We start from the raw sequence: 288358 nt of genomic DNA, 5'->3' as shown, positions 1-288358 counted from the left end.
TATTTATATATATATTTTTTTGTTTTCTATTTTCTTGAAGTTTTTTCTAGGTGGGGCCTGCATTAGCAAAATCCACCCCGTCCACTAGCTCCTATGGCTCAAGACAAGCTAAACAAGCCCAATATTTGGCATGTTCCGGTGTGTGGAAAGATTAGGGTGCATTTTAACGGTGAAAACCACTGTTTTCTATACTATGACCCACCAGAAAATCGGATCAGCTTCATTTTTCGGCTCAATGCCTAAAATGAGTAGGGGAATGGGATGAACGACATGGATTAAATCCATACATCAAGGTGGGGCCTGCATGAGCAGCCCACCCATAAAGCATAAACTAAGCATTTTATTTTATTTTTTGTTTGCTAGTACACCCACTATCTGTCCATGCTCACAACGTCCAATGTCCAGGGACGCTGGACGTGGACGTGGTCCACTTGATCAATTGATATTTGTGTTTTTTCATCACCGTTAAGTAGGGCCCACTTGGCTTGGACGGCCGTGGGGTCCATCCGGGTGGGCCACGTGGCCACATCATCACATAAAATGAAAAAGAGGGAAAGAGAGAGCAAGAAAGGGACACGTGTGATGGAGGGACCCCGACACTCTGGGCCCTCCCTTTCATTCAATCATACATCAAGTGCGTCCCAATACATGTGGGCCCACCAAATCAAAGATCAACGGTGGAGATTCCTTCTCCAGCAAAATGGAAGGTCTAAATGACCTCTATTCATGCTAGGAAAAATAAACATCATGATGGGGTCCATGAAGAATGACTCTATCATGGAATGATTATGAGAATCAAGGTGGGCCATCGGCCACACCTAGGGTCCAAAATGAGATCCATACCATCAATCAGTAGGCCCCACTTGGCCCATCATAAAAACATGAAAATTTAGCCTATAAAGCCCCCACCGTTTGATCTTCTTGGTCTGATGGAACGCCGATCTCCTTGTGTCTCACTTTGATGGAAGATGATGAAAGATGAATGGCTAGGATGAAGGATTTTGGGGTGGGAAGTAGGCCACACCACTCACTTTTCTCACATGGAAGAGCTTGGACGTGCACTTCTCTTTCTTTACTTGGTTGCTTGGAAAATGTGAAGAGAGAGAGAGAGAGGGGGGGGGAAGGGATGGTTGTAAGAGAGGTGAGGTGATGGTGTACTTGACATGTATGCGTGTGTAAGAGAGAGAGAGAGAGAGAGAGAGAGAGAGAGAGGGAGAGTTGACTTTGGGGTTGCTTGACTTGAGGAGAAAGAATGCATTGATTGATTGATTGATTGATGGGACGTGATGTAGAGGTTCTCTTAGAATTGTAAACGTGCGGTGTTTTTTTCTTCGAACTGAACGCGGGCCCACATCTCCTGGCTAAGGTATTAGATCGGTATGCAAGATGGAGCGTTAGAACAGCGGCGACGATGCGGTCGCAATGGTACAAGTCTCGGATTGAGCCAACTCAGATCAACAAGATATGACTTAGGGTTGCACGTAAATGTCGATTATAGGTCGTAGGTTGCTGGAATTCGACCGGGAGGACCGTAGGAGTATACGGAATGGTGCGAACTAGGATATGGGTCTTACACTTACTACGTTTTTTTCCAGCCGATTGGGAAATCATAGTTTATTTGCCTTTTTATTAGGATTTTGTTTTTCTGATGTTGCGTTTTGATTTATTTTTTCTGAGGAACTTTCATTATTGCATTGCTGTCATTTTTTGAGCAATTGTTGAATCGCATTGTTTTTCCCCTCAATTTTGAGGAATGTTTTTCACTGTAGATTTGGTAAAACATGTGAATTCTTAAAACAAGGTAGAAATGCGGAAGAACTTTCTCATGAAGATTGTGTATACTTGGTTATGATAATCTCATAAATCACATAGTTACTATCTAAATTCTCCTTTAAACATTGTGGAACATTAAATCAAAACCCCCTCTGTCACAATAGTCGGGTTAATGGGCACAGGTATACAAGAACCACTTAAGGTGATAATGAGATGTGTGTTATAATGCAATTTCAGTAGAGAGGTATTCTTTTGCTAAATTGAGCTGTTGCTTGTGAATTTTCTCTTCTCGTTTCTGCTATTGTATATATATGATAAATGCTAAGGGAGATGTGTTTTCTCTACTGAGAAATAGAAACTACAAAATCATAATTCAAAGGTGGCCTTTAGTTCATGGATTACAAAAAATTTCAGATTGGTTTGTGTTTGCATCCTTTCCTAGCTTAGACAGAAGTTTGTAATGGAAGTCCTATAGAATTCTTTTTCTAGAGCAGGTTGATCATCATTCACTCCATTACAGCTCTGTGGAGAGGTTAGTGCTTATGACTTCTTCTTTAGGCTCTCTTGGAACCACACAAATTGATGCATGCTTTTGGCACTTTTGGTAGGGTTTTTTTATTTTTTTAATTTTATTTTTTTTTAAATTTTTTTAAAAATCTGTTTCTCATGAACGCTGTGAAATTTATCTGTCATTCCTACTGGTGGGCCTTATTGTAGAGAACCATGGCAGTGTTCCTCACACTTGATACCTACAATGCTTGAAAATACTAGCTTGCCTCATATGCTAGCCTTTTGCCTTGCCTGGATGCCCAATCAATTTGGGTTGGGTTGGGCTCGTCATTTTAGCGCAACTTTTAAAAATATATGCTATTCCAGTCCTCGATTAGCAACCCATCCATCTTGAACGTAGACTGCTGGCTCCATTCCTCTAAAATATCAATTTCTTATGCATGTGAGGTTCACTTAACTAATCAGATAGATTAAAAACATTCAAGTGGAAAATAGGGATTTTATGAAATTTTGGACTGGTAAAGCCCACACCACCAATCATTGGTATTGGGATTAGGCTAGGCGCTTCTATGCTAGGCCCATCCTGGACTTTGGTCTGGCATGAGCCTAGGTCCGGGCCTAGCCTGGCCTTGTACATGTGGCATATGACTCGAGAATCAACCTAACAAGTCTTGATTTAAAGCCCAACGTTTAAAGTAAAGATGGATTAATGTTGAGTCTTGCCAATGTCTGTTGATATTAAATTCCATGACGTTCAAGGGAAGAATTACCGTTGTGCCATACTGAATTTTTATTGGTAATTTGGTAGGGTTTAACCAATCTTAATAATTTTTATGGATGCAGAGGCCAATTAAATGTTTTAAGGGAGCAGCTGAAAGGTGTCACACGGATTCACTATCCAGTATAGTTGTATCATGTTCTTGGGGTAAACATGTCACCGTTGGCACAAGAACACCTTTCCAGATTATGTGGAGCAAGAAAGAAGTTAGTTTTTTTCCCTTTACCATTGTTGTTTGATTGTTAATCCATGCAATGATTATTATTGTTATTGTCTTGGCACTTGCTATTTTTCTTAGAATTTATTAGTTTAATAACCTAGCCATGTAAACTATTAGACTTTTTTTCATAAGCATAAATATGAATCGCCTTCTTTCTTCTTTTTGCTAGGTGGCATCAAATCTAGATGTCGTAACAGATGTGTATGATTTCCTCCATTTGGTAAGCACTATTTCTAGTGAAAAAGAAGTAAGTAATGAATGTCTAGGTGCAGATGTTGATGATCTTTACGAGGAAAATGGAAACATGGAGTTTTGTCCTTCATCGGAGCTCAACTCAGCATCTGAGAAGCCAATGTTTGATGACTCTGCTGAGATTCAGCGCAACTTGGAGGATATGAAACTTGAGAATGAGAAAGCTAACATGTCATGCTGGGGACAAGCTGCAGCTACTGAAGTGAAATCAAATGGTTGGGGTGACTGGGGTGTTGATAAAGATCCCAATTCAAGAAAAAATAATATACCACCATCCAACACAAGTGTTTGGTCTAGTTAGGATACTAATAAAATGGAAACACAGGCAACTCAACCTATCCAATCATCAGAGTTGCCCGGAACTAGTTCTTAGAATAGTATCGGAGATGCGAAAAAGAAGTACCATGCACAATCAGATCAGTCTAATGCCTAGGGTGGCTGGGACAGTAATAGTGTGGGAGATGCCGAAATACGGAAGCTTGCCAGTCTAATGCTCGTGGTGGCTGGGATAGTAATATAGTATGGGAGATGCGAAAAAGCACCAGACACAGTCAGAGCAGTCTAATGCATGGAGTGGCTGGAATAGTAATAAAAAGGAAACACAGGAAAGTGAATTTAAAAGACCAAACAACAAAGGAGTGTCCTGGATTTAATTCTTGGGATAGAACAGAAGTGCAAAAGAAGCAGCCCGTTCAATCTAATCAATCTACTCCTTGGGGAGGTTGGAAATCAAATGATGCAAGAAATGAGAGGGTTCAAGATGCTAAATCCCAAGATGTAAATTGTTGGAACCAACCGAATGATTCACCTGCCAAACCACATGTTTGGGATAAGGAAAAGACGCATGGTCAATCCAATTCTGTTTAGGGTAGTCAGAGCCCAAAGGTTACCCATACGGAGAGATCTTCAGATATTGGTGGTTGGAATGAAGACAAGACAAGATGAGTTGAATCAACCAACAAGATTTCCTGTTTGGAGTTCTTCCCCTATTGAGAAGTCTTTAGATGACAACAGTTAGAAAGAAAATAGAGCACAAGATTGGTCAAATCGACCGACCAGAGCTCCTGGGTGGGGTTCCTCGAGTGTGGGTGACCGAAGAAACCAGAGAAGCCATTCTACCCAGTCACCTGCACCTGCAGGGCCTGATGGACGGAATGCAATGGGATTCTTACTGCAACTGGAAGACGCTTGGATCTATTCATATGTGAGGAAGAGAAAATTCTTAGTGATGTTGAACCAATTTCGCTGTCGACAAAATGAATTCTACATAATTCCATGTGAGTTCTGTCATATATCTATATACCTGCTATCTTTCATGATATTTTGCTGGCAAACTCCATCAAATTCCTTGAGTATGCAATCATCTTTTACAAACTTCTCACTTATTCAAAAGTATGTATGGTATTGAAAATGTTTGTATGTTTTCCTTCAAATCCTTTAAAAATTGAACCATGCAAGTTTAGAACTGCTCCTAGATTAATCCTAATAAAGGATAGTTAGCTTCTATACTCTTTGTACTAAGATTATAGATAAATGGATTTTGGCTCAATGGATTAAGGTGATTTGTTAGACAAGATCTACATTAGTTGACCAAAGTCAATCTACACCAGGTGATTTGGATGTAGTATGATCATGAGCTATGTAGGTTCATTAAAATTATGGCTTTGAGTGTGGTGGATCATTTTCAGATACAATGTATGTGCACGCCTTCTTTGGTTTGGCCATGGAAAAAAAAAAAAGAGACCAATCAATGCCTCAGGTGGGCCACACAGGTAGAAGAGTTGAGAGGCTTGATTGTCATTGCGCCCACCCAAGCCTTAAAATGGCCTGATTTTTTAGGCGTGCCATCATACCTCACAACATAGTAGACTGTCTGTGAAAATCAAGGGTGGAAGTCCACTCAACAGATCTTGTTGGTATTTGCCTAAATTTTGGGTACCTAACTAAACAAGAGAGTAGATTTCATCAAGGCATGATGGTGGAGCCCACAACCAGCAATGTGTGGTCCCCATTGAACGGTCTATATCCTTATTACTATGATAAATAATAAATGGTTTCATAATCATGCTTCCTTGATGATTTGACTTTTATCTTTTATCTTTAAGCTTAACCCCGGTGCATTAACATAGGATAATAGCGATGGATTAAGTCATGTATAAAATTCAAAAGATCTTGAATCAGGATAGAGCCAAGATAGGTCAACTAGCCAACCTACTCCTAGCTACTTCTCATCCGGCTAAGTGGTTAGTTGGTTGATCTTGGCTCATTTACTGTTTTTTTTTTTTTTTTGAAATTTCTAATTGAATGTGTTTACAGTGACAAAAGCGTCAGCTCTTTCTTGCCTGTTATGGTGCTTGCTCCTCAGGAGGACAAATGAATTGTGGATATGGCCCAAGTACTTTCAGGCTCTCATAAATGAAAGCAACTGCTCCTAAGGCATCTTCTTTTAAGAGGAAATCCAAAGATGGAGATGAAGACGGTTCAAAGAAGAGAAAACCAAAGAAGAAAAAGGATCCTAATACACTAAAGAGAGCTATGTCTACTTTCATGTTCTTCTCACAAGCCGAAAGAGATGAAGTTGTTTTTGGTATGCCATGCTGGTTTTTGCTTCTTATTGCCGTTAAAAGTTTTTGGTATACCATGTATGTGTTTTTCTATTGTGTAGACTTGCCTTCTTAAATAGGTTGGTTTGTTCAGGACTTTGGAGAAATGGGAATATCTAGAAATCGATATGCGTTGCCTATTTGAGATGGTAAGTCTACACAATAGAAAAGCAAGAAATATATCATCCAATTTTCAATTTTTTTTTCAAAAAATTTATGACAATCGCCGTCGGCTAAAAACCGTCGAAAATGCAGACAGTTTTGGCCGTCGCTCTTACCGTCAGAAACGCCGACAGTTTTGGCCGTCGCTCTTACCGTCAGAAACGCCGATAGTTTTGGCCGTCGACAACCCCGACGGTTTTAAACGTTGCTTTTACTATCGGAAACGTCGACGCACCCTTTGCCGACGGACCTCGAGACGGTTAAAATCCATTGGGGAATGTCATTGCCGACGGTTTTTAGCCATCGGCGTTGCCCTGTTTTCTAATAGTGAATGTAAATCAAAGGAGTGGTCTACACATACCTCAGAAGAGCTGGAAGGGTCGATTGGAAGAGGCTCATCCTCCACATTTAAATCAAACATATCAGATAAGTAGAGCAGATCATTATGGTCGACAATGTCTTGTATCTTGCGATCACTTTCCTGAACTATAATTGAAATCAATTTCAGTGAATCTAGGGCTATAAATTCATGATTCTCATCCCAATACTTATTATCTTCCAATTCAGTACAGTTCATAAGTGGGCTAAGATCACTTTCCTCACATTGTTTTCCTAAGTTGAGTTGAGGCTCGAATAAACTAGCATCTTCCTCCTCATTAAAGTCAAGTGTATCATAAGATTGGAGCGTGTCGGTATCATTATATTTGAAAGACACTAATGTCTCTTAATCATTCCTTTGGACAGTCATCGAGATCGAATCTTCGAAAAATTGAGTCGTATGCTTGTTAACACAATCCAACTCTTCATTCTCAATTCCAGTACTCTCCACAAGCGAGTTAGGATCACTTTCCTCGCATTGTGTTTCTAGATTGGGTTGAGATTGTGATAACCTAGCCTCTTCAATCTTATCAAGGTGCAATTCAATTGCTTCTAATGATTTCATCATGCCTGCAACAAGTTAGTTGAACTGTTCTTCATAGTTCATGAAATTCAAACGTGAATCCTCTTGGATTGTTTCTGTTTCAATTTTAAAGGTAGGGGATCCTAGAGAATAGTCATTATAATCAATTGTTGGTTCATCTCTCCAATGTTGATGTTTCCACTGATCATAGTCATACAGGTCATAAGTGGGAGAGTCTGATGGTTGTTGGTACATATTATCACCCATAATATAATCTCTCATTGTTTTCTTCTTGTCTGATGGGTGATAATAGTTCTCACTCCCATAATTATGATAACTCCAATAATCACGTGCTGTTTTCTTAATCTATGGGGTGTAATTATTCTCCTGCCTATGATCGCATAAAAACTTCTTAACCGGTGGGCATTGTATTCTGGTTGGTTCTCGATGATGGTTTCAGAAAATTTTTAAGACATAAGTTGTTTCCTAACATAATCATCTGACAGCCCTTCACAACTTCTCTCATTCTCTAAAACTAACTCAGCATGCTAACGTTCCCACTCTTGCATATATATGGTGAAATCTTAATCCTAAAATAGAATAAAAGAAAAATCCTACAGCAATATGAAAAGTAAATAGAGGAGAAGTTAGAAGGAGTTTACCAGTTTGGAGAGTTCTATGTTAGGATCCTACAAAACAGAAAATAATGTTAGTTTCTAAAAATAAATCAGAAAAAAAATAACCTAAAAACAAAACAAAAAGTTAGTCCTAAAAATAAATTAGTTTCTAAATTAATAAAAAAGAAAAAAGTTTCTAAATTTGGAAATAGAAAGAAAAGTTAGTTTCTAAAAACAAATTAGGAAAGTTTCTAAATATGGAAATAGAAAGAAAAGTTAGTTTCTAAAAACAAATTAAGAAAGTTTCTAAAAAAAGTAAATAGTTTCTAAAAATGAAAAAGGAAAGTTTCTAAAAACAAATTAGGAAAGTTTTTAAAACAAATTAGGAAAGTTTCTAAAAAAGCAACCTTGTTTCTAAAAACGGAAAAGGAAAGTTTCTAAAAACAAATTAGGAAAGTTTCTAAACCTAGAAAAAGGAAAGTTCGTATCTTTCTTTAAAAAAAAAAAAAGAACTAAGAAAACAATTCTAAAAAAAGAAGAAGGAAAGTTTCTAAAAATAGAATGAAAGTTTCTAAAAAAGAAAAAGGAAAGTAAACTAGTTTCTAAAAAAAGAAAAAAGAAAGGAAATTAGTTTCTAAAAACATATTAAGAAAGTTTCTAAAAAATTAGCTTCTAAAAATAAATTAGGAAAGATTCTATCCGAGAATTAGAAAGTAAATTAGTTTCTGAAAACAGAAAAGGAAAGTTTCTAAAACTAGAAATAGAAAGCCAAGTTAATTTCTAAAATAATTCAGAAAAAACCCTAACCTAAAAATAATAAGTAGAAAAACCCTAATCTTAAACTAATTTCAAAACTAGTTAATTTTAAAAAAACGCAACCGTTAGTCCCCGACAATGGCGCCAAAAACTTGTTCATAACCCCAAGTGTAGGGTCGCGATATAGTAATAATCTCGATGAGACCGAGGTCGGATCCACAGTGACTAATCTCGTGTGTATTCTGAAAGCAACTAGAAAAGAACTAGAAAAAGATGTGAATCTAAATATGAATTAATAGAGAATAATTATGAGTAAAGTGATTAAAACTAACAAATTCAAAGGTGGTAATTAGGGTTTCCAAGGATCCACTTGTAGAGATCGGGGAGATCTATGCTTGATTCAAGGACACAACTAGAATCAGAGTCCTATCTTATCCAATTGGAAGATATCTCAGTAAAATCAAATCTGAACTTCCTTTGATCTAATTCTCAATGGATGAGAGGTGTGAGAACTGGAAGTGATTCCATCACAAAACCATGCCTAGGAGACAAGGCAAACAATAAGATTTACCAATCCTACAACCAACCTAAGAGAATTGTGAAAGTTAGGGAGAATTTCATCATCTAACCATGCCCAAGGGACGATGGTGAATAACAGGATTTCTTAATTTCACAATCTCAATACATAAAAAGAAGATACTTAAAGCTATTGCAGATCTACTGTAATTTGAGTCACAATAAACCATTAAAAACTGAAAGTATTTCTTAAATATCAAACTAGAATCAAAGAGCGTTCAATATAAACATGAATCAAAGCAATAAAAACATCCCAATACGCTACAAGTTTCACATCTTAGCCCTAGCTAAGAGGTTTAGTCAACCATAGACATGATTGAACTAAAATCTCTTAAGAAAAACATAAAAACAACTAAGAAAAATGAAGAAAAACTCCTGGCGACAACTTCTCCACGCTTTTGCTCCACTCCTCAAACCCTAAATGATGCCTAGGCACATCCTATGGAGTCCTATTTATAGTTATGAAACTCCAACTTTCGCACCTAGTTAGAAAACTCTAGAAACTACCTCAAATTTACGCAGTTTTTCAAAATAGACTTCACTCTGCGCAATTTTATAGAATGATCCAAATTTTCAGAATATGCTTCTTCAAGACCATTTCATGAATATGTTTATTTTCAGGACAATTTCAGGATTCTTTTTCTTCACTTTAAATATTTGATTCTCTTCATTCCTTGGTTTTCTTGGATCTTTAGCATGTAAATTCTTCAATCTTGGTCTCCTAAGATCTATCCCTTGCCTTGGTGATTCTTGAGCATCAAATCCATGCTTTTATCACCCTTTTCAATCCAAGCTATTAAATTCACCTAACAACACAAACATGAGTAAAATAGAACATTAAACATTATCATGTTCATAAAACCAAGTTATAAATGGAGGATAATATGTAATATTTGACCCTCAACAACCTCGACTGCCGAGTTGCCAACTTATGCTAATGTAATGTTATAAATGTTTAGCATGAGTGTGTGGGGGTGTGTGTGTGTAAAAAAAGTCTGTTCATCCAACAAGATTGGGAAAGCTAAAACACCTCCATTTAATTATTGACCTTATCCAGATCACTTGGCCTATGGTGTCTGTAGCAAATTTGAGCCTGCGATCCATGATCCAAACTTAGGTATGTAACGCCCCGTGTTTTCAGACCCGAGTATATGACTCGTTTTCCAAAAACCCGAGTGTTAACTTCTAGAGAGCCAGATTCCACGTATATATTTTTCTTTTTATTTCAGAGTTAGTAGTTTAGCGAAAGATTGATAAATCAACATAAAGAAAAATTTACATTTACATTCAGAATATACGAGCGTTTGCCCATAATGACTTATACAAACCATTGTCCCAATACTTACAATTACAAAATAAAATAATATCGCATGTGAAACAAAGTAAATTATAACAAATCTCGAGCTGTAAAATCACGTAGCAACTCTTGGCAAAACAATCATGCATCATCAACAATTGTACCCTGCTCCTCATCAATATGAACACGAATATCATCTAGGCCACCTGTGCTACCTGTACGGTTATATATTCAATGAATGAGTGGCCAGCTCAGTGTAAATTCCCCTTAAGATTATATACGGCCGCATTAGGTAAGCATAATTATAAAAACATAACAAGACATACAAAATAATACATGATATAGTCTTATTAAATACATGGATGTATGAGTGCATATCAACTGAGGATGCTCATCCAGTTGGCTTTTGGGTAAAACCCATGCATATGGCCGGTCCCCAATGAAAGTACATAGTACATGCGAAGTGTCAAACTCATCGAAGGTGGGCCGATAATCCGTGGTCTGGGAACTAGCGAAACGATACCCCAACTAAATCCTATAGGCACGTGTTGCAACATCCAGAATTGGCCACCCGTCATCGCTCGTATGCTATGAATGCATGATTAGCCTAACCATTATTATTCCATTTACAACCAGCCAGTTTAAGAAAGCTCAAAGGTCATTAAGGGGGGCTCATCACCCAGTGTAGGCCGACAGATCGGGCATAAGTCCCATACCAGCATCCCCGGCTCATAAGGCTATCACCTTAGGATGTTTAATGGAAACCCATCGACTAGTGGCCAATCAAATTCAATATATGTGACTTACCATCGCATGGTTATGTAGAAATAAATCATTGAAACCATAGGATAAATACCAAGTCAAAGCCACATAGGTCAAATAACAAATTGAAATCATATATGGTAAGTATCAAATCAATGCGATAAAAGACAATCCTCAAAAACCACGCAGACACAATAACTCATGGATGGTAGGCCCACTTCAATATTCACATTATTCTAACCACTATATCGAGGGTCCATTATAAACACAATCTATCAAGTTACATCCCAAGTATGGGTGTATATTTATATGTGGGGTTTCCCACTGATTGATGTACCAGTTTAAGTTTCATAAACAATCCACAAGTAATCCACTAGCATAAGAAAATATGCAGGAAATATTAAGCATGTAATCTAGCAATTCAATTCCAACAATTAATCCACTTGGCTCCATCCAGTTTTCTTCAGGGACGAGGCTCAGTTAGCTCAGCTTTCTCTTCGCTCCGGCTAGTCGTTCCAGTCGGCTTTTTGTCTCTCGCTCGGCCTTCTCTGTGAGATCTTTCGATTGTCTTTTTGAATCTTGTTAGATCTCCCCTGATCCCTTTTTCAGGGTTCCTGAGCTAGAATTTTATAGATATATATATATATATATATATATATATATATATATATATATATATATATATATATATATATATATATATATATATATATATGAAGCTCTCTTTCGAAAAAAAACAAAAAAAAACCAACAATTAACACATGTGACTATAAGATAAAAATATCAATTATCAACTAAAATTAAAATAAAAACCATTACTTAAGCTAATGGGAAATGGAAAGCTCAAGGGGAAGAAATCATCACCTGATGAACTGAATCACCTTCTAGTGTCATTAAGTGCTTGCGCCCTTAGAACCGAATCCTACCATGAATTATAAATTTTGTATGGTTAAATCCAAGCTTTACACACTATTTGGGTTAAGGTCTTAACTTAGGATTTGGATTACCTAGGTTTTAGGGTTCCACCCTAGGGTTTAGTTTTACGAGTTGAACTATGATGTATGTGTAGCTTAAACACAATATAAAAATGTGATTAGTTACAATTTAACGTTAATAATATAACTAATATTTGTGACCATGGTAATAATAAGTATTACAATGGTAATAAAATAGTATAATCTATTATTAAAGATAATACTTTCAGGTGGTGGATACCATGCTAATATCATTAATGGTAATTTCATTTGTATTAACTAATATTAGCGTAAACAGTGTACTGATGGCTATTCATGCCTAATAATTATTATAATCATGGTAATGAAACTAATGGTAATTCAGGATAATCTAATATGGGAAGAGAGAGTTGACTCACATTAGTGTTATAACTTATATTACCTAACATAGTAATAAGGATCATTATGATGATAATTAATATTATAATCTACTATTAATGATGATATTTAAGAGCAATAAATAAGGTACTATTATTTAATAACGGCAATTTTGTTTATAATAGCTAGTTTGAGCATAAATAATCCAATATTGGCTAATTATATCTAATATTTATAATCCTAATAAAAATAGTAGTAACAATGATAACAATACATTGATATGAGTTTAGTCCAGGAAGAATGTGTTGACTCACCTATGTCGACTCGATTGGTTCGCTGAGTCAACTCAACATGGGTTCTTGAATTTAAAAGAGCATCAAAGCGAAACAATTTCGAACATGAAGTTGCTGGACCAAGAACATCTTGCCCACATGAAGATTTCTCCTCCCTTTAACTTCATCTTGCTCCTCACACTGATAGACTCGATGGAATGAACTGAGTCGACTTAGCTACAACAGTAGTCCCGCAACAGCCCCTACTCTCTCTCCTTTTTCTTTGCTCTCTCTCTCTCTCTCTTCTTTTTCTCCTATGTTGGACGTCCAGCAGCAGACACCAGGTGCAACCTGACTCGGTCCAGTCTCGATTCGATTCGAGTTGAACCAGTGTAGTAATGCACACACTCTCTCTCTCTACCTCCTCTCTCCTTCTTACATGCTCCTCTCCTCTCCCTAGCCTTTCACAGGGTCTGGAGTAGACCAAACCCACGCCCAACTCGCCCTGAACTCGTCCTAAACTTAGACCGAGTCTAGGTGTGGCTCAATGGTAGCGGGCAGCAGCTCGGTGTGACCCGAGTCGGAGTCTTACACCCCTCTCTCTCACTGTCTTCTCCCTTTCTCAATCTTCCATCTTCCCTTCTTTTCCTTTTTTTTTTCTGCTGGAACCTCAGCATGGCCCGAACCAGGCAGCAACGCGCAGCATTTGGGTTCAACTCAGACGCGGCCCGAGCTCGGGCGAGATTACGGTAGCGACTCACTCTCTCTCTCTTCTTTATCTTTTCCTTCTTTCCCTCTTTCTTACTTCCTCCCAACTACGGCCAGCAAAGACTCTGGCACGATCTGGTTCTGCCCCGACTTGAGATGACCCGGTGCGGTAGAATGGTGAGAAAGAAGACCCACCATTAATGGCAGATCTTGCTACAAAGCTCCTTCCTCTAAAATGAAAGCATTGGAGGGTCTGAATTGATGTGAGAGAGCTAGAGGACGCTAGGCTTCGAAGCTCCGACGAGGTTTTTCTGGTGGTTTTGAAGGGAGGAAGAAACGGCCGGTTTTCGAGTGCGGTCGCAAAGATGGGAGGGGGGAACTTTCGAATGAGATATCTAGGGCTTCCTTGTGTTAAAAAATATCCCAATGGACGGTTTACATTGATCCAGTGGAGTTTTTAGCAGCGGATGGGCGGTTGAGATCGTGTCAGTGCACCAACATACCTCCCCGCGGCTGCTCTCTCTTTCCAACTCTTTCTTTGTAAAACCCTAGCTTTGAAGGGCTAGGATTGCATGAGACGGACGGCTAGGATTGAGGGAGAGAAAATCACACGGATCGCCAACCTGGCAGGGCATAGGATGGGTTTCCGTTTTCGGAATACCACCGTACACAACTCGACTCACACGTGAGATTGTGTGCATGCGCACGTGTTGTATCATGTAAAATATATCAGTTTTTAGTCTAACATGGTCCCTCTACCAGATGGACGGTTTGGATCAGTCCTATAATTCTCAGTTGGTGGCCCACTTGATGCTCGAACGGACGCTCGTTCGTTCGTTGGGAAAGATGAAAAGACAGAAAGTTTTCCTCTTTGGTATTCTGCGGGTCAAACCCAGTTTGACTGGGTTTGCCGACTCAATGCGGTGTGGGTGTACACCACTGGTGTACTCACGAGCCCTAAGGTGGGGTCCACAAGTCTACATGGTATAATCTAGACCATCCATTAATTTTTAAATGGTCCCATTAGGACATCAGACTGAAGATCAGACATAATCACCCCTTAGGCGGGCTATGCTTAACGATTTCATGTTCGAGTAATGATTTATGGGGCCCATGGAGGCGTTTCAATAAATCCAATCTGTCCATTCGTTTAGCACGGTTAGTTAGTGCAGGGGATCAGACGCGTGGTTGATTAAAAGGTTCATGTGGGCCATATATAATGAAGTTCATTATAAGAGTCAAATTTTAGATAATCTGATGGTCGGATGACTTCCAACTCTGATCAACCTGCTTCTATGAGTCATAGGGACCCAGTAACCATCTAGATAGGGTTTTCTAGTTGAGTTTTAAAGGCTGGTTGATGAAGTTCCACCATGCTTGGATTGATGGTCTATTGAGGAGTGGACAAATGGCGAACCCAATGATCTAGGTCTTGATTTGCGGATTCTTGTTAATTCAATAGTTAGATCATCTTTAGATCTAACATCCAAGGTCTGTAAGGGTCCTATGATTTGTTTAGATGATTCGTAGTACGGTTAGTGCCCCGATGGTCTAAGTGTAATAATCAGGTGGTGATCTTTTAAGTTGGACGTTTTGGTGAAATCCACTCCATCCATTCTCCTTAGAGGCCTTAATTGGGGCCTTTGATTGAAGATCAGGTAGATCTAAAGCCTAGGTGGGCCTTAATGATTTTGCAGTCCATGTGGTGAATACCCGATGATCCAACGGTCAGATCATCTCCATACTTGATCATTAGTAATCCTAGGAGCTCCCTACCTAGTCTAAAGGAAACGTGATGGTTTGCTCGTGCGCATATTATAAATCCTTAGCCCTATGGCCTGATGAACGGTGAATTTGATGATCTAAAGTCTGACATTGACAATGGACGGCTAGATTTGTCTATCAAGGTAATTGAAACCCTAAGAGTAGATTCCCCTGAAGTTGTGATGGGATATTTTGAAATTCGATCGAATGGACGGCTTATTATAGGAATGAAAGTTGTTCTAGACGGTTATATATATTGAGAGTCGTTGGATGGTGACCTGTAATGTAAGTCACGTGCATTCCCACACACGTGTAAACTAATTTAGATATTCATGGTGACACCTGAGTGTTGAAAAGTACAGGGTGTTACAAGGTATCAATTTCAAAGGTAAGGCATGATACGCAAAGGTATAATGATCAACTCGATCGATATGGGTCGTTACCCAAACACCGAGTATAATCACTCAGTTCAAAGGTGTGGGCTTGTCACATAACCAAATCACCACATGGAAAAGGGCTCGTCACCCAATTCCATTCATGCCCAGGTCGTTCAAATGTTACTCTTGCACGGAACCATGGGTCGGGTAATTTGACAGGGGCCGTTCGAACCAGGACTATCACCTCTTGTGCTCGCTAGTCACTATGGGGAGGCTCGTCACCCTAGCGTAGGCTGATAGCATAGACATAGTGTCCCATACCACCATGTCTGGCTCCCGAGACTTGAGAATTGTATCACTAACGGTTAATAGTAGGTCTCTCAATGGTATGGGGTGCTTCAAATTCAGGCAAGCTTGATCATACATGGTGAACACACACGGTTGGTCGACAGTTAGGCTAATTCGGTTGACTCGGACAAATCTAGCACAATTGACATTGGGTACAAGCATCCTGTGTAGTTCAACTACTGCCAGTTATCCATGTTTGGCCCAAATCAATCAGACTAGTCTGGGACGGCCAACCCAATCGGGGCCACCCTCCTGGATTCACGGTTTGTCGGCTAACCGAACTAACCAGGTAGTCCCGGTCAGTCAATTGCACTAATAAATTACTACCGTGACTAACAGGGAGGGATATAAATAGTGAATTCAGACTATCCTACTTTATAGTGTATTTCATTAAACATGCAGGTGGCATTACACAAAGATAGCAATACATGGAAAGTAAGCGACCATAGTGAGGCAGATCAAAACCTCACATAAACCATACCACATGAAACAATGGGGATCAAATGGCTGAGGGTGACAGAAGTTTTGTATTAGGATGATATTTGTGCCTACAATTTATCTAAGTGATAATTATAACCTTATAAACGGTTTGAATGGCATATAAAAATCATGGTCAACTCTAAAAAGGTTTCAACGGTGGACGATTCCACTCCCACTATTTCATTTTGACGCAGGGATGGGCGTGATGAGGTCGCTCACTGTCTTCCTCAAGGATAACCACTTCGAATCCATGAGGAAAAAGCAAGAAAATAGAAATAATATTCATGAAAATTTGTAAATTAATTGATAGATTGAAATAAACGAGTTTACAACCCTTTAAATAGGGATACCAAGCCTTGGAAGAAGTTTCGGAATTAAACTACAACTAAAACTCAAGAAGTTTATGAATTAAACTACAACTAAAATTCCTAACTTACTATAAATAGTAAATTTACTATTTATAGTAAGTGTCCTATGTGGCTTAACCACGTCATTCTCCTAATTTTTCTAAACACTTTTCATGTTGGACACAACTCCTAAAGCTCAAAGGACGAAGAGTTATAATCAAATTAAAACTTATTATAATTAGTAAAAATAGAAATAAAATGGATTTTAGACCGTCGATATGATAGAATGTCGCAAACTCAACATGAGAAACCCAGAAATGCCAGGTTGGTTGGCTAAAGTAGCTTCTCCTACCCCAAAATCATAAGTGAGTAACTCATTCCGATTTCTAAGATACACCTATCGTAAGGTTCTGATAGTGTGGATCACCTCCACCTCCGATCGGGCCTTCCCTGGTCCATCTTGGACATGAAAGTGTTCGCGACCCTCTTTACATCAGTCCCCTCCACTTTAAAAAAATTTGTTCTTGAGTTCTCATCGTACTTCAATTCATGATACCCGGTCAGGTGCGCCCCGTAACGATACCCGGTCAGGTGCGTCCCGTAACGATACCCGGATTAAAAGTTATGATCAATTTACGGTCCACCTTCTTTTGGTCAAACCATGCTTGGAATGTATCTATGACACGTTCTACATCAGACCCTTTCACTTGAAAAAAACTCATCCTCGAGTTACTCAAGAGACTTAGCTCATGATTCTCAGATAACTTCTGACGCCGATGTTTATTAGTCATTTTCTTGTACTTAGCAATGGGCTCTTAAGCTGACATAATATATGTACCCATGCTCTCATTGACTTGATTAGTATAGATCAGTTCCTTCACTTCTGCCTTTAAGATCTGACATTCTTTTTTACTCATCCGACAGTGAGGGCGGTTGGGCAGCTAGCCCCAGGGACAAGGCATATGTGATGTTGGATGTCCCTCATGGGGAGCAATCCATCGGGTAAATCTTCAGACTAGACTTCTTTAAATTCGTTCAGGAATGACCTTAAACTTGGAGGAATGTCTAAGGGCTTCAATTTCTCTCTCTTTACCACTACGGCGTACACCTTGCCGGTTTCCTTGAATTCCTCCATGAAATCCCGAATGGTCAAGAGGGAGCTCCCCTCCACTTTAGAAGCTTTAAGGTGTTTCTCCGGTGCTATAGGGTTAAGGATCATCTTTCGACCGTCTTTGACGAAGACATAAACATTGTCTCATCCTCGGTCGGTCGCATCACGGTCCAACTGCCATGGTCGACCGAGTAACATATGACATGCTTTCATATTGAACACGTCACAAAGTATCTGATCCTTATAAGTTTTACTAATTGAAAATGAGATAGTGCATTATTCAATTACCTTGGTCTCGTTCACCTTTTTTACCAGCCAATTGAGTATGCGGAAGGATGTTTTGTTGTTGGTAACTCTAACCTGTCCACCATCACTTTCGAAACGAGGTTCTCGCTACTACTATTATCTATGATTACATCAAAAACCTTACCGTTGACGGTGCACCGCATATGGAATAAATTGTGTCGATGTAGATATAATTCCTTCCGTGGGGTGTATAGTAATCGACTCACGATTAGAGATTCGCCACAATTCTCGGCCATCCATTCTTTGCTATCAGCTCCTTCCTCAGTGGTTTGTTCATCTTCATCAAAGCCAGGGTCTTCTTTTGTAGCATCTCCTTCAGTGCCTCATTCGTTAATGGTCAAGTGGGTTGCGGGGCACTGAGAGCAGGTGTTTGATAAGTGGCCTGGTTGGCCACAGCGGTAACAATTGTTCAGCCTTGGCCGACCGTAAGGATTTGGAATCCTACTAGGGCCCGTTGTTGTGGGTGTTGCATGTTGAGGCTTAGATGGGCTACTCCCACTGGTTGCAGAAGGTTGAGAATGTCCTCCTACTGGTTCTTTTCCTCATATCAGTAATGAATCCTACATGGGACCCGTCATGGGAGGCTGAGTTGAAGGGTAAGGTTAAATAGGAACTCTTGCACGCTATGTTTCTACCTTACCTGCCAACTAAGTTGCTTCATCCATGGTCCTGACTGAGTACATCTAAACTCAGTCCTGAATCGTAGATCGTAACCCACTTATAAATCGTGCTACCTTCTGTGATTCAGTTTCTGATAGATTGTTTCATGTTGCCAACCACTAGAATTATTTGGTGTAGTTTGTGACAGTTCGATTCTCTTGTAGGCAGTTTTGGTATTACTGGAACAATATATGTTTGTAATCGCTAGGAAGTAATCGTGATCGAAGAAGACATCTCATCCGTGGCCATGATGAGATGGGTAGCTTATTCTGTCAGGCACGTGAGAGTTGTAATTGCTCCAACCATGCAGAAGCACCAGATTTTAATTTAAACGCTACTAATTTCACCTTTTTATGCTCTAGCACGTCCATATAATCAAAATATCGTTCTACTTCGGCTAGCCAGTCGAGTAAATCTTCTATGCATAATATTCTGTTAAAACTAAGAAGTTTGGCCTTACCTCGATAGTCTCTTTTAGCACGATCTAGACGATCGCATCTATGGATTGGTCGTCGGGCAAAGCCTTCATAAAGGTCCTCGTCACTAGAGCGCTCGAATTATTTGGTGTAGCCCTACGATTTATCATTAGTAGTGCTCTACGAAAATCAGAGTTGTGTTATACAACAACTACAGATAGTTGAGCATCACCTTGGGCTCGGGGCGGAATTAGCGCATCCGTAAGATGGTTGAGGGCTGTCTGCAACCCTTACATGGTCAACTGACTCTTCCAGTGGAAAACTTCCATTCTCTATAAAAGATAACGAATCCATGGATCACCGTCTACATGATTTTGGTTCATACATTCGTTGTTTGTCATCGGTCCAAGGGGAGTCCTCGCTCTGATACCAAATGACACAGGGATGGGCGTGATGAGGTCGATCACCTTCTTCCTAAAGGATAATTACTTCGAATCCACAAAGCTTCTCTAAACTCCTCATAGAGACTCCACAAGGAAAAAACAAGAAAATAGAAATAATATTCATGAAAATTTGTAAATTGATTGATATATCAAAATAAATGAGTTTACAACCCTTTTTATAGGGATACCAAACCTTGGAAGAAGTTTCGGAATTAAACTACAACTACTACAACTACAACTCTCTAACATTCGCAACGTACTATAAATAGTAAATTTACTATTTATAGTAAGTGTTTTACGGGGCTTAACCATGTTATTCTCTTAATTTTTTTAAACATTTCATGTTGGACACAACTCCTAAAGCTCAAAGGATGAAGAGTTATAATCAAACTAAAACTTACTATAAATAGTAAAAACAGAAATAAAATGGATTTTCGACCGTCGATCTGATGGAATCTCCCCAAAATCATATATGATATGTCGAGTAACTCATTACGGTTTGCGAGATACGCCTATTGTAAGGTTCTTACGGTCTGGATCACCTCCACCTCCGATCGAGCCTTCTCTGGTCCATCTTGGACATGAAAGTGTCCATGACCCTCTCTACATCACATTTTGTGTGGCGCCCACCTGATTTTTTATATTCCTGAGTTTTAAAATCCTATTCTATTTTAGTCTTTCAAAACAGATGGACAGAGTGGATTTGTCATGGACGTCTCTATGAGCCCCACGCAACTTGGGGCAAAATATCGGGGTCACAAGCAATCCACTTCCTGTAAATAGTAGTTATCCTTGCGTCTTGTATGGTAAAGAAGATATTATGTAACTACCCTCAAGTAAGTGTATTTCTGTTGGACGCGGATTGTGTCCTACCCCCGCCCGTCTTTAGCCACGAACGGGCAGTTCTACGGGCACACCCACTGTGATCTATCGGTTTATCTATGCTGTCTATCCCTCATATCGGATCATTTTAAGGCATAAGTACAAAAATTAGGCAGATCCAATGCTCAAGTGGACCACACTATGGATGACTCTTGCATTTAATGCAACTGACACTAATGCTTTATGCATTTAATGCAATCAAGCTTATTATTTGTTGTGGTCCACTTGAGCGTTGGATCTACCTTTTTTTGTACAGACATTAAAATGATCCGAGGGGAGGGATGGACAGCATGGATAAACCGATAGATCATGGTGGGCCCTCCCACAAAATTGCCCGTTCAAGGCTAGAGACGGGCGGGGGTAGGACGCAATCCGTGTCCATTTCTGTCTGTCCATGAAAAAGAAAAAGGAAAAAGAAATTCCCCTAACTCTAAATATAGTAGGAAAAATAGAGAAGCAATTAGCTCTAATGAATAAATATGGCTATAAACTTAACCATTCTAAATATTCTCCATAATTATAAATATAAAAAATTTATAATTATTAAATTACCAGCTAAGTTGGGTCGACTCACCAAGTTAACCCGTCCAAATTAACATTGAATTTAGTCAAGTTGTGTTTTTAGACTATTATGAGTACAATTTTTCATGAAATGTAGTGTAACTAAGCACACCTTAACTTATTTATTTTTTTATTCAATAATTTTTTATTTTACATTTCTATGTTGCTATTGCAGGAGTTGCTATGGAATTCCTCCAGGAGATTGCCAAGAATTCATGGGTTCAATACGACTACTCTAGAAGGCTTGAAGAGAGTCTTGATGTTCTGAAAACCGAAATGCAAGAGTTGGTCAGCCAACAGACCAACATAATTACTGCACTGAACGCAACGTACGTGATGCATGAAAAGAAGCCAAAGGCAGAGGTCAGTTTATGGCTGGAAAATGTGGAAAAGGTTACAAGCACAGTGACTAAGATAGAAGAGGTTTATGGAGAAATAGGGAGAGATTTCTCACTCCCCCACGTGTTGCATTGGGAAAGTAAGTCGTAAAGAAGATTGAAGAGGTAGTGAAGCTTAAAGAGAAAGGTCGATTTTTAGAAGGGTTACTTGCTAATCTATTACCTGAAAGTGAAAGTATGCCCATAACTAAATTGGTGGGTAGAACGACGACGGAAAAAAAATTGGAACAGATTTGGGAGTCGTTGATGGATCAGGATGTCAGAACTATTAGTGTATATGGCATGAGGGGAGTGGAAAAAACGACCATCATGACTCACATCTATAATAAAATAAATAAATCTCGAATATTTGGCCTTGCCATTTGGGTGACGGTATCTAATGATTCTAATATTGAGAGACTGCAAAATAGTATTTCACAAGAAATAGGAATGGACATTTCCTATGAAGATGATGAAATGGGAAGGTTAAGGAAATTGTTTGAGGCTTTGAAATGAAGGGGAAGTTTGTTATCATCTTAGATGATATGTGGAAAACATTTCCAATGGAAAAGGTAGGGATTCCTGAGGGAAATGCATACAAAGTAGTACTGACTACTCGATCAAAAAATATATGCCGAGGCATGAAGTGCTAAAAAAAAGTTTGAAGTGGAGGTTCTTTTAAGAGAAGAAGCATGAAAATTGTTCAAGGAAAGGCTTGGGGTTGATGTGGTGCTTTCTACAGAAGTAGAACGGATTACGAAGCTTGTGACTGAAGAATGTGGTGGTTTGCCGCTTGGAATCATCACAGTAGCAAGTGCAATGAGAGAAAAGGATGACGTTAGAGAATGGAGAAATGCATTAGAAGAGTTAAAATGCTCAACGATGGAGATCGAAGGTATGGATGATCAAGTTTTTTCAATTTTGAAATTTAGTTACGATCGACTAAAATCTGAGAGGATTCGATCTTGCTTCTTGTATTGTGCTTTGTATCCATAGGACTATGGATTCCATGATGAATATCTGGTAAAATATTGGATAGCAGAAGGATTAATACATGATATGGGAGATTGGGAAAAGGAACAAGACAAAGACCACACGCTATTGAATGGACTGATAGATGTATGTATGTTGGTAAGGAAGTCTCCTATTCAGGTAGTAATGCATGATTTAATAAGAGATCTGGCGATCGGAATTACAAGGAAGAGGCCTCTGTTTGTAGTCAAAGCTGGCATGGGGATAAGGGGATCAATTGGTGTAGAAGAATTTACTGAAGAGGTTGAAAAAATCTCATTAATGAGAAATCAAATTGAAATGCTTTCAGGTGAATCCAAGTGCCCAAAACTCTCCACATTGTTGTTGCAAGGTAATCCTCTCTCAAGAAACATTTCTCATGAGTTCTTCAATCGCATGAACAGCCTCAAAGTTCTCGACCTCTCTGAGACTGGTATTGAGTATCTGCCAGAATCAGTTTCCAACTTGGAGAACCTGTGTATGCTCTTATTAACTAGGTGTAAGAGTTTAAGGGAGGTACCGTCCTTAGCAAAGCTGAAGCGTCTAATGTTTTTGAACCTCTATAATACTGGTATCAAAGAAGTGCCACATGGGATCGAATGTTTGGTTAACCTCAAACAGCTTTATGTTTCATCTGCTGAATGGACAAATGGGATAAATGCTGGTGGTTGCAATTCCTTAATGCTTTCTGATAGTAATGTTAAGTTGAATATGGGGAGATGCGAGCTGTCAAGCTTACACTGCCTGTCTCGCTTGCAACACTTACAGTCATGTGACATCTGGAGGTGTAGCATGAAGTGGTCGTTGCCGATAGGAGACAACAGCACCATAATTCCATCTTTACCCTCAATAGAGTCTCTGGATCTAATAGATCTTCCGAATTTAAGGGGTCTGTGTGAGAAGTCTTGCTGCCTCCCTCATTTGCATGCCTCAGAAACCTGAGTGTCTGGGGATGTCAAGTATTGGAGAATGTTATGTCAATTGAATTGTTTCAGCACCTCCAATGCCTCGAATCCATCCGTATCATAGAATGCAGTGAGATGGAGGAGGTGATAAAAGGAGGAGAAGAAGGTGATAACAACAACAATAACAATACCATCATCCTACTCCCTAACTTGTGGGAGTTGCGTTTGGCGCGTTTATGGAAATTGAAAAGCGTTTGTAAGTGGGTAATCATTTGTCCTTCCCTGACTGAAATTTATATAACTGATTGTCCTATGCTGAAGAAGATCCCTCTTTCTATGGGCAAATCAACATCTGTTGTGAGGGGAAGCATTGAAGGAAGCAAAGAGTGGTGGGATGCATTGGAGTGGGAGGATCCCAACACCAAAACACTCCTCCTACCCCTTTTTCAAGAAGATGACGAAGAAGGACGTCGAATGAAAAGAAAAGCAGAACAAGTAGAAGAGATTGCATCCGCGTCACAGCACCAATAATTCAGTTTGGCATTCTATGCTTTTTTATTTAGTTATCTATTTCTTCTTTTTTAATTTCAAATGTAATGTTAGTGAGAATGTCTTCTCTTCCCCTCTCTCTCTCTCTCTCTCTCTCTCTCTCTCTCTCTCTCTCTCTCTCTCTGTCTCTCTCTCTCTCTGTCTCTCTGTAAATGATGACATCGGAGCTTTACACACTAGCCTTGCAAAGGGATACTCACAGCACGCGTGCCAATGTAGCGAACGTTAATGAAAGTCCAACACAAGGATCTTCTATAACACCTGTTTTATGAAAGTCTACATCACATTTTTGTGTGGGGCCCAATGAAAAGACACTGCATGTGTTGTACATTTGGTGCCCACACAGAATTTTTTACTCCATTTTGAATATTTGATACACCTGAAAAGTATGCAGTAGCCAATATAATGGAAAAAAGAGAGTACTCAAAACTAAGGCACACCACACTAAAATCGAAGGATTGATATTTGTGTGACATAGCAGATAGAGGTGGGCCTCCCTTTTTCCATCTTCATTTTCAAGAAAGATGATATTGGTGATAGGCCCAATGTTTAAATGGTTTGGATATTCATTACTATTGTATATAAATGGGCCGAAGTTATTATACACAATAATGCAAGTTAAACCATCAATCCAATGTAGATAGGTCATCTAGAGGTCCGATCAATCCTAACCATCAATCCAATGTAAATAGGTCATCCAGAGGTCTTATTGATTGAACAATCCCAACCTTCTGATAATGGACCTTTTTTTTTTTCTAAATTCAATTTTCAACTATTAGATCAAGCTATGTCAAACTAGAGGATCATCTTAGTTTATCGAACTAGGCATAACCCACAGATCATGAGAATTAAATTAGGAACTGAAAGAGCCACGCCCATGTGGCACTCGTGCAACTCTAACACCCATGCGGCATTCATGCAACGCTCCAATGCTAGTCGACTCAGCCCGCCTATTACTTGTGCCCTTAGGAATAGTGAGAATGCAAGACATTGCTAAAGGAACAGGAGAGTAAAGAACTTGTAATGTATTAGAGAGAACAAGGCCCGCTTACAATGCTTGAGTTATAAATAAAAGGGTCTGGCCTTATATAAGTATAAGAGAAACCTAAAAGACCTAATGCATGACCAAAATTGTGCTAAGTAGCAGCCAATGGACAAAAAGACTAAAAAAAATCTAATTAAAAAGTTTCATATAAATGTAGCTCAAGATGCTCCTAGAGATTTCTTTTAGAAATCTCCACGCAATAGCTGCTTTTTAAAATATTCTACAACTCATGTACGGGTATTTTAGTGTGAAAGAAAGCAAAAAATTGGCTAAGTCATTTCGGAACCTTTAAGCTTATGACAAATGACATTTACCGTGAAGTGCCTATACAAAAATACACACATTTGGTAAACATGCATCAACCCATTTTAACAAAAATGCATCTAGAAATTGGAGGTTATAAATGATGATTTTTAGGTAGTGACTTAGTCAGTTTACTTTAAGTGAATGAATACTGTGTGTGCAACTTTTGAGTGTTAGTGTATCAAGCATAGGGCCAGAGTAGCAAATAAATCCCCTTACAAATGAAGAGACGGAACACGCGTGTCATGGATGAAGTGGACAACACATGTTAAAGAACCAGGCAATTCATTAAGTAGGGTATATATTATGAAAATGCCATGGACAAAAGGTAGTGTTATTGACCATTGTAAATTTATACGAGGGACGTTGGAAAAATTCCAACAAAACAGTTTAGATTCAACGTACACGCTACCTCGACTTTTGGAATATGAGGTATGCTCTACTTTGAGGTGGCCCAGATATTTGACATTTGCTCCGACCTAAGAAATACTCTTGCAAAAATATACAAATGGCTGCAGAAAAATGTGATTTTTTTAATTTTTTAAATTATTTTATTATTTTTTTGTTAATTGCTTCTAAATAAGTAATTAAAGTAATTAGGGAAGGGTTAGGTGTGGTTCCGACCATGGGCCCACCTTGGTGTATGTATTTTATATCCATACCATCCATCTATTTTGCAGCTCATTTCATGGTATGAGCTCCAAAATGAAGCAGATTCAATGTCAGGTGGACCACCCCTAAGAAACAGTGGTGATTGACCATTAAAAACTTTTGCAAGCTACGAAAGCTTTGGATCAAGCTGATATTTATTTACTTTTCCCTTAATCAAGGTCTGTGTGACCTTATCAACAGGTTGGATGGTAAACAACCATTATGGTGGGCCCTAGGAAGTTTTTAATAGTGGGCATTCAATAACAACTGTTTTCTATGGTGTGATCCACCTGGGATTTGAATCTGCTTCATTTTGCAGATCATACCCTAAAATAAGCTCATAAAAACGGATGGACTGCATGGATATACAACACGTACATCAAGGTGGGCCCCATAGGTAGGGCGGCACCATGTTGGGTGAGGCCCGGCCACTCCAAACCCGCTTCCAAGTAATTAATGCCCACTCCTTACAAAAAGCTGCTGTTAATAAAAAATTAAGTGATTTAGGGAACACAAAACATATAATTAAGCGTCTGACCTAGGACGCGTCCTACCCCCACCCTTCTCCAGCTGGGAACGGACAGGAGTTTCGAGTGGCCAGCATGATGTATCGGTTTTATCCACACCGTCCATCTATTTTCCTGTGACATTCTATGAGATAGAATCAAAATTTAGACAGATCTAAGGCTTAAGTGGACCACACCGCAGGAAGCAGTAGTGATAATGATTCTCACCATTGAAACTTTTCTAGGGCACACCGAATGATGTTTATTTTCCATTCAACCTATGCATAAAGTTACATAGACCCAAATGGAGAGAAAACACAAATATCAGTTCGATGCAGAACTTCTGTGAGCCCCAAGAAGTTTTCAATGGTAACAATGTAATCCCCATTGTGTAGCCCATCTCTGTCTTGGATCTGCCTCATTTTTGGGCTTATATTCTAAAATGATACGAAAAAAAATGGATGGACGGTGTGGATAAAACTCATACAACACGGTGGCCACTCAAAGCTCCTGCCTATTCCGAGCTGGAGATGGGCGGGGTAGGATGCTATCGGCGTTCCTGACCTATTGGTAGTAATGAGCCCAGTTGTGCCGTGGTCAAGCGACCAACCTACTTTTAAGTCCGACTCATAACCATAAGGACAATATGAGTCAGGGTGGAGGGCTTGGATTATGGGTCAAGATCATTGAGCTCTTGGTCCGTTTTTGTATTGGTTTGGGCTTAGGTCCCTCTTAGTTCCCTTTAGAAAATTTATCAGGTGAGGATACCCCGCGGGTACCTAGCCATTCGCGGCGGGTACCTAGCCATTCGTTTAAGACACAGGCAAGTCTAAGTCAACTCAAACTCAATCCAATTCAGTACCACAAGCCATCCAGTTCACTCCTGAGGCTGATAGACCGATTCAACCGTAACTCAGGCCATGACTAGACTCAAGGCCAAGCAAGTGAGTCCCAGTTGCATGAGTCTTTTAACCATGCACCCTTGTGCCCGAGCCCATGAGAGCCGAAGCCATTGTCGCCTCTCGATCCTAACCAATCATGTGTGGCCAATTCATGAAAAGAGGGCCTCAATTCCAGGTCGGACCACGCATTCAGTGTCCCCGCCCTGACATAGACCCGAATTCCTGTTCACCCTAGCTAAATGGGGCTCACAAAGATGTAAACGAGAAATCCACTTGTTCATCAGTTTCCCAAGCTCACAGTATAAAAGAAACCCAAAAATGAGGCAGATTAAAGACTCATATGAGCCGGTTACAAGAAACAGTAGGGATTGAACACCCAGCATTGAAACTTGAGTGGGGGCACAAGAGTTTAAGATTATGCTATTATTTGAATTTTCAGTTCATCCCATTGTCAAAATAATCTTTTTAACGGCTTAGATGACATATAAACATTATGATGGACTTAAGGAAGGTTTCAACGGTGGGCATTTCTATTCTTACTGTTTCCTGACATGTGGCCCACCTGATTTTTAGATATGTCTCATTTATTTATTTTTTAAATGTTTTGAAATAAGCCTGACCCGATCCGAGTCCATGTCTAGCCTAGACTAATCATGACCGAGTCCAACCTAGTTACAAGTATTGAGTTGGGTTGGGCGCAGCAGGTATCCACAGGCTTAAATCACAACTCAAAACCTAGATTTACTTGCCAGAATTGCTACCTCTTCATCAACTACACCGCATCTCAGATCTGAAATGTTATATATGAGTTTTTTTTTAGTATATATGTACAAGTCAAGTTTTGGATAGAATTGAGTTAGTACCGAATTGGATTTCAAGTTGAATTGAGTCGAGTTATTGGGTGACTTGAACTCGACTTGGTTTGAGTTGGGATTAGACGAAGTCAACTCGATTCAGATCGACTCACCCACTCGGTTCGAATTGAGTCGGATTTGAACGAGTTAGACGGATCGCCCTGTCGAGTCATCCTATGCTCAGCTCTAAATGCAATGTACCAACATGGGTCCGTTGCGACTAACCAAATAAGCCAACAAAGTCACCGCTAGAATCCAAAGTAGCTAGACTTGCTCTGCCCAAGCAAGAAATATCAGGGCACCATCGTTCCAAAAATAAAAGTTATCATCAGCACACTTGCTTTGCACCCAGTAAAAAATTTCAGGGCACCATCGTTCCAAACATAAAAAATTAAAAATTATCATCAGCACACTCGTTAGATTGCATCATAAGAGAAATTTTTGGTATGATGTAACCTATTTAATTTCTCCTATTTATTTGTTTTGCCTTTTTTCTTTTCCTTTTCCTTTTTAATACCCACTTGGTTGCACCAATATTGTAAAATTTCATAAGATTTTGCATAATCAAGAAATATCATGTTATATGTGCAACAAACACACATTGACTTTTTAAGTTTTATCTAATTTCTTGTGAACAGGAGCCAAGTTGCTTCTGAAAGCCCTGAAACAGAGACTACGGCTGGGTACATCTTCCCTCCTTTCTTTTTCTTTCTTCTTTATTTTTAATATAAATAATTTGATTTCCCGTAATGGTCAGATCTTCCTGATTAATGTTTTGATGGAAAACAAATAAGTGCAGGACACGATGATGACCAAAAATCAGATAGATCCAACCGTTAAGTGGGCCACACTGTAGAGAGTAATGAAAAATCACCTAAAAAAACCCCCAAATTCTCAGTGGTCTCGCCCCACCTGATGATTGAATTGAAATAATTTTTAGGTTATTCTATCATCATGGTGGATTTTAAAACGTTTGATGCTACAATGATGTCCGGTCGGTTGGATGATATTTTAGACTTGGAAAAGCATATGGTTGGTGTTGGATTTCTCACAAGAGCAGCCTCACCCAATTCGATCAGGCCATGACCCTCTCTCACCTTAGATGTATATGTTGTATATCAAATCCGTTTATTTGGTTATTTTGAGAATCAGCTAAAAATAAATCAGATGGAAATCTTAGGTTAGCCTATGGGAGAGCGCCTGCTTTTTACACAAAGGAATCACAAAACGGCCCTAGACCAAGGGTATATAAGGAATGGAATCTGTACATCAAATCCCTTGTCGGTATAGGTGGAAGCCCTGTAGGACCTACTATGATGTATGTATTTTATCCCCACCGTTTATTCATTGTACTGTAAGAGCTTATTTTAAGGCTGGAACCCAAAAAGATCCTAAGCTCAAGTGGACTAAACAATAGAAGGTAAGAATTGGGATCCTCTTCTTGTCAAAAAATCGAGAGTTTCTGTTTTTTTGCAATCTCATTAGGCCACATCACCACACCTTGCATTTATTGTACGCAACAAGGAAGCAGTAAATTTTTGTTTGTTTCAAGTAGAGGATCCAGATTTATTGAATGCAGTGGAGATAATGACAACCACTACTGAAACTGTCCTAGGGTCCATTAGATGTTTATTTGCCATCCAACCTCTGTATAAAGTCACGTAAACCTGTATAAAGTGAAAATACCGAAAATCATCTTGATCCAAAGATTCTATGACCCATAAGAAGTTTTCAATGGTAGGTGTTTAATCTCTATTATTTTCTATGGTGTGGCCTATTGAGATTTGGATACGTCTCCTTTTAGGGCTCACGCCCTAAAATGAACTGGAAAATGGATGAATAGCTTGAATGAAACACATATATCATGGTGGGGCCTACACAGCTTCTGCCAGCACCAACCAGTACTAAGCCCAATACGGGAGGGGTCACTGCCAAATTGGAGTCCCCACTGAAAGCGCTCCATGCACGGAGATATGCTACTTTTGGAATGGTATGAATAGCCAAGACTAGGGATGAACCAACATGTGTTTAAAGTAACTAACCAAAGAAAGTCACCTCAAGAATACAAAGAAGCCGTTTGGTAAATTGAAAGATAAATCTAAAAATTAATTTAAGACCTGAAAGCTTAAAGTACTGGAAAATCTGCTTGATACTTTATTTGAAATAGTATTGGTATTTGAAAATAAGCAATTTTTTGGTAAAACCTCATTTGGTAAATAGACAAAAAATGTATAAATTTCCCATATTTTCTCCTATTATCTCAATTTCTATCTTCCGCGCGGTACAAGATGAAAGTGGTGTGGGCCAACACAACTTTGATACATCATCATACTACCCACTCGGTGGTGTGTTATATACTATGCAATCTGAATCCTCCACCGGACGACATTTTCAAAGTGCTAATTGCCTCCGAGAGCCTTTCTAGGAGCTTCCTGCAATAGGAAGCTAGTTGACCCACCGGGAAATCCACCTCGTCCATCCATTTTGCCACATCATTGTAAGATATGGGCCTAAAAGTGAGGCAGATCTAAAACTCAAGTGGGCTGCATGACAGAAAAAAAGTGGGTAGGGAAATACCTACCATTGAAACCTCTTAAGGGTCCACTGGGATGTTTATATGAAAACCATACCGTTCACAAGTTCATTCCTATTAGTATGAATTGAAAATACGGAAATATTAGCCAGATCCGAAACTTCAGTGGCCCTAAGAATATTTCACCACTAGACGTTCAATCCTCACTTTTTTCTATCATGAGGCTCACCTGACTTTTGGGTCTATGTCATTTTTGGGCCAATATCCTAATATGATTTGAAAAAATAAATGGATGGGGTGGATTTCTCACAAACATCGTGGTGGTCCCTCCAAGTTGGTGTCATTCCAAAGCTGGAGTGGATTAGTTGTTAGGGGGAAACATAGGACCGTGGGGCCACTTGATATATGTGTTCCACCCTGTCCATTCAATTTTCTGGATCATTTAGGATGTGGTCATAAAAATGAAGAAAATCCTGATCTCAAGCAAACCACACTCCACGGATTGAATTCCCACCATTACAAACTTTTTCTGTGGTGTGGTCTAAAGCAACAAAAGTTTTGGATTAAGCTAATATTTGCTTATTCCCTTCATCCACATCTATGTGACCTTACAAATAGGTTGCAAGGCCAATCCACATTGCGGTGGGCCCTAAGATGCTTTTAATGGTGGGCATTCAATGACCATTGTTTCATGTGGTGTGGTCTACTTGAGATTTGTATCTGTTTCATTTTTAGGCACATGACTAATATAGAAAAATAGATGGATGGCGTGGATATAAATTATATTTATCAAGAAGGATCATGGTCATGGCAACACCCACTATCATGATAACCAGGTAACACCTAATCCACTCGAAGGACCCAATTTTGTGGTAAAGCCTCTTGCATGAAGGTACTACGACGGGAAGTTGGGTGAGGCCTACGGTGATGTTTGTGAGAAATTCACCGTCCATGCATTTTTCTGCATCCTATTGTGTGGCCCACTTAAGTTTTGGATTTGCCTCATTTATGTCTCATGACTTAAAATGATCTAGCAAAATGGATGGACCGAGTGGATTTCTCACAAAGATTACGGTTGACCCAACTTAGCTTTTCTCTGCAATAACTTGCAAAGGTTTTGGTAGGATATCCGCATTCAGACGGGAATGGGATTGCTTAATGACAAAGTTCTGTGTGCCCCACCATGTTGTATGTGCTAGATCCATACTGTTTATATATTTTTCATATTAATTTAGGTCATAAGCCGAAAAATGTGGCAAACCCAAAGTTTTAGCGGACAACATCACAGAAACTAGCGGAGATTGAACACCTACAATTGAAAACTTCTTGGGGCCACCAAAGTCGTGTTTTTCCTTCATCCTGATTTCTGTGACCTGATGAACAGGTTGGATGACTAAAATACATCATGGTGGTCTTAGGAAGGTTTCAATGGTGGGAGTCATTGTCCCCACAACTTTTTGTGGCGCGGTCCATTTGAGCTACAGGTTTGCCTATTTTTTGGCTCATGCCCTAAAATAATGTGGCAAAATGGATGGGTGCAGTAGATACAATACATACATCATGATGGCCCCAGAGAACTTTGCTACATCAACATAGTAGTTAGACATTTAGAACAAAAAGCATGAACAGGGAACTACAAAAAGTGTAGAGTTGTCATTTAGAAAAATATTTTAACTTGAAATCACTTACTGCATTCCATGTTAAGTATTAAGTCAAAGAAGGAAAGCTTAAAATAAATTCATTTGTTAGTGAAAATCCAAGTTAAGCACTTAAATTTTAAAATTTATCAAACCACCTGAATTATGAAAATTCACTTAAAAAGACCTGAAGTCTCATTTCCTTTGTGCCCAGCAAGAAATTTCAGACACCATCGTTCCATACATGAAAATCAGCATCAGCACAATAAATTACAGCTAGTTTGCATCACTAGAGTTAATTTTTGTACTCCTGTAACCCTTGTTCTTCTTCTTTTTTCTTTCACACTATTTTTCTTTTTTACTGCCAGTTTAGTTGCACCAAATATTGTAAAATTTCATGAGATCTTGCACAATCAAGAAATGTCGTGATACTTGGTGCAACGAACACACACTATGTATTTGAATTATATATTTTTAATCTGCAGAAACCAAATTGCTTCTTAAGCTTTTAAAGAAAGACTTCAGTTGGGTACATCTTCCCTTCTTCTTCTTCTTTGCTCATTTTCTTTTTCTTTTAACTAGTTATGATTTGATATTGGATGATGGCCAGATCTTCCCAAGCCATTTCTGATGTTTTGATGGGGAATAAATAGATGTAGATGGTTAGGTAGCGTAATGACACAGGGATGGGCGTGATGAGGTCAATCACCGTCTTCCTCAAGGGAATAACTACTCCGAATCTACGGAGCTTCTCTGGACTCCTCACAGAGATACCTCAAATCCAAGAGGAAAAATAAGAAAATAGAAATAAATTCTAAAAATTTGAAAATTAATTGATAGATGATAAAAATAAATTTACAACCCTTTAAATAGTGATACCAAACCTCCGAAGAAGTTTTAGAATCAAACTCCCTAAAATTCGTGGCTTACTATAAACACTAAACTTACTATTTATAAACAGTCATGATTCCTACTAGACTTCATGGTTTTCATATAAAAATAGTAAGTGTCATATTTGGCTTAACCATATTATTCTCCTAATTTTTCTAAGAACTTTTCATGTTGGACACAACTCCTAAGGCTCAAAGGATAAAGAGTTATAATCAAACTAAAACTTATTATAAATAGTAAAAATGAAAATAAAATGGATTTTTGACTGTCGATTTAATGGAATCTAGCAAATTTGGCATGGGAAACCTAGCATAGCAAGGTTGGGTGGCTAAAGTAGCTTCACCTACCCCAATATTATATATGATACCTCAAATAACTCATTTCTGTTTGCAAGATACACCTGTTTTAAGGTTCCGATGGTATGAATCACTTTTGCCTCTGATTGGGCCTTCTCTGGTCCATCTTGGATATGAAAGTGTCTGCGACCCACTCTACATCAGTCCCCTCCACTTCAAAAGAACTCATCCTCAAGTTCTCATCCAACTTTGGTTCATAATACTCGGTCAGGTTTGCGATGTTGAAATTTACAAGAAAAGGGGGCTTTAGCCTCGGTTCAAAACTGTGGCTAAAGAGGTTCAAGACTGAGGCTAAAGCTTTTAGCCTCAATTTTGCCTCAGTTATCCAAGCCGAGGTTGAAACCCCCATGGCTAAAGGCTTTAGCCTTAGTTTTAGCAACCGAGGCTAAAATGACTTTTATAACCTCAGTTCTTCAAGTGAAGCTAAAAGAACAATTTTTAGCTTCAGTTTATTCGAAATGAGGCTAAATCAAAACTTTAGCCTCCATTGTTTCCAACTGAGACTAAATTCAAATTTTAGCCTCAATTGCCTCCAATTGAAGCTAAATTTATTTTTAATCTCGGTTCTCAACAACCGAGGCTAAAGCTTTTAGCTATGGGAGTTGTAGCATCAGTTTAGGTAACTGAAGCAAAACTGAGACTAAAGACAGATTTAGCATTTATTGGCATCAACTGAGGCTAAATTCAATTTTTAACCTCATTTATCAAAAACTGAGGCTTAATCTACTTTCTATCAACAAAAGCTAACAATATTATAATCAACCAATGATTAAACCTATGCATGTTTCAAGCATTTAACATCCATCAAGACAACAATCAGCACAATATTAACAAAATAATTAATGGTCTATTTAAAGTTTTCAAAACAAACAAACTGCCACATAGCCTTCCACATGAACTATTTCAGTAAGGTCCCCTTCCACGTGACTATTTTCTCTCGGATCGGATCAATCGGTGGGTTTGAAACCTGAGCAAACATCTACTTGAAATACTCAAATGTAAGTTTCTCTCTGTTGGACATCACAGCCAAAGAAGCATCATTTCCCATTGAACCAAGAGCCTCGGTACCATCTTTCGCCATGGCCATCAATAGCATCTCCAAGGCTTCTACAATGTATCTAAATAAGGAAACCCAATGATTTATTTCATTTTTTTCAAACATGAGCAAGAAAACAACACAAAAAAGGTCTGAAACTACTTACCCAAAAGCCTTAAATGGAGCCAACATGTAACGCCCCGTGTTTTCAGGACTCGAGTATATGACTCGTTTCCCAAAAACCCGAATGTTAAACTTTAGAGAGTTAAATTATATATATATATATATATATATATATATATATATATATATATATATATATATATATAGATCGAGCATTTTAGCGAAAGATGGACAAATCATACATAATGAAAAATTTTGCATTATATTCAGAATATACGAGCAGTTGCCCATAATGACTTATACAAACCAATGTCTTCGCAATAACAAATACAACAATTACATAATTTATCTAAGAGAAATAATAAAATGCGTATAAATTTAAGCCAAAAAAATCGCGCAACTCCTCTTGGCAAATACAGCCATGCATCCCTAACACTTGTACCCTACTCCTCATCAAGTCTGAACATGCATATCATCTAGGCCACCTGTTCTACCTGTATGGTTATATATTTGATAGATGAGTGGCCAGCTTAGTATGAATTTCTTTCAAGATTACATATTGCCGCCTCAGACAAGTATAGTATGAAAGCAACCAGTAAACAAAACATAGCAAAATGCAGTCTTATTATATGCATGGATGCGTGAATGCATCATTGACCTGGGGATGCTCATCCAGTCGGCAGTTGGGCTCGACGTCACCCATGCAAAGGCTGGCCATTAGTAAAACACATCACGTGCGTACATCATGTACCGTATAATGACTGCATATCGTACATCACGTACGTAAATTGATAGTCGATGGTCTAGCAACTAGCGAAACGATACCCCTAATAAACCTAAGGGCATCTGCTACAACACCCAGAGATAGCCACCTGTCATTACTAATATGCTATGTATATATGATTAGCCAAGCCATTATTATTCCAATTACAACCAGTCAATTTAAGTAACTCAAAGGTTACTAGGGGGGGCTCATCACCTAGCGTAGGCTGACGGCACGAGCATAGTATTGCATACCATCATCCTCGGTCCATGAGTCTATAACCTTAGGATGTTTAATAAAACCCATCAATATGCGGCCAATCAACCTTTAATATGAGGGATAGTTACCATCGCATGGTTGAGTGGGAATGAACTGTCGAAGCCGCAAGGGCAAATGCCAAATCAATTGATTAAACATGAGTCAGTATGTATGCTTCAAGTACAGTAAAGCAACATCAAATAAGAATGATAAATAATTCATCGCATGGTCATGTAGGTGAAATCACCCTATAGATGGTAAATCCCATAAATAGTTCATCATTAAATAACCTCCACGTTGAGGGTTTATTCTTAGCACAACCAATCTTGTTATACCCTAAGCGTGGACTCTCTTTTATAGGTGGAGATTCCCCTATTTATATAGAGTGATTTCAATTCCATGGGTGTCTTGCAAACAATTCAATAGTATGTGGAAGTGGCATAGTAATTAGGTGTTGAATCATCATAAGTGACTAAGATATCGTTTTAACAATTGAAGTAAAGCTCAAGTGTAAATGTGACCATCATTGCATGTAGATATAATTCAGGAGTTACTAAAGTGAAATAAAGTCTAACATGTACATTTGATTCACATAATCATAGTTTACCAATTCTTAATCATGGGTTCAGGTAAGCCAACTAACATGTAACAATCCAAGTTCTAAGATATCAGTTGTAATCTACGTAAAAGCTATCCTTGAACTAACTTGGAGATAGAAGGCATAAGGGGAGAAGTCATCAACATTTACTCACTCCCAATTCGAACAAAAAAAAAAAATAAAAAAAAAAATGTGATATTAGGCTACATCTTAACTGAGATTAGGAAATCTACTAACCAACCGAACTACTAACTAAAATTTCAATGCAAGGTTGAATCATCTCAATTCGACACCCGAGTCGACTCGGCTCAACACCACTACCCACCTCTCTCTCTCTCTCTCTCTCTCTCTCTCTTCTTCTTCTTCTTCTTCTTCTTTCTTCTTTCTTTCTTCTTTCTTCCTTCTTCTTCTTCTTCTTCTTCTTCTTCCTTCTTCTCCTTCTTCTTCCTTCGCTTCTTCTCCTTCTTCTCCTTCTCCTCCTCCTCCTCCTCCTCCTCCTCCTCCTTCTTCTTCCTTCTTCTCCTTCTTCTTCCTTCTTCTCCTTCGCTTCTTCTTCTTCTTCTCCTTCTCCTTCTTCTTCTTCTTCTCCTTCTTCTTCTTCCTGACTTGAGCCAGCTGGACTTGGTTCCAGCCGAGTTGAGTCGGTCTTCTCTCTCTCTCTCTCGTTTCTCTTCCTCTCCCTCTTCTCCCGTTCTTCTTCTTTTCTCCTTTTTGCTAGAACTCCAGCAAGGCCCAACTCAATTCGGACTGGGCCCACTTCGAGTTCATGACTCACCAGTGAGTCGGAGTCCCATCTGAACTCGGTAGGTGTGGAGCTGTGAGAGGGCTCGACCAGAAACCCTCTCTCTGGTTCCCTTCTTTCTTTTTCTTCTTCTTTACTTCATGACAATCCAGGAGCATCTGGACTCGACCTACACACAGCCCAAAACCCACCAGAACAGACCCAACCCGGTTCACGACTCGCTCGAATCGCGCTAGTGCAGCGGAGTAGCGTCATGGTGCAGCTCCAGTTCGGGTCTTGCACCCGACTTTCTCTCTTTCTCAATCTTCTCCTTCATTTCTCCCTCTACTTCCTTTCCAACTCTCCCTCTCCCTCTCGCTTGGAGAGGACCAGCAATGGGTGCCAAGCCTTGGCTTGACTAGGCCCAAACTCGGTTCAGTTCGAGCTGCTGCCACACAGTGCAGTCGCTCCTGCCCTCTCTTTATTCTCCCTCCTTTTCTTTCAGCCACAGCTAACAGGAGCTCCAACCTGACCCGGACTCGCCCCAACTTGCTGCGACTCGGTGTGGTGTGGCGTGACAGCGAATGAGGAAGAAGCTCCGACGTTAATGGCGGATTCCAAAAGGAGCTTTGTTTCTTCGAATGCTTCACATTGAACGGTTTGTATACGTCCCCGGGAGCTCTAGGAAGCCCCAAATCGAAGCTCCAGAGGCGTTTCGATGGTGGATTTGGAGATGGAAGGTGGCGGCTAGTTTTTCTCGGATCTTTGTAAGGGATAGGAGAGAGTTATTTTCTCTCCCTTCTTATGGGAAAAACATCTCTTCTAGGCCGTTGGATGAGAATAAATGGCTGGGATCTAATCCCGTTTCTGGTTTTCTAGAAAACAGCCGGCGAAAACCGGATCTTAGTGTCGATTTTTCTATGGAAAGCCCTAATCAGCGTGAAAGGCATCGGATGGTTGAGATTGGTCTTCTTGGATGATCTAGATCGCGCCAAACACCCCTCACATGGATCGCCAACCTGTCGCACGAAGACAGTTTGCGTTTTTTGGAAACATGGTGCTTGTAGGCCTTGTTTGTATCAAGAATCATGCGCTTGCACACGTGCTCCTAGGCGTGGGATTAGGTAGGGTTTAGTCAGAAGGAGAGTCCACACCATATGGACGGTTTAGATCATGGAAATGGGCCCTGATCTGTGGGCCCCGATCAAAACCACGGACGTCTGTCCGTCCGCTGGTGAAAACAAGAGAAAACGGAGAGTTTTTCCCATTTGCGGGAAAACACGGGTCAAACCCAGTTTGACCATGGGTTTGGCTCGGTGCTCCGCGGTTGTGCACGGACTGTGCACGCACACCCTAAATGTGAGGCCCACTTTGATGTCTTTGATGAATCTGGTCTGTCAATTAATTTTTCAAGTCCTTTTTAGGACAAGATATTGAATATGAGGAAGATACAAAGTTTAGGTGGGCCATGCCAATTGATTTATAGTTTTTAACTGTTGATTACGTCAATTCGACAGTCGGATTAATTCCAATCCGACCATCAACGGTCAAAGAGTCCTACGGGATCATTGGTATGTTCATGATCATCGTAATATGTTAGTATTCCAATAATAATATTTATTTTAGTTACTTTATTATAAATCATCTCATTTTTATTTTATATAAGCATGTAATTTTAATCATATGGTGGGTCCCATTTTGATCTTAGTATGTTCCTATCTAAAAGGTCTTAAGGGTTGCTCGTGTGGAAATCAAAGGTAATCTCAACGATCAGATGATCCATTAGTAATGATTACGGGACAGATTGGTAGATTGAGGGTTGTGGTCCATATTTTTAGTTCTGGGTGTTTAATTATGGGTTCTCATCGATCTAATGGCCAGATTTCATTCAAATCCAATCATCAATGGTGATCGGCATCTGTGGTACATTTCAAAATAAGTTTCATGATTATTTCTGCAGTTAGTTGTTCCTACATCTCAATTGAATGGTCAATCATGAATCTAAACAACTAAATCACTTCAGAGCAGATCTGCAATGATCCAAGAGTCCTTTAAAGCTTCCCGTTGAACCTATTAGCTGATTTTTAATGATTAGACCAATCATTGTATGATGTGAGGTCTTGACCGATCCCAAATCCCATGATCGATTGTAAATTTTAAGGGTCGGATCTTGAGATTCAACTATGACATTGTCCCACAAGGTACTTCTCACCCATTCTAGGTATCCTAAAGCTTTCATCGTCGAGAATATTATAGCTTTTAGTTTATAATTAAATAATTGAATAGCTCGATGTATAGGCGGGTTTACTCTCAAATGGTTAGAGTGAGGCTAGCATGAAGCTAGACATTTAGATAGGATTGATCTATGTTTATACTATGTCGGCGTTTCATGGCAATGCCCGAGTACTGGAAAGTACGGGCGTTACACAACAATCCATGAATTCCCATGTTTTCCATGTTATTATCATCATGTCGATATACCTAAAGTATAAATAAAAATGCCAGTAATGATGATGCTCAGAACTTCTTAAAATCAGAATACAAATAGAAAAACTACCTGAACAATCAAATCCTTGAGAAGCTTCAACTTATTAGGTTTTCTTGACTAATCGAACGACAGCAATTCAACTTGTGCCTATAGCATATAAAAAAAATCATCACAATTTCTAAGTTGGCATTATACTATTCCTCCCCGTCTCATCTGTCCATTTCCACAAACTTGAAAATACAACCACAACTGTATTTGTATTCCAAGTTTTCCGAATTATGAACCACATCTAGGATGCTTTAATTCAACGTTAGTACTAGAAGCAGATAATCTACAATATCAAAATATCCCAATACTTATTATAGTCATGATATATGCAAGAGGTGTGATATTAGTTTGTACGTAGAGTTATTTCCGGTTTCTCAGCGAATCTGGTACAGGTCTGCTCCAAGTTTTAATGATTTAGGGGACCTCTATACTGAATCACTTTTATTCGTTTGTAAGAATCCTGGTTTTGAGAAAGACTTAAGAAAGAAACTGCAGAAAGTCATGGCAGTAGGAACATACTCATATGCCTTGCCTTTCAAATCAATAGCAGCAGGATGAATAACAGGTTTTCCAATCAAGGTCCCAGGACCTTGCGATCATTGCTTTGCAGTCATCATTGCCTGATAACAATCACCATAAGATGTTAGTCATTTTGTCATCCATAGCACATATATAATATCAATAAAAGTACTGCTATCTCAGCAGCTCGGCTTGACTTCTTTGTAGCTTGGTTTGGTTCCTGTTTTAATTTGTAAAAAAATTGCTATCTTTCAAAAAAAAAAAAAAAAATCAATAAAAGGACCCCCAATTTGCCTCCTCTGTGTAGAACCAGTATTGATCGGAAAACAACTTTTTCAAGGAAAAAAAAAAAAAACAACAGTGATAACACGAAAAACCAAGAAGACCCTGCTCGAGTCTTTTTCTGGTGCAAGAAGAAACGATTTCAATATCACATGAAGATTATTGTGCTGCCAAGTTCAGAACAGGAAACAATGAATAAAATTTGGCTGCAGCAATCATAACTAATGACAGTTTAGATTCTAATTTTAAAAAGGAATGGATATCCCACTGTAATAGGAGCAGCACCATAACACCATTTGTTCACCGGATTTTTCATGTTGGTTACAGTTGCCATGTAACCATTCAAACCGGCTGCTAGAATGTGATAGCAGATCAGAACCTGCATCAATGTGGTTCTTTATTACACATAGGTCATCAATATAACTGAAAACCACAAGAAGCTATTTTTCATGCTCACATACATAGGCATAGTCACAGTCAAATTTCGATGGTAAAGATCTTAACACAGATGGGGCAGTTGCCATCATGGTAGGTTACTCACTTCTAAAAAAAGAAGGGGAAGAAGAATGAGAAGATGATGGGACTGATGATGAAGTTTGAACCAGCAGCAGCAGAAGTACACGTCACACTTTGAGTTTTAACTTTTGAACACATCATTGCATGGTACAAGATGACTTACCCTGGTGTGAGACCAACAGCAGCTAAATTTAAATGGGGCCTGGGTTGGCTGGGTCTAAGTGCCGCAGCCAACGAAGGGTTGTAATCAGTAGGTCTCCAAACCCTCACAGAAACTCCCTGTGAGGTAACAGGAAATGTATAAGATAAACGGAATACTATCAGTAATCTGAACAGTTTTTAGTCGATGTGCAATAGTGCCACATAGCTTTTCCAAAAAAGTGAAATGAAGCCCTGGTATTTCAGTTGGCAAAACAAGAAATATTGATCCTATATATTGCTACCCAACCCTGTGATTTTTCTTTCCTTCTTTTCCTGCAGCTAAAAGCTCCAAGTTTTAAACCATAATCCACATGCCTAAGTGACTTGCCAAACTGCTGATTTTTCAACCAAAGTACAATCAAGCACTAGCATTGGTATAGATGCATTCCAAAATCAAATTGCGGAAAATACTTTTTTAAGAAATAAATGGAACAAGGTACCTTTAAAATAACAATAATAATAATAATAATAATAATAAGGGAACATGGTTACCTCAAACATTATCCCGTCTAATGCCATTGCATTGCTCACTTCTTCAACAGTTCTCATTTCCACAAAAGCAAACTTCTTCTCATGATTGATGTACACATTAACCACATGCATCGCCTATAAAAGCAAATGCTTTAAATCAGTTCCCTTCTATATTGCATGACAAAAAGGTATGATCTCAAAATATGAAAAGAAGAAAGAAACTGCAATACTAATACAAAATACCGACCAGGACCAGCATTGTTTCCTCCAATAGTAGACATAACACAGCTAAAAAATGTTGCAATTGTCTGTTACAAAACCAAAAGAAGAAAAGGAATAGTTAGAGCATTTTAAAAACTTGGACTAGTTGTTGAAAGTTTGTTGATATCAGAAGTGAACATAATAACCAGCTACAAGCCACTAGCTAATGGAGTTCATTAGCAAACAAAACATGAAGCAAAAAACAAAAATATTAACATGATCCAAAAGTTTGGCACACCCTAAGAAGGTTTCAATAGTAGCTCTCTGATCCTAACTATTTCCATAATATTAACATGACCCAAGCCTAACATTACGACTATCACATGAAAAATTCGGGTGTTGCTTGTCAAAATATTTCCATACAGGAGAATCGGTAGGATGTCTCATGCACTCATCATTGCTTCGTCCCTTGTCATGCCACAAAGACAATTAGAAAGGAAAATAAAACCGTCATACACCGGATAGTGGCTCATGTTGAATGCGTTTCTTTTTTAGACTCAATGGGCAGATTTGGTAGTTCCACGCTAGAACCCTTGAGTCGACGTGAAAGAGGGCTCCAAAGGAGTTACTACTCAGGGAGCACGGCTAGAGGTATTACCTCTTCTATCAAACGGGTTGTCTTTTTAAAGAAATTTAAACATAATAATAAAATTCAAAATACTACCAAACGAAGGTTTTTATTAATTTATTTTATGATAAGAAATATCTACAAGTAGCACATGCATCCTTTAGATTAAAAACCAAAACAAAACAAAAAAAAAAAAAAAAAAAACTTGTTGTAGAAATATCTACGAGTAGCCATGCATCCTTTAGAAATAACGTATTGTAGGCGCTAGAGGAGCATGACCTATCAATTACTCGTGTGACTATGAAAAAAAATTCTCATCAACCTTATTCTCTTGATGCAGGGGAGTCATCCACATGATCAAGAACCAGTGTTGCTAAGAGTAAAAAATTGATGTGTATTCCTGTATAGCAGGGGGTCTTTGCTTTTATTTTGGCATGAGCCTCTGCTCAGTGTTTTTGTAAGCTCTTTTCTCCATGACAATGAAAATTTGACCCTTAAAAAAAAAACAAGAATATAAAAAATTGGATTTTCAGTTAGCCATTGCACCAGTGCCAAAGGCTTTTTTTCTTTTCTTTTCTTTTTTTCCTCCCCATTGAAAGGTGATGCTAACTATCATCCAACAATCTCATTTATTTTAGCCTTTTCAATTACATGATATCAGGGAAATAATATAATAGAAACTTAGTCATATTGCAGAAGAGCATCTGCATATAATTCATGTAAGCAAAATTACAGTAAAAGAAATGAGTCAAATCAAAACCTAAAAATTAAAGAAAAATGAAAAAAAGTGTAAAATTTGTGGTTTGATAATATATGTACCTTCATAAGGTAATAACATATTCCAAGTGGAAAAATATTAAATGACATATTGGATTGTTACATTTAAAAAACTAAAGTATATTAAAGGACAGAGAAAAAGAAACACATTGAAATCTATTGCATGGATGGCGGGTACAACATTACGTGTGAAGTAAGCCTCGTAATATTATATTTCCTATAAATTGAATAAAGAGAAACCGAAAGTAGTCTATTGTGAACTGAGAAGAAGCACATGACATTTACGACTAACATGAATACTTGTGCCTCAAATAACACATTAATGATAATCCAGAATAAGATGGAAACTAGTACATCAAACAACCAAACTAAGCTACCAATTCTAGCTAATCCAAGATGGCTGGAACCTCCTGACTGTCCACCTATGTATATACCCTGCAATGCATTCACCATTCCATTATACATGAAACTCAATCTCAAGCAAAATGTTACATTGGTTTGAAATGTGAAACAGTGATAGTACTCTATAAAGCATGAATACACCACATACACAGCATGTATATATTGTGAATGTGGCTTGAAGTATCATAAAAAATATGGTATGAGTATTTTTCGTATTTTGAACTATATGGATATCACAGACCATTATTGATTATACCCATCCATGCTAACTATGCACATGGCCACTGAATGATGTTATACTTGTAAACAAGTAGAAAAATATGTTGATCGCAATCACACCACATCACACATGCCAATGGCATGAACTTTTTTTGTCGAAACGAAACTGCAATAGTGGGAAGCGATATCATATAAAAGACTACAACTACTTTGCAAAATGCTCAAATGGATCATCCACCCAAATATTCATGAGGCTCAGTTGTTGTTTGAAATTATAGAGAGTGTGTGCTATATCATAAACTCCAAATCAAATACCCAAATCAAGAACCCCAAATGAAATATCCAAATCGAAGTTCAAAAGAAAGAAAAAAGAAAAAAAATCAACATGCCCAAATCACAAACCACAAAGGAAGAGCCCTAAATCAAAATTCACAAATCAAAACCCATAAACATTAGAAATGTATCTCAACAGACAAAGAACATATCAAGCTTAACCTTCTCCACTACTACAATTTAGAATAAGAGAAAAACAGGACATGGTAATATGTAACTGTTGAATGTTATGGCCCTATCATGCCCCAAACAGCTGTTGTTTATGACTGTATCAGAATTATCAATGCATAGTAATATATTTCAAATGCCTGATATTACATAAATCAATGATAAATCTCTAATTTCTAAATATATAAACGTAAATTACAACTTAATCAGCAGGAATTGGATCAAAATTCAATGAAATCTATCGAAATCAAGAGACATAAGTTGGATTCAGATCGAAACAGATTAAGCACCAAAAATCGAGAAAAAAAATAGAAAAATCAAACCCTAACTGGAAAAAAAAAATGGAGAAAAGGGGGGAAAGCTCACCGAATTGAATGTTAAAACCCTTCCTCTGTCCTCAAATAATGCCAACTGTAAATCTGAGTAACTGCTCCAAATGAATAATTAAATTGAGAAAAAAAAAAAATCGAAAAGGAAGACAATATGCATCATCAACTCAAAACAAAAATAAAAAGCAAAACTCCAAACAATGAGATCTGAAGGGAAAATAGATCTATCAGCAAGAATCGAATCAAAATCCAATGAAATGTCTCAGAATCAAGAGACATAAGCTGGATTCATATTAAAATAGATTAAGCACTAAAAGTTGAGGAAAAAAAAAAAGCATAGTGGAAAAAAAAATTGAAAAAAAGCTCACTATCAGAGAGAGAGAGAGAGAGACGGTAGATCTGATGAAGACGAGAACCAATGATGGAGGAGCCTTCTTCTTTGGAGACGGAAAGATCAGAGAGAAAGAGAGACGGTAGATTTGACGAAAATGAGAACCGACGATGTAGGAGCCCTCTTCTTTGGAGACAGAAAGATTGGAGAAGACAAAGAGAAGAGCTAGGGTTCGGTTCGGTTCCGTTTGAAGAAGAATAGTGGGAGAGGAGCTGCAATTGGTGTATATGCCCCTTGTTTATCTAGCGTGGGAAGCAGATTGTGACCTACCTGGCCTGCACGGAAATCGTCTCCCTCCCTTCTTAATTTGGATCTCATAGAGAGAGAGGAGGGAGACAAATCGAGAGAGAGAGAGAGAGAGAGGAGGGAGACAGATAGAGAGGAGGAGAAAGAGGAGAGAGGATTAGGGCGAGAGAGAGGAAATCGGATTACGTACTGAGTTACTCAGCACACTCTTATTGTACTGAGTAAGCTCAGTTGGGCCCACCTTGAATGTATGTGGTCTATCCACGCCGTCCATTCGTTTTAGCCAAGGACGTGGTTTGCATCCTACAGACTTTTGGCCCAAAGATATGACCAATTTCGAGTCTGGCCCATTGACGGCTCTATCTGTTTGATTTGTGGACATCCAAGGAATGGTTCAGATAAAACAGTCAGCGGTTGAAGTTAGACATAAAATGTTCACGACGTTAGAACTATCCAATCGATCTGATTAGGTGTCATGTCCCACCTACATAATCCAACTAATGATATAACCCTACTAGTTATTATGGTAGGCCATGTTCATAGTAGTTCCCACCTGATGAATGGCCAGGATCTGTTCACTGTCATATAGGCACGTGTTTCTTGAGGCCACTCCAACTTGTCAATGGAATGAGTCCCATTGTAAAAGGGTCGACCAAACCATGAAATTTTGAAGGTTCCATGAGCCATTCATGTGAACCCATAATGTTGAAATGTCAATGTGACTTTTAGCTTCACTTTCCTAGCACGTAAGGCTAAAAAGTGAACTTTTAACCTTAGTTTCTTACTAACTAAGGTAAAATTGTGAACTTTCAACCTCAATTTTTTACCAACTAAGGTAAAATAAAAGACTTTTGGCCTTAGTTTCTCACCAACTGAAGTAAAAGGGCAGACTTTTGGCCTCAGTTGCTCACCAAACGAAGAAAAAGGGCAGATTTTTTATCTCAGTTTCTCACCAACCGAAGAAAAAGGACAGACATTTGGCCTCAATTGCTCACCAACCGAGGCAAAAGGGCAGACTTTTATCCTCAGTTACTCACCAATTGAGGCAAAAGGGCAGACATTTGGCCTCAGTTTCTCACCAACCAAAGCAAAAGGTCAGACTTTTGACCTCGGTTGCTCACCAACCAAGGCAAAAGGGCAGACTTTTGGCCTCAGTTGCTTACCAACTGAGGCAAAAGGGCAAACTTTTTGCCTTAGTTTCCCACCAACAAAGGCAAAATGGCAGACTTTTTGCCTCAGTTGCTCACCAACTGAGGCATAAGGTAAAAGGACAAACTTTTGGCCTTAGTTGCTCACCAACCGAAGCAAAAGGGTAGACTTTTGGCCTCAGTTGCTTACTAACCAAGGCAAAAGGGCAGAGTTTTGGCCTTAGTTTCTAACCAACTGAGGCAAAAAAGCAGACTTTTGACCTTAGTTGCTCACCAACCGAGGCAAAAGGGCAGACTTTTAGCCTCAGTTGCTCACCAACCGAGGCAAAATGGCAAACTTTTAGCCTCAGTTGCTCACCAACTGAGGCAAAATGGCAGACTTTTAGCCTCAGTTGCTCACCAACCGAGGCAAAATGGCAAACTTTTAGCCTCAGTTGCTCACCAACCGAGGCAAAATGGCAGACTTTTAGCCTCAGTTGCTCACCAACCGAGGCAAAAGGGCAGACTTTTAGCCTCAGTTGCTCACCAATCGAGGAAAAAGGGCAGACTTTTGGCTTCAATTGCTCACCAACCAAGGCAAAAGAGTAGACTTTTGGTCTCAGTTTCTCACCAACCGAGGCAAAAAATAAACTTTTAACCTTAGTTCCTTTACAACCGAGGCTAAAAAGCACATTTAGCCTCTTTTTTTGAATTAAGGCTAAAGGCCTACTTTCTTATAGTAAAAGTACGCGAGATCTCCATGTCATCCAGAAGATCAACAATGTAAGCATTATCATTGATCTTTCGGGAGATCGGTGCCGGTCCAATCTTCTTGTTCTTCAACTTGTTGTAAGTCCTAGTTGAAAATCTCTCTTTGCGTAGATAAATCATAACTTGGTCACCCACTTCAAACACCTTTTGTCGCTGATGCTTATCGGCTTGCTCCTTCGTAATCTGATGTAGTCTTCGCAATCGAATTCATTCGATATAGTCTTCGTAATCTGATACATTTTATCTAAGAGCTGCCAATATGTAATATCATCACTTATAACAAATCTTTTTGAGTCTCTACCATTGTAGGTAAATATTCCCTTGTCATATACACTCTCTCCATCATAATAACATAATATAGGCCTACGACCCATACTCTTTTAATATTGGTTAATCTATGAAAAAATTGAATGGGTACAACTTGTCAAAAATGAAGGATCCTGGTTGTCATCTATAAAGGGTCGTTGTTATCATCCACTATGGATCGTGGTTGTCATCCACATTGGGTCGTGGTTGACAACCATGACCTATTATGGACAACAACCACGATCCACTCGAAGGGTCGTGGTTATGACAAAGAATGAGTCGTGGCTGTCAACCACAATGGGTCGTGGTTGGTGGATGACAACAAGGCAACAAAGACTAATTATTCTTCATAACCAGGACCACTGTGGATGACAACCACGATCCACTCGAAGAGTCGTGGTTACGACAAACAATAGGTCATGATTGTTATCCACAATGGGTTGTGGTACCTATGTGAATGACAACACGACCCATGAGAAGGGTCGTAGTTGTTATGAACAATGGGTCGTGGTTGTCATCCACATTGGATTGTGGTTGGCAACCACCACCCACTCTGTATGACAACCACGACCCAATCGTCGGATCGATGTTCACATGCACATTGGATCGTGGTTTTCATCCACATTGGATCGTGGTTGTCAACCACAACCTAGTCTACATGAAACCATGACCATTCCTCAAAAAGGCTTCGGTCCACGCCACATTCTCAGAATTGTTTAAAATAGGTAACTTCTTCTTCACTCTGAAACCGTATAACCACTGATCCAAGGACAAGGGACATTTTCATCTGAAACATTTTATAAAGGTTGTCAAAAGGCCACCCTTGGAATATTTGAAACGTAAGACCATGCATCGAGGCCAGTACGAAGGGTCATGGTTATGAAGAGCAAATGGTCTTGGTTGTCATGGACAATGAGTCGTGGTTCAAATGCACAATGGATCGTAGTTGTCATATACGTTGGATCGTAGTTATGATGAACAATGGATCATTGTTGTATCCAGCGTGGATTGTGGTTGTCAACCATAATCCATATTCCGTGACGACCACGACCCACATAACATGACAACCACGACCTATAACAACTGACAACCACGACCCGTGTAACATGCAAACCACGACCCATATAACATGACAACCACGATCTATAACAACTGGAAGTCATGATCCATATACCATGACAACCACGACCTATATAACCTGACAACCACGATACAAGGTTATGGGCCAAACGAGTTAGGCATTGCACAGGGCAGTGAAAAGCACGATCCTTATAACATGATGACCAAAATCTATATAGCATGACAGCCACAATCCATAACAACTGTCGACCACGACGCACGACCCATGTAACGTGACAACCGCGATACAACATTGTGGGCCAAATGATTTAAGCCTTGCACAAGGCAATGAAAGGCTCGATCCTTATAACATGACGGCCACGATCCATATGTCGTGACAACAACAACCCATATAACATGACAACCATGACGCACAACCGATGTAATGTGACAACCGCAATACCATGTTGTGGGCCAAACGAGTTGGGCCTTACACAGGGCAATGAATGGCCCGATCCTTATAACATCATACCCATGATCCATATATCGTGACAACAACAACCCATGTAACATGACAACCACGACCCATGACAACTGACAACCATGACCAGTGTAACATGCAAAGCATTACCCATATAACATGACAACCACGATCCTTAACAACTGGAAGCCAAGATCCATATACTATGACAACTATAACCCATGTAACACGACAACCACGATATAAAGTTATGGGCCAAACGAGTTGGGCCTTGCATAGGGCAATGAGGAGCACGATCCTTACAACATGACAACCACAACCCATATAGCATGATAACCACAACCCATTACATCTGCCAACCACGACCCATAACATCTTCCAACCACAACTCATAACATCCGCCAACAACGACTCATATGCATGTGAAAGCACGATCCTTATAACATGACAACTACAATCCATTGTGCATTTAAACCACTACCATTCATCTAGGTCATGATTTGACAACGTGAAGGATCGTGGTTGTCACTGTCAGTGGTCGAGGTTTGATTTCTTGGAGAATGGAAGGTTTCAAAACTTGAAATCGTGATTTTCTACTGTCAATGGTGGAGATTTGATTAAGGTATGCCCTACAGTAAGCTCCCTTCACGTGGCAACTAGAACCCTCACTTTCTCCACTTTGATCTTCCTTTACCTTAGTAAATGCCTACAATACAATAAAATACCAACCTCGTAGTGGAAGAGGCTTTAAGATGAGAAAATCAACAAAGAGAAACAGCGTCCCTTTCTGGCAGTTGGTCCCTGGATCTTCACTTTTCTAGGAAAATAAAAGAAGAAGAAGAAGGTCTATATATAAAACGTGAATATAGGCGACATCTGGCCCTTTCCAAACTCATAAATGCTTCCTTCCATGTCACGTCACACATTTTCGGGATTGAAACAAAAGGTAACTTCTTATTCACTCCAAAACCATACAACTACGTACTAAACCAAAGGACATGGGCATTTTCGTATGACACAATATATAAAAGTTGTCAGAAGGCCACCCTTGGAATATCTAGAAGGCAGTACCTCTTCAGGTAATTTGACCAAATATTGAGGTCTGTACGGTCAAATTCCCTTGTTCCATACATAAAAATCATCATCAGCGCATTCGTTAGATTGCATCATCAGTGAGAATTTTGGTATGCTGCAACCTGTTTAATTCCTTCTATTTAATTGTTTTGCCTCCTTTTTTTTTTGGATTTTCTAATACATGTTTGGCTGTACCATTATTGTAAAATTTCATAAGATTTTGCACAATCAAAAATTTCATGATATTTGTGCAACAAACGCACACTGATTTAGTTTTATCTAATTTCTTATGAACAGAAACCAAGTTTCTTCTTAAAGCAGTGAAACAGAGAATACGACTGGGTACATCCTACTTTGTTTTTTCTTCTTCTTCTTTATTTTTAAGTAGAAATGATTTGATTTCCAATAATAGTCAGATCTTCCTAATTAATGTTTTGATGGGAAACAAATAAGTGATGATAGCCAAAAATCAGATAGATCCGACCATTGGGTGAGCCACACTGTAGAGAACAATGAAAAAATCACCTAAAAAATCCCCAGATTCTCAGTGGTCTCGCCTCACCTGATGATTGAATTGGCATAATTTTTAGGGTGTTCTATCATCATGGTGGGCCACAGCTTTGGATGTGATAAGCCTACAAGTGATGGGCCGTTGCATGAAAAAGCGTATTGGGTTTGAACTGGATTTTAAGACTTTTGATTCTGCAATGTTGGTATTGGGTTTCTTATAGGATCAGACTCACCCAATTCGTGATTGGTGGTAATTTTGTAAAATTTGCAGCATTTGATATTTTGTTTTCACTTTTTATTCATTTTCTAGTTGAAATTTATTTTGGTTTCGTATGCATTTGGTCTAAAAATGTTGGATTTTTTGTTTTTTGTTTAGGTCACCATATTAATTTAATGCAAATGTGTTGCTCTTTCTATATAAAGAAGTCTCATCTTTCTTTCTTTCTTTTTTTCTTTTTCTTTTTCTTTTTTTTTTAAAATAAACAAATAAGATAAAGTGCTGCTTCTTAACTTTTCTCATCATTTTCTTCTTTATTCTACTTTGTTTATTACTCTCTTATTTGAATTTGCTGTGGATATTTTTTTGAAGTAACTTTTGTTATTCTTTAGTGCTGTTTGATTACAGTAGTTTGTAAGTGTACTTATTAGATCTTGGCTAGTTGTCATTAATGCTAAGTTATGCATAAGGTACATCATGGATTATAACTTAGATAATCATGTGAAGTAAATAAATTGCATATATAATCAAGCACGATGTTTGATTCCAAAATCCAACACATAAAAAAAATAAATCTAGGAAGGCTCTTCTACAATGCCCCATAAAGATGCTATCATTGAAGCCTTTAGAACTACACTAATATGAAAATAATTATATTGCTTTTATACTATCTATTCAATGTATTGTTTAATATCATCATAAGATTTTAATATTTATTAGTATTTTCATTAGTGTGAAATTTATGAGCCAAACCAATTCAATGATCATAACCATCTGATTGATGACCTCTAATATGGGCAGCCAATATCATCTGTATAAAAGTTAGGTCTAACCAACAATCAGATCCATCTATTTGACAGTCCTATCATGGATCACTTATGATTTTAAAGAATTATAAGTGATAATGAGGCAGATCAAAAACTCATATAAGCCATACCACCGGAAACAATGGCGGTCGAATGGCTGAGGGTGATGGAAGTTTTATTTCGGGATGATATCTGCGCCCACAGTTTATCTGAGTGATCATTATAACCCTATGAACAGTTTGAACGGCATATAAAAATCATGGTCAGATCCGGAAAGGTTTCAACAGTGGAAGATTTCACTCCCACTGTTTCATTTTGTGTGGCTCACCTGAGTTTTTATCTACCTGAGTTTTAGATTCCTATACTATTTTGGTCTTTCAAAACAGATGAGAGGAGTGGATTTGTCATGGACATCTCTGTGAGCCCCACATAATATTTGGGTCATAAGCAATCCACTTCCTGTAAACAGTAGTTCTCCTTACGTCATGTACGGTAAAGAGGATATTACCTAACTACCCTTCATAAGTGTATTTCTTGTGTTGGTCCATGAAAAAGAAAAAGAAAATCCCTGATTCTAAATATAGTAGGAAAAATAGAGAAGCATTTGGCTCCAAGGAATAAGTATGGATATAGATTTGACCATTCTAAATATTCTCCATAATTACAAATATAAAAAAATTTATAATTATTAAATTCCCAGTTGAGTTGGGTCGACTCACCAAGTGGACCCGCCCAAATTAACAACGATTCTAGTCGAGTTTTTGCAATTTTAGACTATTATCAGTACAAATTTTCATGAAATGTAGTATAACCAAACATGCCTTAACTTATTTATATTTTTAGTTCAATAATTTTTAATTTAACATTTCTAAGTTGTCATTGCAGGAGATGCTATGGAATTCCTCCAGGAGATTGCCAGGAATGCATGGGTTGAATACGACTACTCTAGAAGGCTTGAAGAGAGTCTTGATGTTCTGAAAACTGAAATGCAAGAATTGAGCAACCGGCAGACCGACATAATTCTTGAACTGAATGCAGCGGAGGTAGTGCATGGAAAGAAGCCAAAGGCAGAGGTGAATTTATGGCTAGAAAATGTGGAAAAGATTACAAGCGCAGTGACTAAGACAAAAGAGGTTTACGGAGAAATAGGGAGAGATTTCTCATTCCCACGTGTTACATTGGGAAAGCGTGTCGTAAAAAAAATTGAAGAGGCGGTGAAGCTTAAGGAGAAAGGTCGATTTTTAGAAGGGTTATTTGCTGATCTATTACCTGAAAGTGAAAGTATGCCCACAACGAAATTGGTGGGTAGAACGACAGCGGAAAGAAATTTGGAACAGATTTGGGAGTCATTGATGGATCAGGAGGTTAGAATTATTGGTGTGTATGGCATGGGGGGAGTGGGTAAAACGACCATCATGACCCACATATTTAATAAAATACAGAGCTCTAGAATATTTGGCCTTGCCATTTGGGCGACGGTGTCTAATGATTTTAATATTGAGAGACTACAAAATGGTATTGCACGAGAAATAGGATTGGATATTTCGTATGAAGATGATGAAATGAGAAGGTCAAGGAAATTGTTTGAGGCTTTGAAGCGTAGGGAGAAGTTTGTTGTCATCTTAGACGATATGTGGAAATCATTTCCATTGGAAAAGGTAGGGATTCCTGAGGGCAATGCATACAAGATAGTGTTGACTACTCGATCAAAAAATGTGTGTCGAGGTATGAAGTGTCAAAAAAAGTTTGAAGTAGAGGTCCTTTCGAGGGAAGAAGCGTGGGAATTGTTTAAAGAAAGGCTTGGGGCTGATGTTGTACTTTCTCCAGAAGTAAAACAGATTGCGAAGCTTGTGACTGAAGAATGTGGTGGTTTGCCACTTGGAATCATCACAGTAGCAAGTGCAATGAGAGAAAAGGACGACGTTAGAGAATGGAGAAATGCATTAGAAGAGTTAAAATGCTCGACGATGGAGATTGAAGGCATGGATGATCAGGTTTTTCCAATTTTGAAATTTAGTTATGATCGACTAAAATCTGAGAGGATTCAATCCTGTTTCTTGTATTGTGCTTTGTATCCAGAGGACTATGCATTCGGTGATGAAGAGCTGGTGAAGTATTGGATAGCAGAAGGATTGATAGATAATATGGGAGACTGGGAAAAGGAACAAGACAAAGGCCACACAATATTGAATGGACTAACAGATGTATGTATGTTGGTAAGGAAGTTTGATCATAGTATAGTAATGCATGATTTAATAAGAGATTTGGCCATCGGAATTACAAGGAAGAGGCCTCTGTTTGTGGTCAAAGCTGGGATGGGGATAAGGGGATCAATTGGTGTGGAAGAATTTACTGAAGAGGTTGAAAAAATCTCATTAATGAGAAATCAAATTGAAATGCTTTCAGGTGAACCCAACTGCCCAAAACTCTCAACATTGTTGTTACGAGATAACCCTCTCTCAGGCAACATTTCTCATGAGTTCTTCAATCGCATGAACAGCCTCAGAGTTCTCCACCTTTCTAAGGCTGGCATTGAGTATCTGCCAGAATCAGTTTCCAACTTGGAGAACCTGTGTATGCTCTTATTAAATAGGTGTGAGAGGTTAAGGGAGGTGCCGTCTTTAGCAAAGCTGAAGCGTCTAAGGTTTTTGAACCTCTTAGGGACTGGCATCAAAGAAGTGCCAGATGGGATGGAATGTTTGGTTAACCTCAAAGAGTTTCAGGTTTCATTTGCTGAAGGGTCGACAAATAGGATAAATGTTGTTGGTTGCAATTCCTTAGTGCTTCCTGATAGTATTATCAAGCTGAATATGGGGAGATGCGAGCTGTCAAGCTTACACTGCGTGTCTCGCATGCAACACTTACATTCATGTAACATCTGGGGGTGTAGCATGAAGTGGTTGTTGGCGATAGGAGACAACAGCACCATAATTCCATCTTTACCCTGTATACAGTATCTGAATCTAATGGATCTTCCGAATTTAAGGGGTCTGTGTGAGGGAGTCTTGATGCCTGGCTCATTTACATGCCTCAGAAACCTGTTTGTCTCGAGCTGCAAAGTATTGGAGAATGTCATGTCACTTGAATTGTTTCAGAACCTCCAATGCCTAGATTACATCAATATTGAAAAATGCAGTGAGATGGAGGAGGTGATAAAGGGAGGAGAAGAAGGTGATAACAACAACAATAACAATACCATCATCCTCCTTCCTAACTTGAGGGAGTTGCGTTTGAGAAATTTAGGGAAATTGAAAAGCTTTTGTAAGCGGGTAATCATTTGTTCCCTGACTCAGATTTATATAACTGGTTGTCTCCGGCTGAAGAAGATCCCTCTTTCCTTCGGCAACTCAACATTATTTGTGAGAGGAAGGATTGAAGGAAGCAAAGAGTGGTGGGATTCATTGGAGTGGGATGATCCCAACTCCAAAACACTCCTCCTACCTCTTTTTCATGAAGAAGACGAAGGACGTGGAATGAAAAGAAAAGCAGAACAAGTAGAAGACATTGCATCGACGTCACAGCACCAATAATCCAGTTTGGCTTTCTATGCTTTTTTAATTTACTCATCTATTTCTTCTTTTTTATTTCAAATGTAATGTTAATGAGAATGGCTTATCTTCCTTTGTTTCTTTGTAAATGATGTCAACAGAACTTTACCACACAAGCCTCCCTTATAGGAGAATCACAGCACACGTGTCAATGTAGCACACGTTTATAAAAGTCGATCTTCTATAACACCTGTTTTATAGAGAGCGTGAAGCCGGATTGCGTGTTGAGTAAGCTGTGGGGGCCATATGTAAGTTAAATGTCTTATTCACACCGTCCATCCATTTTTCCAAATCATGTTAGCGTTTGAGTCCAAAATTGAAATATATCCAAAGCTCAAGTGGGCCACACCACATGAAACACTGGGTATAATGGCGTCCGCTTGGAACAACCCGGCTGGATTGGACCCACCATGCTGCACGTGTAAAATGGGAGCGGATCAGGGACGCGGATTGCGTCCTACTCCGGGCGGGGCTCTGTGAGGCCCACCGTTATGTAAATATTTTATCTACACCGTTAATCGTTTTTATATGACCATTTTAATATGCGAACCAAAACTTGAGGTAGTTCCAGTGCTCAAGTTGACCACAAAGTGGAGATTGAACATCCACCATTAAAAACTTCTTAGGAGCCGGAGAAGTGCTCGATCAAGCTTAAATTTGTGTTTTCACTTCATCCAAGTCTGCATGACCTTATTAATAGGTTGGGTGGTAAAAAAACATCATGGTGGCCCTTAGAAAGGTTTCAACGGTGGGTGTCATTATCACTGCAGCTTCCTTCAATGTGGTCCATTGGAGTTGTGTGTCTGCTTCAATTTTTGGCTCATGTATTAAAATGATCATATAAAAACGAATAGCGGTGTGAATAAAATACTTACATAACGGTGGGCCCCACATAGCCCTGTCCGGGCGGGGGTAGGACGCAATCCGTGTCCGCGGATTAGGTAGTACCCCCGCCTGTTCCGGGACAGACAGAGATTCCAAGGGGAAATGAGGGCCATTGCGATGTTATTACTTTTATCCACACCGGATCTATTTTTTCATATCATTTTACAATGTTGAACCCAAAATAAGGGAGACCTAAGTCTCAAGTGGACCACACCAGAGGAAGCAGTGGTACTAAGGACACCCACCATTGAAACTTTCTTATGGTCCACGGTGTCGTGTATTTCCCATCAACCTATTGACATGGTCATATACACATGGATGAAGTAAAAGAAAAAAAACAAATATCATCTTCATCAAAAACTTCTATGGTCCCTGATAATTTTTCTGCGGTAGGAATTTAATCCCCGCTGTGTGGTTCTTTTGAGCCTTTTATCTTAGCTATTTATGACATCAAAATCTAAAATGATATGAAAAGATGGATGTATGCTGTGGATAAAATTTATACATCAGGGTGGCCCTTTACCGGCCCTCGGATCCTCCACCTGTCCGGAGCTCCCAACAGGCGGGGGGTTGTACGTAATCGGCAATCATGTAAAATCGGACGCGGGGTAAAGCCTTTCGCAGAAAGTTCCTTATCCTTAAACTTAGGTGGGGCCCACTGTGATGTTTTTCAGGAATTCGCTCCGTCCATCCTTTCTGTGAGCTCATTTTAGGAGAGTTGATCGAAATTAAACAGGATCCAAGGCTCAAGTGTGCCATACTAAAGGAAAAGTCGGTTAGGGAAATTTTTACTGTTGAAACCTCTTTGGGTTCTACAGTGATGTTTACATGTCATCCATACTGTTAATAACATCATTCCTACTGGGATGAACTGAAAACACAAATATTAGCATGATTCAAAACTTCTGTTGGCCCACGAATATTTCAGCCATGGAAGTTCAATTATCATGTTTTCGGCCCACTTGAGTATTTGATATAGTTCATTTCTGACCTCATAAACTAAAATGAACTCACAAAATGGATGGATGGAGAGGATTTCTCACAAACATCACAGTGAGCCCCACCTAGGTTTCCGGAGCCGGAACTTCCTGCCAAAGCAGTTCACAGTAAATCGGCGTCCTGTAAAAATCAGTCCATCCATCCATCAGCTGCACTTGCCAATGTTAGGCCATGGGATAAAAAATCAGCGTCAGTCGTAGGTTTTTGCATGGCGTTATCATGGTGTTAATCTTTCATCAACGCTCTTAATCTACGCCAGTCAAAAGGATGAAGAGACTAGTCCACACAAATTTTTCATCGTTCCCAATCGTGTGACTCATTTTGATGTTTTTATTGTTTTTATCTTTTCTTATGCACCGAGAGAAGGGTTATCACCTGATTGGGCACTAGCGTTTCATGGGGTGCTGCATCACGTGTGCCATTCAGATTTTAGATGGTAAACAAACATTGACCCTGAGAAGTTTTCAATGGTGGGCATTTAATCACCTCTGTTTTCTACGGTACAATCCACATGGGATTTGAATCTTTTTCATTTTCGGGATTATACCCCCCGAATAAGCTCATAAAACGGATGGATTTCAAGGATATACAATACGTACATCAAGGTGGGCTCCACAGTCAGGGGCGCACCATGTTGGGTGAGGCTGGACCACACCAAACCTGCTCCCAAGTAATTAATGTCCACTCCTTACAGAACTCTGCTCGTAATAAATAATTTAGTGATTTTGGGAGTACAAAATATGTATTTAGTTGTGCCATGGTCAACTGACCAACCGGACGCGGATTTCCTGCGAGCCTTTCGCAGGAAGTTCCTGCGCTGGAAACTTATGTGGGGCCTACCGTCATGTTTGTGAGAAATTGACCTCGTCCATTTGGTTTTTAACTTCATTTTAGGACATGCCAAAAATGAACCGGATCCAAGACTCAGGTGATCCGAAAACGTCAGGATTGAATGTCCACAATTGAAATATTCATCGGGCCAAAGAAGTTTTGAATCAAGATAATATTTATGTTTTCTGTTCACCTTAATTTTGAATTAGGATAATATTTATGCTTTGGATCCTGTTCAATTTTTGTCTCTAAGTCTTAAAATGAGCTAAAAATGGATGGACAGGTAAATTTCTCACAAACATCGCATTGGGCCCCACCTACGTTTCGCAGGAAATCCGCGTCCTGACTAACCTACTTCCAAGTCTGACTCGGAAACAGATTAGCTACTCCCCTTGCCACCAGCCAATGGCTGGTGGCCGATGCTCTGTGAGCCCCATCATGATGTATGTGTTTCATTCATGCCATTTTTTCTAGATCATTTTATTGCATGAGAGAAAAAATGAGGTATATACCAATCTCAAGTGGACCACATTACAGGAAACAGTGTTGAATGAATTTCGACCATTAAAAACTTTTTGGGGGCCATAAAAGTTTTGGATCAAGGTGATCTTTGTTTTTCCCCTTCATCTGGGTATGTATGACCTAATCAACATATTGGATGTCAAATAAACAGTAGTGGGCCTTAGGAGGATTTTAATGGTGGATATCCAATCACTATTGTTTTCGTATGGTGTGGTCCACCTGAGATTTATATTCTTATCATTTTTTGTTTCAAGCCCTAAAATGATCTGTGAAAATGAATGAACGGAATGGATGAAGCACATACTTCATGATGGGCCCACAGAGCACCGACCATCAGCCACGGGGCTGGTGGCAGGGGGAGTAGCCAATCCGTTCCCGTCCGACTCAGAGCCATAAGGACAATACGGGACACTGCTAGAGCCTTTCGCAGGGAGTTCCTAAGCTGGAAACTTAGGTGGGACCCACCGTGATGTTTGTCAGGAATTCACTCCATCCATCAGTTTTATGAGCTCATTTTATAAGATTAGACCAAAAGTGAGCAGGATTCACTACTCAAGTGGGCCGTGCAAGAGGAAAAGGTAGTTAGGGAAATTCCTACCGTTGAAACCTCTCTTGGTTCGACAGTGATGTTTACATGTCATCCATACAGTTAATAACGTCATTCCTACTGGGATCAACTGAAAACACAAATATTAGCATGATTCAAAACTTTTGTGGCCCTACTAATATTTTAACTGTGAACATTCAATTATTACGCTTTCAGCCCACTTGAGCATTGGATACTGTTCATTTTTGGCCTCATGTCCTAAAATGAACTCACAAAATGGATGGATGGGGAGGATTTCTCACAATTATCACAGTGAGCCCCACCTTCCAGCGCATGAACTTCCTTGGAAAGGCTTTTGCAGGAAATCAGCGTAGTAGGAAATCCTGTTCCCCAAGCTAAATGGGGCTAACGAATCCACTCTGTTCATCAGTTTCCTAAGCTCACAGTACTACAGAAACCCAAAAAATTAAGTGGATTAAAGACTCAGATGGGCCAATTACAAGAAACAGTAGGGATTGAACACCAGTGTTCAAGACTTTAAGATTATACTAATATTTGCCTTTTCAGTTCATCCCAGTGTCAAAATAACCTTTTGAACGGCTTAGATGACATATAAATATTATGATAGGCTCCAGGAAGGTTTCAACGGTGGGTATTTTCATTCTCACTCTTTCTTGTCACGTGGCCCATCTGATTTTTGGACATGAATCATATTTTTTTTAAAAATTTATCCTATTTTGAACATTCCAAAGCGATGATCAGAGTGGATTTCTGCAGGATTTCTCATGAATAGGAAATTCGTTTCCCCTGAGATGCATGGACTGAGCACAGCATGCGCGAATCATTTCGTATTTCTCTCGTGGATAATTAATATCTATGAACACCACCTCTAACACCGCATCACCGAACCAAGCGCCAAACTAATTGACCGCGTCACAAATTGTGCAACGTGTACAATTATCCGAGACTTTTGTAGGTTGGTTTCTCACTTCTCAGTGCATGCGTCCTGTACTAAAATTAGGGTGGCCCACTATTCATATCAGCACTGCATGGACGTTCAACAGTCTGTCCATCGGTTTTATAACTTTTTCTAACCGTCCATGATGGAAGGAATGGCTGATTTATGGAATATTCACATAGGGGCCAAGGAATTAACGTCTCAGATCCTTCACATCTTTGCCATGTTGGCATGTGTGTGACACTTGTTTTCCGGGTGTCTAGTTTCTTTGGACGTACATAGAGTACTCTTCCAAGAAGCTGGGTCACCTTAGATGTCCTCGTTGCATGATCTTTTTCGGATAGTTAGTTCTCTTTAGAGCGTATCTTTGAATACTTTTTCGGGGGCTAGTTCTCCTTGGGTGACTTTTTGCCAGCTGGATGTGCATCCCCAAGCCTGTAAACATGTGCATGCATTCATGCATTTAAACAAAATCATCTTTGTAGAACTTATTTAATAAATGTATATTTGATGAACTTTATCTGATTGCTATGATAATCATTGTGAAATATGTACTATACACTGTTCTTGACAACTATGCTTAACTATCGTAATGTTTGATAAATTTTAGAGGTTATACCTCGCTAGGATAGCCTTTGACACTATTAAATTGTAATCAATATGCAGGAGATGCAAAGGATGCATATGCTGGTGTTCATGTGGAATAGAAGAAACTAGACTACCTCGCGACTCTCTATTCCCAATTTCATTTGTATTTAATTTGTACTGTTATGTATTATAAAAACTTAAGATATTGATTTGTATAAGTTTTCGGGCAACCACACGAATATTGGATTATATATATTTGGACTCCCTTTTATACTTTTTGTTTATATTCCGCTAGTTTCATAACACCAAAATCCCTCTTTAGGAATGGTTGAAAATCGTTTGTAAACCATTTAGGAACGGTTTTCAACTGTGGTTAAATAGGGCGTTGAGAAAAATTAGGGACGGTCGAAAATCGTTCTAAAATTTTCAAGTCTCGAACGATTCTCAACCATTCCTGAAATAGGGTGCCCAAAAAAATTAGGGACAGTTGAAAATCATCACAAAGTTTCAATTTCCAGCCCCATTCTAAATCCACCTTAGCAATTGACCTTATATATATATATATATATTATATTGTGTTATTGAGTCCCCTGCATTCATTAATTTGTTATTTCGGATTAAAAGACTTGCACAATGAGAACTTCAATATAATTAGTAAGTAGTTAAAACATTCAACTGAAGTAGTAATTTAAACAAACTATATATGTTATTGATTTTCCCTTGAGCAAGTAGTATCTGATGATCATAATGTTAGAAACAAGCCACCCATCAAGCTGATCCACTCATGAAACATGTCATAATGTTACAAACAAAAAAATGGCTTAGAACAATATGGCTATTTTTTTGGGGGGGAATTGTATAGGTACAGAGTAAATGGAGGGTGGGCCCTTGAAACGAGCTCCCTAATCTGATTGAAGGGTGCAATTCAAAAGCCTAGATAGGCCCTTAATTGAGCTCCCTAATCTGATTGAAAATAAAGGCAAATATGAGAGACTGGCAGGATTTTTTTTGCAAGGTTCAGATTGGTAGAATCTGATCTGCAACAATATTAAAAGAACTGATAAAAGAACCATATGTATCACATTTTAAGCCCTCCAACAGGATTCAATGTTCAACCAATAACATGGAGTAAAAGTACCTGAGTGCAATAACCAAGTTTCTTATCTATTCCCCATCCATGTTGTTGTTGCCCACCAAAAAGAAGAAAAAATGCATTGATTCATGGGAAGATGAAGCTGCAACAACCTAAAACAAATAAAGAACTGTTAAAATTAGAATAGCCATCCACAGCAAAGAAAAAAAAAAAAAAACAGGAAAATGTATTTGTTGCCTATTCTTGCAATGAATCATTAAGGTACAATTTCAAAAAAAGGACAATCTTCTTTTATTGCTTTGAGGTTTGGTTGGATGGCAAAACCTCACTCTGTAATGTGAGATTTTTCCTAGAAAAAACATCATACTATTTGCAAAATAGATTGAAAAGGGAATTCTAACTCATGAAGAGATAAATGATGTTACGAGAAGTGAAACTCAAGCATAGATCAATGGCAGTAGAGAGCAAGTATTTTACCTTTGCCTATTCATATACTAATAAAGAAACCCAAATAAAGAATCATACCTATGCCTTATTCCTGAATCGATGCCCCAAAAGCGTATGCGGATTGGGATATTGACAAGTTCTTTTACCTCAGCAGGCTGCATGAGAGAGGATTAAAAAGACAATGCACTAAAGCACCTGATGTGTAATAACTTAAAGCAAAGCATAGCACACTATTGGCAATACTCACCTGACAGACCATCGCTGGAGCTCCAACAATGGGGTTCTCCACCTGCCAAATGTTTGTTAAGGATAAGCTACACTTGAATATGGCTCATACTAGATAGCCGAAAACTGATGTACTGGAAAGAGGTTTTCTACATGCCTTTTGACAGAGCAATGCAAGATTTCTTGGAGTGATTTTCAATCCTGCAGATCAAAAGGCACCAACATAAAATTACCCTAAAATGGCGCCCAAGGGGATATCACTGCCATCATTTCCTGCTACCAGGATGGGTTTATAGGGGAATGAAATACAATAATAAAATTACCCTACAAGTTGCATACAAAAGAAAAGTTAACTTGGAAAATAGTTCATTACAATATTCAACAGTTGCCATCACTTTTCACAAACGTGTAAATGAAAATCCACATTGGTGGCATGAAGCTCCCAATATTACAAATACTTTTAAAAATCAAATTAAATATTACCAAATCATATACACTTTTCAATGGTGCCACTTCTATTATTTACCTAAAATAAATACAGGATCCTTGACCTTTTTCTTTTCTTTTTTTTTTTTTTTTTTTTTCTTTTTTGTCAATTACAATAAACCTTCTTATGAAGTTCCTTCCAAAATTTTAAAGGCTTATAAGACTGGTTTTTTTTTTTTTTTTTTGACTTATGCATTATTGGGTGCAAAAAACTAATTGACACTCATGAGTATTGACTGAACTCAGCAAGCTTTCTATAGAAGAAAACAAATTGTACAGGTACCTAAGACATGGTCACAACCAAAATAAAAATTCTCCAGTCTCACAACAGCCTAAGCAAATAACATAGAATTCAATATACTTCCATCTTAAAAGAATTGAGGATAGGGAGAACACAAACTAACCATGGGCAGCAGCTATTGCAGACGTGGTAGCAACCTCCACAGCAGCAGAAGAAGATACACCTTTGCCCTCTAGAACTGTGGAAGAAACCTGAAAATCCACATCCGTAGCATTGACAAGGTATAAACATTCGTGGCAGTTACTCAAAACCATTAGTTAGTGTTATTGTTGAAGTTGAATTGACTGAAGCACAAAAATATTACAAATAAAACTATAACAGGCTTACCATGCCAATCAAAATGAGAAGAGAGTAAAAAGGGATAAATTTTAAATGAAATGTTCATTGCAACTTGTAAACCTTCATACAAGTGCTACAATACATTATTTCCCTATTGTTTTAAATTAGCATTTCATGAGTAGCAGAAATGCACCAATGCAACAATTGATGTACCACAACATAAGCTAGAGTTACGAAACAAGGGGGTTCAAATAGTGCCTTCTCTTTCACTTTTGCGCAATTCTTTCAAAGTGTGAATTCAGATTTACTCTAGATAGGATTGCTTATCCATAACGCTAACTCATGAGAGAGGGTTTTGAAAGGAATGTAACTGATACATATTTTCAACAAGTCTTGATATAGTATTTATTCATAACTCTGTTTAATTATTAAATACAATTATCTTGATGCTGGACTAGGAGAACAACTAGTTGTTTTGTGGATTAGGCAGTATATTTGAAATTTTCACCATTCAAAAAATGTATAATTTAAAATTGCAATCAGGTCAGAAAATAAACATTTCTTAAATAATAAAGACATAAATAAATAGAGGACAGAGTGCAACCAATACATGGGCTCCTTGTTAGCACACGGAACTTTCTAACCAACAAAAGTCAATGTAAATATTGTGAAAATGAACAAATATCTTTTCTATTTACCACGTGCTCTGTTCTACAACCCAATTGTGAAAATGATCCCTTGTGCACCATTGTTTCTTGCCGTTAGTGCATCCCCAAGTGTGTCAGCATTTGCCATAACCTATCAGGACAACCCAATTCATGTAAGACCTGGAGGAACGATACATTTCTCTCTACAAGTATGAGTACAGGATACAATTTGTCTAGAACATGCCGAATAACCAGCATATGCACTCATCACAGGTGGTGGTCCCCAGAATCTACTTCCATCTAATCATATGATCAAATGGTGGTTATTTAGTAAGACCATGCTCCAATTAATAAATAAAACAAATTTTATCAGAAGTTGTAGGAAAGTTTTGAATGAGTGTGATACCTTGAGATACCTTAGTTCATCAACCCAAGACATGAATGTCCCCAAATCGCCACTTGAGCTGGAGGTGAGGGCGGTTGCTTCCCCATGATCACTTCTCCTGTTGACCCATTAAGTGATAGCCACTCACCTTCCCTTGGCACTTTGTCCCAAATCACAACAATCTGCAATGTTAATAGAACCACCCATGTAAATGTTGCAAGTTCCCATATCAAAAAATCATGTCATCATCTTACCTTGTCCGCATCATTTACACGGATCTCTGAGCATCCAGAAACACAACATTTTCCCCAGCCACGTGCGACCACAGCCGCATGAGAGGTCATGCCACCTCTTGCAGTCAGAATTCCGGTGGCTGCGTGCATGCCACCGACATCCTCCAGACTAGTTTCTGTTCTCACCTTCATCCATGACAGCCCATAATCAAACTCCAGAAGTGGATAATAGGAATTGGAAGAAAGGAGTAAAAAAAAGAGTTAAGAAGGAATTCTTCTTATTTTAATCAACATTCAATGCCACTTACACAAATTGGTCTTAGGAATTTATGAAGGAAAGCCATCCAACTTACAGAAATAACGGAAATAGAACATACCAAGATGGCATTCTTTCCTTGTGCATGCCATTCTTCGGCATCATCAGCACTGAAAACAATCTGACCCACTGCAGCCCAAATGGTAAGTTATACAACCTATGGTGGGATCCACCAGATGAACAGACCCGAGCATGGACCATTTTGCTGCATGTCTAATTTGAGTGCAGCAAGCCAGATAAGGAAATGTTGTGCTACATTCACATCATCATGGCCTTATTCCAACTAACTGAGGTTGGCTACATGAATCCTTTTACACCGCTCCACTCTATCAAGTCCAAATCAGAGAAGCAAGCCAACCTGGACAGAAATTAGAAATGCAATCTACAGGTATACCGTTATTGTCATCTTCATGCACCATGTTATTATTTAAAGATGAAAATAAATTCAACGAGGTTCAACTGATGAAGATGATCCTTAACATAGACAACTATGATTTTACAGACTTCAGTCGGATGGGGGATGAATATGAAACAGAGCTAGCTAGAAAGTGCAAACCCGGTCCAAAGCAGGCAAGGCATGAAATTTTGGCAGGCTAAAAACCAGATGTAACCTAATTGAAGCCCACACAGGACCCATACCTCACATCACTTTTTTCCTCTATGAACGTCCATGCAGGATGACTAGTTCCTTTTTTTTTTTCCTCTCTCTCCTCTTTTTAGCGTCAGGATGACCAGTTTTTACCAGAGCATTGACGAAAAAGGTTGGGCACGGACATTGTTTCAATAATGCTCCTTCCATTGCATAATATTTTTAATTAATTCTGAAAACTAAATGTTTCTAAGACATTTCAGAAGGATTTTATTTATAAATATAATTTCCAGTCTATAACAAAAATGCAAATGTAATTTTTGACCGTTGAAAGCTAAAAGCAACTCCCATACTTCAAAATGAGGGTAGTACAGTGAATAAAACATGAAATGATTTGCTAAAGTATAATTGCAAGCATTGAGTATGATGAGCCAGCTGGTCGATCCCCAGCCTGGGGAGAGGAGGGTTGCAGTCAAATAGACAACTGATAATTGATCTTTGCAAAGCAAACGAGAAAGTTCCTTGCACAACCCCAAATAACCGGGACAAAGCTATGATGATAATGAGAAGCATTGAAGGCCATATGTAATCTCACCATGTGCAAGTTAATGTCGAAAACAGCCATAAAATTCTTCATCATGAACTTGAGTTCCTGCTTCAAAAATGTTTAGGCTAATTTAAGATACAGTCACTGGATTTAGTTGCTTATACGTGTTTTCCTATGAAGGGAGGTTCTGCATATCCCACTATATCAATAAAACAGCAGTCTAAGCCAAGGTGTTTTACTCCTAAAGTGGTTCATAGAACTGACCATTTACTCCTAAAAATGAGCAAATCATCCATATTGGCATTTTTCTTTCTTTCTTTTTTTTCTTTTTTCTTTTGGTATGCGACAACTCCAAGCTATTGCCCATCCTAAGAACAGATACAGCACTCAGACATGAATTAGTGCATTGGGTTGAGCCTGAAGGTAGGTGAAGTCTCATGTTACTATTCTTATATTGAATCCAGTCTCAATAACCATACACAGGAACCATTTCCAGAATCCTAACATACTAATTGAGGGTGAGCAAACCGACACACGGCTGAAACTAAAAAGGGGACTGTTCTATTGCCATTACCTCTGCAAAAAAAAAAAAACATTGAACTGCAGACATTCTGATGCAGCCTCGGGAGCTCCAGAACGGGTACAGTCCCTGCTGTGGTTACCCCTCCATGCCCCGATGATGCATCGGAAAAGTCCTCGAACTTGATAAATTGCAGCATCTGTTGTGCAGCCAGGTGGGCGTAGCTGATCGGTGCAACTGGAGTGAAAAAGGAAATGGCGAGTCAATACATCAAAATTAGTGTTGTGGAAAACATTAAAGAGCCTGTCCAAAAAATAAAAAGAGCAAGGAAAGAAAATTTGTGGGGCCCACCGTGATGCCTGTGTGACATCCACTGCGTCTGAAATGTCACACATTTGTTTCAGGAATTTCGTCAAACACGTGATATGCTCGTTGCTCATTGGATTTGGCCCAGCAGATCCTCCACCACGAACAGAACCCCCGAACCTGAACCTCTTGTTAAAATCCCCACCACTGAATCCGAATCTGAAAACAAAACCCCTACCGCCACCATCGGGAGAGTTACTGCTCCATCCAAACTCGAAACCAGCATCATCTCCGGCCGGACAGATGCAGCTGAACCAAAACCGAAACCACTACCACCGCCAGGATCGGAACCAACACCCCAGTGGTAGGACCACCTTGCATCTGGATTCAAGCCAGATCCCCAACAGAAATCTCATCCGCCTTCTTGCCTGGAATCACGATTCGCCACATGAACTTCTTCTCCCCCCGCCTTTCTTGCTTTTGCTGCTCTTGTAGGTCGCTCTTCAATCATCTAACTGTTGAGAGAGGGAGAGTCGGCTTTGGGAGAAGGATACAGAGATCAGAAAGAGGGATGAGACATCGGATCTCGACAGTGGTGGCCATGGAATCAGCAGCGACCTCAACATTGAGAGAGAGGCATCCGCACAAAAGAGATAGCTCTCTTTGAGAGAGAGATTGAGAAATGAGGCCGTGGGGCTAGAGCTGGCTTTGTTTTTCTACTTCTGGTATGGTCGAAAACTCTTCTCAACTTGGAACGGTCATAAGCCGTACCAAAGATATATCCATTCCTATTTGGTGATTTTGTAGTGTTTACTAACTCTGATAGATGGAGAAAAAAGTATGTGAAATTTGAGCCACCGTTAAAGGTTAACACTCGGGTTTTTGGAAAACGAGTAGTGTACTCAGATTTCAGGAACCGGGGTGTTACATTACGCCTTATAGAAGGCACACAAACAGTATCTACTAGATCAAGAAAGTGTCCTAACAATAACCTAAGCTTACAGACTTTGATAGCTTCCACGTCTGCTCTATTGTTGTTTCCTATATAGACCGATCTATCTGTATCAGTTGGTGTCCGGCTTTGGAACATATCTTGCATGGAATTACATATGTGAATACTTGTACTAGAGTCTATCCTCCAGGAGTCTGTGGACATATCAGCTAGATTAGATTCAAAACAAACTAAACTTAATTCTTATCCTTAGAAACGAGTCATTCTTTAAACTGTTTGCAATCCTTCTTTTGATGACTAGGCTTCTTGCAGAAGAAGTAGCCATTGTTAGGTCCCCGCTTTTTCTTCTTTGATTTTTCCTCAGAGTTAGGCTAATTGCCACCTGCAAGACCTGAAGAACGATTTCCTGAATTATGCTTCCTTTTCTTATTGCCTTTTCGTCCTTGACCAGATGTCACTAAGTGTGCACTATGTGCCTTGCTCAACCTTCCAAGTCTCTCTTCCTCCCGAATGCACTGAGATATCAGTTCGTTCAATGTCCACTTTTCTTTTTGGGTATTATAGCTGATTTCAAATTGACCGAATTGTGGAGGTAATGAGTTCAGAACTAAGTAAACCAGGAGTTCATCCTCAATCTTAAGGCTTAATGCACCGATGTACTCCTTGATGTTCCCTTGACTATTATAAATGGCTTGAGTTAGCTTATGTAGAAGCGAACTCGGTTCCCTATTTCGGTCAGGAACTCTTTGGCTTTCTCAGTGTTGGGCATGATACTCTGCATGATCTCAGAGATCGAATTTTTTATGATCTTGAGACACATTTTGTTTAACTTGGTCCAGGCCTTGTAGTAAGCCTTTTCTGAATCCATACTCGAGTCAGATGGAATGGGAGGCTTGGCTTCCTCCAGGGCCAGATCCAAGTCCATGTAGCTTAAGACTATTTCAACGGACGATTTCCATTTCTGATAGTTAGACCCAGAAAGCAAAGGTATGGAATTGAATTGGTTTGAAACATTGGAAACAATTATAGCTAGACAAATAAAGCATAACACTCACATTAATAAATGAATAAGTCACACATAATACTACATGAATATAAACCACAAACATTATGCTTGTATAAACATCCGATTGATTTGGGTTATCAATCAAATGACCCAAAATGATGATGGGTCATAGTCATCAAATTCTAGCAAGATCCCGACGTATCATCCCGACTCCTTTGGACGAAATTACGACATATAGGAGGCTCTATTGAACATGAAGCTGACCAGTCCTAGTGAAATAAATCTAAGATGTCAATCACCTTTGGGTAAAATGAATATCTTAAAGTTATATCAACATCACCAATTACTTCACCCCGCTCATATCCTGCGAAGCGATGATACTTGTTTGTTCCGACCACCGCCCCGCTATGGAAATGAACCCAACTAAATGCAATCCTAATATAGATGGTCACTGAATTCCATAAACTGAAGTCCGAAAGTAAAAAAATATTCACCGCTTGAGGTCACTTTGGTTGCTAACACAACCAACTCCAATCCCCACTCCCAGACCTAAGGATTGCTACATGGTTCTGCCCACAATGAACCATTCTGAAATAGTTCTGATTTGGCCCAAATAATGGCTGATATTGACTGCCCGTAGGCTAAACATATTATGAAGTAATGGTTGGATTAAAATCTTGATGGTCAACAACTTAATATCAGCATTAAACAGATGGATAATGGCCCTATTTGGGTCAGATCAAAACTAAATAACAATTTAAACCATATATATATATATATACTTAATTACATGGGCCATCTATCAAGTGAAACACACTAACCATCAATTATACCATATGAGTTTTACTTGTGTTGAAAAATGGGCCAAATACAATTATTGAAAGGTTAAAATCATCACCTTCAAACAATGAGCCCAAATATTCAAAATGGGCTCAAAATGTCTAAAAAGAAGTAATACATAAACCTAATTGATTGGGCCTAAAATGATCTTGAAAGATACCCATATCAATTCCTAAAATTGAGTCATAGTTCAGACTGAAATGGGCCCAAAATCAAGTCCAATTACTGCCATTTAAGAAAGCACAATAGCTATCTTGGATTAAACAACAATCAGGCCCAATTTTGGGTGCTATAAATAGTTCAAAACAGGCCCAGTTGGTAGTCTAGTTGTTAGACCCAATAGTAGTCCCACTTCCCAATAGAAAAGCCCAAACCATGGCCCAATAACTGAAAATGGCTAAAGACCAGGCCTACTGAAGCAAGCCCAACAGCCCAGCCCATTTGAACCACTCAAACAGGCTCAAGTGTTGGACCTGTGCCTAAGGTCAAAACCTGTAGGCCCAAAACCGATTCTCATCTCTACTACAACAGGGTTGGTAAACCCTAGCTGCCTCTCATGGATTCCAAAGAGGCGAAACCCCTGGTTGCTGAACCTTCCTTCACCACCTCCAAAACTGATAGGAATCTGCTTCTTCAGACGGCCTATGTTTGCAAATGAACAGGGAACAAGAATGAAATATGGTCCACTTCGAGGGGTACCGGCCCCAAATTGATAGGAATCCGCTTCCTCAGATGGCATATGTTTGCAAATGAATAGGGAACAAGAATGAAATGTGGTCCACTTCGAGGGGAACCGACCCTCCAATCTTCTGAGAATAGAAGAGACTGACTGAAAGTTGTGTTTTATTCTCATCTAGGCATAGCCTTAAATAAAAAAGAAAATAACAAACACTTTGGACACGTGGACTCTACCCCAAAACAAACCTCTTAGGACTAGCAACTTGTTATTGACTGAAACAAACTCCAACGTACTGGTTTGACAGAATCAAATCATACCTGGCACGTAACAACCCTCCCCCCTAAGGACCAACCTTGTCCTTAAGGTTGAAGCTTGGAAACCGTTCTTTGATAGACACGAAGCTTTCCCATATTGCGTCCTCAGGTGGAGAGTCATGCCATTGGATCAACAGCTCCGTCACTGCTTTGTTGTTTTTCTTTACCATTCATCGACCTAGGATCCATTCTGGCACTTTAGGGAAGGAGTCCGCAAGTAACAAAATAGGCGGGGTTGTTTATAACTGGACAGTCGGCCCTACCCTTTTCTTGAGTTGAGAAACATGGAAAACGGGATGAATCTTTGCACCTTCAGGTAGATCGAGCTTGTGAGCAACTGGACCGATGCGATGTAAAATTTTATAAGGACCATAATATCGTGATGATAGCTTCATAAAACATCGTTGAGCTACTGAACTTTGACGGTAGGGCTGTAACTTAAGATACACCCAATCTCCTTCCTTAAATTCACGATCTGTTCTGTGAGTATCAGCATATTTCTTCATTCGATCTTGTGTCCTGATGAGATTGTCTTTAAGAATCCATAGAACAACATCTCTTTGTTGCAACTCAACTTCTACAGCTAGTACCTTGGTCATCCCTGGAACGTAACTCAAGACAGTGGGAGGAGATACTCCATAGACGACCTCAAATGGGGTCATCCAAGTGACTGAATGGGTGGAGATGTTATAAGACCATTCAGCCCATGGAAGCCAACGAGTCCACTCCTTAGGCTTATGGTTGCAGAAACAATGCAAATACCCTTCAAGGCATCTGTTTAGCACTTCTAATTAGCCATCAATTCGAGGGTGATAAGCTGAACTCATTCGTAGTCGGCTTCCTTGCAAACGGAATAACTCTTGCCAAAAGGCACTAGTAAAAATTGGGTCACGATCACTGACTATTAACTGTGGCATTCTATGAAGTTTGAATATGTGGTTCACAAAGGCCTGCGTGACTAATTTAGCTGAGTAGGGGTGGCCAAGTGCTATGAAGTAAGCATATTTAGACAATCGATCGACAACCACAAGAATCACAGATTGGCCCTGTGAAAGAGGAAGGCCTTCAATAAAGTCCATGGCAATGTCGGTCCAAATATGCTTGAGTATCAGTAAGGGCTGCAAGAGAACCGCCAGTGAGGTATTTTTATATTTATTTTGTTGGCAGGTGTCACATTCCTTGATAAAAATTTTCACTGATTTTCTCATTCCCGGCCAATAGAACAGTCGCTTAATTCTTTGCTAGGTTTTGTGATATCCCATATGACCAGCAGTGGGAGAAGCATATAATTCAGTCATTAACTTGGTTCTAAATTGAGCTGAGCCAATAAAAGAGACATTCTTTGTAAAATAGAAGCCCATCCTGCAGTGCATATCTCTTAGAATCTAGCTGGCCTAGGTTCCAAAGCTGAATGAGTTCGCGAGTAGCTGCATCACTATGACAATCTTTCTTGATCTCATCCCACTAATCAGAAATTGGTGTGGACAAGAATTGGAGCTCCCCCTCTTCATGCCTTCTAAATAAAGCATCAGCTACAACATTTTCAATTCCCTTTTTATATTCTATTTTATAATTATATCCCATAAGTTTGATGAGCCATTTTTGTTATGCTGGAATGGTGACCCATTGTTCCAAGAGATATTTTAAGTTTTTGTTGTTGGTACGAATAATGAAACGATGACCAAGTAAATATGGTCGCCATTTCTGAACTGCATGGACCAAAGCTAACATCTCCTTTTCATACGTGGACAAGGCTAGATTCCGACCCTGCAACGCTCGACTAGTGAAAGAGATCGGTTGTTCGTCTTGCATTAAGACTCCACCAATCCCACCACTAGATGCATCGCATTCAGTAGTAAAGGGCCTTGAGAAATCAGTTAAGGCGAGTACTGGTGGGTTTGTCATGGCTTTCTTAAGATTTATAAAAGCCTGATCAGCTTGCTCATTCCAATAAAAGGAATCCTTCTTAAGGAGGGTTGTCAGTGGGCTAGCGATTTTTCCATAGTCTTTGATGAACTTACGGTAGTAACCTGTTAAGCCCAGGAAGCCTCGCAAGGCTTTGGGCGAGTTGTGCTTAGGCCAACCCATCATAGCTTGAATCTTTTCTGGTTTCACTGCTACTCCAACACCGGATATTATGTGCCCCAAGTATTCTACCTCCCTTTGACCAAACCTGCATTTGGATATTTTCGCATACAGTTGGTGGACCCGCAGAAGGTCCAAACAGTAGTTAGATGCTCTATGTGTTCCTGCCACGATTTATTGTATACAAGTATATCATCGAAGAATACCAATACAAATTTGCACAGGTAAGGACGAAAAATATCGTTCATGAGACTTTGGAATGTTGATGGCGCATTGGTGAGGCCAAAGGGCATCACCCTGAATTCGTAATGCCCTTCATGGGGTTCGGAAAGCCGTTTTTCGAATGTCTACTTCTGCCACACGAATCTGATGGTACCTCGATCTCAGATCCAACTTGGAGTAATAATAAGATTCATGAAGTTCATCAATAAGCTCGTCCATGATTGGAATATTGGGGTATTTGTTTTTTATGGTCACCTGATTAAGGGCACAATAATCGACGCATAACCACCAACTACAATCCGCCTTACGTACCAAGAGGACCGGCAAAGAGTATGGGCTTGTACTGGGTCGGATTAAACCGGTTACCAGCATTTCACGTATCATCCGCTCAATCTCATTTTTTTGATAATGTGGGTAGCGGTAAGGTCTAACACTTATCGGTCGAGCCCCATCAACCAACAAAATTTGATGGTCATGGGACCTAGGAGGTGGCAACCCTTGTGGTTCCTTAAAGACATCTTGATAAGTGTCAAGTAGAGTCTTTCATTCAGGTGATGAAAAAGTTGGGTGAGACAACCCTTTCATGCTGTAGAGACGTAACACCATTCCCCATCATAACTTCTTGGCCTTTTTACTGAAGGTAATTCCATCTACCATTTGAAGTGCAGTTAGCTTCAAACCCTTAATAATATATTCTTGCTCATTAACGGTGAACCGCATCCACACGTGGGTGAAATTCCACAAAACGGGGCTAAGGGTTTGTAGCCAGTGCACACCTAGAACCACATCACATCCTTCAAGGGGAAGTATATAGAAATTAGTGGAGGCGATGAAGTCCTGCAAACGCAATGATAATCCTGTGCACTTCCCTTGGCTCTTTAATCGGTCACCATTAACAACCATTATTTCAAATGAATCTTTAGCTAAGGCCATGACCCTGACCTTTTTAACGGCTTTAGGGTCCACAAAATTATGGGTGCTACCAGAATCAATAAGCATCGTGACTGGATTTTGATTTAGGAAGCCAAGAATATGCATGGTCTGAGGAGTCGGAGAGCCGGCTATGGCTTGGAGAGAAATTTCGGGCGGATCACCGGTACCATGGTTGATTTCGATTTCTTCGTCAACCTTAATATTACTATCAAGTGTTGGCTCACACGACCCATCAATCAAAAAGAGTTTTGGGGTTTTACAGCGATGTCCGGGGTGAAATTTTTCATCGCAATTGTAACATAGCCCCTGATCTCGCTGTTCTTTTGCCTCAGCAGGAGTAAGCAGTTTTATGGGCAACAATGGTACCTTAGCCTCCCTTTCATTGACAATTGTGAAAACTGAGGGCTTACTAGAATCAGGCGGCCCAAACAATGTCTCGTAGCCACCTTTTTTCCTGGAGTCGGGCCAAGGCAATGGCTTGTGTCAAGGTAACTGGTCAAAACATTTGGACATCCAAACGGATGTCATCTCGTAGTCTGCATACAAAACAACTTATGATGAATGATTCGGTCAGCCCATTGGTCCGATTGGCCAACTTTTCGAATTTGTTTTGGTATTCTCACAATGAAGAAGTTTGGCGAAGCTTGACAAGAGCTTCAGCATGATCTTCATACCTGGTTGGTCCGAAATGCTCGTTCAAGGCTAATAAGAACTCCCGCCATGACATGTAAACTTGCGATTTCTCATACCATTAGTACCATTGCAAGGCATGCCCCTGCAAATGGAATGAGGCAATGGTTAATTGCTCGTCTGCCCGCGTGTGGTGATAGGCGAAGAACTGTTCTGCTCTGTAGATCCATCCAGATGGGTCACCTCCGTCGAAGGTAGGAAAATTAAGCTTCACGGTTCTGGATTGAATGGAACCTGTAGGTCCTGAGAGCGAGGATCCGCTAGTGTCACCAGGTCCACCAGTTGCTGGATCTTTCCCTTTCTTTAGAGTATTGGAAATCTCTTTGTAATGACTGTTGAGAAGAGATAGTCATTGCATGATCTCAGAGAGTGTCTGTTGTAAGTTAACACTGTCAGCCTAGGAAGTTCTTGAATCAGCCATGGTGTCTGGCTTTGATACCAAATTGATAGGAATCCACTTCCTCAGACGGCTTATGTTCGCAAATGAATAGGAAACAAGAATGAAATGTGGACCACTTTGAGGAGAACCGACCCCAAATTGATAGGAATTCGCTTCCTCAGACGGCCTATGTTTGCAAATGAACAGGGAAAAGAATGAAATGTGCTCTACTTCAAGGGGAACCGACCCTCCAATATTCTGAGAATAGAAGAGACTGACTGAAAGTTATGTTTTATTCTCATCTTGGGCATAGCCTTGAATATAAAAGAAAATAACAAACACTTTGGACACGTGGACTCTACCCCAAAACAAACCCCTTAGGACTAGCAACTTGTTATTGACTGAAACAAACTCCAACGTACTGGTTTGACAGAATCAAATCATACTTGGCACATAACAAAAACCTAAGATTTGCCACCAGAAAGGATGATGGCGACGAGCAGCGTAGATCACTGCCGAATCCAGTTGCCGGTGGACAACATCCGCACGAACGCCCTCCTCCGATCATCCTTTACAATCAAAGGTGGTATTTCCGTTGCGGAAATCTATCACCAGCAACGTTGGGAAACAGATGTGGGTTCGGCCATTAATGGCAGTCGGCGAGCAACACCCTTACAAGGAGGAGAGGATGGAGGTGGGTCTACAGGATGATAGCGTGTCTGTCGCTGAGTTGCAATGGCTACACGACCTCGTAGCAGTGACGACAACAATCGACAGTAATGGTTGCTATGGCTGCCGATCAGAGGTAAAACATCCGTTCATCCATGGTTGTCATGGCCCACGCCAGCGCCTTCAAAAAAGGGTTGGAGGACGTCGATCTTTGGGTTTTATTGTAGTCGGAAGGATGTGCCCGATCATGGCAACTGCAAATGATCGTCGATCTGGATCAAACGCCATGTGGATCCGGGATTGCCATGGCTGCCATTCGATTTCAGATAATCTGAATCGGGCCATGACTGCCGGCTGTCACGCCCCAAACTCGAAAACCGGGCTCACAAAATTTTTGATCACCGATGACCTCAGTGAACCCCATCGGCTCCGGCCATTCGATTTACGAGGAAGATCGAATCGAATAACCAAAGGGGGCCATACAATAATGATGAACAAAATTTCATCACGTGCTCAAGCCTCAGTGTTGCTGCGATCCAACGTCACCACGTCACCTGCACCCATCTATCGTGCGTAAACTTATAGAAAGCTTAGAGGGTGGTGAAAGCAAGGTGGTAATGTAGTTATGCGGTATCAGAGTAATGCGGCACATGCTGTGCCATGCGGTGCAAAGAATGATTTTGCGATGATCCCGCATACAAATCCTCATCGTCCACATATCGCGAAATATCACCTAGTACACTCTAAGCGACCTCGCGCGTAATAAGGTGAGTGGAAAAGACCTCACTATCTACCCAATATCGGGCTCGGCTCGTCAACACGAAGTGGACCCATTCCTCGAGCTAGTCGCTTTGCCCCCTCCTCTCGTTCGGGTAAAGCCGCACCCCCTTCGACACGGTGGAAAGCGCAACCATCCGGTAATCGGCACTCGGCGCTCATGCACCCACTCGGACTACCTCCTAATACCATAAGGGTTTAAGGACTTTCATCCAGGGATATCTATGTAAAATAATATTTTCGGTATCCAATCCTGCCACCACGATACGCCTGTGGAGGCTACGCCTAATATCCATGAGATGCAATGCATGAATCACACTATATAATGAATCGTGCGCTCATGTAGGGCGACACCCCCTGTACGGGAGCCCCTAATCCATAAACAATCTGCACGAAGGCATATGCTATGATCGATCTTCCTCATACAAGCATACATATGATAACAAAAACTCTTAAAGCTCGACTGTAATGGATGCAGCTTATAATGAAGATGGGCTTAGACGGCCTACACATTATATGTACGGGCCTATCAATGGGCCCTAGGGAGAGTCATAAGGTGGACATTTAACCAACACTATACTTGCAATGTGGACATCAAACCAACATTGCTCCCAAGGCACGACTGTCGTAAACATCATTACATAAACCATGTTGGGATCGCACATTGCAATGGACCTTAGGTACATCCCATTGGGCCTTAAATACATAAAATGAGCCATATCATATGGGCCTTACATTCATCAAGTGGGCCACATCAATGGGCCGCACCAATGGGCCTTATGTACATTGCAATGGGCCATAACCCATGGGCCTTAGAATGCATCAAATGGGCCTAATCTCATGGGTCTTATGTGTATCAAAGAGGCCACACCAATTGGGCCTTATATGTACATCAAATGGGCCTCAACCCATAGGCCCCAATACATTTAATGGGCCTTACAACATGCCAAGGTGGGGTCCACTTGGACCATGGATCTGGCCCATTCTCTAAGCCCATGCCATAAAATGGGCTTCTAAGATGGTTGGACGGATTGGGTGCAACCCGTGCATAATGGTGAGCCCCACCGTTCAATTAATGAATGGTGTAGAATACATGCATCAATGTGGAGCTGTGGGCTTCCTGCCGTCAAAGGGGCAGCTATATACCTGTTACACGTGCTGTAGTTGCACTAGAAAGGTAGGGTTGGGTCCCACGAGAGGCCCACCATTATGTATATATTATATAATATAATACGTAATATATATATATATATATATATAATATACTATATATATATATATATATATATATATATATATATATATATATAATATCTTTGCATGGGAATGGGAGTGGTTGTGACTATATGCAATATATATAATATATATATATATATATATATATATATATATATATATATATATATATATATATATATACATATATATATATATATAAAATCATGATCGTCCAGGCCCTGGGCGGACAACACATACATCAAGTGTAGCCCCACATGGGGCCACCGTAATATTTATTTTCCATCCAAAGCGCTTAGTGAGAACCCAAAAAAGGTTTTAATGGCAGACACTCAATCCCACTGTTTCCTCATGTGTGGGCCACCTGAGTCATGGAGCTGAGATTTAGAGGGGGCCCACTGGGAGTGGCCCACCATGAATGGTTTGGATGACAAATAAACATCAAGGTGGGGCCCACGGCTAGGGCCGTGGGTGCTGTCCGCTCGCCCGTCCCTATGTGCAGGTAGCGCCTGCTGCTGCTGTTATATATATTTTTATATATATATATATATATATATATACATATTAATTTCAAGCCTTTTTTATGGTTTTCACAGGTGGGGTCCACATCTAGAGAATCCACTCCGTCCAATAGCCCTCCATGGCTCCAGACAAACAAAACAAGCCCAATATTGGGCATATTTCGGCGTATAAACAATTAGGGAAGGTTTCAATGGTGAAAACCACCATTTGATATGGTATGGCCCGCCAGGACCTTGGGTTGACACCATTTTTCGGTTCAACACCTAAAAGGAGGCTGGGAATGGAATGGACGGCATGGATTGAAGACATTCATCAAGGTGGGGCCAAAATAAGTGGGCCTCCCCCGTTGGCTTGGAACCAAGCTAATATTTGTGTTTTCCAACAAACGTCCAGCGTCTCTGGACACTGGACTTAGCAAATACATTAGAGGTGGGCCCTGCTTAGGTGGGCCACCTCATGGAGGATGGTGTGGATACCACACACAAGTGGGCCCCACTTGTAGATGGTTTGGATAGAATACATGCCTCATGGTGGGTTCATTTAAGTGGGCCATACAATCATGTTATGATCACACATGAAAAAAATGAAATAGAGAGGGAGAGAGAGAGATAGAGAGTGGGACCCGCGTGATGGAGGGACCCCAGAACTATGGGCCCTCCCTTGCACTAAATCATACATCAAGTGGGTCTCATTACACATAGGCCCATTAAATCAAAATCCAACGGTAGAGATCCCTTCTCCACTAAATTAGATGGTCTAGATGACCCTAAATATGTAAGGAAAATAAACATCATGATGGGGTCCATGGAGAATGGCCCCATCATGGAATGATCATGATGATCCAAGTGGGCCATCGGCCACATCTTAGGGTCCAAAGTGAGATCCAAACCATTGATCGGTTGGCCTTACTTGGCCCATCTTAAAAACATTAAAACTACCCTATCAAAGTACCCACCACTTGATCTTCTTGCTCCCTTGGCTTCCTTAGCTCCTTGTGCTTCTCTTTGATGGAGGAAGATGAGAAATGGATGGCTAGGATAGGAGATCTAGGGATGGAAAGGTAGGCCACACTTGTAGCTTGGAAGAGTTGGAGAGGCTCATACGTATGAATTTTTTTTTTCTTGCTTTTGAGAGAGTTTGAAAATGAGAGAGAGACTTGTAAAGGGAGAGAGAGGGATGGGTGATGGATGTGTTGATGTGGTGAGTGATGGGTGTAAGAGGCTTTTTGACTTTTGTGGCTAATGGTGTAAGAGAAGTATGGCTTGTGTAAGAACTTTTTGACTTTGGGGCTTGCTTGGGAAAGGGTGAAAGGTGATGTGTACTTGACATGATGAGATTAATAGGTTGATTGATTGATGTGACATCTCGTAGAGATTCTCTCGGGTTTTACAACGTGCGGTGTTTTCCTTGCACCGAACGCTGGCCCACATCTCCCGACTAGGGTATCGCCTCAGCGCACGAGTCGCGCCATCGGAATCGCGGCGACGGCGCGGTCGCGGCATGAGAATCAGGGTCGCGTGTAAATACCGGTTAAGGGTCGAAGGTTGTCAAAATTCGACCGGGAAGACCGCGGAAGTCTAAGGAACGATACGGTCTAGGATACGGGGCTTACACCGGCAGTGGTGGGATCTGAACTTAATTGGATTTTCATCCTGAAAGCATCGCTGCCGGAGACGAGATGACAACAACATATGGCCAACAATGGGGTTTGCATCCCATCCAACAACCACCAACAATGACTGTGTAATCTGCCGACCATAGCAGACATGGTGAATCTCGATTATGGCCATAGTAGGTGACCGTCCTGATTGAGTATTAGAGAAATCCGAATTCTGGGATACCTCGATACAATCAATACCAAAAATCCACCAAAAGTGATGCATAACAGGCTCTGATACCAAATGTTATACCTTTATTGCGGAATTGACGGATCGGCTATGCATCAACAATGGAGATTCAAAATCATAACCTTAAAGCGTACCTGATTAGGAAGACATTCCGTCGACAAGAATCTTAATTTTCCACACCTCACACATTTAGGAGAACCTTAAATGGGACTAGGGTTTTCTCAGTTGTGTTGGTGAGGGGACCAAGACATCTGTATATAGGAAAGAGGGCACTTCTCCCCTTTAGGGCCTCTACATTTAGGTTTCCATATCTAGCTTAATAACTGAGTATAGGGACCGTGGTTCAACCGTCCCGCCCCGAACCTATTTATAATGATCACAACTATAGTGAGGTTCACTGAATCGCTCAATCTAAATAATCCAACTGTCAGATCTGAACTGATGATCATGTATGGCCCACCTGATAGGATTCTTACGTCTCATTCCAAAGCATGAGCCCAAAAATGAGGCATATCCAAAACTCAAGTGGACCACATGATAAGAAACAAAGGAGGTTGAATGCTTATTGTTAAAAATTTATTGAGGGCCACGAAAGTCTCCCAATAAGTCTTAGGTCTCTCAATCTTATGAACAAGTTAAATGGCAAATAAACATCATAATAAGTTTTAAAATGTTTTAATAGTGGGTATTATTTATTTATTTATTTTATTTTTCTACACACTCACTCACACCTGTCGCATACCCACTTATTCACACCAGTGGCTTTTTTATACCACAATTGATATTCAAACCTATGACCTCATGCCGAAACTCCTGTGAGTCTATCACTATCACTGAGGCATGACTAAGGACTGGTTGCGGGCATCATTATCCCCACCATTTCCTGTGATTTGGTCCACTTGAGCTTTCCATCCTAAATGTTGGGCATATGTCAATAAACCGGTCAAATGCCTTATGAAATAGATCAAGTATTATGAATGCTAACCAGAGCAGTTTTGAGTGTAAAATGAACTTGTGCATGCAAATCATTATTTTAAGAAAAAAGATGTGGAACCAAAAGGTAATTAAAGTCGGACAGATTATTATTTTTATTTCTCTGTTGATAATATATATTTTCTTTTTGTTTCAACCTTTGAATTGATTTTTTTTTTTTTTTTTTTTTTAATGAAAATAAGGAACTCAAACATAGGATGGAGTTTTAGGCTTAGACTCCAACTCAAACACCCTAAAAATGCCAAAATTAGTAAGTATCCAATTTGGCCCAACCACACTTTTCTCCTAACTTTTCTAAGCCCTTTCCATGCTGTGCAACTCAAAGGATCAAAAGTTATACTCGAACTAAAACTTACTATTTATAGTAAAAATAAAATTAAACTGGACTTTTGACCTTTGATCCAATGGAATCTCACAAATCCGGCATGCACAACCCGGCATAGCAGGGCTGGGTGGCTTAAGTAGGTTCTCCTATTGAAGATCATATATGATACATCGAAAAACTCATCCCAGTTTGCCAAATAATTTAACATTCTAACGGTCCGAATTACTTCCGCCTCCGATCGCTTCTTCTCTGGTCCATCTTTACCATGAAAGTGTCTGTGACCCACTCTACATCATATATATACTATCACTGATATAGTGCTTTAGGATGATTGGTAATACACTTTGAATATGTGACACATCAACACATGTGAAACAAGGAAAATATTAATTTCATTATAAGCCATGTTCCTTAATTTATGATGTAGAGCGGGTCAGAGATAGTTTCATGGCCAAGATGGATCAGAAAAGGCCCGCTCGACGACAGAAGTGATCCGGACCGTCGGACCTTAGATCGGGTGTATCTTGCAATCCGGAATGAGTTACCTGACGTAAAATATATGATTTTGGGGTAGAACGAGCTACTTTAGCAACCAACCCTGCTACGTCGGGTTACGCAGCCCGGAATTGCGAAAAACCCCTGGATCGACAGTCATTTCCCTGCTTTAATTTCATTTTTTTACTATAAATAGTAAGTTTTAGTTTGATTATAACTCTTCATCCGTCGGGCTTTAGGAGTTGCGTCCAACGTGAAAAGAGCTTAGAATAATTAGGGGAACGGTTTGGTGAAGCCAAATAGGACACTTACTATTTTTGGCTGAAAACCTTGCGCACTAGTAGACATCACGACCGTCTATAAATAGTAAGTTTACTATTTATAGTAAGTCGCGGATTCTAGGAGTTTTAGTTGTAGTTTGATTTTGATTTCTTCCCCATTTCTTGGTACCCCTATTTAAAGGGTTGTGAACTCATTTTTAGTCATCAATTAATCAATTTCGAATTTCTTAGAATTTATTTCTATTTTTTTTGCTTTCTTTCCTCGTGGATTCGAGAAGTCTCTGTGAGGAGTCCAGAGAAGCTCTGTGGATTCGGAGTAGTTATCCTCATCATGATCATCCCTACGTTAATTGGTATCAGAGCGAGGATTCCCCTCGGGCCGATGGCAAACAACGAAGGTATGAATCAAAATCCTGTGGTTGGTGTCCCGAGATTTGTTATCTTTCAGAAAGAATGAAAGCTTTCCACCAGGAGAGTCAGTAGACTATGTAAGGGTTGCATGTAACTCTCGACCGTCTTGCGGATGCGCTACTTCCGCCCCGAGCCCTAGGCGGTGCTCCACCACCTTTAGTTGTTCCACCACCCATGGTGGCTCCACCACCCATGGTGGCTCAACCACCCATGGTTGCTGTACGATGCAACCTCAATTTTCATAAAGCACTACCAGTGGTAAACCGTAGGGCTACACTAGATGATTCAAGTTCTAGCGACGAGGACCTTAATGAGGGTTTTGCCCGACAACCAATCCATGGAGGTGATCATCTAGATCGTGCTGAAATAGACTATCGAGGTAAGGCTGAACTTCCTAGTTTTAACAGTTTATTATGTATAGAAGATTTTCTCGATTGGCTAGCCGAAGTAGAGAGATATTTTGATTATATGAACGTGCCAGATTATAAAAGGGTAAAATAGGTAGCGTTTAAATGAAAATCTGGTGCTTCTACATGGTGGGAACAATTACAACTCTCACGAGCTTGCCAGAACAAGGCGCCCATCTCATCATGGCCACGGATGAGATGTCTTCTTCGATCATGATTTCTCCCCAGTGATTATGAGCAGATATTATTCCAACAATATCAAAATTGTCGATAAGAAAATCGAACCGTCACAGATTATACTGAAGAATTCCAATAGTTGGCTACACGAAACGATCTATCAAAATCTGAGTCACAGAAGGTGGCACGATTCATAGGTGGGTTACGACCGACAATTCAGGACCGAATTCAGATGTACCCAGTCGGGACCATGAATGAAGCAGTTCAATTGGCGGGTATGGCAGAAACACAATTTGTAAGAGCTCCTACTCGTCCATATCCTTCAACTAGACCCCCCATGACGGGTCCTACGCAGGATCCAGTGCTGGCACGGGAAAAAGATCTAGTGGGAGAACGTCCTCAACCTCTTACAACCGCAAACTATGATATGGGGAGCGGCTCATTCAGACCTCAACGTGCAGCACCCACAACAGCAGGTCCGAGTAGGATTCCAAATCCTTATACTCGGTCAAGGTCGAATAATTGTTACCGTTGTGGCCAACCAGGCCACTTATCAAACACTTGTCCTCAACGACCCGCAACACACTTGACTATAAATGAAGGGGGCACTAAAGATGAGGTCGCAGAAGAAGACCATGGCTTTGATGAACATGAACAAACTACTAAAGAAATAGCAGGTGGCGATGAAGTGGTGGGTGAGGATCTTGGCGAATTTCTAGTTGTGAGGCGATTACTGTATGCCCCACGAAAGAAATTACATCCACAGCGACACAATATATTTCGTACTCGGTGTACTGTCAACGGAAAGGTCTGTGATGTGATCATAGATAGTGGTAGTAGCGAGAACATCATCTCAAGAGTGATGGTGGATAAGTTGCTGCTACCAATGACAAAGCATCCTTCCCCGTACTCAATTGGCTGAATAAAAAAGGTGAGTGAGACTAAGGTAATTAAACAATGCGCTTATCTCGTTTTCAATTGGCAAAAATTATAAGGATCAAATACTTTGTGACGTGGTCGACATGGAAGCTTGTCATATGCTACTCGGTCGACCCTGGCAGTCGGACCGTGATGCGACCCATCGGGGACGAGATAATGTCTACATATTCGTCAAGGATAGTCGAAAAATAATCCTTACTCCTATGGCACCAGAGAACCACCCTAAAGCTTCTAAAGTGGATGAGAGTTCCTTCTTGATCATTCAGGATTTCATGGAGGAATCCAAGAAAACCGACGAGGTATACGCTGTAGTGGTGAAGGGCGAGGAAGAGGAACCCTCAAACATCTCTCCAAGTTTAAGACTATTGCTAAACGGATTCAAAGAAGTCTGGCCTGAGGATCTACTTGATGGATTGCCCCCCATGAAGGACATCCAACATCACATAGACCTTGTCCCTAGGCTAGCCTGCCCAACTGCCCTCATTATCAGATGAGTCCGAAGGAGTGTGAGATGTTTTAGGGGCAAGTGGAGGAATTGATCTGTAAGGATCTCTTGAGAGAGAACATGAGCCCATGTGCCGTACCAGTATTATTAACGCCAAAAAAAAGATGGAAGCTGGCGCATGTGTGTCGATAGTTGAGCAATTAACAAAATTACCATCAACTATCGGTTCCCAATACCATGGTTGGACAATATGCTTGATATACTAGAAGGGACCAAGGTGTTCTCTAAACTAGATCTAAGGAGCGGGTACCATCAGATTCATATCCGACCCGATGATAAGTGGAAAACAGCATTCAAGACCAAGGAAGGGTTGTATGAGTGGCTGGTCATGCCCTTCGGCCTATCAAACGCACCAAGTACTTTTATGCATCTAATGAATCAAGTTCTAAAACCGTTCACTGGCCGATTTATGGTAGTATATTTTGATGACATATTGATATATAGCCAGGATGAAGCGGAGCACAGGAAACATCTCAGGCAGGTGCTGCATGTCCTACAAATTAACAAGTTATACCTTAACTTGAAGAAGTGTAGTTTTTTAACTGACAGCCCATTGTTTCTAGGATTTGTTGTAACGATCACAAGCATTCGTGTGGATGATGAAAAGGTCCGAGTTATTAGGGAGTGACCGATCCCGACAAACATTCATGAGGTGAGGAGTTTTCACGGGTTGGCGATCTTCTATCGTCGATTTGTGCAAGATTTTAGCACCATAGTTGCGCCTATAATAGATTGCATGAAAAAAGGACCGTTCCAGTGGACCGATAAAGCTGATAAGAGCTTTCATGAGATCAAGCATCGTTTCTCTACAACACTGGTCTTGGTGCTTCCTAATTTCGACAAATTGTTTGAGGTTGAGTGTGATGCTTCATACGTCGGAATTGGGGGAGTATTATCACAGGAAGGTAGGCCGGTAGCTTTTTACAACGAGAAGCTCAGCAAAGCCTGAAAGAAGTGGTCGACTTATGAGCTTGAGTTGTAAACAATTGTTCAGGCGCTGCGACGTTGGCGGCATTATCTGATTCAAAGAGAGTTTGTTCTATACACTGACCATCAAGCATTAAAGTTTATTAATAGTTAGACTAACGTGAATCGTGTGCATGCTAGATGGCTTGCGTTTTTACAGGAATTCGCGTTCGTTTTGAAGTATAAGTCAGGGCAGCAGAACAAGGTGGCTAATGCACTTAGCCGTCGTGCATCACTACTTATTACGATGAGCAACAAGGTGGTCGGCTTCGACTGTCTCAAGGAGCTGTATGCCGAGGATGGGGACTTCAAAGATTCTTGGGTAAAGTGCCAAGAAGGTCACCCTAGTGACCTTCATATACAGGACGATTTTCTCTTTAAAGGGAATCAATTATGCATCCTCCAAAGTTCTCTGAGGGAGCAGATTATTCAGGAGCTACATGGAGGTGGCGTTGGTGGACACCTTGGGCGAGACAAGACTCGAGCTCTTGTGGAAGAGCGGTATTACTGGCCGCAATTAGTACGTGATGTGGGAAAAGTCATACAACGTTGTCATGTTTGTCAGACCTCCAAGGGGCAATCTCAAAATACGGGCCTCTACACCCCGTTACATGTGCCTGACGTTCCTTGGAAGGATTTATCAATGGACTTCATGCTTGGTCTCCCGCAAACACAATGCGGTATGGATTCGGTGTTCGTGGTGGTAGATCGTTTCTCCAAGATGACACACTTTATCTCATGCAAGAAGACCCTCGATGCAATACACGTGTCGAATCTATTCTTCAGGGAGGTCGTACGGCTACACGGGGTCCCCAAGACCATTACTTCTGATCATGACACGAAGTTCATTAGCCACTTTTGGCGGACTTTGTGGACTCGATTTGATACACGACTTCAATTTAGCAGTGCGTACCACCCACAGACTGATGGGCAGACCGAAGTTGTGAATTGCACGTTAGGAAACCTCCTTTGCTGTATTTCAGGAGAAAAACTGAAGTAGTGGGATTTGGCCTTATCTCAAGCAGAGTTTGCATTCAACAACATGGTGAACCGCTCGACAGGGAAATCACCGTTTCAGATTAACTATGGACGAGTACCTCGCCACACGCTTGACTTGGTCCCTCTACCCAAGCACCCAGGCACGAGCATTGCAGCAGAACATATGGCAGATAAGATCATGAGCATCTATGCAAAAGTGCAGACTAAGCTACATGCCTCGAACGAGAAGTATAAGAAACAAGCGGACAAGCACAGGTGACAAAAAGTGTTCGAGGTGGGCGACCGCGTTATGGTCCATCTGCGCAAAGAGAGATTTCCAACCGGGATATACAACAAGTTGAAAAATAAGAAGATTGGACCCATCCCAATCATTCGAAAGATCAATGACAATGCTTATGTTGTTGATCTTCCAGATGACATGGCGATCTCACGGACTTTCAACGTCGCGGACCTGACCAAGTATCATGAAGCAACGCAGGATGAGATCTCGAGGATGAGTTCTTTTGAAGTGGAGGAGACTGATGTAGAGCGGGTCGTAGACAGTTTCATGGCCAAGATGGATTAGAAAAGGCCCAGTCGATGACAAAAGTGATTTGGACCGTCGGACCTTAGATTGGGCGTATCTCGCAATCCGGAATGAGTTACTTGACGTAAAATATACGATTTTGGGGTAGAACGAGCTACTTTAGCCAACCAACCCCACTACGTCGGGTTGTATAGCCCGAAATTACGAAAAACCCCTGGATCGACGGTCGTTTCCCTGCTTTAATTTCGTTTTTGACTATAAATAGTAAGTTTTAGTTTGATTATAACTCTTCATCCGTCGGGCTTTAGGAGTTGCGTCCAATGTGAAAAGATCTTAGAATAATTAGGGGAATAGTTTGGTGAAGCCAAATAGGACACTTACTATTTTTGGCCGAAAACCTTGCGCGCTAGTAGACATCATGACCGTCTATAAATAGTAAGTTTACTATTTATAGTAAGTCGCGGATTCTAGGAGTTTTAGTTGTAGTTTGATTCTGATTTCTTTTCCATTACTTGGTACCCCTATTTAAAGGGTTGTGAACTCGTTTTTAGTCATCAATTAATCAATTTCGAATTTCTTAGAATTTATTTCCATTTTTTTCTGCTTTCTTTCCTCGTGGATTCGAGAAGTCTCTGTGAGGAGTCCAGAGAAGCTCCGTGGATTTGGAGTAGTTATCCTCATCACGTTCATCCCTGCGTCAATTTATCTTTCCAGGAATATAAGTTCGTTGTACACCATATTTTTATTTGGGCACCGGCTATGAATGGAGCCCATGTAAATATTTGCAGTCCAAGTCATGTAAGAGACTTCATCTCATGAAACACCCAAGAACCAATATTCATAGCGATCCAAACAGAAGTGAGGCACAGCAGCAAAGGAAGGGAAACCAGCTAGGAGAGAACACCCACAGTTGAATTGAACAGGGCACACATAAATGGCAAGACAGCATTTTGGCAGACTCTGTCTGGCCAAACTAAGGGTCTGAATCTCCTAGATTCTATATATACAGGGATTTTTCCTTTGCCACTTTCCTTTTTGGCTATGGACCGGAAACCTCTGCTTCAAAATTATTTCTCACAACCCACCTACCTATTTCAAATACGTCCTATGGCCGCCTCCACTAACAGATTTTTATCAGGTGAAGCCATTACGTGCAGAAAAGTACCTCTTGATTCCATGAACGAATGTCAATGCCTATATGTGGGGTCGATGATGTTGTGGCTTATCCATGCCATCTATCCGTTTTACCATATTATTTTAGGCCATGAGCCCAAAATGGAAGCACATCTGGCATGCCAAAGGAAACAGTGGGGATAATGACACCCACCATTGAAACCTTCACGGTGGGCCCCCATGCAGATCTTCTTGTTCCTTACTAGAGATGGGCATGGTCCGCATGGACCACACCCAATCCGCTTCCATCGTTCAGGCAAGGCAACTAATGTCTGGCTATAACCACCATAAAGAATGAGGGGAGTGGATTTAGGTGCTTGGTGGAGTGTATTGATCTACACACGTACACATGCACTTATCAAGTTGTATGCATATCTTGGTTGTTAGATAATCTAACAAATCCAAATACTTGATTTAATGATGGATGGATAATAATAGGAAATTTCACTCACTAGGATCTTTGTCCCTTGTTTCTAGATTTTCGCTAGTGGGAGCTAAAGGTGTCACATTGCCATCTTTATACACATTTTGTACAATTCCCTAGACCAATGATCTCATGGTTGCTGTCATGCACTGTTGATGGCAAAAAATGAGGCGGATCTAAAGCTCAACTGGGCCACGTGATAGGAAACAGTGGAGATTGAATGTCCACAATTGAAAAAATTCATGAGGCATGGGATGCTTGTGAGAAATTCACCTAGTCCATCGGTTTTGACAGCCTATCGTTAAAACATTTTGGGCCATCATGGGGCTGACTTTGATTGTTGGATCTCTCTCATTTTTTTAGCCCATCCACTAAAGTGAGCTAGCAAAACAAATGGACATTGTGGATTTCTCACAACCTCGAGGTAAGCCCCGCATAGGCGAGGTTTGGTTGGCACGGAAAGCAAGCGTCAATAAAATTTTGAGAAAGGTTTTGGACATTTTAAGTTCATATAAGGAGGGTTATCCGGCATTAGGTGGGGCCCTTCATGATGTTTGTGGCAAATCCACCCTATACATTGGATTTTCCGTGTCATTTATCACATGCACCAAAAAATGAAGCCGATTCAAAGCTCACGTGCCCAAACGAAAGGAAAAAGTGAGGATTGAACGCTTACTATTGAAACATTTGTCGGGTCATAGATTGTTTGTGACAAATCTACCCTATTCATCTGTGTTTTGAGATCATTTTAGGGCATGGGAAAAAAATGACGCACATCCAAAGCTTAAGTGGCCCACATGATAGGAAACATGGGATTGAACACCGACTGTTGAAACATAATGGGGCCATTAAGGGCCCACTTTGAACTATAGATGTAGCTCATTTTTTATTTTATTTTTATTATTTTTTGCGCTAGAAAAACAAATGAATGAGGTTGATTTGCAACCAACATTAAGGTGGGCTCTACGTAAGGTTGAGGTTAGGTTAGCATGACAATCCACTGCAATCAATGCGTTGTCTAGATGTTCCTACGAAATTCAAGTTAAGAGTGAGATTTGGTTAACCGTAAGTGAGGCCCACAATTATGTTTGTGATAAATCTATTCCGTCCACTGGATTTTTCATCTCATTTTAGGGCCATGGCATAAAATCGAGGCCGATCCAAAGCTCAAGTGAGACGGACAACTAACATGACACTATGAGAATTGAACACCCACCGGTGATACATTTGCAGGGCATGAAATGTTTATAACAAATCCACTCAGTCCATCCGTTTTTTCATCTCATTTTATGGTACGGGCGCAAAACTGAGGCCAAACCAATATCCAGTGGGCCACGCAGTAGGATAGAGTGGGATTAAACTTCTACTGTTGAAACATATTGGGTCCATCTCAGAGCACATATTGAACTTTGGATCCATCTCTTTTTAAAAAATAAAAAATAAAAATTTTCAGATGTAAGAAAATGATCTCGAAAAATAGATGATCGAGGTGGATTTGTCATGAACATTAAGATGGGCTCCACATATGGTCAAAGTTATGTGGCATGAGATGGTGTATTTAGGGGAGGAGATTGCTGAGTGGGCAATGGGAGGGCAGTTCTAGTAAGACGAAAATATAAAAGTTCGGAAAATAATTTAAACACAGGAAGTTTTAGATCCATGGCCCAAAAGGCGGGCATACGTATGTAAAAATCCCTTACACGAGATAAAAGGCCCCACTGTAATGAACGGTGGATATTCCTTCTCAAATGTGTCAGGTGCTATGGCTCACTTGAGTTCTGGATGGTGCTGATTTTTGGGAATGAAGTTTCTTTTTGGGTGAAGCATTGATGACGCGTTGAATCTATGAAACACATCACTGGGCCTCACATCTGGCAGATATCACAAAGCGCACTCCATGTAAGGACTAACCAAGCAAGTTAACTTGGATCCTTACTCTTGCTCTGGTGGTAGACTCTTGAGCAGTGTTTGGGCAGTGGGATTAAAAGGCCCCACTGTAATGAACGGTGGATATTCCTTCTCAAATGTGTCAGGTGCTATGGCTCACTTGAGTTCTGGATGGTGCTGATTTTTGGGAATGAAGTTTCTTTTTGGGTGAAGCATTGATGACGCGTTGAATCCATGAAACACATCACTGGGCCTCACATCTGGCAGATATCACAAAGCGCACTCCATGTAAGGACTAACCAAGCAAGTTAACTTGGATCCTTACTCTTGCTCTGGTGGTAGACTCTTGAGCAGTGTTTGGGCAGTGGGATTAGAAGGGTTTAGGTGGGAAGGGATTTACCTGGTCCTGTGCCAATTCCACTTCATGTTTGGCAAGAATGGAAAAGCTCGGAATTAGATTAGATGGAATTGCATTGGGTACCGTGCTAATTTTACTCAATATTAGCAAGTTGTGTAGGTCCCACCATGATGTGTTGGCTATATCCACACCGTCCACCCATTTTTTAAGATTATTTTAGAGCATCAACCAAAAAATTAGGTAAATCTAAAGCTCAAGTGGGTCCCACCATAGAAAGCAACAGGGATTGAATACTTACCGTTAAAACTTCTTTGGGGCCACATAAGTTTTGGATCTACCTCGTTTTTAGGCTCATACCATAAAATGGGGTTACAAAACAAATGAACGGTTTAGATATAACACATGCGTGTTATTCTCAGTAATTTCAAGTAATGGTGGGTATATCCATCCAATGTACCACCGTATTAACAATAAAGCATGGCATTAATCTTATCCCATGGCATCAGGGGACAATCCCTGCCATGGGTAATAAATATGTTTTCTTAATCCCATCCCACCGAATCCCTTCTAATCCCACCGCCCAAACACGCCCTTAGGAGTTTCCGGTTTCGAGCATCCATAGGTGGCGTGAGTGTGTGGGGTATGTGTGTCACCCCGAGAATCCAAAGTAGACATCCTTTGGACCAACCAAGAAATTTCAGGGCACCATCGTTTCAAACAAAAAAAAATCATCATCAGCACACTCGTCAGATTGCATCATCAGAGAGAACTTTGGCATGCCGCAACCTGTTTTATTTCTTCTATTTATTTGTTTTCCCCCCCTTTTTTTTTTTTCTTTTTTCTTCTTTTTTAATACCCGTTTGGCTGCACCAATATTGTAAATTTTCATAAGATTTTGCACAATCAAGAAATATCATGTTATTTGTGCAACAAACGCACATTGACTTTTGAGTTTTATCTAATTTCTTGTGAATAGAAACCAAGTTGCTTCTGAAAGCTGTGAAACAGAGAATACGGCTGGGTACATCTCCTTCGTTTCTTCTTCTACTTTATTTTTAAGTAGAAATGATTTGATTTCCGATAATAGTCAAATCTTCCTAATTAATATTTGATGGGAAACAAATAAGTGATGATGGCCAAAAATCAGATAGATCCAACCATTAGGTGGGTCACGCTGTAGAGAATAATGAAAAATCACCTAAAAAATTCCCAAATTCTCAGTGGTCTCGGCCCACCTAATGATTGAATTGACATAATTTTTAGGGGTTTCTATCATCATGGTGGGCCACAGCTTTTGGATGGGTTGGATGTGATATACCTACAACTGATGGGCCGTTGCATGGAAAAGCATGTTGGGTTTGAACTGGATTCTAAGACTTTTGATGCTGCAATGTTTGTGTTGGGTTTCTCACAGGAGCAGACTCACCCAATTCCATTAGGCCATGACCCTGGCTCACCTAAGATGTATATGTTGTATATCGAAGCCTTTATTAGGTTATTTTGGGCATTATCTAAAAATGAATCATATCCAAATCTTAAGTCAATCCATGAGAGAGAGCCTGCTTTTTGCACACAGGAATCACAAAACGGCCTGGTTTTTGGGGTCGGCTCTTAGTCTGGCCTGGACCAAGGGTCTATAAGGAATGGGAATCTGTGCATCAAAGCCCTGGTTGGTACTTGTGGAAGCTCTGTGAGACCCACCATGGTGTATGTATTTTATCCATACCGTCCATTCATTGTACGAGCTTATTTTAGAGTAGGAGACCAAAAATGAGACAGATCTAAAGCTCTAGTGGACCAAACAATAGAAGGGAATGGAGATAATGACGACCACCGTTGAAACCGTCCTACGGTCCACTAGATGTTCATTTTCCATCCAACCCATCCATAAAGTTACATAAACTTGAATAAAGTGAAAACACAAAAATCATCTTGATCCAAAGCTTCTATGCCCAAATTAACATCGAATCTAGTCAAGTTTTTGCGTTTTTAGACTGTTATGAATACAAATTTTCATGAAATGCATGTAGTGTAACCAAACATGCCTTAACTTATTTATTTTTTTAGTTCAATAATTTTTAATTTTACATTTCTATGTTGCTATTGTAGGAGTTGCTATGGAATTCCTCCAGGAGATTACCAGGAATGCATGGATTCAATACGAATACTTTAGAAGGCTTGAAGAGAATCTTGATGTTCTGAGAACCGAAATGCAAGAGTTGGGCACCCAGGGGACTGATATAATTATTGCACTGAACGCAGAAGAGGTAGTGCATGGAAAGAAGCCAAAGGCAGAGGTGAGTTTATGGCTGGAAAATGTGCAAAAGATTACAAGAGAAGTGAGTAAGATAGAAGAAGTTTATGGTGAAGTAGGGAGAGATTTCTCATTCACACGTATTGCATTGGGAAAGCATGTCGTAAAAAAGATTGAAGAGGTGTTGAAGCTTAAGGAAAAAGGTCGATTTTCAGAAGGGTTACTTGCTGATCTATTACCTGAAAGTGGGCGTATGCCGACGACAAAACTGCTGGGTAGAACGATAGCCGAAAGAAATTTGGAACAGATTTGGGAGTCCTTGATAGATAATGAGGTCAAAACTATAGGTGTCTATGGTATGGGGGGCGTTGGCAAGACGACGATCATGACCCACATCTACAATAAAATAAAGAGCTCTGGAACATTGGGCACTGCCATCTGGGTGACAGTGTCTAATAATTCTAGTATTAAGAGACTGCAAAATGGTATTGCACGGGCAATAGAATTGGACATTTCTGATAAAGATGATGAAATGAGAAGGTCAGTGAAATTGTTTGAGGCTTTGAAATGTTGGGAGAAGTTTGTTATCATCTTAGATGATATGTGGAAACCATTTCTATTGGAAAAGGTAGGGATTCCTGAGGGAAATGCATACAAAGTAGTACTGACTACTCGATCGAAAAATGTGTGCAGAGGCATGAAGTGCCAAAAAAAGTTTGAAGTGGAGGTTCTTTCGAGAGAAGAAGCATGGACATTGTTCAAGGAAAGTTTTGGGGCGGATGTAGTGCTTTCTAAGGAAGTAGAACGGATTGCGAAGCTTGTGACTAAAGAATGTGGTGGTTTGCCACTTGGAATCATCATGGTAGCATGTGCGATGAGAGAAAAGGATGACGTTAGAGAATGGAGAAATGCATTAAATGATTTAAAATGTTCAACGACGGAGATTGAAGGCATAGATAATCAGGTTTTTCCAATTTTGAAATTTAGTTATGATTGACTAAAATCTGAGAGGATTCAGTCATGTTTCTTGTATTGTGCTTTGCATCCAGAGGACTCTGCATTCCGTGATGAAGATCTAGTAAAGTATTGGATAGCAGAAGGATTGATAGATGCCATGGGAGACTGGGAAAAGGAACAAGACAAAGGCCACATATAGTATTGAATGGACTGATAGATGTATGTATGTTGGTAAGGAAGTCTCCTATTCAGGTAGCAATGCATGATTTAATAAGAGATCTGGCCATTGGAATTACAAGGAAGAGGCCTCTGTTTGTGGTCAAAACTGGGATGGGGATAAGCGGATCAATTGGTGCAGAAGAATTTACTGAAGAGGTTGAAAGAATCTCATTAATGAGAAATCAAGTTGAAATGCTTTCAGGTGAACCCAACTGCCCAAAACTCTCCACATTGTTGTTGCAAGAAAACCCTCTCTTAGGAAACATTTCTCATGAGTTCTTCAATCGCATGAACAGCCTCAGAGTTCTTGACCTCTCTAAGACTAGTATTGAGTATCTGCCAGAATCAGTTTCCAACTTGGAGAACCTGTGTATGCTCTTACTAAATGGTTGTAAGAGGTTAAGGGAGGTACCGTCCTTAGCAAAGCTGAAGCGTGTAAGGTTTTTGAACCTAAATGACACTGGCATCAAAGAAGTGCCAGATGGGATGGAATGTTTGGTTAGCCTCAAAGAGCTTTATGTTTCATCTGTTGAAGGGACAAATAGGATAAATGATGGTGGTTGCAATTCCTTAATGCTTCCTGATAGTATTGTCAAGTTGAATGTGGACAAATGCGTGCTGTCAAGCTTACACTGCCTAACTCGCTTGCAACACTTACAGTCATGTGACATCTGGTGGTGTAGCATGAAGTGGTTGTTGCCTATAGGAGACAACAGCACCATAATTCCATCTTTTCCCTCAATACGGTCTCTGTTTCTATTGGATCTTCCAAATTTTATGGGTCTCTGTGAGGGAGTCTTGCTGCCTCCCTCATTTGCATGCCTTAAACTCCTGAGTGTCTCGGGATGTCAAGTATTGAAGAATGTCATGTCACTAGAATTGTTTCAGCACCTCCAATGCCTCGAACAAATCAGTATTACAGGATGCAGGGAGATGGAGGAGGTGATAAAAGGAGAAGAAAGTGATAACAACAACAATAACAATAACATCATCCTACTTCCTAACTTGAGGGAGTTGCGTTTGATAAATTTAGGGAAATTGAAAAGCATTTGTAAGCGGGTAATCATTTGCCCTTCCCTGAATCAGATTTGTATACGAGGTTGTCATCGGCTGAGGAAGATCTCTATTTCCTCTGGCAGCTCAACATCTACTGTGGAAGGAGAGATCTATGGAAGCAAAGAGTGGTGGGATGCATTGGAGTGGGATGATCCCAACACCAAAGCACTCTTACTTTTTCTTAATGAAGAAACAGTACGTGGAATGAAAAGAAAAGCAGATCAAGTAGAAGAGGTTGCATCCACGTCACAGCAGCAATAATCCAGTTATGCTTTTTTTTTTTAGTTATCTATTTCTTCTTTTTTATTCAAATGTAATGTTAGTGAGAATGTCTCATCTTCATCTGTCTCTTTGTAAATGATGTCAAATGGGAAACTCACAACACACGTGCGAATGTAGCACACGTTTATGAAAGTCTAACACACGGATCTTCTATAACACCTGTTTTATGGAGAGCTTGAAACCGGATTATATTGTAAGCAGCTGTGGGGCCCACTCGTGACTTATATGTCTTATCCACACCGTCCATCCGTTTTTCCAAATCATGTTAGTGCTTGAGTCCAAAATGGAAACATATCCAATGCTCAAGTGGACCACACCACAGGAAACACCGGGATAATGGCATCCACTAAGTACGGAGTCAGTGTCCGCGTGGAACAACTAAGTTCGATTGGACCCACCATGGTGCATGTGTAAAATCCATTCCATCTATCCATCAGTTTTACTTTCCAATGTTAGGCCATGAGGCCAAAAATCAGTGCCAGTCATAGGTTTTTGTAAGGCGTTACCGTGCTCTCTATCTTTCATCAACCCTCTTCATCCAGAACCTGTGCACTTCCTAGACACAAATTGCTTTTGATTGATTCTCCTGCAACCTTATCTAGCCACAATGAAAAGACACGGCATGTGTTGTACATGTGGTGCCCACACAGACATGGTTTTGTTTTTTTTTTTTTTTTACTTCATTTTGAATATTTAATTTGATACACCTGCAAGGTATGCAGCAGCCAATATGATGAAAAAAAGAGAGTACTCAAAACTCAGTTAGGCACACCACGCTAAATTCGAAGGATGATATTTTTGTGACAAAACAAATGGAGGTCCCCCACCCCTCCCCTTTTTCCATCTTGATTTTCAAGAAAGATGATCTTGGTGATGGGCCCAATGTTTAAATGACTTGGATTTTATTTTTTTTATTTTTTATTTAACAAAAGGCTAGGTCATACCCCTATCATTGAAAATATGAACATGGGTTGTACAATTCACATATTCAGACGGGCACCACAAAAAGGCCCGGCAACATCTATCGTATCAAAAAAGAAGCAACAGGGAAAACAAACAGAAGACAAAAACCGGGCGACCGCAAGGGGCCAACCCAAGAGCAGGGAATCGCATGGCCCTGGGCTGCCTCGGGCGTGCGGGACCACGGAAAGAGGCCTCGCACAGGGGAGGAGGCTGCCCAAGAATTAAAACTGGGCCTGAAGACGGGACAAGATCAACTGGGGCGCTGCGCGGGGAGAAGTCCCAGGCAGACACATGTGTGGCTCAATTCACGATCAGGCTTAACTTTTTGCTCCAACCTAAAAAATACTCTTGCAAAAATATACAAATGGCTACAGAAAAAGGTGATTTTTTTTGTTAATTGCTTCTAAATAAGTAATTAAAGTAATTAGGGAGGGGTTAGGTGCAGCCTTGACCGTGGGGCCCACCTTGGGGTGTGTATTGTATATCCATGCCATCCATCCATTTTGCAGCTCATTTTATGGCATGAGCCCCAAAATGAAGCAGATTCAATCTCAGGTGGACCACACCACACAAACAGTGGTAAATGACTATTAAAAACTTTTGTGAACTATAAAAGTTTTGGATCAAGCTGATATTTTTTCGCATAATCAAGGTCTGTGTGACCTTATCAACAGGTTGGATGGTAAACAACGATTGTGGTGGGCCGTAGCAAGTTTTTACTGATGGGCATTCAATCACAATTGTTTTCTATGGTGTGATCCACCTGGGATTTGAATTTGCTCCATTTTGCAGATTATGAATTAAAGTAAACTCATAAAACGGATGGACTGCATGGATATATGATACGTACATCAAGGTGGGCCCCATAGTCAGGGGCGCACCATGTTGGGTGAGGCCCGGCCACACCAAACCCGCTCCCAAGTAATTAATGCCCACTCCTCACAAAAAGCTGCTCTTAATAAATAATTAAGTGATTTAGGGAACACAAAACATGTAATTAAGCCTCTGACCTATTACGCGGATTGCGTCCTACCCCCGCTCGTCTCCAGCTGGGAACGGGCAGGAGCTTCGAGTGGTCACTGTGATGTATCTGTTTTATCCACACCGTCCATATATTTTCCTATAGCATTCTATTAGAATCAAAATTTAGACAGATCCAAGGTTCAAGTGAACCACACCACAGGAAGCAGCAGTGATAATGATTCTCACAGTTGAAACTTTTCTAGGCCCACCGTGATGTTTATTTGCCATTCAACCTATTCATAAAGTTACATAACCGCAGATGAAGAGAAAACACAAATATCAGCTCGAGCTAAAACTTCTGTGGGCCCCAAGAAGCTTTCAATTCAACGGTAACAATGTAAACCCCATTGTGTAGCCCATCTCTGTCTTGAAACTGCCTCAGTTTTGGGCTTATATTCTAAAATGATACGGAAAACTGGATGGGCAGTGTGGATAAAACCCATACATCACGGTGGCTACTCAAAGCTCCTGCCCGTTCCCAGCCGTGGTCAACTGACCAACCTACTTCTAAGTCCGACTCATAACCATAAGGACAATATGAATCAGGGTCAATAGCTTAGGTAACGGGGTCGTGATCTTTTAGCCCTTGGTCCCTTTTTTATTGGTTTGGGTTTAGGTTCCTCTCCACTCCCTTTAGAAAACTTATCGGGTAAGGGTACCCGGCTGGGTACCTAGCCATCGGTTTAAGACACAGGCAAGTCCTAAGTCAACTCAGACTCAATCTGATTCAGTACCACAAGCCATCCAGCTTACTGCTGAGGCTGATAGGCTGATTCAACCCTAACTCAGGCCATGACTCGACCAAGCGAGTGGGTCCCAGTCGCCTGAGTCTTTTAACCATGCACCCTTGTGCCCAAGCCTATGAGAGCCAAAGCCATTGTCACCTCTCGATCATAATTTATCATGTGTGGCCCAATTCATGAAAAGATGGTCTCAAATCAATTTCGGGTTGGATCACCTACTCAAGTGTCCCCACCCTGAGGTAGATCCATATTCTTGTCCCCCCTAGCTAAATGGGGCTCACCAAGATGTCCGTGAGAAATCCACTCTCTTCATCAGTTTCTCAAGCTCACAATTCCACAGAATCCCAAAAAATGAGGTATATTAAAGACTCAGATGGGCCAATTACAAGAAAAATTAGGGATTGAATACCCAGCATTGAAACCTGTGTGTGGCCAAAAGAGTTTAAGATTATGCTAATATTTGACTTTTCAGTTCTTCCCGGTGTTAAAATAACCTTTTGAATGGCTTAGATGATATATAACCATTATGATTATGATGGGCTCCTAGAAGGATTCAACGGTGGGCATTTCCATTCTCACTTTTTCCTGTCATGTGGCCACCTGATTTTTCGATGTCTGTCTTATCTTTTTTTTTTTGAATGTTTTGAGATAGGCCTTACCCCATCTTGACCCATCTTGGTACCGAGTCCAGCATGCCTGGCCAGATCCGAGTCCGGGTCTGGCCGCCTGGACTAATCTGGACCGAGTCAGGTCGGGAAACAGGTATCCAAGGGTTGAAATCACAACTCAAAACCTACATTCAACTTGCTAGAATTGCAACTTCTCCATCAACTACACCACATCTCATATCTGAAATGTTATATCTGAGTTTTTTTTTAAAAATATATATGTACGAGTCGAGTTTTGGATAGAGTCGAGTTAGTACCGAGTTGGATTTCAGGTCGAGTCGAGTCGAGTCAAGTTATTGGGTGACTCGAACTCTACTCACTTTGAGTTCGAATTAGATGAAGTCAACTCGATTCGGATCGACTCACTCACTGGGTTTGATTTGAGTCGGATCCAAACGAGTCGAACAAGACGAGTTTGCTGAGTCAAGTCATCCCGAGCCCTGCTCTATATGCAATGTACCAACATAGGTCCATTGCGACTGACCACTGAAGTCAACAAAGTCACCCCTAGAATCCAAAGTAGACTTGCTCTGCACCAAGCAAGAAATTTCAGGGCACCAACATAAAAAATCATCATCAGCGCACTTGCTTTGCACCCAGCAAGAAATTTCAAGGCACCACCGTTCCAAACATAAAAATCATCATCAACACACGTTAGATTGCATCATCATAGAGAATTTTGGTATGCTGTAACCTGTTTTCTTCTATTTGTTTATTTTTTCTTTTTTAATACCTGTTTGACTTCACCAATATTGTAAAATTTTATAAGATTTTGCACAATAAAAAAATATCATGATAGTTGTGCAACAAACGCACACTGACTTTTGAGTTTTATCTAATTTCCTGTGAACAGAAACCAAATTGCTTCTTAAACCGGTGAAACAGAGACTACGGGGTACGTCTTCCTTCCTTTCTTTTTCTTCTTCTTCTTCTTTATTTTCGATCTTCCTAATTAAAGTTTTGATGGGAAACAAATAAGTGCAGGACACGATGATGGCCAAAAATCAAATAGATCCAACCATTAGGTGGGCCACACTATAGAGAATAATGAAAAATCACCTAAAAAAACCCCAAATTCTCAGTGGTCTGGCCCCACCTGATGATTGAATTGAAATAATTTTTAGGGTATTCTATCATCATGGTGGATTTTAAGACATTTGATGCTGCAATGATGTCCAGTCGATTGGATGATATTTTACACTTGGAAAAGCGCCTGCTTTTTACACAAAGGAATCACAAAACGGCCTATTTTTTTTTGGGGACGACTCTTAGTCTGGTCTGGACCAAGGGTATATATAAGGAATGGAATCTGTACATCAAATCCCTTGTCGGTATTTGTGGAAGCCCTGTGGGACCTACCATGATGTATGTATTTTATCCACACCGTTTATTCATTGCACTGTAAGAGCATATTTTAGGGCTGGAGCCCATAAATATCCAATGCTCAAGTGGACTAAACAATAGAAGGTAAGAATTGGGATCCTCTTCTTGCCAAAAACCAAGAACTTCTGTTTTTTGCAATCTGCTTAGGCCATATCATCACACCCTGCATATATTGCAGCAGGAATTTTCTATTTGTTTCAAGCAAAGGATCCCAATTCAGAATGCAATGGAGATAATGACTACCACTGCTAAAACTGTCCTAGGGTCCACTAGATGTTTATTTGCCATCCAACCTCTCCATAAAGTCATGTAAACTCGCATAAAGTGAAAACACAAAAAATCATCTTGATCCAAAGATTCTATGGCCCATAAGAAGTTTTCAATGGTAGTTGTTTAATCTCTATTATTTTCTATGGTGTGGCCTATTGAGATTAATTTGGATGTCTCTTTTTAGGGCTCACACCCTAAAATGAGATGGAAAATGGATGAATAGCTTGAATAAAACACATACATCATGGTGGGGCCCACAGAGCTTCCATCAGCCCACAGAAACTCATTACTTCATGAATGTTTATCAGGATCGGTCATTCCCAAATGGCTCACATGTTTTCATCGTCCAAATGGACGCCTGTTGACATTACAACAAATCTTAGGAACAACATACTATCCATTAAAAAACTACACTTCTTCAAGTTGAGGTACAATTTGTTAACTTGCATGACCTGTAGCGTATGCCTGAAATCTTTTATGTGCTCCGTCTCATCCTTCCTATATATCAAGATGTCATAAAAAATACTACCACACATTGGCTAATGAATGGTTTCAACACTTGATTCATCGAATGCATAAAAGTGCTTGGTGCGTTCGATAGACCAAAGGACATGATCAGTCACTTATACAACTCGTCATTGGTTTTGAATGTTGTTTTTCATCACGGGTCGAATACGAATCTGATGGTACCCGCTCCTCAGATTTAGCTTAGAGAACACCTTGGCACCTTCTATCATATCGAGCATGTCTTCCAAAAACGGTATTGAGAACTGATATTTAATGGTAATCTTGTTAATTGCATGGCTATCGACAAACATGTGCCAGCTCTCATCTTTTTTTTTTGTCTTAACAACGCTAGCATGACACATGGGCTCATGCTCTTTCTCAAAGGACCATTATGGATCAATTCCTCCACTTACCCCTAAAGTATCTCATACTTTTTTAGACTCATCCGATAGTGAGGGTGGTTGGGTAGGCTAGCCCCAGGGATGATGTTTATGTGATATTGGATATCCTGTATGGGGAACAATCCATCGGGTAACTCTTGAGGCTAGATTTCCTTGAATTCGTTCAGTAGTTGCCTTAAACTTGGGAAAATGTTTAAAAGCTTCAATTCCTCGCCTTTACCACTACGACGTATACCTCACCGGTTTCATTGGATTCCTCCATGAAATCCTAAATGGTCAGGAGGGAACTCCCCTCTACTTTAGAAGCTTCAGGATGGTTCTTTAGTACCATAGGAGCAAGGACCATCTTTTGACTGTCCTTGATGAAGATATAAACATTGTTTTGTCTCCGGTGGGTAGTGTCACGATCCGATTGTCATGGTCGACCGAGTAACATATGATATGCTTTCATGTCGACCACGTCACAAAGTACTTGATCTTTATAGTTTTTACCAATTGAAAATGAGACAATGCATTATTCGATTACCTTGGTCTCTTCACCTTTCTTATCTAGTCAATCGAGTAATGAAAAGTATGTTTTGTCGTAGGTAGCCCAACTTGTCTACCATTACTTTCGAGACGATATTCTCGCTACTACCAATGTCTATGATTACATCATGGACCTTACCGTTGATGGTACACTGTGTATAGAATATATTGTGCCGCTGTGGATGTAACTCCTTTCGTGGTGTCTATAGTAATTGCTTAACGACCAAGGATTCACCATGATATTCGATCGTCCATTCTTCGTCACTAGCTCCTTCCTCAGTGGCTTATTCATCTTCATCAAAGCAAGGGTCTTCTTCTGCTACATCACCTTCAGTGCCCCCTTTGTTAATGGGCTGCGAGATTTTGAGGGCATGTGTTTGATAATTGGCCCGGTTGGCCACAAAGGTAACAACTGTTCGGCCTTGACCGACCGTAAGAATTTGGAATCTTACTCGAGCCCGCTGTTGTGGGTGTTACGCGTTGAGGCCTAGATGGGATACTCATCATGTCACAATTTGCGGTTGCAGGAGGTTAAGAACGTCCTCATACTAGTTCTTTTCCTTGTGCCAGTATTAAATCCTACGTGGGACTCGTCATAGGGGGCAGAGTTGAAGGGTAAGGCCGAGTAGGGACCCTTACAAGCTGTGTTTATGCCATCCTTGCCACCTAAACTGCTTCATCCATGGTCTTGACCGAGTGCATCTGAACTCAGTCCTGAATCGTCAATCGTAATCCACCTATGAATCGTGCTACCTTCTGCGATTCTGTTTTTGATAGGTTATTCCACGTTGTCAACCTCTGGAATTCTTCGATGTAATCTATGACGGTTCAATTCCTCTGTTGGTAATTTTGGTATTACTAGAACAATACCTTCTCATAATCACCAGGGAGGAATAGTGATCGAAGAAGGCGTCTCATCCGTAACCAGGATTGGATGGGCGCCTTGTTCTCTCGAGCACGTGAAAGTTGTAATTGCTCCCACCATGCCGAAGCACCGGATTTTAATTTGAATGCTACTAATTTCACCCTTTTATGCTCTGGCATGTTCATATAATCAAAAAATCGTTATACTTCGACTAGCCAGTCGAGAAAATCTTCTATACGTAATAAGCCATTAAAATTAGGAAGTTTGACCTTGCCTCGATAGTCTCTTTCAACACAATCTAGATGATCCCCTCCATAGACTGTTCGTCGGGCAAAGCTGTCATCAAGGTCCTTGTCGCTAGAGCTCGAATCATATGGGATAACCCTACAATTCACCACTAGTAGTGTTATACCAAATCTGGGTTGTGACGTACAACAATCACTGGCGGCTAAGCATAGCCTTGGGCTCGCGGCATAATTAGCGTATCTGCAAGACGGTCGAGGGTTTCTTAGAACCCTTGTGTGGTCAACTGACTCTTCCGGTGGAAAGCTTCTATTCTTTCTAAAAGATAAAGAATCTTTAGATCACCATCCACAGGATTTTGGTTCATACATTCGGTATTTACCATCAGTCCGAGGGTAATCATTGCTCTGATACCAATGACGTAGGGATGGACGTGATGAGGTCGATAACCATCTTCCTCAAGGAGATAACTACTACAAATCCACGGAGTTTCTCTGGACTCCTCACAAAGATACCTTGAATCCCCGAGGGAAAATAAGAAAGTAGAAATAAATTCTAAGAATTTAAAAATTGATTGATAGATGATAAAAATGAATTTACAACCCTTTAAATAGTGATACTAAACCTTGGAAGGAGTTTTAGAATCAAACTCCCTAAAATTCGTGGCTATTTATAGACGATCATGATTCCTACTAGACTTCATGGTTTTCTAACCATGTTATTCACTTAATTTTTCTAAGCACATTTCATGTTGGACACAACTCTTAAAGATCAAAGGATGAAGAGTTATAATCAAACTAAAACTTGTTATAAATAGTAAAAATGGAAATAAAATGGATTTTCAATCGTCAATCTGATGGAATCTCACAAATTCGGTGTGGGCAACCTGACATAGCAGAGTTGGGTGGCTAAAGTAGCGTTTCCTACCCCAAAATCATAAATGGTAATCGAATAACTCATTTCAGTTTGCGAGATACGCCTATTTTAAGGTTCTTTCAGTCTGGATCACTTCTGCCTTCGATTGGGCCTTCTCTGGTCCATCTTGGACATGAAAGTGTTTGCGATCCGCTCTACATCACCTAAAAGACAGATCCAACCATTAGGTGGCCACACCATTGAGAACAATGAAAATCATCATCCAAATCCTAAGTGGTTGCACCCCACCTAATGCTTGCTTTGACATGATTTTTAGTGTGTCCCATCGTTATGGTTGAGGTGGGCACAACTTTTAGATGGGTTGGATACTAAATAGATATCATGTGGACCCCACCATTGGATTTTGGGGTTTTTTTTTAATGATTGCACAAGATCTCTATGGTAAGGCCCACCTAATGATTATATATATATATATATATATATATATATATATATATATATATATATATATATATATATATATATATATATAATATATATATATAGAGGTTTCAAGGGGTGCCACGTTATGTGGACCGTTCAAATTTTGGGACCATGACGCATGTGCAAAGGTGTGCATGGGTGCGCACGTAAGAAGGTGCGCAAGTGAGAAATGCACACACACACATGGAAATGGTACTATGAGGTAGACCTCATGGGAACTTCCTATGAGGTGCAGCTGTGTGGGCCTCACCGTGATGTGTGTCGAACATCTACCCCAACAGTCAGATGCACCATTCCATGGAGGCCCACAGCCTTAAAAATCAAGTCAATACATGACTTGGGCGGGCCATGCCACATGCAACGGTTGAGAGGGTTACCCTCACATTAAAACATTCATAATATATTAGGCTCATCGAGATGTGGTTCACAAATCCAACCCATCCATTGTTTGTGTCCCACTTGGATGAGGGGTCAGACCAAGTTTCAGTCACATCCAAAACTCAAGTGGTCCCCACCAAGTGCTTTTATTATATTTTAGGCATGTCTTCACATGATTTTAGATGGTATGTTCAACTTGAGTTCCTTATATGTCTGATTTTTGGGATATCCCATAATCAAAAGGGCACCCATCAAATGCACGGTGTTAATGGTCGACACACATTATGGTGGGGCCCACACAGCTCACCTCATGGGAAGTTCCCATGAGGTCGACCGCATAGTACCATTTCCTATATATATATAGGGATCACATTTTGGATGGGCGTGCGTTGTTCGTACTGCAGTTGCGAGGTGCCACCATGGTACTGTGTGAGCCTTGCCTTGAAAGGACATGCAGATTGCGTAGTGAGCCTAGCACCACACATCTGTGATGATTCAATGTGGTGTGATTTGATTGGCTATGTGCCACTTTTAGTGGTGGGGGAGCCCAATGAAGCATGTACTTAACGTAATGACTTTCAAACATGCTTTACGTAAGTTCTATTATTATTTTTTTATGGTGGCACATGACCCAATCAAATCTAGCATATCAGGTCATCACAAATGTCTATGCTGGCAAAGTCACCATGTAATCCACATCTCTTGAAATGACATAGATTGCCTTACCCAAGGATATCTTTGTTGACATGACATGTCTTAAAGTGATTGGTGATTTATAAATGGGCTCAAGAATGATAGAAAGGAAAGCATTATTATGTATAAAAGTTGCCATTTGTGTCAACTAAAAACTGAATCACAGACGCCAAAATGTCGTACCCCCTCCCCCCCAAAAGAAAGGGGAAAGTGTGAAGCATGGGTTTTTTAGAGGTACAACTAGGATTCTTTTATAATTTCATTTTATTTGTCTTTACCATTTCATCCATTTATGACCATTTCCTTTAAGGGTCGTTTGGATGCTAGTAAAGTTTTAAGTTATAAACACTTTATACCTAAAAAGAGTTTAAAGTGTTAATTGTTTACATGCTATTTTGTTTGGCTTCTAAATAGTAATCTGCGTACGTGAAAACTAATTATGCATTCGACTTTTAAGTGGTAAATGTAGTGCACATCATGGTGGGCTCCTGTAACACCTCGAAAATCAGCACCCAAGTACATAAACGCCAATCCCGAGTTTCCGAGTGTTAACCAAATAAAATGCATGTGTGATTTTGTTCATATTCACATTCATTTTACACATGAGCAATCAGAATAGCACATTTCAAATTAATGGATCCAAAGCGAGATAAAGATAATAAAAATTAATAAATATGGGGTTGACAGTAAAGATACAATTAAAATATGGTGTCTGCCCAAATGAGGATTATATAAGACACAATATACATACCTAAAATGATTAAAGTGCAAGTTTTCGGTTTGGTCCAATCCTTTAAAACACAATGTCGGTAGTGCAAGCCACTCTAAGCCTATTCGTCTAAAATCTTGATAGTACCTGCATCGATAATATCGCCTGGTTGGTGTTTTAAAACACCATCTAAGAGTGGGAGTGAGCAATCAACTCAGTGGTTCCATTAACGAAAAGCAATTTAAGCATACAGTCCCTAGATACTTTTGTTAATGTGCATGTATGCTATTATGATATGATGTATGCCATCACCATCCAATACTCCCTCAAGCAACACCATCTATACATTTACATATGACCAACATTCCCTTAATGCAATACTATAAATGTTCGGCGTGAGTGTGTGGGGGTGCGTGTGCGTGTATAAAAAAGAAGTCCGTTCATCCAACAAGATTGGGGAAGCTAAAACACCTCTATTTAATCAATGGCCTTATCTAGATCACTTGGCCCATGACAGCTCTGAGCCTACGATCCATGATCCAAATTTATGTATCACCCATTTGTCTCATAAATCAATAATTTCAAAGGTAAAGCATGATACCTAAAGATATGAGGATCAACTCGGTATGGGTCGTCACCTAAACACCGAGTATAATTACTCAGTTCTGAGGTGCGAGCTTGTCACATAACTAAATCACCACATGAAAAAGGGCTTGTCACCCAATTTCATTCATGCCCGAGTCGTTCGAACAATACTCTGACATAGAACTATTGGCTGGGTAATTTGAGGGGGGTTGTTTGAACCAGGACTTATCACTTGCCGTGTTCGCTGGTCACTACGAGGAGGCTCGTCACCACAGTGTAGGCCCACAGCACGGATACAATATCGCATACCACCATGCCCGACTCATGAGACTTGGGAATCGTATCACTAACGGTTAATAGTAGGCCTCTCAAAGGTATGGGGTGCTTCAGATTCAGCCAGACATGATCATACATGATGAACACACATGGTTGGTCGATGGTTAGGCTAATTCGGTTGACTTGGACAAACTTTAGCATAATCGACATTAGGTGCAAGCATCCCATGTAGTCCGACTACTGCTGGTTATCCGTGTTTGGCCCGGATCAATCGGACTAGTCTGGGGCGACCAACCCAATCGGGGCCACCCTCTTAGATTCGCGGTTTGTCGGTGTTGAGACTCAAATATTACATAATTTTCCCCATTTATATCTTGGTTTTATGAACATAAATCATCTTAATATTTTATTTTACTCATGTATGTGTTGCAAGGTGAATTTAAGAGCTTGGATTAAAAAATGGTGCTAAAAAGTAAGAACTTGATGCTCAAAAATCACCAAGGCAAGGGATGGATCTTAGGAGACCAAGATTGAAGAATTCACATGCCAAAGATCTAAGAAAGCCAAGTGAGGAATGAAAAGAATCGAAGATTTGAAGTGAAAAATCCTGAAATCGTCCTGAAAAGTGTATTTTAAAGCTCTGAAGTCTATTTTAAAAAACTGCGCAGCAGGAAGTCTGTTTTAAATGAACTATGCATCGAGAAGTCTATTTTGAGAAAATATGTATATTTGAGGCGTTTTCTAGGGTTTTTTTTTAACTTTGTACAAAAATTGGAGTTCCCTATTTATAAATAGAGCTTCCTAGGGCATTCTTAAACATCATCAGAAGCATTCAAGAGCAATATTCAAGGTTTTTAAAGAGTTTTTAGTTTTATTAAAGCTTTATAAGTTGTTTTTTTTTTAAATTTTAGATCTTTTCTATTTGCATTTTTTTCTTCTTTCTTTCTTGTTGCTTTTTATTTCTGCAATTTAATTATGTTTTTCTAAGTTCCTTCTAGCCCAAGCTAGAAGGGAAGCACATGGGTTTAATAATTTTTTAAGATTATGATGATTGATTGTTTTAATGATGAGAAGAATAGTGTATGCATGTTATCTATTATTTAGGTTTTGATTTTTATCCTCTTGTGAGATCCATATGTTTCCATCATATGAGATCCACATTGATGGATAGGCTTACCCTAGATCAATCAGATTTCCTAGATAGGAGATGTTCTCAACCTGTTATATTTCTTTGATATTCATTATCCTATAGATATTGAATACTTAAAATCACTGGCGCTTGAGAATATATGTCAATGGTGCAAATTCATTATTTTCTAATCTTTTATATCATTTATTAAAATATTTAAACTACTTAATTTTTCGATTAGGCTGACCATAGTGCTCAGATCCTAGATGTGTTATCCAAGTCATCATGATTTTAGAACATTAACCTATGTGTGGAACTTTGAAGCTTGGGTGTTATTTTATTCAGTTGAATTACATCCATTCAAAAATCCCAAAATCAAATCATCAGATTAATTTTTATTACTTAGTTTGTTTTGCATTTGATTTTTTTTCTTCTCATAATTCATCTCCCTGTGGGATCGACCCCGTATTCACGGGATACTACTTACGAACCTCTGCACTTGGAGGCAAGCAATCAGTCGGCCAACCTGACTACCCAGGTAGTATCGGTCAATCAATTGCACTAATAAATTGACTACCGTGACTAATAGGGAGGGATATAAACAGAGAATTCAGACTATCCTACTTTATAGTGCATTTCATTGAATATGCAGGTGGCATTACACTAAGATAGCAATACATGGAAAGTAAGCGACCATACAGGTGCGCACTGGTTAGCACGCATTCATCTATACATTATATTAATCATAAATCGACACTAATTATCATGCATTGTCCCATACATTACCCAAATCAATAATCGACACTAGTTAGCATGCATCCGTCTATGCACTACACATTCATAAATTAACACTAATTATCATGCATTGGCCCATACATTACACAAATCAATAATCGGCACTAACTATCATGCATTCATCTATTCACCACATAAATCATTAATTGTGGCATGAGTTTGATAATTGACAACCTAAAGGTAATGGTCTGTACCTAGAAGTGGTTCGTCAATTTTTAGTGTCACCAAAAGGGTTAGGGTTCGTTGATTAGCATGTCGGTGCCCTCTCTCTTGTTGCCGAGCAGTTTTCTTTCGAGGGCCCACTCCGAAGGAGAAAAATATCTATATGATAGTTCTATGTATAGGCATCAAAAACTAAAATTCAGTTCTCATTAATCATGCATGCATAAGTATTTGTGAAGGCCCAAACATGGGTGCTTGGGAGAGATGTTTAGAAAAATTGTGCAGAAATGACCCTTAGCCATTTTTGGGTGTATCCCACGATCAAGTGGGGCCACCTTTTGGCATGCCATTAGGTTCCTTTGGTAGCCCTACGTGTGGCCTTCAAAATCCAAATAGTGCAGTTAACTGGATTTGTGCATATGAGTTTTGGCATAAGGCCAAACATAGGCATTTCATTTTATTTTTTCTGCACAGGATTTTTTGCACAACTACGCCCGGTCCTATTTGAGATCCACTCCCCAATTATATGAAGTCCACTACTTTTGAAGGAAAAAGGAAATTTGGTAGAGTTATATATGGACTTCAAAACCCACAAGGTAACCCTACTTAATCACGCATATACAATTTTTGGTAAAGACTCAAACTTGTGTGCATGGAAGAAATGTGCTGGAAACACTGTGCAAAATTAGTTTTGGCCCGATTTTGAGTATGTCCCATGATCACAAGGGACCACCTTTCAGTGTGTCTTTAGGTGCCCTTGGTAGTACTATATATGTACTTAAAAAATTATAAGCTGGGACCAACTAGTTGTGGACACATAATATTTGGTATAGGGCCAAACATAGGTATTTTAATTTTCTGCACAACTGTGCCTTGCCCCATTTTGGCATCCACTCCCTGATCATGTGGGGTTTGATTTGGCCCAAGTAAAATATAATTTATTTGTTCATTAGTATATCTAAAGGTTCCAAGTGGTGGCCTACTCATATCTAATGTGCGAGGTCCACTACAGAGGCACAAAGTTGGCACAAAATACAAAAATAATCAGACAGTTTTAACAATGGGGTCTGTCACAACTTAGGGCCCAATTTCCAAACACTTAGGGATCATTCCTGACAAAAAGATGGGACATCCTAGCTCGCTTATATAAGGATTACACATCCCCCATAGTAAGACCCTTAACCACAGATCGTGGGGCCCACCACAAGGTGTCAAAGATATTTACATGTAATGCAGTTAGGTACTTAGAAATATTACAGCAGACAGAAAGTGCAATGATATTTCAACATACACATCAAGTAACACATGAAACATATTGATCAATCTCTATGGTTAGATTATCTGTTGGAAAATCCGATCCATTGGATGCTTTTGGAATACATCATTTAGGAAATATATGAGCCTTGGATCCATTTGGATCACATATAGCAATTCAAGGTTCATCCTTATTGGAGTATCCAGCGGTCCATTGTTTTCTAAATTCTATCATGAAAGAATATGACCATAGGGACCGTACATATGATTATTAACTATCTTAACTAATTAAAAAAAATTTCAATTACATCGGACCATTGGAATCATGGAAATGGCCCACACAAAAATTGTCACAACAAACTCCCTGATACATTTTCGTACAAGGTCAAGATCTCAACCATTCGAACTTTGATCAAGGCATATTATATACCATTGGAAAGCTACTTTGATTTTCTACAATGTCAACGAAATATATCTTTCTATTAGATTTAATAAAGGGACCAAAAATAGGTCACCTTTTAAAAAATTGGAACCCTCTGTGTATTGTTGGATATTAGCCAAGTAAAGTTAATGCCATGGATGATTGGACTGTTAGATGGTAACGAAATTTGGCCCATAGTTGGCTCATATTGTGATTCATATTATTACCAAGTTTCAACTCAGATCTTAGAATGGTGGATTTTATAAGATTTTTACAAGCTTCTTTCCAAATACAAAAATGAGATTACATGTGAAGGGTGTGGCTATAATTTTCATCATGGTGGACCGTAATGACATGTGACACCTTGCTGACCACCATAGCCAGTGATATATGAACCCATGGGGCTCCACGTTAGTGGGCTCTACATGCATCAAGAAAATCTAAAATGAAGGAGGAGGATGAGGTGGAAGGAAGGATGGGGTGTAGACTCACCTCAAATGGATGGATGGTTTGATGATGATGTGTGATCCCCTCCCTCTAGGTTGATAATGGGTCATACCTTGGCCCCAGTATCTCTCACTCTCTCTTAAAATCTCAAAATTTTTCTAAGTATAGCAAAATGATGAATGTAAGAGAGCTCCTACTCTTATATAGGGAATTGGAGGTTGAGGTAGCAAGATGATGTGGCAAGTTTATGGGATCTTATTGCTGCTAAAAGTGAGGTGGAAGGTGGTATATGGTATGGGTAGTGGATGGATAACGTGGATGGTGCTAATCATGCATTGGCTAAGGTGGAAGAAATCTAGGCATACATTGGCTAATGAATACATAAGGGTTATGGGTTGTAGGTGATGCATGATGGATGATGAAGCGGAGTGTTAAAATTGGTTGTTTGAAGTGATGTGGTACAAAACAAGGCATGCATTAGATGCATGTGTAGGATGAGGTAGATATGGGTCATTATTAGTTTCTAAGGCATGGGGAGATGACTAATGATGGATTTTGGGGAAGAACCCATTTTTATCTCATGTGCATTGTCTTATATGTGCTACCTCATTTTTTTGTCATGTAGTAATTATCCTATTTTGTGATAATTTCTATGTTCTAGAAATTGAGCTTTAGGCCCACATGGGCCCAAGTCCAATGGGCCTAGCACAATAAATGTTGCTCATGTTACAAGATACGTAATTTTGGTAATGGATTCGATGGGTTGTATCTTACTAACGGAGCATCGGATTGATGCACGATTTTCGCTGTGGCGACCGCAATGACGACATGGTCCACATGACAAAATTTTCGAAGGCATCTGGAATAAATCACTCGGTCGGACAGTTTTGGTGGATCCAAGGTCACTTCTTTTGGTCCCGAACACGTGCGAATACACACACGGATATGCACTCAAGTTGAAAAATCAACGGTAACAGCTAAGGACATCCAATTTTCAGCTGGCAAAAATCTAAGACGTTACAGCTCCACACATCATGATTGTGTATCAAAATGGCATTCTGTTATATATAATGTCTTTTTAACTATAAAGACTTTACGTGTAATCTAAAATTAGACTTTTTGCCAATTTTCAAATTATAGCCGAAATGAATAATGTGTTTACAACCTGTAAAACTTTTATATGCAAATGTAGATATCCAAATAGCCTATGCAATTAGATTACTTATAATCTCATTACAACTCGAGGATTTTTACTAGCAACGAAATGGCCTCTAAAAAATTTTAAGTGTAGATAAGGATTTGTGTTTTGATTTTGATTGTAGGAATCTCGAATTCGATCTCATTAAAGAAGAGGCGCAGCTAGTTTTTGCTGGAAATCTTTAGTTCTATTATCCTTCCCAGAGAAGAAACGCAGAGGGCTCAATCATAACCTATCAAGAAAGAAGAAAAAAATGAGTTTAGTAGTAATTTTGTAAATTTTGCAGCACTTGATCTTGTATTTTCGCATTTTTATTCATTTTCTAGTTGAGCGTAATTTCGGTTTTATATGCATTCCATCTAAAAATGTCAGATTTTTTATTTTTTTATTTTTTTTAAAGGTCATGATATTAATTCAATGCAAATGGGTTGCCTTTTTCTATGTAAGGGAGGCTCATCTTTTTTGTTTAAATAAACAAATAAGATGAAGTGCTACTTCTTAACTTTTCTCATCATTTTCTTCTTTACTCTACTTTTTTTATTTTTTTATTTTTTTTTATTACTCTCTCGTTTGAATTTTGATGTGAATAGTTTTTTAGTAACTTTTTCTATTCTTTATTGCTGTTTGATTAGAGTAGTTTGTATTTGTACTTATTAGATCTTGGCTAGTTGTCATTAATGTTAATTTATGAATAAGGTACGTCATGGATTACAACTTAGATAATCATGTGAAGTAAATAAATTGCATATATAATCAAGCAAGATGTTTGATTCCAAAATTCAACACATAAAAAAAAAACTAGGAAGGCTCTTCTACAAATGCCCCATAAAGATGCTATCATTGAAGCCTTTAGAACTACTCTAATATGAAAATAATTATATTGCATTTATGCTATCTATTCATTGTATTGTTTAAAATCATCATTCGATTTTAAAATTTATTAGTATTTTCATTAGTGTGAAATTTATCAGCCAGACCAATTCAATGATCATAACCATCTGATTGATGGCCTATAATATGGGCAGCCTAGATCATTTGTATAAATGTTAGGTCTAACCAACAATCAAATCCATCTATTTGATAGTCCGATCATGGATCACTTATGATTTTAAAGAATCATAAGTGATAATGAGGCAAATAAAAAACTCATATAAGTCATACCACACAAAACAGTGGGGAATGAATGGCTGAGGGTGACAGAAGTTTTGTATCAGGATGATATTTGCACCAACAATTTATCTGAGTGATAATTAATTATAACCCTATGAACGGTTTGAATGACATATAAAATCATGGTCAGCTCCATAAAGGTTTAAACAGTGGGCAATTCCACTCCCACTGTTTCATTTTATGTGGCCCACTTGAGTTTTAGAATCATATTCTATTTTGGTCTTTCAAAAGAGATGGACAGAGTGGATTTGTCATGGACATCTCTTTGAGCTCCATACAATATCAAGGTCGCAGGCAATCCACTTCATGTAAACAGTGGTTCTCCTTGTGTCATCTATAGTAAAGAGGATATTAACTAACTACCCTTAAGTAAGTGTATTTCTGTTTGTCCATGAAAAAGAAAAAGAAAATCCCTAATTCTAAATATAGTAGGAAAAATAGAGAAGCAATTGACTCTAAGGGATAAGTATGGATATAGACTTAACCATTCTAAATACTCTCCATAATTATAAATATATTAAAAAAATTATAATTATTAAATTCTTAGTCGAATTGGGTTAACTCACCAAGTTGACCCACCCAAATTAAGATAGAGTGTAGTTGAGTTTTTTGCGTTTTTAGATTATTATCAGTACAAATTTTCATGAAATGTAGTGTAACCAAACATGCATTAATTTCTATATTTTTTTAGTTCAGTAATTTTTTAATTTAATATTTCTATGTTGCTATTGCAGGAGTTGCTATGGAATTCCTCCAGGAGATTACCAGGAATGCATGGGTTCAATACGAATACTCCAGAAGGCTTGAAGAGAGTCTCGATGTTCTGAAAACCGAAATGCAAGAGTTGTGCAGCCAGCAGACCGACATATTTATTGCACTGAATGCAGCAGAGGTAGTGCATGGAAAGAGGCCAAAGGCAGAGGTGAGTTCATGGCTAGAAAATGTAGAAAAGATTAGAAGCGCAGTAACTAAGATAGAAGAGGTTTATGGAGAAATAGGGAGAGATTTCTCACTCCCACGTGTTACATTGGGAAAGCGTGTCGTAGAGAAGATTGAAGAGGTGGTGAAGTTTAAGGAGAAAGGTCGATTTTCAGAAGGGTTACTTGCTGATCTATTACCTGAAAGTGGAAGTATACCCACAACGAAGCTGGTGGGTAGAACGATAGTGGAAAGAAAATTGGAACAGATTTGGGAGTCGTTGATGGATCAGGAGGTCAGAACTATTGGTGTGTATGGCATGGGGGGAGTGGGCAAAACAACCATCATGACCCACATCTATAATAAAATACAGAGCTCTGGAATATTTGGCCTTGCCATTTGGGTGACGGTGTCTAATGATTCTAATATTGAGAGACTACAAAATGGTATTGCACGAGAAATAGGATTGGACATTTCCTATGAAGATGATGAAATGATAAGGTCAAGGAAATTGTTCCAAGCTTTGAAACGTAGGGGGAAGTTTGTTATCATCTTAGATGATATGTGGAAATCATTTCCATTGGAAAAGGTAGGGATTCCTGAGGGCAATGCATACAAGATAGTCTTGACTACTCGATCAAAAAATGTGTGCCGAGGCATGAAGTGCCAAAAAAAATTTGAAGTAGAGGTTCTTTCGTGGGAAGAAGCATGGGAATTGTTCAAGGAAAGGCTTGGGGCTGATGTTGTGCTTTCTCCGGAAGTAGAACAGATTGCGAAGCTTGTGACCGAAGAATGTGGTGGTTTGCCGCTTGGAATCATCACAGTAGCAAGTGCAATGAGAGAAAAGGAAGACATTAGAGAATGGAGAAATGCATTAGAGGAGTTAAAATGCTCGACAATGGAGATAGAAGGCATGGATGATGAAGTTTTTCCAATATTGAAATTTAGTTATGATCGACTAAAATCTGAGAGGATTCGATCTTGCTTCTTGTATTGTGCTTTGTATCCAGAGGACTATGAATTCCATGATGAAGATCTGGTAAAGTATTGGATAGCAGAAGGATTGATAGATGCTATGGGAAACTGGGAAAAGGAACAAGACAAAGGCCACACAATATTGAATGGACTGATAGATGTATGTATGTTGGTAAGGAAGTCTCCTATTGCGGTAGTAATGCATGATTTAATCAGAGATTTGGCCATTGGAATTATAAGGAAGAGCCCCCAGTTTGTGGTCAAAGTTGGGAAGGGGATAAGGGGATCAATTGGTGTAGAAGAATTTACTGAAGAGGTTGTAAATTTTTCATTAATGAGAAATGAAATTGAAATTCTTTCAGGTGATCCCAACTGCCCAAAACTCTCCACATTGTTGCTGCAAGAGAACCCTCTCTCAGGCAACATTTCTCATGAGTTCTTCAATCGCATGAACAACCTAAGAGTTCTCGACCTCTCTAAGACTGGTATTGAGTATCTGCCTGAATCAGTTTCCAACTTGGAGAACCTATGTATGCTCTTCCTAAAGAGTTGTAAGAGGTTAAGGGAGGTACCGTCCTTATTAAAGCTGAAGCGTCTAAGGTTTTTGAACCTCTTTGAGACTCGCATCAAAGAAGTGCCACATGGGATGGAATGTTTGGTTAACCTCAATGATCTTTATGTTTCATCTGCTGAAGTGACAAATAGGATAAATGTTATTGGTTGTAATTCCTTAATGCTTCCTGATAGTATTATCAAGCTGAATCTGCGGGATTGCAACCTGTCAAGCTTATCCTGCCTCTCTCGTTTGCAATACTGTAACATCTGGAGGTGTAGCATGAAGTGGTTGTTGCCTATAAGAGACAACAGCACCATAATTAGGTCTTTGCCCTCAATACAGTCTCTGTATCTAACGGATCTTACGAATTTTAGCGGTCTGTGTGAGGGAGTCTTGATGCCTGGCTCATTTGCATGCCTTAAAGTCCTGAGTGTCTGGAGATGCAAAGTATTGGAGAATGTCATGTCACTTGAATTGTTTCAGCACCTCCAATGCCTTGAATCCATCCGTATTATAGATTCAAGTGAGATGGAGGAGGTTATAAAAGGAGGAGAAGAAGGTGATAACAACAGCAATAACAATACCATCATCCTACTCCCTAACTTGAAGTTTTTCACTTTGAGAAATTTATGGAAATTGAAAAGCGTTTGTAAGCGGATAATCATTTGTCCTTCCCTGACTGAGATTTATATAGCTGATTGTCCTCTGCTGAAGAAGATCCCTTTTTCTATGGGCAACTCAACATCTGTTGTGAGAGGAAGGATTAAAGGAAGCAAAGAGTGGTGGGATGCATTGGAGTGGGATGATCCCAACACCAAAACGCTCCTCCTACCTCTTTTTCATGAACAAACAAGTGAAGTAGAAGGACGTGGAATGAAAAGAAAAGCAGAACAGGTAGAAGAGATTGCGTCGACGTCACAGCACCAATAATATTCCAGTTTGGCTTTCTATGCTTTTTTATTTAGTTATCTATTTCTTCTTTTATATTTCAAATGTAATATTACTGAGAATGTCTTCTCTTCCTCTCTCTCTATCTTTCTCTCCCTGTAAATGATAACAACAGAGCTTTACCACACAAGCCTTGCTAATGGAATACTCACAGCACGCGTGCCAATGTAGCACAAGTTAATGAAAGTCTAACACACGGATCATCTATAACACCTGTTTTATAGAGAGCATGATACCAGATTGCGTATTGAGTAAGCTGTGGGGCCCACATGTGATTTATATGTCTGATCCACACTGTTCATCCGTTTTTTCAAATCATGTTAGTGTTTGAATCCAAAATTGAAACATATCCAAAGATCAAGTGGACCTCACCACAGGAAACACCAGAGATAATGGCGTCCGCGCAGAACAACCAAGCTGGATTGGACCCACCATGGTGCACATGTAAAATCCCCTCCATCCATCCATCAGCTGCACTTTTGAATGTTAGGCCATGGGGCCAAAAATCGGTGCCAGTCATAGGTTTTTGTAAGGCGTTACCATGCTATCTATCTTTCATCAAGCCCCTCTTCATCCAGAACCTTTGCACCTCCTAGACACAAATTGCTTGTGATTCATTCTCCTGCAACCTCATCTAGGCACAATGAAAAGACACGGCATGTGTTGTACATGTGAGTGCTCACACAGCCTTGATTTTTTACTCCATTTTGAATATTTGATACACCTGCAAAGTATGTAGCAAGCCAATATGACGAAAAAAGAGAGTACTCAAAACTCAGTTAGGCACACCACACAAAATTCGAAGGATTGATATTTGTGTGACATAACAAATGGAGGTGGGCTCCCCTTTTTTCCATCTTGATTTTCAACAAAGATGATGTTGGTGATGGTTGAAGATGATGTTGGTGATGGGCCCAATGTTTAAGTAACTTGGATATTCATTACTATTGTGTATAAAAAAAATCTAAAGAGTTCCACATAAATCTGGCTCAAGATGCTCCTAGGGATTTCTGGAACTTTCTAGAAATCTTTACGAGTATTAAAAATCTCCGCACAATCGCTGCTTTCTAAAATACTATACAACTTATGTAGAGGTATTTTAGTATGCAAGAAGGAAAAAATTTGGCTAATTCATTTTGAAACCTTTAAGCTTATGATAAATGTTATTTACTGAGAAATGCCTATACAAAAATATACATATTTAGTAAACATATATCAAAAAGCAATTGACCCATTTTAACAAAAATGAATCCAGATCAATTGGAGGTTATAAATGATGATTTTCATATGTAGTGACTTAGTTTACTTTGAGTGAATGCATACTGTGTGTGCAACTTTTGAGTGATGGTGTTGTTGGAAGCGGTGATGGATTTGTGCAAATCCAAAACCGTATGAGCATCGTCTGAGCTAGCTTTGCTAGCTGTGAGATTGGATTTCCTTTCTAAAATTAGATTCCTAGCTGTGTGATCTTTCTAGCTGTTGAGATTTTTTTTCTAAGTTTACTCTGCTAGCTAAGAGAAGATATACAGTAGATTTTTTCTAGATTTTTTTCTTTCTCTAGCTGCCCCTAGGATGTATCTGGACAGGGATAGATTAGTCTTTTCACGTAACAAGAAAAGCCTATAACAGCACCGTGTATTCATCTCCGTTTGAATACGATTCTAACACAGCAGCATATCACTGTTTCTTTTTTAAAAGTTTATTTTCTGTTTTGAGGTGGCTGCAGCCACTCGTCAGCAAAGGATTGGGTTTACAACCCAACAAAGTGGTATCAGAGCCGACGATCCTTGGGCCTCATCAGCAAGAGGCTGATCCTGCACTCCCGGTTTTTAAAAAAAATCAGCTTTTTTCAAAAGAAATCAGATTCCAGCCGCAGGTCTTCAAAAAAAAAAACTGTTTTGAAAAAAACATCAGATTGCAGCCGCAGTTTTTTCAGAAAAAAAATCTGTTTTTAAAAAAAAATCAGTTCTTTTAGTCCATCCCTCTCTCCTTAAAAAAAAAGAAAGAAAGATGGCTAGCACAATCCATCTGCGAGTTCCTAAGTTGTCAAAGGACAACTATGAAAAATGGTGCATCCAAATGAAGGCGTTGTTCGGGTCGCAAGAACTATGGGAGATCGTCACCGATGGGTATGAAGAACCCACTATGGAAGAAGAAGCTGCCTTCACCAACGAAGAAAAGACTGCTCTCAAAAATCAAAGGAAGAGAGACAATAAGGCTTTGTTTCTCCTCTATCAAGGCTTGGATGAATCCACCTTCGAAAAGATTGCCGAAGCAACATCAAGCAAGCAAGCATGGGATACCCTTGGCACCATCTTCAAGGGTGTAGATCGAGTGAAGCGGGTTCGCCTTCAAACATTGAGAGCCGAGTTCGAAGCAACTCACATGAAGGAAGGTGAGAATGTTACTGATTATTTTTCGCGTTTGCTTGTAACTGTCAATAATTTGAAAAGAAATGGTGAAAAGATTGAAGATGTCCGAGTTATTGAAAAGATACTTCGATCCCTCACAACCAAGTTTGAGCATGTGGTTGTGGCGATCGAAGAATTAAAAGATATAGAGAAACTCTCCATTGAGGAGTTGATGGGATCGTTGCAAGTTCATGAGCAACGAATGCAGAAGAATGCCAGTTCCATGCCGATGGAACAAGCTTTGGAGTCAAGATTGACTCTTAATGATAGCAATGGTGGACGTGGAAGTTCACAACGTGGTGGACGGTTTGCTAACAATCGCGCAAGAGGCAGAGGGCGCGGATACCAACAAAGTCATGCCCAAAACCAACAGAAAAATACCAATTTCCATGGAAGAGGAAATGGTAGAGGTAGATCTATGCGTGGACGGGGAAGTACAAAGAACATCCAATGCTATAATTACAACAAGCTTGGCCACTATGCATCTGATTGTTGGAGCAAGCTGATGAATCAAGACGAGCGATCCAACTATGCCGAAGTATCAGGACATGAACAAGAAAGCTCCACACTTCTCCTTGCACAAGAGAAAGGTAGTGATCAGCAGGACGTATGGTATCTCGACACGGGTGCAAGTAATCACATGTGCGGCGACAAGAAACTCTTTGTGGAACTCACAGAAGGAGTTCATGGCGATGTAACGTTTGGAGACTCATCAAAAACACCTGTGAAAGGTAAAGGTAAAATCCAAATCTTTCAGAAGAATGGTGTTCCAAACTATATCTCCAATGTGTACTATGTACCTAACATGAAGAGTAACATACTGAGTCTCGGACAACTCCTCGAAAAAGGGTATGTCATACACATGGAGAACTCTTCTCTTTCCATTAGAGATTTGCATGGACGTTTGATTGTAAAAGTCCAGATGGCAAAGAACCGTATGTTTCCTCTCCATATAAACACAATGCTTGAGAAGTGTTTTTATGGAAAAGCAAAGAATGATTCCTGGATGTGGCATCTTCGCTTTGGCCATCTAAATTGTAGTGGCCTGAAACTTCTATCCTCATCAAGCATGGTGCATGGCTTACTTGTTATTGAAGCTCCAGAACATGTGTGTGAGGCGTGCACACTTGGAAAACAACAAAGGAACTCCTTTCCAAGTGGAGTATCCCAAAGAGCAAGAGAACCGTTGCAGTTAGTTCACACTGACATCTGTGGACCATTAGAGTCAATCTCTCTTGGAGGTAATAAATATTTTATTACCTTCATTGACGATTTCAGTAGAAAGTTGTGGGTGTATATAATCAAAGAGAAGTCTGCTGCTTTTACTATTTTTAAAAATTTTAAGGCCCTTGTTGAAAAAGAAAGTGGTCTTAAAATCAAAACCCTCCGATCTGACAGAGGTGGGGAGTCACCTCAAATGTTTTTCGAGAATATTGTAGGGAATATGGCATTAAGCAACAACACACTGCAGCGTATATGCCACAACAAAATGGAATTGCAGAACGAAAGAACCGCACTATCCTCGATATGACGAGGACCATGCTGAAGGAGAAAAGTCTACTAAAGAATTTCTGGGCAGAGGCAGTTGCATGTACTGCCTATCTGCTCAATAGGTGTCCGACCAAGAGTGTTAGATTCCAGACACCGTAGGAAGCATGGAGTGGATACAAGCCGAGCATGGCACACCTTAAGATCTTTGGGTGTGTCGCCTACGCTCAAGTTCCAGAAGCGAAAAGGAAAACGCTTAATGATCGTGGCAATAAGTGCATCTTCATCAACTACAGCGAAGAGTCAAAGGCATACAAGCTCTACAACCCACTAACCAATAAGCTGGTGGTAAGTAGAGATGTAGTATTCTGCGAGGAAGAATCTTGGAAGTGGAACCAGGAAGATTCGGCCAAAGAAAGTCAGGTTGAGGCAGAAGTATATGAAGAAGAGAGGCATATGAATCAGGAGCAGACACCCACATCACCCCTTTCGGATCTCAAAAGTCCAGGAGTACGCTCCATATCTCCTGAAAGTACTTCATCAAATCAGAATTCATCCAGCACATCTTCATCTGATTCTCCTTCATCCTTGGCTCCTATTAAAATGAGAAGCCTCAACGACATCTATGCAGAAACTGAGGAAGTAAATTTACTCTGCCTGTATGCGGACCATGAGCCTCTCACATTTGAGGAGGCTGTGAATGAAGAATGTTGGAGAAAGGCTATGGAAGAAGAGATTCATGCCATCGAGAAGAATCAAACATGGGTGTTGACCTCACTCCCCAAAAGCCAGAAGACCATTGGTCTCAAATGGGTGTACAAAATCAAGCGGAATGCCGATGGTAAGATCGAACGATATAAAGCAAGGCTCGTAGCAAAAGGTTACAAACAGAAATATGGGGTAGACTATGAAGAAGTTTTTGCCCCAGTTGCTCGCCTTGACACTGTAAGAATGATAATCTCCCTTGCAGCTCATCACAGTTGGATGATTTACCAACTGGATGTGAAATCTGCATTCTTAAATGGGGTACTTGAAGAAGAAGTATACGTTGACCAGCCTGAAGGCTTTGTCATGCAAGGGGAGGAACACAAGGTGTATCGGCTGAAGAAAGCCCTGTATGGGTTGAAGCAAGCTCCTCGTGCTTGGAATGCACGGATCGACGGTTATCTTCAAGAGAATGGTTTCATCAAATGTCCATATGAGCATGCCGTCTACACAAAGAAGAATGCCCATGGTGATATGCTTATCGCTTGTTTATATGTTGATGATCTGTTGTTCACTGGGAACAGTCAGGCGATGTTTGAAGAATTCAAGCTGGCTATGTTCAAAGAGTTCGAAATGACTGATGGTGGATTGATGTCTTTCTTCTTGGGCATTGAGGTGAAGCAACAAGTCGGCGGCATTCACATATCCCAGAAGAAGTACACAAAGGAACTCCTTGAGAGGTTTCAGATGGTCGACTGTAAAGCGGTAAATACACCTATTACAACAGGCCTGAAGCTCACGAAAGATGGAGAAGGAAAAAACGTCGACTCAACCCTATTCAAGAGCCTAATCGGAAGTTTAAGGTACCTCACAATCACTAGGCCAGATATAGTCTACAGTGTTGGGCTTCTAAGCCGGTATATGGAAGCCCCAAAAGAATCACACTGGCTAGCTGCAAAACAAGTACTGATGTATATCAAAGGGACTATTGAGTTTGGTCTTTTTTATCCGTACAATGATGATGCGATGTTGTATGGATACTCTGATAGTGATTGGGGTGGTGATCAAGATGAAAGAAAAAGCACCACAGGCTATGTTTTCTATCTTGGGTCGACAGCATTCACATGGAATTCGAAGAAGCAGAGTGTGATCGCCCTGTCCACATGTGAAGCAGAGTACATGGCAGCATCGTCCACCGTCTGTGAAGGAATTTGGTTGAGAAACCTGCTAAAGGAGCTGAAGCATCCGCAGGAAGAATCCACAGTCATATATGTGGATAACAAGTCGGCAATCGAGCTAGCTAAAAATCCGGTGCAGCATGGAAGAAGCAAACACATTGATACCCGGTACCATTTTCTGAGAGATCATGTGAAGCAAAAAACGATGAAATTAGAGTATTGTCATACTACGGAACAGGTGGCGGATATTTTCACAAAGGCATTGCCGACAGATGCATTCAAACGACTAAGAACGATGCTCGGAATGAAACCGGTTTTGGTTTGAAGGGGAGTGTTGGAAGCGGTGATGGATTTGTGCAAATCCAAAACCGTATGAGCATCGTCTGAGCTAGCTTTGCTAGCTGTGAGATTGGATTTCCTTTCTAAAATTAGATTCCTAGCTGTGTGATCTTTCTAGCTGTTGAGATTTTTTTTCTAAGTTTACTCTGCTAGCTAAGAGAAGATATACAGTAGATTTTTTCTAGATTTTTTTCTTTCTCTAGCTGCCCCTGGGATGTATCTGGACAGGGATAGATTAGTCTTTTCACGTAACAAGAAAAGCCTATAACAGCACCGTGTATTCATCTCCGTTTGAATACGATTCTAACACAGCAGCATATCACTGTTTCTTTTTTAAAAGTTTATTTTCTGTCAGCAAAGGATTGGGTTTACAACCCAACAGGTGTATCAAGCATAACGTCAGAGTAGCAAATAAATCCCCTTACAAACGAAGAGATGGAACACTTCTCAACGTACACAACACACGTTAAAGAAGCAGGCCATTCATTAGATATAAGGTATATGTTACGAACATGTCATGGACAAAAAACAGTGTTGTTGGTAACTGAACTTATATAAGAGAATTGAAAGTAGTCCAACAAAACAGTTTAGATTCAATGTACCAACAAAACAAACAGTTTAGATTCAATGTATATGCGTGGCTCAGTTCATGAGCAGGCTTCCTTGACTTTTGGAACATCAGGTATGCCCTACTTTCTGGTGGCCCAGATATTTGACACTTATACACTTATGTCACATGAGCGTACATTTGACTCCCACCTGAAAAAGAAAAAAAAATAAAAAAAATTTGGAAAAATATACAAATGACTACAGGAAAAGGTGATTTTTTTTTTTTTGTTAATTGATTTTTATAATTTTGTTAATTGCTTCTAAATAAGTAATTAAAATAATTAGGGAGGGGTTAGGTGCGGCCTTGACCATGGGGCCCACCTTGGGGTATGTATTGTATATCCATGTCATCCATCCATTTTGCAGCTCATTTTACGGCATGAGCCCCAAAATGAAGCAGATTCAATCTCAGGTGGACCACACCACACAAACAGTGGTAAATGACTATTAAAAACTTTTGTGAACTACAAAAATTTTGGATCAAGCTTATATTTTTTTCCCATAATCAAGGTCTGTGTGACCTTATCCACAGGTTGGATGGTAAACAACTATTATGGTGGGCCCTAGGAAGTTTTTAATGATGGGCATTCAATCACGACTGTTTTCTATGGTGTGATCCACCTGGGATTTGAATCTGCTTCATTTTGCAGATCATGCCCTAAAACGAGCTCATAAAACGGATGGACTGCATGCATATATAATACCTACATCAAGGTGGGCCCCACAGGCAGGGCTGCACCATGTTGGGTGAGGCCCGGCCACACCAAACCCGCTCCCAAGTAATTAATGCCCACTCCTTACAAAAAGCTGCTCTTAATAAATAATTAAGTGATCTGGGGAACACAAAACATGTAATTAAGCCTTCTTCCGTTTGCTTTTGTCGTGGGGTAAAGTCATGTTTATGATTTGGCTATATGATAGGCGTGGTCTGGAATCTTTTGGCTGGGACCGCCGGAATAGCTGTACAATCCATTTTCATATAAATAAAAATAAGGTGGAATGATACAACCTTTCCTTTTCTTAAAAAGATACACACACACACACACTTCTCGCCTGTGACGGGGATTGCTTCCTACCCCACCGCGTCTCCAGCTAGGAACGGGCAGGAGCTTTGAGTGGCCATCGTGATGTATCGGTTTTATCCACATTGTCCATCTATTTTCCCATGGCATTCTATGAGTTAGAATCAAAATTTAGGTAGATCCAAGGTTCAAGTGGATCACACCGCAGGAAGCTATGGTGATAATGATTCTCACCATTGAAACTTTTCTAGGGCCCCACCATGATGTTTATTTGACATTCGACCTATTCATAAAGTTACATGGACCCCGATGAAGAGGAAACAGAAATACTAGCTCGATTCAAAACAAAAAGTTTTCAATGGTAACAATGTAATCCCCATTGTGTAGCCCTTCTCTATCTTGGATCTGCCTCAGTTTTGGGCTTATATTCTAAAATGACACAGAAAAATGGATGGAAGGTGTGGATAAAACTCATACGTCACTGTGGTCACTCGAAGCTCCTGCCCGTTCCCAGCTGGAGACCCAACCCGTGTTCCGAACCTAGAGGTGGTAAAGGGGGAAACGGATTGGCTACTCCCCCTGCCAATAGTAGAGCTGTACACGAGTCGAGTCAAGTCAAGTATCGCCCTACTCGTATTCGGCTCTTAACGCTCGAGCGCTGCTCGTACTCGACTCTACTTGGCCAACGAGCATGGACTCCCCGCTCGTACTCTACTCGCCCGAGTACGAGCCGAGTACGAGTAGTAAACGAGTCGAGTCGAGTCCGAGTTTTCGAGGCGAGTTCGAGTACGAGCAGAAATCGAGTCGAGTAGAGTGCGAGTTTTCGAGGCGAGTTTGAGTCAATTGGAATTCGAAGTTAAACTAAACAATAAAATATATAAAATGCACATAATTTATAATTAAAAAACTTCGATAATTACATTAGCATAGCATATTTACATTACATTGTTCACTTCAAAATAACAATTTATAACTAATAACCTCCATAAGAGGAGTGTCTTCTTGTATTGTCATCTGATCCATCGGAACTGCTATCTATTTTTTCATATACAAATTGGTTCACTTTCTCTGAGTCAGAAGGCGAAGAGATTTTTCCTTCGTGCTCTTCTACACTTTGAACTAGAATTTTCAAACTTGCTTTATGTGAAGAATTGTATGTAGTACCCAAGCCCTATAAAATTCACCGAGACAAGTCAGAAATTTGAATTTGTTACTCTTTTTCTTCTTCTTGTTTGTCGTACTCGAGTAACTCGACCCTGCTTCAACATTGTGTTGTCTTTGACTCGAATATCACTGAAGTCTAGAAACATCTTCCATAGTGCATTTTAAGGTGAGTTGGAATTGTTCTTCCTCCAAAGCTTTTAATCTGGCTTTCTCCTCTGCATCTTCTGTGGATGTCATTCGTGTACTAGATCCAGAAGCAGAAGATTTGGATGGAGTGTAAGGTTTTCTATTTGAATCTAATAGAGCTTGAAAAAGAATTTGGACATCCTTAGGGGCATTGGGGCATGGTTTTGCATCACCACCTCGACATGACAAGTGTAAGCGAAAGCGATTAGTGTTGTTTACAAACTTTGCGCCACACAAACCACATTTAATCTTTATTTTTCCAGACCTTAGTGGTGATTCAACTAGGGAAGTATAGTCCCAAATGTTTGTCGATGGCTCAGATGATGACATATCTACATTCAAATTTTAATAAAAAAATTAAAATATTGATAAATAAATTGAACTTGATATAGGAACAAAAGAAAGCAATATAAATGTATCAAAAGTCAAAAATAAAATCAAATGAACAAGCATATGTAAATAAATATCAAAGATTAAAAGTTTTCCAAACCACATTCCAAAAGGACCAACACTTTCGTATTTGCAGTTGCAGTGAAATAATATTACAGATCATTCAACATTCAACCAAAACAATTGAAAAACCTAAAATAATTACTGATCTGTAGGTAGAGACTCGTCATGAATCTCAATCTCCTCTTCATCATCATCATCATTATTCATATCTCCTCCCCATATTGGGCACAACCAATCTTGCGTACAAAACAACACTTCAACTGTATTTGGCGAAAGTGAGCTTCGATACTTGCTCACAACCCTGCTCCCTGTGCTAAATGCGGATTCTGATGCCACTGTTGAAATTGGTATTGATAATATGTCCCGTGCCATCACAGATAATATAGGGTATTTTAATTCACTAACCCCCATCTTCCACCATTCCAACACATCAAATTTGGATCGCACTACGATTGGTTCCTTGAGGTATATTTCTAACTCTGATTCTTTAGTATCAACTCTCATTCGTGCTTGTGCCAAGTATGATATGTATTCATTTAGCACATCCGGATTACCAGGTACAGAAATATCCGCATCTCTACTTTCTTCAACACCCGCTGCAGGTAAGTATTAACATACGATTTGTACAAATCTTCAAGGGCTTGATAAACCTTAGACGTCTCTACTGCTGCTCTTTTAGTAGGATAAAGCTTTATGAAAATAAAGCTAACCAACCCCATATTACAACGAGGATCAAGAACAACTGCCAAGGACATCAACAGATGACATTCGTCCCAGTATTTATTGAACTTCCTCTTCATACCAACTGTCATCTGGCGTATGAAATCTGGACTCGCACTGGCATTTTTCTGTAGAGCATCCTTAATCTTCCAAAGAGAAGGAAGAAACAGATTCGCTGTTGGATACTAATTCCTAGAAAAAATCTTCGTGCAATCGTAAAAAACTTTGAGAAATATGTGAACTTGTTGTGCTTTGGCCTAATCATCTGTGCTCGGCAACCAATAATACGTTCTGTCATGTGCCGCGTATTCAGGAAATACAAGCTGTAATTCCATTGCCGCATTTAACATTTCATAGGTCGAGTTTCAACGTGTATAGACATCCAACTGCAACGTTTTTTTAGATGGCACATTCAAACGTTGGATGATGTCATTCCATACACTCAGTCTCGATGGCGACCCCCTTATATATTTCACACTTTCTCTTATATTCTTTATAGTGTTGTCAATTGCTTTCAACCCTTCTTGTACAATCAAATTTACAATATGGGTACAACATCTGACCTGGAATATTTTTTCTACAAAAAATAAATTTCCTATAGCCTTGAACTGGTTACGTAAGCATGAAATGATACTGTCATTTGCTGAAGCATTGTCTAAAGTTATTGCTGAAATTTGCTTCTCAATGCCCCAGCCTTCTAGACAACTGTAGATGCAATCTGAAATAAGTAAACCAGTATGTGGAGGAGGAAGGTGTTTGAAGTTTAAAATTCTTTTGCATAGTTTCCAATCTTTATCAACATAGTGAGCGGTTAATGAAATGTATCATTTTCTTTGATTGGACGCCATCCATAAATTAGAAGTCAAAGTTATTTTGGTCACTGAAGCCAAAACTTCTTTCAGTTTCATCTTCTCCTTTGCGTACATCTTCATGCTTTCTCTCTGCACTATGACGCGAGAGACATTCTCGGCCCGAGGGTTAAGGAATTGACAGAAAGCCCTAAACCCTTTACTTTCAATCATTTTGAAAGATTTTTCTTCCAAAATCATTAATCTAGCAAACCACTCATTCAGCTTCTCCTTGTTAAACTTATGAGTGGACACTACGCCTTGGGAGTCATCCCCTTCTGACTTTGTAAATGACAACGTCTATTGGTCGGGAGGAGGGAGTCTTGCTTTCTTAGGACATGTCTTCAAATGTCTAATTAGATGTGTCGTAGATCTTCCTGGAATCTTGCTGAATAACCCTTTACAGTGATTACACTTTATCTTCTGTACATCTTTAACTGTCACATCTTCGAAATCATTCCACACTGCTGATCTCTTCTTCTTCCCTTTGTATGCGGTTGACGTGTCTATGTCTCCCTCTACTATTAGAGGAGATGTGGCCGATGCACCCATTCCAGGGGTATTTGGGTTTTCATCTTGACTAGCCATCTATAAAATAAAGTTCTCGATATGTTATATAGCTATACCAAGGGTCCTAGATGGCTAGACTGCTAGACGGGCATAATTACTTAACTGTCTAAATCAGTCACCCATTCAAAGTTAGATAGATTGTAATGCTTCATTTTCCAATTTAAATGCTACGCCGAAATTCTGGCAGCATCTCCCCTTATCTCTCCAAAATATATTAATCTTGTATTTGATTCCCGTGTCAATCATCAACACAAAGTGTGGACATTTGACGACGGAAATAAATACATGAAATATATCCAGAGAGAAAAAGAAGAGACGAAACCAGAACAGGCATATGTATTTAAATTGGAATAAATGAAGACATTATAATCTATCTAAACCTGAATTGTCCAAAAAGGGACAATTTGAGAATTTCTATACATCCACGAACACACTGAATCTATGTCTGGCAACATAGAAATCCTCAAATGGGCAACTGATTATCTTATACTACAAGTCCACAACTAGAAAAATACAAATAATTCATATCTATGTAAACAAAGGAGTATGTTGAAATTGACATTTATCATCTAGCTAACTAACAACAAAATGTCAAATGAAAAATCAAAGGCATCTTAAAGTGGTAGCATTCAACACTAACAAAGTAACAAGTAAACTGTCATTTATAAAGTAAATTAAGAAACATGGAAAACATAACTATTTTAGGGCACGATATCAATGGAAAACATAAATAGTAATTGCCCTCTTATTCCTTAAAAAACCTAAGACCCAACTTAATAGATGGCTAAAAATGAATCAATCTCATTTTATTTAATAGTAATCACACATTAGAGATATGAATATTTAATACATAATTAGTTTAATAACCTATGATGGGAAACACTTTGTGAAAAACTCAGCCCTATCTACTTATTAAGCGGATCACATTTAAAGATCTTTATAAACAAAAGCCACTTTGACTTTGATAGGCCCACCCACTTTGACTTTGATAGGCCCACCATGATATTAATTGAAGACCTACGATAGGCTTAGAAACAAACAAACAAACAAAATGATGACTTGTAATTCAGGTGGGCCACACTAAAGTAAACAATTGGGAGTGAGATGTTCACCCTTGATTAAACAATTTCTATATTAACAATTTCTAACATATATTAAATAATTTCTATATTAACATATCAAGTTAATCCCAAAACTATATTTTGACCATAGAGGATCAAATTGAATATTTTGACTTAGGCCCACATGACCAATTTAAGACCGAGGGTAGGCTAGGAATTTTGATGGCTATCTAGCCTGAAGCCATCAAGATCCATCTAGATCTTCAACTCCCATCACCTTTGATTGGGTTCATGTTAGTTGGCTACTTTGTAAGTGTCACATGAGACTTATTTACTACAGCCATGTGAAATCTCTCACCCCACCTGACAAATGATGTAGACATTAGGTCTGTCAGGCTCACCCAAATGCTTACTTTTCTTCCGACAACATGTGATGACCCAAACCGCCCATTTAGAACAATTAAATAAAGTTGGTACATAAATAAAAATCTCATTAATTAGACATGTTCATACAATGTTTCTTAGGATCAGTGTTCCATAAATGCAATTTCTAACTCACCCTTGTAGGATGATCTTCAATCACTTACAAGCATTTCAAGGGCCTAATCTACCATTAGGAGTCATGGTTTGGTGATCCAAAATGTTAATATGGTGGGACTTACAATGGATGGTCCATGCACAAAAATCCCCAAGAGTGTTTGGTCATTTTCTTTGTCTAATGGCTCTTTTGTCAGTGTGGATTTGAAATCATGCAGAAGGGTGGATCTTATGGTTTGTGTCGAATCGAGCCCATTTGAAATCATGACATTTTGAAGGATTTGGATCACAAATCCCTTCAATTCTTTATTTTTAAATGACCAAAAAACAGTTTATTCGGCCCCAAAAATACATTGGATTCCATGCTTCCAAACAAGCCTTAAGTAGTTCTTCATTGATGGTTGTGGACGGATATCATGATTTTTACATCCAGAAGATGTGCCTAGGTTGTTGGAAGTATACAATAAGATGATTCAGCCCAAAGGTTGTATAGCTTGTTTAATTGAATTTTACTTTGTACACTGCAGGTTTAGTAATCCAACTAATATAACTTGGTTGAAAAATCCTATCTATAGAATATTTACCTTTCATGTGTAAATGGAAACCGAACTTAGCAATTCACCATGATATCAAGAGAAAACACAAATATCAGGTTAATCTCAAACTATATTAACAATTTTTAACATATATTAGCAATAAAAAATAAAAAAAAACAACCTCACACCTTACCGGGCGAGCAGAAGAGGGACGACCGGCAACTGCGTGCAGGGCAGGGCGATGACAGACGAGTGACAGCCTGACAGGGACGAGCTGAGGCACCGGACGAGTGGCAGGGATGAGCTTCGTCACCGGACAAGGGCACCGGACAGGCTGCAGGGACGATTGGCAGGGTCTAGCACCGCTGGATAGGGGACGGGGGCGAGTGAGAGAGAGAGAGGGAAGAAGAGGGACAATTGGATGGGCGTTGGGAGAGAGAGAGAGAGAGAGAGTTTTTTTTTTTCGAACGCTCGCTGGGAGGGAAGGGTTTGGGCGCTGCTTGAAAAGGACGGGTGGGGCCATGGGGGTAGGGTTTGGGCACTGCTGGAAAATGGCAGGTGGGGTAGGGTTTTTTTTTTTTTTTTTTCCGGGCGGACTTATATACATGGGTACGAGTCGAGTACGAGTCGAGTACCGAGTCGAGTTCCTCTAGACTCGGACTCTACTCGTAATCTAAACGAGTCGTGGAAACCCGCTCGTACTCAGCTCTAACTCAGACGATTCGAGTACGAGTCGAGTATTCCGAGTTGAGTCGAGCGAGTACTCGAGCCTGAGTCTGCTCGTGTACAGCTCTAGCCACTAGCTTGTGGTCGGTTCTCTGTGGGCCCACATGATGTATGTGTTTCATCCATTCCGTTTATCCATTTTTAAAGATCATTTTACGGCTTGATCCCAAAAGTGAAATGGATATAAATCTCAGGTGGACCACACCACAGGAAAACAATAGCAATTGGATATCCACCATTAAAATCCTCCTAAGGCTTACTGTACTATTTGTTTGACATCCAATCTGTTGATTAGGTCATAAAGACATAGACGAAGGGAAAAAACAAAGATCAGCTTGATCCAAAACTTTTATGGCCCCAAAAACTTTTGAATGATCGACATTCATTCAACACTGTTTCCTATAATGTGGTGCACTTGAGATTGGGATATACCTCATTTTTTGTCTCATACCCTAAAATGATTTATAAACATAGATGAACGGAATGGATGAAACATATACATCTTGGTGGAGCCCACAGAGCACCAACCACCAGCCATTGGCTGGTGGCAGGGGGAGTAGTCAATCCGTTTCTGGGGCCGGTTGTGCCGTGGTCAACTAACCAACCTACTTCTAAGTCCTACTCATAATCATAAGGACAATATGAAGGGTAGAGGGTCGGGTTATGGGTCAAGATCATTGGGCTCTTGGTCCGTTTTTGTATAGGTTTGAGCTTAGGTTCCTCTTCACTCCCATTAGAAAACTTATCAGGTAAGGATACCCGGCCAGGTACTTAGCCATTGGTTTAAGACACAAGCAAGTCACACCCACATCCATAGCTCAACTGGCAGAGTGGAGTTACCTAGTTTCAACACTTGAGGTCTTGGTATCGATCCCCTAGCCGGGGTGGCTAACATGGAGTGTGCGTACTGACATGGGTGTGTACTGACATGCTAACTCAAAAAAAAAAAAAAAAAAAAGAAAAAAAAAGAAAAAAGAAAAAAAGACGCAAAGTCTAAGTCAACTCAAACTCAGTTAAACTCAATCCGATTCAGTACCAGTTCACTCCTGTGGCTGATACGCTGATTCAACCCTAACTCAGTCCATGACTCGGCTGAAGACCAAGCAAGTGGGTCCCAGTCGCCTGAGTCTTTTAACCATGCACCCTTGTGCCCAAACCCATGACAGCCGAAGCCATTGTCACCTCTCGATCCTAACCAATCATGTGTGGCCAATTCATGAAAACATGCAGGGCCTCAATTGCAGGTCGGATCACGAAGTCAGTGTCCCCACCCTGAGGTATACCCGAATTCCTGTTCCCCTTAGCTAAATAGGGCTCACCAAGATGTAAATGAGATATCCACTCCGTTCATCAGTTTCCCAAGCTCACAATATAAAAGAAACCCAAAAATGAGGCAGATTAAAGACTCATTTGAGCCAGTTACAAGAAACAGTAGGGATTGAACACCCACCATTGAAACCTGCGCAGGGGCACAAAAGTTTAAGATTATGCTAATATTTGAATTTTCAGTTCATCCCAGTGTCAAAATAATCTTTGTAATGACTAGATGACATATAAACATTATGATGGGCTCCAGGAAGGTTTCAATGGTGGGTATTTCCATTCTCACTATTTCCTGTCGCGTGGCCCACTTGATTTTTAGATGTCTCATTTTTTTTTTTTTTAAATGTTTTGAATAGGCCTAACCCGAACTTGATCTAACTTGGTACTGAGTCCGGCATGCCTGACGCAATCTGAGTTCAAGTCTAGCCTAGACTAATCCGAACCGAATCCGACCTAGTCACAAGTACCCAGTTGGGTCAAGCCGGGTTGGGCACAGTAGGTATCTACAGGCTGAAATCACAACTCAAAACCTAAATTCACTTGCCAGAATTGTAACCTCTTTCACAACTCAAAACTTAGATTCACTTGCCAGAATTGTAACCTCTTCATCAACTACACGGTATCTTAGATCTGAAATGTTACTTGCCAGAATTGTAACCTCTTCATCAACTACACGGTGTTTTAGATCTGAAATGTTATATCTGAGTTTTTAAAAAATATATATATACACATACAAGTCAAGTTTCGAATTGAGTGTACAGAGTCAGATTTTGAGTTGGGTCAAGTCAAGTTACTGGGTGACTTGAACTCGACTCAATTTGAGTTTGAATTAGACGAAGTCAACTCGATTTGGATCAACTCGCCCACTCGGTTCAATTCGAGCAGGATATGTGAGTTTGCCGAGTGGACTCATCTCATGCCCAGCTCTAAATGCAATGTACAAACATGGGTCCATTGCGACTAACCAAAGAAGTCAGCAAAGTCACCCTTGGAATTCAAAGTAGCCTTGCTCTGCACCAAGCAAGAAATTTCAGGGCACCATCGTTCCAAACATAAAAATCATCATCAGCACACTTGCAAAGTCACCCTTGGAATTCAAAGTAGCCTTGCTCTGCACCAAGCAAGAAATTTCAGGGCACCATCGTTCCAAACATAAAAATCATCATCAGCACACTTGCTTTGCACCCAGCAAGAAATTTCAGGGCACCATCGTTCCAAACATCAAAATCATCATCAGCACGCTCCTTAGATTGCATCATCAGAGAGAGTTTTGGTATGCTGTAATCTGTTTTCTTCTATTTGTTTATTTTTTCTTTTTTAATACCTGTTTGACTTCACCAATATTGTAAAATTTCAAGATTTTGTACAAAAAAAATAAAAAATCATGATATTTGTGCAACAACCGCACACTGACTTCTGAGTTTTATCTAATTTCCTGTGAACAGAAACCATATTGCTTCTTAAAGCCGTGGAACTTACTTCTTATCTGTAACCTTCCATTGTAAATGAAGTGATTGAATATTGAGTTTTGGGGAAAAGGAAATGGGGATTGTATATGCTAACATTATTCCATGAAGAATGCAATACTGTTTTTCTGTTCCATGGTATACTACTTAAAAAAAAAAAAAAAAAAAAAAAAGGAGAAAAAAACCGTGGAACAGAGACTACGGTTGGGTACATCTTCCTTCCTTTCTTTTTATTCTTCTTCTTCTTTAGTTTTAAGTAGAAATGATTTGATTTTCGATAATGGTCAGATCTTCCTAATTAATCTTTTAATGGAAAATAAATAAGTGCATGACACGATGATGGCCAAAAATCAGATAGATCCAACCATTAGGTGGGCCACACTGTAGAGAATAATGAAAAATCACCTAAAAAAATCTCCAATTTCTTAGTGGTCTCGCCCCACCTGATGATTGAATTGGCATAAATTTTAGGGTGTTCTATCATCATGGTGGGCCGCAGATTTTGGATGGGTTGGATGTGATACGGCTACAATTGATGGACCGTTGCATGAAAAGTGTGTTGGATTTGAACTGGATTTCAAGATGTTTGATGCTGCAATGATGTCCAGTCGATTGGACGATATTTTAGTCGTGGAAAAGCATACGGTTGGTGTTGGGTTTCTCACAGGAGTAGACTCACCCAATTCGATCAGGCCATGACCCTGCAGGCTCACCTTAGATGTATATGTTGTATATCCAAGCCATTTATTTGGTTATTTTGGGCATTAGCTAAAACTAAATCAGATCGAAATCTTAGGTAAACATATGGAGAGCGCCTGGTCTTTACACAAAGGAATCACAAAACGGCCTGGTTTTTTGGGGACGACTCTTAGTCTGGCCTGGACCAAGGGTAGATAAGGAATGAAATCCGTACATCAAATCCCTTATCGGTATTTGTGGAAGCCCTGTGGGACCTTCCATGATGTATGTATTTTATCCTCACTGTTTATTCATTGTACTGTAAGAACTTATTTTAGGGATGCAGCCCAAAAATATCCAAAGTTCAAGTGAACTAAACAATAGAAGGTAAGAATTGAAATAATCCTCATCTCAAGCCGTCAAAAACTTTTTGGGGGCAACAAAAGTTTTGAATTAAGCTAGTATTTGCTTATTCCCTTCATCCATGTCTACGTGACCTTACAAATAGGTTGCAAGGCAAATAAACATTGCGGTGGGCCCTAAGATGCTTTTAATGGTGAGCATTCAATGACCATTGTTTCCAGTGGTGTGGTCGACTTGAGATTTGTATCTGTTTCATTTTTAGGCACAAGTCCTAAAATAATATAGAAAAATATATGGATGGCATGGATATACAATATATTTATCAAGATGGATCATGGTCACAGCAACACCCACTATCATGATACCCGGGTAACACCTAATCCGCTGGTAGGACCCCAATTTCGCCTCTTGCATGAAGTTACTGCGCCGTGAAGTTAGGTTAGGCCCACCGTGATGTTTGTGAGAAATTCACCTTGTCAATGCATTTTTCCAGATCATTTTAGGACATGAGACCAAAAATGGTGCAATCCAAAACTCGAGCTAGCTGCATGAGAGGAAACAATGAGGATTGACCGTACACCGTGAAACATTTGTAGGGCTAGAGAAGTTTTAAATCAAGCTAATATTTTTGTGTTTTCAGTTACTAGGAATGGCCTTATGAACAGTATGGATGCCATATAAAAATTGCGGTGGAGCCAGGGAGGTGTTAGTGGCAGGCATTTTCCTATCCACTACTTCCTATCGTGCGGCCCACTTAAGTGTTAGATTTGCCTCATTTTCTGTTTCATGACTTAAAATGATCTAGCAAAATTGATGGACCGAGTGAATTTCTCACAAAGATCACGGTTGATCCCACTTAGCTTTTCTCCGCAATAACTTGCAAAGGTTTTGGTAGGAAATCGGCATTAGACCACGGGATTGCCTAACAGAACACAGCACCTAGCTGTTACCTTGTTGATGTGACAAAGTTCTGTGGGCCCCACTGTATTGTATGCGCTAGATCCACACCGTTTATATATTTTTCATATTATTTTAGGTCATGAACCCAAAAATGTGGCAGACCCAAAGTCTGAGTGGACAACGTCATAGAAACTGGTGGAGATTGAAAACCTACAATTGAAAACTTCTTGGGGTCACCAAAGTTTTGGATCAAGCTGATATTCATGCTTTACCTTCATCCTGATTTGTGTGACCTTATGAATAGGTTGGACGGCTAAAAAACATCATGGTGGTCTTAGGAAGGTTTCAATGGTGGGCGAGTCATTGTCCTTATACAACTTTTTGTGGTGCGGTCCATTTGAGCTTCGGGTTTGCCTATTTTTTGGGTCGTGCCCTAAAATAATGTGGCAAAATGGATGAATGCAGTAGATATATATGATACATACATTATGATGGCCCCAGCGAACTTTGCTATGTCAACATAGTAGTTACATATTTAGAACAAAAAGCCTGAACAGGAACTATGAAAAGGGTAGAGTTGTTATTTACAAAAATATTTTGAGTTGAAATCACTTACTGCATTCCATGTTAAGTATTAAGTCAAAGAAGGAAAGCTTAAAATGAATTCATTTGTTAGTGAAAATCCAAGTTAAGCACTTAAATTTTAAAATTTATCAAACCATCTAAATTAGGAAAAATCACTTAAAAAGGCCTATTTCAGTATTAAGTGCTGAAAATAAGTTTCAACAAACAGACCCGAAGTCTTACTTCCATTGTGCCCGATAAGAAATTTCAGACGCCATCGTTCTATACATGAAAATCAGCATCAGCACAATAAATTATAGCTAGTTTGCGCATCACTAGAATTAAATTTTGTACTCTGTGACCCTTCTTCTTCTTCTTCCTTTTTCTTTCTTTCTTTCAATTTTTTTATTTTTTTTTTCCTTTCACACTCTTTTTCTTTTTTACTGCCCATTTAGTTTGCACCAAATATTGTAAAATTTCATGAGATCTTGCACAATCAATAAATGTTGTGATATTTGGTGCAACAAACACACACTAAGTATTTGAGTTATATATTTTTATTATGCAGAAACCAAATTGCTTCTTAAGCTTTTAAAGAGAGACTTCAGCTGGGTACATCTTCCTCTCTTCTTCTTCTTTGCTCTTTTTCTTTTTCTTTTTCTTTTTCTTTTAACTAGTTATGATTTGATATTTGATGGTGGCCAGATCTTCCCAAGCCATTTATGATGTTTTGAAGGGGAATAAGTAGGTGTAGATAGTTAGGTAACCTAATGACACATGGATGGGCATGATGAGGTCGATCAACGTCTTCCTCAAGGGGATAGCTACTCCGAATCCATGGTGTTTCTTTGGACTCTTCACGGAGATAGATACCTTGAATCCATGAGGAAAAATAAGAAAATAGAAATGAATTCTAGAAATTTGAAAATTAATTGATAGATGATAAAAATGAATTTACAACCCTTTAAATAGTGATACCAAACCTTGGAAGAATTTTTAGAATCAAGCTCCATAAAATTTGTGGCTTACTATAAATAGTAAACTTACTATTTATAAACGACCATGATTCCTTCTAGACTTCATGGTTTTCAGCAAAAAATAGTAAGTGTCATATTTGGCTTAACTATGTTATTCTCCTAATTTTTCTAAGCACTTTTCATGTTGGACACAACTCATAAAGCTCAAAGGATGAAGAGTTATAATCAAACTAAAACATACTATAAATAGTAAAAATGAAAATAAAATGAATTTTCGACCGTCGATCTGATGTAATCTTACAAATTTGGAGTGGGAAACCTGGCATACCAGGGTTGGGTGGCTATAGCTTCTCCTACCCCAAAATCATATATGGTACGTCAAATAACTCATTTCGGTTTGCGAGATACGCCTGTTTTAAGGTTTTGACCATCCGAATCACTTTTGCCTTCGATCATGCCTTCTCTAGTCCATCTTGGACATGAAAGTGTCCACGACCCACTCTACATCAGTCTCCTCCACTTTAAAAGAACTCGTCCTCGAGTTCTCATCTCGCTTCGATTCATGATACTCGGTCAGGTATGCGATGTTGAAAGCACACGAAATCTCCATGTCATCCAGAAGATTAACAATGTAAGCATTGTAATTGATCTTTTAAAGGATCAGTACCGGTCCAATTTTCTTATTCTTCAACTTATTGTAAGTCCTGGTCGGAAATATCACTTTGTGTAGATGAACCATAATTAGTCGTCCATATCAAACACCTTTTATCGTTGATGCTTGTTGGCTTGCTCCTTGTATTTATCATTCGAGGCATACAACTTGGCTTACACCTCTACATGAATGCCCATGATTCAGTCCGCCATGTTTTCTATTGCAATACTCATGACCGGAACCTTGGGTAAAGGGACCAAGTCAAGTGTGTGGCGAGACACTCGACCATAAATAATCTCAAATGGAGACTTCACTGTCACCATGTTGTTGAATGCAAACTCCACTTGAGACAGGGTCAAATCTCACTGCTTTAGTTTATCCCCTACAATACATCGAATGAGGTTTTTCAATATACGATTCACAACTTCAGTCTGCCCATCAATCTATGGATGGTAGGCGCTGCTAAACTGAAGTTGTGTACCGAACTGACTCCATAAAGTCCGCCAAAAGTAGTTAGGGCGTGTTTGGGCGGTGGGATTAGAAGGGATTAGGTGGGATGGGATTCATTTGGTCTTGTACCAATTCCACTCCATGTTTGGGAAGAATTGAAACGCTTGGAATTAGATTCGATGGAATTGCATTGGGTCCTGTGCCAATTTCACTCAATGTTAGCAAGTTGTGTAGGTCCCACTATGATGTGTAGGCTATATCCACATCGTCCACCCATTTTTTGAGAATATTTTAGAGCATGTGCTAAAAAATCAGATAAATCTAAAGCTCAAGTGGACCCCACCATAGAAAGTAACGAGGATTGAATACTTACTGTTGAAAACTTCTTTAGGGCCACATAAGTTTTAGATCTACCTCATTTTTAGGCCCATGCCATAAAATGAGATTACAAAACAAATGAACAGTTTAGATATAACAGATGTGTGTTGTTCTCGTAATTTCAAATGATGGTGGGTATATCCATTCAATGTACCACCGTGTTAGCAACAAAGCATAGCATTAATCTTATCCCATGGCAACAGGGACAATCCCTGTCATGGGTAATAATTATGTTTTTTGAATCCCATCCCACCTAATCCCTTCTGATCCCACCGCCCAAACAGGCCCTTAATGAACTTCGTGTCACGGTCAGAAGTAATGGTCTTAGGAACTCCGTATGGCCGCATGACCTCTCTGAAGAATAGGTTCGCCACATGTGTTGTGTCGAGAATCTTCTTGCATGGGATAAAGTGTGTCATCTTTGATAAACGATCTACCACCATGAGCACCAAATTCATGCCGCATTGTGATCGTGGGGGACCAAGCACGAAGTCCATAAATAAATCCTCCCAAGGGCCATTAAGCACGAGTAACGGGGTATAGAGGCCTGTATTCTGAGACTGCCCCTTGGAGCTCTGACAAATATGACAGCGCTGCACTGCTTTTCCCACATCACATACCAACTGTAGCCAATAATACCGCTCCTCCACAAGCGTCCACTTCTTGTCTCACCCAAGGTGTCCACCAAGGCCACCTTCATGTAGCTCTTAAATAATCTACTCCCTCAGAGAACTTCGGGGGATGCACAGTTGATTCCCTTTGAAGAGGAAACCGTCTCACATATGTAAGTTAGTGGGATGACCTTCTTAACATCTCATCTATGCATCCTTGAAATCTTCGTCCTTGACATAAAGCTCCTTGAGACAATCGAAGCCGACTACCTCATTACTTATTGTAACATGTAGTGATGCATGACAGCTAATTACATCAACCACCTTGTTCTGCTGTCATGACTTATGCTTCAAAATGAACGTGAATTCCTACAAAAATGCAACCCATCTAGCATGCATAAGATTCATGTTAGCCTGACTATTAATAAACTTTAAGGCTTGATGGTCAGTATAGAGAACAAACTTTGTCTAGATTAAATAATGCCGCAAGTATTGTAGTGCTTGAATAACCGCGTACAACTCAAGCTCATAGGTTAACCACTTCTTTCAGGTTTTGTTAAGTTTCTCATTGCAGAAGGCTACCAACCTTCCTTCATGTGATAAAACTCATACAATTTTGATGTATGAGGTATCACACTCAACCTCAAACAGTTTGTCGAAACTGGGAAGAACCAAGACCGGTGTTGTGGATAATCGGTGTTTGATTTTATTAAAGCTCTTGTCAGCATCATCAGTCCACTGAAACGGCCCCCTCTTTCATGTAATCTGTAATACGTGAGACTATCGGGCTAAATTACACATGAATCAATGATAGAAGGTTGACAACCTGTGGAAACTCATTACTTTATGAATGTTAATGAGGATCGGCCATTCCTGAATTACTCACACATTTCCATCATCTACATGAACGCCCGCTGGCGTTACAATAAATTATAGGAACAAGAGGCTATCCGTTAAAAAACTACATTTCTTCAAGTTGAGGTACAACTTGTTAGCCTGCAAGACCTATAGCACATGCCCGAGATGTTCCATGAGCTCCATCTCATCCTACCTATATATTAAGATGTCATCAAAATATACTACCACAAACTAGCTAATCAATGGTTTCAACACTTGATTCATCAAATGCATAAAAGTGCTTGGTGCGTTCGATAGACCGAAGGGCATGACCAGCCACTCATACAACCCTTCCTTGGTCTTTAATGTCATTTTCCACTCATTACCGAGTCAAATACGAATCTGATGGTACCCGCTCCTCAGATTTAGAACATATCGAGCATGTCATCCAACCGTAGTATTGAGAACTAATATTTGATGGTAATCTTATTAATTTTCTGGTTGTCAACACACATGTGCCAGCTCCCATCTTTTTTTGGTGTAACAACGCTGTCAGGGCACATGGGCTCATGCTCTCTCTCTCAAAAGACCTTTACAGATTAATTCCTTCAATTATTCCTAAAGTATCTCATACTCTTTCAAACTCATCCGATAGTGAGGGCGGTTGGATAGGCTAGCCCCAGGAACGAGGTATATGTGATATTGGATATCCCGTATGGGGGGCAATCCATCAAGTAACTCTTCAGGCCAGATTTCCTTGAATTTGTTGAGTAATTGCCTTAAACTTGGGGGAATGTTTAAGGGTTTCAATTCCTCGCCTTTACCAGTACGACGTATACCTCACCGATTTTATTAGATTCCTCCATGAAATCCCGAATGGTCATGACGGAACTCCCCTCCACTTTAGAAGCTTCAGGATGGTTTTTTCGTGCCATAAGGGTAAGGACCATCTTTCGACCGTCCTTGATGAAGATGTAAACATTATCTCGTCCCCGGTGAGTCATGTCACGGTCCGACTGCCATGACCGACTGAGTAACATATGACATGCTTCCATGTCGACCACATCACAAAGTACTTAATACTTATTGTTTTTACCAATTGAAAATGTGACAATGCATTGTTCGGTTACCTTGGTCTCGTTCGCCTTTTTATCCAGTCAATCGAGTAAGGAGAAGGATGTTTTATCATAAATAGCCGTAACTTTTCCACAATTACTTTAGAGACGATGTTCTCGTTACTACCAATGTTTATGATTACATCACAGACCTTGCCGTTGATGGTACACCGCATACAGAATATATTGTGCTGTTGTGGATGTAACTGTTTTCGTTGTGTGTAGAGTAGTTGCGTCACGACCAAGGATTCACCATGATCATTGACCATCCATTCTTCGTCACCAGCTCCTTCCTCAGTGGCTTATTCATCTTCATCAAAGATAGGGTCTTCTTCTGCTGCATTGTTCATAACCCCAAGTGTAGGCTCGCGATGTAGTAATAACTCGATAAGACCGAGGTCGAATCCACAAGGATTAAACTTGTATGTATTCTAAAATAACCAGAACTAGAACTAGAAGAAGATCTAAACCTGAAATCCGGAATAAAGTAAAGTAATTGTGAATAAAGTTGATTAAAACTTGTGAATTTAAAGGTGTAAACTAGGGTGCTAAAGATCCACTTATAGCTATCAAGATGCTACCTTTCTTGATTCAAAGAACACAATTGGAATTGGAATCTTATCCTATTCAATTAGAAGATAAAGCAATTAAATCAAATCTGAACTTTCATTGACCTAATTCTCATTGGAAGAGAACTGTGGTGAGTGGAAGGGTTTACATCACCCTACCATGCCCAGGAGACAATGGTGAACAATAGGATTTACCAATCTCACAATCTCAGAATGGAAAAGAAGATACTCAAAGCTATTTAATTTGAGTCACAACAAACCATAGAAAACTGAAAATATTTCTTAAATTCAAACTATAAATCAATTAAGTTCAATAGGAACAAGAATCAAAGCAAAATAAACATTCAAACACGCTACAAGCTTCACCTCTTAGCCCTACCTAAAAGGTTTAGCCAACCATAGACATGATTGAAACCAAATCTCTTAAATAAAGTATGAAAAATAAACTAGGAAAGAAAAAAAAGTTTATGGCGGGTGCTCTATCCTTATGTATGCTCCTTGAGACCTTTCTAAACCCTAGAAGATGCTTTGGAGCATCTTAGGGAGTCCTATTTATAGTTGTGGAACTCCAACTTTCGCACCGAGTTGGAAAAATCTAAAAACCGCCTCAAATTTACGAACTCTGCGCAGTTTTTCAAAATAGACTTCACTCTGCGCAGTTTTTCAAAATAGACTTCACTCTGCATAATTTTTTTTAGGACAATTTTAGGAATACGTTTGTTTTCATGACAATTTCAAGATTCATTTTCTTCACTTCAAATCTTTGATTCTCTTCATTCCTCACTTGGGTTTCTTGAATCTTTGGCTTGTGAATTCTTCATTAATGACTTCCAAATCTCCAAATCTTCATTTAGTAATCTTTTGAGTATAAATCTTCTTTTTGGCATCAATTTCACCTTAGACTCTTGAAATTACCTCGCACATGAAAACATGCATAATTAAATCGATTAAGTACTATTATGTTTATAAAAACAAGGTATAAATAGAGGAAATATGTAATATTTCACACACAACATGCATCACCTTCAGTGCACCCTTCGTTAATGGTCAAGGGAGCTGTGAGATTTTGAGGGCAGGTGTTTGATAATTGGTCCGGTTGGCCACACCGGTAACAACTATTTGGCCTTGGCCGATAATAAGGATTTGGAATCTTACTTGGGCCTGTTGTTGTGAGTGCTACACGTTGAGGCTTAGATGGGTTGCTCACCGTGTCATAGTTTGCAGTTGCAGGAGGTTGAGAACGTTCTCCTACTAGTTCTTTTCCCCATGCCAGCATTGGATCCTACATGGGACTCTTGCAAGCTGCATTTCTGCCCTCCCTACCAACCAAACCACTTCATCAACTGTCCTAACTGAGTGCATCTGAACTCGGTCATGAATCGTCAATCGTAATCCACCTATGAATCGTACATGCTACCTTTTGCGATTCGGTTTCTAATAGACTATTCCACTTTGTCAACCTTTGGAATTCTTCAATGTAGTCTGTGATTGTTCGATTTCTCTGTCGGCAATTTTGGTATTGTTGGAACAATACAGTCTCATAATTATTAAGGAGGAATCATGATCGAAGAAGACATCTTATCCATGGCCAGGATCGAATGAGCGCCTTGTTCTCTCGAGCACATGAAAGTTGTAATTGCTCCCACCATGCCGAAGCACTGGATGTTAATTTGAATGTTAATTTCACCTTTTTATGCTTTGGCACGTTCATGTAATCAAAATATCATTCTACTTCGGTTTGCTAGTTGAGAAAATCTTCTATATGTAATAAGCCATTAAAACTAGGAAGTTTGACCTTACCTCGATAGTGTCTTTCAGCACGATCTAAACGATCGCCTCCATGGACTGGTCATCGTGCAAATCCATCATCGAGGTCTTCGTCGCTAGAGATTGAATAATCTGGGTATCCCTACGATTCACCATAGGTAGTGCTATACGAAAATCGGGGTTGTGACGTACAACAATCACGGGCTCTTGAGCATCGCCTTGGGCTCGGAGTGGAATTAGCGTATCTGCGAGACGGTGGAGGGTTGCCTACAATCTTTGCATGGTCAACTGACTCTCTTGTTAGAAAACTTCCATTCTTTCCAAAACATAACAAATCCCAGGATCACCGTCCACATGATTTTAGTCAATACCTTCGTTATTTACCATCGGTCCGAGGGGAGTCCTCACTCGGAAACCAATTGACGCAGGAACGGGCATGATGAGGTCGATCACTGTCTTCCTCAAGGAGATAACTATTCCAAATCCACGGAGTTTCTCTAGAATCCTCACATAGATATCTGGAATCCACGAGGAAAAATAAGAAAATAGAAATAAATTCTAGAAATTTAAAAATTGATTGATAGATGAGAAAAATGAATTTACGACCCTTTAAATAGTGACACCAAACCTTGGAAGAAGTTTCAAAATCAAACTCCAACTCAAACTCCCTAAAATCCGTGGCTTACTATAAATAGTAAACTTACTATTTATAGATAGTCATGATTCCTACTAGACTTCATGGTTTTTGGCCAAAAATAATAAGTGTCTTATTTGGCTTAACCATGTCGTTCACTTAATTTTTCTAAAGCACATTCCATGTTGGACACAACTCTTAAAGCTTAAAGGATGAAGAGTTATAATCAAACTAAAACTTACTATAAATAGTGAAAATGAAAATAAAATGGATTTTCGACCGTCGATCTGATTGAATCTCACAAATTCAGTATGGGCAACCCAACATAGAAGGGTTGGGTGGCTAAATTAGCTTCTCCTACCCCAAAATCATATAAGGTACATCGAATAACTCATTCTGGTTTGCGAGATATGCCTGTTTTAAGGTTCTGACGGTTCGGATCACTTTTGCTTCCGATCGGGCCTTCTCTGGTCCATCTTGGACTTGAAAGTGTCGGTGACCCGCTCTACATCACCTGAAAGACAGATCCAACCATTAGGTGGCCACACCATTGAGAACAATGAAAAATTATCATCCAAATCCTAAGTGGTTACACCCCACCTAATGCTTGCTTTGACGTGATTTTTAGTATCCCATCGTCACAAATGTGGTGGGCGCAACTTTTAGATGGGTTGGATGCTGAATAGATATTATGTGGACCCCACTAGTGGATCTTGGGTTTTTTTTAATGATTGCACAAGATCTCTATGGTAAGGGCTATATATATATATATATATATATAGAGAGAGAGAGAGAGAGAGAGAGAGAGAGAGAGAGAGAGAGAGAGAGAGAGAGAGAGAGAGAGAGGAATGCTCACCTGTGCACCTTCCTACGTGTGCACCCATGCACACCTTTGCACATGTGTCATTGTCCCGAAATCCGAACGGTCCACATGATGCAACACCCCTTGAAACTCTATTAGGCCAATTTTCAGCTTGATCCAAAACTCTAGTGGGACATAACAAAGAGAAATGCAAATCAAGGGATGAAACTATTTCCTTTTTCCATGACCCACCAGAGTTTTGGATCTGGCTAAAAGTTGGGATAGTGAGGTTTCAAGGGGTGCCACATCATGTGGACTGTTCAGATTCTGAAACCATGACACATGTGCAAAGGTGTGCACGTAAGAGGGTGCATTGGTGAGCATTCCTATATATCAAACGGAAATGGTACTATGAGGTCGACCTCATGGGAACTTTCCATTAGGTCGACCTATGTGGGCCACCCCATGATGTGTGTCGAACATCTACCCCATCAGTCAGATGCACAATTCCATGGTGGGCCACAACCTTAAAAATCAAGTCAATACATGACTTGGATGGGCCACGCCACATACAACAGTTGAGAGGGGTTACCTCCCATTAAAACATTCATAATAATAAATTAGGCTCATCGAGATGTGGTTCATAAATCCAACCCATCCATTGTTTGTGTCCCACTTGGATGAGGGGTCAGACTAAGTTTCAGTCGCATCCAAAACTCAAGTGGTCCCCACCAAGTGCTTTTATATATTTTAGGCATGTCTTCACATGATTTTAGATGGTATGGCCCACCCGAGTTCCTTATATGGCTGATTTTTGGGATATCCCATAATCTAGAGGGCACCCATCAAATGCACGGTGTTGATTGTTGATACACATTATGGTGGGGCGCACACTGCTCGACCTCATGGGAAGTTCCCATGAGGTGACTGCATAGCACCATTTCACATTTTGGATGGGCATGCGCTGTTGGTACCGCAGTTGTGGGGTGCCACCATGGTACCATGTGAGCCTTGCCTTGAAAGGGCATGCAGATTGTATAGTAAGTCTAGCACCACACACATATGTGATGATTGGATGTGGTGAGATTTGATTGGACATGTGCCACTTTCAGTGTCGGAGGAGCCCAGTGAAGCATGTACTTAACATAATGACTTTCAAACATGCTTTATGGAACTTTCATTTTTTTATGGTGGTACATGACCCAATCAAATCTGGCCCATCAAATCATCACAAATGTCTGTGGTGGCAAAGTGACCGTGTAATCCACGTCTCTTGAAAGCATGAAGGTTGCCTTACTCAAGATATCCCTGCTGACATGACATGTCACAAAGTGATGATCTGTAAATAGGCTCAAGAATGATAGAAATGAAAACATTATTATGTGTAAAGGTTGCCATTTGGGTAGACTAAAAACTGAATCACACAGGCAAAAATCTAAAATTACTCTCTCTCTCTCTCTCTCTCTCTCTCTCTCTCTCTCTCTCTCTCTCTCCAGAGAAAGAGGATAGTGTGAAGCATGTGTTTTTTAGAGGTACAACTAGGATTCTTTTATAATTTCATTACATTTGTCTTTGCCATTTCATCCATTTATGCCCATTTCCTTTAAGGTTCGTTTGGATGCCGATAAATTTTTAAGTTGTAAACACTTTATATATACATAAAAAATAATTTAAAGTGTTAATTATTTACATGCTATTTTTTTAAAGCTTTTAAGTAGTAATTTGCATACATGAAAACTAATTATGCATTTGGCTTTTAAGTGATAAATGTACTATACACGTCATGGTGGGCCCCACATGTCATGATTGTGTATCAACATAGCAATCTATTATATATAATGTATTTTTAACTATAAAGACTTTACATGTAATCTAAAACATGGCTTTTTGCCCATTTTCAAATTACAACTAAAATGAATAATGTGTTTACAACTTGTAAAACCTTTATAAGCAAATGCAAATATCCAAACAGCTAGCCCATATAATCTCATTACCACTCAAGGATTTTTACTGGCAACAAAACAACCACTTAAAAATTGCAAGTGGAGATAAGGATTAGTATTTTGATTTTGATTGTAGGAATTTCAAAATCGATCTCATTAAAGAAGAAGCACAACTAGATTTTGTTGGAAATCTTTAATTCTATTATCCTTCTCAAAGAAGAAACACTAGGGCTTGATCATAATCTATCAAGAAAGAAGAAAAAGGTGAGTTTGGTGGTAATTTTGTAAATTTTGCAGCACTTCATCTGGTATTTTCATGTTTTTGTTCATTTTCTAGTTGAGATTACTTTTAGTTTTATATGCATTCGGTCTAAAAATGTTGGATTGTTTATTTATTATTTATTTTTATTTTTAGGTCATGATATTAATCTTTACCTGTAATTTGAGCATAAGGTAGCACGTTGAACTCAGTTCATCTATCGGAAAGGTGTTCTTTAGCTGTTCTTTGTGATCGACTGTAAGAATCTCTTTCCCATTCCGTTCTGATCTGTATTGAAAAGTCCTTTCGTGCGGAGGGTAAAGGAGTAACTTATGATCAGATAATGAACCCCACCCTTTGAATATCACCTGATTCAATTTTACACATTGAGCAAGTGGCTAAATAGGCGACCGATCTCTTCAGATCTTGATCATACACTACGTGTTTGCCTATCTCGGCGCTTGGGGTCGTTGTTGTTCGGTTTGAATTGAAGCTGCAATTTTAATTCTGGCACGCCCGCACACCTAGTGCAGAAAATAACAACAAATAATTTTCTGACACGCCCATTGCTACACTATAAGATGAGTCAGTATGAAAGTAATGAGAAAACGAAATGGTCGACAAATCTTTCTAAGATAATGATGACCTGGCTATGTGATACGCAAATGTTGAATCAGTATACAAAAGAGGAATTACGAGCTCAGGCCGAGCAGTTACGAATTCAAGTGAAGACCATTAATAAATGGATGGTCAGCTAGGCCGGAAGCCTGAATATGATGTTTTCTGAAAGAACACTTATTGTGTCGCAGCAAAATGTGCCTCAGCCAATTGTTGATATTAATTCTATCAGAAATTTGGCATCGGTACCGCCAGCACTACAGTTACCTCTTTTATTACAATATAATATTCATCAGCTCCAATCCAGGAGATACGGAACACTCAGCTGTCTGCTGAGTTCAGACAACCAGAGTGGGAGGTCATGAATTTTATTCCTGGAGTAAGCATTCCTTGGGAGTCCACTATATCATAGAAAACAAAATGAAACACCCCGTGTTTTCAGGACCCGAGTATGTGACTCGTTTCCCAAAAACCCGAGTGTTAACTTATAGAGAGCCAAATTCCATGTATTTTTTTTCTTTATCTTTCAGAGTTAGCAGTTTAGCGTAGAATGGACAAATCAATATGAAGGAAATTTGCATTTACATTTAGAATATACAAGCGAATGCCCATAATGACTTATACAAACATATGACTCATATAATAGCAATTACAAAAATTACATAATTTACACAAGGAAAATAATAAATGCACGAAATCCTGAGCCGCAGGATCGTGCAGCTTCTCTTGGCAATACAATCATGCATCCCTGCCACTTGTACCTGGCTCTTCATCAATTTGAATCTGAATATCACTTAAATTACCTATGCTACCTGTACGGTTATATTTTTGATAGATGAGTAGCCAACTTAATGTAAATTTTTCATAAGATTATACACCGCCACCTTAGCTAAGCATAGTTAAAAATAACAAGCATTCAGAACGAACAAAATATAGTCTTATTTAAATGAATGGATGCGTGATGCACATCGACCTGGAGATGCTTATCCAGTCGGACTTGGGCTCGTCACCCATGCATATGACTGGTCACCAGCATAGCATATCTCGTACAACATGGTTCCAAGCCATCGTACATATCTCGTACGTAGGTCACTAGTGTAGCATATCTCGTACAGCATAGTGACCAAGTGTCGATAGTCGGTGGTCTGAGAGCTAGCGAAATGATACCCCAATAACTCTAAGGTGATAGATTGTAAACTCCCATTTCTGTTCCATTGAAAATGTCTAGTATAAATACATGTGCACTAACCTATAATTGGTAGTGTAGTATGACGTAGTACAATGTAGTACAATGACTATCTATAGTATGTACAATCAGCAAGATTCTCAAAATCCTAACCAACATCCATCGTGATCGTGCATGTGCCATTATAGAGCACTTGCTACAGCATCCAGAATTAGCGACCCGTCATCGCAAATATGCTATGAATGCATGATTAGCCAAGCCATTATTATTCCAATTACACTTAGCCAATTTAAGTGACTCAATGGTCACTACGGGGAGCTCGTCACCCAGTATAGGCCGAAAGCTCGAGCATAGTGTCCCATGACTACCATCCTCGGCTCATGAGGTTTCTCCATCTTAGGATGTTTAATGGATGCTCGTCGACTAGGGGGCAATCAAATTCCATAAGTAGGGATTTCCATCGCATGGTTATAGGCCATCGAAGGCGCACAAGGCAATCATCAAAATATGAGACAGATGTTAAATCGCAGCGATAAAAGGAAACTCATTCATTAAATCGTAATGGCAAAGGGTCAGCCAAGATTAAATCAGAGTGGTTAAAGAGATAGTTTTTAAGGCACTCAAACCGTATGACCCATGGATGGTAAATCCCACATTAGCATTCCATATCCCACATAACCTTCAATCGAGGGCCCATTCCTTACCACACTCCATCTTGTTACATCCTAAGTATGTATTCACATACACAAGAGGGATTACCCACTAATAAGTGTAGTAAATAGAGATCCATAAGCGACTCACAACAATCCATAAGAAAACATATAGTTATAGCATGCCAGTCATAAGTTGATTCATAATAATCGCAATAAGTCCTGCATTAGGAATTGATAAAAGATCGCATACTATGATATAACATTTGTAATTCAATTAAAGATTATTACTTAAACTAATTTGGAAATGGAAAGCTTAAAGGGAGAAATTATCACCTTACATGTCGAGTCACCCACTAGTGTTGCTAGGGAACACGCGTGCCATTAGAATTAAATCCTACCATACATTGTAAAATTCTATAGTTAGATCCAAGCTTAACACACTATTTATGGTTACAGTCCTAACCTAGGGTTTGGATTACCTAGTTCTAGGGTTTTGACGTAGGGCGTAGGGTTTTTATCCTGGGGTTTAGTTCTAAAAGTAGAACTATGATATATGTGCAGCTTAAATACAATATAATAGTAATATAGTTAGTTACAATTTAACGTTAATGATATAATTAATATTTGTGACCATGGTAATAATTAGTATTACAATCGTAATAAAATAGTGTAACCTATTATTAAAGATAATATTTTCAAGTGATGAACACCATGCTAATATCATTAATGGCAGTTTCATTCATAATAACTAATATTAGCGTAACATGTTAATAGTAATCATTATGATGATATATAGTTAATAGTAGAATTATAATCAATGATAACAATAATAATATTAATTAATACATTGTAGTATTTATTAAAATTTCTAGTCAATATCATTAAATTAACATTAATACACAGATAGAAAATAATAACGATATTATTACTGACAAATCTGATTGATGAAAAGAGGTGAAAATCCTCACCTTGCTGACTCGGTTCGAACCGAGTTGACTCAGCTCAACACAATCACACATCTACTCTCTCTCTCTCTCTCTCTCTCTCTCTCTCTCTCTCTCTTAAGTTCTTCTTTTCTTTCCTCTCATTTCTCTTGTTCTTCTCTTCCTATCTCATCCCTTCTTTTCTTCAAATGCTAGGACATCAAGCAATGGACACCCAGATCAACGTGACTCAGGCCGGACCTGGCTGACTCGGCAGCGAGTTGGGTCCGAACCCACTCTCTCTATCCTATCTTCTCCTTCCTCCTACTCCCTGGACGTCCAGGAAGCCCAGCTGCTCTGTCAGACTCCACCCGGCCTGACGTGGTGAAGACAGCTGAGTTGGCTTAGCAGGGGGTGCAGCTAGACGTTGCAGTGCCTCACCCTTTCTCTTTCTCTCCCTCTTAATCTTCTTCTTTCTTGTTCTTTCTTTCTTCTGCTGTGTCGACCAACAACTCCTGGACCCGACCTAAGCCTGAGCCGTGCTTGACTCAGTGACTCCACATATAGTCACGCTCGGTTCGGGTCAGTCCAGTGCAGCACTGCACTCTCGCACTCGCTGTCTCCTTCTCCTTCCTTTTTCTTTCTTCTTCCTTTCTATTATCTGCTTCCAGCAATGCCTGGAATGAGTCGGCCCGACTCGAGCTGGTGCAGCAGGAGGTTGAACAGCAACCCCCATCTCAGTGCGGCACGGTGCAGCTCAAACGGAGAAGAAGACAGGCTCCAATGGTGTATCTTCACCAGCAGCTCGTTTCTTCAAAAGGATGCTTCCAGTGGGTTTTATTGTGCTTCATGGTGCTGGTAAGAGCGAGGGAACGAAGCTCTATCAGCGTTTTCCCAATGGATTCGAGCTTGAGAGCTCTCAGCCCGGTTTTCTTCGGACGGCTGCACTAACGAGAAGGGAGGACGTTGTAGCTGAATCGCCTCTCTTATACACCTTACCCTAATCCCTCCAGGTCGTTGGATGAAGGATAAACGACCTGGATTAAGTCTAGGGCTTTCCACTCGCCCTCTCTCTCAACAAAATATCCTGAGTTGTCGGCTAGCTGGCGATCATCGGACAGCTGAGAGCTTCCTATATGGAGGGATAGGATTGGAGGATCCCTCCTCTCACGCGGACTGCCAAGTTGGCAGTGGAGACAGTTTTCGCTTTCGGAAACATGGTGTGCTTCCAGGTCCTGCTTGCGCCGGCCCTCATGTGCATGTAGGTGCGATCCAGCAGGTGAGACCACCTAAGGTTTGTTCAAGACCGTCGTCCGGTCGTGATGAATCGTCCAGATGGCTCGCATCAGTGGTGAAAATGGGTCATCAATCGAGGACAACGGACGTTGTCTGTTAACGCTGTTGCAGCGCAGGAGGGAGAAAAGAGGAGGAGAGTTTCCTCTTTTGGCCAGGAGCATCGGGTCAAACCCGATTTTACTGCTTGTTTGGCTCGGTGCTCCGCGGCTATGCACGGACTGTGCACATACACCACGTGCAGGGGTCAATCGTGATGAATTTTATGGATCTGTCCCGTCCATCAAGACTTGTGGGTCCTACTAGGACATCCGGCCAAGGATGGGGCAGATCCAAAGCTTAGGTGGGCCATAATCTTAAGTTTCTACTTCTAACTGTTGATATAATGGTCAGATCTTCCCGAAATAAAATGACAACGGTTAAAAGGGTCCAAGGGACCATTTAATCTACAAAAAAGTGGCTAGATTATGGATTATATGACCTATTACGCTTTCACAACATTAAATATCATGTTACAATACTTTTAATAATTTTATTTATTTATTATTATTATTATTATTATTATTATTATTATTATTATTATGTTCCTTGTAGATTTTATTCTACTCTTCCCTAAGTTGTTTATGTGAACCTTAATACATGGGTTTCGGTGTACGGTTATCATTTTATTTTATATAAGCATGTAGTTTTAATCGTGTGGCGAGTCCGGCTCTGGCCCTAGTCTGTTCCTATCAAAAAGGTCTTAGGGATTGCTCATGCAAAAATCAAAGGTAATCTCAATGATCAAATGATCCATTAGTCATGGTTAAGTGATGGATTGGTAGATTGAGGGTTGTGGTCAATATTTTTAGTTCTAGGTGTTTAATCATGGGTTCTCATCGATCTAATGGCCAGATTTCATTCAAACCTGGCCATCAATGGTTATTAGGGCTTCCCGTAATTGATTTATAATTCCAACGGTCAGATCTTGATATCCAGAAACACAAGTGTTTCAGACACTCTCCTTGCTAGTTTTACGTGCCCTAAAGACCCTATAGGTAGATATCTAACCACTAGTCATATGCTTAGAGGGCCAGGTGGCTCGATCTACGAATGAAGACCCTCCTATTGGTTGGATTTAGACTAGAATGAGAGTGAACCGTTGCTTAACCTAGGTTTGTATTTATACCAAATCAGGTTTCACGGTAACACTCAAGTATTGAAAAGTATGGGGTGTTACACAAAACTAGGTAGGCCCTGATCCACCTCTAATGCCCGAATCACGCCGTTTGAATTGTGACCAAATCATTCAAATAGTTCAGGAAGTAATAGGCCAAGTTCGTAGCCTTATTACTACCTTGGTCAACCATAAGCCTTATTCGAAATGGATTGTTGTTACGACCGATTTTACCGTTTTTTGATCGAGATGGCCGAGTTCGGCCAAGTTGTCCGACTTTGAGGTTTTCCAATCAAGACGGCTGAGTTTACCAAGATGGCCAAATTCATTGTCTCTCAATCAAGATGGTCGAGTTCGACTAGGATGACCGATTTTGCCTTTTTTTCGATTCAGATGGCCGAGTTCGGCCAAGTTGACCAACTTTGATATTTTTCTATCAAGATGGTCGAGTTCGCCCAAGTCATCCAAATTTGACATTTTCTAATCAAGATGGCCGAGTTTAACCAGGATGATCGATTTTTCCATTTTTCGATTCAGATGACCAAGTTTGGCCAAGTCGGCCGACTTTGATGTTTTTCGATCAAGATGGTTTAATTCGCCCAAGTCATCCAGCTTTGACGTTTTCCGATCAAGATGGCTGAGTTCAACCATAATAGTCGATTTTGCCGTTTTTCAATTCAGATGCCCGAGTTCGACCAAATCGATTGACTTTGATGTTTTTCGATCATGATGGTTGAATTCGCCCAAGTAATTTGACTTTGATGTTTTCTGATTAAGATGGCTGAGTTTAACCAGGATGACTGATTTTGTCGTTTTTCGATTCAAATGGCTGAGTTCGACCATGTTGGCCGACTTTGATGTTTTTCGATCAAGATTGTTGAGTTCGCCCAAGTCATCCGACTTTGACGTTTTTCGATCAAGATGACCGACTTCAACCAAGATGGCTAATTTTGTGTTTTTCAATTTAGATGGCCAAGTTCGCCCACGTCGGCCGACTTTGATGTTTTTTATCAAGATGGTCAAGTTCGACCAAAATGACTGAAATTGATGTTTTTACATGGTCGAACCATCACACTTATTGCGCCAAACAACGAATTAACATCGCATTCACCTTTTATCAAAGGCGAAATAATGTGGTGGGCAATGTTGTACCCGATTCCTGATCATTCTTGGGAAACCCAGTTAGAAAGGACAGATGTTAAAGCAATGAAAAGATATTGTAAGCTAAAGATCTCTAAGGATGTTTGGAGTGCATTTTACGGAATTACAGTTGATAGGATGACAGGACAGGGATCAGTTGGAGGAATTTAAGAGCAAACCAAGCAGTTGTCCAAGCGGCCAAGTGTCAACCAATCAATCGATGTCCATCCTAGAGGTCGATCTAGCGGTCGAGTGCCATCCCTGAGGTTGATCAAGTGTCCAATGGCCATCTAGGAGATCGAGCAAGCGGCCGATAGTCATCTAGGAGCTCGATTGAGCGACCGAGCGGAATGCAATCGAGTTAACAAGAAGGCCTGGAGTGGTTACTAGGACAGGTTGTAAGGAAATCTCCAGAAGGAAATTATGTTAAACGGTTATTATAATCATCGGAACGTGAGAAAGATCCAGATGGTTGGATCAAAGATATAAATAACAAAGCAAATCAAGAGAGAAAAGCATCTCATACCAACCCAAAGAACCAAATCTATCTTTCAATTATCCTTTCAATTAATAGTCAATTTACATTCCATAGTGTAATTCTTTACTTTTACTGTCTGCCGTTTACATTTCGTAATGTAATCCGTAGCAGTAACTGAGTAGCTGATAATCTTTAGTTGTAATTCTACTGTACACTAGCACGCTGAACTCAGTTCATCCATCGAAAAGGTGTTCTTCAGCTGTTCTTTGTGATCAACTATAAGAATCTCTTTACTGTTTCATTTTGATCTGTATTGAAAAGTCCTTTCGTACGGAAGGCAAAGGAGTAACCCATCATTAGAAGACAAACCCCATCCTTTGAATATTTCTTGATCCAATTTACACACTAGTAAGTGACTGAATAAGTGATCGATCTCTTCAGATCTCGATCATACACTACGCGTCTGCCTATCTTGGTGCTTGGGGTCATTGTTGATCGGTTCGAATTGAAGCCACAATTTCAATTTTGGCACGCCCGTGCACCTAGTACAAAAAACAATAGCGAATAGGTGGCAAATGACCCAATCAAATCCGGCACATCAGGTGATCACAAATGTCTATGGTAGCAAAGTCACCATGTAATCCGCATCTCTTGAAAGGGCGTATGTTACCTTACCCGAGGATATCCTTGGTGACATGATGTGTCACAAAGTAATTGATGATTTATAAAAGAATGATAGAAAGGAAAGTATTATTATGTGTAAAAGTTGTCGTTAGGATTGAGTAAAAACTGAACCACACAAATCAAAATTCAAAATTGGCCTCAAATTCCTCTCTCTCTCTCTCTCTCTCTCTCTCTCTCTCTCTCTCTCTCCCCCTTCCCGAGAAAGGAGATAGTGTGAAGCAAAGGTTTTTTAGGGTTTTTTTTTTTCATCATCGCTGCTCTTGGTTTTGTATTGGATTTTTAGGGTTTCCTTTTGTTCCCTAGTTGCAATTTTATTAATATTCTAAACTTTTAGAGTTTTCTCCCTAGGTCTTATCTTAGGGCTATAGCAAGGATTTTATTTTTATTTTTATTTTATTTTTTTGCAAATTCATTTAATTTACCTTTGCCATTTCATCCATTTATGTCATTTTCCTTCAACGGTTGTTTGGATGCCATGCCTGTAAAGTTTAAGTTGTAAATACTTTACACCTAAAAGAGTTTAATGTGTTAACATACTGTTTTGTTTAGCTTTTAAGTAGTAATTTGTGTACATTAAAGCTAAATTATGTATTTGGCTTTTAAGTGGTAAATGTAATACACATCATGGTGGGCTCCACACATCATGATTGTGTATCAACATGGCGTTCTGTTATATATAATATCTTTTTAACTATAAAGACTTTACATGTAATCTGAAATTAAACTTTTTGCCGATTTTCAAATTATAGCCAAAATGAATAATGTGCTTATAGCATGTAAAACCTTTATATGCAAATGTAGATATCCAAACAGCCCATGCAATTAGATTACTTATAATCTCATTACAACTCAAGGATTTTTACTAGTAACGAAATGGCCTCTTAAAACTTTTAAGTGGAAATAAGGATTAGTGTTTTGATTTTGATCGTAGGAATCTTGAATTCGATCTCATCAAAGAAGAGGCACGGCTAGATTTTGCTGGAAATCTTTAGTTCTATTATCCTTCCCAGAGAAGAAATGCAGTGGGCTCAATCATAATCTATCAAGAAAGAAGAAAAAGGTAAGTTTAGTAGTAATTGGTAAATTTTGCAGCACTTGATCTGGTGTTTTCACATTTTATTCATTTTCTAGTCGAGATTAATTTTGGTTTTATATGCATTCTGTCTAAAAATGTTGGATTTTTTTATTTTTTATTTTTTTTAAGGTCACGATATTAATTCAATGCAAATGTGTTGCCTTTTCTATATAAAGGAGTCTCATCCTTTTTTGTTTAAATAAACAAATGAGATAAATTGCTGCTTCTTAACTTTTCTCATCATTTTCTATTTTATTCTACTTTGTTTATTACTCTGTTGTTTGAATTTTGGTGTGAATATTTTTTTTTTAAAGTAACTTTTGCTATTCTTTATTGTTGTTTGATTAGAGTAGTTTGTTATTCTACTTATTAGATCTTGGCTAGTTGTCATTAATGCTAAGTTATGAATAAGGTACATCATGGATTACAACCTTAGATAATCATGTGAAAGCAAGATATTTGATTCCAAAATGCAACACATCAAAAAATCTAGGATGGCTCTTCTACAAATGCCCCATAAAGATGCTATCATTGAAGCCTTTAGAACTACACTAATATGAAAATAATTATATTGCTTTTATGCTATCTATTCAATGTATTATTTAATATCATCATATGGCTTCGAAATTTATCAGCATTTTCATTGGTGTGAAATTTATGAGCTAGACCAATTTAATGATCATAACCATCTGATTGGTGGCCTCTAATATGGGTAGGCAAGATCATTTGTGATGCAGGGAAGGATGTGATGAGGTTAATCACCGTCTTTCTCCAGGATAACTACTCTGAATCTATGGAGCTTCTCTAGACTCCTCACAAAGATTCCTTGAATCCATGAGGGATGAAAATAGAAATAATTTTTAATAATTCGAAAATAAATTGATTGATGATAAAAAAAAAATAAAAATAAAATGAAATTACAATACTTTAAATAGTGAACTAAATGTAGGACGGAGTTTCATACTCAAACTCCCTAAAAAGTGACTTAATATAAATAGTAAACTTACTATTTATAGACGGTCATGATTCCTACTCGACTTCATGGTTTTTGGCTAAAAATAGTAAGTGTTCAATTTGGTCTAACTACGGTATTCTCCAAATTTTTTAAAGCCCTTTTCATGTTGGGCACGACTCCTAAAACTCAAAGGATCAAAAGTAACGATCAAATTAAAACTTAGTATTTATAGTAAAAATATAAATAAAATGTACTTTCAACTGTCAATATGATGGAATCTCACAAATACAGCGTGGGATAGGTTGGTTAAAGTAGCTTCTCCTACCCCAAAATCATATATGATATGTCGACAACCTCATTCTAGTTTGCGAGATATGACTGTTTTAAGGTTCTGACGGTCCTGATCACCTCCACCTCCGATCGGGCCTTCTTTGGTTCATCTTGGCTATGAAAGTGTCCGCGACCCGCTCTACATCAATTTATATAAAAGTAGGTCTAACCAACAATCAGATCCATCCATTTGATATGATTTTAAATAATCATAAGTGATAATGAGGCAGATAAAAAAATAATCATACAAGCCATACCAAAGGAAACAGTGGGGATCGAATGGTTGAGGGTGATAGAAGTTTTGTATCAGGATGACATCTGCATCTACAATTTATCTGAGTGATAATTATAACCCTATGAATGCTTTGAATGGCATATAAAAATCATGGTCAGGTCCAGAAAGGATTCAAAAGCGGATGATTCCACTCCCACTGTTTCATTTTGTGTGGCCCACCTGAGTTTTTACCTACCTGAGTTTTAGAATCCTATTCTATTTTGGTCTTTCAATACAGATGGATGGAGTGGATTTGTCATGGACATCTCTGTGAGCCCCACACAATATCTAGGTCACAGGCAATCCACTTCCTGTAAACAGTAGTTCTCCTAACTACCTTAAGTAAGTGTATTTCTGTTCGTCCACGAAAAAGAAAAAGAAATTCCCTAATTCTAAATATAGCAGGAAAAATAGAGAATTAATTGGCTCTAAGGAATAAGTATGGATATAGACTTAACCATTCTAAATACTCTCCATAATTATAAATATATATATATATATATATATATATATATATATATATATAATTATTAAATTAATAGTCGAATTGGGTCAACTCACCAAGTTGACCCGCCCAAATCAATATAGAGTCTAGTTGATTTTTTGCGTTTTTAGATTATTATCAATACAAATTTTCATGAAATAGTGTAAAAAAAAATGCCTTAATTTTTTTTTTTTTTTTTTAGTTCAGTAATTTTTTAATTTAACATTTCTATGTTACTATTGTAGGAGTTGCTATGGAATTCCTTCAGGAGATTGCCAGGAATGCATGGGTTCAATACGACTACTCCAGAAGGCTTGAAGAGAGTCTTGATGTTTTGAAAACCGAAATGCAAGAGTTGATCAGCCAGCAGACCGACATATTTATTTCACTAAATAAAGCAGAGGTAGTGTATGGAAAGAAGGCAAAGGCAGAGGTGAGTTTATGGATAGAAAATGTTGAAATGATTACAAGTGCGGTGACTAAGATAGAAGAGGTTTATGGAGAAATAGGGAGAGATTTCTCACTCCCACGTATTGCATTGGGAAAGCGTGTCTTAAAGAAGATTGAAGAGGTAGTGAAACTTAAGGAGAAAGGTCAATTTTCAGAAGGGTTACTTGCTGATCTATTACCTGAAAGTGGAAGTATGCCCACAACGAAACTGGTGGGTAGATTGACAGTGGAAAGAAATTTGGAACAGATTTGGGAGTCGCTAATGGATCAGGAGGTCAGAACTATTGGTGTGTATGGCATGGGGGGAGTGGGCAAAACGACTATCATGACCCACATCTATAATAAAATACAGAGCTCTGGAATATTTGGCCTTGCCATTTGGGTGACGGTATCTAATGATTCTAATATTGAAAGACTGCAAAATGGTATTGCACGAGAAATAGGATTAGACATTTCCTATGAAGATGATGAAATGATAAGGTCAAGGAAATTGTTCCAGGCTTTGAAACGTAGGGGGAAGTTTGTTATCATCTTAGATGATATGTGGAAATCATTTCCATTGGAAAAGGTAGGGATTCCCGAGGGCAAAGCATACAAGATAGTGTTGACTACTCGATCAAAAAATGTGTGTCGAGGCATGAAGTGCCAAAAAAAGTTTGAAGTAGAGGTTCTTTCGTGGGAAGAAGCGTGGGAATTGTTTAAGGAAAGGCTTGGGGCTAATGTTGTGCTCTCTCCGGAAGTAGAACAGATTGCAAAGCTTGTGACTGAAGAATGTGGTGGTTTGCCGCTTGGAATCATCACAGTAGCAAGTGCAATGAGAGAAAAGGAAGACATTAGAGAATGGAGAAATGCATTAGAGGAGTTAAAATGCTCGACAATGGAGATAGAAGGCATGGATGATCAAGTTTTTCCAATTTTGAAATTTAGTTATGATCGACTAAAATCTGAGAGGATTCGATCTTGCTTCTTGTATTGTGCTTTGTATCCAGAGGACTATGAATTCCATGATGAAGATCTGGTAAAGTATTGGATAGCAGAAGGATTGATAGATGATATGGGAGACTGGGAAAAGGATCAAGACAAAGGCCACACAGTATTGAATAAACTGATAGATGTGTGCATGTTGGTAAGGAAGTCTCCTATTGCGGTAGTAATGCATGATTTAATCAGAGATTTGGCCATTGGAATTATGAGGAAGAACCCTCAGTTTGTGGTCAAAGTTGGGAAGGGGATAAGGGGATCAATTGGTGTAGAAGAATTTACTGAAGAGGTTGTAAATTTTTCATTAATGAGAAATGAAATTGAAATGCTTTCAGGCGATCCCAACTGCCCAAAACTCTCCACATTGTTGTTGCAAGAGAACCCTCTCTCAGGTAACATTTCTCATGAGTTCTTCAATCGCATGAACAGCCTAAGAGTTCTCGACCTCTCTAAGACTGGTATTGAGTATCTGCCAGAATCAGTTTCCAACTTGGAGAACCTGTGTATGCTCTTATTAAGGAGTTGTAAGAGGTTAAGGGAGGTACCGTCCTTATTAAAGCTGAAGCGTCTAAGGTTTTTGAACCTCTCTGAGACTCGCATCAAAGAAGTGCCACATGGGATGGAATGTTTGGTTAACCTCAATGATCTTTATGTTTCATCTGCTGAAGTGACAAATAGGATAAATGTTGTTGGTTGTAATTCCTTAATGCTTCCTGATAGTATTATCAAGCTGTATCTGCGGGATTGCAAGCTGTCAAGCTTATCCTGCCTCTCTCGTTTGCAACACTGTAACCTCTGGAGGTGTATCATGAAGTGGTTGTTGCCTATAGGTGACAACAGCACCATAATTAGGTCTTTACCTTCAATACAGTCTCTGTATCTAACGGATCTTCCGAATTTTAGGGGTCTGTGTGAGGGAGTCTTGATGCCTGGCTCATTTGCATGCCTTAAAGTCCTGAGTGTCTGGAGATGCAAAGTATTGGAGAATGTCATGTCACTTGAATTGTTTCAGCACCTCCAATCCCTCGAATGCATCCGTATTATAGAATGCAGTGAGATGGAGGAGGTGATAAAAGGAGGAGAAGAAGGTGATAACAACAACAATAACAATACCATCATCCTACTCCCTAACTTGAAGTTTTTCACTTTGAGTAATTTAGGGAAATTGAAAAGTGTTTGTAAGCGGATAATCATTTGCCCTTCCCTATTTGAGATTAATATAACTGGTTGTACTCTGCTGAAGAAGATCCCTCTTTCCATGGGCAACTCAACATCTGTTGTGAGCGGAGAAATAAAAGGAAGCAAAGAGTGGTGCGATGCATTGGAGTGGGATGATCCCAACACCAAAACACTCCTCCTACCTCTTTTTCATGAAGAAGAAGACGAAAAAGGACGTGGAATGAAAAGAAAAGCAGAACAAGTAATAGAGATTGCATCGACGTCACAGCACCAATAATCCAGTTTGGCTTTCTATGCTTTTTTATTTAGTTTTCTATTTCTTCTTTTATATTAATATGTAATGTTACTGAGAATGTCTTCTCTTCCTCTCTCTATCTCTCTCCCTGTAAATGATGACAACGAGAGCTTTACCACACAAGCCTTGCTAAAGGGATACTCACAGCACGCGTGCCAATGTAGCACACGTTAATGAAAGTCTAACACACGGATCTTCTACAACACCTGTTTATATATAGCGTGAAACCGAATTGCGTATTGAGTAAGCTGTGGGGCCCACATGTGATTTATATGTCTTATCCAAACCGCCCATCCATTTTTTCAAATCATGTTAGTGCTTGTAACGAAAATTGAAACATATCCAAAGCTCAAGTGGACCACACCACAGGAAACACTAGAGACACTACAAGAAAAATGGCCGAAGCCGACCAATGGGCCAACCCTTTGCCGGCGGCCAGTTTTACCGGCTGCAGGCAAATGGTACGCCTATAATTTTTTTTTCTTTAAAAACCCTAACTCTTTCTATGCGCCAACACACACACACACACACACTCTCTCTCTCTCTCTCTCTCTCTCTCTCTCTCTCTCTCTTTACCTCTCCCTCTCCACTCCCTCTCCCTCTCCCTCTCGCACGCTCTCTTTCTCCCTCTCTCTCCCTCTCCCTCTCACTCTCGCATGCTCTCCTTCCCTCTACCTCTCCCTCTCCCTCTCGCATGCTCTCCTTCTCCCTCTCTCTCCCTCTCCCTTTCACTCTCGTGTGCTGTCTCTCTCCCTCCCTCTGCCTCTGCCTCTCCCTCTCCGCTCACTCTCCTCTCACTCTCACTCTCCCTATCTATCTCTCTCTCAAAACCCTATTTCTTGGCCCTCTGCTGCACTTTGGTCTTCTGCTACTCGTGAATCTCGGATTCTTAGGTATGATGTAATGCTTTTCTCTTCTCGTTGTTGCTTTTTGAAATTTAGAATACTTGATTAGGAATATGCTTTGTCGAATACAAATCCTAATTAGGGATTTGTGTTGTCGAATCCATTTTTAGGGATTTGCATTGTTGAATCCCTAATTTAGAAGTGCTTATTACATTTGCAAATTCTCAAATCAGGGTTGTTGGTGGTGTTGATCTAATTCACAAGTTCAAAGGTATTAGCTAAAACCCTGGTATGCTTGGCACTGTGGAAGTAGTCAAGGAAAGAAAAGAAGCTACCAAGATGCTGCAATAGAGCTTGGAAAGGAGCTGGTATTTGCTCTTTTTTCATCTTTCATTGGCACTGCTTGCTTCATGGCTCTTTTCTATCTTCCCTTGTTCTGCAATGATCATTGGTTCTTTTTTTTTTGGCTATGTATGAATTCTCTCTGATGGTTTTTTTTTTTCCCTACCTTTTTGTGGAATTCTTTCATGAGTTTTAATTGACAATTTCTTTTATCAAATTGGTTTATTCTTATCTGGATTTATGATTGATTTAGTCTTATATGGATTTACGATGGGTTTGGATTTAAAGACATCTGTGTTTAGTGTTTTATAGCTCTCTCTCTCTCTCTCTCTCTCTCTCTCTCTCTCTCTCTCTAGCAATAAATCTGTTATTGTAACAACTTGGGTAGATTTCTTTTCCCTAATTCCCATCCATCTAGTTTTCATTCTTTACCATTGTAGCATGCTTCTGAAGATCTAGGCCATCAATGTTCAACGCTGCATCTATCCTGAACATCCAATTCCCCTTGCAGATTTATTAGAGATACGAAGTAAATGTACTTCTGTGGGTACTGTTTTTTTTATATATATAAGAAATGGTCTTTTAGGACTAGGCCTTTGGAATCCATGCCACCTCTTTTTCTATCTCTGGAAGTGAATGTATTTTGATTGTGGAAACTGTTTTTATGAAATGGGTTTTTCGTGGAAAGTTGTTTGGATGGCATTTATTATCTAAGAAAAATGAGGATTTCAAATCCCCTGGTATGCTTGGCACCGTTAACTGGGGGCTTCATATCCCCTCAAACAGGGGTTTGTTGGCTGAGGATTTCAAATCCCTACTTGGATGAGGATTCACACCAAATCTCAGGCCATTCCAAAACTCTGCCCAACTGCAAATTTCTCAACAACTCTAGAAGAACTTGTAGCATTATTGTCGAGCTCATCTGAAATACAACTCTGAAAAATAGCTCTAGAAAATACTGCATCATTACCAAGTTGTTCTTTGCAGTCAGCTATCGGGCACCAATTATCATCACCTATTAAATGTTTAGATACACTCAATACCAAATGTCCTCATTTACAAAAAAATAATAAATAAAGGCATGTTCAGAACTACAAAAGAAAATTAAAAAGAAAGAAAGAATTTTTTTTTTTTTTTCCTTAATAAAAAACAGTTCAAAATTTTCTATCAAGATTCCCAAGCCAATGCTAATTGCTATGAACCACCTTTGAAAAAAAACATCAGAAAACACAACAACATTGATGTTCCTTGAATTCCTCCGGACTAATTTGGAATCCTAATGCAGGGCTAAATCCATGACAGGTTTTAAGATAACAACTAACAAGGGCACAACATTTTATCTAAAGAAATATGTCGGGCACATATGCATCTGCCACGTGGATACACATTAGAAATTTATCTGAATTTGATTTTCTTAGCTTGGATATATTGCTAGTCAGCCATCAAAATTTCATGTTCGGATTTGATTTTCTTGGGTTGGATGTGTTGGGTAATTGGTACATGGATTTCCATTAAAAACACACACCCATGGGCCCATCGATAGCCTCCTGCAACTGCTCTCCAGAAAATGGAGTGCCATGTTTTCTAAAATATGCTATGGGGAGTAGCTTGAGGAGAGATTGATAGGCAGATTTCTGGAATATGTACTTGAGATTGAGCCCAGTTATCTGGTACAGTCCACTTTGAAAATTCCCTAACTCATGAAGCAGTCAGGTCTAGTAATCATGTGAGCCACATACATTTGCCGAACAGACATTTATTTTAGTGTTATATTAGTGTTCTGTAAATGGAAGGAATATGACTAGTTTTGTTGGGGAAGAGAGGTCTACTTTACCGTGTCCTCAGCTTTCTGGGTTGACGGTTCTACTCATGTTGAGCCATACTTTGAAAAGGGGCCATTTTATTAGCTGTCCATTGACACGCCAATATGCATGCTGCTAATGATGAATTTACTATCCCTGTCATCAGGATTATGGGCCGCATGTGATGAATGGCCCAGGTCCCACGCATGTTATCGAGAGAAATTAACAATTTTATGGAAACCATAATGGTTTGACACGCGTACACCCCTTTCAATTTTTGAAATGGCCCACTGTGATGTGTTCAATAGATCTACTCCGATCATTAGATGTGTAATGCCATGTTGGGCTCAAAGCCAAAAAAGGGTCAAGCTAATCAATGATTTAAGTGGGTCATTCCAATTGAAACAGTTGGAAGAAACATCCAACCTTAATTTTTATAAGGCCCACCGTGGTGAGAATGTAAAATCTACTCCAACCATTATCTGCCACACCAAATGTTAAGCATCGTACCCAAAAATCAGTCTCATAAATAATTCAAGTGGGACACACCATGAGAAAGAGTTTGGAAGGTAAACTTTCTATCTACACTTGTTCCAATTGTGTAGTTCACGTGAACCAGGGATAGGGCTGGTCTTTTTGCACCAGTTGTAAGATGCAGTGACTCACCTAATGATTGGGTGGATTTCACAGTAATGCTACAATGGGGCCCACCCAAACAAACAACTTATTTTCCTGGATTACCTGGAAAGATTTGTTAACATTAACTGCTTATTAAATGATACAGCTAATTGGACCAATTTGAATTGTCCAACTAGTTTTGTGTGAGCATTTCTCATATATATATATATATATATATATATATATATATATATATATATATATATATATATTAAGAAGGGGTGCTTTTATTCATATATCAAAAAGATGTACATAGGATGAAAAGAGGCACCCAAGATTCGGGGACCGTCCCCAACAAAAGGAGAGAGAGCCTTTCGTAAGGGGCTAGACGACGAAAATAAAATAAAAAAAGAAAAACTGAACCCCAGGGCTGGCCGTAGCGCAAGCCAAAAAGAATAGCCAGGAGTTAGGACCCTCTCCTAATAGTGCCAAGGCCCATCCTATCAAGAAAGAGGAGGCCCCTGGGGGTGCGCGGGAGATCGGCGTAGCTAAGAAATAAAGCCAATCTCTGGGATAAGCTCCCTATCCTGGCTAAAGCATCCGCCGGTCCATTCTCTTCTCTAGGGATATGCACAAACTTTACATTTCCTCCTCCAAACAGGGTGTAGATCCTAGCAATCCAACACTTCCACTTCCAACCTGGGTTGGACCGACCCAAAAGGACGTTCACCACGAGCAGGGAATCTGATTCAACAATGATATTAGAGTACCCCAAGCGCAGGCAATGCATCATCCCGTCATGGAATCTTTTGCATTAAGAGATTGATAACGCTTCTGCTTTTGTAATGCAGCAAAAGTAGGCATTTTATGCATCTGCATGATTCTTCCATGGAGGGAGTTTTGTAGAGTTTACAGAGAGGCGAGTTGCAGACATGGTGGTAGATTCTACTTGCTGACCTAAGAATGGTAAATTCTCTTTGCACAGCAGCAACTTTACTTTCTATGCTTTTTGATATCCACATTGAATATACACCTGGGGGATGCTTTTCTATCAGATACTGAGTCCACAGCAAGCGCACGCAAGCATACTTTCTGAGCTTTCCATTAACCTACTCCCACATAAAATACTTTGGAGCTTTCCATTAATAACCTTTGCTCCAAATGCGACAGGGATCAGTTCATGAAGCAACAGCTCAAGGCACCTCTGGTTGCGCCTGTCGTGGAGAAGCTGCCTGCTGCAACTAGTTCTGTGCAATTTGAACCGGTTTTGGAAAGGGTGGATAAGGTGGAAGGGCTCGATGATCCAAGTACCGATGGGTCCACATCCATGGACATTGCGGTATGCTTCCTTCCACATTCTTTCACTAATAGTTGAATAGCACTAGTCATAACGAGAAGCAGACAACCACGGAAAGAAAAATCACATCAACGCTATTCATTTTTCAAATTTGGGCCATAAGGTCATTTGTTACAATTTCATTTGTTACATTGCCTCAATTCACCTTGTACTGTTTATTTTTTTTCCTTCAGTTCTAAATCTCTTTTCTTCACGAGCTCCAGTAGTAAATAACTATTGCATTCTTTCTTTCAGGTTAACAAACCAAATCTTCCACTTGCATTGCGATTTTCAGTTTTTTTGGAAACAACAGCTTGTCTGATACATGACTGCCATCCCAAAAACAACTATAAACTTCTTAATGTGTATGTTCATCTGACTCATTTGTACTGAACTTATAGCTTTAATACGTATTTGAATGCAATGTCGAATTCCAATCTCTAATTTTGATACCAATTAATTTCTTTTTGCTATTTTGTTTTGTAGGCTTTAGGAAGGGATGAATGGGAGTTGGATGGTTGGAATTTTTTATTTTTTATTGGAACTATTTAATTGCTTGCCCATGTAAATATTATTTTAATATTCATTCCAATCTCTAACTAGCTTTGTTTATAATTGGTTTTCCAAATCCATTGATCCACTCACTGCATACATCCATTAGATGATCCTACGCCCGACGATTGGCTGGATTGTTTTTGGTTGTCACAAGGTGTTTAACTAAAAAATGTGATGTTGCTAACATTCCAGAAGAACCTGAATATCAATGGGTTTACTTCTCCCTCCCAAAAAATCAGTTCTATTATCAGGATTACTGGGGCTCCATATTGTGGTTGGAGATTTAAGACTGTGTATGGAGCATGGGTATAGGAGGCGAGAGCTTGAAAGAGAAGTTTTGCAGAATCATAGCAAGTGCCATTTTTGCTTCTATCATCGCAAAGTTCTGGCCAATACAGATCCTTGGGCCCCATCCAAATGGGAAGAAGGTGATTTGATCCTTTGAGGCCTTTGAAACTCCGCCTGAAAATCTCTACGATCTGAATTCTTCGTGGTCGTCACCCCAAAGTTCAGGATCATGATGGATGAGGTGTTGGTAGCAAGAGGCCTACGCCTTGTGGGAGGGTAATCCCTTCATAATCTATCTTCTTGTAAGTATGTCGATATATGGCAGTCACAGGTGGGTATAACCTTAGAACTTCGGACAAAATCATGGTCACCTGCAATTCAGAATTTCTAGATATTAGAAGTGATGGACTTATTATTTCAGAATCACAGTGGACAGCTTATGTACATTGGCTGAGTGCCCAAAGTACTCCCGACTGACATTCCCAAACCCAACCCATTGCTTTTTAAGGAGACGCAACCCGCGGGAACTGGACCTGCTGACATCTTGAGACCTACCAGTTTCAATGGTCCTTGATTGGGCTAGTTTGAGCCCGGATGTTGAACTTGCACTACAAGAAAAAGGGGCTTTAGCCTTAGTTGAAAACTGTGGCTAAAAAGGTTTAAAACTGATGCTAAAGCCTTTAGCCTCAGTTTTGCCTCAGTTATCCAAACCGAGGTTAAAACCCCCATGGCTAAAGGCTTTAGCCTCAGTTTTAGCAACTGAGGCTAAAATGACTTTTATAGCCTCGGTTCTTCAAATGAGGCTAAAAGAACCTTTTTAACTTCAGTTTTCTCGAAATGAGGCTAAATCAAAATTTAGCCTCCATTGTTTCCAACTGAGACTAAATCCAAATTTTAGCCTCAGTTGCCTCCAATTGAAGCTAAATCTATTTTTAACATCGGTTCTCAACAACTGAGGCTAAAGCCTTTAACGATGGGAGTTGTAGTCTCAGTTTAGGTAATTGAGGTAAAACTGACTAAAGATAGATTTAGCCTTTGTTGGCATCAACTGAGGCTAAATACAATTTTTAACATTATTTATCAATAACCGAGGCTAAATTTAGTTTCTATCAACAAAAGCTAACAATATTATAATCAACCAATGATTGAACTGTGCATGTTTCACCCATTTAACATCCATCAAGACAACAATCAATACAATACCAACAAAACAATTAATCATTTATTTAAAGTTTTCAAAACAAACAAACTGCCATTGCTGTTGCTGCTATACATCCAGGATTGCAGTCATTGCTACTGCTACCGCTGCTGCTAGCTTCATTAAGAGAATTTTTCCTTGGTTGTGTTTTTTTGGGAATTGCACATATATAGCTGGAGTGTTGCCCGAGACTCGTGGTTGTCTTCCTCTCAGCTGTATGCTTAGAAAGCCTGGAAACTCTCCATATCAAATTCTGCAATAGACTGGAGGCAGTGTTTCGAGGGGTAGCTAAAGGCTCACTCCAACGACTATGTACAGTGTGCCTGTGGGAGCTACCTAAGCTGAAGAGTATTTGTGGTGAGGTGTGCTTGCCGACATTGGAGAAACTGAGAGTGAGTGGATGTCCGAAGCTGAATAATCTTCCTCTTCAAGTTCCCTGTGACAATGCTGCTGCTTCTACCACCACTGTTGATGGGGGTTCTCTAAAGGTGGAAGGCGATTTGGTGTGGTAGGCCAGCCTTAAGTTGGAAGGAGACAACATCAAGGACCATGTCCACTTCAAAGAATGGCGCCCTTTCATCAGGCGTTGATGATTCTTCTTTACACTGGAATGGATCCTCTTTCTCTCATTTGTGTGTAGATGTGTTTGTTAGCTTCTGACCATAAAGCTGCTGGTGTGAAAGTCCATCTTTCTATATTGAAGAGCATTCGACTGTCATAGAAGAAAGAAGTACTGGTAAAAAGTTATAAAGCATACAGAACCATTTGAAATTGAAGAATAACTACAGAGTCAATAGTAAAATAGATACTGAAGCAAGAAAATCATGAATGCGGGATTCCTTCATAGCATCCATTGCATTTTTCACCAATGCCTGGCCAAAATATTCAATATTAATCATCAATAGAAGTAACTGAGCATTGTAGCTTAACAACCAGCAGTAAACATGCCCAGTAAGAAATCTAGATATTACAGAAAGAAACTAACCATTCTTATGTTTTCTAATGAGATGCATCCATTCTTATTTGGCTCCAATAGTGCAAATTGCTCTTTCATATAAAAAAGCAGATTTGGTTTAAATGTGTATAAAAAATTTGTATAACGAAATGAAATCTAAGTATGTAACATAATCAGTGAACTAAGACAGTTTCTTTGTAGTCCTCAGATTTAGTTTAAATGTGTATAAAAAATTTAAAAAGAACAAGAAGAAGGAGAAGAAGGTGATGCAGTAATGCAAACTTGAAGAACCAGAACAAAGCAAGGCCTCAAATTTGAAAGAAGGATTATGCTTCAAAAGAACCTAATTATAATTTTACGTACTAAACGTTTTCCCCACCCACCTCCAATCTATGTATAAAGAACTTTGTTTTTTTCAAACAATACCCATCCCGGGCATAAGCTGGACATCTGTGCTAAACACATTGAAATAGCTGGTAGGGTAAAATCTAAGTTCATGGTCTTGTTCATTTACAAGCCCCATCCACATTCTAACTACGTAGTTCTAGGCAAATTCCTATTTAACTAGAAACATTTTTTTCTTTATGTACGCATGTATAATCTCACATCACGCAACAAATGGCTAGGACAAGGTTATGGAGATGATGATTGGATCTTTTGAGTTTTGACAATAACATATAACCCATACAGAGATGCTTGCATTTGGATTCTCAAGGATTGTAGTGTCTAACACTGAGTCTCCATGTCAGTAGGCAGAACATTCAGTAACTACCTGGATGCAAGTTTGTACATGAATTGAGATTCAGGTCGTTAAGCTTCGGGCAATTCAGATAAAGGGCCTGCAATGCACAATTCAATAGTGCCAATCCCTGAAAGAAATCAATGCTGAACGGAAAACAAACTACATCAAGAATTTACTACTAGAGAGAGAGAGAGAGAGAGAGCAGGGAAGGATGAGCAGAGATAGTTTCTAACAGGAGATCATAGTCACACGTACTGCTAATAGCTAAGAAGCAATTGCACCAAATAAGAAAAATGGCCAACTCACACCACCTGTTTATAAGAAGAAAACAACATCGATTTTCTCCCCTGTTCCCTATTTTTCTATGTTAGGCATTTCATGCCCAGTCCATTTAAATCAAATGCAATTGTGTCCCTGACCTAATTTTGCAGCTATATTATTAAAGGCCATGTATGTTATTTAACCATGTGTGATCGTTCTTATCCGAAGCAACTTGCTTTTCAATACCTAGAAGACCTTAAAAACGAATTTGAGAAAGTCAATGGGAGTCAAATAGAAACTGCTGCCAGGCCCTATGCTTTTATTAAATTTGGTATATCTTCTACACCTATTGTCCTATTTGTCTTCTATACATCTTGTCCTATTCCATAAATGCATTACTTAATATTAGATCAATCTTTGTTCTAATTCCTTGTTGTTTCTTTTGCTGGATTGCTGATTTTTCTTTTTCTTTTTTCTTTTTGTTTTAAAGATATATTCATACAGACAACTGGTTGTACCATAGCTTGTGATACAGTTGACTATCTTGCCATTTCTCTGAGCTGTTTGAAAGTAAATCTTTGCAGCAGCATCAGGAAATAGTGTCAGAAGCCTGCATTTGGATTTTGCAATCATGCCGAATTTCAATCATCAACTTGATGTAGATGAAATCAATAAAAACTAGGATGAATTAAGCAAGTTTGAGGTCTTGCTGTTTTTAATGATAGTTCTCAGCATTCAGCAAGAAATACATACCCACAATAGTCACACATACTGTGACAATTATGAGAATAAGGCTAGCCCTCTCAATTTTGAACAGGAGCTGGGGCCTGGCCAGACAGAGTAAAAATTTTGAATAGATCCAGCCCAACCAGCTCAAAATCCAAGCCAAAGACAACCCTAGGCCTGGCCTGTTGACAGCCCTATCAGTATAATTCACTAAGACTTGTTCCAACTTCCAACACAGTCCGGTTTTGGAACATGAATTACTCAGCGACTTGTTTCTTTGACCACTAAAACACTTTCTTTTACCATCGCCCACCAAGACCAAGTTGACTCACTTCTGCAAATAGATGGTTAAGAAAAATATAAAACAGTTGATGCATCCCAGTGATGGTCAAGGAATAGTACTTGGCTATCTCAAAACTCTCCGCTTTCAAGTTAACTACATCACCAGTGGTCAACTTTCAATTGAAAAAAATGTCAGAGGTTGGTGGCTAGGATCTTTCATCCAGAAGATTTTTAGGGATGGACTATCCACTGTAGGGTTAATTAGATCAGTGGCACAAAACCTTGGGCAGGTCTCAAGGTTTTGTTCCCTTGGTGTGTCCCATGAGAGTTTCTAATCATTGGGATTGTTTGTATATGCGGTTAGAATAATGTTTCTCACCTTATGGACGGAGTGGATTTACACAAAAAATAAAAATAAAAAATAAAAAAAATAGACGGTGATCCCCACAGAGATTGGATGTTTTATGGAGCTACATAAAACAGGTGTGGTGGACGATTCTGGTACTTTCTTTCCCACCGTCCTCCATCCATTTTCTTCAATATCAGCCGTCCATCTCCACTTACCCTCTCATCTCTGCCACGTGTCGAATACATCTGGCTTTCCACTTCCTTTCCAGCAAAGGGCAGAAGCCTCTCTGTCTCTCGTTCTTAGCTGCTTTTGCAGGCCTCCGAATTTCAGATCGTCAAAACCTCTAGTAATTTCTTCGAATTTTCTGATTTTGCTATTTAAATTTCCATTTTCTGAAAAAAAATAATCGCGATTTCTCTCTTTTTATGCGATGATATGAAACGAATATCTGGAGAAAAAAGGAAAAAAATCGTGCAATTTTCTTCTGTCGATTTCTCGATTCGTTCAAAACCCTATAAATCACAAAATCCTGAAATATCTGTCGCAATTTCTTCTCTATCTGGACTATCCTTGACGAATAGGAAGTAGGATTTTATTTCAATTTCATCAGATTCCGTGTTCCATACCAAAACCCGAATTCTCATTTTTCTAGGGTTTCTGCAGATGCAGATTTCGTCCAGCGGTCTGTAAGGTTATTGATATAATGACCCAGAATTTTGGTACATGTGCGTATACATACATGTATGTACAATTACCTTCATTGGAGTATACACATATAGACCCATGCATACATCCACGCACCCATGCACATATGCATCTATCGGCTCATGTAAATTGCGACCGTTGATGTGTGATCGTTTTGCTTAGTGTGAACTATTAATTAATGTCATTAATAATTATATGATTTTGGTAGAATATATATAAGTTTATTTATAATGCACTCTCTCAACTCATATACTTAAGACCACGTGTTTAATTATTAACTAATTCAAATCTAGCCAACATTAACTATTGACTGTGCACTGAGATTAATCTGATCTTAACCACTAGATTGTTGTTAAAAAATAAAATAAAAAATCAAGAACAACCCATTTTTTGTGGGAACCAACCTCACCGTCCGCTTGTGTGTGGCTCACCTGAGTTTCGGATCAGCCTCATTTTTTTGCCTTATATCTTCTCTTGGCCAGACCGAGATGATGGACGGAGTAGATTTAAATTATTGTTAGTGGGACCCACCATATCTTAAAAAATAAAAATAAAATAAAAAAATAAAAGTTATATCTTCCGCACGAATAGACCACTTTCTCCACTTTCCTTCCTTTTTGTACGGTAATGGCCGCCGAACCTCCCACTAAATGAAACCGTCCTATAATTCTCACTCCTCCATTCCATTACGCATCTATTTATAAAAAGAAAAAAAAAAAGAAGAAAAAAAAAAGGAGAAAGAATCGAAGGAATAAATCAAATTAAAAAAAATTTGAGTGAAGGAGAGAAAGATCTCTGTAAATCAAGAGAGAGAGATTAAAGCGGGGCCGGATCATTAGACTTTAAGGTAGGTGATCTTAACATGAAATTTATCATTTTCAGTTATTATTATATTTATTTAATTCAAATTTTCGTAGAAATATTATTGTTAGTTAATTTATTTTTTTTTTATGTAGGGAATCTACTCATTTAAGAATTTCTATTTTATTCTTTTTTAAATATTTAATACTAAAATAATTTATATATAAATAAAATAAAATAAATTTACAGAATAAAATAAATAGTTTATTTAAGATTATTTTATTAATTCTTAAATGTTTTGTTACGAAAAAAAAATAAAATAAAATTTCAAATAAATTACAATATCGTACAATATTTTACAGTACAAACAGAATATATAATTAATTATTTAAAGTATTGATGATTCCTTATGCAGAATTGTGAATATAAGTGATGTAAGATTGATAAGTATATATAAGCAAATATGATTATAAAAATAAAATAAAAATATATAATGATAATAACAAATTATAAATTATATAATTGTAATATGTAATCAGTATTAATATGATATATAATAAGATATATAATAAAATAAAATAAAATAAAAAGGTTTATAAGATCATTAAGGTATAATAAAATATAAATATTATGTTTCATAATAATATAGTACTAATACAATATAATTGTAGGTTACAAAAAAAAAAAAAAAAAAATATATAACATAATTAAAGTAAACATGTGTAAGATAATATTATATTACATAATTAATATATATGTATTTAATATTATTTATATGATTATGTTATAAGTAAAAAAGTTTTATCTGATAATATATAAAAGTTGTAATAAATATAATTTATTATTTCTAAAAAAAAATTATGTAAATGATGATATTAACAATTTAATATAAAAGTAATATAATAATTATATTAAATGTATCAAACAAAAGTAAATTTATTAATTTAGATAGTCAATTATAAAACAAGGTTAATCATACTGACATAATGTTGTAATAAATAATTTATATAATAATAATAGTATTCAAAGTCTAAATTAATATCTTTCTTAACCTTATTTAATTTAGATTTAAAAATAAATAATAATAAAATTCTGAATTTAGATTTAAATAGTTAGATAAAATAATAATAATAATAATAATAAATTTTAAATTATCAAATAATAATTTAATTACATTATTAATATTATATTATAGAAATCAGTGTGATAATTTTTGTTCCGTGAAGATTAAAAATTCAAATTTTAATTCTAAAATTTAAAGAGTTAATTAAATTAAATTTAAATGAACTTAAGTTTAAATTTATTTTTTTAATTTTAGAATTAAAACTAAATTGATTAGATTTTTATACTTTGGAATTCTAGTGATTAATATATATTTAAAACTTTATTAAATTAAAATTTTTATAAAGTATAATATTAGATTTTTAACAAATATATATATATATATATATATATATATATATATATATATATATATATTTTTTTTTTTTCCTTGTAGTTCAAAATTTTTGTTTAAATTAAAATTTAAATAATTTATCGATTAAACCTAAATATACATTCTCAATGAATTATCAAAGAGAAATTAAAATTTGTTATAAAATAATCAAGTTATTTCAATTTATGTGTGTGTGTGTGTGTGTGTGTGTGTGTGTTTGTTTGTTAAGTTTATGTGCTAAATAAAATAATAAAATTTAATTTTAGAATTTAGTGAATAAAAATAATAAATATTTTTATGCTAATATTTAACATTATTTAAGTAAAAAAAATTAATTTAATTAAAGTTAGAATTTAAATAAAATTTCTTGTACATTATTTCACTGTAATTCCTAAATTAATTATAGTAAAAATAATATTTTATTTAAGTATTTGAATTATTAAAGTTTTAACAAAATGATATCTAGAATTATTAATTAGAAATAAAAATTATATTGTTGATATTTTCGATTGTAAAATAGTGATTTATTTTACATACCATATCAGCCCAACAACACATACAGTAGAAAACCTTGATTGGAAACAGCCATGGTTAAATAAACTAACCTGAAATATAAACCATTTATTAAATAGACCACTTAGGTGTTATTTTCTTTTGGTAGATGGTGTCCTAAAACTCAACTTCTCACGCATCCAGCGAGTGTAGACAGCAAGTTAATGCTATGTGTTGTGTCAGTGGGAGAAACTCGTTGAGAGCGTAAGCGTGGGTCAGGTCTAGCATGCGACGCTAAGTAGGTCGTGGGCGTATGGTTTAGTCCAGAAATCAACGGTCCAAATATCAGGTGGGTGATTCTCCTCCATTTATGAACTTTCTGATTTTATGTATTTTAGAAAATTTATTTATTTATTTATTTTTTTGACATAATGACTTCAAATTAATATTGTCAAATTCCTTTATACCTAATATATACTTTTCTAAATTTTAGCATTTACTGAATCTGATTAACTTGTAGAGTTAGATTTTAATCTAACTTTTATTTTTGAAATTTGGTGTTAAGATTTAGACCTTAAATCTGTGTTAAAGTAATTGATTTAAATTAATTGGTTTCAAATAATATTAATTAATTTGATTATAAATTTTAATTTTATTTATTTATTTATTTATTATTATTATTATTATTATTATTATTATTTTTAAAAAAAGGGCAAAGGAAATAGCTTGATGTTTCAGTAAATTTCAGGAATTGAATTTTTACGGCATTGAATTTCTACACATTTGTATAGAACTTGCATTGTTGCATTGGGATTTAAATAATTAAATTATTTCGCCACTGATTTTGGAATAATTCATGATATGCATTCATCTCTACTAATTACGGAATTATGGAAAAAGAAAGAAAAATGAGGAAATGATTGTGATATTAGCAAGTCGGGCAATTGTGTCCCTTGGGTGAAAGACCCTAAAGCCAGCAAGTAGGGCAATCGTGTCCCTTGGGTGAGAGACCCTAAAGCTAGCAAGTAGGGCAATCGTGTCCCTTGGGTGAAACACCCTAGAACCCGTTGGATCCTTTGGAGTCTCCTTTGTGTACGGCGTATGAGTATAATTGTGTGCGCGGACATACGTCAGAGGTACAACTGGAGCAGTAGTCTGACCAGCTAACGTATAAATGGGTTCCTCACCACGAGGTACCAGTGTATGGGCGTTAATGCAACGTAACCATACACCTAAATACGGTGTTATAAGATATGATGATTATTTAATTTTATTATTGAATTCATGATAGTGTAGCATTCAGTACGTCTTTATGATTCCAACATCGCATTCATGTCATATTTAATATTCAATTTTTTGATTTATGTTTTGAATTTCAAGAAAGTAATTTTATTATTTATTTGTTTAATATAAATCTAGAAATTTCAGATTTGGTTGGATAAGATCCCACGAGCGGTTGTACTCATACCCAAAATAACAGTGTTTCAGGGCATCAGAGTTTGGTCAAGGGCAAAGTGGAGTGAAGATCCAATCATCAATTTACTTATCTTTTATTTGTACCGATGGAAAAAAAAATGTATAATAAGAATTTAGAAGTGAGTTTAGGCTGTAATAGTTAAAGGTTATATTTGATGAACGTTATTATTGTAATGAGATTGATTAAGTGTAGTTGTGAATGTTTAATATTAAATCATGACCTGGGATTCGGACCTGGGTCTGGCCAACTCGGGTACCGAATTTCAGGGCGTGACAATTGAAATAGGGAGGAACTCAAATTCTGCGCCTGCGGTTTTAGTGGATTTCGGAATTCGAAAGGGATGAAACGATTTCAAGCAATTTTCAGATCAATCACATCAACAAAGCAGAGAGATTCAACAACAAAAAAATAAAAAATAAATAAAAAATAAAAACCCTAAAACTTATAAACCGACAGGTCTTATGATCAATCAAGAAATTAATCAGAAGATCAGTTGACAAAATTAGATTCCAGGTTAGAAATTCCACAGAACTCCGCAAAGATTGCTAGAAAACGATTAAAAAAAAAAAAACACCAGGTCAGAAAGGAAAGATGGCAGAAACACGTAAATAGCATGAAGAAAGAGATTCAAGAGATGGAGACAAGATCTTACCAAGCAAAAACGAAAAATCTCTTCTTCTTTTTCTCTCACAAAGAGAGCGAGGGAGAGGGAGGGAGATTGCCCTAATTCATTTGTAGGGAGTATTTATATCGAGAGAGGGGGAAGCGAGACGGAGAGAGATGCCTGACCACCAAACCCACTGACGCGGATTAACTACTTCAGCAGCAGGTTTGAAGTGACGTCACCAAGTTATGTGAGCCCTACCGTGGCGTGTTAGTTGTATCCACACCTTCCATCTATTTGGTGAGATGATTTTAGGACATGAGTCAAATAGTGAGGCAGATCCAAAGCTCAAGCGGATCACACCACAGAAAATAGTGGGGATAGTGATGCCTACTGTTGAAAACTCCTTGGGGCCACTTATAGACTTTTGGCCTTGGTTACTCACCAACCGAGGCAAAAGGGCAGACATTTGGTCTCAATTCTCAACAACCGAGGCAAAAGAGCAGATTTTTTACCTCAGTTGTTCACCAACCGAGGTAAAATGGCAGACTTCTGGCCTCAGTTTCTCACCAACCGAGGCAAAAGGGCAAACTTTTAGTCTCAATTACTCACCAACCAAGCAGACTTTTAGCCTCAGTTTTCAACAACCGAGGTAAAAGGGCAGACTTTTAGTTTCAATTTTCAACAACCGAAGCAAAATGGGAGACTTTTAGCCTCAGTTGCTCACCAACCGAGGTAAAAGAGCAGACTTTTGACCTCAGTTTCTCACCAACCAAGGCAAAAGGGTAAACTTTTGGCCTCGGTTCTCAACAACCGAGGCAAAAGGATAGACTTTTGACATCAGTTCTCAACAACCGAGGCAAAAAGGCAGACTTTTGGCCTCAATTTCTCACCAACCGAAGCAAAAAGACAAACTTTTAGTCTCAGTTGCTCACCAACCGAGATAAAAGGGCAGACTTTTGGCCTCAGTTCTCAACAACCGAAGCCAAAGGGCAAACTTTTAGCCTCAGTTTCTCACTGAGGAAAAAAATGAATTTTTAACCTCAATTCTTTTACAACCGAGGCTAAAAACTACATTTAGCCTCCTTTTTTTGAACCGAGGCTAAAAAATTTAGGCTAAAGGCCTACTTTCTTGTAGCGTTGGTTATATCTCTATCAATTTGTTGCTGGTGGGTCTCAAGGAATATTTACCCAGTGTATGATCTCTATCGATTTATTGCCATAGGTACATGAAATGAATAGATCCATCTTCGGATACAAAGCCAACTAAGGCACCGACACTTTGAGCATGCTCTGCCAGTGGTTAGCACAACCGTCAGTAAAGGTACCGACCACCGGTAAAGCCTTTACCGACGCCACCTTTACCGGCTGTTATTGGATCGCAGGCAAAGGCTTTGCCGACAGTTTTGACCACCGGTAAAGGCTAGTTTTGTTGTAGTGAGATAATGGCGTCTGCGCAGAACAACCAAGTTGGATTGGACTCACCATGGTGCACATGTAAAATCCAATCCATCCATCCATTAGCTGCACTTTCGAATGTTAGGCCATGGGGCCAAAAATCTGTGCCAGTCATAGGTTTTTGTAAGGCGTTACCATGCTATCTATCTTTCATCAAGCCCCTCTTCATCCAGAACCTTTGTACCTCCTAGACACAAATTGCTTGTGATTGATTCTCCTGCAACCTTATCTAGGCACAATGAAAAGACACTGCATGTGTTGTACATGTGAGTGCTTGCACAGACTTGATTTTTTACTCCATTTTGAATATTTGATACACCTGGAAAGTATGTAGCAAGCCAATATGATGAAAAAAGAGAGTACTCAAAACTCAGTTAGGCACACCACACTAAATTCGAATATGATTGATATTTGTATGACATAACAAATGGAGGTGGGCTCCCCTTTTTCCATCTTGATTTTCAAGAAAGATGACGTTGGTGATGGGCCCAATGTTGAAATATCTTGGATATTCGTTACTATTGTGTATTAAAAAAAAAAAAAATCTAAAGAGTTCCATATAAATTTGGCTCAAGATGCTGCTAGGGATTTCTGGAACTTTCTTGAAATATTTAGAAGTTTTAAAAATCTCCACACAATCGCTGAAATGGATGGAAGGTGTGGATAAAACTCATACATCACTGTAACAACCCATTTTTTTTGTGGGAACTAACCCCATTGTCCGTTTGGGTGTGGCCCACTTGAGTTTCGGATCAGCCTCATTTTTTGCCTTATATCTTCTCTTGGTCAGGCCGAGATGATGGACGAAGTAGATTTAAATTATTGTTAGTGGGACCCACCATATCTTAAAAAATAAAAGTTATATCTTCTGCACGACTAAACCACTTTCTCCACTTTCCTTCCTTTTTGTACGGTAATGGCCGCCGAACCTCTCACTAAATGAAACTGTCCTATAATTCTCACTCCTCCATTCCATTACACATCCATTTATAATTTATAATTTTTTAATTTTTTTAAAAAAGAAAGAATCGAAAGAATCAATTAAATAAAAAAAATTAGAGTGAGGAAGAGAGAGAGCTCTGTAAATCAAGAGAGAGAGAGAGAGAGAGAGAGAGAGAGAGAGAGATTAAAGTGGGGCCGGATCATCAGACTTTAAGGTAGGTGATCTTAACCTGAAATTTATCATTTTCAGTTATTATTATATTTATTTAATCCAAATTTTCATAGAAATATTATTGCTAGTTAATTTTTTTTTGTAGGGAATCTACTCATTCAGGAATTTCTATTTTATTTTTTTAATATTTAATACTAAAATAATTTATATATAAATAAAATAAAATAAATTTACAGAATAAAATAAATAGTTTATTTAAGATTATTTTATTAATTCTTAAATGTTTTGTTAAGAAATTTTTTTTATTAAATTAAATTTCAAATAAATTATAATATATTACAATATTTTACAGTACAAACAGAATATATAATTAATTATTTAAAGTATTGATAATTCATTATGTAAAATTATGAATATAAGTGATGTATTGATAATTCATTATGCAAAATTATGAATATAAGTGATGTAAGATTGATAAGTATATATAAGCAAATATGATTATGAAAATAAAATAAAAATATATAATAATAATAACAAATTATAAATTATATAATTATAATATGTAATCAATATTAATATGATATATAATAAGATATATAATAAAATAAAATAAAATAAAATCAAAAGGTTTATAAGATCATTAAGGTAGAGTAAAATATAATTATTATGTTTCATAATAATATAGTAGTAATACAATATAATTGTAGGTTACAAAAAAAATAATGACAAAATATATAACATAATTAAAGTAAACATGTGTAAGATAACATTATATTACATAATTAATACATAAGTATTCAATATTATTTATATGATTATATTATAAGTAACAAAATAAAAAAGTTTTATTTGATAATAAATAAAAGTTGTAATAAATATAATTTATTATTTTTTAAAAAATTATGTAAATGATGATATTAACAATTTAACATAAAAGTAATATAGTGATTATATTAAATGTATCAAATAAAAGTAAATTTATTAATTTAGATAGTCAATTATAAAACAAGGTTAATCATACTGACATAATGTTGTAACAAATAATTTATATAATAATAATAGTATTCAAAGTCCAAATTAATATCTTCCTTAACCTTATTCAATTTAGATTTAAAAATAAATAATAATAAAATTCTGAATTTAGATTTAAATAGTTAGATAAAAAATAATAATAATAATAATAAATTTTAAATTATCAAATAATAATTTAATTACATTATTAATGTTATATTATAGAAATCAGTATGATAATTTTTGTTCCGTAAAGATTAAAATCTAAATTTTAATTCTAAAATTTGAAGAGTTAATTAAATTAAATTTAAATGAACTTAAGTTTAAGAAAATTTTCAAAATTTTGGAATTAAAACTAAAATTTATTGTACATTATTTCACAGAAATTCCTAAATTAAATAATAGTAAAATAATACTTTATTTAAGTACTTGAATTATTAAAGTTTCAACAAAAATTTAAATCTAGAATTATTAATTAGAATTATATTGTTGATATTTTGTTGTGAAATAATTATTAATCTTACATGTATGTTTACCATTCATTGAACATTAAATTTTATTATGTTAGATGTAACGTAAGCAAGTAGGGCAATCGTGTCCTTTGGGTGAAAGACCCTAAATTAAAAAGTAGGGCAATCGTGCCCCTTGGGTGAGAGACCCTAAAGTCAGCAAGTAGGGCAATCGTGTCCCTTGGGTGAAAGACCCTAAAACTCACTGGATCCTTTGGAGTCTCTTTTGTGTACGGCGTATGAGTATAATTGTATGCGTGGACATACGTCAGGAGTACAACTGGAGCAGTAGTCTGACCAGCTAACGTATAAATGGGTCCCTCACCATGAGGTATCAGTGCGTGGGCGTTAATGCAACGTGACCATCCACTTGGATATGGTGTTGTAAGAAATAATATAAAGGTTATGAGCATTCATGGAAATATGGCATGCATTACATTTTCACAATTCTGTTGTTAAATTTCATTATCTGTTTTATATTCCTTCATTTTTTTAAAAAATTGATATTATCTGAACATGTTAAATTTTGGGTAAGAAATGACCCTACTAGGCTGTTATGCTCATCTTACTAAAACAAATGCACAGGTGCAAAGCTAGAATACTACGAGTAGGTGGGCTTCTACTATTAGGTTTATTTTTATTTTTATTTTTATTTTTAATTAAGTTTAGTTTTAATTCAAATCATTTTGTTATTTAGGTTTAGTTTATGTTCAAATTTTGATGTAGAAAGGGAAAACTATCAAAATGATTGAATTAAATAAACATTTCAATTGTATTTCCTTTTAGATGACGTTGAGTGTTGGTTGAATTATAACTCACACCTTGAGATTTGGGTCCCGAAGACCTTATTCGAGTACTCGAATTTCAGGGCATGACAAGTCACTCGAAGCTCCTGCCCGTTCCCAGCTGGAGACCCAATCCGTGTTTTGGACTTAGAGGTGGTAAAGGGGGAAATGGATTGGCTACTCCCACTGCCACTAGCTGGTGGTTGCTTCTCTGTGGGCCCCACATGATGTATGTGTTTCATCCATTCCGTTTATCCATTTTTAAAGATCATTTTACGGCTTGATCCCAAAAATGAAATGGATATATATCTCAGGTCGACCACACCACAGGAAACAATAGCGATTGGATATCCACCATTAAAATCCTCCTAAGGCCTTTTGTACTGTTTATTTGACATCCAATCTGTTGATTAGGTCATAAAGACATAGATGAAAAAAAACAAAGATCAGCTTGATCCAAAACTTTTTTGGGCCCCAAAAACTTTTAATGATCGACGTTCATTCAACACTATTTCCTGTAATGTGGTCCACTTGAGATTGGGATAAACCTCATTTTTTGTTTCATACCTAAAATGATTTATAAACATAGATGAACAGAATGGATGAAACATATACAGTATGGTGGAGCCCACAAAGCACCAACTACTAGCCATTGGCTGGTGGCGGGGGGAGTAATCAATCCGTTTCGGGGCCGGGTTGTGCCGTGGTCAACTAACCAACCTCCTTCTAAGTCCGACTCATAATCATAAGGACAATATGATGGGCAGAGGGTCGGGTTATGGGTCATGATCATTGAGCTCTTGGTTCGTTTTTGTATTGGTTTGAGCTTAGGTTTCTCTTCGCTCCCTTTAGAAAACTTATCGGGTATGGATACCCGGTCAGGTACTTAGCCATTGGTTTAAGACACAAGCAAGTCTAAGTCAACTGAAACTCAGTTAAACTCAATCCGATTCAGTACCATAAGTCATCCATTTTTTTTAACAACACACGCACACACACCCCACACACAAATGCTTACACACGCACACACCCCACACACGCACGCCGTGGGATTTTGCCACAGGTGGGTACTTGAACCCTTGACCTGGTGTTGAAACTCCTGGGAGTCTACCACCTGGGTAAGAATAAGGACTAGGGGTGCACACAGGTCGGTTTGGTCCGGTTCTGGGGTGAAACCGAAACCGAACCGTTCCTAACGGTTCTACAATTTTTGGAACCGGAACCGGAACTGGACCGTTAGCACTCTAGAACTGGAAGCGGAACCGGACCGTGAAAAAGGAATGGAACTGGAACCGAACCGGAACCGGCGGACAAACAAAGAAATGAAAACCCATTTCAACAGAAAAAGAAAAAAAACTATTAGTTTTTTTTTTAGAAGAAAAAAAAAGTTCAAATCATCTTAGGATAAGATTCTTCTTGGTAATCCATTATGTATATGGCAAGCATGGGCACACCCAATTAATCATGGAAAATTCAATATCTGTAACACGCCGTACCTTTGGTACTCGGGTGTTACCCTTGTAAACCCACATTAACTTAAGTTAAGTTAGATTAATCAGCTGACTTGAACTTGGTCCATGTAGGATGGAAGTTCCAACTGAAATTAAAGTCATCCATCCAAGTCCTCCAGGTGCCGGAACGCGCCCCATAATACGCAGAGGGTGAGATTACCTAAACACTTTAAATTAGAACACTTATGTTAATGGAAAACTGCTACGACACACTTATCTCCAATGTCTGAGGATTTGTTAGTGGCAATCAAACCTTCATCACGACCAGTATGGGATATTAACCGTTGAAAATAAATATCAGACCCACTGGACCGACGGGTCGCATTATATGGGCCAATAATAGCCTAAAGAGGAGTATAGCGGCCCACCTGGGCCTTACCAACTGCCCAGAAGTCAGTAGGGACCCCTATAAGGGTCCCCCAGTGCGAATGGACGATGTGGATGGGAGCACTAACATCCCATTACATCGAGAGCGCATGTACACGACGTGCGCTGGAACCATGGGGTCGGTCAAATGGCCTTTGACCGACCCTCTCTCGAAAAAATCAGAAAATGACATTTTTCCCGCCATTTCTTTTTCTTGAATGATGGATCTTTGGACCTCTAAGTGGCCCACCCTAGCCACTTTCCGAGCCATCTGGACCGTTCATTTTCTCCAAGGGGCCCAGCTTAACAAAACCGTATGGCTTTGTGGGCCGCTGTAAACGGACGAGAAAGATGGGAAACCATCGTCCATTGCATTACATGTGGCAAAAATCCACTGAATGGAACCCATCTGGGATTACTTGGATGGTTCATGATCAGCCCGATGGCGCCATCTCAGCCATCCAACTTCCACAAAGAGGCGTGCTCCCTCTGTTCCAGAAATGGCCGGGCAAGGGCTGTGTAAGAAAAAGCAAGGAGCGGCATTCCACTCCGGGAAAGAGATACAGAATCTCTCCTAGCCGTTCCTGGGGACACGTGGCTCCATCCCTGTCGATGGTGCGAGGCGAGACCCAATGGAGACGAAAACTCGAGCTCCATCTCACGAGAATTGGAGATTCTCGTGAGATATGAGGAGATGGGCATTTGGGACACGAGAAGTAGGCCCCACGCTAATCCTGGGTCCCATCTGGACCGACCAGATGGATCAGATCGTGCCCATGCACGTTAATCGTCGATCCGCCATTAAAGATCAGATCATCTTCCCCGTTGAAAACCCACACGAAACGACAAGATGGGCCCCACCAGATCTGAAAGAGTGCTTTTCTGGTGGGCCTCAAGGTCAGCTCTTCATCCAAACGGATGGATAGACCCCATGCACATCTGATTTTAGATCTCAGCCGTGCACAGTCAGTGCACTTCTAGCCGTTGGTGCCCTCCCTCTCCCTCTATATATAGGGTCCTGTAGCCTTGGGTTTCGCACCAACGAGAGAGGAGAGAGATAGAGAGATAGAGTGTGTGTAGAGAGAGTGGCCAGCCGACGATGTGGACTCGGTTTCCACTGCTCCAACTCAGTCCCTGTAAGGTTGGACCGAGTCGGGTCAGTTGGGATCGTAGCTTCACGAAGCAGAGAGGAAAAAGAGTGGGGGGGAGAGAGAAGAGAGAAGAGAGAAGGAGAGAGATAAGAGAGGACCAACCAGGTGAACTCAGTGCACCCTGCACCGCCTTAGCCGTGGGGAAAACTAGGCTGAGTCGGGTCAGTGTGGACCCGTAGTGGCACCACGAGCAAGAGAGAGTGAGTGAGAGAAGAAGAGGAAGGAATTAGGGGAAACTGACCCAGGTGAGATGCTGCAACTGTTTCAAGGGAGGACATTTCCTCTTGACTGTTTCCTATTTCCTGATAGCCTCTCCTTTATATGCTTCTCATATTTTCTTACTTTGTAACATTAGCTAGTGGTAGGTGATGTCACCTGGAACCAAACAGTGGTTGTAACTCGGGTCTAAGATTAGCCCAATAATGGCTGAAACTGGACCAAGAGATAAGTTGAAAGACGAGTCTTCATCGACTCCTGTTCGGAGCTGAAGATGTGTGTTACAACAGGCCATACAACAGCCCTGTTCTGGAACTGAAACTGACCGAGCAATGGTTGGGTTTTCAGTCAGGCAACAGTCCCAAATGACGGCCGCATGTCGGGCCATGGTCGAGTAGGGAGCTCTGTCTGGTGTTGTAGACAGGCCAAGCCATGGCTGTCTTCCAAACCAAGAAGATGAGCCAAAACAATGGCTGGGATTTGGACTGAAGCTAGCCGTAGTTCATGGGGTTGCTGCAGGCCTATTCAGCTAAATCAGGCCCGAAGAAGATGGCAGAGGTCAGTTGCTTCTGAACTGAGAGTCAGACACCGCATGGAAGCAGCTCTCAGCAAGAAGAGCATGTTGGGTGGGCTGCTTTGTATTAGCTCTGCAAAAAAAAAAAAAAATTTGCAGGTGGGCCTCGTTCAAAGTTAACGGGCTGCACCTTGCATCGGCCCAGGCATTGCTCGCTGGTCCTTCCTTCAGACCATATGGGCCGCCGTCGTGTTGAGCCCCACCCAAAATGCTGGTAGGATGCACAGCGTCGAACCCCCTAGCTGAAATCCTAGTGGGCCGCACCATCAGGCAACCGCGGTGGGCCACACCTACCTGTGAGCATTGCATCCAACCCATCCACCAATGGACGTGCAGTGATGGATGGACTGCTGCATACCCCACCTAGCTTTGGTGTTGACCCTGGACCGTCCAAAATCTGGACGAGGTATGTACACTACGTACATGGTGCATACACGTATACCATGTAACACAAATATAACATGTGGTAAATACGTCAGCACTGTGGTACATATATATGATGTATATAACGCGTGCATATGTATTATGTGGTACATATACACTATGTATATGGTGCATGCATATATACCATGTGACACAAATATAAAATATGGGATGTATACGTAGGTACTGTGATAACATATATATGATGTATTTAATGTGTGCATGTGTATTATGTGGTACGTATATGCTATGTATATAACCTATACATACACACACACACACACACACACACACACACACACACACACACACTAGGTGACGAGCTCGTCCATATGTCGGTAGGCCACGTGCATAGAACCCACCGGGATAAGTGTTTTATCCGTGAGGTCTATACAGTTGATCCCACCACGATTTGGCTATTTTCCTGCGCTGTAGTCCCGACTTGGTGTAAACGTTTTATTTACACCTTGGCCCGACTTTTGGATGCTTGAATGTAGCAAAAGTGGGTGCTGATCGGGCCAGTTTACACTGAATAGGTGGCACGTGTTTGGCGGGCTGGATCGCCTCTTTTTATAGCCCAAGACAACCTTGGTTTAAGGCTTCCCAGCCCTCCACCTATCCTCATCAATTTAACTTGGTGACTCACTGTTTAATATGAATGAAACTGTACAGGAAGTTACGTGAGTGATAATTCGCTACCTTCTCAAGGAGACTTACACCCAGGAGCACTCTACGTTTTGCCTAGTGATGATTTCCTCCCCTTAAGCTTTCCATCCCTAACTAGACTTGAAATAGTAATTTTAGTGGTTTTAGTGGTGTAAATGGTTAGCTAGACTAATGATGAATTGTGTATGGAACTTGATTTATCTGTTTAACATGATAATCCCCATGTTTACCATTATTCAGAATATTTATTTCTTTGTACTACCTAAGTGAATAATCCAGTCATTTATGTCATGTATCTCATGCGTTTTCAGTTGTTGTTCCTTATTTCCCTTCAAAACTGTGATACATGTTGCTATGACACACATATTGGTAAAATCTCTCAGTGGGAATTCCTATCAAAGGAGAGTCCATGCTTGGGGTGTAATTAGACTTGTTGTGATCTATGTAGGTCCCTGACATGGAGGTTTTGGGTTGTGGTGTTGACCATAGGGTATAACATCCATGTGGGATTTCACCTAATTGACTCGGGATGAACTTTACAATATTTCTAAATACCGCGGTTTATATCATTTATGCCGTCATGTTTTAAACGCCACATTTGATGATTTCAACGTTTCATACCCAGTCGGCATTGGTGGTGGCCCCTTATGTTAAATTGATTGACCACATGTTAGTGGGCACTACATACACCCTAAGACGGTAGTCTCATGGGCCGGGGATGGTGGTAATGGGACACTATGCCCGAGTCGTCGGCCTACGCTGGGCCTTGCGCTCCCCGTAGTGACCGTGAGCTTATTCAAACGACTGATTGAAATTGGACTAATAATGGGCTGGCAAATCATGCATGCACAGCATACTACGACGACTTGGATCATTATGCCCATACGATTACGCTGCGTGTTGCGCTAATGACCAGTCGATCAATTTATGATGATGACCTGGATCCTCATGCCCATGCGATTACGCTGAGTGTTGCTCTGACGACCAGTCACATCCATGGGTGACGACCCCATTGCCTGTCTGGATATTCTTCCTGGGGCACCGACCGTCCAGATGATTTACCCAGGCCGATGATTGCATTCATGCATTCATGCATTTAATAAGACTGCATATACTGTGTTTTGGATTATTCGTGTGCTTTATGCTATTCCTTGTTTAGGGCGGCGGTGTGTAATCTTAAGGGGAGATCACACTGAGCTGGCCACTCATTCATCAATATTCAACCGTACAGAGGATGCAGGTACGGGAAACGTTGAGGACGAGGCAGGTCCGGAGGCGGTGGCCGTCGAGAAGGAGCCATATGATGAGATGCAGCAGGAGGTGGCAGCCTACTATGGGCTGAATCAGTAGTTTAGTCATCTATTCTATTTCAGTACATTCGGATTTTAAGGAAACTTGAGGTTTGTAAGTGGCCCCCAGCTGCGTGGGCCCGAATATTGTTCCTATTTTGAAGCCATATCTATGACATGATTCTCATTTCCGCTATATCGCACTTTGATTTATTGGTTGATCATCAGCTAACTCCTGGGTTCTTGGAATCCAAGTCGTGTACTCGGGTTCTGAAAACCAGGGTGTTACAATATCCAAGAAACATTGTGAAAAGGAATAACAAAACACTGAAAATGACATTTCACCAGAGAAAACCAACCTACATCACTAACCAAAAGAGCTTTCAACACCAACCTTACTTCTCTGACGAGTTGGGCCCCCTCTTCTTTCCAAATCCAACAACGGCTGTGACAAAACACCTGTTGTACTGCATGCGCTTGTGGGCTCTGCCCCGGGGCTTCTTCTTCTTATCCTGCTTTGCCACCTTCGGCGTCTGCCCCCTCACCTTCCCGGCACGTGCCAGCGACCCGTGTACCTTACCCATGGCGTATTTTAGGATTTACAGATACAGTGCCAACTAGCGGGAGTTTCTCTTCTTCGTCACGGCTTAGGATGAGGAAATCAGGGGGGCGAGAGAGAGAGAGAGAGAGAGAGAGAGAGAGAGAGAGAGAGAGAGAGAGAGGGCGGCGAGATAGAGGGCAGAGGGCAGGGGTAGGGCGCTCAAAAAGGGCTTAGGTTTTTTTTTTTTTTTTTTTTTTTTTGGTTTTAAACGAAGTCGGATTGAAGGTTTAGATCCACGGTTCCTGTCACAGTTTAGATCTACGGTTCGAATCAATGGTTCAGATCAATGGTTCGGTTAACGGTTCGGATCAACGGTTCAGTTCGGTTCTACAGGACCCTAAACCGGAACCGATCCGTAATCAACGATTCAGAAAATTTAGGAACCGGAACCGGACCATTAGCACCTTGGAACCGGACCAAACTAGACCGATCCAACGGTTCTGGTCCGGTTACATGGTTCTAACGGTTAGATGTGCACCCCTAGTAAGGACCCTGTACCATAAGCCATCCAGTTCGCTGATAGGCTGATTCAACCCTAACTCAGGCCATGACTCGACTCAAGACCAAGCAAGTGGGTCCCAGTCGCCTGAGTCTTTTAACCATGCACGCTTGTGCCCAAGCCCATGAGAGTCAAAGCCATTGTCACCTCTCGATCCTAACCAATCATGTGTGGCCAATTCATGAAAACATGCAGGGCCTCAATTCCAGGTCGGTAATTAGTGTCCCCACCCTGAGATATACCCGAATTCTTGTTCCCCTAGCTAAATGGGGCTCACCAAGATGTAAATGAGAAATCCACTCTGTTCATCAGTTTTCCAAGCTTACAATATAAAAGAAGCCCATAAATGAGGTAGATTAAAGACTCATACGAGCCAGTAACAAGAAATAGTAGGGATTGAACACCCACCATTGAAACCTGTGCAGGGGCATAAGAGTTCAAGATTATGCTTATATTTGAATTTTCAGCTCATCCCAGCATCAAAATAATCTTTTTAATGGCTTAGATGACATACAAACATTATGATGGGTTCCAGGTAAAGTTTCAACAGTGGGTATTTCCATTCTCACTATTTCCTGTCATGTGGCCCACTTGATTTTTAGATGTCTCATTTTTTTTTTTTAATGTTTTGAAATAGGCCTAACCCGAACTTGACCCAACTCGGTACCGAGTCCAGCATGCCTGACCCAATCCGAGTTCGTGTCTAGCCTAGACTAATCTGAACCGAATCCGACCTGGTCACAAGTATCCAGTTGGGTCGAGTCGGATTGGGCATAGTAGGTATCCATGGGTTGAAATCACAACTCAAAACCTAGATTCACTCGCCAGAATTGTTACCACTTCATCAACTACACGGTATCTCATATCTGAAATGTTATATTTGAGTTTTTTAAAAATATATACATACATGTAGGAGTCGAGTTTTGAATTGAGTCAAGTCAGTACAGAGTTGGGATTTGAGTAGGGTCGAGTCAAGTTACTGGGTGACTCAGACTCGACTCAGTTTGAGTTTGAATTAGACCGAGTCAACTCAATTTGGATCGACTCGCCCACTCGGTTCAATTCGAGTAATTCGGGTAGGACGTGTGAGTTTGCCTAGTGGAGTCATCTCATGCCAGCTCTAAATGCAATGTACCAACATGGGTCCGTTGCGACTAACCAAGGAAGTCAGCAAAGTCATCCCTGAAATCCAAAGTAGACTTGTTCTGCACCAAGCAAGAAATTTCAGGGCACCATCGTTCCAAACATAAAAATCACCATCAGCACACTTGCTTTGCACCCAGCAAGAAATTTCAGGGCACCATCGTTCCAAACATCAAAATCATCATCAGCACACTCGTTAGATTGCATCATCAGGGAGAATTTTGTTACGCTGTAATCTGTTTTCTTCTATTTGTTTATTTTTTCTTTTTTAATACCTGTTTGACTTCACCAATATTGTAAAATTTCATAAGATTTTGCACAATAAAAAAAATATCATGATATTTGTGCAACAACCGCACACTGACTTTTGAGTTTTATCTAATTTCCTGTGAACAGAAACCAAATTGCGTCTTAAAGCCGTGAAACAGAGACTACGGTTGGGTACATCTTCCTTCCTTCCTTTTTCTTCTTCTTTATTTTTAAGTAGAAATAATTTGATTTTCGATAATGGTCAGATCTTCCTAATTAATGTTTTGATGGAAAATAAATAAGTGCATGACACGTTGGTGGCCAAAAATCAGATAGATGCTACCATTAGGTGGGCCACACTGTAGAGAATAATGAAAAATCACCTAAAAAATCTCCAATTTCTTAGTGGTCTCGCTCCACCTGATGATTGAATTGGCATAAATTTTAGGGTGTTCTATCATCATGGTGGGCCGCAGATTTTGGATGGGTTGGATGTGATACGGCTACAATTGATGGACCATTGCATGAAAAGCTTGTTGGATTTGAACTGGATTTCAAGATGTTTAATGCTGCAATGATGTCCAGTCAATTGGACGATATTTTAGTCTTGGAAAAGCAGACGGTTGGTGTTGGGTTTCTCACAGGAGCAGACTCACCCAATTCGATCAGGCCATGACCCTGCAGTCTCACCTTAGATATATATGTTGTATATCCAAGCCGTTTATTTGGTTATTTTGGGCATTAGCTAAAAATAAATCAGTTCGAAATCTTAGGTCTACCTATGAGAGAGCGCCTGGTTTTTACACAAAGGAATCACAAAACGGCCTGGTTTTTTGGGGACGACTCTTATTCTGGCCTGGACAAAGTGTATATAAGGAATGGAAACTGTACATCAAATACCTTATCAGTATTTATGGAAGCCCTGTGGACCTACCATGATGTATGTATTTTATCCACACCATTTATTCATTGTACAGTAAGAGCTGATTTTAGGGATGTAGCCCAAAAATATCCAAAGCTCAAGTGAACTAAAACAATAGAAGGTAAGAATTGAAATAATCCTGATATCAATGTTGCTATGACCTAGCGTCACCTGTACACAACGGTCGTGCAAAAACTTATAGAAAGTTTAGAGGGTGGTGTAAGTGTGTGTGCAAGGTAAGTGCCAAGTATGTAATATCAGAGCAAAGCGGAGACACAGTAAGCCAAATATCATATACTGAGGATGCAATGCAATATGCAAATCCTGACGAGTCCACGAATACCGTCAGCCGTATCTATGCCATGCATCAAACCTACGCATATCGCGTGATCATGTAGGGGCAAATCTGTCTCACAAGGAATCCCATAAACATCTCATCCCAATGACATATGTTTTAATCAATCATCCCTCACAACATGCATACGAATAATGGGGTCCATAGAAGGACGGTGGATCTAGTCCAAATATCAAGATAGGCTCTAAACAGTGGATACACCAAACATGATACTGCGTATCCTTTTGTTTACGGAAAGGGGTGATATACATTACTTTGCCGAAGCTCACTGATTTAAAACGCGTCACGACAGTTAAGGAAAGAATCTAACTTATGGCACCATAACATCGGACGATGCTTCCGATGTGTGACAAAGTTTTACCTTCGCTGTATGCACAGTAGCCTGCCAATCATTGGTAGTTCGCCCAAGCCCTTAGGCCCTACCCACATTAGTGTCTGTCCACGTGTGCCCGCCCACGTGTGCAACAGTAATGGAGCGTCACAATATCCCCCATCGAGGGCAGAGTCGAGTTTAAGTACAATAAGTAGGCTTCCTCACCTTTTCTATCTTGCAATAAACTGGACTTCCCTATGGGGCCCAATATATACACAAGATGGGCTCCAAGTTGTGAGTAATTCCACAAGGCATGGTGTAAGTCACTATTATCAATGGGGGCCCAACGGTTTGGGTAGCCCAATAAGAGAAGATGGAAATGGGCTCGATAATAGGCTCTAAGGAGGTTTGCAACGTGGACATTTAACCACCATTGCACCTAGAGTACGACCCGCTATAGAATCTAACTTACAATGGGGAAATGGCCTCATACAATCACAATGGGCCTCATACAATCACAAGGGACCTCATACAATCATAATAGGCCTTATACAATCACAATGAGCCTTATCACATGGGCCTAATACACATCAAAATGGGCCGCATCACATAGGCCTAGTACACATCACAATGGGCCGCATCACGTGGGCTTAATACACATCACAATGGGCTACATCATATGGCCTAATACACATCACAATGGGCCATATATACATCATAATGGGCCCCATATATACATCACAATGGGCCATAAATACATCACATTAAGGTGGGCCCTGCACATACCAAATGGGCCCCACCAGATGGACAGCTTGGATCAAATACGTTCATCACATGGGTGCCACATAGATGGACGGTGCGAATATACAACATGGCACAAGGTGGGCCGTATAAGTGGATGGCATAGATGAAACACGTACAAAATAGTGGGCCCTGCGATTACACAGCAGGTGGGCCTTGCACAAATAGCAGGTGGGCCCTGCATGTGGCAGACAGGCCCCACCAAGCGGGCAGCGTGGATATGAAACACATATATCCTGGTGGATCACACTGGCCAGGTGGACGGTGTAGGTAAAACACATACCTCAAGGTGGGCCCCACTCCCACATGTGTAGCACGTGTGGGTGGGTCCTTCGTCTAGAAAAAGGATGGACTATGTGTATAGAATACATACATCTAGGTGGGTCCCACTGTCTAGTAAGCTGGATGGTGAGGATAAATCACATGCATCATGGTGGTTTCCACCGTCCAAATCGTGGACAGTGTGAATAAAATACATAAATTATGGGGGGTCCACTTGCACGGATGATGGGGATCCACCCATACATCACATGTGGGCCCCACGTGTGTGGTCAATGGATGAAACACCTACATCAGGTGGTCCCACGTGTGGACAGTGGGTAAAACACCTACATCAGGTGGGTCCACATGTCCCACGTGGACGATGGATAATACACATGCACCATGGGGTCCCACCGTCTAGAAACACTGGACGGTGAGGATATACAACACATTCTACAAGGCGGGCCCCACCCACATGGACGTTGGATATAACACATACCACATGATCAGTCTCACAGAGCTGGCTGACGTCAATACAACAGCTATATAGCTGCACTAGCTAATCTGCTTCCAGGCAGGTGGGGCCCACCATATATATATATATATATATATATATATATATATATATATATATATATAAACTGCTCTAGCGTCCACGCCTACTAGATGGCCTGGACACAAAACATCCTTAAGGTGGGGTCCATGTGCTGGATGCACATGTCTTCAAGGTGGGCCACATGTGCTACTGTGCAGCATGAATGAAATACATATATTATGGTGTGGCCCGTTAGACGGACAGCGTGGATGCAATAGATGTATGGTGTGAATAAAACCCAAATATAAGGGTGGGCGGCCTTGCAGCGGTTGGATGGTGTCTAACAGCGTCCCACGGATGGTCCAGTTGACCATTTGGACAATAAGATGGACAACCTGGATGCATTCCACATCAAAGTGGGGTTTGTGTACATGTGGCCCACCGGCCTTTGGGTCAAAGCTGATATTGATGTTTTCCTATCATCCAAACTGTCCTTCTAGACGGTCAGTCTAGCAGGGTGGACGGCAAGGCCGTCCCACTTGCCGGACGGTCAGGATTACCCCTAGGTGGGCCAGCAAAATAGGGAAAAGAGGGAGAGAGAGAGAGAGAGAGAGAGAGAGAGAGAGAGAGAGAGAGAGAGAGAGACGTGCTGTGGAGAAGAGTTCCGCCATTATGAGCTCCTCTCTATCATATAATGTACACATCAGGATGGGTCCCAAATCATGTGGGCTCTAAATTAAAAAATTATATCTAATGCTATGAACGCCCACCGATTTCACTTTTTCTTGGCTCATTGATCTCCCAAGCTCCTAAGCTTCCTCTTTAATGGAGGATGATGAAGATTAAAGAGCTAAGATGGGAGATGAGGGGGTAAGAAGTGGGCCACACTTGGCTCTCTTGGAATAGCTTGGATGTCCACTCCTTTGGTAGCTTGGAACGGTGGAGAGAATGAGAAGGAGAGAGAAGGTGATGGGATGAAAGGGATGGTTGAGTGATGGGTGTGAGTGATGGGTGGTATGGGTTGTATAAGAGAGTGACATGAGAGGCATGGGTTGTGTTGACTTTTGAATGAGAGAGGGATGGGTGTGATGGGATGTGACTTAACTAGTATTGATTGATTGATGTGATGTGATGTGATGTTTGGGTAGAGATTCTCTTAAGATTCGCAACATGCGGCATTTTTCTCAAAATATACGCCAGCCCACAACTCCTGGCCTGGGTATCGCATTGGTGCACAAGTCGTGGCGTTGGAACTGTGACGACGACGCGGTCGTTAAGGTATAAGTCTTGAGTCAAGTCTACTCAGATATACAGGACACGACTTAGGGTCGCGCATAAATGCCGATTATAAGTCTCATATTGCCGAAATTCGACGGGGAGGATCGTAGAAGTCTAAGGAATGGTATGGGCTAGGATACAGGCCTTACATAACATGCTCTTGAGCATAGAAAAATCTTCTTGGCATTGACACATCCTTTTGAAGTAGATTGCATAAAGGACGAGAGAGGTGACTAAAGTCCTTTATGAATCTTCTGTAAAATCCAGTGTCACACCCAAAAACTCAGAAACAGGGCTCACAAAATTTTCGATCGCCGAATCCGGCACCGACAGCCTCCGTAGTACTCATTCTCAGCTCTCGGCACCCATATAATAGGTTCCGATCCTAGGATCCTATAAGGAGGATTTTCAATATGAATTTGATTCACAGTAAGCATAACCATAAGCATAACCCACAAACAACAACCAATAACATCATCACAAATCCACTATGATAAAAAACTTTGAGTACAATGCGCATAAAGAGAAATACAATAACAGATTCAGAAGCTCCAGAAGTCTGCTGCACGGCCCAATCTCAATGCTGCTGCGGCATCCTAACGTCGCGTGCATAAGCTTATAGAAAGCTTAGAGGGTGGTGTAAGTATGTGCGTAATATGAGCATACTTAGAATGTAATATCAGAATAATATGGAATCATACTGATGAGTACATGAATGCAATCAACCGTACTAAGGCTATACAATGCAAGATATGAATGCTATCGACAATATCAAGAGCATGCGATGCGAGATGTAACTCAATGATGCCAATCCTTATCCGAATCCACAGATCAATGTAGCTCATCACTAGAGCACAAATATCAGTACAATTCTCACACTGGATAATCACCGGGGTTTAGTACACTCCAAATGACACTGCCCCTTTCTTAACCGCATAGTCCAAGTGAGCGTAAGAAACCTCACTGTTCGCCTAGCCAAAAACCTGCCAATACCTATCCGGTACGTCGATAGCGGACCCATTCATGAGCTGGTCATACTCAGCCTAACAATGGCCCCTACCCTCGGGCGAGTAAGGCCACACTCCCTTCCAACCGACCACGACACATTAAGAGACGAGGCCTCCTAGTATTCGGCCCTCGTGCGATCATATATCCACCCGGTCTCGACGTTGGAGTCATCCTTTGATACTATCGGGTTTAGAAATTTTCACCAAGGACATCTATGGCGCCCCGATGCTCGTAACAGTATTTTCGGTGTCTGATCCTGCCATCTATGATATGCCTATGGAGCCCATAGCCCTGATGTCCCTAGGGCGTATAGTAATCATGTCATACAAATGCGAGGTGCATGAATCACACTATCAGTCATGCAGTAATCCTGCACGTACCGCGCACTCATGTGAGGTAACTCTGCCTATCAGGGAACCACATAAACAATTTGCCCGAAGGCATATGCTATGATCAATCACTCTTTATATCAAGCATACATATGATGCATATGAGCATGAATCATGGAGCTATACTAAGCATGTTATATAGTGATGAACTCTATTTATAATGAAGATGGGCCTAGACAGCCTACACACTACAAGTATAGGCCTAACAATGGGCCCTAGGGAGAGTTACAATGCGAACATTTAACCATCATTGCTCTTACAATGTGGACGTCAAACCATCATTGCTCCTGAGGCATGGCCTGCCGTAAACATCATAGTGGAATCACACATTGCAATGGACCTCATATACATCACATTCGGCCTCACACAAAAGCCTCACATACATCTCATTGGGCCTCACTCATAGTCTTTATATACATCACATTGGACCTTAACCCATGGGCCTCAATATACATCAAGTGGGCCATATCAATGAGCCGCACTAATGGGCCTCATATGCATTAAGTGGGCCGCACCAATGGGACTCATATACATTAAGTGGACCGCATCAATGGGCCAATATACATTAAGTGGGCCGCACCAACGGGCCAATATACATCAAGTGGGCCGCACCAATGGGCCAATATACATCAAGTGGGCTGCATCATCTACACCATTCATCTATTTTTGGAGATCATTTTAGTGAATTAACCAAAAAAAGGATCACATCGGAGGATCATCTAGACCATACCACAAATAATAGTGGAGATAATGATTTCCACCCTTAAAATTACCGGGGCCCACCATAACGTTTATTTTCCATCCAATCTATCCATACGGTCACAAAGACCTGGTTAAAGAGGCAAAACAAATATCATTTTGATCCAAAACTTCTATACTCCCAAAGAGTTTCAATGGTGGACGATCAATCCCCACTGATTTCTGCAGTGTGGTCCGCCTGATAGATCTGCCTCATTTTTAGTCTTAAGCCATGAGACGATCTTGCCAATTAGATGGACGGTTTGGATGTAACACATACATCAACAGCCCCCATAGAACTAGTGATGTCATGGGGCCCACTGATGGACAGTATAGGTGAAGCACATACATTGTGCAGACCCACAAGGCCTGCTGACGTTGTCAGTAGCCACATAGCTAGTGTGTGGTGTCCACATACATGTATGGATTTTCAACAGATGGATGGCGTGGAATACAAAGCACACATCACGGTGGATTTTCAACAAATGGACTGCGCAGATGAAGCACTGCATCATGGTGGGGCCGTACATGGCACCGTCCAGATGGACGGTGCTGATGAAACACATTCCTTTAAGGTGGGTCCCACGGAACTTGTTGACGTCTCACATTAGCTGTATAGCTGGTGTGAGATACACCAACCAATCCATTTCTCCAGCATGTGGGTCCCACGTGGGGCCCACCACACATATGGTATATGTATATATCACATATTATATTATATATTATATTATTTTACTTTATTATTATTATTATTATTATTTTTTGAAAGGGTCCAGCGTCCAGACCCTGGACACTGGACGGTCAGTGTGGATACATCACAAGCGTCTTACCGTTCAGGGGTTTGGAAGGTGTGGATCCAACACAACATTAAGGTGGGTCCACACGTGTGGCCCACCTCCTCTTGGATTATTCTGATATTTGTGTTTTCTCTAAATTTAGGCCCGTCTAGACGGTCGGGCAGCAAGCCCGTCTGTTGGACAGTCTAGCAAAATGGGCCCCATAAATGGATGGCATGGATATAACATATCATGGTGGGCCATACATACACACACCAGGTGGGCCACACACATCATCACCATAATAATAATAATAATAATAATAATAATAATAAGAAGAAGAAGAAGAAGAAGAAGAAGAAGAAGAAGAAGAAGAGAGAGAGAGAGAGAGAGAGAGAGAGAGAGAGATCGGTGTAATGGAGGGACCTCGCTACTATGGGCCCCTCATATGACTACAACACATACATCAAATTTGGTCCCATCACAAGTGGGCCATCAAATTGAAAGTCAACGGTGGATCACCCACCTATTGGCCTCCTTCTTTAACTCCTTGAACTCCTAGGGTCCTTGGCTTCGATCTTGATGGAGGATGATGAAGATTGGACGGCTAAGATGGGAGATTGGGGTAGAGAAGTGGGCCACACTTGGGTTTTGGAATGCTTAGACGTTGCTCGCTTGGAAGCTTGAGAGTGAAGAGAGATAATGAGAGAGAGAAAGAGAAGTGATGGATGAAATTAAAGAGATGGGATGGGTGTAAGGAAGGGATGGGTTGGGTTGAATTTTGGGTGAGAGAGGGATGGGTGGAGAGAGAGAGAGAGAGAGAGAGAGAGAGAGAGAGAGTTGACTTTAGGTAAGGGTGGTGTAAGAGGGGGATGGTTGCTTGTACTTGACTTGATTGATTGATGGGATGGGTTGTAGAGATTCTCTCAAAATTTACACGCGGCATTTTCCTCGAAATGAACGCGTGCCCACATCTTCTGGCCTGGGTATCGTATCGGTGTGCAAGACACGATGATGGAACCGCGGCGACGACGCGGTTGCTAGGATACAAATTTTGAGTAGAGCCGGTATAAATCTTTGGGATGCGACTTAGGGTCGCGCGCAATTGCCAATTATAGGTCACATGTCACCAAAATTCCACCGGGGGGACCGCAGAAGCTTACGTAATGATACAGACTATGATACGGGCCTTACATCCAGTGTGTCCTATAAAGGATCATACGTCTCGTATGTCCTTGGGCGGAGGTAAGTTAGAGATAAGATTAATTTTAGCCTTATCTACCTCAATTTCTTTGGACGAGATGATATGTCCAAGGACAATCCCCTTACAAACCATGAAATGACACTTCTCTCAATTTAGTACCAAATTCTTTTCCTCACATTGCTTCAGTACATTTTTCAAAATTTCCAAGCATTTGCTGAAGGATGGACCAAAAACTAAGAAATCATCCATGAAGACCTCTAGATATTGGTCTAACATATAAAAAAATACTCAACATACATCGCTTAAAGGTAGCAGAGGCATTACACAGTCCAAATCACATCCTTTAAAAAGCAAAGGTGCCGAAAGGACATGTGAACGTGGTCTTTTCTTAGTCTTCAAGGGCTATCTCAATCTGATTGTAGCCCGAATATCCGTCAAGGAAACAGTAATAAGAACGACCAGCTTGCCTTTCCAAAATTTGATCGATAAAGGGCAAAGGAAAGTGGTCCTTCCTCGTGATGGTATTCAACTTCCTATAGTCAATGTACATTCTCCAACCAGTAGTGACTAGTTGGCATGAGTTCATTGTCAGCATTGGCTACGATGGTAATTTCAAACTTCTGAGGAACCACTTGAGTTGGACTCACTCATTAACTATCGGATATTGGGTATATGATACCCATATTCAATAGTTTAAGTACCTCGAGCATATCATGTTTGGATTTAATCTACATTGTAGTTACTGGGAGGTCTTCGCATTATCCTCCAAATAAATGTGGTGAGTAGAAATCAAAAGGTCAATTCCCTTGAGGTTCGCAATCGACCATCCAAGGGATCTCTTATGCTCAATGAGAGTAGAGATAAGCATACTCTCTTGTTCTTGCTTAAGGTGGGAAGAAATCACCACCGGGTATGTCTTATCTTGACCTAAATAGACATATTTCAAATTAGAGGGTAAAGGTTTTAGCTTAAGCTTCGGTGCCTTGAGGTTAGACGGTAGAGACATTACATCGGTTTGGGGCAATTCCTCAAATTGTGGCCTCCACTGGTTAACTTCAAGTACCAGCATAGTATTAACCATGACACCCATCTCCCTAATCATATCATTATCAAAATCATGGGAGTGGGCCAGGAACATCTCTAGAGGGTCAGAGGATAAGGTTAAAAGTGTTCTATCTTCCACGAAAGAATTGATCATGTTAATATCATAGGAATTGTCATCATCTTCTAACTGTTTGCTAGTATGGAAAAAGATATTCAACTTCAATGTCATATTTTCAAAAGACAAACTCATGACTCCATTACTGTAATTACTGATTGCATTTGATATGACAAGGAATGGGTAACCAAGAATGATAGGTATTTGAGTGCTTATGTCTACGATGGGTTGAGTATCCAAGATAATAAAATCTATTGGGTAGTAGAATTTGTCAACCTGGACCAACACATCTTTAATTATCCCTCTCGGTACTCGAACTAAGCGATCGGGAAGTAACGTAGTCTGGGTAGGTTTTAATTCACCTAGACCTAGTTGTTTATAGACCGAGTATGGGATCAGATTTATGCTCGCTCCTAAATAAAGAAGTGTGTGCTTACTGTGGTAATTCCCAGTTACAAAAGCAATGGTTGGGCTATCGGGATCTTTGTATTTCTGTTGCACATCTTGCTTTAGGATGACGCTCACTTTTTCTGTTAGAAAGATTTTCTTTCAAATATTTTGCTGTCTTTTAGTCGTACATAAGTCTTTCAAAAATTTAAAACATGAAGGTATTTGTTTAACCACATCCAGTAGAGGGATATTGACCTTCACCTGTTTCAGCACCTCTATAATGTCCTAAGAGTTACAGAGAGGTTTTGTTGCAATCAACCGTTAGAGGAATGGTGTAATCGGCTTACCTTGAAGTTCTGATTCTAAATCTTGTGGAGTATTACTAGGTCTATCAGTTTCATCTACTTCCAGGTTCTTAGACTTTTTAGCCCTTACCAGAATATATTTGTCAATTATCTTCCCACTCATAAGTGTGGTGATAGACTTAGCTTGCTCTATTTGATTTGAAGAGCTTGAATCACTTATTTCATATTACGGTTTAGGATTGAGGAAAGGTTGAGCTGGAAGAATCCTTTTTTTCCCAATTAATTTTTTTGTCTCACGCCCTTATAAGGCCTTTGAAAGGTCCTAAAGGGTTTGCAATATACTCTGATTGATAAGTTCTTAGTTTTGAATATGTTTCCTGACTGGATCCTCTTGAGGTTTCCCTTGATTCAAGAATTGGTTAGGGATTCCTTGAGGACTAGCAGTTTGTCCATTCCTCCAACTAAAATTCAAATGATTTCTCCAACTAGGATTGTATGTGTTAGAGATGGGTCCATTGAAAGGTCTTTGGTAGTTTTTCATGGCATTCGATTGCTCGTTCAGTGCCTCTTGAAAAGCAAGTATTGTTGGGCAATTTTCAGTTGTATGTATGTTGTAAGCATAGATACCGCAAACAACTTCCTTAGCCTTATCTTTCTTAAGTTCCATAGCCTCAACCTTCCTTGCGAGACTGGCCACTTTAGTATTTATATCATTATCCTTTTTCAGCAAATATATCCTACCCCTCCCTTACTTGAGTAGGCTTAAATGTGGTGCTAAGTTTTGGGGAGATGTCCCATGATTGTGCGGTCTGAGCGAGTTTGTCAAAGTAATCCCACACTACATCGACATTTTTGTTCATAAACTCCCCATTGCACATTGTCTCGATGAATTGGTGCATAGAAGATGTCAGTCCATCGTGAAAAAAAGTTGTTCTACGCCACATTTCAAAACCATGTTGTGGCATGAACTGTCTAGATCCTTGAACTGCTCCCAACATCGGAAGAATGTTTCAATTTTCTTTTAGGCGAAGTCCATGATCGACTTCCTGATGGCGTTCGTCTTATGGTATAAAAAGAATTTTTTTATGAACTCTATCATGTCATTCCATGTACCAATATATCGCGGATGTAGTGAGTGCAACCACGTCTTAACTTTTTCTTTCAAAGAGAAAGGAAAGAGTTTCAGCCTGACCGTATCATCAAACATGTTAAGAAAGTATAAAGTGGCTATAACCTCGTTAAACTCTTGCAAGTGAAGGTATGGACTTTTAGATTCAAGTCCAAGGAACTTTGGAAGGAGTTGGATCACTCCAAGCTTAATATCCATGTTTCCTGTGTTTCCTGGAAAAACCATACTAGAAAGGGTGCTCACCCCTGGAGTTTGTAAATAGTCTCATAAAGTACGAGGCGGGGGTGCTCAATGCACCTCGTTCTCATGTTGGATTTCCTCCACCCTAGGTTGAGGTGGGTTTGGAGGTTGATTAGCCAGTTGATTTGCAGCTATAACTTCGACTAACTCTGTGGATCTCGAGTGGTGTCTAATCCTTTGATGGATAGATAACCCCTCAACTAATCCTCCTTCACTCAAGAGACGTCGAGTGTTGTCACGGACCCACTTAGGCATGAAACACTCTCAACCCTCAATTTCAGAATCTAACCTAAACCTAAAAAGAAAAAGGGAAATAGAAATCTAGAAATAGAAAAAGAGAGAATTAGAAAAAAAGTTACCAAATTAGAAGTTTCTATGTTAGGATCCTGCAAAAGAAATAGGAAAGTAAATTAGTTTCTAAAAAAGAGAAATAGAAAGTTTCTAAAAATATAAAGATGAGTTAGTTTCTAAAAATAAATTAGGAAAGTTTCTTAAAAAAAAAACCTAGTTACCAAAAACAAAAAAGGAAAGTTTCTAAACCTAAAAAAGGGAAAGTGAGTAATTTTTTACAAAAGAAATAAAAAAGCAACCAAGTTTCTAAAAAAAAAAAAAAGAAAAGAAAAGGGAAAGTTTCTAAAAATAGAAAATAAGTTAGTTTCTAAAAAAGAAAAAGGAAAGTAAACTAGTTTCTAAAAACAGATTAAGAAAGTTTCTAAAAACAAATTAGGAAAGTTTCTATCTAGAATTAGAAAGCAAATTAGTTTTTAAAAACAGAAAAGGAAAGTTTCTAAACCTAGAAATCGAAAGCTAAGTTAATTTCTAAAATAATTCATAAAAAACCCTAACCTAAAAATAGAAAGTAGAAAACCCTAATCTTAAATTAATTCCAAACTTATTTAATCTCAGAAAACCGCAACTATTAGTCCTTGACAACGGCTCCAAAAACTTGTTCACAACCCCAAGTGTAGGGTTGCGATGCAGTAATAATCTCGGTGAGACCGAGGTCGAATCCACAGGGACTAATCTCGTGTGTATTCTGAAAGCAACTAGAAGTAGAACTAGAAAAAGATATGAATCTAAATATGGAATTAAAGGGAGTAATTGTGAAGTGTATAATTAGAAACTTAAGAATTTAAAGGTGGAAACTAGGATTTCTAAGGATCCACTTGTAGCAATCAGGGTGATTCCTTACTTGAAGATATAAAAACTAAGTTCAAATCTGAACTTCCTTTGACCTAATTCTCAAAAGAGAAGAATTATGATAATTGGCAGGGATTCCATCACCAAACCATGCCCATGAGACGATCGTAAACAATAGGATTTACCAATCCCATAATCTCAAAACAATAAAAGAAGATATTCAAAGCTATTGCAGATCTACTGTAATTTAAGTCACAATAAATTATTAAAAACTTAAAGTATTCCTTAAGTATCAAACTAGAATCAAAGTAAGTTTAACATAAACATGAATCAAAATAATAAAAACATCCCATTATGCTACAAGCTTCACCTCTTAGCCCTATCTAAGAGGTTTAACCAACCATAGACATGATTGGACCAAAGTCTCTTAAGAAAAACATGAAAACAACTAAAAAAGAAGAAGAAAAACTCTTGACGACAGCTTCTCCACCCTTTTGCTCCACTCCTTAAACCCTAGAAGATGCCTAGGGACATCTTAGGGAGTCTTATTTATAGTTATAAAACTCTAACTTACCCACCTAGTTGGAAAACTATAGAAACTGCCTTAAATTTATGCAGTTTGATAAAATAGAATTCACTCTACATAGTTTTTCAAAATAGACTTCACTTTGCGCAATTTCACAGAATGACTCAGAGTTTCAAATATGCTTTTTTAGGATGATTTCAGGATTCCTTTTCTTTACTTCAAATCTTTGATTTTCTTCATTCCTCACTTAGTTTTCTTGAATCTTTGGCATGTGGATTATTCAATTTTAGTTTCCTAAGATCCATCCCTTGCCTTGGTGATTCTTGAGCATCAAATCCATGTTTTTAGCACCATTTTCAATCTAAGCTCTTAAATTCACCTTGTAACACAAACATGTGTAAAATAGAACATTAAACATTATCATGTTCATAAAACCAAGATATAAATGGAGGATAATATGCAATATTTGACCCTCAACAATAAGTGTCCTATTTGGCTTAATCGTGTTATTCTACTAATTTTTCTAAGCACCTTTCATGTTGGAAACAACTCCTAAAGCTCAAAGGATATAGAGTTATAATTAAACTAAAACTTATTATAAATAGTAAAAATGAAAATAAAATGATTTTTTGACCATCGATCTGATGGAATCTCACAAATTTGGCATGGGAAACCCGGCATAGTAGGGTTGAGTGGCTAAAGTAGCTTCTCCTACCCAAAATCGTATATGGTACGTCAAATAACTTATTTTGGTTTGTGAGATATGCTTGTTTTAAGGTTTTGACAGTCCAGATCACTTTTGCCTCCAATCGGGCCTTGTTTGGTCCATCTTGGATATAAAAGTGTCAGCGACCCACTTAACATCAGTTCCCTCCACTTCAAAAGAACTCGTCCTCGAGTTCTCATCCTGCTTTGGTTTATGATACTTGGTTAGGTTTGCGATGTTGAAAGTACGCGAGATCTCCATGTCATCCAAAAGATCAACAATGTAAGCATTGTCATTGATCTTTTGAAGGATCGGTACTGGTCCAATCTTCTTGCTCTTCAACTTGTTATAAATCCCGATCGAAAATCTCTCTTTGCGTAGATGAATCATAACTTGGTCGCCCTCCTCAAACACATTTTGTCACTGATGCTTGTTGACTTGCTCTGTGTATTTGTAGTTCAAGGCATGCAACTTGGCTTACACCTCCGCATGAATGCCCATGATTTGGTCCGCCATATTTTCTGCTGCAATGCTCATGCCCAGAAGCTTGGGTAAAGGTACCAAGTCAAGTGTGTGGCGAGGCACTTGACCATAAATAATCTCGAATGGAGACTTTCCTGCTGAGTGATTCACCATATTGTTGAATGTAAACTCCACTTGAGACAAGGCCAAATCCCACTATTTTAGTTTGTCCCCTAAAATCCACCGAAGGAAGTTTCCCAACGTGTGATTCACAACTTTAGTCTGCTCATTAATCTGTTGGTGGTAGGCGCTACTGAACTGAAGTTGTGTACCGAATCGGCTCCACAAAGTGTGCCAAAAGTTGCTAATGAACTTCGTGTCACGGTCAGAAGTAATATTCTTGAGAACCCTGTGTAGTCGCACGATCTCTCTGAAGAATAGGTTCACTACGTGTGTTGCATCAAGAGTCTTCTTGCATGGGATAAAGTGCGTTATCTTTGTTAAACGACATACCACCACGAACACGGAATCCATGCCACATTGTGTTCGTGGGAGACCAAGTCCATAGATAAATCCTCTCAAGGGTCGTCAGGCACATGTAAGAGGGTGTAGAGGCTCGTATTCTGAGACTGTCCCTTGAAGGTCTGACAAATATGACATCATTATACCGCTTTTCCCACATCACGTACCAATTATGACCAGTAATACCTCTCCTCCATAAGAGCCCACTTCTTGTCTCACCCAAGGTGTCCACCAAGGCCACCTTCATATAGCTCTTGAATAATTTACTTTCTCAGAGAACTTTGGGGAATACAAAATTGATTCACTTTGAAGAGGAAACCATCTTACATATGTAGGTCATTGGCATACAACTCCTTGAAGTCTTTGTCCTTGGTATAGAACTCCTTGAGATAGTCGAAGCCGGCTACCTCATTGCTTATTGTAACAAGTAGTGATGCACGACGGCTAAGTGCACAACTACCTTGCTCTGATGCCCTGACTTGTGCTTCAAAACGAATGTGGATTCCTGCAAAAATGCAACCCTTCTAGCATGCACACGATTCATGTTAGCCTGACTATGAATAAACTTTAAGACTTGATAGTCAGTATTAATCAGATAATGCCGCCAGTATCATACTGCTTAAACAACTACATACAGCTCAAGCAAATATGTCGACCACTTCTTTTGGGCTTCACTGAGTTTCTCATTGTGGAAGGTTACAAGCTTGCCTTCCAATGATAAAACTCCTCCAATTCTGATGTATGAGGCATCACACTCAATCTCAAACCGTTTGTCGAAACTGGGAAGAACCAAGACCGTTGTTGTGGACAATCGGTGCTTGATTTTAGCAAAGCTCTTGTCAGCATCATCGGTTCACTGAAACGGCCCCCCTTTTCATGCAATTTGTAATAGGTGCGACTATTGTGCTAAAATTCTCCACGAATTGACGATAGAATGTCCCCAACCTGTGGAAACTCATCACTTTATGAATGTTCATCAGGATCGGCCATTTCCAAATGGTTCGCACATTTTCATCATCTACACGGACGCCCGTGGATGTTACAACAAATCATAGGAATAATAGGCTATCCGTTAAAAACTACACTTCTTCAAATTGAGGTACAATTGTTAACTTGCAGGACCGGTAGCACCTGCCTGAGATGTTCTATGTGCTCCATCTCATCTTACCTATATATCAGGATGTCATCATAATATAATACCACAAACTGGCTAATGAACGATTTCAGCACTTGATTCATCAAACGCGTAAAAGTGCTTGGTGTATTTGATAGACCAATGTTGAGGGTCAAATATTGCATATCAGACCCAATTATTACCTGAATTTATGGACATGATACTATTTAATGCACCAGTTTAATCGTGTTTGTGATGCAAGGTGTATTTACGAGCATGGACTGAAAAAGGATGCTAAAAGCACGGATTTAACGTTCAGAATGCACCAAGGCAAGGGACGGACTCCAGGGGACAAAGATCGAAGAAATTACATGCCAGGGGTCCGAGAAAATTGAGAAACTGAAGCTCAAGTGGCCTGAAAGTCAGCCAGAATGCAAGATTACTGGGTTTCCATCATCTGTTTGGCTCGAAACTTTATACATGGCTCGAGGACCAAGAACTAACCGTACACGTCAAATTTCAGCCATTGGATCCTCGTGAAAGTGGCTGAACTAACAGATCAGTCCATAAAATCCTGATTTAGGGCCCACCCGCTGTCCAGATACGCTTTAACTTCGGCCCCCACGGCTCAAATGAAATGGGGAACAAGATGGATGGTGTGGATTTCTCATAATCATTATATAGTGTACATAGTACACTTTTTGCACTAAGAGTGCATGGCAACAAGGACGTCTCTTCTTCAAAACAAACGGAACTCTGTTTCTGGTATGAAACAGAGACTGTCGGATGATCTCAGTGGGCCATCATCATGGTCCAAATGCTCAATCCGAGCCGTCCATCATGCAGAGGGGCTCGATTTAGCCAAACCTATGTTGATATTATATACCCATGCACCCATACATGCTGGTTTCAACGGTCACAAACGGACAGCCCTGCACTAATTGCAGCGTGATTACCACCTTTGTCCGCATCCATAACATTCCAAAGCCGGACACATCCAGCTGAAATTTCGTTGTAAAGACAATTGACGCAGTGGATTTCGAAGATACCAAGTACGTGGACCCCACCAACTCTCATCAGAGCCTTCCGTTTCGATCTCTGCTGTGGAAGCTTGAACAGGGACTTGCGGCGGATCTCTTTGGGCCAACACCGTGCATCAACGGTCAGATCTGAACCGTTTATGAGACTCAAACCGCTCCTCTCACTTAGGCCTAGGTGGATAGATTTCAGAATGCATCGGAGATCGGTTTTTGATCGTCCGAACGGAAGATAGACGGAGGAACTGTTTCAATTGATGGGCTGCACTAAACCTGAGAAAAAATACTCCTTCTCGACTGAAATTTCGAGAGGAATTCAATGGACGGGTCGGATTTCTCGTCTGACATCAATCCTGGGCCCACCGACTTCAACAGCGTAAGGTTTACGCATTACGCACGGCCAGACGCAAACGACTTTCGTGGGCCATTGTGCGATCGTATTGATGGTCGGATCCATGATCTGGACCGTACACATGTTACAACAGGTGGCCATAACCCTAGCCAAGATATCAGAATCAAGAGATGAATTGATTTCGCACCGGAATTCTTCTCCAGAAGGTGAGTAGTTTCGCATGGCTCTTTCGCACATTACTGGGCTGCGTAAGGGAACTTTCGCATGAAGTTCTTGGACTCGAGCCGACCTACAGCAGAGTATAAGAGGAGAAGCACGTGAGGAGGCCAGGGGATCGGAGGGAAGAAACGAGAAAGGGCAGGGATCTAAGGCTTGGGGCTGGACGTCTGCATAGAGAGTTTGTTTTTTTAAGTTTTAATTTTTTAATTTTTATTTATTTATTATTAGTTGAGAGATCAAGCCCGATCATGTTGGGCTAAACCTCTTAGCTAGGGCTAAGAGGTGAAGCTTGTAGCGTGATGGGAGAACTTGTTGCTTGTGCCTTTTGTTTAGATTGAAGGGGTTTTTTATTTAATTTTATTATGGGAATATTTTTAGTTTTTAATGGCATGTTATGACTGAAATTACAATGGGTTTGCAATGGCTTTGAGTATTTCTTTTTCCTTATTTTGATTATGACGTCAGGAAGCCCTGTTGTTCGCCATCGTCTCCTGGGCATGGTCGGATGTCGGTACCCTTCCTAACCTTCATAATCATCTGATTGGTTGGTAATTAATTTAATTCTGTTGTTGACTTTGTCTCCTGGGCATGGTTTGGTGATGGAATCTATTCTAATTCATATACCTTTCATCTCTTTAAAATTATATCAGAAGAAGTTCAGTTTAATTTTCATGATTTTTGAAGCAGGCATAAGATCTCCCTGATCTCTACAAGTGGATCCTCTGAATCCCTAGTTTTCTTCCTCTGAATTCCTTAAGTTTTAGATAATTATTCCATAATTATTCCTTAAATTCTATTTGATTTAGATTGCATCTTAGGCTAATTCTATTTCTACCTAGTTTCAGGAAACATACAAGTTTCAGTCCCTGTGGATTCGACCTCAGTCTTACCGAGTTTATTACTACATCACAACCCTATACTTGGGGAGTGAACAACCAAAGGGCATAACCAACCACTCATACAACTCTTCCTTAGTCTTAAATGTCATTTTCTATTCATCACCAGGTCGGATATGAATATGATGGTATCCGCTCATCAGATTTAGCTTATAGAACACATTTGCACCTTCTAGCATATCAAGCATGCCGTCCAGTTGCGGTATTGAGAAACAAAATTTAATGGTAATTTTATTAATTGTCTGGCTGTCGACACATGTACCAGCTCTCATTTTTTTTGTTAACAACACTGACATGGCACATGGGCTCATGCTCTCTCTCAGAAGACCCTTACGGATCAATTCCTCCACTTGCCCTTAAAGTATCTTATGCTCTTTCGGACTCATTCGATAGTGAGGGCGGTTGGGCAAGCTAGCCCTAGGGATGAGGTCTATGTGATATTTAATATCCTGCATGGGAGGAAAATCCATCGGCTAACTCTTTAGGCTAGATTTCCTTAAATTCATTGAGTAATAGCCTTAAACTTGGGGGAATGTTTAAGGGCTCCAATTCCTCGCCTTTACCACTAAGGCGTATACCTCGCTAGTTTCATTAGATTCCTCCATGAAATCCTGAATGGTCAGGAGGGAACTCTCCTCCACTTTAGAAGCTTCAGGATGATTCTTTGGTGCCATAAAGGCAATGACCATCTTTCGACTGTCCTTAATGAACAGGTAAACATCATCTCATCCCCGGTGGGTTGTGTCAGGGTCCGACTACCATGGTCGACCGAGTAACATATGACATGCTTCCATGTCAACCACATCATAAAGTACTTGATCCTTATAGTTTTTACTAATTGAAAATGAGACAATAAATTGTTTAGTTACCTTGGTCTTGTTCACCTTTTTTTATCCAGTCAACCGAGTAAGGGGAATAATGTTTTGTCATAGATAGCTGCAACTTACCCACTATTACTTTCGAGACAATGTTCTTGCTATTAACATTATCTATGATTACATCACGGACCTTGCCATTGACGGTATACCGCGTATGGAATATATTGTGCCATTGTGGATATAACTCCTTTTGTGGGGTGTATAGTAATTGTCTTACGACCAAGGATTCACCATGATCCTCGACCATCCATTCTTCGTCACCAACCCCTTCCTTAGTGGCTTATTCCTCTTCATAAAAGCTAGGGTCTTCTTCTATTGCGTCACCTTCAGTGCCCCCTTCATTAATGGTCAAGGGAGCTATGGGATTTTGAGGGCAGGCGTTTGATAATTGGCCTAGTTGGCCACAACGGTAATAATTGTTCGGCCTTAGCCAACCATAAGGATTTGGAATCTTACTCGGGCCCTCTGTCATGGGTGTTACACGTTAAGGCCTAGATGAGCCACTCACTGTGTCACTATTTACTATTGCAGGAGGTTGAGAACATCCTCCTATTGGTTCTTTTCCTCGTGCTAACATTGGATCTTACATGGGACTTGTCATGGGGCGCTGAGTTGAAGGATAAGGCCGAGTAGGGGCTCTTACAAGCTGCGTTTTTGCCCTCCCTGTCAACTGAACCGCTTCATCTACAGTCCCAACCAGGTGTATCTAAACTTGGTCCTGAATCATCAATCCTAATCTACCTATGAATCGTGCTACCTTCTACAATTTGATTTTTAACAAGTCATTGGATGTTGCTAACCTCTAGAATTCTTTTGTGTAATCTGTGACGAATTGATTCTCTTGTCGTCAATTTTAGTATTGCTTAAACAATACCTCTTGTAATCACCAAGGAGGAATTATGATCAAAGAAGGCGTCTCATCCGTGGCCATGATCGGATGAGTACCTTGTTCACTCGAGTACGTGAAAATTGTAATTGTTCCCACCATACTGAACCACCAGATTTTAATTTGAATGTTACTAATTTCACCCTTTTATGCTCTGGCATGTCCATGCAATTAAATTATCATCCTACTTCAGCTAGCCAATCGAAGAAATCTACTATATGTAATAAGTCATTAAAACTAGGAAGTTCGACCTTACCTTGATAGTCTCTTTCAGAACGATCTATATGATTGCCTCCATGGACTAGTTATCAGGAAAAGCTGCCATCAAGGTCCTCATCGCTAAAGCTCGAATCATATGGGGTAGCCCTACGATTCACCATTGGTGGTGCTCTACGAAAATTGAGGTTGTGACGTATAACAATCACAGGCGGTTGAGCACAGCCTTGGGTTGGGGTCGGAATTAGCGTATCTGCAAGACGGTTGAGGGTTGTCTACAACCCTTGCATAGTCAATTGACTCTCTAGTGGAAAGCTTTCATTCTTTCCAAAAGATAATAAATCCATAGATCACCGTCAACAGGATTTTGGTTCATACCTTCATTATTTACCATCAGTACGGGGGGAGTCCTCACTTTGATATCAATTGACGTAGGGGATGGGCGCAATGAGGTCGATCACTGTCTTCCTTAGGTGGATAACTATTCCAAATCTACGGAGTTTCTCTAGACTCCTCATAGGGAAAGCTCAAATCCACAAGGGAAAATAAGAAAATAGAAATAAATTCTAGAAATTCAAAATTTGATTGATGGATGATAAAAATGAATTTACAACCCTTTAAATAGTGATACCAAACCTTGGAAGAAGTTTTAGAATCAAACTCCAACTCAAACTCCCTAAAATTCGTGGCTTACTATAAATAGTAAACTTACTATTTATAGACGGTCATGATTCCTACTAGACTTTATGGTTTTCGGCCAAAAATAACTTGTCCTATTTAGCTTAACCTTGTTATTCACTTAATTTTTCTAAGCACATTTCATGTTAGACACAACTCTTAAAGCTCAACGGATGAATAGTTATAATCAAACTAAAACTTACTATAAATAGTAAAAATGAAAATAAAATGGATTTTCGACTATCGATATGATGGAATCTCACAAATTTGTGGGCAACCCAGCATAGTAGGTTGGGTGGCTAAAGTAGCTTCTCCTACCCCAAAATCATATATGATACATCGAATAACTCATTCTGGTTTGCGAGATACGTCTGTTTTGAGGTTCTAATGGTCCGGATCACTTCTACCTCTAATCAGGCCTTCTTTGGTCCATCTTAGACGTGAAAGTGTCCGCGACCCACTCTATATCACCTAAAAGATAGATCAAATCATTAGGTGGCCACACCATTGAGAACAATGAAAAATCATCATCCAAATCCTAAGTGGTTGCACCCCACCTAATGCTTGGATTGTCATGATTTTTAGTGTCCCATCGTCACGGTGGGCATAGCTTTTGGATGGGTTGAATGCTGAATAGATATCATGTGGACCCCACTAATGGATCTTGGTTTTTTTTTTTAATGATTGCACAAGATCTCTATGGTAAGGCTTACCTAATGATTATATATATATATAAAGAGAGAGAGAGGAATGCTCACTTGCGCGCTTTCTTACGTGCGCACCCATGCAAACCTTTGCACACATGTCATGGTCCCAGAATTTGAACGGTCCACATGATGCGGCACCCCTTAAAACTCTATTGGCGCAATATTCAGCCCGGTCCAAAGCTTTAGTGGGTACATAGCAACGAGAAATGCAAATCAAGGGATGAAACTATTTCCTTTTGCCATGGCCCACCAGAGTTTTGTATCCGTCTAAAAGTTGAAATAGTGAGGTTTCAAGGGGTGCTGCATCCTGTCAAATGCTTTATGAAATAGGCCGAGTATTATTAATGCTACGCAGAGCAGTTTTGAGTGTAAAATGAACTTATGCATGCAAATCATTATTTTAATATAAAGGATGTGAAACCAATTGGTAATTATAGTCAATGACAGAATTTTTAATATTATTTACTTCTCTATTGATAATATATATTTTCTTTATGTTTCAACATTTGAATTGCAATAAAATATTTTTAAAATGACATAATTTAACCTCATATTAGTTGGAATGCAGCAGACAATAAACAATGGTTAAACTCAAGTATTGATGTGCATTGGAATTGCAGGAACTAATAGTCATTGATGTAATTGATGACATTATTGATGTTGTCGTCTACTAAGTGATGCTTAATCTATTTTTCAAAAGATAAGAAAATGTGTGTGTGTGTGTATATATATATAAATTTTCTAGTAATGACCCACTTCCATGGAACATCTGAGCCGTGAAAATGATGGGCCATAAGGTAACGATCACCTGGAGCAAGAGTTAGAACAACTCATTAAGTGGGCCACATACATTAAGCTAGACCATTCATCAGTTTTTTATGTAGAGCGGTTCGCAGACAGTTACATGGCCAAGATGGATCAGAAAAGGCCAGTCGACGACAGAAGTGATTCAGACCATCGGACCTTAAATCGGGCGTATCTCATAATCCGAAATGAGTTATCTCACGTAAAATATATGATTTTGGGATAGAACGAGCTACTTTAGCCAACCAACCCCGACACGCTAGGTTGCCTAAGCTGGATTTACGAAATACCGCCAGATCGACGATCATTTTCTTATTGTAATTTCATTTTTACGATAAATAGTAAGTTTTAGTACTTTGATTATAACTCTTCATCCATTGGGCTTTAGGAGTTGCGTTCAACGTGAAAAGAGCTTAGAAAAATTAGGAAAACAGTTTGGTGAGGCCAAATAGGACACTATTTTTGGCCAAAAACCTTGCACACTAGTAGAGATCACGACTGTCTATAAATAGTAAGTCGCGAATTGTAAGAGTTTTAGTTGTAGTTTGCTTCTGATTTCTTCCCTATTGGTTGGTATCTTTATTTAAAGGATTGTGAACTTATTTATTTCATTGATTAATCAATTTTGAATTTATTAGAATTTATTTTTATTTTCTGCTTTCTTTTTTTGTGGATTCGAGAAGTCTCTGTAAGGGGTCTAGAGAAGTTCCGTGGATTCGGAATAGTTATTATCTTAAGGAAGATGGTGCTCGACCTCGCGTCCTTCCCAGCGTCAGTTTTCTATTAATTTTAAATGGGCTATTCTGGGTTCTACCTACGGGGGCTTATATTATGCGTCCCACCTTTTGAACGGCGAAGATTGGACTGTGCTATGAGTAGCTGTTCAGAGGAGTGATTACTACTAACCAGGTAGGGGGAATGCGCATCAGATCCACCCCGTCCATCGGGTGTGCTGCCACCTTTTCATTATGGGGTCCTAAAATTCATTCCAATCGGAGACTTAAGTGGGCCACACCGTAAGGAAACAGTATAAAATCATGCCTAAAAACTGTAAATTTCACATGGTATGGCCCATACCACTCTTGGAGTGTCCTGATTTTTAAGGGTGTGGTGCGTCAGATGACGTATCAGATGAGTGATTGAATGGCACACACACCATGATGGACCCTGCACATAATTTGGATAGTTTTAATTAGGAGTTCCAGCTCTACTGTTTTCCATGCCTCGGCATATTATTTTTGGCCTCTGTCCACAACCATGCTGTTCATCTGATGGACGGCTTGGATCTCGTCCACATGAAGTCCTGTATCCACGTCAGCGAACAGTGACGCCCCTCATGACGGACGGGGATTTCCTGCGAAAGGCTTTCGCAGGAAGTTCATGCGCTGGGATGCTACGTGGGGCCTGCCTTGATGTATTTCATAAATCCACCCCGTTCATCTGTTTTCTGAGATCATTTTAGGACATTATACAGAAAATTAGATGATAAAAAACTCGAGTGGCCGCACGAGAGGAAACAGTTTTGATTCAGTCACCACCGTTGAAACATTTTTAAGGCCATAAAAGTTTCTTATCATGCTAATTTTTTCTTGCTTTCACTTCATCCTAGTGGGAATGACCTTATAAACCGTTTGGATGGCATATAAAATTAAGGTGGAGCACAGGAAGGTTTCAACGGTAGAAAACTCTTTCCCCAGTTTTCCCTCTCGTATGGCCCACTTGAGTTTTGAATCCACATAATTTCTGTATAGTGTCCTAAAATGATCTCGGAAAACGGATGGACGGAATGGATTTATCACAAACATCACGGTGGACCCCACCCAGCATCCCAGCGCAGGAATCCGCGTCCCCTCACGACCACGCTATAGTTTCCGTACGTCATTTAACGTTAACATTTTTTGTTTCTTAAACACGGGTATATCATCCACGTCAACGTAGTATGATAGAAACGCATCTATGGCAGTTAGATAGATTCCATCCTTTCATCTTCCATTTATCCGGATAAATTTGAATCTGAACCGTAATCCTAATGGAACCAACCATGTATTATCAACAATATTCATTTATGACCATTAATTAGTCATGAAAAAGAAAAAGAATGATTTAGAGCTTGAAATTCGTAGAGCATGGTTAGTAAAAAAAAGGTTAGAAGAGTATCCCATTATTGTAGTTTATGAACCATACGCCATATGATGCTGGTCCTACTAGTTGGACGGTTTTGATGCTCTATATACATCTTCATTCCACGTGGATGGTGGAAAGTAGCTCCATCATTATGATAGAGGCCGTTCCACCGCATATCATTTCCCGTTATTTTCTGTCTTGCGAACGAAATCACGGAATCTCCCGAGCAGTAGGGCAGGTAAGGAAAATATTATTTTATCGCTCGAGCGCACTTTGAAATTGCATTCGTGTCACTGTGGGACACGGACCACACGTACAAAAGATCGGACCTGCTCTCCAGGTGGTCCTCACTGTCTGGATTCCACGCATGTAAAGGTAGGAAAATATGATCAAAAACTCATTTTGGTTTGCTAGTCAGGACTGAGGTCCTGATCATTTTCTCCAATCCGGCCTCTCTGGTCGGAAGGGGATTTCGTAGCGAGTAACTCACTACGCTCCTACTTTGTAAACTCTGTGAGGTCCACCATAATTAAAGTATTTTATCCTCTCTGTCCATACATTTTACCACATAATTTTAAGATTCGGACAAAAAATAAGTCATATATAATATTCAAATGGACCACATCACTGGAAACAACTGAATTGGACGTCTACCATTGAAAAATTCTTGAGGGCCACAAAAGTTTTGGATCAAGCTTACATTTATGTTTTACCTTCATCCACGTCTGTACGATCTTATGAACAGGTTGGATGACAAATAAACATATCACTGTGGGGCATAGAAAGGTTTCAATGGTGGAAATCATTATCCCCACTGTTTCCAGTGGTATGATCCCCTTAATCCTTGGATTTACTTTAATTTTGGGCTCAACCCCTTAAATTATATGAAAAAATGGATTGACGGTGTGGATAGACCACATACATTCAATGTGGTCGCAACTGAGTTTACTCAGTACGATAAGAGCCTATACCAAGCTTGGTCCATCTTTGCAATGAAAGTGTACGCAACCCTTCCACATAATTATGGCTCACCTGAGTTCTCAATGGGGCTGATTTTTAGGAATTGTTATGTGGCTCACCTGAGTTCTCAATGGGGCTGATTTTTAGGAATTGTTACTTGGCTCACCTGAGTTCTCAATGGGGCTGATTTTTAAGAATTGAGTTTTTTTTAGGTGAAGCATTTGATGGACGGGTTGGAATCCATGAACACATCACTGGACGCCGTATCTTGCTGATATCACCAAGTCGCACTCCCATATACAAAGATATATATAGCTTGGGACAGTATGAACAGCCTAGACTGGCAATGTACCAACATGAGTCCGTTGTGACTAACGAAACAAATCAACAAAGTTTCACCGAGAATCCAAAGTAGACTTGCATTGCACCAAGCAAGAAATTTCAGGGCACTTCCAAACATAAAAATCATTATCAGCATACTCATTAGACTGTATCATCAGAGAGAATTTTGGTATGCTGTAACTGTTTAATTTCTTCTATTTATTTGTTTTGCCTTTTTTATCTTTTCTTTTTTAATACCCATTTGGTTACACCAATATTGTAAACTTTCATAAGATTTTGCATAATCAAGAAAAATCACCTTATTTGTGTAACAAATCGCACACTAACTTTCAAGTTTTATGTAATTTCTTGTGAAGAGAAACCGAGTTGCTTCAGAGAGCCTTGAAACAAAGATCACAGTTGAGTATACGTTCCGTCCTTTTCTTATTCTTCTTCATTTTTAAGTAGAAATGATTTGTTTCTGATAATGGTCAGATCTTCCTAATTAATGTTTTGATGGAAACAAATAAGTGCAGGTCACGATGATGGCCAAAAATCAGATAGATCCAACCATTAGGTGGGCCATAATATAGAGAATAATGAGTACTCACCTAAAATAACCCCAAATTCTCAGTGGTCTCGCCCCACCTGATGATTTATTTGACATAACTTTTAGGGTGTTCAATCATCATGGTGGTTCACAGCTTTTGGATGGGTTGGATGTGATACGCCTACAATCGAATGCACCGTTGCGTGAAAAAGCGTGTTAGGTTTGAACTGGATTTTAAGACGTTTGATGCTGTTATGATATCCAGAGTAGATTGGACGATATTTTAGGCTTGAAAAAGCATATAGTTGGTGTTGGGTTTCTCACAGGAGCAGACTCGAGCAGACTCACCCACTTCGATCAGACCATAACCTAGGCTGACCTTAGATGTATACGTTGTATATCCAAGCCGTTTATTAAATTATTTTAGGCATGAGTCAAAATTGAATCAGATCCACATCTTAGGTCAACCTAAGAGAGGAGGCCTGCTTTTTGCGAACAGGAATCACAAAACAACCTGGTTTTTGGTACTCTTAGACTGGCCTTATACCAAGGTTCTAAAAGGAATGGAATCTATACATCGGTCCTCTGTTATCTAACGGGAGTGTTCCATCCCAAAATGAACCATTTGATATGGCTGATATTTGGATCAAGCTGATTTTTAAGTTGCTGTTTTTCCAAGTGAAGCATCTGATGGACAGCTAGTTGGACCCCTCGAACTTATCATTGGGCCCACATCTGGCCGGTACCACTGAACGGAATTAGATACGGTAGTGATCACTCCTGTGCCGAGCTTAGTATTGGTCGGTACTTGGGAAGCTCTGCGAGACCCACCATAATGTATGTATTTTATCCATACCGTCCATTCATTGTATGAGCTTATTTCAGGGCAAAGCCCAAAAATGAGGCAGATCCAAAGCTCAAGTGGACCAAACAATAGAAGGGAATGGAGATAATGACGACCACTGCTGAAACCATCCTATGGTCCACTAGATGTTTATTTGCCATCCAACCTATCCATAAAGTCACATAAACCTGTATAAGGTGAAAACACAAAAAATCATCTTGATCCAAAGCTTCTATGGCCCACAAGAAGTTTTCAATGGTAGGTGTTTAATCTCTGCTATTTTCTGTGGTGTAGTTTATTGAGATTTGGATTTGTCTCTTGCCCCATAAATAGCTAGCTTGAATAAAACACATACATCATGGTGGGGCTTATAGAGCTTCCACCAGTACCTAATTGGTGTGGTTCCAAATTTGTAGTGGATTAGTTGTTAGGGGGAAACATAGGACGGTAGGGCTCACCTTGATGTATGTGTTCCACACGGTCCATCCAATTTTATGGATCATTTAGGATATGGTCATAAAAATGAAGAATATCCTGATTCAAGCAGACCACACCCCAAGGATCCAATTCCCACCATTAAAAATTTTTGGGGCAACAATAGTTTTGGATTAAGCTAATACTTGTTTATTCCCTTCATCCATGTCTATGTGACCTTACTAATAGGTTTCAACGCAAATAAACATTGCGGTGGGCCCTAAGATGCTTTTAATGGTGGGTGTTCAATGATCATTGTTTCCTGTGGTGTGGTCCACTTAAGATTTGTATATGTTTCAATTTTTAGCCACACGCCCTAAAATAATATAGAAAAATAGATGGATGGTGTGGATATAAAATATATTTATCAAAATGGATCATGGTCACAGCAACACCCACTATCGTGATACCCAGGTAACACCTAATCCGCTGGAAGGACCCCAATTTCGCCTCTTGCATGAAGCTACTGTTAGTGGCAGGCATTTTCCTACCCACTATTTCCTATCATGCGGCCCACTTAAGTTTTGAATTTGCCTCATTTTCTGTCTCATGACTTAAAATCATCTAGCAAAATGGATGGACCGAGTGGAATCCTCACAAAGATCATGGTTGACCCCACTTAGCTTTTATCCGCAATAACTTGCAACGGTTTGCATTCAGCGGGAATAGGATTGCTTAACAGAACACAGCACCTCGCAGTTACCTTGTTGCTGTGACAAAGTTCTGTGGCCCCACCATGTTGTATGTGCTAGATCCACACCGTTTATATATTTTTCATATTAATTTAGGTCAAAAACCCAAAAATTTGGCAGACTCAAAGTTTGAATGGACAACATCACAGAAACTAGCGGGGATTGAACACCTAGAATTGAAAACTTCTTGGGGCCACCAAAGTTTAAGATCAAGAGCTGATATTCGTGTTTTCCCTTCATCCTGATTTGTGTGACCTTATGAAAAGGTTGGACATCTAAAAAAACATCATGGTCGTGTTAGGAAGGTTTCAATGGTGGGAGTCATTGTACCCACAACCTTTTGTGGTGTGGTCCATTTGAGCTTTAGGTTTGCCTATTTTTTGACTCATGCCCTAAAATAATGTGGCAAAATTGATGGATGCAGTAGATATGATACATACATCATGATGGGCCGAGAGAACTCTGCTACATCAACATAGTAGTTACACATTTAGAACAAAAGGCTTGAAAAGGAAACGAAAACAAGGGTAGAGTTGTCATTTAGAAAAATATTTTTAACTTGAAATCACTTACTGCATTCCATGTTAAGTATTTAAGTCAAAGAAGGAAAGCTTAAAATTTATTCATTTATTAGTGAAAATCCAAGTTAAGCACTTAAATTTAAAAATATATCAAACCATCTTTTTAAATATATCAAACCATCTTAGGCTCCTTTTGTTAAATATGAAGTCTAAAGACTCAATCGCGAAGTGAATGGAATTGATCGCGAAGTGAATGGAATTGACCGCGAAGTGAAGAAAATTCACCGTGAAGTGAAAGGAATTGACCGCGAAGTGAAGGAAATTCACCGCGAATTGAAGGGAATTGACCGCGAAGTGAAGTAAATTCACCGCAAAGTTACGGAAGTTAATGTAATTGACCTCAGAGTGAAGAAAATTAACTGCAAAGTAGATGAATTGAATGAAATTCACCATGAAATGAGTGAAATTCACCGCGAAGTAGGGTTGTACACAAGCCAAGCTAGCTCGAAAAGCTTGCTCGGCTTGGCTCGATCTAGCTCGACTTGACTAGACTCGAACGACGATTAGAGGCGAGCCATACCCTACCCGTCCATCCATTTGTTACCATTTCCTTTCCTTTCCTTACCTAACATTTATTTTCCATCCAATCTATTAATAAGATCACAAAGACATGGATGAAGAGGAAAAACAAATTTCATATTGATCCAAAAATTCTGTGACCCTAAAAGGGTTTCAATGGTAGACGTTCAATCCTCCACTACCTTTTACAGTGTGGTCCACTTGATAATTAGATCTGTCTTATTTTTCGTCTCAATCCTTAATACGAGCTCGTCGAATGGATGGACGGTTTAGATATAACACATACCTCATGATGGGACCGACAAAAGTGGTGGGGGATTACACCAAAAAAATAAAATAAAATTTATGCACAGACTGCCGTGGCACTACCGCCGTACCGTAGTAGTTTGCGCAATTTTTATTTATTTATTTTTTATTATTATTATTTTTTTTTACATGCAAAACTTTTTCCCCCTACATTTTTTTTCTAATACATATATATATATATATATAGAGAGAGAGAGAGAGAGAGAGAGAGAGAGAGAGAGAGGCATGCTCACCTATGCACCTACGCACGTGCGCACCTTTGCACACGTGTCATGGGTGTCGAATCCGAACGTTCCATAAGATGTGGAATCCCATGAAACCTTAGGTGGTAAATTTTCACCCTGATTTAAGATTCTGGTGGGCCATAGAAAAGAGAAATTCAAATCAAGGGAAGAAACTGTTTGCATTTTTCATGGCCCACCAAAGTTTTGGATCAAAGTAAAAATTTGTACCAGGGGGTTTCATGAGGTTCTGCTTCATGTGGACCATTTAGATGTGCGAGACTCATCAGATATGATGAGTTCTCAAAAAAGTTCGTATGTAGTACATACGAACTGGTTCGCAGGTGAGCGTTTCTGTTTGTGTGTGTGTGTGTGTGTGTGTGTGTGTGTATCTTTTAATTCATTTCTTTCTTTATTCATTTAACAAGCATATCCCCTAAACTAATATGAGTTACATGATGTACCATATATGATTTTGGGGTAAGAGAAGCTACTTTAGCCAACCAACCTGGTTATTTTTCAAGATTCCATTAGGTCGATGGTCGAAAATCCATTTCATTCACTTCGCGGTCAATTTCAATCAGTTTGCGGTCAATTTCATTCACTTTGCGGTCAATTTCAATTTGTCCGTGGTCGATTTCATTCATTTCATTCACTTTGCAGTCAATTTTAATCAGTTCGCGGTGAATTTCATAAACTTCGCGGTCAATTTCATTCACTTCGTAGTCAATTTCAATCACTTCGCGGTTAATTTCATTCACTTCACGTTCAAATTCCTTCACTTCACGATCAATTCCATTCACTTCATGGTCAATTCCATGCATTTCGCGGTCCATTCACTTCGCGGTCAATTCTGTTCATTTCGCGGTCAATTCCATTCACTTCACTTCACGGTCAAATTCCTTCACTTCGCGGTCAATTCCATTCACTTTACGGTCAATTTTATGCATTTCACGGTCAATTTCATTCACTTTGCGATCAATTCCATTCATTTCGCGGTGAATTCCATTCACTTCCTTCACTTTACGACCAAATTCCTTCACTTCGCGGTCAATTCCATTCACTTCACGGTCAATTCCAAGCATTTTGCGGTGAATTCCCTTCACTTCCTTCACTTCACGATCAAATTTCTTCAGTTCATAGTTAATTTCATTCACTTCACGGTCATTTCCATGCATTTCGTGGTCAATTCCATTCACTTCATTTACTTTGCGGTCAATTCGATTTACTTCGCGGTGAATTGCCTTCATTTTGCGGTCAATTCCATGCATTTCATGGTGAAATCCATTCACTTCACGATCAATTCCATGCATTTCGAGGTAAGTTCCCTTCATTTCGTGGTCAATTCCAAACCTTTCGAGTCGAGCTCAAGGCGAGCTAGTGGATCAAGTCAAGGCAAGCTTACCCCGAGTAGAGTCGAGTCTGCTCCTAACCCGACCCAACCTGCACTCGACTCGAAGTGAGTGAAATTGACCGCAAAGTGAGTGAAATTGACCGCGAAGTGAACAAAATTGACCATGAAGTGACCGAAATTGATCGCGAACTGATTGAAATTGACTACGAAGTGAATGAAATTGATCACAAAAAGAGTAAAGTTTACCACGAAGTGAATGAAAGGAACGAAATTCACCGCGAACTAATTGAAATTGACCACGAAGTGAATGAAATTAACAGCGAACTGATTGAAATTGACCACAAAGTGAATAAAATTGACTGCGAAGTTAATGGAATTGACCGCGAAGTAAAGGAAATTCACTGCGAAGTGAATGAAATTGGACACGAAGTGAATGAAATTCACCACGAAGTGAAGGAAATTGACCATGAAATGAATGGAATTGACTACGAAGTGAATGAAATTCACAGTGATGAAGTGAACGAAGTGAATGAAATTGGCCGCGAAGTGAGTGAAATTGACCTCCAAGTGAATGAAATTAGCCGCGAAGTGAGTGAAACTGACTGCCAAGTGAATGAAATTCACCGCGAAGTGAATGAAATTAACCCTGAAGTGAATGAAATTCAACGCGAAGTGAATGAAATTAACCGTGAAGTAAATGAAATTGACTGCGAAGTGAATGAGGTGAATAAAATTCACTACAAATTGATTGAAATTGACCGCGAAGTGAATGAAATTCACCGCGAACTGATTGAAATTGACCGTAAAGTGAATGAAATTCATTACAAGCTGATTGAAATTGACTGTGAAGTGAATGAAATTGTAACACCCCGGATTTTTGCCAACTTGGAGTTAGGTGTACTTAGGTAATGGGTCGATCCTAATACCTTATTAACTTCTCAAAACTAAATCCCAAAGTCCAAAATCTCCTTTTTTACCTATTTCCTTCAAAATCTCACCTTTCACCACCTTATTTTTCAAAATTTTCCTAGTACTTTCATATTAGACATGAATCCTAAAGTTTAGGTGAGGAAGAACAATACTTAAACTAAAATTTGAATAAATAAATAAAATGGATTTTTGACTCTTAACCTTTTAAAATCTCACAAAATACATAGGTTATTTAGATAGATCAGCTTCTCCTACGCTAAATTCATATATTGTACGTCAAACAACTCATTCTAGTTTACAAAGGGGACCTGAAAACACATCAAATGAACTCGGGGGGCAAAACGATGCAAATCGGGGGGACCCAATGTGGGTCTCGTACATTTTCGGCACCCCAGAGGGGGGGGGGGGGGGGGGGGTGCCATCGCTCCGGGGTCCAGGGACCGGCTATGGCATCGCCGGATCGGCGAGGCCTCGCTGGCCTCTGCGTTTTTTCTTTATGTGTCATCCAACTTCAAAAAGTCATATCTCCCTCGTTATAACTCCAATTTAGGTGATTTAAAATCTAGATTGAAGATAAATGAGTATAGTTTCATATAAAAATAAGTAAAAAATATAATAAAATATTTAATATAGTTAAAAATAGGTCATTGTGACAACTGTCCGAAAATCATTCGTTGGACAACTACTGCTTCTGGAATTTTTAGAATTTTTCTACAACACGAAATCTCATGAAATTTGGTGGAGATGAAGTAAAATTGATTATGAACTATTAAAAAATAATTAAAATAATATACTAACTAGAATTACCAAAAAGGGGGCACAGAATTTCCCTAGGACCTTATTCTGTCATAATTAGGACAGAGTTTGGTTAAGTACTGAACTAAACAATCGATGGATTTAGCTTGAACCACTTTCTATATCAACTGCAAGACCTAAAACTCATAGAATCACTAACTCAACATTACCTAAAAATCTATGATCAATCTCTAAACCCAGTTGCTCTTGGGAGCATCATGAAACTCCGTATCGAACCTGAACCGCACGTCGAAAGTCCGATTACCCCAAAACTATACGATTATGACCGCCTTGCTGGACTTGACAACCCCCTCAAAAATTAAGTCCTAATAGTACCCAAAAACGCACAACTTGAGCTCGGAGCGAAGTGTGTGAGAAACGTGAATATCTTTTTGAAATGAACTGAAACTTAAGTGAATTGAGTCAGTTCACTTGTAGGCCAAATCTAAGGATTCTGACCGTCAGAATCTGACTTAATTATACCCTTGGATCAGGAAAAATTGCCAACACAAGTCAGAGTACTTGTGGCCCTGATCGAGTACCGGTGACCGTTGAACTGAAACTAGTCCCCCGCGGTCAATCCACTGATCCGATCAAGCTGAGATCTTACCCTGACCTAGATTCAACGTTAGGAAGCTTAAGTCCGACCGCATGTGGAAAAGGGGCCTCCAGATGTGCTCTATTAGATCGAAACAGATGCCCTTTGGCTATAACCTAAGTATACCATGGCCCTGGGGCCATTTGCATTAGTTCTGGGCCTATATAAAGCCCTTAAACCCACCTCTCTCTCTCCCATACGAATTTCTCCAAACCCTAGGAGAGAGAAGAGAGAAATGGAGAGAAAAGAGTGGAGATCGAAGGGAGATCCTTGGAATTTGCTGTCGTCCTTCTGTTCTGCTACTCCACGCCTCGATTCACCCTCCCACATCGCTACACCATCGATTTTAACTCCATTTTTGGGTAAGAAAACCTAACCCTAATCTGTTTTAGGATTTTCAATAGTAAATGGTAGAATAGCTAACCTATTCCCCGTTGTAGGTTGTTATGGTGCCGTAAACAAACACTTAGCTTTTAAACTGAGTTTGTTACGAGTCTACTGGCGAAAAGTGCAAACTATAAACATTTAGGTTATGGTTTTCAAGGCTTTCAATGTCAGTAATGATTTATGACTGACTTGATTGCTATCTCATATGCTTAGATACGATGTTTCCCGTCTATTACACATATATGTAAACTATGTTGATTTTAATGCATTCCAAGTGTTTGTTGAAATGTTTGAATGAGTATGGAATTATGATTTGTGTTTACCATGATTTATGTTTGAAGCTACATGATGGTTGTACGTGTGGAAATTCCTATGTGGAAGGATTTGCTACGATATGTGTTTTAACTAATTTATTTCAAGTATATAATATGTGTAGTCTAAGTGTTTGTTAAAATGCCTGAATGAGAAAATGCTTGTTAAAATGTCTTTAATTAGGGTGTTGAGATATGATTTTCAATTTCCTTATCTATAGTTACAATTCCCTTCATATAACCTATCTTACTACTACGTGTTTTATGAATGAATATCTATGTATGTTAACATGTACTCCAGGTGTTCGTTTAAATGCTTATATGAGATTTATATTTGAATTTGTTGTTACATACTGTTTTGACTAGCACATATGAATGCCTATTGTATTTGAAGTGTGATTGAGGCTACAATGTAATCTAGACAATCGGTAATGGTTTACGATCGGCGGCCGAACTGTTTTAGCCACAACGGATACATTCGAAGAATCCGAGTCGTACCCTAATTATCGACAGTGGCTAAGCCACGAGGAGTGCATATGCGTTCCATGTCGATTAATTTAATGTACGCTCGTACCAGTCAAGTTTATCAAGTAACCCGATTGACCCAATTTATGTTCACCATGTATGGACGCTACTGCTTGAACCTAAGGTACCAAACTTACCAGTGAAAATCCCGTTAACCTTTGTACCTCGATCTGCTAAGACTCATGAGCCGAACATGGTGGTATAGGATATCGTGGTCGTGTTTTCGGCCTATGCTGGGGTGACGAGCCTCCCCGTAGTGACCAGTGAGCAACCCAGACTCGTGAGCCGAATACGGTGGTATGGGACACTGTATTCGAGCTGTCGGCCTACACTGATCAGGTGACGAGCCCTTTGTAGTGACTTTGAACATACTCTAAGACTGCGTTGAGGCGACGAGTCTTTCTATAGCAACTAGAGTATAAACTAGGCCTACCCCAGCGCAGCCTAGCTGTGGTCCCCAATTAGGTTGGTGACGAGCCTTCGAAAATAGATTGTCAGTTGATAGGGCGTTGGTGGTAGTGACCTGAACTTGCCTATCGTATGTGACTACTAGGATTGACGACCTTAAAATGGATAATTGTTTGGGAATTGAAATAAGGGAGGCACCTTAGTTTCCCAATCTTGCTGTATGAAAATGCCTAATAAGAACTTGATAATCACGCTCATGCACCGCATTGCATATGCCGTTTGGCATTGGGTAAAGCACTGAGGAAGTGATTGACATGCCGCGACCGTGAGATGAAGATCGCAGAGGGAGTGCAGGCGAGGACATGCATTATTATTTCATATCATTCTTGCATTAATAAGAGTACTTAGGACCTGATTGTTGTATTTCGTTATCATTTCTGCTTGATTGAATTGATAACATGTTAACTTTTGCTTTATTGTTCCACTAAGTTGATCACTCACTCCTATGTTATGGGACGGTATTTTAAAAACTAACCATACCTTATTTTAGTTTCAGATGATGGCGATGTTTGCGAAGTGGAGCCGTACTTTTATGATGATGAGGAGGATTTCTCCTATATACAACTATCAGGCGGGTCTATGTAGACCATGTTCTAATCGACGGGGTTACAGGGATGCTAATTAGATGCCATTACACTTGTTATTTTACATTTTTGGAACCCCATGTATATTTATTTTATCCATTTTTGGATTATACATGTATATATTTAACCTGGTAACATGTTCACACTCTGGAGACTTACGACAGTTTATATATTTTTTATATCTATCACAGTCTTCCGCTTGTGAAATTTAACTGTCTCTGGAGTATGATATGTTGTTTTGATATAATCTCACTCATGTTTAATGCACTAATATGAACAACATTCAATCATCATTATCTATATTGCATAAGTGATGCGTTGGAATCGGGAGCTGAGCTTCTGCTCGACCCCTGCTTTTCAGGGCATTACAGAAATTAACCGCGAAGTGAATGAAGTGAATGAAATTGACCGCGAAGTTAATGAAATTCACTATGAAGTGAATGAAGTTGACCGCGAAGTGAATGAAATTCACCGTGAACTAATTGAAATTGACCACGAAGTGAATGAAATTAACCAACTCCTATATGGCTTGACCATTATATTCTTCTAATTTTTCTAAACACTTTTCATGTTGGACACAACTCCTAAAGTTCAAAGGATGAAGAGTTATAATCAAGTTAAAACTTACTATAAATAGTAAAAACGGAAATAAAATGGATTTTTGACCATCGACCTGATGGAATCTTGGAAAATAACTAAGTTGGTTGGCTAAAGTAGTTTCTCCTACCCCAAAATCATATATGGTACCTCAAGTAACTTATTGTGGTCCAGGAGATTGTTAAATGAATAAAGAAATAAATGAATAAAAATAAATAAATAAAAATTTTATATGCTTATATATACATATTTATATAAACATGTATTGGAGAAAAATATGGGGTATAAAAAATTCTCCTCGTATTTAAAAATAAAAAAATAAAAAAAAAAAACCTGCTGCTGGACTACGGCATTACTGCCCGCTAGACATAGCACTGCAGTAATGCCGCCCAAGAAGCAGGAGCGGATTGGCTGGTGTATAGTTGTATTGATTTTAGTAAGTTCTGTGGGTCTTATCATGAGGGATGTGTTATATCCAAACCGTACATCCATTTGGCGAACCGTTTGAGACGAAAAACAATACAGATCTGACTATCAAGTGGACAACACTGTAAAAAGCAGCAGGGTATTGTGAACGTCTACCATGGAAACCCTTTTAGGGGTCACAGAAGTTTTGGATGAATATGAAATTTGTTTTTCCTCTTCATCCAGGTCTTTGTGACCTAATGAATAGATTTGATTGAAAATAAATGTTATAGTGGGCCCTACGAAATTTTTAACGGTGAAAATCAATTTTCCCACTACTATTTGTCATGTGGTCCAGTTGATTTGAATGATCTCGAAATATGGATGAACGTTATGGATATAATAAATACATAAATGTTGGGCCTATGTAACTTTGATCTCTTTTGAACCGTTCGTACAATTCGGAGTTTGAGGAGCGTCAGCGCTGGTCTTCGCACACTAGCCAATCCACTTTTGAAAGGAATGGCGGGTATTTTGGTCCGGTGAAAAGTTACCCATACACCACGGGCTTAGTTTGGTATAATAAGTTTGGACAGGCGTTTTAAGGTTGCTGCCTGAAAGGTGAGGTCTACGGTAGGAAAAAGCTCGTTGAAGTAATTATGGAGGGGTTAGGTGCTGCCCTGACCATGGGGCCCAGCTTGATGTATATATTGTATATCCATACCATCCATCCATTTTACAGCTCATTTTATGGCACGAGCCCCAAAATGAAGCAGATTCAATCTCAGGTGGACCACACCACAGGAACAGTGGTAATTGACTAGCTATGAAAAACTTTTGTGAACTTATACAGTTTCGGATCAAGCTGATATTTTTTTTTTCCCATAATCAAGGTATGTGTGACCTTATCAACTGGTTGGATGGTAAACAACTATTATGGGGGGCCCTAGGAAGTTTTTAATGGTGGGCATTCAATCACAACTGTTTTCTGTGGTGTGATCCACTTGGCATTTGAATCTGCTTCATTTTGCAGATCATACCCTAAAATGAGCTCATAAAACGGTTGGACTGCATGGATATACCGTACCTACATCAACGTGGGCCCTACAGGCAGGCCCGTACCGTGTTGGGTGAGACCCGGCCACACCAAACCCACTCCCAAGTAATTAATGCCCACTCCTTACAAAAAGCTGCTCTTAATAAATAATTAAGTGATTTGGGGAACACGAAACATGTAATTAAGCCTTCTTCCAATTGGTTTTGTCTTGTTGGGACCCGCCTGAATGGCGGTACAATCCATTTTTCATATAAATAAAAATCAGGTGGAGTGATTTCACCTTTCCTTAAATTATTATTATTATTTTTTTTAAAAGCCTATGTCCATCTATTTTCCCGTGGCATTCTATGAGATAGAATCAAATTTTAGTTAGATCCAAAGCTGAAGTAGACCACACCTCAGGAAGCAGCGGTGATAATGATTCAAACAATTGAAACTTTTTTAGGGCCTAACGCAATGTTTATTTACCATTCAACCTATTCATGAAGTTACATAGACCCAGATGAAGAGAAAACACAAATATCAGCTTGGTCCAAAACTTCTGCGAGCCCCAAGAAGTTTTCAACGGAAACAATGCAATCCCCCTCGTATAGCCCATCTCTGTCTTGGATCTGCCTCAGCTTTGGGCTTATATACGAAAAAATGGATGTACAGTGTGGATAAAATCCATACATCACGGTGGCTACTCAAAGCTCCTGCCCATTCCCAACAGGAGACAGACGGGGTAGGATGCAATCCGCGTTCCTGACCTAAAGGTGGTAATGGGCCGGGTTGTGTTGTGGTGGAAATGAGCCGGGTTGTGCCGTGGTCTAACTGAACAACCTACTTCTAAGTCTGACTCATAACCATAAGAATAATATGAGTCAGGGTCAAGGGCTCGGGTTATGGGTCATGATCATTGAGCTCTTGGTCCAGTTTTGTATTGGTTTGTGCTTGGGTTTCTCTTCACTCCCTTTAGAAAACTAATCTGGGGGCCGGGTACCTAGCCATTGGTTTAGACACAGGCAAGTCTAAGTCAACTCAGACTCAGTCAGATTCAATGAGATTCAGTACCACAAGCCATCCAGTTCACTCTGAAGCTGATAGGCTGATTCAACCCTAACTCAGGCCATGACTTGACTCAAGACCAAACAAGTGGGTCCCAGTCGCATGAGTCTTTTAACCACGCAACCTTGTGCCCAAGCCCATGAGAGCCCTCTCGATCCTAACCAATCATGTGTGGCCAATTCATGGAAAGAGGGCCTCAATTCCAGGTAGGATCATGTATTCAGTGTCCCCACCCTGAGATGGACCCAAATTCCTGTTCCCCCTAGCTAAATGGGGCTCACCAAGATGTAAATGAGAAATCCACTCCGTTAATCAGTATCCCAAGCTCACAATATAAAAGGAGCCCAAAATGAGGCAGATTAAAGATTCATATGAGCCAGTTACAAGAAACAGTAGGGATTGAACACCCATCATTGAAACCTGCCTGGGGGCACAAGAGTTTAAGATTATGCTAATATTTGAATTTTCAGTTCATCCCAGTGTCAAAATAATCTTTTTAACGGGTTAGATGACATAACATTCACTGGGCAGGTTTCAGCTGCAAGCATTTCCAGATTTTTAGGCCCATTTGTTAAATCTGAAGTCTAAAGCCTAATCTGAAATCTGAAGCCTAAAACTGAAATCTGAAGTCAAAAAACTTATTTAGTAATTATGGCTGAAGTTCGAAAATTTAATACTGAATTTGAAACAACCTATTTGTTAACAAATATCTAAAATGTTTGAAATATGTTAATTTGAGACATTTGCCCTATCACTTGTTTGGAAATATTTTACATTATAAAGAAATTATTTTTTATTAAATGAAAATAAAATTACTCTATTTAATTTAAATAAAATATGAAGTACTTAATAGAAAATTAAAATATTATTATTCACAAAAGTCAGGTGGGCCCAGATACGTTTCCAGCACAGGAACTTCCTGCGAAAGGCTTTCCAACAGAATCCAGGATTGGCTTGTCCCGCTGGCACCAGCCAATGGCTGATGGTTGGTGCTCTATGGGCCCCACCATGTTGTATGTGTTTCATCCATACTGTCCATATATTTTTCCAGATTATTTTATAGTATGAGACAAAAAATGAGGTATATCCCAATCTCAAGTGAACCACATTACAAGAAACAGTGTTGAATAAGCTTTGTCCATTGAAAACCTTTTGAGGGCCATAAAAGTTTTGGATCAAGCTAATTTTTGTTTTTTCACTTCATCTGGGCATGTATGACCTAATCAATATATTGGATATCAAATAAACAGTACAATGGGCCCTAGGAGGATTTCAATGGTGGATATTCAGTCACTATTGTTTTCCTGTGATGTGGTCCACCTGAGATTTATTTCCCTCTTATTTGTAGGATTAAAACATAAAATAATATGTTAAAATGGATGAATGGAACGGATCAAATGCATACGTCATGGGGTCACAGAGTACCGACCACATACATCATCATATTCATATCCCTCTTATCTGTGGTATAGGGACAAAAAAATGATATGCATAAATGGATCAACAAAATGGATGAAACACATACACCATGGGGGCCACTAAGCACCGACCGTCACCCACAAGGCTAGTGGCAGGGGGAGTAGCCAATCCGTTTTCGTACATATAGCTGATGTAGATACGTGTCATGTGAAGACAAGCGCGGACGCTCCTTGAGTTCCGAGTCGTACAAACGGTTCAAAGGAGATCAAAGTTACATGGGCCCTAAAATAATGTATTTGTTACATCCACACCGTTCATCAAATTTTTAAGATCATTTTAGAGCATTATGCAAAAAATGAATCATATCCAAAACTCAAATGGGCCACACCAAAAATAACAGCGGGATAATGATTTTCACCGTTAAAAAATTCGCAAGGCCCACTATAACGTTTATTTTCCATCTAATCTATTCATAAAGTCAAAAATATCTGGATGAAAGGGAAAAACAAATTTCATATTTATCTAAAACTTCTGCAACCCCAAAAGGTTTTCAATGGTAGACATTCAATCTCCCACTGCTTTTTGCAGTGTGGTCCAATTTATTTTTAGATATGTCTTATTTTTCAGATCAAGCCTTACTACGAGCTCGCAAAATGGATGAACAGTTTGGATATAATAAATACTTTGCAATCAGACCCACAGAACTTATTGACGTCAATACACCAGCCAATCTGCTTCCCAATTCCGTCCGAGCCCGGGCGCGGATTAGCTACTGACAGGTTGAGTGGCGAGACCGGCTATTGTAGTAACGTCACCAAGTTTCTTAGGCCCCACCATGATGTATGTTTTGTATCCACGCTGTCCATCCATTTGGAGAGATCATTTTAGTGCAAGATCTAAAGAATGAGTTAAATCCAAAGCTCCAGTGGACCCCAGCACCAAAAACAGTGGGGGCAGTGACGCCCACCATTAAAAACTTCTAAAAGCCATGAAAGTTTTAGATCTAACCTGATATTTGTGTTTTCATTCTTTCATGTCTTTTTTAACTTTTGAACAGATTGAATTTCAAATAAACATTATGGTGGGCCTTAGGATAGTTTCAACGGTGAGAATCACTCTCCCCACTATTTTCTATGGTGGGGTCCACTACAGCTTTTTATCTGCCTCATTCCTTGGATCACGCCCTAAAATGATATCTCAAAATGGATTGAAGGTGTGGATAAAACACATACATCATAGTGGGGCCCATACAACTTGGTGACGTCACTTTAGTATCTGACTCGCTACTCAACCTGGCAGTGTCTAATCCGCCTCCCTCAGGCCATCCGCTTCAAACGCGGATCGCGTCTTACCCCGTCCGGGCAGGGCTATGTGGGGCCTAATGTAAGTGTTTTATCCAATTTGTTTATCATTTTTCTTATATTATTTTAATATGTGATCCTAAAGATGAATCAAGTCTACAGCTCCAGTGAACCACTCCAAAGGATGCTGCAGTAATAATGACATCCATGGTTGAAACTTTTCTAAGGGCCACTATGATGTTTTCTTTTACCATCCACCTATTCATTAGGTCATGTAGACGTGGATGAAATGAAAACACAAATATCAGCTTCAACCGAAACTTCTCCGGCTCCCAAGAAGTCTTTAATGGTGGACATTCAATCCCCACCTTGTGGTCCAATTAATCCTTGGACCTGCCTTCTTTATTTTTTTCTTTTTTGGCTCACACCTTAAATGATCTGAAAAAGTTAATGAACGGTATGGATCAAATATATAAATCATGGTGGGTGATAAAGAAGTTTTTCATTTTAAAAGTTGGTTTTGTATTCCACAAACAATTTAAAGAGAAAAAAAATCTCCGTACTAACTTGAAAATGGGTAATTTTGGAAGCATTATTTTTTAAATTTAAAAAACTCATGGAGCGTATTCCACGTTCACCATTAAGCCAGACTCCTATCACGGAAAGAATTTAGTGAAAAACAACTCAGCATTTTTCTTCTTCTGCGTTAACAATACATTAACAAATACCACTAAACATGAGACATTTTCCCAATTTCGCATTAAGTGCAAAAAATAAGCGTTAACAAACAGGCCCTTAGATATGTCTCATTTTTTCTGAATGTTTTGAAATAGTCCTGACTCGATCTGAGTCTGACCCAATCACGAGTACCAAGTCAAGTAGGGCACAGTGAGTATCCACGGGCTGAAATCACAACTCAAAACCAAGATTCACTTGCCAGAATTGCAACCTCTCCATCAACTACACTGTGTCTCAGATCTAAAATGTTATATCTATGTTTTTTTTTAATATATATGTATGAGTTGAGTTTCGAATAGAGTCGAGTCAGTACTAAGTTGGATTTCAGGTCGGATCGCGTTGACTTATTGAGTGACTCGAACTCAACTCGGTTTGAGTTGGGATTAGATGAAGTCAACTCGATTCGGATCAACTCGCCCAATCGATTTGCATGGAGTCGAAGCCAAACGAGTCAAACTGGTCGAGTTTGCCAAGTCGAGTAACTTTCAACTCTACATGCAATGTACCAACATGGGTCGGCTGCGACTAACCAGATAAGTCAGTAAAGTCACCGCTAGAATCCAACGTAGACTTGCTCTGCACCAAGCAAGAAATATCAGGGAACCATAGTTCCAAACATAGAAATTATCATCACTTGCTTTGCACCCAGCGAGATATTTCAGGGCATTCCAAACATAAAAATCATCATCAGCACACTCGATCGTTAGATTGCACAAGCAGAGAGAATTTTGGTATGCTGTAACCTGTTTTCTTCTATTTGTTTTTTTTTTTTTTTTAATCTTTTTTCTTTTTTAGTACCTGTTTGACTTCACCAATGTTGTAAAATTTCATTAGATTTTACACAATAAAAAATTTAAAAAAAAAATCATAATATTTGTGCAACAAACGCACACGGACTTTTGAGTTTTATCTAATTTCCTGTGAACAGAAACCAAATTGCTTCTTAAACCTGTGAAACAGATACAACGGCTGGGTACATCTTCCTTGCTTTCTTTTTCTTGATCTTCTTCTTTTGTTTCAAGTAGAAATGATTTGATTTTCGATAATGGTCAGATCTTCCTAATTAATGTTTTGATGGGAAATAAATAAGTGCATGACATGATGATGTGTTGGACATAGGCCAATGGGCCCCACTCGTGAGCAATCACTAGTTGGTGGGTCCCATATGGTAAGGCTTCTTCCGGCTTTCTCTTTTCTGTTGAAATTTCAAATTCAATTTTGAATTTGATTTTGGATAGGAGATACAATCTTCTGCTCTGTGAGGATTCCAAAACTCGTGTAGACCGTCAGATCTTGAGGGCTCACCTTCCACGCTTCCCTACATGATAGCCAAAAATCAGATAGATCCAACCATTAGGTGTGCCACACTGCAAAGAATAATGAAAAATCACCTAAAAAATCTCCAATTTCTTAGTGGTCTCACCCCACCTGATGATTGAATTGGCATAAATATTAGGGTGTTCTATCATCATGGTGGGCCACAGATTTTGGATGGGTTGGATGTGATACGGCTACAATTGATGGACCGTTGCATGAAAAGCGGGTTGGATTTGAACTGGATTTCAAGATGTTTGATGCTGCAATGATGTCCAGTCGATTGGACGATATTTTAGTCTTGTAAAAGCAAACGGTTGGTGTTGGGTTTCTCAAAGGAGCAGACTCACCCAATTCGATCAGGCCATGACCCTGCAGGCTCACCTTAGATGTATATGTTGTATATCCAAGCCATTTATTTGGTTATTTTGGGCATTAGCTAAAAATAAATCAAATCGAAATCTTTAGTATACCTATGAGAGAGCGCCTGCTTTTTACACAAAAGCAAAACGGCCTGGTTTTTTGGGGGCGACTCTTAGTCTGGCCTGGACCAATGGTCTATAAGGAATGGAATCTGTACAAAAAATCCCTGGTCGATACTAGTGGAAGCTCTGTGAAACCTACCATGATGTGTGTATTTTATCCACACCGTTTGTTCATTGCACGAGCTTAATTTAGGCAAGAGCGCAAAAATGAGGTAGATCAAAATCTCAAGTGAACTAAATAATAGAAGATAAGAATTCGGATCCTTTGCTTGTCACAAACAAAGAATTTCTATTTTTTGCAATATAATTAGGCCACATCATCACAAACTGCATTTATTGTGGCATGGAAGTAGGAATTTTCTATTTGCTTCAAACAGAGGATGTGGATTTGGAAGGCAATGGAGATAATGATGACCATTGCTAAAACTGTCCTAGGGTCCATGACACGGATGAACATGATGAAGTTGATTACCATCTTTCTCAAGGATAACTACTCCAAGTCCACATTGCTTCTCTAGACTCCTCATAGGGACTTCTCGAATCCACGAGGAAATAAAGCAAAAAAATAGAAATAAATTCTAATAAATTTGAAATTTAATTGATAAATGAAATAAACGAGTTCACAACCCTTTGAATAGGGGTACCAAGCAATGGGAGAGAAATAAGAAGCAAACTATAGCTAAAACTCCCTAAAATTCGTAACTTATTATAAATAGTAAATTTACTTTTATAGTAAGTGTCCTACATGGCTTAACCACGTTATGCTCCTAATTATTCTAAGAACTTTTCATGTTGGGCACGACTTCTAAAGCTCAACGGGTGAAGAGTTACAATCAAACTAAAACTTACTATTTATGGTAAAAACGGAACTAAACATGGAATTCGGCCATCGATATGATGGAATCTCGCAAATTCGGTGTGGGCAACCCGGCAAGGCCAGGTTGGTTGCCTAAAGTAGCTCATCCTACCCGAAAATCATATATGATACATCGAGTAACTCATTCTAGTTTGCGAGATATGCCTGTTTTAAGGTTCTGACGGTCTTGATGACTTTTGCCTCTGATCGGGCCTTCTCTAGTCCATCTTGGACATGAAAGTGTCAGTGATCCACTCTACATCAGCTCCCTCCACTTCAAAAGAACTCGTCCTCGAGTTATTGTGCTGCTTCAGTTTATGATACTCGATCTGGTGCACCGTAACGATACCCGGATAAAAAGTTATGATCAATTTACGGTCCACCTTCTTTTAGTCCAACCATGCTAAGAATGTATCTGTAACACGTTCTACATCAGACCCTTCAAATTTTAAAAAACTCATCCTCAAGTTATTCAAGGAACTTAGTTCATGATTCTGAGATAACTTTTGATGTCGATGTTTATTAGTCTTTTTCTTGTACTTGGCATTAGGCTCTTGAGTTGATACAATACATTTACTCATGCTCTCATTGACTTGGCTAGTATGAATCAGTCCCTTCACTTATGCCTTCAAGATCTCACATTCCATCTGATAATATGGGCAATTAGGCAGACTTATCTATGTGACAAGATTAATGCATATCTCGTATGGGAGGCAATTTATTAGGGAATTTATCAAGCACAATTGCCATAAACTCCTGCAACACTGGTTTCAAATCCCTTAGGGTGATCACAAGCTCCATATATTCTTTCTTTTCAACTAATGCATATATATCTCTTGTTTCTTCGGATTATTTAACAAAACCCTGTTCAGTTGTGAGAAAATATTCCTCAACTTTAGAAGTCGTGGGTTGATTCTCCGCTCTCATAAGGAGGAGGCCAATCATTCTAGCATCTTTAGTAAATTTAAATACGTTATTCTAACCTCTATACGTAGCAATAACATCAATATTATTTTATCATGGTCGACCAAGTAACATATGACAAACTTCCATATCGACTACATCACAAAGTACTTGATCCTTATAATTTTTACCAATTAAAAACGAGACAACGCATTGTTCAGTTACCTCTATTTTGTTAACCTCCTTGATCCATCCAAAAGTGTATGGAGATGAATGCCCTTCTGTTTTCAATTACATCTTTTCCACCATTATTTTCGACACGAGATTCTTACTGCTTCTGACATCAATGATCACATTACAGACTTTTTATCTTACAGTGCACCTCGTTCGAAAGATGTTGTCTTGTTGTAAATCTATTTCTACCTTTGGCATGTATAATGGCTTCCTCACGATCAAAGTGGTGGCCTGCGATTTACCATAATCTGATGGTGCTCTACAAAATCGGGGTTGTGTCATATTGCGACCACAGGCGGTTGAGCATCGCTTCAAGATCAGGCCAGAATTAGCGCATTCATAATATGGTTAAGGGTTGCCTGTAGCCCTTGCATGGCCAACTAACTCTCCTGATAGAGAGTTTTCATTCTTTCCAAAAGATAACGAATTCCTGGATCACCATTTATAGGATTTTAGCTTATACATTCGTTGTTTGCCATCAGCCTAAGGGGAAACCTGGCTTTAATACCAATTGACGCAGGGATGAACGTGATAAGGTCAATCACTGTCTTCTTCAAGGATAACTACTCCGAGTCCACGGAGCTTCTCTGGACTTCTCACAGAGACTTCTTGAATCCACGAGGAAAGAAAGCAAGAAAATAAAAAAAATTCTAATAAATTTGAAATTTAATTGATGAATTAAATTAACGAGTTCAAAACCCATTAAATAGGGGTACCAAGCAATGGGAGAGAAATAAAAAGCAAACTATAACTAAAACTCCCTAAAATTCGTAACTTACTATAAATAGTAAATTTACTTTTATAGTAAGTGTCCTATGTGGCTTAACCGCATTATTCTCCTAATTATTCTAAGCACTTTTCATGTTGGACACAACTCCTAAAGCCCAACGGATGAAGAGTTATAATCAAACTAAAACTTACTATTTATAGTAAAAATAAAACTAAACATGGAATTCAGTCGTCGATATGATGGAATCTCGCAAATTTGGCATTGGCAGCGCTAGGTTGGTTGGCTAAAGTAGCTCGTCCTACCTCGAAATCATATATAGTACGTTGAGTAACTCATTCCGGTTTGCGAGATATGTCTGTTTTTAGGTTCTAATGGTCTTGATGACTTCTACTTCTGATCGGGCCTTCTCTGGTCCATCTTGGACATGAAAGTATCCGCAACCCGCTCTACATCAGTCCAGTAGATGTTTATTTGCCATCCAACCTATCCATAAAGTCACATAAACTTGTATAAAGTGAAAACACAAAAATCATCTTGATCTAAAACCTTTATGGCCCATAAGAAGTTTTCAATGATATGTGTTTAATCTCCACTATTTTTAATGGAGTGCCCTATTGAGATTTTGTAATATCCTGGATTTTCACTGTTTTAGATTTCCAAAAATCCATCATTTTTAAAAAAAAAATTTAATTAACCTAAATACTACTTAATAACCATTAGCATTCAATGTTAGTGTATACAGGGGTGGTACCAGTAAAGAACCACACCAGTCCGATTAATCAGCCGTAGGAAACTAATGAATCCACCCCGATCACTTGAACATCAGGTGTAGTGTAATGTCCCGTCCAACCAGAACAGTGTACTGAGGCGTCCACGTAGGATTTGACGCAGGACCGTTCGTTTAAACTACTCATGGTTTGGTGCCACAACTAAATTAAGTTAGGATTAGCCCATTAGAGTAGACCAGTCGGGTTGTGATTGGGCCAAGTGCAGGTCATCAAGCCAAATGGCTATTTACACTTGGTAGCAGCTCGTGCGGGCTATACCGTGACATGGGAAGGTCAGAAAATTATAAAAATTTAGAAAACCATAGATCTCACTGGGCTTGTGGTCCATCGCGGGCCACGAATCCAGTGGACACCCAGAACTGAATTATCTAAGCGTTCTCGCGGCACTTGCCAAATGCAACTCACCCAAGGCCATTATGGAAATCTGACAATTGTCAATGGAGCAGGGATTCTGGGTGTATCAGCCATCAAATTCCTTCCAAATTTACGGTAGAGGTCTAATGTGATTGCCTGGGCCCGCCCACAAAGTCTGGGCCCCGATTGTGGCACGGTGACCATTGATCGCAAATTAGAACCGTGCGACCAAACCCCATATCCGATCGTCCCCAAATTTTACATGGCCCTTCAACGGGCCATTGGAGCACCTATCCTATAAGTTTCATGGCCAGAGGGCCACCAGAAATGCCCCAATTTTTCAAACGAAATCTAGACTACTCGTTGGTGGGCCACTAGTTCCAAAACTATAGAATAATGCCCGTCTCACTGGGCTTGACGTCCATCGCGGGAATCGGACCTGGGTACTGTCCAGAACCGCTTAACTTGAGCCAAAGGATAAGTGCATGAGAAGCGCAAATACCCTAAGGGAAGAAGCTGAGACTTAAGTGAATTGGGTCATCTACTCTTATACAAAGTTGAGGATTTCGAACCGTCGGTTTGTAACTAAACTTTACCCGTGGAGTAAGAATATTTTCCTGCTCATATCCGTATAGCCGCGGCCCCGATCGACTATTGGTGACCATTGAATAGACTTCTAATCATATCTATCGATTGACACATCCAAATTGCAGGCCGATCACATCCATACGTAGATCATCATTAGGGCTAGCTATCCTACGATGTATATTGACTTGTACACCCCATAGTGGGCCCTAGTGGCTAGAAAAATCCTCCCATAGGGTTAGTATAGTAAAAACCCAACACTTGAGGCCATTTGTACCAAATCTGGCATTATAAAAGGGGCTTCTTTGGGGCACCCCTCTCTCCATACGAATTTGCCCTAGAGGCGAAAGAGAGGAGAGAAAAGGGAGAGGAAGAAAGGAAGAAGAGAGGAAGGGAGAGTGAAGAAGGGAGAGGAAGTGGGTCATAGCTAAGGTGGGGCCCAAGGGAGTTCAATCTTGCAACTCACTACCTCTTCCTCAAGAAAACCTCCACCAAACCCACCCATACCAAGAAGCGAAGGTAAGAATGGTATATTTTTCCTTCAATAGAGCAACATAGTGTAGATTTCTAAGCACTAATGTTGTCTTTCTTAATTTTGATTTAGGAAATGGTGGTTTTACCTAAATCCTCAAACCCTAAGATCTCAAAGAATGGAAATCTCCTCTTAAGGTGAGGACTATTGTTCTTAGGTGGCCTAGCACCAATTTTAGTATGAGTTTAATGATTTTTCTTGCTTGGATAACGCATTTGAAGAATCTAGACAAACCTAGGGAAGACCATACCCTTGATCCTATCGATTCACATGAAATGGTTATGGAATGTTGTTGTCTTTCGTATGATTTGGTTTGAATGGATGATTGCATGTACTTGTCTTGTTTGGTTCTCACATGATGTTGCCTCATAGCATGTATGATCCATTAACTCTTGTGTAATTTGGTTCTATTAAGTATAGGAAGTACTTAGCTTCCTCACTAACCCACACAAAACACATGCACTCTTGATTCATGATATTAGTAGCTTGCTTGATAGGAAAATCTAAGTTGTATGTTGAGAAAATATGAAATATGATATTATTTTATGATAGATGACCGTGCTAGTTGGCATGCTATAGATTATCATCAAATCCTTGGGTTAGTCAGGAATATGAGGACAGTGAAGGTGGTCCTGTTGGTAGGACTGCCCTGAGGTTAAACCCATGGATTTGGGCGGGTGCGTGTGGGCGACAGTCGTTAGGCTAGACGGGTCGCTCATACCCGATGCCATCCGTCCCGTACTCGCCTAAACTCATGCGGTCTAGCCTACTTACTGACCAACCCTATTTGTTAACCATGTTTTCCCACACCTGTATGGAACCTGAAACACCCTGCAACCGTTGTGGCCCATCGATAACTAAATTGAAAATGATCCACAGTCTCGTGAGCCGGGCATGGTGGAATGAGACACTGTGTCCGAGCTGTCGGCTTACGCTGGGGTGACGCGCCTCCCCGTAGTGACCGTGAGCGACCACATATTCAGCACCCCCTATGTGCTTGAAGTCAGGGATGGGGGAAACCCGACGGGGTCAAGGATCGCGGGGTCTCGGCCTCACACATTGGGGGGCTTTGGCCTCGCAACTAGTTCAGGGCATTTGATACGTGGGGTGTATCATATTCCCAAATTTGCTGGATGAATGGACTTAACTAAGAACCCGGTTGACATCATCATTGCATGGCATTAGCTAGGTTGGCGACTCGGCAGTCGAGGTCGCACTGAGGGAGTGTTGTCATACGCGATCATTAGACGGAGTCGCTCGAGGGAGAGTTGTGGCGAGGGCATACATCATATCATCCACATGCATGTGCATTAATAAGATTAGTTAGGTATTTGTGAATGATTATTTTTCATTAAATTCCTATTATAACTGATGCTTGTTACAACTTAAGAGTAATAGCACCCACTGAGTTGATCACTCACTCCCACTCTGGGACGGTGTTTTAAAACACCAACCAGACCCACTCGTAGATGCAGGAGATATAGATTACATGGAGCCTGATGATGTGAGTCTCGAGGAGGAGGACGAGATCCCTTACTTCCAGATGATGAGTGGGTCTCCGTCGGCCCAGTAGACGGGTCTCCGGATCGCTAAGTAGCAGACTTAGCCTCATTCTTTTGGGACATGATATTTTTGTGATTTTGTTGGGCAACTCCTTGGGCGACCCTTATATATTCTTTTGGGCATGTACATATATATATATATATATATATATATATATATATATATATATCTCTCTCTTTTCATTTCAGTAGACTAGTTGTGGTTGTGTTCCATGTTCCAGGTAACTCTAGGCTGTGCATTTAAACTTGATTTAAGCGCATATTAATGAAAACCAGTTATAAGTGACCCCGGGAACTCGGGAGTCGAGTGTATGCACGACCCCCGATTTCCAGGGCGTTACAAGATGGTATCAGAGCATGGTTTGGAATTAATTGGGCCATGGGTCATGAACTCACTACGCGTCCGCTGACTTGAGAGGATATGTATTAGAAAACGCAATAGAGATTAAGGATGTTAGGATCCATCCCAGACCCTGAACCGGCAATCTCGGATGGACGGTGAGACTTCCTAGGAATTGGGATTTGGTAGCAAGAGGAGGTAGCGACACTAGAGAATGGGTCCAGGAGTCGTAATAGATCTCAACCCTTTAATAGAAACGAGCCAGAGACTGAATGACTGGATGGTCGAAGCCAACATCCACGTATGAATGAGTTAGTTTCAGGCTGAATTTGATAGTTTCGGCCCGTTTGAGGATAGGGACTTAGGGTGAACGAGATTTTACTGAACATAGTGGAACAAGAGAAAAATAGGTTTTTGGCCCCTAACTGGGAAGAATCTCCCAAAAATGATAGGCCCATTGCGTAGATCAGGTCATTCTACCCCAAATTCATATATATTACTTTCTCGGGGGCCTTACCGGCTCCCGAAAAATTGAAAAACTAGGAGTCCCAAGTAGGACCCCGGCGTGCCCATGCCCACTGGGCGTCCCCATGCCCACTGGGTGTCCCCACGCCCAAATCTCCAGGGGCCTGGCGTGCCCACGCTGAAATTTCCTACAAAATTCGATCGACTTCAAAAATGCATATCTCCTTCGTTACAACTCCGAGTTAGGTGATTCAAAAGCCAGATTTAAGCTTGATGAGTCTAGTTTTGTATAAAAATAATAAAAAAATAAAATAAAAATTATAATATAGATAAGCTTAGGATGTTTTACCAACTATTCAAAAATTATAAATTTCAGACGGCTGTTGCTCCTAGAATTTTAGTAATTTATCTACAACTTCAAATGAGATAAAATTTGGTGGTATGATTTTAAACTTAATGATGAAACATTATAAAAATTTTAAAAATAATTCGGTTACCAAATATATAAGAAACGTTACAAGATAGGTCCCCTTTAGTACAAGCACACGAGTGGGGTCCCCTCTCCTTGCAAATAGGACTCAAACCACTTCATTTCCTTCCATTTCCTTCCTCTCCATTGCTCCCAAACACTTGGAAAAAAAAACCCTCTCCCCTCCCTCATCTCTAAACTCCATTCCCAAAACCCATTCCTCCAAACCATTTTCTTCTCTTTCACAAAACCCATTCTTTCTTGTTCCACCCATACAACATCAAACCCACCTTCATCTCTTGTACATTTCCCATCCTCTCTCACCACCCATATTTCTTTCAATACTCATTCACCAAAACAATACTCCTTCATTCTCTTCATCTTTCCTCTCCCAAAACCCACTCCCAATATTCATTTCCATCCCATTCTCAACGTTTTTTTCTAAACTCATTCATGAAAACCGACCTCAAACCCATTTTCAAGAGACCCATCCAAGAGCATCCAGCCTCTACCCATTCCTCTTCATCTTCTCCAAACCCATCATCAAAAACCCATTACTTCAGTCCTTTCTTCTTCTTTTCTTTCTTCCAAAGGCAACCATTGAACTAGAATATGATCATCTGAAACTCAAATGGGCCATCTCATGGAATAGTTGAGAAGGAACATCCACTGTTAGTTATATACGGGGCCTACCATGGTCTTTATCTGCCACCCAATCGATTCATCTAATGTGCTTCATCATAGATAGGTGAGGTTGCTCTAAATGAAAATAAATAAACTGTGATTCCATATACACATCCCCATCTGAATATTGTGTTGTCCACAATTAAAGATACTTGTAGCCATAGACATTCAATGCTAGATTTTGGTATCAATGTTGGGTGTGGAAGTGGATAGGTAACAGATTAGTAATGAAGATAGATGGTTAACTGGTGAAGACTCTGCTAAAATAGGAGTCGATAAGCAAGTTCCAGGACAGGCTATGGGTGTTGGAAACAGTTCTAGAAGCAGAAACTAAACAACAAGTTAAATCTATTAATGGGTTTTGTTGCAAACGCAAAATAGGTTGTAATGGATTGAATTTAAACAGGTCTGCAGTAGAAACCAAATATGCAGTGAAAGATAAGAATATTTATTTCTAATAATACTAGGAATCATCCTATGATTAAACTAATTTTTATATATGTTTTTCTATTTTAAGTAGTTTTCAACGCAATCGAATTAGGACCCTTGAGTAGGATTGGGTTTCACAATTTAAGGCTCCGAAAGTTCGTATTAAAGGCGGACTATGGTAAAATATGTCAAGTTTTCCTATTCTATTAAAGAATTAAGGTTCGTACTACGTTGAGAAGACGACATTCTTCGTCTTTCCTTTTCTGCATCCGTCTTAGCGTTATTAGCACTTCAAACCTCTGAAATACCTTATAACTTTCGATTCTTCCTTCCCTCTCGAAGTTTAGGAAACTGAAGTGTAGTCTGCTTCTAACCCACTAGACATGAGATCGAAATGGTGATATACATATAAGATTTTATACTATTAGGAATATTTTTAGGATAATCATTTGACTATAAGCACCATGGGAGATTTAAATCACTAAGTTAGACAAGAATTAAAATGAGAACTCTCTCGGACCAAGACCTAAAGGACAACTTTATAAATAGGAGATTTAAACTTTCTAATAATGGTCGTTCCCTAAACATTTATATTGATTGGACTACGAAATTACGGAAGTATACACCTGCGAAGCATTCGCGGCTTGACTCAATTCTCAATTCTGGGCGACTACCAATGGACTCACTGCTTTGACTGAGCAGAAGACCAGGATCCACCAGGACAAAGAAGGGATACGATGAGTCTTCTACCCTGGTCAGGTAGATGATCAACGTATCGGATTAAAGCCCACTACAACCGTTTCTCCGTATTGGTTTACCATTGAAAATAAATATTTTTACTCTAGATAGAGGAAAATCGTCGCCATGAATCTAAATCTTTATAAATAAATTTTAGTAAACTATCAGGGTGAAAAAGTTTTAAGGGGGGTAGACTAAAATGAACCAGCCTAGCATAGATAGTATATACCCTACCATGCATATAAACTTGAAATCAACAAACCTAGGCAAATGAAATAATGAAACCTTTACTTACTACTCTTAGGCAATTTCGGGGATGAAATTATTTTTAAGGGGGGTAGATTGTAACATCCTGGATTTTCACTATTTTAGATTTCCAAAAATCCATCATTTAAAAAAAAATTAATTAACCTAAATACTACTTAATAACCATTAGCATTCAATGTTAGTATATACAGGGGTGGTACCAGTAAAGAACCGCACCAGTCCGATTAATCAGCCGTAGGAAGCTAATGAATCCACCCCGATCACTTGAACATCAGGTGTAGTGTAATGTCCCGTCCAACCAGAACAGTGTACTGAGGCGTCCACGTAGGATTTGCCGCAGGACCGTTCGTTTAAACTACTCATGGTTTGGTGCCACAACTAAATTAAGTTAGGATTACCCCATTAGAGTAGACCAGTCGGGTTGTGATTGGGCCAAGTGCAGGTCGTCAAGCCAAATGGCCATTTACACTTGGCAGCAGCTCGTGCGGGCTATACCGCGACATGGGAAGGTCAGAAAATTATAAAAATTTAGGGAACCATAGATCTCACTGGGCTTGTGGTCCATCGCGGGCCACGAACCTAGTGGACACCCAAAACTGAATTATCCAAGCCATTCTCGCGGCACTTGCCAAATGCAACTCACCTAAGGCCATTATGGAAATCTGGCACTTGTCAATGGAGCGGAGATTCTGGGTGTATCAGCCGTCAAATTCCTTCCAAATTTACGGTAGAGGTCTAATGTGATTGCCTGGGCCCGCCCACGAAGTCTGGGCCCCGATCGTGGCACGATGACCGTTGATCGCAAAATAGAACTGTGCGACCAAACCCCATATCCGATCGTCCCCAAATTTTGCATGGCCCTTCAACGGGCCATGGAGCACCTATCCTATAAGTTTCATGGCCAGAGGGCCACCAGAAATGTCCCAATTTTTCAAACGAAATCTAGACTGCTCGTTGGTGGGCCACTAGTTCCAAAACTATAGAATAATGCCCGTCTCACTGAGCTTGAGTCCATCGCGGGAATTGAACCTAGGTACTGTCCAGAACCGCTCAACTTGAGCCAAAGGATGAGTGCATGAGAAGCGCAAATACCCTAAGAGAAGAAGCTGATACTTAAGTGAATTGGTTCATCCACTCTCATGCAAAGTTGAGGATTTCGAACCGTCGGTTTGTAACCAAACTTTACCCGTGGAGTAAGAATATTTTCCTTCTCATATCCGTATAGCCGCGGCCCCGATCGACTATTGGTGACCATTGAATAGACTTCATTATAAAAGGGGCTTCTTTGGGGCACCCCTCTCTTCATACGAATTTGCCCTAGAGAGGAAAGAGAGAAGAGAGAAAAGGGAGAGAAAGAAAGGAAGAAGAGAGGAAGGGAGAGTGAAGAAGGGAGAGGAAGTGGGTCATAGCTAAGGTGGGGCCCAAGGGAGTTCAATCTTGCAACTCGCTACCTCTTCCTCAAGAAAACCTCCACCAAACTCACCCATGCCAAGAAGCGAAGGTAAGAATGGTATATTTTCCTTCAATAGAGCAACATAATGTAGATTTTTAGGCATTAATATTGTCTTTCTTGATTTTGATTTAGGAAATGGTGGTTTTACCTAAATCCTCAAACCCTAAGATCTCAAAGAATGGAAATCTCCTTTTAAGGTGCGAACTATTGTTCTTAGGTGACCTAGCACCAATTTTAGTATGAGTTTAATGATTTTTCTTGCTTGGATGATGCATTTGAAGAATTTAGACAAACCTAGGGAAGACCATACCCTTGATCCTATCGATTCACATGAAATGGTTATGGAATATTGTTGCCTTTCGTATGATTTGGTTTGAATGGATGATTGCATGCACTTGTCTTGTTTAGTTCTCACATGATGTTGCCTCATAGCATGTATGATCCATTAACTCTTGTGTAATTTGGTTCTATTAAGTATAGGAAGTACTTAGCTTCCTCACTAACCCACACAAAACACATGCACTCTTGATTCATGATATTAATAGCTTGCTTGATAGGAAAATCTAAATTGTATGTTGAGAAAATATGAAATATGATATTATTTTATGCTAGATGATCGTGCTAGTTGGCATGCTATAGATTATCATCAAATCCTTGGGTTAGTCAGGAATATGAGGACAGTGAAGGTGGTCCTGTTGGTAGGACTGTCTTAAGGTTAAACCCATGGATTTGGGCTGGTGCGTGTGGGCGATAGTAATTAGGCTACACGGGTCGCTCATACCCGATGCCATCTGTCCCGTACTCGCCTAAACTCGTGCGGTCTAGCCTACTTACTGACCAACTCTATTTGTTAACCGTGCTTTCCCACACCTGTATGGAATGTGAAACACCCTGCAACCGTTGTAGCCCATCGATAACTAAATTGAAAATGATCCACAGTCTCGTGAGCCGGGCATGGTGGAATGGGACACTGTGTCCAAGCTGTCGACCTACGCTGGGGTGACGCGCCTCCCCATAGTGACCGCGAGTGACCCCACATTCAGCACCCCCCATGTGCTTGAAGTCGGGGATAGGGGAAACCCGACTGGGTCAAGGATCGCTGGGTCTCGGCCTCACACATTGGGGGGCCTTGGCCTTGCAACTAGTTCAGGGCATTTGATACGTGGGGTATATCAGATTCTCAAATCTGCTGGATGAATGGACTTAACTAAGAACCCGGTTAACATCATCATTGCATGGCATTAGCTAGGTTGGTGACTCGGCAGTCGAAGTCGCATTGAGGGAGTGTTGTCATACGAGATCGTTAGACGGAGTCGCTCGAGGGAGAGTTGTGGCGAGGGCATACATCATATCATCCACATGCATGTGCATTAATAAGATTAGTTAGGTATTTGTGAATAATTGTTTTTCATTAAATTCCTATTATAACTGATGCTTGTTGTAACTTAAGACTAATAGCACCCACTAAGTTGATCACTCACTCCCACTCTGGGACGGTGTTTTAAAACACCAACTAGACCCACTCGTAGATGTAGGAGATATAGATTACGTGGAGCCTGGTGATGTGAGTCTCGAGGTGGAGGACGAGATCCCTTACTTCCAGATGATGAGTGGGTCTCCGTCGGCCCAGTAGACGGGTCTTCGAATCGCTAAGTAGCAGACTTAGTCTCATTCTTTTGGGACATGATATTTTTATGATTTTGTTGGGCAACGCCTTGGGCGACCCTTATATATTCTTTTGGGCATGTACATATATATATATATATATATATATATATATATATATATTTATCTCTTTTTATTTCAGTAGACTAGTTGTGGTTGTGTTCCATGTTCCAGGTAACTCTAGGCTGCGCATTTAAACTTGATTTAAGCGCATATTAATGAAAACCAGTTATAAGTGACCCCGAGAACTCGGGAGTCAAGTGTATGCATGACCCCCGATTTCTAGGGCGTTACAGATTTGGATTTGTATCTTTTTAGGACTCATGCCCTAAAATGAGCGAGAAAATAGATGAATTGCTTGAATAAAACACATACATCATGGTGGGGCCCACATAGCTTCCACTAGTACCAACCAAGACTAAGCCCATTAGAAGAGGGGTCACTATGGAATTAGAGTCCCTACATGTAGGGAGACATGCTACTTGGAATGATATGAATGGTAAAGACTAACATGAACCAAGATGGGTTTGTCGTGACTAACAAAGAAGTCAACAATAAGTCAGTTCAAGATAGGGGTGTACATCGAGTCGAACTGAGTCGAGCTGGCCTCAGCTCGAACTTGGCTCGGCTCGGTCCTCGAGCCTGACAGGCCAACTCGGCTCGATTCGGCTAGCAACTCAGGCCGAGTTCGAGCCAAGATCGTGTTGACTTCGCCATTGAGGCATTTCCACAAACACCTGAACTGCAACTTCAAAAACTCATTGTTTTACAAACAGAGGCAATGGTTTTACAAGTGTTTTATCAAACACCTTCTAAGTAACATAAAAACCAAAAAAAAAAAAAAGAAAAGAGGGAGAGGAAAAAGGTATTTATTTAATGTACATACCTCGCTTGCCACTAGCCAAACCTTCCTTGCCACTAACCACATTTCGTTGAGTCATTTTATCAAACAGTTGGTGAGCAACATCAATGGAAAAGTAACCGAGTCACCAAACTAGTTTGATCCGAGTCGAGTTGAGTTGGGGCCTGCTCGAACTCGGCTCGAACTCATTTTCGCCCTTAAAAAATCAGCTCGACTCGGCTCGAACTCAGCTTTGAACTGAGTCAAATCAAGCTTTTTCGAGTTGAGTCGAGCGAGCTAACCGAGCTAGCTCAGTTCGTGTACACCCCTACCTCGAGAATACAATGAAGTGCCCTTTCTAAATTGAAAGATAAATCTGAAAATTAATTTAAGACATGAAAACTTAAAGTGCTGAATTTTTTATGTATAAGTACTGAAAAATCTACTTGATGGTTTATTTGAAAAAAAATACTGATATTTGAAAATAAGCATTTTTTCGTTTAACTTTGTTTAATGAATGGACAAAAAATGTCTGAAAAGTTAAAATTAAAAATTTGTCATATTTTCTCCTATTATCTCAATTTATATCGTCCATGTAGTGTAAGATGAAAGCTGTGTGGGCTAACACAACTTTGCTACATCACCATACTACCCACTCGGTGGTCGCATGTTATGTACTATGCAATCTGAATCCTCCACCGGACCACATTTTTAAAGTGCTGATTGCCAATGAAAGCCTTCCCAGGAGCCTCCGGCGATGAGGAGTTGACCCACCAAGAAATCCACCTCCTCCATCCATTTTACCACTTTTTTTAGGACATGAGCCTAAAAGTGAGGCGGATCCAAAATTCAAGTGGGCTGCATGACATAAAAAGTGGGTAAGGAAAATGCCTACTATTGAAACCTACTATAGGTCCACTCGGATGTTTATATGCAAGCCGTACCGTTCACAAGGTTATTCCTATTAGTAGGAATTGAAAACACCAAAATATTAGCCAAATTTGAAACTTCAGTGGTCCTAAGAATATTTCAACAATGGACGTTCAATCCTCACTTTTCCTACCATGAGGCCTGCCTGAGTTTTGGGTCTACCTTATTTTTGGGCCCATATCTTAACATGATTTAAAAAAAATGAATGAATGGGGTGGATTTCTCACAAACATTACAATGGGCCCCACCTAATTTTTGTCATTCCAAAGCTGGAGTGGATTAGTTGTCACCGGAGAAACATAAGACCATGGGCCACCTTGATATATGTGTTCCACACGGTCCATTCATTTTTCTGGATCATTTAGGATATGGTCATAAAAATGAAGAAAATCCTGATCTCAAGCAGACCACACCCCAAGGATCGAATTCCCACCGTTAAAAACTTTCCAGGGGCAACAAAAGTTTTGGATTAAGCTAACATTTGATTATTCCCTTCATCCATGTCCACGTGACCTTAAAATAGGTTGCAAGGCAAATAAACATTGCGGTGGGTCCTAAGATGCTTTTGATGGTGGGCGTTCAATGATCATTGTTTCCTGTGGTGTGGTTCACTTGAGATTTGCATATGTTTCATTTTTAGGCACACACCCTAAAATAATTTAGAAAAATAGATGGATGGCATGGATATAAAATATATTTATCAAGACAGATCATGGTCACAGCAACACCCACTATCATGATACCCGGGTGACACCTAATCCGCTATGAACCCAATTTCGTGGGAATTAAAGCCTGTTGCATGAAGTTACTGCGATGGGAAGTTGGGTGACGCCTACCGTGATGTTTGTGATAAATTTACCTTGTACATGCATTTTTCTGGATCATTTTAAGACATGACACCAAAAATGGTGCAATCAAAAACTCAAGTGAGCTGCATGAGAGGAAACAATGAGGATTGTCCGTACACAGTTGAAACATTTGTAGGGCTAGAGAAGTTTTAAATTAAGCTAATATTTTTGTGTTTTCAGTTCATCCCAGTAAGAATCACCTTATGAAAGTATGGATGCCATATAAAAATTGTGGTGGACATGGGTAAGTTTCAGTACGTAGTAGGCATTTTCCTACCCACTATTTCCTATCATTCGGCCCACTTAAGTTTTGGATTTGCCTCATTTTCTGTCTCATGACTTAAAATCATCTAGCAAAATGGATGGACCGAGTGGATTCCTCACAAAGATCTTGGTTGACCCCACTCAGCTTTTCTCCGCAATAACTTGCAACGGACATTCAGCGGGAATAGGATTGCCTAACAGAACACAGCACCTCGCAGTTACCTTGTTGCTGTGACAAAGTTCTGTGGGCCCCACCATGTTGTATGTGCTAGATCCACACTGTTTATATATTTTTCATATTAATTTAGGTCATGAGCCCAAAAATTTGCAGACTCAAAGTTTGAGTGGACAACATCACAGAAACTAGTGGGGATTGAACACCTAGAATTGAAAACTTCTTGGGGCCACCAAAGTTTTGGATCAAGCTGATATTCGTGTTTTCCCTTCATCCTGATTTCTGTGACCTTATGAACAGGTTGGACGGCTAAAAAACATCATGGTGGTCTTAGGAAGGTTTCAATGGTGGGAATCATTGTCCCCACAACTTTTTGTGGTGCGGTCCATTTGAGCTTCGGGTTTGCCTGTTTTTTGGCTCATGCCCTAAAATAATGTGGCAAAATGGATGGATGCAGTAGATATGATACATACATCATGACGCCCTAGAGAACTTTGCTACATCAACTTAGTAGTTACACATTAAAACAGAAAGCTTGAACAGGGAATTACTAAGAGGTTTGAGTTGCCATTTAGAAAAATATTTTAACTTGAAATCACTTCCTGCATCCCATGTTAAGTATTAAGTCAAAGAAGAAAAGCTTAAAATTAATTCATTTGTTAGTGAAAATCCAAGTTAAGCACTTAAATTTTGAAATTTATCAAACCATTTTAATTAGGAAAATTCACTTAAAAAGGCCTATTTCAGTATTAAGTGCTGAAAATAAGTTTCAACAAACAGACCAAAGTCTCACTTCCTTTGAGCCCAACAAGAAATTTCACACACCATCGCTTCATACATGAAAATCAGCATCAGCACAATAAATTACAGCTAGTTTGCATCACTAGAGTTAATTTTTGTACTCATGTAACCCTTCTTCTTCTCTTTTTCTTTCACGCTATTTTTCTTTTTTACTGCCAGTTTAGTTGCACCAAATATTGTAAAATTTCATGAGATCTTGCACAATCAAGAAATGTCGTGATACTTGGTGCAACAAATGCACACTATGTATTTGAATTATATATTTTTATTCTGCAGAAACCAAATTGCTTCTTAAGCTTTTAAAGAGAGACTTCAGCTGGGTACATCTTCCTTTCTTCTTCTTCTTCTTCTTTGCTCTTTATCTTTTTCTCTTAACTAGTTATGATTTGATATTAGATGGTGGCCAAATCTTCCCAAGCCATTTCTGATGTTGTGATGGGGAATAAGTAAGTGTAGATGGTTAGGTAGCCTAATGACACAGGGATGGGCGTGATGAGGTCGATCACCATCTTCCTCAAGGGGATAACTGCTTTGAATTCACAGAGTTTCTTTGGACTCCTCACAGAGATACCTTGAATCCAAGGGAGAAAATAAAAAAAATAGAAATAAATTTTAAAAATTTGAAAATTAATTGATAGATGATAAAAATAAATTTACAACCCTTTAAATAATGACACCAAACCTTGGGAGAAGTTTTAGAATCAAACTCCCTAAAATTTGTGGCTTACTATAAATAGTAAACTTGCTATTTATAAACAGTCATGATTCCTATTAGACTTCATGGTTTTCAGCCAAAAATAGTAAGTGTCCTATTTGGCTTTACCATGTTATTCTCCTAATTTTTCTAAGCACTTTTCGTGTTGGACACAACTCCTATAGCTCAAAGGATGAAGAGTTATAATCAAACTAAAACTTATAATAAATAGTAAAAATAAAAATTAATTGGATTTTCGACCGTCAATGTGGAATCTCGCAAATTTGGCATGGGAAACTGGGCATAACAGGGTTGGGTAGTTAAAGTAGCTTCTCCTACCCCAAAATCATATATGGTACATCAAATAACTCATTTTGGTTTGCGAGATACACCTATTTTAAGGTTCTGACGGTCCGGATCACTTTTGCCTCTGATCGGGCCTTCTCCAGTCCATTTTGGACATGGAAGTGTCCATGACCTACTCTACATCAGTCCCCTCTACTTCAAAAGAACTCATTCGCGAGTTCTCATCCCACTTCAGTTCATAATACTCGGTCAAGTATGTTATGTTGAAAGTACGCAAGATCCTCATGTCATTCGGTCCGCCATGTTTTCTGCTGCAATACTCATGCGCGGAAGCTTGGGTAAAGGGACCAAGTCAAGTGTGTGGTGAAGCACTCGACCATAAATAATCTCCAATGGAGACTTCCCTGTCGAGTAGTTTACCATATTGTTGAATGCAACTCCACTTGAGACAAGGTCAAATCCCACTGCTTCAGTTTTTTCCCTAAAATACAATGAAGGAGGTTACCAACGTGCGATTCACAACTTCAGTCTACCCATCAGTCTGTAGGTGGTAGGCACTACTGAATTAAAGTTATGCACCAAACCGATTCCACAAAGTCCGTTAGAAGTGGCTAATGAACTTTATGTCATGGTCAGAAGTAATGGTCTTGGGAATCCCATGTAGCCGCACGACCTCTTTAAAGAATAGATTCGTCGTATGTGTTGCATATAGGGTCTTCTTACATGGGATAAAGTGCATCATTTTTTATAAATGATCTACCACCACGAACACTGAATCCATGTCATATTATGTTCGTAGGAGACTAAGCACGAAGTTCATAAATAAATCCTCCTAAGGGCCATTATGCACGGGTAACGGGGTGTAGAGGCCCGTATTCTGAGACTGTCCCTTGGAGGTCTGACAAACATGACAACGCTACACTGCTTTTTCCATATCATGTACAAATTGCAGCCAGTAATAATACTCCTCCATAAGAACCCGTGTCTTGCCTCGCCTAAGGTGTCCACCAAGGCCACCTCCATGTAGCTCTTGAATAATCTCCTCCCTTAGATAACTTTGGGGGATGCACAATTGATTTTCTTTGAATAGGAAATTGTCTTGCATATGTAGGTCACTGGGATGACATTCTTAGCATATCATCCATGCATCCTTGAAGTCTTCGTCCTTAGCATACAGCTCCTTGAGATAGTCAAAGCTGATTACCTCATTGCTTATTGTAACAAGTAGTGATGCACGATGGCTAAGTGCATCAGCCACCTTGTTCTGCTGCCCTGACTTGTGCTTCAGAACGAACGTGAATTCCTGCAAAAACGCAACCCATCTAGCATGCACACGATTCATGTTAGCCTCATCATTAACAAACTTTAAGGCTTGATGGTCAGTATAGAGAACAAACTCTCTTCGGATCAGATAATGTCGTTAATATCGTAGTACTTGAACAACTTCTTATATCTCAAGCTCATAGGTCGACCACTTCTTTCGGGCTTCACTAAGTTTCTCATTGTAGAATGCTAACGGCCTACGTTCCTGTGATAAAACTCCTCTAATTCTGATGTATGAGGCATCACACTCAACCTCAAACAGTTTATCAAAACTGGGAAGAACCAAGACTGGTGTTTTGGGCAATCGGTGTTTGATTTTAGCAAAGCTCTTCTCAGCATCATCGGTCCACTAAAATAGCCCCCTTTTTCATGCAATTTGTAATAAGTGCAACTATCGTGCTAAAATTCAGCACAAATCGATGATAGAAGGTCGCCAACCTGTGGAAACTCATCACTTCACAAATGTTCGTCAAGATCAGCCATTCCCGAATGGCTCGCACCTTTTCATCGTCCACATGGACGACCGTGAACGTTACAATAAATCCTAGGAACAACAGGCTATCCGTTAAAAACCTACACTTCTTCAAGTTGAGGTATAACTTGTTAACTTGTAGGACCTTTAGCACCTACCTAAGATGTTCCATGTGCCCCGTCTCATCCTGCCTATATATTAGGATGTCATCAAAATATACTACAAAAAATCGGCTAATGAACGGTTTCAATGCTTGATTCATCAAACATATAAAGTGCTTGGTGCGTTTGATAGACCGAAGGGTATGACCAGCCACTCATACAACCCTTGGTCTTGAATGTCGTTTTCCACTCATCACCGGGTCAGATACGAATCTAATAGTACCCGCTCCTCAGATTTAGCTTAGAGAACATCTTGGCACCTTCTAGCATATCGAGCATGTCGTCTAACCGCGGTATTGGGAACTGATATTTGATGGTAATATTGTTAATTGCCTGGCTGTCGACACACGAGTGCCAGCTCATATCTTTTTTTGGTGTTAACAATGCTGGCATGGCACATGAGCTCATGCATTCTCTCAAAAGACCCTTATGGATCAATTCCTTCACTTGACCGTTAAGTATCTCACACCCTTTCGGACTCATCCGATAGTGAGGGCAGTTAGGCAGGCTAGCCCAGGGACAAGGGTTTATATGATATTGGATATCCCGCATGAGGGGCAATCCATTGGGTAACTCTTCAAGCCAGCTTTCCTTGAATTTGTTCAGTAATTGCCTTAAACTTGGGGGAATGTTTAAGGGCTCCGATTCCTCACTTTTACCACTATAGTGTATACCTCACTGGTTTCATTAGATTCCTCCATGAAATCCTGAATGGTCAGGAGGAAACTTCCCTCCACTTAAAAGCTTCAGGATGGTTCTTTGGTGTCATAGGGGTAAGAACTATCTTTTAACCATCCTTGATGAAGATGTAAACATTGTCCCATCTCAATGGGTCGCATCACGGTTTAACTATCATGGTCGACCAAGTAATATATGACATGCTTCCATGTCGACCACATCACAACGTACTTGATCCTTATCATTTTTACCAATTGAAAATGAAACAATGCATTGTTCGGTTACCTTAGTCTCGTTCACCTTTTTTATCCAGTCAATTGAGTAAGGGAAATAATGTTTTATCGTAGGTAACTACAACTTATCTACCATAACTTTTGAGACGATGTTCTCGCTACTACCAATGTTTATGATTACATCACAGACTTTGCCGTTGACGGTACATCGTGTATGGAATATATTATGCCGTTGTGAATGTAACTCCTTTCGTGGAGTGTACAGTAATTGCCTCATGACCAAGGATTCACCATGATCCTTGACCGTCTATTCTTCGTCACCAGCTCCTTCCTCAGTGGCTTATTCATCTTCGTCAAAGACAGGGTCTTCTTCTGTTGCATCACTTTCAGTGCCCCCTTCGTTAATGGTCAAGGGGGCTGTGAGATTTTGAGGGCATGTGTTTGATAATTAGCCCGGTTGGCCACAACGGTAACAACCGGTGGACCGCCGGCCATAAGGATTTGGAATCTTACTCGGGCCCATTGTTGTGGGTACTACATGTTGAGGCCTAAATGGGCTACTCACCTATCACATTTTACGGTTGCAGGAGGCTGAGAACGTCCTCCTACTAGTGCTTTTCCTCGTGCCAACATTGGATCCTACGTGAGACTTGTTATGAGGGGCCGAATTGAAGGGTAAGGCTGATTAGGGACTCTTGTAAGCTGCATTTCTACCCTCCCTGCCAACTGAACCACTTCATCCATTGTCTCGACTGGGTGCATTTGAACTCGGTCCTGAATCGTCAATCGTAATCTACTTATGAATCGTGCTACCTTCTGCAATATGGTTTTTGACAGGTCATTCCACGTTATCAACCTCTAGAATTCTTTAGTATATTTTGTGACAATTCGATTCCCCTGTCGGCAATTTTAGTATTGTTGGAACAATACTTTCTCATAATCACTAGGGAGGAATCGTGATCGAAGAAGGCGTCTCATCTGTGCCCAGGATCGGATGAGCACCTTGTTCTCTCGAGCACGTGAAAGTTGTAATTGCTCCTACCATGCCGAAGCACTTAATTTTAATTTGAATGCTGCTAATTTCACCATTTTTTCCTTTAGCACGTCCATGTAATTAAAATATCATTCTACTTCGGCTAGCCAGTCGAGGAAATCTTCTATATGTAATAAGCCATTAAAACTAAGAAACTTGACCTTACCTCGATAGTCTCTTTCAGCACAATCTAGACGATCGACTCTATAGATTGGTCATCGAGCAAAGCTGTCATCGAGGTCCTCATCGCTAGATCTCAAATCATCTGGGGTAGCCATATGATTTACCACTGGTAGTGCTCTACGAAAATTGATGTTGTAACGTACAACAATCACGGGCGGTTGAGCATCGCCTTGGGCTCAGAGCAAAATTAGCATATCCGCAAGACGGTCAAGGGTTGCCTATAAACCTTGCATGGTCAACTGACTCTCCCAGTGGAATGCTTCCATTCTTTCCAAAAAATAACGAATCCCCAGATCACCATCCACAGGATTTTGGTCCATACCTTCGTTATTTGCCATTAGTCCGAGGGGAGTCCTCACTCTGATACCAATCAACAAAGGGATGGGTGTGATAAGGTCGATCACCGTCTTCCTCAAGGGGATAACTACTCCAAATCCACAAAGTTTCTTTGGACTCCTCATAGAGATACCTCGAATCCATGAAGAAAAATAGAAATAAATTCTAGAAATTCAAAATTTGATTGATAGATGATAGAAATGAATATACAACCCTTTAAATAGTGATACCAAACATTGGAAGAAGTTTCAAAATCAAACTCGAACTCAAAATCTCTAAAATTCATGGCTTACTATATATAAATAGTAAACTTACTATTTATAGACAGTCATGATTCTTACTAGACTTCATGGTTTTTGGCCAAAAATAATAAGCATCCTATTTGACTTAACCATGTTATTCACTTAATTTTTCTAAGCACATTTCATGTTGGACACAACTCTTAAAGCTAAAAGGATGAAGAGTTATAATCAAACCAAAACTTAATATAAATAGTAAAAATGAAAATAAAATGGATTTTCGACCATCGATCTGATGGAATCTCACAAATTCGGCATGGGAAACAAGCATAGCGAGGTTGGGTGGCTAAAGTAGCTTCTCTTACCCCAAAATCATATATGGTACATTAAATAACTCAGGTTTGTGAGATACGCCTATTTTAAGGTTCTAATGGTCCGGATCACTTCTGCCTCCTATCGGGCCTTCTCTGGTCCATCTTGGGCATGAAAGTGTCCACGACCTACTCTACATCACCTAAAAGATAGATCCAACCATCAGGTGGCCATACCATTGAGAACAATGAAAAATCATCATCCAAATCCTAAGTGGTTGCACCCCACCTAATGCTTGCTTTGACATGATTTTTAGTGTCCCATCGTCACGGTGGGCACAAGTTTTAGATGGGTTGGATGCCGAATAGATATCATGTGGACCCAACTACTGGATCTTGGGGGTCTTTTTTATTTATTTTTTATTTTTTATATATGATTGCACAAGATCCCTTTGGTAAGGCCCACCTAATGATTATATATATGGGGGAGGGGGGAATGCTCACCTACGCACCTTCTTACTTGCGCACCCATGCACACCTTTGCACACATGTCATGGTCTTAGAATCCGAACGGTCCACATGATGTGGCACCCCTTGAAACTCTATTGGCCCAATTTCCAGCCTGATCCAAAACTCTAGTGGGACATAGCAAAGAGATGTAAATCAAGGGATGAAACCGTTTCCTTTTTCCATGGCCCACCAGAGTTTTGTATCAGGTTAAAATTTGGGATAGAGAGGTTTCAAGGGGTGCCACATCATGTGGACCATTCAGATTCTGGGACCATGGCATGTGTGCAAAGGTGTGCATGGGTGCGCACGTAAGACGGTGCGCATGTGAGCATTCCTATATATATATATATATATATAATGGTACTATGAGGTCGACCTCATGGGAGCTTCCCATGAGGTCGAGTTGCATGGGCCCCACCGTGATGTGTGTCGAACATCTACCCTATCGGTCAGATGCACCATTCCATGGTGGACCACGGCCTTAAAAATCAAGTCAATACATGACTTGGGTGGGCCACCCCACATTCAACAGTTGAGAGGGGTTACCCTCCCATTAAAACATTCATAATAATATGTTAGGCTCATTGAGATGTGGTTCACAAATCCAACCCATCCATTGTTTGTGTCCCACTTAGATGAGGGGTCTGACCAAGTTTTAGTCGCATCCAAAACTCAAGTGGTCCCCACCAAGTGCTTTTATATATTTTAGGTATGTCTTCACATGATTTTAGATGGTATGGCCCACCTGGGTTCCTTATACGCTGATTTTTGGGATATCCCATAATCTAAAGGGCACCCATCAAATGCACGATGTTGATGGTTGACACACATTACGGTGGGGCCCACACAGATCAACCTTATGGGAAGTTCCCATGAGGTCGACCGCATAGTACCATTTCCCATATATATATATATATATATATATATATATATATATATATATATATATATATATATATATATATATATATATAGGCATGCTCACCTATACACATGAGCACATGCGCACCTTTCAACACATGTCATGGCATCTAATTTGAATGGTCCATGTGATACGACATCCCATGAAACCCCAAGGTACCAATTTTCACCCTGATTTAAAACTCTGGTGGCCCATAACAAAGAGAGATGCAAATTAAGGGAGAAAACTGTTTTCTTTTTCTATGGCCCACTAAAGTTTTGGATCAAAGTAAAAGTTGGGCCCTAGGGATTTCATGAGGTTCCGCATCACGTGGACCGTTCAGATTATGCAAATCATATCACGTATGATGAGTTCTCAAAAAGTTTGCACGAGTTCCATGTGAACTGGTGCACGGCTAAGCATTCGGCTGTGTGTCTGTGTGTGTGCAGGGATCACATTTTGGATGGGCATGCGTTGTTGGTGCCGCAGTTGCAGGGTGCCACCATGGTACTGTGTGAGCCTTGCCTTGAAAGGGCATGCAGATTGTGTAGTGAGCCTAGTAGCACACATATTTGTGAGGATTCGATGTGGTGGGTTTTGATTAGACATGCATGTGCCACTTTCAGTAATGGAGCCCAGTACTTAACCTAATGACTTTCAAACATGCTTTACGTGAGTTCCATCCTTTTATGGTGGCACATGACCCAATCAAATCTGGCACATCAGGTCATCACAAATATCTGTGGTGGCAAAGTCACCATGTAATCCACGTCTCTTGAAAGTACTTAGGTTGCCTTACCCATGGATATCCCTCGCGACATGACATGTCACAAAGTGATTAGTGATTTATAAATGGGCTCCAGAATGATAGAAAGGAAGCATTATTATGTGTAAAAGCTGCCATTTGGATGAGTAAAAATTGAATCACACATGCCAAAATCTAAAATTGGCCTCCTCCTCCTCTCTCTCTCTCTCTCTCTCTCTCTCTCTCTCTCTCTCTCTCTCTTTCTCTCTCTCAGGAGAAAGGGGATAGTGTGAAGCATGGGTTTTTTAGAGCTACAATTAGGATTCTTATATAATTTCCTTTCATTTGTCTTTGCCATTTCATCCATTTATGCCCATTTCCTTTAAGGGTCATTTGGATGCCTGTAAAGTTTTAAGTTGTAAAAAATTTATACCTAAAAGGAGTTTAAAGTGTTAATTGTTTACATGCTATTTTGTTTGGCTTTTAAGTAGTAATTTGTGTACATGAAAACTAATTATGCATTCAGCTATTATATATAATGTTTTTTAACTATAAAGACTTTACATGTAATCTGAAACATGGTTTTTTGCCAATTTTCAAATTACAACTGAAAGGAATAATGTGTTCACAGTCTGTAAAACCTTTATAGGCACATGCGGATATCCAAACAACCCCTATAATATCATTACAACTCAAGGATTTTTACTAGCAACGAAACGACCACTTAAAAATTACAAGTGGAGATAAGGATTAGTGTTTTGATTTTAATTGTAGGAATTTCAAAATTGATCTTATTAAACAAGAGGCACAACTAGATTTTGTTGGAAATCTTTAATTTTATTATCCTTCTCATAGAAGAAACACAAAGGGCTCAATTATAATTTATTAAGGAAGAAGAAAAAGGTGAGTTTGGTGCTAATTTTATAAATTTTGCGGCACTTGATCTAGTGCTTTCATGTTTTTATTCATTTTCTAGTTGAGATTAATTTTGGTTTAATTTATATGCATTTGGTCTAAAAATGTTGGATTTTTTTAGGTCACGATATTAATCTTTAGTTGTAATTTGAGTCTACGCTAGCACGCTGAACTCAGTTCATTCGTTAGAAAGGCGTTCTTTAGTTGTTCTTCGTGATCGACTATAAGAATCTTTTTCCCGTTCCATTCTGATCTTTATTGAAAAGTCTTTTCGTATGGAAGATAAAGGAGTAACCCATCATTATAGGCTTAACCCCACCCTTTGAATATCGCCTGATCCAATTTTACACACTGAGCAAATGACTGAATAGGAGATCAATCTCTTCAGATCTCGATCATACACTACGTGTCTGCCTATCATGGCACTTAGGGTCATTGTTGCTCGGTTCGAATTGAAGCAGCAATTTCAATTCTAGCATGCCTGCACACCTAGTACAAAAAACAACAGCAAATAGGTGACACACGACGTAATCAAATCTGGCACATCGGGTCATCACAAATGTCTATGGTGGCAAAGTCACCATATAATACGCATCTCTTGAAAGGACGTATGCTACCTTACCCAAGGATATCCTTGGTGACATGATGTGTCGCAAAGTAATTAATGATTTATAAATGGGCCCAAGAATGATAGAAAGGAAAGCATTATTATGTGTAAAAGTTGTCATTAGGGTCGAGTAGAAACCGAACCACACAAACCAAAATCCAAAATTGGCCCCAAATTCTCTCTCTCTCTCTCTCTCTCTCTCTCTCTCTCTCTCTCTCTCTCTCTCTCTCTCTCTCCCCCCTTCCCGAGAAAGGAGATAGTGTGAAGCAAGGGTTTTTTAGGTTTTTTTTTTTTTAAATCATCGCTGCTCTTGGTTTTGTATTAGATTTTTAGGGTTTCCTTTCGCTCCCTAGTTGCAATTTTATCAATATTCTAAACTTCTAGAGTTTTCTCCCTAGGTCTAATTGTAGAGCTACAGCTTGGATTTTTTTTTATTTTTTTTTGCAAATTCATTTCATTTGTCTTTGCCGTTTCATCCATTTATGCCATTTTCCTTCAATAGTTGTTTGGATGCCTATAAAGTTTAAAGTAGTAAACACTTTACACGTAAAAGGAGTTTAAGGTGTTAATTGTTTACATGCTGTTTTGTTTAGTTATTAAGTAGTAATTTGTGTATATTAAAACTAATTATGTATTTGGCTTTTAAGTGGTAAATGTAATACACATCATGGTGGGCTCCACACATCATGATTGTGTATCAACATGGCATTCTGTTATATATAATGTCTTTTTAACTATAAAGACTTTACATGTAATCTGAAATTAGACTTTTTGCCAATTTTCAAATTATAGCCGAAAGGAATAATGTGTTTACAGCCTGTAAAACCTTTATATGCAAATGTAGATAACCAAATAGGCCATGCAATTAGATTACTTATAGTCTCATTACAACTCAAGGATTTTTACTCGCAACGAAATGGCCTCTTAAAAATTTTAAATCAAGATAAGGATTAGTGTTTTGATTTTGATTGTAGGAATCTCGAATTCGATCTCATTAAAGAAGAGGCACAGCAAGATTTTGCTGGAAATCTTTAGTTCTATCATCCCTTCTCAGAGAAGAAACGTAGAGGGCTCAATCATAATCCATCAAGAAAGAAGAAAAAGGTGAGTTTAGTGGTAATTTTGTAAATTTTTCAGCACTTGATCTTGTGATTTCATATTTTTATTCATTTTCTGGTTGAGATTAATTTTGGTTTTATATGCATTCCGTCTAAAATTGTTGGATTTTTTTTTTTTAATTTAGGTCATGATTTAATTCAATGCAAATGTGTTGCCTTTTTCTATATAAAGGAGTCTCATCCTCTTTTTTTTTTTTGTTTAATTAAACAAATAAGATAAAGTGCTGCTTCTTAACTTTTCTCATCATTTTCTTCTTTACTCTACTTTGTTTATTACTCTCTTGTTTGAATTTTGATGTGAATATTTTTTTTAGTAAATTTTGTTATTCTTTATTGCTGTTTGATTAGAGTAGTTTGTAATTGTACTTATTAGATCTTGGCTAGTTGTCATGAATGCTAAGTTATGAATAAGGTACATCATGGATTACAACTTAGATAATCATGTGAAGTAAATAAATTGCATATATAATCAAGCAAGATGTTTGATTCCAAAATCCAACACATCAAAAAATCTAGTATGTCTCTTCTACAAATGCCCCATAAAGATGCTATCATTGAAGCCTTAACTACACTAATATGAAAATAATTATATCGCTTTTATGCTATCTATTCATTGTATTGTTTAATATCATCATATGGCTTCAAAATTTATCAGTATTTTCATTGGTGTGAAATTTATGAGCCAGACCAATTCAATGATCATAACCATCTAATTGGTGGCCTCTAATTTGGGCAGCCAAGATCATTTGTGACGCAAGGAAGGATGTGATGAGGTCGATCACCATCTTTCTTAAGGATAACTACTCTGAATCTATGGATCTTCTCTAGACTACTCATAAAGATTCCTCGAATCCATGATGGATGAAAATAGAAATAATTTCTAATAATTTGAAAATAAATTGATTAATGATTTTAAAAAAAATGAAATTACAATACTTTAAATAGTGAACTAAATGTAGGATGGAGTTTCATACTCAAACTCCCTAAAAACGTGACTTAATATAAATAGTAAACTTACTATTTATAAACGGCCATGATTCCTACTCGACTTCATCGTTTTTGGCCAAAAATATTAAGTGGTCAATTTGGTTGAACTACAGTATTCTCCTAATTTTTCTAAGCCTTTTTCATGTTGGGCACGACTCCTAAAACTCAAAGGATCAAAAGTTATGATCAAATTAAAACTTAGTATTTATAGTAAAAATAGAAATAAAATGGACTTTCAACCATGGATATGATGGAATCTCGCAAATCTGGCATGGGATAGGTTGGCTAAAGTAGCTTCTCCTACCCCAAAATTATATATGATATGTCGACAACCTCATTCTGGTTTACGAGATATGACTGTTTTAAGGTTTTGATGGTCCTGATCACCTCCACCTCCGATCGGGCCTTCTTTGGTTCATCTTGGCCATGAAAGTGTCCGCAACTCGCTCTACATCAATTTATATAAAAGTAGGTCTAACCAATAATCAGATCCATCTATTTGATATGATTTTAAAGAATCATAAGTGATAATGAGGCATATCAAAAATTCATATAAGCCATACCATAGAAACAGTGGGGATTGAATGGGCGAGGGTGACAGGAGTTTTGTATTCGGATGATATTTGCACCTACAATTTATCTGAGTGATAATTATAACCCTATGAACAGTTTGAATGGCATATAAAATCATGGTCAGCTCCGGAAAGGTTTCAATAGTGGATGATTTCACTCCCACTATTTCATTTTGTGTAGCTCACCTGAGTTTTTAACTACCTGAGTTTTAGAATCCTATTCTATTTTGGTATTTCAAAACAGATAAATGGAGTGGATTTGTCATGGACATCTCTACGAACCCCACACCATATCCGAGTCACAGGCAATCCACTTCCTGTAAACAGTAGTTCTCCTTGCAGCATGTACGGTAAAGAGGATATTACCTAACTACCCTTAAGTAAGTGTATTTCTTCTATCTGTAGATGAAAAAGAAAAAGAAATTCCCTAATTCTAAATATAGTGGGAAAAATAGAGAAACAATTGGATCCAAGGAATAAGTATGGATATAGATTTAACCATTTTAAATATTCTTTATAATTATAAATATATATATATATATATATATATATATATATATATATATATATATATATATATATATATATATATATAATTATAATTATTAAATTCTCAATCGAGTTAGGTCGACTCACCAAGTTGACCCGCCCAAATTAATATCAAGTCTAGTCAAGTTTTTGTATTTTTAGACTATTATCAGTACAAATTTTCATGAAATATTATAGTGTAACCAAACACGCCTTAACTTATTTATATTTTTAGTTCAATAATCTTTAATTTAACATTTCTAAGTTGCTATTGCAGGAGCTGCTATGGAATTCCTCCAGGATTTTGCCAGGAATGCATGGGTTCAATACGACTACTCTAGAAGGCTTGAAGAGAGTCTTGATGTTCTGAAAACTGAAATACAAGAGTTGAGCAGTCGGGAGGCCGATGTAAAGAACGAATTGAACACAGCGAAGGTAATGCATGGAAAGAAGCCAAAGGCAGAAGTGAGTTTATGGCTGGAAAATGTGGAAAAGGTTACAAGTGCAGTGACTAAGATAGAAGCGGTTTATGGAGAAGTAGAGAGAGATTTCTCACTCCCACGTGTTGCATTGGGAAAGCGTGTCATAAAGAACATTGAAGAGGTGGTGAAGCTTAAGGAGAAAGGTCGATTTTCAGAAGGGATACTTGCTAATCTATTACCTGAAAGTGGGAGTATGCCTACAACGAAACTAGTGGGTAGAACGACGGCGGAAAGAAATTTGAAACAGATTTGGGAGTCGTTGATGGATCAGAAGGTCAGAACTATAGGTGTGTATGGCATGGGGGGAGTGGGCAAAACGACCATCATGACCCACATCTATAATAAAATACAGAGCTCTGGAATATTGGGCACTGCCATTTGGGTGACAGTATCTAATGATTCTAGCATTGAAAGACTGCAAAATGGTATTGCACGGGTAATAGAATTGGAGCTTTCTGATGAAGAGGATGAAATGAGAAGGAAAATGAAATTGTTTGAGGCTTTGAAGCGTAGGGAGAAGTTTGTTATCATCTTAGATGATATGTGGAAATCATTTCCATTGGAGAAGGTAGGGATTCCTGAGGGCAATGCATACAAGATAGTGTTGACTACTCGATCAAAAAATGTGTGTCGAGGCATGAAGTGCCAAAAAAAGTTTGAAGTGGAGGTTCTTTCGCGGGAAGAAGCGTGGGAATTGTTCAAGGAAAGGCTTGGGGCTGATGTTGTGCTTTCTTCGGAAGTAGAACAAATTGCGAAGCTTGTGACTGAAGAATGTGGTGGTTTGCCACTTGGAATCATCACAGTAGCAAGTGCAATGAGAGAAAAGGATGACGTTAGAGAATGGAGAAATGCATTAGAGGAGTTAAAATGCTCGACGATGGAGATTGAAGGCATGGATGATCAGGTTTTTCCAATTTTGAAATTTAGTTACGATCGACTAAAATCTAAGAGGATTCAATCTTGTTTCTTGTATTGTGCTTTGTATCCAGAGGACTATGAATTCGATGATGAATATCTAGTAAAGTATTGGATAGCAGAAGGATTGATAGATGATATGGGAGACTGGGATAAGACGCAAGACAAAGGCCACACAGTATTGAATGGACTGATAGATGTATGTATGTTGGTAAGGAGGTCTGAACGTCGTGTGGTAATGCATGATTTGATAAGAGATTTGGCAATCGGAATTACAAGGAAGAGGCCTCTGTTTGTGGTCAAAATTGGAAAGGGGATAATTGGTGTAGAAGAATTTACTGAAGAGGTAGAAAAGATCTCATTAATGAGAAATCAAATTGAAATGCTTTCAGGTGAACCCAACTGCTCAAAACTCTCCACATTGTTGTTGCAAGATAATCCTCTCTCAGGCAACATTTCTCATGAGTTCTTCAATTGCATGAACAGCCTCAGAGTTCTCGACCTCTCTATGACTGGTATTGAGTATCTGCCAGAATCAGTTTCCAACTTGGAGAACCTGTGTATGCTCTTATTAGGTAGCTGTAAGAGGTTAAGGGAGGTGCCGTCTTTAGCAAAGCTGAAGCGTCTAAGGTTTTTGAACCTCTTGGGGACGGGCATCAAAGAAGTGCCAGATGGGATGGAATGTTTGGTTGACCTCAAAGAGCTTTATGTTTCATCTGTTGAAGCGACAAATATGATAGATGCTGGTGGTTGCAATTCCTTAATGCTTCCTGATAGTATTATCAAGCTGAATATGGGGAGATGCGAGCTGTCAAGCTTACACTGCCTATCTCGCATGCAACACTTACAGATATGTTACATCTGGACGTGTAGCATGAAGTGGTTGTTGCCGATAGGAGACAACAGCACCATAATTCCGTCTTTACCCAGTATACAGTATCTGAATCTAATGGATCTTCCGAATTTTAGGGGTCTGTGTGAGGGAGTCTTGATGCCCGGCTCATTTACATGCCTGAGAAACCTGATTGTCTGGGGATGTCAAGTATTGGAGAATGTTATGTCAATTGAATTGTTTCAGCACCTCCAATGCCTCGAATCCATCCGTATTATAGAATGCAGTGAGATGGAGGAAGTGGTAAAAGGAGGAGAAGAAGGTGATAACAACAACAATAACAATACCATCATCCTACTCCCTAACTTGAAGTTTTTCACTTTGAGAAATTTAGGGAAATTGAAAAGCATTTGTAAGAGGACAATCATTTGCCCTTCCCTGATTGTGATTCGTATAACAGTTTGTCCTTGGCTGAAGAAGATCCCTCTTTCCTTTTGCAACTCAACAACTGCTGTAGACGGAGGCATTGAAGGAAGCAAAGAGTGGTGGGATGCATTGGAGTGGGATGATCCCAACACCAAAACACTCCTCCTACCTCTTTTTCACGAACAAACAAGTGAAGTAGAAGGACGTGGAATGAAAAGAAAATCAGAACAAGTAGAAGAGATTGCATCGACGTGACAGCACCAATAATCCAGTTTGGCTTTCTATGCTTTTTTATTTAGTTATCTATTTTATTTTGTTTTTTTTCAAATGTAATGTTACTTTTATATTTAGTTATCAATTTCTTCTTTTTTCATTCAAATGTAATGTTACTGAGAATGTCTTCTCTCTCTCTCTCTCTCTCTCTCTCTCTCTCTAAATTATGACAGCGGAGCTTTACCACACAAGCCTTGCTAAGGGATACTCACAGCAAACGTGCCAATGTAGCACACGTTAATGGAAGTCTAACACACGGATCTTCTATAACACCTGTTTTATAGAGAGGGTGATTACGGATTGCGTATTGAGTAAGCTGTGGGGCCAACACGTAACTTGTATGTCTTATCCACACCGTCCATCCGTTTTTCCAAATCATGTTAGTGCTTAGAGTCCAAAATTGAAATATATCCAAAGCTCAAGTGGACCACACTACAGGAAACATTGGGGATAATGGCGTCCACTCAATACAAAGTCCGTGTCCACCTGGAACAACCAAGCTGGATTGGACCCACCATGCTGCACATGTAAAATCCACTCCATCCATCCATCAGTTGCACTTTCTAATGTTAGGCCATGGACCAAAAATCAGCGCCAATCAATAGGTTATTGTTTTGATCTTTTTGTATGCACTGAGAGAAAGGTTATCACCGAAAGGCCTCAATTCCAGGTTGCATGGCTAACTCACATGCTCCATTTTGATGGGTGTTTTATCCACGCCGTCCATCCATTTTGCTATCTCATTCCCCCGCTTGAGCCCAAAACTCAAGCGAACCACACGAAGTGAAATAAAAGAGATTGAATGCCTATTGTTAAAAACTTCTTGTGGGCCACAAAAGGCTCCCAAAAAGTTTTAGGTCTCTCAACCTTATGAATAAATTAATGGCAAATAAACATCGCAGACCCAAGAAAAGTTTTAATGGTGGGCATTATTTTTATTTATTTATTTATTTTATTACACAGTTACTCATACTCCTTACACACCCACCCATTCACACTAGGATGACTTTTTTATTCCACAATTGGTACTCAAACCCATGACCTGGTGCCCAGACTATTGCAAGTCTGTACTAGTGAGGCATGGCTAAGGATTGACTGTTGGCATCATTATCTCCACCATTTCCTATTATTTGGTCCGCTTGAACTTTTTCATCCTAAATGTTGGGCATCTGTTGGTAAACCTGTCAAATGCTTTATGAAATAGGCCGAGTATTAATAATGCTAAACTGAGCAGTTTTGAGTGTAAAATGAACTTAGGGGGCGTTTGGTGCATGGTATTAGATAGGTGGGATGGAATTGCATTTGGTCCCGTGCCAATTCCACTCGATGTTTGGGAAGAATGGAAAAGCTTGGAATTAGATTAGATGGAATTGCATTGGGTTCCATGCCAATTCCATTTAATGTTCCCAAGTTGTGTAGGTCCCACCATGATGTGTGGGCTATATCCACACCATCCACCCATTTTTTGAGATCATTTTAGAGCATGGGCCAAAAAGTCAGGTAGATCTAAAGCTCAAGTGGACCCTACCATAGAAAGCAGCGGGAATTGAATACCTACCATTGAAAACTTCTTTGGGACCACATAAGTTTTGGACCTGCCTCATTTTTAGGCCCATGCCATTAAATAAGGTTACAAAATAGATGAATAGTTTGGATATAACACGTGTTATTTTCAATAATTTCAAAAGATGGTGGGTATATCCATTCAATGTACTGGGGGTATTACAAACATAGCATGGAATTAAGCTTATCCCATTGTAACAATGGATAATACCTGCCATATGTAATAATTACGTTTTTTTAATCCCATCCCACCTAATCCTTCCCATTAATACCATGCCCCAAACACCCCCTTATGCATACAAATCATTATTTTAATATAAAGGATGTGAAACCAATGGGTGATTTATAGTTAATGACAGATTTTATTATTATTTACTCCTCGATTGATAATATATATTTTCTTTATGTTTCAACATTTGAATTGCAATAAAATATTTTAAAAATGACATGATTTAACCTCATATTAGTTGGAATGCAGCAGACAATAAACAATGGTTAAACTCGAGTATTGATGTGCATTGGAATAGCAGGAACTAATAGTCATTGATGTAATTAATGATGTCATTGATGTTGTCGTCTACTAAGTGATGCTTAATCTACTTTTCAAAAGATCAGAAAATCTTCATATATATATATATATATATATATATATATATATATATATATATATATATAGATATATATATATATATATATATATATATATATATTAATTTTCAAGTAATGAGCACTTCCATGGAAGAACTGAGCCGTGAATATGATGGCCATAAGCTAAAGATCACCTTGCGCAAAAGTTGGAACAACCCATTAAGTGGGCCACATACATTAAGCTTGACCATTCATCAGTTTTCTATTGATTTTAAGTGTGCTTGCCCGCCTGATAAAAATGGGCTATTTTGCTTTTTACCCATGGTGGCTTTTATTATGTGTCCCACCTTTTGAACGGCTAAGATTGGACTGTACTATGAGTAGCCGTTCCGAGGAGTGATTACAACTAACCAAGCAGAGGGAATGCGCATCAGATCCACCCCGTCCATCGGGTGTGCTGCCACCTTTTCATCATGGGGTCCTAAAATTCATTCCAATCGGAGACTTAAGTGTGCCACGCCGTAAGGAAACAGTGTAAAATCATGCCTAAAAACTGAAAATTTCACGTGGTGTAGCCCATACCACTCTTGACGTGTCCTGATTTTCAAGGGTGTGGTGTGTCAGATGACGTATCAGATGAGTGATTGGATGGCATGTTATTTTTGGCCTCGGCCCACAACCATCGTGTTCATCTGATGGACGGCTTGGATCTCGTCCACATGAAGTCCCGTATCCACGTCAGCGAACAGTGACGCCCCTCATGACCACGCTATAGTTTCCGTACGTCATTTACCGTTAACATTTTTAGTTTCTTAAACACCGGGCTATCATTCACGTCAATGTAATCTGATAGAAACGCATCTATGGTAGTTAGACTCCATCCTTTCATCTTCCATTTATCCGTATAAAATTGAATCTGAAAGGTAATCCTAATAGACCCAACAATGTGTTATGATAAATATTCAGTTATGACCGTTAATTAGTAAGCAGAAAGAAAAGAAAAAAAAAAAAGATTCAGTGCTTAAAATTTGGAGAGCATAGTTAGTAAAAAAAAGGTTGGAAAAGTATCATATTACTATAGTTTATTAACGATACACAATATGATGCTGGTCCTACTAGTTGGACGGTTTTGATGCTCTATATACGTCTTCATTTCACGTAGATGGTGGCAAGTAGCTCTATCATTATGATAGAGGCGGTTCCACCGTATATCATTTCCCGTTATTTTCTATCTTGCGACGTGGATTGCGTCCTACCCCCGCCCGGACGGTAATCCGTCCGGGCAGGGCTCTGTGGGGCCCACCGTGATGTAAGTGTTTTATCTATGCCGTTCATCATCCATCCGGGCAGGGATCTGTGGGGCCCACCGTGATGTAAGTGTTTTATCTATGCCGTTCATCATTTTTCTCAGATCATTTTAAACAATAAGCTAAAAAACGAGGCAGGAAAAAATCTTAAATGGACCACAAATTGGGGATTGAACATCCACCATTAAAAACTTCTTGGAAGCTAGAGAAGTTTCAGATGAAGTTGTTTTTTCACTTCATCCACGTTTACATGACCTTATGAATAGATTGTATGGTAAAAAAATAAAATCACGGTGGCCCTTAGAAAGGTTTCAACGGTGAGTGTCATTCTCGCTGCAGCTTCCTTTAGTGTGGTCCATTGGAGCTGTAAACCTACTTAATTTTTTGGTTCATATCTTAATATGATCTTAGAAAAATGATTAACGGCGTGGATATAACACTTACATCACGGATTACCGTCCGGACGGGGTACGACGCAATCCGCGTCCAAAATCACGGAATCTCCCGAGCAGCAGAGCATGTAAGGAAAATGTTATTTTATCGCTCGAGTGCACTTTGAAATTGCATTCGTGTCACTGTGGGACACGGACCACACGTACAAAAGATCGGACCTGCTCTCCAGGTGGTCCTCACTGTCTGGATTCCACGCATGTAAAGGTAGGAAAATATGATCAAAAACCCGTTTTGGTTTGGGAGTTATAACTGAGGTCCTGATCATTTTCATTTCCAATCGGGAAGCAGAAGCGTACTGAGTAAACTCTGTGAGGTTCACCATGATTTATGTATTTTATCAACTCCATTCATCCATTTTAATGTATAGTTTTAGGGCTTGAGCCCAAAAATGAAGCATATCAAACATTCAGATGGACCACACCACAGGAAAAAGTGTAAATTGAGCATTTACCATTGAAAAATTCTTGGGGGCACAGAAGTTTTGAATCAAGCTTATTTTAATATTTTCCCTTCATCTATGTCAGTATGATCTTATGAATAGGTTGGATGAAAAATAAACATCACTGTGGGGCCTAGCAAGATTTCAATGGTGGAAATCATTATTCTCGTTGTATCCTATGGTATGATCTGCTTGATCTTTGGATATGCTTCTATTTTGGGCTCAACCCCTTAAATTACATGGAAGGGCGGATGGATGGCGTAACTACATATATTCATGAGAAATTTATGATTGTATGACCCATTTACGAGACCAAGCCCACCCCATTTTACCTTGCAAGAATAAGCCCCAACTGTACTGACGCCTTCCCAAAGGTCGAAAATGCCCCTGCTTTTTCCTGCTTTTTCCTTCAAGCGGATCGGCCGTTGCTCGAAGATGAGCGCTGACGCTCCTCGAACTCCGAGTTATACGAATGGTTCAAAAGAGATCAACGTTACATGGGCCCCACAGTTATGTATTTATTATATCCACAACGTTCATCCATATTTCGAGATCATTTCGGAGCATTATCCAAAAAAAAAAAAAAAATTCATATCCAAAGATCAACTGGACCACACCACAAATAGCAGCAGAAAATTGATTTTCACCGTTGAAACTTTTGTAGGGCCCACCATAACATTTATTTTCCATCCAATCTATTCATAAGGTCACAAAGACCTGGATGAAGAGGAAAAACAAATTTCATAATAATCCAAAACTTATGTGACCCCTAAAAGGGTTTCAATGGTAGACGTTCAATCCTCCACAGCCTTTTACAGTGTAGTCCACTTGATAGTCTCTCTTATTTTTCATCTCAAGCCTTAATATGAGTTCTTCAAATAGACCGTGAATGAAAACGGAATCGTGAAATGCATGGAAATGACTATGAATCAAAATGGAATTGTTGGGAATGACCGTGAAATACATGGAATTGATCACGAAGTAAATGAAATGAATGAAATTGACTGCTAAGTGAATGAAATGGATTTTCGACCATCGACCTGATAGAATCTTGGAAAATAACCAGGTTGGTTGGTTAAAGTAGCTTCTCCTACCCCAAAATCATATAGGGTACATTAAGTAACTAATTTTAGTTTAGAAGATATTCTTGTTATATGAATAAAGAAAGAAATGAAAAAAGAGAGAAAAAATTTTTATATGCTTATATATACATATTTATATAAATATGTGTTAGAGAAAATTATAGGTAGAATAAAGTTCTCCATGTAAATAAAAAAAAAATATTGCACAGACTGCCGTCACGGTAGTCTGTTTATCACTACGGTTATAATCCGTAGCCATAGGGGCTGCCAGATCGGCATGGCCCCGCAGGACAGGCCAGCAACTGGCGCGGGGGGCCGCTAGTTCGACGAGCCCACCCCGGATAGACCTCCATAGCTACGGATTAAGGTATCTATAGCTACGGTTGTTATCCGTAGCTTTAGATTTGACCATAGCGAATGACTTTATCATTCTGCTTTGAACGTCTACCGTTGAAACCCTTTTAGGGGTCACGGAAGTTTTGGATCATTACGAAATTTGTTTTTCCTCTTTATCCATCCAGGTCTTTGTGACCTTATGAATAGATTAGATGGAAAATAAATGTTATGGTGGGCCTTACAAAAGTTTCAACAGTGAAAATCAATTTTCTGCTGCTCTTTGTGGTGTGGTCCAGTTGATCTTTGGATATGATTTTTTTTTTTTTGGATAATGCTCCGAAATGATCTCGAAATATGGATGAACATTGTGGATATAATAAATACATAACTATGGGGCCCATGTAACGTTGATCTCTTTTGAACCATTCGTATAACTCAGAGTTCGGGGAGCGTCAGCGCTTGTCTTCCGATCCGCTTGAAGGAAAAAGCAAGGGCATTTTTGACCTTTGGCAAGTCGTCCGTACAGCTGGGGCTTATTCTTGTAAGGTAAAATGAGGTGGGCTTCGTCTCGTAAATGGGCCATATATGAGTCCTACAGTCGTAAATTTCTCCATATTCATGGTGGGCTCAGTGAGTCTACCCAGTACGTACGATAAGAGCATGATAGTAACCCGATTTCTCCATTCGCCCCTTCTCAGGGCTGAAGAGGACTGCGCAATGAGTAACTTACTAAGCTTTGCGTACTGTATAAACTCTGTGAGGTCCATGATTTATGTATTTTATCTTCATACATTTTACTAAATAATTTTAAGAATTGAGACAAAAAAAATGAGTCATATCCAATATTCAAATGGACCACACCACTAGAAACAGTTGGAACGTCTACCATTGAAAAATTCTTAAGGGTCATGGAATTTTTGGATCAAGCTTATATTTGTGTTTTACCTTCATCTATGTCTGTATGATCTTATAAACAGGTTGGATGACAAATAAACATCACTGTGGGGCCTAGAAAGGTTCCAACCGTGGAAATCATTATCTCCACTGTTTCCAGTGGTATGATCCACTTGATCTTTGGATGTGCTTCAATTTTGGGCTCAACCCCTTAAATTATATGAAAAAACCGGATGGACGGCATGGATAGACCACATATATTCAAGGTGGTCTCAACTGAGTTTACTCAGTAAGATAAGAGTGCACCGAGCTTGGCCCATCTTTGCCATGAAAGTGTACGCAACCCTTCCACATCACTATGGCTCACCTGAGTTTTGAATTGGGCTGATTTTTAGGATCGAGGTTTTTTAGGTGAAGCATTTGATGGACGGGTTGGAATCCATGAACACATCCCTGGGCCCCATATCTGGCTGATATCACCAAGCGCACTCCCATATACGGAGATGTATAGCTTGGGACGGTATGAACGGCCTAGACTGGCGATGTACCTACATGAGTCTGTTGCGACCAACCAAACAAACGAACAAAGTCACCCCGAGAATCCAAAGTAGACTTGCATTGCACCCAGCAAGAAATTTCGGGGCACCATTGTTCCAGACATAAAAGTCATCATCAGCACACTTGCTTTGCACCCAGTAAGAAATTTCGGGGCTCCATAGTTCCAAACATAAAAATCATCATCAGTATAGACGTTGGGTTGCATCATCAGAGAGAATTTTGGTACCGTAACTTGTTTAATTTCTCCTATTTATTTGTTTTGCCTTTCTTTTTCTGTTTTTCTTTTTTCTTTTTTAATACTCATTTGGTTGCACCAATATTGTAAAATTTCTCAAGATTTTGCATAATTAAAAAATATCATGTTATTTGTGCAACAAATCGCACACTGACTTTTAAGTTTTATGTAATTTCTTGTGAACAGAAACCAAGTTGCTTCAGAGAGCCTTGAAACAAAGATCACGGTTGAGTACATGTTCCTTCCTTTTCTTATTCTTCTTTATTTTTAAGTAGAAATGATTTGTTTATGATAACGGTCAGATCTTCCTAATTAATGTTTTGATGGGAAACAAATAAGTGCAGGTCACGATGATGGCCAAAAATCAGATAGATCCAACCATTAGGTGGGCCATAATATAGAGAATAATGAAAACTCACCTAAAAACCCCCAAATTCTCAGTGGTCTCGCCCCACCTGATGATTTATTTGACATAACTTTCAGGGCGTTCAATAATAATGGTGGGCCACAGCTTTTGGATGGGTTGGATGTGATACGGCTGCAATTGATGGATCGTTGCATGAAAAAGCGTGTTGGGTTTGAACTAGAATTTGAGACGTTTGATGCTGCAATGATATACAGAGTCGATTGTACGATATTTTAGGCTTGGAAAACCATACGGTTGGTGTGGGGTTTCTCAGACTCACCCAATTCGATCAGACCATAACCCTGGCTCACCTTAGATGTATACGTTGTATATCCAAGCCGTTTATTAAATTATTTTAGGCATGAGCCAAAAATAAATCAGATCCACATCTTAGGTTAACCTAAGAGAGAAGGCCTGCTTTTTGCAAACAGGAATCACAAAACAGCCTGGTTTTTGGTACTCTTAGACTGGCCTGGACCAACGTTCTAAAAGGAATGGAATCTATACATCAGACCTCTGTTATCTAACGGGAGTGATCCAATATCTCAAAATGAACCATTTGATATGGCTGATATTTGGATCAAGCTGATTTTTTAAGCTGCTGTTTTTCCAAGTGAAGCATCTGATGTACAGCTAGTTGGACCCCTTGAACTTATCATTGAGTACCACTGAACGGAATTAGATACGGTAGTGACCCCTCCAGTGCCGACCTTAGTATTGGTCGGTACTTGTGGAAGGTTTGTTGGACCCACCATGATGTATGTATTGTATCCACACCGTCCATTCCTTGTACGAGCTTATTTTAGGCAGGAGCTAAAAAATGAGGAAGATCCAAAGCTCAAGTAGACCAAACAATATAAGGGAATGGAGATAATGACAACCACGGCTGAAACCGTCCTAGGGTCCACTAGATGTTTATTTGCCATCCAACCTGTCCATAAAGTCACATAAACATGTATAAAGTGAAAACACAAAAATCATCTTGATCCAAAGCTTCTATGGCCCACAAGAAGTTTTCAATGGTAGGTGTTTAATGTCCACTATTTTCTATGGTGTGGTTTATTGGGATTTGGATTTGTCTCTTCCCCTAAAATGAGCTGGAAAATGGATGAATAGATTGAATAAAACACATAAATCATACGGCATGGTGGGGCTCATAGAGCTTCCACCAGTACCAACCAGTACTGTAGGGCCCACTGTGATGTATGTGTTCCACACGGTCCATCCAATTTTCTGGATCATTTTGGAGATGGTCATACAAATGAAGAAAATCCTGATCTCAAGCAGACCACACCCCAAGGATCGAATTCCCACCATTAAAAACTTTTTGGGGGTAACAAAAGTTTTGGATTAAGCTAATATTTACTTATTCGCTTCATCCATGTCTATGTGACCTTACAAATAGGTTGCAAGGCAAATAAACATTGCGGTGGGCCCTAAGATGCTTTTACTGGTGACCATTCAATGACCATTGTTTCCTGTGGTGTGGTCCACTTGAGATTTGTATATGTTTCATTTTTGGGCTCACGCCCTAAAATAATATAGAAAAATAGATGGATGGCGTGGATATAAAATATATTTATCAAAACGGATCATGGTCATAGCAACACCCACGATCATGATGCCCGGGCAACACCTAATCCGCTGAAAGGACCCCAATTTCACCTCTTGCATGAAGTTACTGCGCCGGGAAGTTGGGTTAGGCCCACCGTAATCTTTGTGATAAATCCACCCTGCCTATGCATTTTTCCGGATCATTTCAGGACATGAGATAAAAAATGGTGCAATCCAAAACTCAAGTACTGATCTGCATGAGAGGAAACAATGAGGGTTGAAACATTTGTAGGGCTAGAGAAGTTTTAAATCAAGCTAATATTTTTGTGTTTTCAGTTCATCCTGGTAGAAATGGCCTTATGAATAGTATGGATGCATGCCATATAAATATTGTGGTGGACCCAGGGAGGTGTTAGTGGCAGGCATTTTCCTACCCACTGTTTCTTATCATGCGGCCCACTTAAGTTTTGGATTTGCCTCATTTTCTGTTTCATGACTTAAAATCATCTAACAAAATAGTTGAACGGAGTGGATTCCTCACAAAGATCACAGTTGACTGCACTTAGCTTTTCTCCGCGATAACTTGCAACCGTTTTGGTAGGAAATCCGCATTCCGCGGGAATAGGATTGCCTAACAGAACACATCACCTCGCAGTTACCTTGTTGTTGTGACAAAGTTCTGTGGACCACACCATGTTGTATGTGCTAGATCCACACCGTTTATATATTTTTCATATTAATTTAGGTCATGAGCCCAAATATTTGGCAGACTCAAAGTTTGAGTGGACAACATCACAGAAACTAGTGGGAATTGAACACCTAGAATTGAAAACTTCTTGGGGCCACCAAAGTTTTGGATCAAGCTGATATTCGTGTTTTCCCTTCATCCTGATTTCTGTGACGTTATGAACAGGTTGGACGGCTAAAAAACATCATGGTGGTCTTAGGAAGGTTTCAATGGTGGGAATCATTGTCCCCACAACTTTTTGTGGTACGGTCCATTTGAGCTTCAGGTTCGCCTATTTTTTGGCTCATGCCCTAAAATAATGTGGCAAAATGGATGGATGCAGTAGATATGATACATACATCATGATGGCCCAGAGAACTTCTCTACGTCAACGTAGTAGTTACACATTTAGAACAGAAAGCTTTAACAGGGAACTATGAAAAGGGTAGAGTTGTCATTTAGAAAAAAAATTTAACTTGAAATCACTTACTGCATTCCATGTTAAGTATTAAGTCAAAGAAGGAAAGCTTAAAATTAATTCATTTGTTAGTGAAAATCCAAGTTAAGCACTTAAATTTTAAATTTTATCAAACTATCTTAATTAGGAAAATTCACTTAAAAAGGCCTGTTTGAGTATTAAGTGCTGAAAATAAGTTTCAATAAACAGACCTGCAGTCTTACTTCCTTTTGTGCCCAACAAGAAATTTCAGACACCATTGTTCCATACATAAAAATCATCATCAGCACAACAAATCACAGCAAGTTTGCATCACTAGAGTTAATTTTTGTACTATGTAACCCTTTCTTTTTTCTTTTTTTTTCACACTATTTGTCTTTTTTACTGCCCGTTTAGTTGCACCAAATATTGTAAAATTTCATGAGATCTTACATAATCAAGAAATGTTGTGATATTTGGTGCAACAAACGCACACTAAGTATTTGAGTTATATGTTTTTATCATGCAGAAACCAAATTGCTTCTTAAGCTTTTAAAGAGAGATTTCAGCTGGGTACATCTTTCTTTTTTCTTCTTCTTTGCTTCTTTTCTTTTTCTTTTTCTTTTTCTTTTAACTAGTTATGATTTGATATTGAATGGTGGCCAGATCTTCCCAAGCCATTTCTGATGTTTTGATGGGGAATAAGTAGGTGTAGATGGTTAGGTAGCCTAATGACACATGGATGGGCATGATGAGGTCGATCACCATCTTCCTTAAGGGGATAACTATTCCGAACCCACAGAATTTCTCTGGACTCCTCATAGAGATACCTCAAATCCAAGAGGAAAAATAAGAAAATAGAAATAAATTTTAGAAATTTGAAAATTAATTGATATATGATAAAAATGAATTTACAACCCTTTAAATAGTGATTCCAAACCTTGGAAGAATTTTTAGAATCCAACTCCCTAAAATTTGTGGCTTACTATAAATAGTAAACTTACTATTTATAAACGGTCATGATTCCTACTAGACTTCATGGTTTTTAATGAAAAATAGGAAGTGTCCTATTTGGCTTAACCATGCTATTCTCCTAATTTTTCTAAGTACTTTTTATGTTGGACACAACTCATAAAGCTAAAAGGATGAAGAGTTATAATTAAACTAAAACATACTATAAATAGTAAAAATGAAAATAAAATGGATTTTCGATCGTCGATCTGATAGAATCTCGCAAATTTGGAGTGGAAAATCCTGCATAGTAGGGTTGGGTGGCTAAAGTAGCTTCTCCTACCCCAAAATCATATTGGTACGTCAAAAACTCATTTCAATTTGTGAGATACGCCTGTTTAAGGTTTTAACGGTCCGAATCACTTTTGCCTTCAATCGTGCCTTCTCTAGTCCATCTTAGACATGAAAGTATCCACGACCCACTTTACATTAATCCCCTCCACTTCAAAAGAACTCGCCAAGTCTGCGATGTTGAAAGTACGCGAAATCTCTATGTCATCCGGAAGATCAACAATGTAAGCATTGTCATTGATCTTTCAGAGGATTGATACTGGTCCAATTTTCTTGTTCTTCAACTTGTTGTAAGTCCCCATCGGAAATCTCTCTGTGTAGATGAGCCATAACTTAGTCGCCCACCTCGAACACCTTTTATCACTGATGCTTGTTGGCTTGCTCCTTGTATTTGTTGTTCAAGGCATGCAACTTGGCTTATACCTCTGCATGAATACCCATGATTCAGTCCGCCATGTTTTCTGTTGCAATGCTCATGCCAAGAAGCTTAGGTAAAGGGACCAAGTCAAGTGTGTGGCGAGACACTCAACCATAAATAATCTCGAACGGAGACTTCGCTGTCGAGCAGTTCACCATGTTGTTGGATGCAAACTTCACTTGAGACAATGTCAAATCCCACTACTTCAGTTTGTCCCCTAAAATACACCGAAGAAGGTTTTTCAACATATGATTAACAACTTCAGTCTGTCCATTAGTCCGTGGGTGATTGGCGTTGTTGAACTAAAGTTGTGTACCGAACGAACTCCATAAAGTCTGCCAAAAGTAGCTAATGAACTTCTTGCCATGGTCAAAAGTAATGGTCTTAGGGAACCCCGCGTGGCTGCATGACCTTTCTGAAGAATAGGTTTGCCACATGTGTTGCGTCAAGAATCTTCTTGCATAGAATAAAGTACGTCATCTTTGATAAACGATCTACCACCATGAACACCAAATCCATGATGTTTTGTGATTGTGGGATCCCAAGCACAAAGTCTATAAATAAATTCTCTCAAGGGTCATCAGGCACGGGTAACATGGTGTAGAGGCCTGTATTCTGAGACTGCCCCTTGGAGGTTTAACAAACATGATAGTGTTGCACTATTTTTTCCACATCACGTACTAATTGTAGCCAGTAATACCGCTCCTCCACAAGAGCTCACGTCTTGTCTTACCCAAAGTATCCACCAAGGCCACCTTCATCTAGCTCTTGAATAATCTACTCCCTCAGAGAACTTTATGGGATGCATAGTTGATTCCCTTTGAAGAAGAAACTGTCTTGCATATGTAGGTCAATGGGATGACCTTCTTAGCATCTCATCCATGCATCCTTGAAGAATTCATCTTTGTCATACAGCTCCTTGAGATAGTCGAAGCCGACTGCCTCATTGCTTATTGTAACAAGTAGTGATGCACAATAGTTAAGTGCATTAGCCACCTTGTTCTACTACCATGATTTGTGCTTTAGTACGAATGTGAATTCCTGTAAAAATGCAACCCATCTAGCATGTACAAGATTCATATTAGCCTGACTATTAATAAACTTTAAGGCTTGATAGTCAGTATAGAGAACAAACTCTCTATAGATTAGATAATGCCACAAGTATCGCAGTGCTTGAACAACTGCATACAGCTCAAGCTCATACGTCGACCACTTCTTTCAGGTTTTGCTGAGTTTCTCATTGTAGAAGGCTACCGACCTGCCTTCATATGATAAAACTCATCCAATTCTAACGTATGAGGCATCATACTCAACCTCAAACAGTTTGTCAAAATTGGGAAGAACCCAGGCCGGTGTTGTGGATAATTGGTGCTTGATTTTATCAAAGCTCTTGTCAACATCATTAGTCCACTGAAATGGTACCCTCTTTCATGCAATCTGTAATAAGTGAGACTATCGTGCTAAAATTACACATGAATCGATGATAGAAAGTCGATAACCTGTGGAAATGTGTGAGTCATTCAGGAATGGTCAATCCTGATGAACATTTATGAAGTGATCGATGAGTTTAGGTACAACTTGTTAACTTATAGGACCTGTAACACATGCTTGAGATGTTCCATGTGCTCCGTCTCATCCTACCTATATATCAGGATGTCATCAAAAAATACTACCACAAATTGGCTAATGAATGGTTTCAGTACTTGATTCATTAAGCACATAAAAGTGTTTAGTGCGTTCGATAGACCGAAGGGCATGACCAGCCACTCATATAACCATTCTTTGGTCTTGAATACTGTTTTCTACTCATTACCGAGTTAGATACGAATCTAATGGTACCCGCTCCGTAGATTTAACTTAGAGAACACCTTGACACCTTCTAACATATCGAGCATGTCGTCCAACCGCACTATTAAGAACTGATATTTGATGGTAATCTTGTTAATTGTCTAGCTATCGACACACATGTGCCAGCTCCTATCTTTTTTTGGTTTTAACAATGCTGGCATGGCACATGGGCTCATGTTCTCTCTCTCAAAAGACCCTTACGAATCAATTCCTCCACTTGCCCCTAAAGTATCTCACACTCTTTCAGACTCATCTGATAGTGAGGGCGGTTGGGCAGGCTAACCCCAGGAACAAGGTATATATGATATTGGATATCCCGCATGGGAGGCAATCCATCAGGTAACTCTTTAGGCTAGATTTCCTTAAATTCATTGAGTAATTGCCTTAAACTTGGGGGAATATTTAAGGGCTCTGATTCCTTGTCTTTACCAGTACAACGTATACCTCACTAATTTCATTGGATTCCTCCATGAAATCCCTAATAGTCATGAGGGAACTCCCCTCCACTTTAGAAGCTTTAGGATGGTTCTTTGCTGTCATAGGGGCAAGGACCATCTTTTGACCGTCCTTGATGAAGATGTAGACATTGTCTCGTCTTGAGTGAGTCGTGTCATGGTCTGACTGCCATGGTCGACCGAGTAACATATGGCATGCTTCCATGTTAACCACGTCACAAAGTACTTGATACTTATAGTTTTTACCAATTAAAAATGAGATAATGCATTGTTCAGTTAGATTGGTCTCATTCGCCTTTTTTATCCAGTGAATCAATTAAGGAGAAGGATGTTTTATCGTAGGTAGCTGCAACTTGTTCATCATTACTTTCAAGACGATGTTCTCACTACTACCAATGTTTATGATTACATCACAGACCTTGCCATTGACGGTACACCGCATACGAAATATATTGTGCCACTGTGGATGTAACTCCTTTTGTGGTGTGTAGAGTAATTGCCTCACGACCAAGGATTCACCCTGATCCTCAACCGTCCATTCTTCGTCACCAGCTCCTTGCTCAGTGGCTTATTCATCTTCATCGAAAGTCAGGGTTTTCTTCTGTTACATCACCTTCAGTGCCCCTTTCGTTAATGGTCAAGGGGGCTACGAGATTTTGAGGGTAGGTGTTTGATAATTGGCCTGGTTGGTCATAGCAGTAACAACTGTTCAGCTTTGGCTGACAATAAGGATTTGGAATCTTACTCGGGCCAATTGTTGTGGGTGCTACACATTGAGGCCTAGATGGGCTGCTCATTGTATCATAGTTTGTGGTTGTAGGAGGTTGAGAACGCCCTCCTACTAGTTTTTTTCCTCATTCCAGTATTAGATCCTACGTAGGACTCGTCATAGGGGGCTGAGTTAAAGGGTAAGGCTGAGTAGGGACTCTTGTAAGCTGCATTTCTGACCTCCCTGCCAACCGAACCACTTCATCCACGGTCCCGACCAGGTGAATGAGTGCATCTGAATTCGATCCTGAATCATCAATCGTATTCCACCTATAAATCGTGCTACCTTCTGGGATTCGGTTTCTGATAGGTTATTCTACTTTGTCAACCTTTTGAATTCTTCAATGTAATCTGTGACGGTTCGATTTCTCTGTCGGCAATTTTGGTATTGCTGGAACAATACCTTCTCATAATCATTAGGGAGGAATCGTGATCGAAGAAGGCGTCTCTTCCGTGGCCAGGATCGGATGGGCGCCTTGTTCTCTCGAGCACGTGAAAGTTATAATTGCTCCCACCATGTCGAAGCACTGAATATTAATTTTGAATGCTAATTTTACCATTTTATGCTCTAGCATGTCCATGTAATCAAAATATCATTCTACTTCAGCTAGCTAGTCGAGGAAATCTTCTATCTGTAATAAGCCATTAAAACTAGGAAGTTCGACCTTACCTCAATAGTGTCTTTCAGCATGATCTAGATGATCAACTCCATGGACTGGTCGTCAAGCAAAGTCGTCATCGAGGTCCTCATCGTTATAGCTCGAATAATCTAGGGTAGCCCTACGATTCACCACTGGTAATGCTATATGAAAATCGGGGTTATGACGTATAACAATTACGACCGGTTGAGCATCGCCTTGGGCTCGGGACGGAATTAGCGTATCTGCAAGACGGTGGAGGGTTGCCTACAACCCTTGCATGGTCAACTGATTCTCCCGTTAGAAAGATTTCATTTTTTCCAAAAGATAAAGAATCACAGGATCATCGTCCATAGGATTTTGGTCCATACCTTCATTATTTACCATCAGTCTGAAGGGAGTCCTCGTTCTGATATCAATTAACGCAGGGATGGGCATGATGAGGTCGATCACCGTCTTCCTCAAGGGAATAACTATTCTAAATCCACGGAGTTTCTGTGGACTCGTCACATATATACCTTGAATCCACAAGGGAAAATAAGAAAATGGAAATAAATTCTAGAAATTCAAAATTTGATTGATAGATGATAAAAATGAATTTACAACCCTTTAAATAGTAATACCAATCAGAATCAAACTCCAACTCAAACTCCCTAAAATTCGTGGCTTACTATAAATAGTAAACTTACTATTTATATACGGTCATGATTCCTACTAGACTTCGTGGTTTTCAGCCAAAAATAATAAGTGTCCTATTTGGCTTAACCATGTTATTCACTTAATTTTTCTAAAGAACATTTCATGTTGGACACAACTCTTAAAGCTGAAAGGATGAAGAGTTATAATCAAACTAAAACTTACTATAAATAGTAAAAATGAAAATAAAATGGATTTTCAACCGTCGATCTGATTGAATCTCACAAATTCAATGTGGGTAACCCAACATAGCAGGGTTGGGTGGTTAAAGTAGCTTCTCCTACCCCAAAATCATATATAGTACATTGAATAACTCATTCCGATTTGCGAGATAGACCTGTTTTAAGGTCCTGACAATCCGAATCACTTCTGCCTCCGATCGGGACTTCTTTAGTCCATCTTAGACATGAAAGTGTCCACGACCCACTCTACATCACCTAAAAGACAGATCCAACCATTAAGTGGCCACGCCATTGAGAACAATGAAAAATCATCATCCAAATCATAAGTGGTTGCACCCCACCTAATGCTTGCTTTGACATGATTTTAGTGTGTCCCATTGTCACGATTGTGGTGGGCACAACTTTTAGATGGCTTGGATGCCAAAAGGATATTATGTGGACCCCACTATTGGATCTTGGGGTTTTTTTATGATTGCACAAGATCTCTATGGTAAGGCCCACCTAATGATTATATATATATATATATATATATATAGAGAGAGAGAGAGAGAGAGGAGTGGAATGCTCACCTGCACACCCATGCACACCTTTGCACATGTCTCATGGTCCTAGAATCCAAACGGTCCACATGATGCGACACCCCTCGAAACTCTATTGGCCCAGTTTTCAGCCTGATCTAAAACTCTAGTAGGACATAGCAAAGATAAAATGAAATTGTTTCCCTTTTCCATGGCCCATCAGGGTTCTGTATCGGGCTGAAAGTTGGGATAGTGAGGTTTCAAGGGGTGCCACATCACATGGACCGTTCAGATTCTAGAACCTGACACACATGTAAAGGTGTGCATGGGTGCACACGTAAGAGGGTGTGCTTGTGAACATTCCTGTATATATATAACACGGAAATGGTACTATGAGGTCGACCTCATGGGAACTTCCCATGAGGTCGACCTGTGTGGACCCCACCATGATTTGTGTCGAACATCTACCCCATCAGTCAATACATGACTTGGGTGGGCCACGCCACATACGATAGTTGAGAGGGGTTATCCTCCCATTAAAACATTCATAATAATATATTACGCTCATCGAGATGTGGTTCACAAATCCAACCCATCCATTGTTTGTGTCCCACTTGGATGAGAGATCAGACCAAGTTTCAGTCGCATCCAAAAATCAAGTGGTGCCCACCAAGTGATTTTACATATTTTAGGCATGTCTTCACATGATTTTAGATGGTATGGCCCACTTGAGTTTCTTATAAGGCTGATTTTTGGGATATCCCATAATCTAAAGGGCACCCATCAAATGCACGGTGTTGATGGTCGTCACACATTATGGTGGGGCCCACACAGCTCAACATCATGGGAAGTTCCCATGAGGTGACTGCATAGCACTATTTCCCACACACACACACACACACATTTTGGATGGGTGTGCACTGCTGGCACCGCAATTGCGGGGCACCACCATGGTACCTTGTGAGCCTTGCCTTGAAAGGGCATGCAGATTGCGTAGTGAGCCTATCACCACACACATGTGCCACTTTCGGTGATGGAGGAGCCTAGTGAAGCATGTACTTAACCTAATGACTTTCAAACATGCTTCGTGTAAGTTTCATTTTTTTTTTATGGTGGCACATGCCCCCAATCAAATCTGGCACATCAGATCATCACAAATATCTGTGGTGGCAAAGTGATGTGGAGCGGGTCACGGACAGTTTCATGGCCAAGATAGATGAAAAAAGGCCCGACCGACGACAGAAGTGATCTGGACCATCGGACCTTAGATCGAGCGTATCTCCCAATCTGAAATAAGTTATCGGGCGTAAAATATATGATTTTGGGGTAAAATGAGCTACGCAGGGTTGCGCAAGCCAGATTTACAAAATACCCCAGGATCGACGGTCATTTCCATATTTTAATTCCATTTTTACTATAAATAGTAAGTTTTAGTTTGATTATAATTCTTCATCCGTCGAGCTTTAGGAGTTGCGCCCAACGTGAAAAGAGCTTAGAATAATTAGGAGAACAGCTTGGTGAAGCCATATAGGACACTTACTATTTTTGGCCAAAAACCTTGCACACTAGTAGACATCATGACCGTCTATAAATAGTAAGTTTACTATTTATAGTAAGTTGCGAATTCTAG

General features: G+C 39.5%; 9 protein-coding genes and 2 long non-coding RNA genes across 14 annotated transcripts; 8 read left to right on the top strand and 3 right to left on the bottom strand.

Annotated features, from left to right (window-relative positions):
* The first annotated feature begins 5948 nt into the window (after nucleotides 1-5948).
* LOC131249756 (probable disease resistance protein At4g27220) lies at nucleotides 5949-23543 on the top strand. The gene is made up of 4 exons (XM_058250521.1): nucleotides 5949-6120; nucleotides 21389-21691; nucleotides 22333-22499; nucleotides 22587-23543. Exons 1-4 carry the CDS (start codon nucleotides 5949-5951, stop codon nucleotides 23541-23543), a joined length of 1599 nt encoding a protein of 532 aa, XP_058106504.1.
* A 19586-nt stretch (nucleotides 23544-43129) lies between these two features.
* LOC131250153 (uncharacterized) lies at nucleotides 43130-43799 on the top strand. The gene is made up of 2 exons (XR_009173091.1): nucleotides 43130-43320; nucleotides 43629-43799. It is a non-coding gene; the product is annotated as an uncharacterized LOC131250153 (long non-coding RNA).
* An 8145-nt stretch (nucleotides 43800-51944) lies between these two features.
* LOC131249755 (probable disease resistance protein At5g63020) lies at nucleotides 51945-55332 on the top strand. Its single transcript, XM_058250520.1, has 2 exons — nucleotides 51945-52005; nucleotides 52688-55332. The coding sequence occupies exons 1-2, from the start codon at nucleotides 51945-51947 to the stop codon at nucleotides 55330-55332; spliced, it is 2706 nt and encodes a 901-aa protein (XP_058106503.1).
* An 8911-nt stretch (nucleotides 55333-64243) lies between these two features.
* On the bottom strand, nucleotides 64244-65226 carry LOC131250152 (pyruvate, phosphate dikinase 2-like). The gene is made up of 4 exons (XM_058250771.1): nucleotides 65154-65226; nucleotides 64798-64962; nucleotides 64565-64725; nucleotides 64244-64309 (listed from the first exon to the last, which is right to left on the bottom strand). The coding sequence occupies exons 2-3, from the start codon at nucleotides 64924-64926 to the stop codon at nucleotides 64576-64578; spliced, it is 279 nt and encodes a 92-aa protein (XP_058106754.1). The 5' UTR covers nucleotides 64927-64962; nucleotides 65154-65226; the 3' UTR covers nucleotides 64244-64309; nucleotides 64565-64575.
* Nucleotides 65227-75803: 10577 nt separating this feature from the next.
* On the top strand, nucleotides 75804-94481 carry LOC131249754 (probable disease resistance protein At5g43730). The gene is made up of 3 exons (XM_058250519.1): nucleotides 75804-75930; nucleotides 93181-94275; nucleotides 94375-94481. Exons 1-3 carry the CDS (start codon nucleotides 75804-75806, stop codon nucleotides 94479-94481), a joined length of 1329 nt encoding a protein of 442 aa, XP_058106502.1.
* Nucleotides 94482-94540: 59 nt separating this feature from the next.
* LOC131249753 (probable disease resistance protein At1g12290) lies at nucleotides 94541-95818 on the top strand. The gene has a single exon (XM_058250517.1). It carries the CDS (start codon nucleotides 94541-94543, stop codon nucleotides 95816-95818), a length of 1278 nt encoding a protein of 425 aa, XP_058106500.1.
* Nucleotides 95819-99824: 4006 nt separating this feature from the next.
* LOC131249182 (disease resistance protein SUMM2-like) lies at nucleotides 99825-269355 on the top strand. Of its 2 annotated transcripts, none has more exons than XM_058249800.1 (4): nucleotides 99825-99918; nucleotides 191927-191971; nucleotides 264167-264296; nucleotides 266675-269355. In XM_058249800.1, the coding sequence occupies exon 4, from the start codon at nucleotides 266683-266685 to the stop codon at nucleotides 269305-269307; it is 2625 nt and encodes an 874-aa protein (XP_058105783.1). In that variant the 5' UTR covers nucleotides 99825-99918; nucleotides 191927-191971; nucleotides 264167-264296; nucleotides 266675-266682; the 3' UTR covers nucleotides 269308-269355. The 2 variants fall into 2 exon arrangements, with proteins under 2 accessions (XP_058105783.1, XP_058105782.1); XM_058249799.1 differs by lacking the exon at nucleotides 99825-99918 and adding an exon at nucleotides 134366-134555.
* Nucleotides 114690-118119, top strand: LOC131249180 (probable disease resistance protein At5g63020). The gene has a single exon (XM_058249797.1). The coding sequence runs from the start codon at nucleotides 114752-114754 to the stop codon at nucleotides 117386-117388; it is 2637 nt and encodes an 878-aa protein (XP_058105780.1). The 5' UTR covers nucleotides 114690-114751; the 3' UTR covers nucleotides 117389-118119.
* Nucleotides 156972-162577, top strand: LOC131249181 (probable disease resistance protein At5g63020). Its single transcript, XM_058249798.1, has 2 exons — nucleotides 156972-157438; nucleotides 159742-162577. The coding sequence occupies exon 2, from the start codon at nucleotides 159750-159752 to the stop codon at nucleotides 162381-162383; it is 2634 nt and encodes an 877-aa protein (XP_058105781.1). The 5' UTR covers nucleotides 156972-157438; nucleotides 159742-159749; the 3' UTR covers nucleotides 162384-162577.
* Nucleotides 169286-178394, bottom strand: LOC131249186 (uncharacterized). Of its 3 annotated transcripts, XR_009172699.1 has the most exons (4): nucleotides 178263-178394; nucleotides 171113-171179; nucleotides 170195-170257; nucleotides 169286-170097 (listed from the first exon to the last, which is right to left on the bottom strand). It is a non-coding gene; the product is annotated as an uncharacterized LOC131249186 (long non-coding RNA). The 3 variants fall into 3 exon arrangements; XR_009172701.1 differs by lacking the exon at nucleotides 171113-171179; XR_009172698.1 differs by lacking the exons at nucleotides 170195-170257; nucleotides 171113-171179.
* LOC131249185 (small ribosomal subunit protein eS30z/eS30y/eS30x-like) lies at nucleotides 189605-189969 on the bottom strand. Its single transcript, XM_058249804.1, has one exon. It carries the CDS (start codon nucleotides 189869-189871, stop codon nucleotides 189683-189685), a length of 189 nt encoding a protein of 62 aa, XP_058105787.1. The 5' UTR covers nucleotides 189872-189969; the 3' UTR covers nucleotides 189605-189682.
* Nucleotides 269356-288358: the final 19003 nt, after the last annotated feature.

The sequence above is a fragment of the Magnolia sinica genome, chromosome 6 (assembly GCF_029962835.1).
Source record: "Magnolia sinica isolate HGM2019 chromosome 6, MsV1, whole genome shotgun sequence".
Classification (NCBI taxonomy): domain Eukaryota; kingdom Viridiplantae; phylum Streptophyta; class Magnoliopsida; order Magnoliales; family Magnoliaceae; genus Magnolia; species Magnolia sinica.
This window is presented reverse-complemented; position numbering and strand designations above follow the sequence as displayed.

What these genes read in the sequence shown, in the direction of transcription:
- LOC131249181 (XM_058249798.1), top strand. Translation starts at nt 159,750, where the DNA reads ATGGAATTCCTTCAGGAGATTGCCAGGAATGCATGGGTTCAATACGAC.
- LOC131249753 (XM_058250517.1), top strand. Translation starts at nt 94,541, where the DNA reads ATGCATGATTTAATAAGAGATCTGGCCATTGGAATTACAAGGAAGAGG.
- LOC131249185 (XM_058249804.1), bottom strand. Translation starts at nt 189,871, where the DNA reads ATGGGTAAGGTACACGGGTCGCTGGCACGTGCCGGGAAGGTGAGGGGG.
- LOC131250152 (XM_058250771.1), bottom strand. Translation starts at nt 64,926, where the DNA reads ATGCACGCAGCCACCGGAATTCTGACTGCAAGAGGTGGCATGACCTCT. An exon ending in GTGTAAATGATGCGGACAAG is followed by an intron (nt 64,726 to 64,797) that starts GTAAGATGATGA and finishes TTAACATTGCAG; the next exon opens with ATTGTTGTGATTTGGGACAA.
- LOC131249182 (XM_058249800.1), top strand. Translation starts at nt 266,683, where the DNA reads ATGGAATTCCTCCAGGATTTTGCCAGGAATGCATGGGTTCAATACGAC.
- LOC131249756 (XM_058250521.1), top strand. Translation starts at nt 5,949, where the DNA reads ATGAAAGCAACTGCTCCTAAGGCATCTTCTTTTAAGAGGAAATCCAAA. An exon ending in AAGAGATGAAGTTGTTTTTG is followed by an intron (nt 6,121 to 21,388) that starts GTATGCCATGCT and finishes TTGCTATTGCAG; the next exon opens with GAGTTGCTATGGAATTCCTC. An exon ending in TCGAAGGTATGGATGATCAA is followed by an intron (nt 22,500 to 22,586) that starts GTTTTTTCAATT and finishes TTGTATCCATAG; the next exon opens with GACTATGGATTCCATGATGA.
- LOC131249754 (XM_058250519.1), top strand. Translation starts at nt 75,804, where the DNA reads ATGGCAGTCGGCGAGCAACACCCTTACAAGGAGGAGAGGATGGAGGTG. An exon ending in AGTGACGACAACAATCGACA is followed by an intron (nt 75,931 to 93,180) that starts GTAATGGTTGCT and finishes TTGCTATTGTAG; the next exon opens with GAGTTGCTATGGAATTCCTC. An exon ending in TTCAACGACGGAGATTGAAG is followed by an intron (nt 94,276 to 94,374) that starts GCATAGATAATC and finishes CTTTGCATCCAG; the next exon opens with AGGACTCTGCATTCCGTGAT.
- LOC131249180 (XM_058249797.1), top strand. Translation starts at nt 114,752, where the DNA reads ATGGAATTCCTCCAGGAGATTACCAGGAATGCATGGGTTCAATACGAA.
- LOC131249755 (XM_058250520.1), top strand. Translation starts at nt 51,945, where the DNA reads ATGGCGGTCGAATGGCTGAGGGTGATGGAAGTTTTATTTCGGGATGAT. An exon ending in GGATGATATCTGCGCCCACA is followed by an intron (nt 52,006 to 52,687) that starts GTTTATCTGAGT and finishes TTGTCATTGCAG; the next exon opens with GAGATGCTATGGAATTCCTC.